The sequence below is a fragment of the Pogona vitticeps genome, chromosome 2, assembly GCF_051106095.1.
Source record: "Pogona vitticeps strain Pit_001003342236 chromosome 2, PviZW2.1, whole genome shotgun sequence".
Lineage (NCBI taxonomy): Eukaryota > Metazoa > Chordata > Lepidosauria > Squamata > Agamidae > Pogona > Pogona vitticeps.
Genome location: NC_135784.1, coordinates 256,669,966 through 256,958,323, shown reverse-complemented (window position 1 = coordinate 256,958,323; position 288,358 = coordinate 256,669,966). Strand labels below are relative to the sequence as shown.

The following is a 288,358-nucleotide window of genomic DNA, read 5'->3' as shown; positions in this document are numbered from 1 at the left end:
TACTATCCACCTCAAAGCTTACTGTCCGACATGTACAAAAGAGTGGGGTGAGGCGAGGTTCAATGACATAAAGGATATTTGTACATTTTCCTCATCTTCAGTAAGAAAGGGTGTCTTGATACGTACATTGAAACATCTTGTCAATTTTTTGCACATATATGGGAAGAAGAAGAAATCTGCTAATTTCATTCACTAACTACTTCCATCAAAAAGTCTCAAAAACTATGGGTTTTGTTTGAAAAAATTGTGCTTTGCATTAACCCTCCCCCCCTTTTTACAAAACACTAGGTTTTCTGTGCAAAAGTAAATTTTTGATGCAAAAATACAGGATTTCTTGCTTAAATACACTTGCACAATTTATTTTCACAAGGAAGTGCTGGACTGCAAAAAATATATATGTAAGAGTAGATGATACTTTATTGGACCATTAAAAAATAAAACAAATAGCAAGCTTTCGTGGATGAAATCCTCAGGCTCTAAGCACACCCTCTTCCTTAATAGTGCAGAGAAATTGTCCAAAATAAGGAAAGATTTACATCACTACTGTGTGATGGCTCATGCAATCATTTTTAATGGTCTGAAAACACTGAAATGATTTACCACAGAGACCATAACAAATCTGTGGAGATGATATCCAATGGGAAGCATGCAGAAGAGCAGGCAGACTGCAAACTCAGTTTATAGTGCACCAAAATATATGTGCCATAAGGTGAAGACGGGCAATTTCAAAGTAAAACACAACTAGATTTATGGATGCTCTTCTAAAGCCCTGCCCTGCCCTACCCTCCTGAAGATAAAGAGGAATATACAGTAATTGTGGCTCTCTGCCTAAGACAGACTTCTAGCACTGCCCTTAATTGTTAGTTTAATGTTAAGTGTGCCCCCTCATTGATTTTCTAAGGCTGATCTCTTTATAAACAGCAACATCACAGCTGGATTGTATAAAGAGTTAATTACAAATGCTGACTCTTTGTGCTGATATGCAAAAGAATTGCACCTGTCTTTACTGGATGACAGAGAAAAATCCATCAGGTTTATCTTTGCTGCATTAATTGTGTTTACAATGTTTATGTCTCTGTACACATGGTGATAGTCTTTAGCATGGTGATAACAATGCTTGTATGTGTATGAGTATCTTTCTCATGAAGAAAATGCAAAATTTTAAAACATACGAAGACATCATACCATTACTTAATCAGCTTTGTTTAAACCTGTGGCATATTTAAAGTGTATTTGTATTACACACTTATATCAGTTTGATGCCATTTTAATTCCCATGGTTCTGGCCTAGATTATTCTGAGATTTACATTTTCATAGTGAGCTCTGGTGTACTCTCCTGAACTAATCCAAAGAATTCAAAATAGCTCATTTCAAATCCAGTGGAATCATGAACGTTACAGTGGTATCAAACTGGCATAAACTGCTGATATTAGCTGATAAACTGATATTAGCCATGGATTCCCCTTTGTTCCCACACAGTCATGTTTGGTTGAAGAATTCACATGGTGAGGTAAGCATTTGATGACACTGCAGCCTGTAAACAGTGGTTCCATTTTACACTTGCTTGCAATATACATGGGGTGGGAGGGGGGGTGGGGGGGAATCTGGGACCAAAAATCTCTCAACAAATTATCAGTTTTTGTCATTTGGTGTACTTTTTTGTCCTAATCAATGCAGTGTATTGGTTTGTTGTTCTTTTTAGAACCCCATGCTATCTTTTGTGTGTGTCTGTGAACCAAGAAATAAAAAATACGTATTCTGGTTGTTCATAATTTAGGAGTGGACATTGGAATTCTCAGAGGATTTGGGAAATATAAGCTCCATACCTTGCGGTAACTTGTGGACTCAACTGAGGAGTAGCTCACCCTAAAATGTTCTGTAATACTGCCTCAGCTGTGATCCTATGATGCACAAGTGTACCTTAAACCCATATGTGATTGAGTTCAGTTTCATATTTTGACAACTCCTCATTTTGTGTGGGACAGGAGACATCTTCCTAACTCTAACATCTTTATCTTTATTATTTACATGATGATCAGCACTATTCATAATTGGGTCAAAAATACCTTAACTCAGGTAACATGCCATAACTGTCCATCACAAATTCCCGCCCAAAGTCTGTTGAACTCACAGGGCTGCTGGGCAAAACTTCTCCACGGCGGTGGGTTTCCGGAGGGGTGCACTCCTCACTGCACAAATGATGCTGCAGCATGGGTGCCGGGCCCAGTCTCCCTCAGGAGGGGGGTGTTGTATCGGGAATCTGGGCAGATCACCTCTCTCTTTATTCTTGGAGAACACTATTGCGGACCATTCTAGAGTCTTGTGTCTCACCTCGCCCAGTTCCTTAAGGGTGGGGTCTGGAAGCAATTCCCCCCAACTTCAGGTTAGGAAAATCTCTTTATAATTCTTGAGTCTTTATCCTTTCATATTCCCACAGCCTTTCTAGTTCTCTCTTACGTTTCCACAGTTCTAATTCCACCTTGAACCGCCGCTCTCCCTGGCTACTTAAACCCTCCTCCCAAACTGACAACTCTTGCTCCGCCCCCTTCTGACTCCCGCATTTCTCTACCAAGCATATTTCAAATTTCCCGCTTCTCTCTGCTCTTGCCCCCTCCTCGGTCAAGTTCTCCTTTGGGTCCGTCTCTAAACTGGCACTTTCTGGCTTCCTCCCTCCCTCTCCGCCCTCTGTCTCGTGGGATGGCACACTCTCCTCTGGAGAGTTCATACCATAACTCTAAACACAAAACGAACCATGCAACTAACTCAAGCTACGCTAGACTTCCAGTGAAAGTATGACAGAACTCACTGAACATATATATTTTTTAAAATCCTGCTGCATCAAGGTTGAAAACCTATTTCTGAAATTAGTATGACTTTATGCATTGCAGCAGCTATTGAATATATATATACTGCATTTAAATGTGAAGCTTATTTCCATGACTATTTTTCAGATCAATTCAAATTTCCAGCCTTTTCTCCCTGTCTTTTTGGTTTCAGAGCTCTCAAAGGGCTTCCTCTGATGTCGGGGAGAAAGCCCTTTGAGAGCTCTGAAGGTGCCAATCGTGGCGGTGGGGACCCCCAGGGAGGTCTCCCAGGGCTTGCCTGCCACCATGGGAGACCTTCCTGGGGGTCCCTGCTGCAGTGATCGGTGCCTTCGGAGCTTTCAAAGGGCTTTCCCCTCGACATCATAGGAAGCCTTTGAGAGCTCTGAAGCCAAAAAGACAGGGAGAAAGGGCTGGAAATTCGAATTTCCTGCCCTTTCTCTCTGCTTTTTTGGCTTCGGAGGTCTCAAGGGGCTTCCCCCCCCCCGACATCAGAGGAAGCCCTTTGAGACTTCTGAAGCGAAAAAGGCAGGGCGGGAAATTTGAATTTCCAGTCCTTTCTCCCTGCCTTTTTTCAGGGAGCCATTTACGAATGGCTCCGTTTGCAAAAAAATAGCATTGACTTGCTAACGGAGTCTCGACCTCGTTCGTAGGTCGAGCTCCGTTCACAAGTTGATGCCAATTTTTGCCAAGGGAGCCATTCATAAATGGAAAAGTTTGTATCTAGGGACGTTCGTAAGTCGAGGGTTGACTGTACTAATAAGAAGAATATTTTTGAATCCCTCCATTATTTTGGAATAATTTATATGAGCTACACTGGAATACAAGACCTCTTCCCCACTCACTTTGCCTTTGATACTATGCTGTGTAGTATCTCAGCATAAATTCTTCCCGGTGCTGTGGGACCAATATTCTCCATATTCTGTGCCATAGAGAGATACAGTATGTCATTTTATTTAAACAAACAATATTTATTTAACAAGAGAACTCATCAGCAGAGGTAACATGAAACTGTTCCAAATTAGTCTCAAATACTGCCTGGTTAACATCTGTATCTTCTCAGATGTTAACCATTCATTAGCACAGCATCTGGCACATTTGAAGGGGGCCACAGACTGGAAACAATTATTCATATACCAACTTATAAAGTTCGTTATGTGATTTATACAATTCTTATTCAGCTTATATTTCTTTCACATTGGGTTTGGCCAAAGGAAATGCTAGAGAAGGGTTGATTTAGAATTACTGTACTTCCCTCTTTCTTTATGCCTAGTGAGAAGGCAGTCTGATCTTGATTTGTTCAGTGGACCTGTTTTATAGGTGACAGGCAAGGAGTGTCAGGACAAGGATGATTTATATGACCACAGTGAGAACAAGTTGGTGGTCCCTCCTTCCTCTCCTCCAATATAGATACCAAGGTGTATGGCAAGCCCTCTCTTGTGTATTTTGCCAAAGCTGGTTAGAGAGAGGTGAGTGTCCCTGTGAAGCTTGTTCCTGGGCATGGCAGCCCCTTCCCTTCCTTTGCAAAAGGTTTTTGAAGAGGCTGGGGGTTGCAGTGACGCTAGGCACTCTCAAGGACACAATCTCCCCAGTTCAGGAATCTTCTTTTAACATGTAGCTCCAGTTTCCCTGAGGTTCTGCTCTCCTGACGGCCCCTACCTCTCACAGGTAAGATTTTGCTCTGAGCTCCTCTGATTCATCACCCCGGTTCTCCTCCTCTTCCTCTTGTTCTTCCTTTTCTAATGTTTCTGGATTTACCTCCTTGACTTCTCTTTCTCTCCTTCTGTTATCCCCCTTTCTACCCCTTCTAACCCCTCTTTTCCAGTTTTCATACCCCAGGTGCCCTTTTCCTCCTCTGGGGCCGCTTTTCCTCTTTTCCAGGGCTTTCTCCCTTTCCTGCCTTTTCAGCTTTCCCCTGGTGATCCGATGGATGGGAATCCGGCACTGTCATACCCTGGGTGTGTGTGCGTGCGTGTGCGCGTGTGGATCTGGCACGTGAAGGTCTGAAACTCGGCAGGTGGGGGTGGGAGGCGAGCTGGCCTGTTGACAGGGGCCTTGGTGTCACTCTCTATACGCTCAGCATTGTATAAAGCAGAGACTTCATGGCAGAAGGAAGCCGAGGTGGTAAAAAGACGAATTGCATTATTCTTCAGGTGCCCCCTTGCTGCAAAGGTGATTAGATAAGTGATTGCTGAAAGACAGTCAGCCCTTGACAGAAAATGAATTTCAAATCCCCATTTCTCCCCCTGTGCACCTGCTTATATCCGCCTGCTTGCTAGTTTCCGTGGGAATACTAATGAAGGAGGCAGCAGCTTCTTGATAGGGCTGTAAACAGATGGCATTTGAAACACCTCCCGACGTGAAAAGCCAGGAAGCTCCCTTTTTATGTTCTGCGAAGTGACTCACGTCGGTTGCCCGCCCCCGCGTTTCCTTCCCCCCCCCCCCACGAAACGCCGCCTTTTGAATGGCTTCAGCGACATGGAATGAAAAATGGCATGTGAGGCAGAGCTTTATGGGCGCCCCGGTGCCCCATCCTTCTCCACCCCCGCCTTGTCATTCACACGATTTCTGGAAGGGCTTGAACGCCTCGGGAGAGCAGCGGAGCACGAAAAGTGCTGAACAACAGCAAATGGCGCGTTCCCCGCCTCCTGCAGCAGCAGCAGCAGCAGCAGCCACGGCGGCGGCGGCGGCGGCGGCGGCAGCGCCAAAGCGGGGCTATAAATAGAACGGCTGAGGAATAACCCTTCCGCGCAGGAACAGCCCTTCAGCTAAAAGCGAGGGAGGGAACCTCCGCTTGGCTTTGCATGCTAATAAGCGAGGGAGGAGGAGGGGAAGGCGGGCGGGCATGACTGCGGGCTTTTTCCCTCCGCCTGAACCACCGAGGCAGCGGAGGCGAGGGGTGCTTTCTATTATTCAATGGCGCGAATATGCCTCCCCCACATCCCCCTCAGAAGCGAGGAAGGAGACATTTTTCAGAGTATAATTAATTCAAAGCCCCCAATGTGCCAGTAAGAACGTTGCCCTAGAAGGATGGGGTGGATTGGGGGGGGGAGAGAGTACAGTTTTCCTCTTGAGGTAAAAAGCATCTCTCTTTGTAATAGATTTCCTACTGTTTAATAAGGGTAGATTTAATAGGAATTTGATTCCAGGGGTTTCTCCTCAGTTTCGCTTGTTCGTTGTTACAAGAATGCGTTGGCCCTCTTTGGGATTGCAGAAATCAGTAGCGCTTTGTGGTAGTGCTTTGCTACCCACAGGAAGGCACAAAGAAATAAACTGCCTTTTGCATCTCGCGGTGAGCACAGTGGAAAGGCTGCAGACGGCGAGAGGAAGGATCCGAGGAGACGGAGGCGCCACTGGGCGTTGTTTCCCCGATGCAGCCCTGAACGCGGCTGCCATGTGCAGACTGGGGACAGTTCCTTGTCTCTTTGTAATCACAAATAACCATCGCTTCGGGCCTAGCGTGCCTATTTCATCTGCTTAATTCAATACGTCGTGAACCAAGGATTTAATTTCTTTGGATTTTGTAATATAGTGCCCAAACGGAAAAATGTATGGGAACATGCACGGTACCTTGTATATTTTGTATTTTATGGTCTTGTACGCTGTATATTTTTGTACTGCATCACTTACTTAGGAATATCCAGTCTGCTGTAAATAGTGTGACTGATTAGGTTGGGAAGACATGGTTTCAAATTCCCACTCAGCCATGGGAATTCAGAGGGGTGTGTGTGTAGAACTGGTAAAAACACGGAATATCTCACTTACCATGAAAATCCTATTAGAGTTGCAACAATCAGTTGTGACATTATGGCATATAACATGAGTTACTTATTTTGTACTGGTCTTCAACCGTAATTATTATTAATTACTTAAGTTGGATGTTCTTGACAAGGAAGTAAAAATAATTTTCCAAGCCCAGTTCCAAAAGCTGGTTTTCATCTTTGCGATTTGGGCCCATGATATTTGAAAGTTGTCATATCCCCTCAAGAATCTGTGTTAACTTGACTGTCAACCTACTTTCTGGCTATTATAAGGATCTGTAAGGTTGGCTGACACTATAGGCAGGGTCTTACCAGTGGTGATCCTTACTGGGTCTCCTTCCCAAACAATATACAGTACCTACAGAGAGCCATTTCCAATTAGTGCAGGCAGGATTGAGCTGGATAAACCAGTGGTTTGACTGGGAATAAGGTAATGGTCTATATTATTTTGAGAAATCTGGTTATATTGATCTCACAATAGACTACAACATTTGTGTAAATTTACTGTGTATCTTCTAGGATGCAACAATGGCATGTTAGCTGCTGGAAAATTGTATAATGAATAAATATAACCACTCCCCAAGAGGACCTTCACAAAGAGCCTGATGGAAGAGGATGTACTAGTAGGAAGAACAGACATGTTAATTTTTAAGACAATGACATAAACAAATTATCCCCCCCCCTTAAACACATTCCTTTGGATTTTTAATCTATATTATTTTGCATTTGAACATAACGTACTGAGACACCTTGGGGTCTTTTCCAAATATACTTCATTTTCTGTTCTGCATCAAACAGTGCTAGCCTGCAGCAAGAGCCAGTAGTAGTGCCACATGCAGTCTCTGTGCAGCATTTAGGCAGGGGTGACTTCTACTAGACTATAATAGCTCTGCTTTCATAAAACATACAATGTGCTTTGAGATTTTCTTGGTGAGGAAAGTAAATGTTATTCAGCAACCAGCTATTCTGAGAAAATATTACCTCTGTTTAAATGAGTGGAGGTTTGCCACGAGACCATGCTGTTCGCACAACTCAGCAGTACAATCCCTTAAAACAGGTATGGCAAACTTGTGGCTCCTCAGATGTTCATGAGCACACCACATTTAACATCACAGTACACACCGTGACCAGTGTTGGTTAAGGGTGGAGCTTCAGCCCAATAATATCAGGAGGGCCACACATTCCAGATATGTGTTCTAAATATCTTCCTGTACAAACTTCAATGGGTTGGGAAGACAGACTGAAATCAGAGTAGCACAACAGCACTGATTCTCAATGGTGCTGATGTCAAAGGAAATTTGGCTCAATCAGCATTTTTAAACATCTGACATACCTACCTACCTTGTTGGCTAAAGATGACTAATCAGTAAAAAAGGTAGAAAATTAAACTGTAATTCAATCCACTCACTGTTACTAAGGATCACAGATAACTTGAATTGCCCTATATTAGATGATGCGTTCTATTATCTGCAGTTTTGGGTTTATTGCGATAGCATTTACATCCCTCTGCACTCATTACTGTCTTGCAAATAGTCCTTTTCTTCAGCCAGAAAGAAAAAAAAGAATGAGACTTTCATCTGCCTAATAGATTTTTATGTGTGTGTGAGACAGGCACAAGAACGAAGACAATCTCAAAAATCTTGATGAAGTATTATTTTATGCAATGTACAGTTTTCACACTTTAAAAAGGAACCATGAAGTAGTATTGCTATTAACAGCAGATATGTGAAATGATTAGAACTGGATATGGAACAACTGACTGGTTCAAAATTGGGAAAGGAGTACGACAAGGCTGTATATTGTCCCCCAGCTTATTTAACTTATATGCAGAATACATCATGCAGAAAGCTGGACTGGAGGAATCCCAAGCCAGAATTAAGATTGCCGGAAGAAATATCAACAACCTCCGATATGCAGATGATACCACTCTGATGGCAGAAAGGAGGAATTAAAGAACCTTGTAATGAGGGTGAAAGGAGAGTGCAAAAAACGGTCTGAAACTCAACATCAAAAAAAAACTAAGATCATGGCCTCTGATCCCATCACCTCCTGGGAAATAGAAGGGGAAGATATGGAGGCAGTGTCAGATTTTATCTTCCTGGGCTCCATGATCACTGCAGATGGAGACAGCAGCCACAAAATTAAAAGACGCCTGCTTCTTGGGAGGAAAGCGATGACAAATCTTGACAGCATCTTAAAAAGCAGAGACATCACCTTGCCAACGAAAGTCAAAGCTATGGTTTTTCCTGTTGTGATGTATGGAAGTGAGAGCTGGACCATAAAGAAAGCAGACCGCCGAAGAATTGATGCCTTTGAATTGTGGTGCTGGAGGAGGCTCCTGAGAATCCCCTGGACTGCAAGGAGAACAAACCTATCAATTCTAAAGGAAATCAACCCTGAGTGCTCACTGGAAGGACAGATCCTGAAGCTGAGGCTCCAGTACTTTGGCCATCTCATGAGAAGAGAAGACTCCTTGGAAAAAACCTTGATGTTAGGAAAGTGCGACGGCAAGAGGAGAAGGGGACGACCGAGGATTAGATGGCTGGACAGTGTCTGCAAAGCAACCAACATGAATTTGACACAACTCCGGGAGGCAGTGGAAGATAGGAGGGCCTGGCGTGCTCTGGTCCATGGGGTCACGAAGAGTCGGACACGACTAAACGACTAAACGAATGCGAAATGATGCTGGGTGGAGCTCCAATTGGGTTTGTTTGGCAAAAGTTCTGGGCATACGTGTGGTTATGTGAGTGAGTGAGCATGAGAGAGCTCATACAATAACAAAGCAAGCCAGACTTCCTCAACTTGATGTTCTCCTGGTTTGTTGGACTATAACCAGTAATCCCACAGCCAGTATCCAGAGAGGAATAACTGAGTTAAACAGTGCCTATAATTGCAAGGTGATCTGTGTTCATTCTTTTACAGGATTAATGATTCCTTTCAGAGTTTTACAGAGTTTCAGATCAGATTCTTATTGAGAGCTGTGACATGTTGTAAAGGGGATTGCATCTGCCACTTGCAAAGTGCTGTGCACAGCAAATACTGTTTCTAAATTCAGCCATTCTTTTGATTTTTTCCTGAGATTTTGCATAGCAGCCCAATATTCAGAAGCAAACAAATGCTGGCGGGTCACATTTGTTCTGTGTGATGGTTATGCAAATTCCCCTGCTTGTTAAAGACCGAGTTTTCATCTTCATCTGTGGTGAATAGAAATACGCTGCCAAGGGAAGCATGTATTGTAAGACAGAAAATGAAAACAGTGGGATCCCATTAAAAAGGGGGAAAATAGTTCTGATTTCCATCTCCTAGAGAAATCAGAGTCAGCCTAGGATACATAACTGCTAAAACAGATGGGAAAGCTCTTGATTTTAAAGGAGCTGTAATATGATTTATTACATTTAGCTGCAATTTTTTCTAAGAATATTGTGCAGCCCTTTAGTACTGAAGGAAGCTGGTGTTCAATTTAATGTCATTCTAAAGGAAGGAGACGAAGCCAGTCCATGCCATACTAGTCCTAATGGTTTAAAATTTCATACCTGGTCATGAATTTCTTTCTCTCGCAGCTTCAGCCTTTTCCTATATCTCAGCTTTGGGTTTGGTTTGGGCCTAAACTATTTTAAAGGCTGCATTTCCCTTTATGAGCCTGCCCAGGTGTTAAGATCCTTAGAGGAGGCTTTTATCTCAATCCCACTACCCTTACAAGTGTGTTTGGTGGGGACACAGGAGAGGACCTTCTCTGTCACTGCTCTCAGACTTTGGAACGCCCTCCCACAGGAGGCCAGGCTGGCCTGATCTTTGCTGTCCTCCTGCAAGCAGAAGAAGAGCTTTCTCTTCAAGCAGGCTTTTCCTCAGTGACTGACTGTCTAGAAGCTGTGTTCCCCAACCTTGGGCCTCCAGATGTTCTTGGACTACAACTCCCAGAAGCCTTCACCACCACCTCTGCTGGCCAGGATTTCTGGGAGTTGAAGTCCAAGAACATCTGGAGGCCCAAGGTTGGGGGACCACTGGTCTAGAGGACAATAAGTGGGATGGTTTATGTTTTTTGCTTCATAGTGCTTTTACCTAACATTTTAAATATAGTTATTAATTATTATTTAATATTTGAACAATTTATTGTTTTTAGCTTTTAATATTGTGTTTTAAATTATGTAAACCACTTTGGCTCCTTTTTAGGAGAAAGACAGAATGAAAATATTTTCAACCAACCAACTAGCCAACCAACCAACAAACCAACCAACCAACCAACCAAAGGTCCTGTCTCTGGGATATGCTTAATTCTTTTCCCCTGTAGCCCATCTTTATAGCAATGATACAGGTTAATGGTAATATGGATCTATAGGTACATTTTTAAAAAATCTATGGCATTTGAGTAATCTTCACAGAATAATATTTTTAAGTGACTAGAATGCAATACAGAAACTATCAAGATGCCAAGGTAAAACAACCAAGGTCAGTTCAAGAATTTTAGTTTTGTTTGGCTCTTCCATCCCCACCCTGCCTCCAGTGAGGCACTTTACATAATAGAACCAGAAGGATACTTGGTATGTCATTTTGGTATCTTAAAAATGAATGATTTGTCATGCTTTGCACATGAAAAATTAACATAAGCTTTGATCGCTTTCTATAGAAATGCAGGGGAAAAAAGACAAGGGCAGCAACAATCATTGTGAAAGCAAAACAAACACTAAAAAGCTAGTAAAATGTACATTAAGTTTGAGGAATAAGGAAATGAAGCAATTTCTGGTCATGATAATTCACTGTAAAATACTGGATATGGAAAATATTGTATTATTGTCTATGTATTGTATTGTTTATGGCACATATACCTTAAGGCAGTGGTGTCGAACTGTGGCCCTCCAGATGTTCTTGGCCTTCAACTCCCAGAAATCCTGGCCAGCAGAGGTGGTGGTGAAGGCTTCTGGGAGTTGAAGTCCAAGAACAGCTGGAGGGCCACAGTTCGACACCACTGCCTTAAGGCTAGCAATTCCCCATGCAAGCAAGAGAATGATTGCAGATATCTCTTTAAAAATAGCTGCACTGGGAATCTACTTGAATTTAGCTTCCAATATACTTAAGTATGCTGCTCCTCAGTAACTGCAACCATCAGCATTCTCACTAAACCTCTGTAATCTGTAAACCACATCTCTCGCTATTTGATTTTCCAACTGTTGGCAATACCTTACTTTTGATTGCAACTCCATGGCTCTCATTGCTGTATGCTGAGAATATTAATAAAGGAAGCCTAATGAGCGGAAACAAGGAATGGCTTAGCTGTCCTGCTTCATTCCCTCACTTTGATGCAGTGATGGGCATATATTAGTTTATTTTATTTTGTATTTTTGTTTAATGCCATAGAATCATTTTAATCCTAAGGGAATGAAGAAAATAATTGCATTGTGGCTAATTCAAAGGAGAGAATACATGAGGTGCCTATTTAATTTCCTGGCTTCGTGGCAAGTATTTTGTGTGCCTGCCAGTTCGTGTCCACAGAAATCTGTGTCTGTGCTGGTGCCCTAAGAGTCCATTTCTGCATACAGTAACTGTAGTTGCTTCACATGACTGGGACTGTTTTTTATTGCTTAGGGCCAGTCTAGACCCACGTTCAGTGGCTAAGGCGATAGGTGGAACCCACATACGTTGAAAGTAGCCCTGCCCATCATCACACTGAAAATGGAAATGCAGCTGTCTGAAGAGGAGAATGGAAGAACACACTTGGGGAAATCAGAGTTCTGGCTCATGTGGAAAGGCTACATGGATAAAATAGCCCCCCCCCCTTTCTTCTGTAGGTCACGTTTCCATGTTCAACACAGTGGCAAAAGGGGTAGGGCTGACATGCTCCTGTCAATGCAAATAGGCTCCCCTCCCCTCTTACAGCTTTGATGAGAAAGAGGATGCATATTTCCTGAAATTAACACATTTTCTCTCCAGTGACAGAATTTCCTGAGAGATGTGATCCTCAGCAAAACTGCCGGTAAAATAAGCTTGTCTGTGACCAGTTACATTTAAGATATGGCAATAGGGCAAGGCATGCACTTTGAGAAACCGATGTTTTTAAGCACTTAAATATGTACATGCTTAAATGTTTCCAGCTAACGTGATCCTCAGTTGGGAATGCAACGGATGATGTTACAATTCTAATAGATTCTAAATGTTTTTCTAGGCAAGCTAAAAATAATCCTCTACAACTGAATACATTTTCACAGGAGATGATGCTACATCAGCAACAATGATTTATGTATCAGCTGATGTACAATTTGATGTGTTTTAAAACCTTTTTTAAAAGAGGAAATGTTTTTACTCATAATTTATTTATTTGATTTATATCCCGCCCATCTGGTATATTCTACCACTCTGGGCGGCTACCAACAGACATATACACATTAAAAAATACAAAGTCATTAACATAATCAATAATAAAAAACAGTGCAAAATATAATAAATGATAGATAACAAAGGAAAAAGAGTTAAGTGCTGGCAGGAGGGAAGGCCTGGATGTACATCCATGTTTTTAGTTGGGTATTAAATGTACCCAGCGTAAGGGCCTCGCGAATCTCCGGAGGGAGGTTGTTCCAGAGTCAAAGAGCCACCACCGAGAAGGCCCGGTTTCGTGTCTTTTCCTTCCGGGGCTCCCTCGGCGTCAGGCTCCTCAGCCTCACCTCCTGGCTCGCGCGGGTGATCCGGGTAGATCTTGGTGGGAGCAGGCGTTCCGCCAAGTATCGAGGTCCCAAACATAAGGCATCTTTCACACAGTAGAAGAGGAATAAATATTTTCTAGCCAGTTGGATTACTTCCATAGTGAAAGATCTGTCAATATTTTTAGGACTTTAATACTTTAGACAAATTCTGGTTCCTTTTACCCCCTAGGTCCTGCATGGGGACAGGAATGTCAAAGGTCCCAGGGGCATTAGCATATAAAACACTCTCTGGTTTAAACTTAACAAACATTTGTTTATTCAGCCATAAAAATACAGAATCCCCTCCCCCCCCCCCCGCAATGATGAAATTGAACAAGTCCAAACCTGCACTATGTGTCCTTGGATGAGAAGTCTGAGACCAGTTTCATTCACCCTTCCAAGTTAGAGCTAATCTCTCTTGCTGGCAGGTGGCAGTGAGTGTAGCCCTCACATTCCTCAATCAGCTCATAGCTTGGTGGAGGTGCCACACCAGTAGCTTTCTTCTCTCTCACCCCTTCTATATTGGGGTGGGCCATGGCTGTCACTGGGCAAGGTGTCTGAGGTTATACACAGGGTTTTCTCTCAAGGACTGGTACCATAGGAAATCTACGTAAGTGCGGTTGACATCTGTGGTCTGTTGGCTCAAGATACTTATGGGTGGCTCCTTCTCAAGTGTCAACCTGCTTGTCCTCCTCTTCCTCTGGGTCTCCCTTGAGCTTTTGCACCTGCACCACCCCCTAATCTCTGGCTCTCCTTTCATCTGATCCCCTCTGGGTTATGCCACCCTGGTTTGCCCCCTCCCCTGACCTCCCAAGCATTTTAAATTGGTGGTAGGTTACTCCTCTACAGAAACACTTGCTCCTAATGGGTTACTTCCTCCAGGAGAAGGGCTCTCTTGAGAGGTTGCTGCAGCTTCACTCATTTCCTCCTCCAATAGAAACTCAGAATCCCAATATTGGGGCTGCACCATGAGAAGGATGGTGCCAGCTTGACTCCACTGACTTCATCATACAGTCATATTTAACTTCAGTTACTCTTGCATTATTTACATCTAAACTATACTACTACAGTACCTTCTGGCAAGCTTTGAAGTTAATTGTTTTTGTTATGTGCCATCAAGACACGCCAAACTTATGGTGATCCTATAAATCATATGACCTCCAGAAGCTTCTGTCGTCAACAGCTCTCCTCAGGTCCTGCAAACAGATTGAATCAATCCTTTTCCTGTAAGATTTCTTTCTTTTTCTACTGCCTTCAATGGTAAAAAAAACACCTTCAATCATGACAAAATTTGGTGTAATAATTAAAATGCTTGTATTGGTGGCCATGAATGAATATCTCTCCCTCAATGCAACCTACCTTACTATGTTGTTGTGAGGATGAAGGAGGGAGGGAATGAGTATGCCACCATGGGCAGAGGCAGAGTGGTATGGAGGAAAGGAAGGACAGGCGAATGGAGGATCTTACATCTAGTTGAACAGCTGATGCCCATTTGCTGTACTTGCACCAGTTGTTGACATATGGAGGCCACACAATATGAAGCTGCTGTTTGGTAGATTCTGCAAGAACAATAGTTTTTTTAAAAAAAAATTAAAAATTCCATTAACTCCAGTCAGTCTTAGGAGTTAAATCTTATGATGAATGTTGTGGACCTTTATGAGTGATCTTTGTGAGTGTGAGTGGATGAGTGTGTGCCCCTGTGGATAAAGGGGAGACTGCATGCTGCCAGTGGCCACTCTTGGCATATGCCCCGTTATCCCAACCTGTGGCCAACTTGGCTGTCCTATGGAAACTGGTCCACCACTCTGGCTTATGCTAGTTGCCTTAGCTCATACACAACAAAAATGGGATGCCAGTTTTGCCAATATAGAAGCACTTTAATTAATATAGAGGTTAAACAAGGAGAAAAGGGAGGAAGGAAAGTATGCAGTGCCAGAGGCTGCTCTATATTTAATGGTTGTTTGGCTGTGTGCTGTTTGTCTTCAGTTGTGGCCCAAGCTGTGGCTTCCAAATAGATGGAACCAACAAATCACGATGATTGCTCTTCACCACTTGGGACCTGGGCGGATTTACATCAATGTTATTTTCCAAATGGTGTGACTTTGATGGGCTTCGGATCAAATCCTAAGTGAGTTGGCATGGGTGAATTCCAACCTCATCTTTGCATACTCTTCAATAGCTTTTAACTCCTCAAATAGTCTATTAATAATTTAGCAGCAGAAATCATTAATGAAATGGCAGCACATGAAAGCTGGCAGTGACAAATATATCTGAGTTAAAAGCGACAGTTGAGGAAATTGCTGCATCTATAGCAGTAAAATGCATTTTATCAAGGCTGCCTCAAAGTGTATGAACAAACCGGTTGAAATACAGCTTCCTCTGCAGTAAAAGGTGAGATGGTATCCTATTCTTGGCCTTACATATAGGTTACTTCTGTTTTCCACCGTTATGTCTGATATAGCAAAGGACACTATACAAAGGCTTACTCCTGCCCCTGCCTAAAACATTACTAAACAGATGTTATAGCAGTTATTATATAGGGCTTGAAATACAAGATCACCAATAAGTGCAGTATAAGACTCTCCGTTCGTAGGGTTAAGGAATAACACAACAAAATTTTCAATGGCTATCTGCTAGAGGGGAAGGGGAACCAAAATAGGACACGTTTTCTATTAGCTAACTCTGCCTTCACCCCCATTTTAATATGAAATGAAGCTTAATAGAACTTAACTTACTCATCTGTGCCAAAATACTACTTGTATTATACTTCCCCCTATAACCTATGTGCCATTTAATTTTTTTCTAACGTAGCATTGGTCCTTCCAAGCCCTTTGCCTAAGTGGGTGCCTCTACTTCCACCAAGGCTTCCTGTAATCCATCAAACTAAAAATATCTACGTGGTCCGACATAACTACTGCCAGGCAGCATCACTGTCACATCTTTGGTGTAGCTGGTCATTCATGACATCTGCTCACTGAGGACTGAGTGAGATGTCCTTCACCATCCATCATCATCAGAATTCCATAACGGTTGGAACTAATGGTCATAGCAGGAGCTTTTCTTACCACCTGTAGTTTGCTAGATAGTTTCCAAATTTGCTTTGTTTTCTGTTTGGTCTTTGGCAGCTCAGCATGGGCTTTTTTGGCAAGTCACTTTGTGTATCCTGATACGCAGAAAGGCAATTAACAAATAAATTTTAAAATAATCTCAGACATAGAGATCTGCTTTAATGAGGGATGGATGACTTTCTGAAACCTGGAGGCCACACATGGATCATCCATTGAACTTAGACGGCTCCATCCACTCCTGTGACTCCTAGCCCAAACATTTTGTCTTAAAAACATTTTTGTTTTAACTGAAAAAGCTCCCTAATATATTTGGGACACTTTCAGGTGTCCCAAATTTCAGGTATAATGACAGGATATTTGTAACATATAGTTTGGCCTTGAAAAAGGAAGATGAAGTAGTGAAGCTAGGCGGATGAAAAGTCATATTTTACTTGGTCAAGTGTCCCGTTGTTCTCCCGGAAGGCTCTCCAGCATCTGTAGCATACTGGTGTTGAATACTGCAGAAAGCTAGAAGAACTGTAGCAGTCTCTGAATTCAATCTCTATCCCGGTTCCTAATTAACTTCAGAATGATGAATGCCATATGGAATTCCTTATACTATTTCTGTTAGTATGAAACTTAATTTATCATTTGCTTCGTATACATTTGTTTTGACCTGCATAATATTTTATGGGTAGCATGTAATCATTTGCAGTGGTCTTGCAAGGCTCAGAGAGAACACGGCAATTATGGGGATTCAAGAAGCTGTTTCCTATAATCCAACCGCCCTCTACAATGCACCAGCCACACTCTCCTTGTGGTCCCCTGCAGCTTCTCATGCTGCTTGTCAGGGATCTTGTAAATGCCAGTTCTGTGGGATTTGCCAGGTTCTTTTAATAAAACCTAGGGAAGCGGATCTGAACAGTTTTTGGAGTTGTTGACAAGCTGCTAAGGAGACTCCACTTTTATTTGCTTGCTTATTTTTCCTGGTTTCTGTCAATGAGCTCTAGGCAGCATACATGGCTCTTTTCCTCCTCCCTCTTTATCCTCACAACAACTTTGTGGATAGGACAGGATAAGAGAGTATGACCGTCCCAAGATCCACCAGGGAGCTTCAAGGACAAGTGAGGGTTTGAGCCCAAATCTCCTTAATCCTTAAACACTCTAATCCAGTGGTGTCCAGCCTTGGCCCTCCAGATGTTCTTAGACTACAGCTCCCAGAAGCCTTCACCACCACCTCTGCTGGCCAGGATTTCTGGAAGTTGAAGTCCAAGAACATCTGGAGGCCCAAGGTTGGACACCACTGCATCTAATCACTGCACTATGCTTCCCATGGTGACTGGTGGAAGCTTCAGAGTTCCAGTACAATCTCTGGGCATACATCCACTGCAGTTAACTGCCAGAATTATTTAGAACCAGAAGAGAAAGCCTATTACAAATCTCAGCATACTACCCGACTGACTTTCTGTTATCAGGAGCTTGGGCTAGCTAATATGGATGATGTGATGATTTGTGTTTTTATGTGTATTAGAATGGGATATGTAGTCCTAAGATTGTCCCAATAGCATCCATTTTGATTTAAAGTCTGTTCTGTAGTAGGAAAGTTTTACATGCTGTTTCAGAGAAGCTTCACTCTCTGGTTATCTCGTTGCTAAGCTGAGTAGAGAGCAGAGACTTTCGTAGTCAAAATAATTCTGCCACAAAGTATGATAACAACTGAAGCTCCATGAGAAAGTTAGGCGGAACAACAAGACCCAGGAGGGGGTGTTCCTTATGAAGCCTTCTGGGAAGAAGAAGGAAGTTAGTGAGGAGTTGGAAAAAGATGGAGTTTGTCTGAGAAAGGGCAGACACGTGTTTTTCCCATAATGGACTATTTTTCCTACCTTGGACTGATGGAAGTCAACAGGTTTTCATCTAGCATCAGCCTTTGAAGACCCAAGACACATGAGATGGACTATGTTACCCTTTATATTAGTTAGCATAGTTTCATTTCTTTATTTTTCCAGCTGGAGTGGGGGGAGTGGAGTGTTCCATTGGTCTTGAATGAAAATGTACCTACTATACTATTTTACTATCAACTGAAATCTTTTCTAAAGCAATTCTTTTCAATAAAGCAGTAATGTCTAAATCTGCATGTATTAGTTCTTGAACAGACTAGCTGTATGTCTAATTGGCCATGTGTATTTGCTACCAAAGATTTAGAGCCAGATTATTCTGAGTATAACTCAAGGATGTGTCTGTGTGTGTTGCTTTCTTAATAAGGAGATTGGCTTTCTGAGGAAGAAATTTAGACAGGACCTGGCTGAGATCTAAGTGGCTCTGCTCAGCAGTTAGAGGTTTGTCTGGATTTCGTACTCATCCCAATTTCCGGCACCCCCATAAATCTTCTTGGAGATAAGGGGCTGCTTACAGATGATAGGTGTGGAGTGGCTGGGGTCTGAGTGCTGCTCCTTGAAACTGATAGTTTCTTCAACTAGCTTGCCACTGAAAGAATTTAAGGAGCTGCACCCTCATGGCGTATCTGAGATGACAGTTAGTGCAGTCAGGAAGTTGTTAGATGTGGAGCTCCTCTCTCTCTCTCTCTCTCTCTCTCTCTCTCTCTCTCTCTGTGTGTGTGTGTGTGTGTGTGTGTGTGTGTGTGTGTGTGTGATGTTTATCTTAGCTTTAGCTTCCCTCACTCCATAGGCTGCAAATCAACTTGCATTTGCTTTGTCATTGGTCACTGGAAAGTAAACACAGGCTTCATTTTCATGTTTGATTGCTCAAACACAGATCTTCAAAGGAATTTCATGCCTGGAAGGAAAACACTGTAATGGGACACTTGTGTTTCCCTTGACATGGAATTAGACCCTCACACTCACTGGAGGTTCAGATTAATGCAAAGAAAAGCAATTGCACCATTCTTCTTCTTCTTCTTCTTCTTCTTCTTCTTCTTCTTCTTCTTCTTCTTCTTCTTCTTCTTCTTCTTCTTCTTCTTCTTCTTCTTCTTCTTCTTCTTCTTCTTCTTCTTCTTCTTCTTCTTCTTCTTCTTCTTATTATTATTATTATTATTATTATTATTATTATTATTATTTTGCAGAGGGGAATGATTTCAGGAGTTGGGGCACTCTTAAGAATTTACTCTGCTATATACTCGTATAGTCCTAAATGGCTGCCAGCCCCAAATCTAACCATTTCATAGCTGTATTGCAGAAACATATAATCCTGGAGACAGAAAGGCATTGCAGTAATCTTCCCTTTCCCCCATTCTTAGCTGCAGACTTAGTTCATAGATTGATACAGTCTGCTTGTTTTCTGTTTTTCTTAAAAGCTCTTTCCCCACATACTTTCTGAGCTAAATTTCCATCAACATTCTGATTCTGGTGAGGCAGTTTTTGAAATGTCATTCCGCTCTAACTCATTCATCAATGTGTTACTTCTCTTTGTCACATTTGCTTCTGTGCACCAAGGATATTCTGTGCTTAGAAGCCATTGCCTCATTTTTCGGTGGCCTTGTTTTGCTTTCAAAAAACATTCAGATATCATCCTTTTCTCTTGGAGGGAATTTTACTTGGTTATAGATAACTACACAACTTGAGGACATTAAGTTAAATATGACCACTTTGGCATTAATGGAATGCATATCTTCCTATGCACATCTGAAAAGTCCTTCACACTGGCCTCACTTGTGACCAAGAAGTCCATTTCCCAGCTATTGAGCTCTTCCTTTACCCATTCAACTGTCCATTAATGGACCAGGCACTTACTGAGGAGACATGGATCCATTCCACAGATGTTTGAGTGACTTGCATTCCTGTAATATGGTAGTATGGCAACCATGAACATCTAAAGATGTTGGCTTCTACTGAGCACCTTTTCGAACAATGGGTGTCGTTTCTTCCTCATATTTGTACACAAAAAGCCTTGATCCTTAGATGTATGAAAGCTGACATCCAGCTTTAAAAGATGCTGTGATGGCAAAATTGCTAGTTTTGACTGCTTGCCTGTGTAGGCCTATCTGAGTTGTGATTAGCCACAAAAAGCATTCTGCAGACTCTTTCATAACTGTCATTCATCTTAAAAGCATGTGCAGTACATCTCAGGCACATCTGGCCATTACTGCAATACACTCATAATGGAAGAAATCTGTAACTGGCAAACCAGAAATGTTAGAGTTTCTTTGGTATTTTACTGGCTGTCTAGCTATTTCTTTCTTTTCACTGGAAGTCTCTGACAAAAGCATTGTGCTTCAGAAACAGCAAAGACAACCACCACCACCAATAACAAGAAACAACAAGAACCAGGATGCGGGTGATCTCCAAATCAGCCAAAACTGAGATGGAGGTCTGGGAGGCTTCTAGAAGTTGGTTTCAAGAAGCAAAGAGGGCTGAAGTACAGATAAAAGAGTAACAAAATTCGTTGCAACTGGAAATGGAGTGTTGGATTTATATCCAACACTCATGAGCCATGAGCTGCCAGAATTCAGGGAAGGTATCTGATAAAACTGGCCACAGGAAATGTGTTGTATCTTTATTGTTCTGAATTTTGGGTAACTTTGTACCTAGAATGCTGTGCAAAGAAATTGGACTATGGTAAGATTCTATTCCATGCTTTCTGCATTTAAGGGGAATGGGGTTCACTATAAACAAGTAAGAATTGTGTGTGGGTTTTTTTTTTTTTTGAATCACCACTTTTTAAGTGCCGCTCATTTTATTATGGCTTCTTTTGAAACCATGTTTCTGCAGTGACTCATATGGTTGTAGAGCGATTAATAGGAGCTATGTAGGATGATAAATAATAGGGAGAAGCATTTGCTACTGAATTAAATGTTCATTTGTCACATTAGTCAGTCAAACTGCCTAGACAAAATAACTATTGGTTCCTTGGGTCTGTCTCATGTAATCAGAAAACCTTGCCTTAGGTGCCTTAATGGTTGTTGTGGTCTAAAAATGAAAAAGACCTCATGTGAATTATTAAATGTATTGAGAATGAAATACCAGTGTTGGGCTGTGAAGAAATAGCACTTAGAGTATGCAACCACATACACAATTCTGCATCACCACCCTCTGTATGTAGAACAGCAGCCAAATCTCATTTGTCATTTCATTAACTGTTCACCACACATGGCCAACAAAAGGGCAAGTGACAGTCAGTAAAAAATGATCTCTCTGCATCTGCTGAAGGAATGAAAACAGCCTCCTTGGTACGTGCAGAGTCATGTGAAGAGCCTTTGGGTACACACATTTACATGCCCCTTTCCAATTTCAGCTTGGAGCAGGGCCAGTAAACATTGTCCTTCCATTGAACACGCAGAGAGAAACAGTGACAACGATTGTCAAGTTAAAGTTGCGATCAAAATGCTCTCATGCATTTGGTGAGTCAGTAAAAAAAGTGAACATGGCTACCAATGTGATTTCAATTGCAAACCTCTGACCTATGAAGGTTTCTAAAATTGCTTTTGCATCCAGTTGAAGTCAACATAGAGATGAGAGTTCTAGTTCAGGGGCCCTGAAACCTTCAAGGCTGCTCTTATCAGAAACCTTGTGCTAGCTCATGATTAAATGATAGTCCTAGTTGAACTAAAACTATTAGTGAAGTGTATCTGCACCGGAGCAGTTACTTTGGGGACAGGTCCTCTCAGAATCCCTTAGCCAGCCTGGCTACTAGCCAGTCTAGTTAGGGGTGTCTGGAATTTGAAGTTCCCAAAGTAATTTTTTCTATATGTATTTCAGATTAAGACACAGAGGTTTCAGAACTACTGTAAATCATAGGTTTTCTGACCTGGTAGCATGTGCCACTAGTATTTAGACCAGGACACTTGTGCTTCAGTGTACTTTGGGATGGATCACATTTAATAGTTTACTGTCAACACTTGGCCTGTATTTAATGGAGACCAATATGCTGAGAATCATCTGCTCTTATTACTGTAATTTCAATCTTTCAGGTAATCCAGGAATCATGCATTCACAAGAAAAGAAGTAAAGGGGGGAAAATATAGAGTAATGAATCTTAGCCTATAACCTTTTATTAAATGTAGTGAAGATATAAGAGTAAAAGAACATGAGGATGTTTTATTTAAGAATGACACAAAGGTACAACTACAGATGCTTATCCACCAAGCTGTAGTTGACCTGTATGTATGTACAGCTGCTGGGCAGCTTTGGATCCCTGCTTATTTTGAAGGCACATCATTTCTGCAAGACGCAGGAGCGTGCCTTTGTTAGAAAGAGCAGTGTTTTATGCTTGATGGGATGTCCTCACTATTTCCATTTGCAAATCATCAGAAGCTCTGTGAGCAGTGGCCTGCAAAAAGTGCAATGGCATTTTTAAAAATGGCAGTAGAAATAGAACTCATAGGAGCACTCTTCAATGTCTGCTGACCAAGGGAAAATTATAAACACATACAAAGCCAAACATGAATCTATTTATTGGTACCTGCCAACTGCCTCTTGGTTTTCAGTCAACAATTTTACCCACCTCCCTGGTTTCTGAATCCAGTGTTATCGTGGGAGTGCTTCCATGGTATATATTTGAAACCACTCTGACTTAATTGAAGAAATCAGAAAACATGAGGTATTTGGGTTAGGGGCTACAGAGGCATAGATCTATAATAGTGCAGAGCAGTCTCTGGCACCTTTGTTAATCAGCAAAATGACAGATTTATGAATAAGTTCAGCTGGCAGGATAGTTCAGTGAGAAAGCACCTGGTTTTGGAGTCAAGGATCTGGAGTTCAATTCTCCACTGTCCTTTCTAGGAGAAGCACCATCTGGTGTGATCTCGGACAAACTAGAAAATGCTCCCAGATTGAGGAAATGGCAAAGCACGTCTGTGTAATCGATAATCAGGGAAAAGGTCACTGTAAGTCAGAATCAACTTGACAGGTTGTAATTATTATTATTAATAAGTTCAGGGAGTAACAGAAACAAAAGTACATGCCCTCTGATTCTCTTATGGTCTACTGAGATGCCTACTGAAAGCTAAATATGTCATGTAGTGCAGTTTGGAATGCATGAGTGGAAGTAAAGCATTACATAGATCCATGTTACTGTGCTATTTTGCTTTAGTCCAGCCTCCCTGCGGATATTTTGCCCGGTTCTGGATACCACAGTTTAAGAAGGAAACCAGCATTTTGAGGAGGATATGGGTATTAAAGCCAAAGCTTACCAGGAATGGTTAAAGGATTTAAATATATTTATCCTGGAGAAGAGGAGAGCAACAGGTGATTTAATAGCTGTCTTCAAATATATGAAGGGCTCTCAGACTGAAGCAAACAAACTTGTTTTCTGCAGCACCAGAGGGGAGGAGATGAACCACGGTTGGCTCATAAATTGGAATGGGGGAGATTCTTACCTCAGAATTTCAGAGAATGCCCCCTTCCCCCAGTCATGAAGCATCTCTAAAATGAACTAATAGATTCAAATCACTAATAGATTCTTGACGGAGACTGCAGTGTGGTTAGCTGTCACTGATAAAATAGAGCACATTATTCTTTGTGATAGCAAAGGCAAAATAATAGAAAACTTTTCCAAAAACTTTCTATAACAGTGGTTTTGGAAGTGTTTCCCAAAAACTCATTGATCAGAGTGTTTTCACTTAGTTAACTCCTACTTCAATGTCACCTGTAGCAATACATTCTGTGATGTTTAGTTGGGTAGAATTTGGAAGGACACCAACGTCTAAACGTTTATGTTCATGCCAGTTGAGCCTCCTGCTTGGACAATTCTGTACAGTTTTCTTGGAGAAGAGTTATAGGCTACACCTCTGTGTACCTGAAATTTGTATGCATGGTCCACCATGCATGAGTATGCTTCCATTAGCTTTCATTCTGTACCTTTTGACCACTGAGTGGCAGCAAAAACACAGCCCCACACTTTCAGACTTTCAGTCAATTGACATAGTGCAAAGTAGACACAGCAGGGGTTTACAAGTTGCTATTTTTCTTCCTGCACCAATAGTAGGGAAGAAATGGCCAGTAATGTTATTGTAAATACTACCCTAATAAGATGCTGTCGTCCTGGTAAACCAAAATCTTCACAGAGATTTTACTGTCTCTGATATCCCTTGTCATTATATTGTATAGTAACATTATAGTAATATAAAAATAGAGATGTGTTGAAGTAAATAAATAATTTACCAGACCAATCTTTAAAATAATATCTTTGTAAAACAAGGAATATTAGATAATCGGAGGCTTGCCATATTTAACAGTAAAATGCATTCCTTTAAAATCAGGACTGTGCCTCCATATATGACCCACGTGTGACAGCACACACCTTAGTCTCCCTCCCAGTTTACTTGCACATACCGTTCCTCCTCCCTGTTTCCTTCATGTTCGAAAGATCCGAAGGGAGGTTCCGGACGTCTTCCATCGAACATGCTTAGAATATTCCCCACAGTCTTGATTCTCTAAGATTTCCAGTTGTGGGAGGATCCCAGACCTATTCAACTGGAAAATTGTTAAACTCTATTCCAGACCTTCCTGCTTGATACAAAAATGTTCTGGAGTGGAGTGCAGCCCTGCTTCCTCCTCTGTGGGTTCATGTAGTAGGAACAGAATTGGATTCACCTGTGGTTTGCTTATAATGTTTGGATGTGGGAAAAGCTGTGGGGAGACACAGCCTTGCTGGGAAGGAACACAGCCACAGTGCACACTTCATTGCACAAATGCCCTGAGATTTTCTGGTCTCTTCCTTCCCATTGCAGTCAGTTCCGCCTGCTGAAAACCTGCTGCTGCCGGCTCAGCAACGCTTGGAGTAGCATTGGGTTTGGAATGGGGACCTGCAGCTTGGAGAGTCAACAGGTCTGCAGAGAGGGTAGAGGGGCAATGCCTTCTGCTTGTACAGTGAGCTCTACAGATTGCATGCTATTCATTTGATTGTGAAGGAGTCATCTTACAGTTCAGAAAAATAACACATCACTCTTTTTTTGTAATTATCTCTGTTTTACACATTCATTTAAACATCCAGATGAGGCACCTTTTCTTAAGTTGAAGAATTGGCTTATTTTTTAAATGAAGCATTGTTTATATTTGGGACAAGTTATTTTCACTTACTCTGCAAGATGTCTCTTCAGCATTTAGTATAGTGACTTAGTGTTTCATTCCAAGTGATAATTTTGAACTCATGTACCAGAGAGAAACGATGGAGAAAATATACTACAGCTATTATCACAATGGCATATTCTTTGAGACACCTCTGGGGGAAAAAGCCGTTTGCCAACATTCCTGATTTCAGAGTCAAATCAGATGACTAGTATGTTTTTAGAAAAGGTTTACCTCAATTTATAGAAAGAAGACTATTAAAACATGAGATTTTCCTCACCTGTGTATCTTGCATTTAACATGTTTTGTTTTGTGATTGGTCATTGGAAAGACTTAATTTGAAAGTTTAATTGTTGGAGCATGAGGAAACATTACTGCTGGAGGGAAAACAGATTAATCATAGGGAACATGATTCCCTTGAAGTCTAATTTGACCTCAGTGTAAGACAATCAAACAATGATGCTGGATCAAGGAAGGAAGGAAGGAAGGAAGGAAGGAAGGAAGGAAGGAAGGAAGGAAGGAAGGAAGGAAGGAAGGAAGGAGGGTATGTGGGTGGGTGTTTGGAAAGAAAACAGTTGCTACTATTGCTCTGTTTGTGTAAAAGTCTGTGTTGTGTAATAAAAGCAAGTTTCTCATTTTTCTACTTGGATAAGAGGTTGCACAACTCTTAGGAACTTAAGAATAGAGACGGGGGTATTTGTATTCTGGACTTAAGGAGGGTCCTCTGGGACTGGGACTGGCCATAGCAGCCTTCCTCTTGCTTCCAGTTACTCCTGGAGCTCCGCTTGGCTGGCCATTCCTGGCAATGGGAGGGAGGACGAGTCTCTCTGCAAGGCTGCTGAGTTCTAGCTGAGCAGGAAGAGAGTGGCACTCCAGGAATGATTGGAAAGAAGAGTGAGGCCGCCACCAGATGCGTGAGTGGACTGTTTGGCCCCAGGGGCCAGACCCTCCTTAAGTCCAGCTGTGGCAAACCTTTTTGGGCTCGCATGCCCAAACTGGGAAAAACAACAACAGCGGGCAGTGTGCTGCAGTGGCGGCAGAACTGGAAGTGGTGGCGGAAGGGGCAATCCTGGCACGGAGGTGCCTCAAGACCCTACTCCGGATCTGCTGCTAGCACCAACTGCTCCAGATCCGCCTGCCAAAGCACCAGCACCACGGCTGCAGCTGCCTTCTCAGGTTTGGCTGTGTGTGTGTGTGTGGAAAGTAGTGATCTGGCAACTTATGGCTCTCGTGCTGGCAGAAAGGGCTCCGCGTGCCATCTGTGGCATGCATGCCATAGGTTCACCATTGCTGCTGTAAAACCTTATTGTTTATTTTTTACTCTTGGAAGTGTCTGTATCATGATAGAAATGCTTCTGTATTTCAATACTCCTATGGTTTGTATTCAAGTACAACTTCAGTTCACCTTTTAAGCATTTAAGTATTTGTGCTTCAGCTTTGTTTATAGCTTTAAGGATGATTTTTGCCTGTGATCTTAAAAGCTACATGTTTGTAAAAGCTTTGGATTTTATGTTTTTCATACATAACATAGATGTAAATAAATAGAGAACTTGTACAGAATTAACAAGTTTGGAGTTGCCTGGAATTATTGCAACAATGAAGATACTTAAAATCAGATTCCCAGATGTTTGGAGATGTTTATGATTACTGATTTCATTCTGGCCTTAACCCTTTACTGGAATAATGTCAGCTATGATGAATCATAAAATTTGCCTTCGCGAATACAGTGGTGCCTCGCATAGCGAGGTTAATCCGTTCCGGATTAACCTTCGCTATAGCGAAACATCTCTGTGAGGAAATAAAAAAGCCATAGAAACGCATTGAACTTTGTTCAATGCGTTCCTATGGCTTGAAAACTCACCGCTGTGCGAGGTTCTTCCATAGCGCCGCCATTTTCGCGCCCTTGGTAAGCAAGGGCAGGGCGTGAAAATGCGGTGCGGACCTTCCGGCGGCCATTTTGGAACCGCCGATCAGCTGTTCTCCCCCGCCATAGGGGCCATCGCTGAGCGAATGCTCCAGCAATGGCCCAGAGCACCTCGTTAAGTGATTTCATCGCTCAGCGAGGCGCTCGTTAAGCGAGGCACCACTGTACATTGAATACAAAAATCTGTTCTCTTTGCCTGGGAGGTCTGTAAATCTTTGTGGGACTCCTGGGGGAGTCAGTTGTCCTAACCAGGTTCTGATAATATGGTATGGTATAATGCATGATACATCTTTTATTTGTGCATCTGAGATGGAAATGGGGACTCTTCATCATTCCTAATAGTAACAGTAGGAATAATAGTAATAGTAACAGTAACATGTGTTTACACATGTGATGGGAAAGATATGTTGGATAGTTGTGAGGAGGTGGCTTCTGAAAAAGACAAGGCCCAAGCCTTGGATGTGATGCTCCCTCACAAAATCTTTCTACTCAAAACCAAAGAGTACGAACAGAACAATTACTGTGTGAACAGATACAAATATATTCTATTGCCTTGTGTATGGGACAGAGAAGAATTTAGCCCTCTTTTTCTATTTGAATACTAAGCAGCTCTCTTCACCAGCCTGTCACATTTCAGTAAGTGGTAGTCAGGTTTTAATGCATAGCTTTTAAGTTTTCCAAGTGATTTGAAGATAAAGGTCTGGAAACATAATAGCAGGAACGAAATTGCATTCAGTAAAACTGAAGTAAATTCCAAGACATTATGCAGTAATGTATTAGATCAGAAACAAGGATGACTCTGTAGTATACTCTGAAAGAAGGATGACTCTGCCAATGACATGTTTCATGTAATTGGATTCTCTGGGCATTGAATAATGGTTGAGAACAATACAAGGAACATTATTTGCCATAGTAGACCTAGACCTGGTACAATATTGTATCTGTATGCCCCAGATTTAAAGTATACTTTTCACAATTATTGATAGTGCTGATATCTGACGTATATATTGCCTTTAAAAGGCACTTTGCATTATAGTATTACTGTTGTTGTAATCCCTAACAACATTGATCCATGCATTGATAATCTCTAGGATTGACTAGTGCAATGCTCCCTACCTGGGGCTGCCTCTGAAGGTAATATGTAAGCTGCAGCAGATGCAAAATGCAGCAGCCAGATTTATATTGGGAATTCAACAATATGATCACATCTCCCCAATTCTTGCATGTGTGCATTGGCTCCCTGTATGCCAAATTCAAGGTGCTAGTATTAACCTATAAAGCCCTTAATGGTTTGAGACCTTGTTACTTGATGGAGTATCTCTCCCTATGATTGTCCATCTGTGCCACCCAGTCCAGTTTTGCATTTGTGTGGCCACCCCTGGAGAGGCCCGGAAAACTACCACCAGGAACTGGGCCTTCTTGGTGGTGACTGCAAAGCTATGGAGTGCACTTCCTATGGATGCATGCCAGGCTCCCTCCCTTCTGGCCTTCAGAAAATGGGTCAAAACTGTACTGTTTGAAGAGGCCTTTGGAAACAACATACCCCTGTGACATTCTCATGGTTCCATGAAGTGGTGATTGTTTTGATTTGCTATCTACGTTTCTTTTTCTTTAGATATTTGGGTTTAATGTTCTTCTGGATCTCACTATTTATGCCTTGTGAATGGGAATGTGTAGCTGTGGTTTGTTTTTAAATGTTATTAGCCACCCAGAGTAGTACCACAGCACTAGATTCGTTTCGTTTGTTTAGTCGTTTAGTCGTGTCCGACTCTTCGTGACCCCATGGACCAGAGCACGCCAGGACCTCCTATCTTCCACTGCCTCCCGGAGTTCTGTCAACTTCATGTTGGTTGCTTCGCAGACACCGTCCAGCCATCTCGTCCTCGGTCGTCCCCTTCTCTTGCCGTCACACTTTCCTAACATCAAGGTCTTTTCCAAGGAGTCTTCTCTTCTCATCAGATGGACAAAGTACTGGAGCCTCAGCTTCAGGATCTGTCCTTCCAGTGAGGACTCAGGGTTGATTTCCTTTAGAATGGATAGGTTTGTTCTCCTTGCAGTCCAGGGGACTCTCAAGAGCCTCCTCCAGCACCACAATTCAAAGGCATCAATTCTTCGGCGGTCTGCTTTCTTTATGGTCCAGCTCTCACATCCATACATCACAACAGGAAAAACCATAGCTTTGACTATTCGGACTTTTGTTGGCAAGGTGATGTCTCTGCTTTTTAAGATGCTGTCAAGGTTTGTCATTGCTTTCCTCCCCAGAAGCAGGCATCTTTTAATTTTGTGGCTGCTTTCTCTATCTGCAGTGATTATGGAGCCCAAGAAAGTAAAATCTGTCACTGCCTCCATATCTTCCCCTTCTATTTGCCAGGAGGTGATGGGACCAGTGGCCATTATCTTAGTTTTTTTGATGTTGAGTTTCAGGCCGTTTTTTGCACTCTCCTCTTTCACCCTCATTACAAGGTTCTTTAATTCCTCCTCACTTTCTGCCATCAGAGTGGTATCATCTGCATATCTGAGATTGTTGATATTTCTTCCGGCAATCTTAATTCCGGCTTGGGATTCCTCCAGTCCAGCCTTCCGCACGATGTATTCTGCATATAAGTTGAATAAGCAGGGGGACAATATACAGCCTTGTCGTACTCCTTTCCCAATTTTGAACCAATCAGTTGTTCCATATCCAGTTCTAACTGTGGCTTCCTGTCCCACATATAGGTTTCTCAGGAGATGGATAAGGTGGTCAGGCACTCCCATTTCTTTAAGGACTTGCCATAGTTTGCTGTGGTCCACACAGTCAAAAGCTTTTGCATAGTCAATGAAGCAGAAGTAGATATTTTTCTGGAACTCTCTGGCTTTCTCCATAATCCAGCGCATATTAGCAATTTGGTCTCGAGTTCCTCTGCCCCTTCGGAATCCAGCTTGTACTTCTGGGAGTTCTCGGTCCACATACTGCTGAAGCCTACCTTGTAGGATTTTGAGCATAACCTTGCCAGCGTGTGAAATGAGTGCAATTGTGCGGTAGTTGGAGCATTCTTTGGCACTGCCTTTCTTTGGGATTGGGATGAAGACTGATCTTTTCCAATCCTCTGGCCACTGTTGAGTTTTCCAAACTTGCTGGCATATTGAATGTAGCACCTTAACAGCATCATCTTTTAAGATTTTAAATAGTTCAACTGGAATGTCATCACCTCCACTGGCCTTATTATTAGCCAGGCTTTCTAAGGCCCACTTGACTTCACTCTCCAGGATGTCTGGCTCAAGGTCAGCAACTACATTGTCTGGGTTGTCCGGGATATCCAAATCTTTCTGATATAATTCCTCTGTGTATTCTTGCCACTTCTTCTTGATGTCTTCTGCTTCTGTTAGGTCTGTCCCATTTTTGTCCTTTATCATGTTCATCTTTGTGCAAAATGTTCCTCTAATATCTCCAATTTTCCTGAACAGATCTCTGGTTTTTCCTTTTCTGTTATTTTCCTCTATTTCTTTGCATTGTTCATTTAAGAAGGCCCTCTTGTCTCTCCTTGCTATTCTTTGGAAGTCTGCATTCAATTTTCTGTAACTTTCCCTACAGCACTAGATGGGCAGGATATAAATGCAATGCAATGAATGAATGAATGAATGAATGAATGAATGGATGGATGGATGAATGAATGAATGAATGAATGAATGAATGAATGAATGAATGAATGAATGAATGAATGAATGAATGAATGAATACTGAAATAGTCCAGCTCTTGTATTATAAATCAAGGGCACTTAGGGCAGAATCTTAGGCCTATCCCAGTTGAGTTATTAAACTTCCAGTCAAGGACAGACCTTACTGAAATTTCTCATCCCATCCAGATGATATTTCCTTATACCAGTATGTACAAGGATGAATCAGTTAATTATTTAATTTACATGAGTTCTTGCACTTCTTTTATCTCCCCACAACTCCATTGTTTATTTTGTGCTGCTCTGTCACATTTCACTTTTGAGCCTCAAATTTCTCCATCCTCTTTTCTTTTTAAAATGATCCTCGCACATGTATCCAAAATGGGGTTGATGGGGTGGCAGCAGCTTTGTGCTATGATGCTTCCCCAATCTTGAAAAAGAAAAGAAAAGATTACAAAAGAACAAGGGCAATGTAAGAAGCTAGAGGAGGCAGAGGCATAACAGTGCTATTACCTGGGAACAGGGGAAAAGCTGGCAAAAGAGGAGACTCTTTTATGCCAAAAAGCACGAGACAGAAAGTGACAGGAACTTGGACAGATAACTTTGGGATAACAAGAGCTGCCCCTCCAAGAATGCTGAAGCAGAGAAGCAGATCCACACTAGACCACGTAAAGAGAGGTTACTTACCTGTAACTCTGTTTCTTCAAGTGGTCCTCTGTGAATTCACACTAATGGGTTAAGTTTGCGCATGCACAGAGTCCTCGGAATATTCTAGAGCTAAAAAGACTGCTAGGACCACCCCCCGCAGCCCATGAGGTCTGCCCGTCCTAGCAGTTACCTCAGTTCCCCAAATCTGCTGCTGCTCAAATAGAGAGACAGACATGACGGAAGAGGGGAGGACAGGCGGGAAGAGTGAATTCACAGAGGACCACTTGAATAACTAGAGTTACAGGTAAGTAACCTCTCTTCTTCATGGCGTCTGTGAATGCACACTAATGGGTGACTGACAGGCTTACCTTCAAGAGGCGGAGGGACGTCATGGCAGCACAGAAAACAGGACTGCACATCCAAATCCTGCATCCTCCCTTGCATGCACATCAAGACAGTAGTGGGATGCAAAAGTAGATGGAGTAGACCAGGTGGCAGCTTTGCAAATGTCCTGGACTGGAACAACTCTCAGGAAGGCTGTAGATGTAGCCATTGCTCTGGTGGAGTGTGCTTTGACAGGACCCAGAAGAGGCTTTTGGGCCAACTCATAAGCCAACTGAATGGTCTGAACGAGCCATCTGGAAATAGACTGAGGGGAAACTTGCAATCCTCTGTGAAGTAAGTGAGGAGAAACAAACGCTTGGAGTTCTGAAAGGAAGCAGTCCTGTCAACGTAGAAAGACAGTGCACGCCGTGCATCCAACAGGTGAAGTGATTTCTCAACACCAGTGGAGGGCTTAGGAAAGAAGGTAAGCAGAATGATTGGCTGATTAATGTGAAAATCGAAGGAAACTTTAGGAAAAAAGAGACATATGAGTAAAGTGTAACCTTGCTTGGGTGGACCTACAAAAAAAGAAGGATCAACCCAGAGAGCTGCTAGTTCTGATGCTGTTCTGGCAGAGGTAGTTGCTACTAGAAATAACAGTTTGAAAGATAATAAACGTTCTGATGTCATAGCCAGTGGTTCGAATGGAGGAAGAGACAGCTGTCTCAGGACTGTATGGAGAGACCATTGGAGTGCAGGAAACAGTCTAGGAGGATTGAGGTGTGCCACCCCCCAAATAAATCTTTTTTGTTTAGGATGATGAAAGGAATTAGAAGGTTTAGAGTTAGAAAGGGTTCAGAGGGACCTGATATATGCCAGGAGGAATTTTTTTGAATATAGTAATAAAAATTCAAAACTTTTGGCTAGAATGGTTCAAACTAAAAGAGCACAAAATATAATTGGAGTGATTAAAGATAAAACAGGAAAAATTGTAGTTTAATGAAAGAAAAACTAAAGATTATACAAGATTTTTTATCAAAATTTATACAAAGGTAATAGTGCATCAAAAGAAGATATAGAAACTTATAATAAAGAAAATGTTAAGAGTAAAATATCGGAGAATGATAAAAAAGATTTAGATAAAGAGATAAAAGAGGAAGAGATTACAGAGATTATTAATAAACTAAAAAATGGTAAAACTCTAGGTTCGGAATACTATAAAACTTTTAAACTAATATTGATCCCTAAACTAAAAGTGCTCTATAATGAAATATTGGAAGGAGAGAGAATACCAGATTCATGGAAACATTCATTGATAACTCTTATCCCAAAGCCTAATAAAGACCTAACAGACCCAAGTTCATATAGACCTATTTCATTATTAAATCAAGATGTAAAGATATTTACAGCAATACTTGCAAACAGAATTAATAAATTTATTACAAAATATATTAAAGAGGATCAGAATGGTTTTTTGAAGGGTAGGCAAATGGAAAATTTAACTAGGACGGTCTTGAATATTATATATATAATATAGAAAAAAATAAATTGAAGGCAGGCATTTTATCATTAGATATATTCAAGGCTTGATTGTGTGGAATGGCCAACATTAAAGATTTTTTAAAGGGTTGGGGTTTTGGAAAGAAGTTTAGGGGGATAATAGATCAATTATATTTAGAGAATACCTCTGTAGTAATAGTTAATGATGGGATGACGGAACAAATAGCTCTAGGCCGAGGCACTAGACAAGATTGCCCTCTTTCTCCAGTTCTGTTTTGCTTGGTTATTGAAATGTTGGTAAATGTAATAAGGAATGATGACTTAATTGAAGGTATGGGAGAAAAGAAGAAAATAAAGATTAATTTATTCGCTGATGATTCCTTATTGATAGTGAAAAATCCATTAGAATGTATAGATAAAATTAAAACTAATTTAGAAAAATTTGGAAAAATAACTGGATTAGGTATAAATTGGCAAAAATCCGAATTAATGTTGTTTAATCATAGTAGAGTGGAACAAGAAAGGTTTGTTGAAAAATATGATTTTAAAATATGTAAAACAAATATTTAGGAATAGATTTAGCAAAAAATATCCAAAAAATAAAGGAATATAACTATAATAAACTAAAGGAAGTGATTAAAAAGAAATTACAGGAATATGGTAATTTTAAGTTATCTTGGTTCAGAAAGATTGCAATGATAAAAATGAAAATTCTACCAAAAATTAATTTTTTATTTAGAACTTTACCAATGCAGTTAACAGAGGATGATTCGAAATATTGGCAAGGAATAGTTAACAAGTATTGTAATGAAGGGAAGAAATCTAGAATAAATAAAAACATTGGTTTAAAATAACAAAAAAAGGTGGTATAGGTTTACCAAATATAAGAAACTATTATTTAGCTAACCAATTGAGGTTTATTGGGGAAATTATATATAATCCGGAAAGGCTAATTTGGTGGGAAATGGAATCATCAGAATTACAAGGAGATATAGAAAAATATCTATTTGGTATAGTTAAGAAAGATAAAATAAGTGAAATTAATAATCCATTCTTAAAGACATTGTTAAACATATGGTATAAGTATAAAAAGAATTTATGTTCATTATACTCTCCACTTGGATTAGTGACGGAAACAGAAAATTTTGCTACCAATATGAAAGTGTATGCAGATTTATTTAAAGAAAAAAAGTGATTAGATTGAAAGATTGGTTGGGTAAAATGAGATCGATAGATCAAATGAAACAAATATTTCAAAATAAGAGTATTTCATGGTTGAATTATGTACAACTAGAAAGATGGACTAAGGAATGGGTAAATAAATATAATAAAGGTAGAGAATATACAAAATATGAACAATTTCTATTGTCATATGAGGACATTCAGATGACTGACTCAGTAAAAGGTACAGTGAGTAAAATCTACTTACTTCTTAATTTAGAGGAAGAAGAAAGTGAGAAAGAGGGATTGAAAATAGTGTGGGAACAAGACATTGGAAAAAGAATAAATGAAGAAGAATGGAGGAAGATATGGAAAATGAGGGTTTTAAGATTTATGTCGGTAAGAATAAGGGAAAACTTCTTTAAACTCAGTTTAAGATGGCATTTAACACCGTTAAAATTAAACAAGATTAATGCCAATCATCCGAATGTCTGTTGGAAATGTGAGAAAGAAGTTGGTACATACTTTCATATGTGGTGGGAATGTGAAAAAGTGTAAAGATTTTGGAAACAAATTTTCAAAGAACTAAGCTATATGTGTGGAAAAGATATAGAATGTAATGCTGAGATTGCTTTGTTATCAATATACAGTATGAGAATGTGGAATACGACAAAATGACTAAAGAACTGATAATTAATTTATTAACAGCAGCTAGACTGATTATTGCTAGGCAATGGAAATTAAAAACTGAATTGCAAATTGAAGAATGGTACAAAGAAATATGAAAAATAGCAATAAATGATAAATTAACTTGCAATTTAAAGATTAAGAAAGGAGAGTTGAAAAAGAATAATGGAATGGAAGGGGACCGCAAGCTGGATGAAGACCGAGAGTCAGCCTTAGAGGAGAAGCTTGAAGCGGCCGAATCATATACCATTTGTGCCTCCACCGACGTATCTGCCCAGGGGACCGAACCTGCGAGCAGTGGGGATGGCGATTGATTGGGTACTGAGGGTACCAACTTTTCAACAGAGACCAAGTCAATAAGTTGAGGATCAGATTGTTGTTTTTCAGGAAGTTTGGGTACTGAAGAAGGTATTTTGGACTTATTAGGCTTTGAAGATGAGGATTTAGATTTAGTTTTTGAGGAAGTAGAAGAGTGAGTCGTGGAAGATTTAGATTTGGATTTAGAATCCTTTAATTTAGGCGACTGAACCAGGGATGTTACAGGAGACAAAATTGGCAACTGAGGGACTTTTGGAATGTCCATTTTTGGTGGTTTAAGTGATTTTTCCCAGAGAAAGGCACAGAGTCTCTGTTCTTTTAACTTGATAACTTGTTTAGTAAAACTTCTACAATGCAGACAGGTCGAGGGCTGGTGGGTTTTGCTGGGACAAAACAAGCACTCTTTGTGACCGTCTGTAGTGGGAATCTTCTTAGCGCAAGAAATTCACCTTTTGAAAGAGACTTTAGGGGCCATAAACGGCGGGAAAACAACAGGGAAGGGGAACATGGGAGAGGAGAAACAATTTCTTCTCTCTCTCTCTCTCTTTTGTGGATAATAAAGGAATACGAACAATTAGAAGGATTGATGAAGCGGTCTGTTCTATTTTCTTTCTATTTAGGTGAACCAATTAAACTGAACGGGAGAGCTCTAGATTAGAGTCCTCTTCATGCAGCGGAAAAAAGGAACTGAGGTAACTGCTAGGATGGGCAGACCTCGTGGGCTGCGGGGGTGTGTGATTCTAGCAGTGTTTTTAGCTCTAGAATATTCTGAGGCCTCTGTGCATGCGCAAACTTAACCCATTAGTGTGCATTCACAGAGGCTACAAAGAAGAATGTCAGGATACAACTCCTGAAAATAACCAGTAAATCCCAGAAACCTCTGACATAACAGGCAATGGTGAGTAGAGGTGCAAATGCCTAATCAGGAAGAGCCCTACTCAGCCATCCTAAAGGGCAGAGAAACAACTTATGTCATGTAAGACAGGGCCGAGACACCTCTGGCGCTCCAGATGCTGCTTAACCTCATTCACCCCAGGCAGCCTGAATGATGACAAATCGCAGCCCGAGTAGCAGTTCATCAGCAACTAGAAGGCTGAAGAACACCCATCCCTGTCACTTCTTGGGGGACAGGATAGCTTCTGATACATCATCTTACCGGCGTTCATGACAACTATGCAGCAATAAGCCCTTTCTGGTGTCGAACTTTATGGTTTCTGCACATATTCTAATGTATGGGGGCATTCTGGTGTACCTGTACACATTCTGGTGTACCTGTGAAGATACATAAGTGTATTCTGCACAAGAGGTGATCTTGGGTCAATTAGCATCTCCCATTGTATGAAGGAATTCTATTCACACAGAGGGAAGGCTTCTCTTGCACTCTTGCCAGTAGTACTTGTGCTTTTCAAGTGTGTAGGTGATGAAGAATGAGGATAGTCTGTGTGACTTTATGACTTCTACACATATTCTAATGTATGAGGGCTTTCATCTGAACTGCAGGGTACTTGAGGATAAAAATTACCATTTTTTTCCCTCATTTAGTAAATGTTAAACAAATGAGAATAGTTAGCTTTTGGTTCAGGGATGGGCAAGAAGGGATACTGGAGGAATCTGCCAAGGACTTTCAGTATCCCGATGAAACAAATCCCCTGGAATATTAAGTGTAGTATTATGTTACGTGTCGTCAAGGTTCAACTGCCTTACACTGACCCTAACAGGGCTTTCAAAGTAGGTGAGGTATTTAAAGGAGCAATTTTACCATTTCCACCACCCCCGTGAGTTTCCGTGGCCAAGCAGGGAATTGAACCCAGTTCCCCAGAGTCCTAGTATGTCACTCTATCCACTACATGAGTGGTCCCCAACCTTTTTGGAACCAGGAAGTGGTTGGGGTGGGCGGGCTCTGTGCATGGGGAGGGCGGGGGCACCTCTGCACTCGTGGGTGGGTAAGTTGCACTCACAGGTGGGAGCATCACGCTCACGAGTGGCACGTTGTGCTCATAGCTGGGTGTGTTGCGCTCATGCACATACATGTAAGTGCAACACGCCTCTGTGAGTGCAACACACACGCATACGAGTGCGACATGCCCACTGTTCATGCGTGCAGGGGGGCGGAGATCCATCTCTGTGGCTCAATCCTGGGAAGCCCACGGACCAGCAGACTGGGGGTTGGGGACCCCTTCACTACACCGCACTGAGTTCCTAAGTCTAGTATTACATCTTCCCATAGGGATATCATCATCTTCCTTATGCTTATGAACAGTTTTTCACTTGTTTTGTTTCTCACGATCACTTTAGACAGGTATACTTTTAGGTGAAGCCAGTTGACATGAAAGATTGGCAAGAAATACAAATTTGTTACATTTACTTTCATAAATTGATACATTCCTACTACTACATCAGATTATTTTATACTATATAAGCTAAAATGAGTTTTTGATCCACTGCTTTCTTTCCAGGGATAAATGTTATGTCCACATTTATAATATCAGAATCATAACTACTTTACAGAAACATAGAAACACTTGGAAATATATTCTCCTTTCAGTCGTTTTGCAGACTCAGATGTGGATATTTTCTTTGACCTCCCTCCCTCCCTCTTGTCCTTGTCTCTTATTTTCCCCTTTACTATTCTCCATAGACTTAACCCGGTATTTGAATTATTATTGGAAGGGGGGAAAAAGGTTGCAAAAGTAGCCTGCAATAAATCTGCACCTGTCCACGTGTTGTTTAGCTGCAACTATCAGCTGTTCTAGGTAGGACAGCTAATGGTGATTGGTGCTGGGGGGTTGCATTTAAACAACACATCTCCTATAAAACAAGTCATAAATTATTATTATTGTTAGTTTTACTTATGTGCCGCATTTCTCCCAACAAAGGACCCAAAGCGGTTCAAAGCTGGTACTGGATATTCATTCTGATCCTGTTTCTGAAAAAAAAAAAAATCCACACAAATCTTAAAAATGGAGGTTAACATGAACAGATTGGCAGGGTGGTATATGTACTGTTACATTTACCACACTTCTCTGAAGAGTTCAGAGTAGCCTAGCTGGGTGGCACCTGCCCTGCCTTCACCAAAAGCAGCCAGCAAGACTGTACAGAAGCCACCGGCAATCCTAGCACAGTCAGTGTCTATTTGTTCCATGGGAGCTGAAGAACAGAAGCTCTTTAAAGCCTAAGGTAGTAAGCAACATCAGAATACCACCCATGATCTGTTGGAGGGTGGGGGTCTTTTGTTTTTCTTTTGTTCTTTGCAACCTCACATGCTGCCTTTAGTAGATCTGGTTAGGAGGGACCTTTCTAGGCTAGGGTGACTATCAATATATCCAGCACTTACCAATTGTTCCTTCCCTGCCTCTGAGTTCAATGAGAGCCTTGCTTGTCTGTCCTGTGTCTCTTTCGTCATCTGCTGTCTTGTTGGAAGCAGTACGTTTGATGAAGTCTGTTGCTGAGAGCAATCATGTTTGTCAGTTTGCTGTTTGATCTCTCCTACTGTAAGTAATGAAACTGTTTGCTCCTTCTCCTACTGATGTCTCAGAATGAGCTGTTGAGATGTTAAGTGCCAGTTAATGAGAAAAGGGGTGAACTACTCTGAGGAACTTATTCCGCTCTGTGAATCCCTGCACTTCTGCTGTGCACCTAGAGGAATTTAACCAAAATTAACCCAAACTCTGCAACATGCTCAGCCATTACAGTAGAGACAGGGCTGGAAGTGATAAGATGCTCCTGACCTGTTAACATTGTGCTCACCCAGACTTTGATAGAGACTTACTTCTTAATATTGATATTCTTTTACCAAAGCCTGGACATCAACACGGCCAATTTGATTTTGGGTGTGGCGTCCAAATCAGTCTCCTAGGTTTTTCAAACAATGCATTCTTTTCTTTTATTTCCCATTTAGACCTTTACTGGTCAGCTAAAATGGATCTCTTTTCTCAGTAAATGACCTAAGTATTCTAGCTTTCTGAATGTTGTGTGTTTTATAATATCTGGGTTTTAATTTGTTTAAGTATTTCTCAGAATTGCCTTACTAGTGTTTTGTAAAAACTGTTTTTATGTACAAGTATACGAGTGAGAATAGATGAAAGTACAGCATATAAACACTCCAGCTGCAAATTTTTCTGCTGCAAGAAACAACTCCTTGTCCTCTGGCAGTTTCTAAAGCCCTCTGCGTCTTTCTTGCCTTCTGCATCTTCCACTCAGAATCTGCACTCTGCCCCTTTTCTTCCCAGACTTAGATTAAATCTTCTTGAGCTAAGAAGGAGAAATGTATGCATTTGCCCCAGTCTTAAGGAGTGTCAGCTATTGGGACCAATCAGCTAACAACCTCCCAAAGGAAATAAGGAATCTTGTGACACCTTAAAGACTATAATATGGGTAAGCTTTCTGGGAATGGTTGCCCTTAACAGAAGGAAGGTATGCTTGCCTGACTCATTGTCCAGTTAGAGCAGGTGACTCCTCATAGCCTCCTCTTTGAACCACAGTCTATCCCTACAGATCTGGCTAGCAAGTCTGACTAATATAACCTGTCTTTCTCTCTGTATTAAGTCTCAGTTGCCCACCTCCAGTCTTACAACTATGGCATGCAAATGTTTTTGGCACTATAGTCATGTCTACTAGGAGTTCCTCTTAAGGCTCAGAGGTGCTATTTCAAAACATAACATTTCATTCATTCATTCATTCATTCATTCATTCATTCATTCATTCATTCATTCATTCATTCATTCATTCATTCATTCAACATCTATATTACCCAATTGTGCGATACACAATTTCTGGGTGGTCCTACAAAACAGAACAACACCAATTATAAACATCAACAACAATAAATAATAAAGGGACCACATGACTTGCTAAAACCCAACTCAAGTAAACAAATTTAAAGGACAGTTGGACACGAAGTAATATGCATTTATAAGAGGCAGCTTTGAACAATTCTGTTTTTCATAGCTTCTCAAAAACTGAGAGGAATGTATCTGGCACACTTCTACTGGGAGTTTATTCCATAAGTATGGGGCCACAACCGAAAATGTCAGATGTTATGTTTGTTAAATAAGGAGGACTTTTCTGTTCTCCTTATTTAACAAACAAAAATGTGACATTCGTAAGTGAAACAAGTTGTAATGATCTCCTTGTTCTTTGAATTCAGTCAGCATGAACAGATAAAGGAAATATGGATCCACAATACTGACAGTGAAAGCACAAGCACACATTTTGAAAGGATATCATTATTTTCTTTATTCCAAGTTGAGAACTAAAGTTCAAACAAAAGAGGCTGGAGATGGACTATGCTGCACTCAGATCAAATTTCTTTAAATGTGTGTCTTTTCCTGCCTTACCCATTACTCTTAGTATAAGCTGCAGGGCACAGCACCATTTGTTCTGTCACAGAGCTCATTATCTACACCAGCCTTTCCTAAATAGGCGCCTTGAATATAGCTTGGACTACAGTTCCCATCATTCCCTGCCAGAATGTTTCCTCTGCTTGCTGCAGGTTGGTCTACACTTACGACAAAAAAATTCTCACCTATACTATACTGTAAGCTTCATTGCAAATGGTATTCCTACTGATCTAAATTTCGGATTATCCAAATGGTTGAGAGGTCCCCCACACAGTTTGGAATGGGATTTTAAAAGACGCTTTAGCCTGATTCTCTTCTTTCGGATTCTCTTCTATAGGATAAAGCAATAGGTGTTCCTGTGGCTTTGATGTTTGCCCACCATTATCCTTCACAGCTGTGAGTTCTTTGTATAACAGTGTTTATTCTCCAGCCAGATGATCTGCTCTGATACCGCTGAATGACAGCAACACCTCCTCCTTCCAATCTGTCACCTCCTTGCTCTGACTAGCACATTAGGAAAGCAGATAACCCTTCATTTTCACAGGCAGCACTGCATCTCCTCTTTCCTCAGTGTGAGTTAGCTGATACATAAAGGCTAGGTACGTTGCAACAGAGTGTTTACTTCTCTATTTGGGAAGACTTCTGAAGGATTTCTTAGGCTGGACACTTGAAGTTTCTAATTAAATAATAATAAACAATACAGGGCCTAAAAGTAGATTTTTTTTTCCTATGGAGCTGTTTGTGGCACAAAAATTGGTGTGGAGCCTTACATCAACACTTTGTCCTTCACATCAAATTCTGCAGCAATGCATCATATTAAAGTTTCCATTATGTGCTTAATTCATATGCTTTGTACAATGTATGCAATGTTCACATTCTCTAATTTATTTGTGTATATATGTACACTTTTAAAAACCACTCTGATACCACTTTCTACCACTCTGATGGCAGAAAGTGGTATCATCATCTCATATATCATATATATCTGATATATGAGATGATACCACTCTGATGGCAGAAAGTGAGGAGGAATTAAAGAACCTTGTAATGAGGGTGAAAGAAGAGAGCGCAAAAAATGGTCTGAAGCTCAACATCAAAAAACCTAAGATCATGGCCACTGGTCCCATCACCTCCTGGCAAATAGAAGGGGAGGATATGGAGGCAGTGATAGATTTTACTTTCTTGGGCTCCATGATATATATAAACAGCAGGAGTAGGGAAAGAAGGGGAAAGCAAGCAATAGTACAGCAGCTTGTTCTTGAATTGGTGAGCAGAGTTACGTGTCTACCAGTCCCCTTGCTAGGATGTCCTGTCGGAGAGATGGATAGTGACCCAGTCTCTCAATGGCTTTTGGTGTGTTGGTTGAGGATGAGAACAGGGTGTTCTTCCTATCAGTTATCAAACTAGTGATCTCTACCTTTAATACTTTAATATAGTCAGTCCTGTTTCCATTGAGACTTCCCACTGATCTGTAATTTTCTGTTGTGTCACTGGCTCTTAGATTCCTGCATGAGATTACTGGTAGGATGGCTGGGGTAACAAGACCTTCCAGTCCAGCAATCAAATTTCTCTCTGTTGTTGGATTTCTGTCCGTCAGCCATGACAGAATAATTGGATACAATTTGGTACCTACAATGGAATATCCTAATCTTTTTCACAGTAAAACACATTCAATTACAGTACTGCCACTTTGCTCACTTTCCTAGTTTTAATGGTGTCCCAAACCATCAGCTGAGGCAGCTGTTTCACCATATTTTATTGCTGAGTTGCATAGATGGCATATTTAGCTAGCATTAGTGGCTTAAAACCAGGCATTCTGTAGCTAGAATGGGAGAATTCAGCTTGAATGGGAAGCCTTCTAGGCAGCTTAAGCTATTTGCCTAGTCTGATCCTTACATCTTTGTTTCCACTGCACCGGAAACAAATGCTTTTAGAGAATTCCCATGCTATGAAGCGAATAATATGCTCCAATCCATTACAAATACAAACAACAGAAGCAAATTGTTTTCGTATATGAATGGATACAAAACCACTGCCTTAATAGTCGCTCAACATTCTTACCCAAGATGAATGGTTCAGCCATGTAATGTATTAGCATTAGCCATCAAGTTTTTAAAAAGCAACACATTATGCACAGTTTAAAGAGTAATAAATAATTTGATCATCTTAATATATATATTAAAAATGCAGAAGGGCCCCTAAATGATCAAAATTGCCTCTGATTAGCCCCAGAAGTGTTTTAGAAGTAACAGGGAAAGACTACTGGTTGCAAAGAGAAAAAATGCTATGATATTTACAGCTATCAAGTTGCTTCAGAAATAATGCTATTATGCCTTCATTGTTATTATTTCTAATCAATTTGCCTCTGACTTATGGTGACCCTATGAAAGAGTCCAAAATGTCCTGTCATTAACAGCTGTGCTTAGCTCTTCTGAAATCAAGGCCACTGCTTTTTTTTAATTGAGTCAATCCATCTCTTATTTGGTCTGTGATGAGACCAAACCCTATGATGAGACTCTATAGTGAGACAATCCCAAGTGAAACATGTAGATTATTCCCATCCTAATACATTATGGGAATTTCCGTTACTTGTAACTTGCTACTTCCAAGTTCTAATAAGGCAATTCCCTGAATACAAAGGAAAAAAAGAGAGGGAGAGAACAGGGAAGGCTCAGTATATTTTTCTGCCTCACACAAATGGCAAGATGGTTCCTGCTTCATTCCATTTACAGAAGCAAATTGGACTGGCCAGTAACCTAAACCCATCCTTTCAAATGAGAAAGATTTCTCCATCACCCTTGAAAATGGAGTAGATTAGTTGTGCAGGTATAGGGCAGACTTAGACCATCCAGTTTTGTTCTTCAAGAAAGGAAAGTGGATGGGGGCTCAGGTGGAACAGCTGATTAGGAGGTTACTGCTGCTGCCCCTCAGTGACTGCTGCCTAAGGCAGTTGTCACATCCTACTTAATGGCAAGGCTGGGCTTGAAGGAGAAAGGAGGTGCAGAGGAGAGAGAATCTAGTTCAAAAGAGTATTCATTTTTTAAAAACAAAACCCTCTGGTGTATGAATGTGGGATATTGTGCTTCTGTATCCAAAATGCAAGGAAGTGGCCCAATACTGTGCCTGTGTTGCCAGCAGGAAAAAGGATTCCAAGCTTTACATAGCAAAGGGTAGCCTGAATGTTGACAACACCAATGGCAGCAGTCAAGATGGTCTACGTGATACTCACTTCTGCTCACTACTATCCACAAAGTGACACCACACAATGGAAAATCTCAGAAGCTGACTCCTTTTTTCAATAGTTAACCACTTCTCACCCAAACACAAAGCAATTAAAAGGTTGTCTGTCAATTATAGGGAACACAAAAGGCTATCCTGCAGACCATACTGACTGCTGTCATTGGTTTTGTCAATATTCAGGCTGCTTGTTCCTATGCAAACGGTTTTTCTGCTGACAATGATATTCTATAGCAATATTGGGCCATTTCAAGCATCACGCCTGAACTCTCTCACTAAAGGCAAAAATGAGTCAACTGAGGCTATCCTACTATGCAAATATAATAACACAGAACTGACCAGAAAAAGACAATATTTCTGGGGAAAGTGAGGGGGGGCACCTAATATGAGGCAGATTGTCTCAATAAAACAAACCACTGCTGTTACTTTGCAAGACCTCAGCAGAACTTACTAGAAAATACAATAAAAGAAAGGGGGCAGTAGGAACAGAGAATAAACTAATGTGAGAAATGGATTTGCAAGATCTCAGCAGAACTCTTAATGGTATGACATAGTCAAGGTCATTAACTCATATAGTTATCACACATCAGAAGTGACTTGATAACATCTTTGGGGGTTTCTCCCCCACTTATCAGAAATTGTATAGTGACAAGATGGGTGGAATGGTTGATTAATCTCTGGAAATGCTTAATCTCTGGAAATAAATAACATGTCCCTTTCTGAAGGATTATTGTTCCATTACTTTCTTTAAAGGAAGCCTGGATTATTAATTTTTTGTTAGTCTTCAAAGAAAACCTGTCTTTTTACTATTTCTGTGACCTTCCATTGCCTTCCAAACATCTCCCTTCCAGGGCCATGAAGCTGCAACAATGTATCTACTTTGGAACACTCTTGTTGGTAAGCCTGTTCTGTGCATGCTCAGTCTTATAACAAAGTGATAGTTTTTCACTTTTGAAAGGCCTTTTTTTGGGTGAGCATTTTAGCTCCTGCAGCCTGGATTCTTTCCAAACAAAAAAGCAGGTGGGATCAACCATTCTCTTTCAACATTAGCAAGACTGGTCTTTTCAATTTTTATGAGCTATTTTAAATCTGGGCATGTTTAGGGTCACATTTTCTGCATGGGAGTAAAACAGTTTTACATTTAAAAAATTATAACTTGAAAACCATCTGCCCAAACGTCCCCAAATTTGGCACAGAACAAGAACAGCCCATTTGCAACATTTGTGCAAAACTGGTGCTGATCTGCAGTCCAAATTCAAAGGGTTTTTTGTGTGGTTTGGGCTGCTCTTGCAGAATGTTAGTTTGCTCTGCTGCACAATAACATAAATGCATTACTGTGCAACTATAATGTCAGGCAAAAGGTTTGTGATACAGGAAATATGAGTTCTATTCTCCTTCCCTGTGCTAATAAGGGCACTCCTCTGCAGGCAAATTTTGTCGAACTGCCATGTCATTTTGTGTAGAGCAGATTATAAAAAGGGAAAATGCTGAAAGTAAAATAAAATGAGAGGCCTTTCCATACAGGGATACATTTTATATCTTTACTATGGTAAATAATTCTTTTCAGGATGAGGCACTGAAAAATATGCTTTCATTCTTATTCTGAGTCAGTTTTGTGCTGGCCTCTTTGGTGTCATAGTGTGTCCTAGGGAAATAATAAACAATTCCTTGCTAAATACAGCTTGCAGACTGTAAAATGTGACAATGACTGACTCTCAAGGACACACATTGCATTCTGCTCAGGTACACACTTAGGAAATTTGGCATGCAGAGTCTGAAAGACACACACACACATCCTCTTTGCTGTTAGAGGCAATATACACTTTTTCCTGACATTAGGAAAAACCCATTACTTTATTAAGACCTATAAATACTAAGAAGCACTTATTATAATTGCTATGAAAACCTTAACAAAGACAGCATTAATAAAGAATTATGTTATATTGGATTGGCCAGATTTTTTGTGGGATGGCTCAGAGGTTGCCTGAGGTGATTTCAATAAAGCAGGTATCTTGGTGAGTATGAGTGGTATGAACTACTAAGAACTGGTTCTGCAAATGCTCACTTTACATGGTTGGAAGGAAGGAAAGCTATGGCCAGCCCCTACCAAACAGGTAGGGGCTGGCCATAGCTCAGGGTTAGAACATCGGCTTTGCAAATAGAACATCCTTCGTCCTTGGTGTCTCCAAGCACAAATAAGAAAGACTCCTGGTCTGAACCTTGCAAAGGCACTCTCAGACAGTGTTGACAATATTGGGCTGGATGGACCAGTGGTTTAAATAGCTATATGACAATCTGTCGCATTCTTATCTCTAGAGTTGTCTGTCTTTCTGTCTGATTGTTTACAGCAAAACTGCCATAACATCTAACAGAACACAATGTTTTGTTTGACAGAGTTGCTTAACGTAAGTGTCATGATGAACTGTACTCTTGTTCATGTTGTCAGGGCCAAATATTTTCACATGACAACCATTGCAAAACTGCTCTACAACCGATAAATTAAAGCTGTTTGAATAATAACTTGAAAATGTAATGCTATCATCAATAAATTGTGTCATTGTAGAGGTCTATCTGCAACTTTTTATCTACTGTCACTGCATGAAACTGCTCTTACCTTGAGCCATTCTAATTTTTGGGAATCCCATTCTTAGCATCTTGAGACTTTGGAAAAAAATATCACCATGATGGGGATGTTGCTGTGATTGTGAAAAGCCGTTCAAGAGTAGCAGCCAGGAGCAGCCAGAGTTGGCTCTTGCCATATCCCAACACCCCTTCTCAAGATCTAACATAAATACATTTAGGCTATATAATCAATGGCATCAGTCATGATCAGTTCTGTTGGGTGCCTTGTTTCTTGCCTGTGAAATTCTCCAGAAGGTAATCTCAACTCTTTGTGACACACTGAGGTATATTCTGTCAACAGGAGAGTCACTAATAGTGGAGAACGTGGCAGCCTTTTTGAACCAGATAGTGAGGAGCCACAGACTGAGACATAACACATTTGTACATTCACTTTATTAATAGTTTGTTGTTATTCTGTATATGTGATTTTTTTGTATATGCCAATAAAAGTCTGACAACTCTTTTGAACAACTGTTGTATGTGAAATTCCATATGGTGTAAGAAAAAAAAGCTGAAATTAACACAGATAAGATTGTGTTAAGTCCTTACTCTTAGTTTGCTAACCTATAGCATGTCACTAGAATTTATGGAACCTGATGCCCTTCTACTTGAAATCATCCATGTTTCATTCTCTTTACTTCATTCATTTTTATCCTCTCTGCCCTTCATTGCTTCCAGAATGTTTTCCATTTGTTAGAGATCCACAAGTCTGATTTTGGCCTGGTTTGCTGGACCAGATGGTTTGATGAAGTATGTAGGAGGATGTAATAGTATATGCAAGATGGCTCATTCTGTGAATCCAGAGGATGGGAGTTTGGATGGATTCCAGTCAATAACAATTAGAGATGAATCCTACAAAGGGCTACATTTCTGTGCTATGTTGGGGTGAATAAGCATTCTAATGCTCCTCCCAACATCTGTCAGTTGTGGTGGCAGGGGAAGCCACCCACCCTTAGCTGGTCTAGTTTATGCACTTTTATTCCTCTGTCTCTCTGTCCTCTCCCCTGCCACTCAGTTTAAAAAAAAAATAAAGTTAAGAAAAACCCCAACAGAAGAGCGGTTGTCTCTGCTGCTTTCCACAGTTTGTGTTTATGGTAGATAAACAGCCTCCAGAAAAATGGCTGCAGAGTTATCGAAAATGGTCAAAAGTAAGCCTGAAAGTGTTGTTTGGTGCAGATGCCCTCTCTCTTTCTTACCTCTACAACTGATATCCAACTGCCTCCATCTTACAAAAGCCCATGGCTGTCACAAATCTGCAGCTGCTTCTCTGCATATGTTTTTTTTAGAACGTAGGTGGTAAAAAAAGAAAAACACAAGAGGAGAAGTAGCATGTAGTCTTTGTATCTTGCAGTGAAAGCAGGCATATGGCAGAAAGCTAACCTAAGGGCTGCACTGAATATCTTCCCACATGAAGGTTGCTCTTTGATTGAGTTTGGAATAGTGTTAGGCCAAACCTTTTTATGTTTTCTTCCTTAACCATTTGAAGGGAGGCATTCACATTACTGCTCAAAAGAAAAAAAGTGCTGGAGAAATCTTTGTGTGTGTGTGTGTGTGTGTGTGTGTGTGTGTGTGTGTGTGTGTGTGTGTGTGTGTGTGTGTGTGTGTGTGTGTGTGTGTGTGTGTGTGTGTGTGTGTGTGTGTGTGTGTGTGTGTTGTGTGTTGAGGAGAGGGGGCTTGTCTTATTAATTCTACAGGGTAGCTGGAGGTCTGGGAGTCTCTTTTCATCCTTACCTTTTCAGTTAAAACATTTTAGTCCCCCAGAGCTACACTATGGGGCAGAATGCACACAGAACAACAATGCATGCATTTTATAACACTGTCTCCTGAAGAATTGTAAACAACATCTGCAAGCGTCAACCTGTTTTCTTTTCAGACAAAAAGGAGCTGTATTGGGGGAAGTTTCCCAATTTCCTATTACATGATGCAACCGTAATTTTTTATGGGATGGGATATTTTTATGCCAATATGTTACACTGGCTGAGCTTTTTTTCTGGCTCAGCCCATGTAACATATTGGCACAAAAATATCCCATGATGTTTTTGTTTTATGAACCATGATCCCAAGAACCAGAAGTTTTGTCTTTTAGTTGTCAAGAGCTTGACCCCATTCACGTAGGTAGAATTCTCTTTGGATCCAGAAAATACAAAAAATTTGTATATTTAACCCTAATGCTAGCCCACAGTGAAATTAATGAATTCCACCTAGATTTGCACTTCTCACCACAGGGACAAATGCAAGTTTTCATGTCACATCTAAAGTTTAGCACAGGAGAGCTAAGCAAAAGATGCATTTGCACCATCTCATATTTCCATGCAAGAACATTTTAAAAAAACGCAACCCAAATGATTTTCAGCTGTGTTCATCAGAGGCCAATCAGAAATGGCAGAGGTTAGAATTGAAACTTAACTGCATCAGAAACTAGTATTTACATTTAATTCACAAACATTGCAACATAGAAGCTAGCGCATATATTTCATGTTTAAGATCTGCCCACACTTGCTGGGTACTAGTTGTACAGTAAACATGCAAGGTATGAAAGCAATATGAAAACCCTGCTGAGATAAGTAGCTACATCCTCTTGGAGATGTGAGATAGCTTTTCAGTTCCATGTTCAAGCCATCAAGCTTGGTAGCTTCTGTTTAAGATAAGAAAATAGAAGTGCAGAATATTTTCTTATTTTGCTTTCCTCTATGGACTAACGTTCAAATTTGGGGAGTGACATGGGATGAATACTTAAATGTTTTATAAATTCAGGCTCTTTTGAGAAGGGAAGGAGGTATGATATTGCCATCATCACTTATAGGAATTACTCCAAATTATTCCAGTTCAGCTCAGTAGAAAGCATGAACATTACAATGTTAATTTTAAGGAGAACTTGCATCAATACAACCAATTGTTAGATAATCACCCTCCAACCTCCTCAGTGTTACATCTCTAACATTCAAAGCAGGAGCAACTGTGGTCTGCCAGGGGTTTCCTTGCTCCTTTTTGCCTTTGTGGCACCTGTTTTCCTGCTGTTTTCAGTGTTTTTGCTTCATCTCTCCTTTCAGTTTTGCATTTGTGCTTCAGTAGCTGCATCAAATATCACTGCTGTTAACATCTGCACAATCATAGTTTTCACTAGGTCAGAAACCAAATCACTAGTTTGCCATGACATGATAAACTCTGGACTCTTCCAGACAGAACAATTGTTCCTTTAAAGTTTCCCTGCAGGCACACCAGGACTTCCCCACAGTCCAGACAATGTTTTCCCAATTTTGTTTGTATTACTTCTTTCCTCCTGTTTGCTGGACCCTTCTGCAGGCTGGCGTTTGCTTCCCTCTGCCCGTTTTTTTCATAAGGGTTGGCAGGACAAGCTGTGAGAAAGGGAAAGTTGGTAGAAATGTAACAGTCTATTTAATTGTTATTGATTTCAACAGTGTAGTTTATTTACATTTAAGTTGGAGGCTTAAAGTTGTTTCCTGGAGATTTGGGTGACAGGAGCTAGAAGGAACAGAGGGTTAGCGGAAAAGGCTTAACAGTTTCGGTTAGTAAGTTCAAAAATCTTATTCATTTACATTTAAATTGGATGGTTAAAACTGGAGGGTTGGACTTTGGTTGATGAGAGACTGCTAATTAGTTTACAGTGGACAACGGTAAGGGATAACCAGAGAGAGCTCAGCTGCAGCCCTTCCCCCAGCTTTGAAAATGTATTGTGAACTTTAACTTCATGGGCCACCTGGTTTCATGAATCTAAGAACTGGAGTCCATGTTGCAGAGGCACTTCAGAACCTCATAATCTCCTAGCAGAACATACATGTGTAAGAACAGTAGAGCCACAGAACTAGGGTTGCCAGATACATGGGTACCAAAAGGAGGACATAGAAAGACAAAATAGAGGACAGAGGAGGATGTCTTGAATGTTTTATTTGAATTGTTCTGGATTCAACTTGCAATCAGTACAATTTTATTACAATAGCTGCCAATAAATGTCTCTTAGCGAACTGAACAAGAAACAGTCATGTTAAGAAATAAAAATAAATTCAATGGAGCCTTCCCCCCCCCCAAATACCAAAACCCACTATTTAAACAGCCAGTTGTACAATTATTACCTTATAATAAAGGACGGGCTCCATGCATGGGGGGTGGGGAACATACAACACATAGGTTGGAAGTTATGAAAAAGCAGCAAAATGTTTTAACTGAATGATTTACAATCCTGTTGCACATTTCTTATCTAGTTCTGAACAGAATGCAAATAAACAAATACACATTTGTTTGCCTGGAAGTGGACTTGTCCAGAAAAGCTAACATTAAAATATTGCAATTAGTTTTTAAGATACCACAACATTTTTGTTTGGTTGTTTGTTTCATTTTTGCCTGACTTGCTAGCATAGACTCACGTGGCCACCTCTTCTAATATTATAAGTAAATATATAACATATAATAATGTTAATAACTAATTGCATTTTTTAAAATTGTGATTCTCCCAGTGTCAATTAAGAGAAAAGTGGCACGGAACTGAAAATAAATAAATAAATAAAATGATATTGCAATAAACCATCTACTGAATGTTCCATGGTGTTTTAAAAAATATTTTAATGTATATACGAGTTGAGCTTCCATCACCATTTTGGAAGTCACTTTGGGTTCCAGAATGGGGAGAGAGCCTAGCTACAAATGCACTTAAATAAATAATTAGAAGCAGAGTAAAGGTTGCCACTTTTGACAGCAAAATGTAATGTTACAATTTCCCCCAGGGCATTTCACAGTTTGCTAGACATGGGTCCCCCCCCCCGCAATGAAGCTTACCTCCTCTTTGCACTGGTAACCTGAGAGATGACAATATATAGTGAAATACAACATAAGTCTATCTAGGTATATCTCTGATTAGTCACCACCACCCCCCCCCAATTATCATCGCCAAAGCCCCGACCACAACCTGTAGAAAAATGTGCACAAAGGACACCGCTTTGAAGCACCTGTTTGTTTGGGCAGGAAATTGGAGGCAGGGAGAGAATCCTTTCCCTTCAGTCCACAGTACAAGCATCAGGGAAATGCATGTGTGCAACACACCCAAAAGCTGGACATTTTAAAGGTTTTTAGCTTTGCCTGCTGGACAAAAGACATTAGGCTAAAAAGGAGGACATGTCCTCCTTTTGCCGGATGTCTGGCAACCCTACACAGAACTCATTCTAGAGGATATGACATAAACGGGAATAAGAGGCCAAATATGCTTTTGGAAAAATAGCCTGGTCTGTGATATTGACTGTCATTTATTTCTCCGTTCTCTGTCATTGAATATACTTGAAGTCACCCATCCTATAAAATTATGGAACACCTTACATCCAACTGGATGAACATAAATAAATACAAATTACAAACCCAATGTTATAAAACAATATAAAGAGCTGTCAAAGAATAATAAAATGGCAGCAAGCAGTGAAACTGTACTTCCAGTAAATGCAATCTTTGCAGAAGATCCTTGAGGCAGGTCACTGTTATTCTGATTTTACATTTACCTCTCAGGGCTTGTTGTGCTAATGTGGTTTTGTAGGTTCTTCAGGATTTTAGAAATTACCATTTCTCTGCCCCACACAGGCCTGGCTTGTAGTGAGAGTATACCTGAACAGCCCTTGCAAGCCATGACTGGTAAGGGTAGGTGATATGAAAGAAATAAAGCCTCTTTGTTATTAGGATAAGTGTCAAATTTATCCTAATATTTGTAGTCAAACTGTGGCCATGCTCCTATGAAGCAGGCTTGGCAAATGTTGAGGACAGCCATTCTGAGGGCAAACTTTTCACATTCTTAGTGTTTATGAGACCCATTATCTTTAGGTAGGGAGACATCTTCTTGACATTACTTTCCTCATCATATTCTCCACTGTCTAATGACAGTGCTAATCAAATCTCTTGGTAAAGATTAACCAAAACAACATTTAGATTAGTCTGTACATATGTTCACAAGCAGCTCTTCTAAACAGCTGAAAGGTTAAGCCAGGAGCAATATTTACAGATTGGGTCTCTTTGCAATTGTCTTCCTCCCCTGCAAAAGCTTTAATACACATATATCTGAAGTGCTGGCTCTGGGTTCTGAAAATCTTTGGACAAGATACCTCCATCTCCATGACGATCTCCTTGCTACATGCTTTCATCACTACCTGGTCCATCTGCACTGATTCCCCACAGTTGCCTAACAGGAGAGCTTCAGGCAATTGAAGGATGGTTTTCCACCTCCTCACTCTTTCCCTGCCTTGTAGTTTTGGAAGGGGCAGGTCAACAAGGAGGAGAAGAAGGAAGTATCTGAGCCTCCAGAAAAATAACTCAGGTCTCGGTGGTGCCCAGGAACACCTTTGCACAGTTAAAACTAGTGCACCAGCTTGTGCCTGTTTCTTGAGAGCTCTGATTTGGCCATGGTGACACATCCCTTAGTTATATCTCGACTGGATTACTGTAACACACTCTACATGGGGCTGCCTCTGGAAAGTGTTCAGAAGCATCAGTGGGTCCAAAATGCCTCAGCCAGATTGTTAACTGGGGCTGGTTACAGGGAACAATTCAAAGTGCTGGTCTTAACCTATAAAGTCCTAAACAACTTGAGTCCAAGCTATCCACTGATTCCTTGGATGTTGGTGATATAAGTGTTTCCATAGCTGGGCGAAGAGATGTTGCCCACAAATATGTTCTTAAACATTGTAGTCTTTGTTTTATCGCCGGTTTCATAGGTTTCTTACATTCAGGGCAAGACTGGGTTGTTGAATGGAAAAAAAAATTAAAGGCTAATCACAAGGGGATGTAAAATTATAATAATTATACTATAATCTAAGAGAATCAATTGAGGAATCAGATAATTTCCATATCTAATACTCGCTGTTTCTCGCTCTAGGTGTTCCTATACGTCCTACCAATTCAGCAGAAAAAAGGAACTGAGGAGATGTTGGGAAGGCGGAGCATGCGCTCCACGGGAGGATATCTCATTGTCAAATGTTTTTTAAGCTCTAAAAACTTCCGAAACGTCCTGTGCAGATGCAGAACAGCCCACTTGTGTCCATTCACAGAGGCCACGAGGAAGGAGAAGCCTCCAAAAACCTGTAGGAATATCAGGTATAGAAGGTGTCCGAAAATGAGGAAATCAAGAATTTATGCAATTTCCGGACCCAAACGGATAGACACCTTGAACATAGCATATCTGACATAGTAGTAATAGAATGAAGAAATGTCTGGATCATTGACATTTGCAGTTCCAAGGTTGAAAGTAAAGAATTGGAAAACTAACAAAATACAGAGATCAGCCAACTGAAAAATCTTGCTTGTGGATGAAACACACTTCAGTGGTCCTCATAGTCATTGGGGCTTTGGGAACAAAGTACAGAGACCTGGCCATTGAAACATCTTGCCTCTGCAAGAAACACACTTCAGTGGCCCCCATAGTCATTGGGTCTTTGGGAACAATATCTACTAGAAGCAGTAGCAGATTTCAGAAATCACACCATCAGAGCTACAAAAAATGGCAATATTAGGAACAGCATACATACTGTGTCGATATTTAACAGATACTTAGGTTTTTTGTTAAAACTTGTGTCTGTTATATAATACCAGTCAATGTTTTTATAATGTTGACTGTGCCTGGTATTTCTGAAAATGAATGCAGTAATGACGACGACGACGACGACGACGACGACGACGACGACGACGACGACGACGACGACGACGACGACGACAATAATAATAATAATAATAATAATAATAATAATAATAATAATAATAATAATAATAATAATAATAATAATAATAATAATAATAATATGGGAAACACTTGAGAAATATTGATGGAAAGCATGATCATAATTCAACATGGTCATGGCTAAAACTGGGGACCCTTAAGAAAGAAACCACAATTTTTATTTTTGCTGAATAAGAACAAGTGCTCCAAACCAACATGATGAAAGCTAAGATCCAAGGAATTAGTGCTAACAGCAAATGTTGACTCTACCAAGAAAAAGATGAAACTGTGTCACACCTCATCTCTGAATGTCCAAAGACTGCACAAACAGATTACAAAGTTAGACATGATTTTGTTGTTTAGTCATTAAGTTGTGTCGAACTCTTCGTGACCCCATGGACCAGAGCATGCAGGGCCCTCCTGTCTTCCACTGCCTCCTGGAGTTCGGTCAAATTCATGTTGGTATCTTCAATGTCACTGTCCAACCATCTCGTCCTCTGTCGTCCCCTTCTCCTCTTGCCTTCACACTTCCCCAACATCAGGGGCTTTTCCAGGGAGTTGTCTCTCCTCATGAGATGGCCAAAGTATTGGGGCCTCAGCTTCAGGATCTGTCCTTCCAGTGAGCACTCAGGGTTGATTTCCTTCAGAATGGAAACGTTTGTTCTCCTTGCAGTCCAGGGGACTCTCAGGAGTCTCCTCCAGCACCACAATTCAAAAGCATCAATTATTCGGCAGTCAGCTTTCTTTATGGTCCAGCTCTCACTTCTATACATTGCAACTGGAAAAACTATAGCTTTGACTATGCGGACTTTTGTCAACAAGGTGATGTCTCTGCTTTTTAAGATGCTGTCTAGGTTTGTCATCGCTTTCCTTCCAAGAAGCAGGCATCTTTTAATTTAGTGGCAATTATCTTCTGCTCCATGATCATCTGCAATGATCATGAAGCCCAAGAAAGTAAAATCTGTCACTGCCGCCATATCTTCCCCTTATATCTGCCAGGAGGTGATGGGACCAGTGGCAATGATCTTAGTTTGACATGATAGAGTGGCAAAATTAATGCACTGGTCATTATAAGTGGCAAAAATATAACTTGTCAGCCTCCAAAAACCCATGGGAACATCAGGTAGAGAAGGTGTCAAAAATGAGGTAGTCGAGATCTTCTGGATCCAAACTAATAAGACATCTTGAACACAACACACCAGAAGTAATACAACAAAGAAATGTCTGGATTGTTGATATTGCAATTCAAGGAGATGCCAGAGTTGAAAATAAAGAAGTGGAAAAACTAACAAAGTACAGAGACCTGGTCATTGAAACATCTTGCCTCTGTAAGAAACACACTTCAGTGGCCCCCGTGGTCATTGGGTCTTTGGGAACAATATCAAGAAATTTCACACAGTACTATAAGCTGTTGCAGATTTCAGAAATCTCACCATCAGAGCTACAAAAATGGCAATACTGTATTAGGAACAGCATACATACTGTGTCGATATTTAACAGATACTTAGGGTTTTGATTAAACTTGTATCTGTTAATACCAGTCAATGTTTTTATAATGTTGACTGTGCCTGGTATTTCTGAATAATAATAATAATAATAATAATAATAATAATAATAATAATAATAATAATAATAATAATAATAATAATAATAATAATAATAATAATAATAATAATAATAATAATAATAATAATAATAATAATAATAATAATAATAATAATAATAATAATAATAATATGCCATCTTCTGGAGCACCCTGGAACTGCACAGCTTCCCTGAAGGCCACATACTCACAGGAGGCCCAATGGGGAGGGAACCAAACTCCCAACCTCTGGCTCCACAGCTTGATACCTAAGCCACTGAGCATTCCAGCCATCCTTAAAAACATAAGAACATAAACAGAACTAACAATTATCGAGTTCAGTATTCTGTATATGATGCAGTCAACCAGTTGCCCATGGGAATCTGGTAAACAGGAGATGAATGCAAGCTCAGCCTTCCACTCAAGTTCCTCAGCAAACTGATATCAAGGCCCCCTATTGCCTCTGATACTGGAGGGTGATTAGTATGCATTCATAGCTCCATTCTTCATGAATTTATCCAGTCTCCTTCTAAGGCTGTCCAAAGTGATGGCCATCATTACATCTTTGGCCCTGCTTTCCTTCATTTGTTTGACTATGTTCTGAGTACAGCAGTACCTTATTTTAATCGTCTAATCCTTGCTCTTTTCAGTTCCAGTAGATGACCTTGTCCTCTAGTACCATGACAGAGAGAGGAAGAAAAGCTTTTCTTGCTCCACTTTCTCCATACCGTGCATCATTTGTAGTCTTTAAAATTGTAAGCCTGAGACCAGTGTCTGATTTGTTACTGTTCTTATGTAAGCCACTCTGGGAACTTTTTCTGCTGCAGAGAGTGATAAAAACTCCGAATAAAAATAAACGGACTCAGCAGGTGTATAACACACCTGATGTTGCTTCATTCTACTGTGCTATATACAGAGGTCAAGAGTCCAGCTAGTCAGGAGTCTTCTCTAGAGAATTTAGGATTTTCATTTATACAGTCTGCAAATTCAGAAAATGTGTACAGTATGCTGTTCTTGTTTCAGGATATGACACTAATTTTCATTATCGTCATTGCTTAGCATTCATCTTGTACTTTCCCTGAATGCTCAAAGTATTTGACATACATAATCCTTATAACAACTTTGGTAAAGGCAGCCTGAATTATAATGACTGTATTATAGGCACGTGCAAAGTACAGTCCTTCAGGACCATTTTTACAGCCTCTGGATGAAATAAAATGAAAATCTGCCAAAACTCTCCAGAGTGTTTGATTCCTGAAAGCCTTGAGGAGCTGTGTCTTTGCAATAAAATGGGATGCGGTCACCTCAGTCCCTCAAAAACCTCAAACCTGCAAAAATCCAGAAGTATGCTTGATTTTGATTGTTCACACATTAATGATGGGGGGCTGGTGTAGCTCCTGGTGAACTATGTGGTGGGGGGCAAACAATCAGTCTCTGGATCCACTGAAGTTGCCCAGTCTTGGTACAGATGGAAAGTGAAGTCACAGAGATCCTATCCTGGCTATTTTTGCCTAACAGTTGTAGTCTGTGTAGACCACAGCTGCGATACAAGGATATCTGCAAGCGAGATCTGAAGGCCTTAGGAATGGACCTCAACAGATGGGAAGCCCTGACATCTGAGTGTTCAGCCTGGAGGCAGGCATTGCATCGTGGCCTCTCCCAATTTGAAGAGACCCTTGTCGAGCAGTCCAAGGCAAAGAGGAAGTCACAAAAGCAGCAAAACCAGGGAGCTGGACAGGGGGACAGATTGGATTTGTCTTCAGTGTGGAAGAGACTGTCACTCTCGAATCGGCCTCCTCAGCCACACTAGACGCTGCTCCAAGTCCTCCATACAGAGCACGGTACCATAGTCTTTCGAGACTGAAGGATGCCTAACTAAAAGTTGTAGTCTTAAGGCTCATGGCCTTACACGTTTATCTGCATCAGCACAGGAAGGCTCCAGCATTTCTGCATCTCTCAAGGAAATGAACATCCACAGGTCATCTGTTACAATTTTTTATTTGTGCCCCAAATATGAACAAAATATATAACTCATTATTCCTAAAGGGACAATTTGCCCAAATATGGAGAATTTGGTTTTGCTGCATCCGGACAGGGACACAGACAGAAAGATACTGTCTCGTTTGGCAATGGTTGCATTCCAGTCCATGGAGATGCACAAAAGTAAACTTGCTGATCCATACAAACTATTCAATCATCTCTGCAACTGTCTAAAACTGACCACACGTGTGAACCAGTGAGGTATGGTGGTGAGACAGAGAAGGACCTAGCCTAGGAAAACCAAGTTCAAGTCTTGACACATCAATAAAACCCATTCCTTGGCCCAGCCATAGCCTCCAAAAGCAACCTCGGACAGAGTGTGTTTGTGAATACATTTGCAAGATCAGCAGCATTCCATAGTCGGAGATTTCAGGCCCCAAACCTAAAACTAGGGGGTGGGCTCGTGATGTTGCAGAAGTGGGCTTTTCTAATGTAACAGAAGTGGGGCCGGCACAAGTTCACAAGGTGGCTAGAATTGCTTCTGGATCAGCTGAAGTTGGATATGAAAAGAATCCAGGAAAATGGACCATGAATTCAGGCAAAACCCAGCTAATCAAATTAATATGAGAAAGCAAAACAAAACAAAATACTATTTTTTGGTAGCTGGCCAGGCAGCAAATTGTAGCCAGCAGCTGCGGTGGCTGCATTTCCCACTAGCGCATGAGTGCCACTTTGTCTTAACATTAGGATAGAAATACATGGGGAGCATTTTAGGCTCTACATTGCTGCAAGGGCTTTTGGAAAATGGACAGCTAGCTCAGGGAGTGTTTTATCCTGCACCCTGTGCTGATGCTGGTGGACTGCCAGGGCATATGCATCAAAAAGGCTCATGAATAGCAGAAGTGGTTCTCACCTTCCTGCCTTATCTCCACAATTAGTCCAAGTGCATGCACCTCCCCCAGCTCTCCCCCATGTCTCTACCGTTGTTTCTGGCTTTTTCATGTTTCAATGTTGTACAAGCACAACACACAAAACATCACTTTTAAGCTGAGCCCATCAGAAGGGATGGAGATGGGTGATCGGGTTTAATGGCACATTCCCCACAAAGAATATTTTCTCCCTTCCCTGACATTTCACTTGAGTTTTTGTCTCTGTGCCAGGAGAATAGGAGAAGCGATTCACTGGAGGCTTGTCCAGACTGGTTGTTCTGAGTGTGTGGTGGACCAGGGCTACAAAGGTTCTGTTGAGGTCAGGAGGGAGGAGTGATGTGCCATTGGATGTGCTCCTCATGTCTGAGCAGCAAACGATTCCTTGTAGCCCAATCAGCAGTCCTTTTCTTCACCAATCATCTGAGGGTCAAAAGAAGCTGATTTTTTTTCATTGCTCCTCTCTCCCACTTTCTGTGCTGTTCTGGTTTTTTCCCCATTTCCCCTTTCCCCTTCTTCTCCCCCTATTTTCTCTCTCCTCCCTCAGAATCTGCAGTCAGGACAACACAGGCAGCTGGAGGCTGCTACCTCCAGGCTGAACAATGAGCATGCCAAAAGGAATGCATGCCCTGACGCTGGGCCAGAAAGGTGTGCAACAGCTTTTAAAGTGGAATGTGGACTATTCTAAGTAGAAGCACTTGTGGACAAGGTCTTTTTAAAAAATAATCCAAATAATGCCCTGAGCAATCCATATACCCAGTATGGACAGAGACTGAGACTCTGACTGGTGCCCTGAGATTTGGCAATCATAGGTTTGTGGAGTATGTGGGAAAGGCATGGAGGGGAACCTTGGAGCCATCCTGAGATTCTTGAAGAAGCAGGAGGAGACCATTTAAATGAAATATTTCAACTACTAATTAAGAATTAAGAAAACTACCCTACAGCCTATTCCCCCATTCCTCCTGGTTTCTTCTAGAAGGTTGGTGGTATATGTTTTTATTCATTTTTAGATGCACATTTGTATGTTGTCTGTCCTCAGAAAGTCAGCAAAGTGCAGCTCTGGGGCTGCATGTCACCCTCAAGACTATTTTTTTCTGCCCCCAGCTTTCTCCTGGCCCCTTGCTTTTTCCAGCCAGTAAATTGTCATTACTGGGAGCCAACTCAAAACTCTGGCTTCGCGGCCAGATACTATCCTAAACCATTGAGCTACCCAGCCAACTCTCTTTACAGTGGGCAAAAATAACATTTAGAGCAAACTCTTCACAGAAGATTAAAGTTGCAATCCTACGCACACTTATCCAAGAACTCCTTTTAACCTGATCAGATTTACTTTTGAGTAGACATGCAGAGTATTGATCTTTAAGGTTGACTGCTTTTATTTCAGACTGGTTTATAATTTGCATTTAACATTCATGTTCTGCCCTTTGTTGCAGTTTCCATACTTCAAATAAATGAGTATAGCTGCAGAAGGTTTAATGTGGTAACCTGGCTATGGCTATATTAATTTTCTACAGTTTTTCCCCTTAAGCTGCATTATGAAATTAACAGCTGTTGTGTATGTTGATAGATTTTAGCATATTTTTTAAAACTCATTTCGGCAAACATTCAAGCTCAGGTTTCAGTTATTGTAATTTTTTTTTACATTGAAACTCTTATTTGTGCTGGAAGGCAAGATCAAAGGGTTATCAAGAAGGTTGGAATGAGATTTGATTCCGAATTAAAATTTGTATTAGCAAAAATATGTCTTAGTGTTAGCTCAGATTGAGTCAGAGGGTAACAATTGAACATACCAGGTATGGAAAAACAGAGCTTTAGCTATTATGTTTTGTAACACTGAGTACTCATAAAATACTATTTCTTTTGCTTTTAATATGCATAGTTACATTATATTTACTGAGGCAAAAACTGAATGACCTTTTAAATAATATTTCCAACAAATGTTTAGCTTACTTATTTGTTCTATGAGGCTAGTGATACAACTTCAGTACAATGTTTAATAAAAGTAGATGAGTATCAATTCAAAGACACTTAATAGTTATCAAGGCGATGTTCCCTCCTTTTATTGAACTTCATTAAAGAAGGAGCCAATTAACAACAACAACAACAACAAAACACCTGATGATGGACTTAGTTTAGTTTCCTGATCTACACAGATAATCAATTTTGAAATTATTAGAAAATCATTATACAAACGCTCAATTCTGTGCATGTTCACTTAAAATAAATTGTACCATGTTCACTTGGATTGGGTTGGATCTAGACTAAGCCATAGTTGTGTATGTTATGGGCTATAAAATTGGAACTGACTTATAGCAAACCTAATTGAGTTTTCAAGGTAAGTGATATATAAGGAGAGGATTTAATGGTTCCACCCCACAGTGAGTTACCATGGTTGAGCATGAATTAAAACTCAAGTCCATCATTATGCATTACACAACACTGGATAGCTCTAGTTATACTTAGTCCCTTTGAAAGAAATGGAATACAAGTCAATAATACTCAAAACCCTATTTAACTCTGTGGTTTTATATCTAAGGCCTATAGGAAAAGGACTAGGTGCCTATTTGTGGGGTGGGGGGGAATGCCAGGACTGGACATTAGGTGTATGGTGATAAACTACACTCTGCTCCACAATTACTTATTCAACAATATACCTCTTAGCTTTTGATGTATACCAGACTCTTCCTTTTCATAGCACTATACAAACCAATATGGTGATGGCTATGGAAGCTGTTCTATAAAGTGAAGGGAATCTTATTCTCCTTCTTATATTACGTGGATGCAGTCCAATGATTTTATGCGGCTATGGCGGTTCCAGGAAGATGCAGAGCTCATTTGTCAACCTAGGCCTTTATCGTTTTGTTAATGTATGCATTTCTTTTTGTGTACCAAGGAATATATGCACAGAACTGTCCCTTGAGGGCAGGGATGCCCACATGCAGTCTCCAGGCAACAGTATACACCCTATCAAATTTTGCTTCCCCACAAATTGCAGCTAGTTTTTCTGCTATAAAAGGACCATTCTCCTAAATCTGTGAACAAGTGCCATTGTTCTTTAAAACAAGTTGAGTGCTCTATATCTTGCTTTGACCAGAAATAAGGGATTTAGGACATTCAATTTGAAGTATCAACCATTTCTAAATTAGGGGTGAAAATTAGTTTCCAGTCCCACCCAGAATAGCCCTTCCCTGGTCTATGAAGTGGATGGGGAAAGCATATGGAATTCTGAACCCAGTGCTTAACGTGTGAAACCTTCCCATTTACAATATTTCTTCATGGATTTGGGAACAAATATGTGAAGGCACAGTGAGTCACAAGCTTCATGTTTCTATCAAGAGTCCCCTGCATTCTCCTCATACGGTTGGCAGATTACCCAGTTGGCCAAGTTTTGCCTGGATTTTAGGCAGGCCACTCAGTCGCCACTTAGACCACCAGCTGGCCCTGATTCCAAGAGTTCATTACAAAGAAAAAGTGTGTTTCTAGCTCTACCCCATTTCCCCAAAAATAAGACCTAACTTGAAAATAAACCCTAGTATGATTTTTCAGGATGCTCGTAATATAAGCCCTATCCCCAAAATAAGCCCCAGTTAAGCGAAACCCCACCCTCCTCCATTGTGAAGCAACCAGAAGATGACATGAAACTGTATTGAATAAATGTAGATGGTTGTACCTGAAAAGAAAATCCCCTGAAAATAAGCCTAATGCGGTTTTTGGAGCAAAAAATAATATAAGACCCTGTCTTATTTTCGGGGAAACACAGTAGTAAAATAGGAAATACATTGAAAATATGTAGTCACTGTTTTGACTAACTGTTTTGCAAGAAATAAGTCTGTTTAATTACACTATGGGTGAAGTCATAGTTTGATAGAATGGATAAACCCATATTTCTTGTGGATGAATGCTACAGCTATGAGAAAGTTTCATCCTTTTCCACAATCCATCCTAGCTTCATCCTAGTTCGTTTGTAAACAGCTGAAATCCATTAACATAGCTGACTGCAAAACATACAATAGAAACCAAGGAAGCTACAGGGGTGAATGTTGACTGGGGATCTATGGGAGCTACATTTCAACAAAGAAACATTTTCAGGCTCTGCTATTATGCAACTTAATACATTTCTAGAAAAATCAGGCCCTATTTCATATTCCACAGGATTCTGGGAGCATAGCTCGGAGCTGAGCTTAGCCAGGTGCTAACCCAAGGAAATAAAGAGTTGGGAAACAGAAGCCATGTGGGCAGTGTGTGTGTGTGTGTGAAATATAAACTATTAGCTTCTTCATCTTCTTCTTCCATAAGCTTTCATAAATGTTCTACCAAGTCACTTGAATCTTATACCTCATAAAAATATGTGTAGAAATGTTGAACTAAGTTCTAAAGAGGACAATTGTCCATTTTTGGTTTTAATTTTTTTTAAAAAAGGTCAGAGATCAGATGCTCAAAAGTTCTGGGCATGACAGACACAGTCTCTTGACCTTTAGAAGTTGCCCACTCTGCCACACCCATGCTGATACGCACACATATCTGTCAGACTTGGTCTCCAAGCAATGTATGCTGTGTGAAGGGGTCCCTCCACAGAGGCTGGACTCTAAAGTGAGCATAGAGTCAGACATACACCTGAGTAACTGTCCTAAAGATTAGCACCAACCACATGTCAACTGGGACAAATGCTTTGTATGCACATTAGTTTATTAGAAGGCAGGGCCAGACAATATATTCTTGAGAAATCCTTTTACGTGAGTAGTACCCAAGGGCACATGGCTAGGACTGCAGTCTATGTTCTAAGCATATAAGTAGTACTTGATTTGGACATGTTAATGTTATATACTAGATTTCAGTGATTTGCTTTTCATGGTTTCATTTTGGTGAATGTCCTTCAGTCTTACGATGCCTATCAACATGTCATTTCCTGCTGTCTGGAGATACTAGGGTGTCAACAAAAAGATGGATATAATTTCAAAAGTGACGCCAGTTCTCTTCCTCTCTTTTTACTGAAACTGTCCCCAAGAGGTGCACATGAGCAGACTTAATGTGCCTTGAAAGTCATATAGAGACACTTGAAGTCTCTCTCCATTCTACTTTTCCAAGGACAAGAAGGCTCTCCTGAGCTGAACCATAAAAGAGATAGATTTTGCAAAAACAATAAAATGCCTGCATAAGGTTTAGATACTATTGACTTCAAACTGTCTATAAAGTGATGGCTTGGAACACCATGCTTTTCTCTCTCTTGTGTACAACCTTTGCTGGATTCAGGGTAGACAATCCCAGCTTTCTTAGAGCCTGCTCCCAAACTCTGGAACCCCCTACCAACCAAGGAAAGTGACACACTCCCCTATGGGAGAGCAAGACCTTTTTATTTAGCTATGGCACCTTAGCAGGATTACAGATAAGGGAACCTGAATTGATTTTGTTGTTTTGTTTTTATAGATTCATGTATTACTGTGTTTTCAATTTGTCTTTATGGATGTTTAATGTTTTCAGTGCATTTGTTTGATTTGTTTTTAACACTGTTTAGTTGCCTTGAGTGTCATGTGCTGGCAGAAAATCATGAATATAAACAAGCAAAGAAACCACTGGGGATACAGAATAGGAAGGCAGGGTATTTGTCTTAGACTCCTATCTCTAACTATTCTACTTAGCAGCAGAAACAAATATGAGTTTTTGTAAAATGTTCTGAATAAATACAGATTTACACATCCTAGCATCCCATGTAGTTATACAACAGAAATAAACCAGCTGTGCAAATTGTGTATCAGAGTGGTGAACTAGGGTATTTAAGCAACAACACTATTCAGAAGTGAAATAATTAAGTCAGAAGAGCACCAAAGTGACTTCTCTTGTGTAAAGTGACAACCATATGGGCTTGGGCTGTCCCTATTGCAACCTTAAGAGCTGCATCTACAGCTGGCCTTTAACCATCTGTCCCCATAATCTCAGGTTATGTACACAGAGCCTTGAAACTTTCCTTTTTTCTTTATTACAGCCCTTAGAATCTCCCAGCCCAGCCAGTTTTCTTCTCTTCTGCCTTTCTCTCTTTCCACTGCCATGTTGTCTTCTCCTTCTAGAAGGAAGTGCCATAATTGCTGCTACCTCATCAGCTATAGCAAGAGTTTGCTTCTCTGTCTCTGATAGTACAGGGTAATGTAGGGTAACTGGCAGTGTTGCTGCATCTGTGACATGTGAAGGGGCCCTGCACAACACAGGGGCTGCACTAACCTTTCCACCTAAAACAGGGAGAGAACCTGGGCTGTTGCAGGCAGTAAGGATGTGAAATGTCTCACTGTTACCTCACTTTTGGTTAAGACAGGCTGTGTCTCAACATGGTGTACAGCATTTTGAGGATTTTCCATCTTCCACAGCAGTTCCTACCTCTAGTGCAAAAGTGAGACCATCATAGCTTTTCCTTTTGTTGGGTTTTCTGCATTTTAACAAAAAGTCCCACTGCAAAGCTAATGCTTTTTCTTTTTGTGAAAAAGACACAGTACTTCTATGTTTGCTGGCTCAACCAAGAAGCAACACTTGTAGCATTTTCCAATAATGTGTTTTAAAAAGAAATATGCAAATATAGCCTGAGCCATATGCAAAATATCTCCAAGACCAACAACAAGAAAATTATCTCACCATCTCATTTTGAGGACAATTTTTGAGAAAACATTCAGGAAAAAAGACATACTGAAAGAGTATACATGACCTTTGAAAAATGCACAGATGTCTCGCTACAATTTGCAAAACAGGTCTCCACAGAGACTTCATATTCACTGACACACAGCAAGTAGAATATAAAATGACCTCCTAACATCAAGATTTTATCTCCATAAAACAACGAGGAAGTTTCTAGCAGGGATATTATTGCTCATGGTGGCAGAAGCAATTAGCTTAACAAATACACAATTTAGATACACAATAATTCTTTTCAAACTTTTCTTTCTTGCATTAGGCTACAAATGTGAATTTTGAGTTTTATGACAGAAACAATGCACAATCCTATTAGTTTTATTACAGTAAGGTTTTAATAGTCAATTCTAAGGCAAGGCAAAGCAAAGTGTGTTGCTTATATAGTTCACCATAGCGCTTAAAGCACTCTCTAATTCAGTCAATGAGGAGGAGGAGGAATCAGATAAACCAGAGGTGAGCATAAATTCCGTTGAAGAACAAAGATGGCATGTGAACTTGATTACTGAAATAAAATTAGATTTCTAAACTTTGATTCAAACTTCAGCGGTGCTAAGTAACAGACTGAAGAAAATATATATAGCTGTGCAGCTTCTGGGGTGGAGTGGTAGTTCTTGAATCTGGAAGATCTGGTGGTGGCAACAGCAAAAACCAGCTGTGGTATTCCTGGGAGAAGACAGACTTGGCTACTGTCATATTCTGCTTTGTCAATGAATTACTAGAATGTAACCTGTGGGACTCTGGACTTGCAGTTCATGCAGAACATTTCAGACGGACTGCTTTGGAGAACTTACTATGCACAGACACAGCACTCTGCCTTGTAGCAAATCATACCATTGGTCTATCTAATCCACTACTCTTGATTCCAGGCGATTAGGCAGGATACTTCACCAGCCCTGTCGGAAGATCCTTGGTAATTCGTAGTGATTTCTCTTCCAGATACGAACTGGAATGGACCTTGCTTATCTTCCAAGATCAGACAAGATTGGGCACGCTTAGGTTGGTATATATTTGTTATGTATTTGGATCATGTCATCCATACTTATTTAATCTGCTTTTTTCTTTCTGTTGTGATTATAATTCAAAGTGTCAGTAAGTATCTTAAAAGTCTTATATGGTTTGAGTCTAGAATACTGATACATGCCAGGGCCTACATTTAATGGTAGCCACAACATTTTCCTTCTGTCTGGAGATCCCTACAGTGATACGCATCTTTCCCCTAGGGTATGAGACTTCACATAATTTCTGTCCCATTATTATTATAATCCTTATTACTGTATTTTGCATGATCAGGTTTTTTGTTTGTTTTGGATTTAATTTTTGTTTGTACTAATCAGCTCTCCAAGTCAAAACCCCTTATAATGTTCCACAAAGTATGTAACATATTCTCTTATTATTTATTTTATTTTATTTTATTTTATTTTATTTATTGAGCTTATATGCCACCCATTTAGACATAGTCTACTGTGGGCGGCTCACAAAACGCAGAATAAAAACAATAAATATGAAATTACAATTTACAACATTTATACAAAACAAAGTAGATAAAGACAGAGAAAAAGAGAAAGTTATGTAGTGCTTGGAGGGAAGGCCTGTCTATATCCAGGTCTTGAGTTGGTTTTTGCAAGTGCCCAGCAAGGGGGCCAGATGAATCTTGGGGGGGGGGGGGGAGCATGTTCCAGAGCCTGGCAGCCACTGCCGAGAAGGTCTGGTGTCTTGTTTTTTCTTCCCAGGCCTCCCTCGGCATTAGGCTCCTCAGTCGCCCCTCCTGGCTAGATCAGGTTATACGAGTAGATCTAGGTGGGAGGAGGCGTTCCGCCAAGTATTGAGGTCCTAAACCGTTTAGGGCTTTATATGTGATCATTAGAACTTTGAAACCAACACAGAATCGAATGGGCAGACAATGCAATGCGGCCAGAGTGGGAGTAATATGTTGATGTTTCCTCACCCCACTAAGAAGTCTGGCTGCTGCATTCTGCACCATTTGTGTTTCCGCATTAATCTCAAAGGTAGCCCCATGTAGAGCGCATTGCAGTGGTCTAATCTCAAGATTACGAGCGCATGGACCAAGGTGGGGAGCGCACCAACGTCAAGAAAGGGACGCAGCCGGGCAATCCGCCAAAGATGGAAATAGGCGGTGCGGACCACTGACACCACCTGAGTTTCCATGGTGATGTTTATTGATGGAAAACAACAACCAGTGCAAATGTACAAAAGAACTAAGAATAGCTCTGAACCTAACCTAGTTGGCTCCTCTTTTTAGTGTCAAATTGGATGACAGACTTAGCATCCATTTCCAAGAGGAGCTCACTTGGGTTAAGAAAGATCTTGGCTTGTCATAGTATATGCTTTTCCTTAACCCTGTATCTTGCATTTGACGTGCTTTATGTTGTAGCTGGTCAGCTGAAAGTAAATGTGGGCTTACTATGCAAGTTAGATTGCTGAGGCATGTAGCTGTGTGGAAATCCGGTCATGGGAGAAACAAGAGGCTAATTATGAGGAATATGCATTCCCCTTAATGCCTAGTTTGACCTATAATCATCACGCTATTACTTAATATTTTCTAGATTTATTCAGGCATGATAAAAGCATTTAGACTAACCACACAAGGAGGGGAAGTGCAATAACCTGCCACTCCATCTCTAGTTTCTCTGTCCAATTACTTGTAGAAAGGGAAAATCTGAAGCAGAGAACTTTTGCTGTCCACAAAGGCTTTCTGCTTGTGCTGCAACCACCAATTTTTCAGGTTCCTGTTCGTGTGGATAATTGCCATGGACAGCGGAGACTCCTCTTCAGACCCTTCAAAGTCCACATGTAGAGAGCAACAATATTATGGAGGGGGTAAGGCTAGCACATTTGCTCTCCTTACACAATGAGTAAGCACAATTTAACTCAAGCTTGGACAGGGCTCTTGTCTTCCTCTCATCCCACACTATTCTCTCCTTATGTCTTCTCTCATGCCTTTTAAAAAAAGACTGTCCACCTGTCATTCACCCTGACTCCATGCACCATTTTTCAGTTTCACTCCCCTGCTACTTTTTCTTCCACTCTTCATTCTTCATTTGGAAGCAACCTATGCATTTAAAGCAGAGAGACAGACAGACAAGGTTTCCCCATAGTAAGAAAGACATTTCTTCCATCCTTTTCTCCAGTTGTTAGTTTATAAATTTCACACCCTGCTTTTCTCAAACAATCTAGGTTAGTATTACAATTGTTAAAAGCAATGAAAACAACACAACAATCAGTAACAAGAGTGAAACAAAGCAGAATAATAGATAGCAGCAGCAGCAGCAACAAAGGCAGGTTATAAACAATCTTTTTTTTTTACAGATGTGAAAATGAAAAGGACCTCAACTGACACATAAAAGTAGACTCAAGATTAGACTCTCTGGGAAAACATTCCACACCTAGGGTGCCACAGTGGGAAAGACTTCCACACGTGGTTGCCACATCTCATTACAGATGGCAAGGGACTCATAACAGGGAAGGACTTCTCATATGGAGGACTACTTTGGGGAAATGATGTTTCTTCACATAAGAAGCCTGAACAGGTAAACAGCAATCACAGTTATGTCAAAAATTTTCCTGCTGGTAAGTAACATACACAATAGGTCCTAATACAGCCTGATCGCATTGCTGGAGTGCTTAATTAGCTTTCCCAGTTACCAGTACCAGTATGTTCCTGGTAAAATCTCCAATAAAGTCCACTACCTTCTAAGGCAATCCATTCCCCTGTCTATCAGTGCTTAAAATCAAGAACTTTTTCCTAACATTTAGCTGGCATCTCCTTTCTTATCATTTACATCCATTGCTTCTAGTCATAGCCTCTGGAGGATCTGGATGCAAGCTAGTTCCATTTTCTATCAGTACAACTAAAAACATACTAACGGGGGTATTTGGGTGGCATGTGGTGTTGGGTGGTCCTGTTCTTCAGAAGCTCCATGCTGCTTAAAAGGTGTAAACACTTTGATTTTAATTTTCTTAAGGGGGGAGGGGGGATGCTTGATGACACTGCATTTACTAGCAATTTCTCCAACTATGGATATTATTTTTTCCTGACCCTCTCTGGCGATCACCAGAAATGCCCTCCTGTTCTTATAAAACACGGTTGAGGCTGGGAAAGTGGTAGAGCATCTCCATGCAGTTTCACTAAAAGCTAACCAGGGCAGCTCTTTAAGCACTCACAGAGTATGATCTACTGACTCTCACCAGTTAGGTGGTGGTGATCTGTGCCAGGTGCAGTTTCTGAGCCTTCTTCAAGAGCAACCAGATGTGAAGTGCATTAAAAGTGTTTATTCCCTTGTTATTTCTGGAGCCAGGTGTGTCTTTAATAAACAGTGGAAATTCTCCTCAGTAGCTGAGCAGATGACCTCTTTGGGCAACTTAGAATCCTTCCCCCTCCTTCCCTGTACAAAATGTTCATCTGCATAGCTATTATATTTAAAGCCATTCTTCACGCTCATGCTGCTGAAGACATTGCACATCCTATATGGGTGTGCATCACTAAATTTCTCCCTACCCAGTAATTTCTGCCACATTAATAACCAGCATTTCAGTCAGCTGCAAGTCTATTAAACTGTCCCTTACCCCTCATTCTCTAAGCCTTATTGAGTTTTTCAATTAATTCCACTCTCTCCTAAGATGGTTCTGATAGACCAGGGAGCGGGCTGGTATCCATAAACGTGTAGCAATGCATACTCACTAAGCAGCTTTCAAAATACAGCATGCATAATTTTTCCTCATCTGCTCATGACGTTTTGCATTGCTTTATAAAATGTACAAGATGTTCGTTCAACATTCCTGCAGCACTTTGTCTGTCTCTCCATGCAATCTTATGTTGGGAGGAAGCAAAAAGGGAAGCACAATCAGTAAAACCTTGATGAAACAGTAGGTATTAATGAGGCTATGGACATTTTGAAGATGCACTTGGAATAGGAATAGCAAGAATAAAATGCAATGAACCTAGTTGGGGTGAGGATTAAACCCATATCTGCCCTTGCTACCAGTAATATTGCCTGAATGATATTCAGTCCACATGATCACCACTACAGACAGTGATGCAATGAAGCCTGGGCTCACTGGGTTGAAGCACCAGGACTTTTTAATTAGCCGGAACAAATGTGAGCTCTCTCTCCCAAGATTTCCACACTCCCCCTGAGCTTAGCTCATGAAACAAGACACCCAAGGAGAGGGGGGGATGGAGCATATATAAGAGTAGGTCAGTATTTCAGAAGGCAGATAGGGAGTGAGAGACACATGATATTGTGATGTGTAACACGATAGTAAAAAAAGGGGTAGAGAAGTTAACCCATTACCTTTGTGATTCAATCTTTCATAAAAAATAAAAACACTTAAAAACACATATAAACATTCAACATCTCTTTATTTTTAGTGGTCGTTATCATGTAAGCATTCACTGTGATTACCTGGTCACAGATCAAACAGTTGGGAAGAGGAAGGAAAGAAGGAAATATCTCTTAAAATGTTTCCAGTTTAGGAGCACACAATGTAAAAATAAAAATAAAATAAATAAATCCCAAGGGTGTGGGGAAACACTATACAGTATATCTGTTGAGTTATGACTGTATTTTAGTGTATGTTTTTGTTGTTAAGTATTGTTCATTTTGTTTCAATAATAAAATTGAAAATGAAAAAAAGGAGCATGTCCTGGCAACCTTACCTGAAGGTTTGAATTCTAACAAAAAGCTTAGACAAAGATCTTCTACAGAGGGAAAGGGTACCTGAAGAAAGGGCTCAGAGTGTGTCCCAAGTATGTTGAGACAACAGTGTGAAGAAGCACACTGTATGTCTAACTGGGTAGAAGGTTCGTAAAAAGTGTAGGCTTGCAAAAAGTGGCAGTCTAGTTCAGGGAGAATTGTGGGTGTCACAGGTGGCAAATATTGCAACTGCTACACCCATGAGACTTGACTGCTCAGCTTCCAGAACTTGCTCATTGACACCTCCACGTTACCTGGTTAGCCTTGTTCCGCCCAGATTCTGGGACCATTTACCCAAAATCTCCTCCTGATCATCTGGATCAGTTGATTCCCAAAATCAACTGGTCCCAAAGGAGCTCTGCCTCCCCAACCCTTTCCTGCCATACCTGTGTAACATCATAAAGACTGCCCCTTGGCCTCACGTTTTAGCCCTGAAGTGTCAGGGAATGTGATGCTGCTGACTTGGCAACACTAACCTTATTCCTCATAGTGCAAGCTCACTGCAAGGGGCTACGTGACTGCTCTTTTTCTTTACAGTATTTGTTTGGTGTATTTATATCCTTTCTTTCTTGACAAGAGTTCTAGGCAGCATGCATGGTTCTTCCCATCCTTATTTTATCCTCACCCTATCAAATACCACTACACCACCACATTTTCCTTGCTGATTAGCCGATGAAGCGGAAAAAGTGCTGACTCGTGGAGAAATTCAGTGGGCAGCAGCATTCTCCGAGGACAAGTAATTCTTCTGGCTCTTTGCCTCAGAATAGCTTATACAGTGATTCATCACAGCCAACGTATAGAGATCCAGCAGAATTAATTGACCAGCAGAGGAAGCCTGCTGCATCTCTGTGTGATTGATTGCTTGGGATCTTGACTTGAGCCAAAACCAAAGCAATGAATCATGCAGAGATGCAGCAGGCAAATCCTTCATTGTTTGTTGGCTTGAGCTCAAAGGAGCCTTCATTTAATTAATTAATTTGTTCCTCCCGTCACACATACTTTCTCTCACTGTTCCTGGTACACCTTTTAGGAATTGCTGACCTGGCAAACAGGACTGTGTCTTTCGTCTCTGAGTTTATTTCACATTGGCTACAAGTTCTCCATTTTGGAAACTCTGCAACCAAAAAATGTAATGACAACTCCCAAGGGGGATTAGACAGATTTTGTGAGTGGAGGTCTGTGCATGCTGATATGATTTACCGTGTTTTTCAGTTTATAAGACATCCTCATGTATAAGATCCCCTCCCACTTTTCTAACCCAAAATTTCTTTCTTCGCAAGAAAGTGGAGGGGGAAGGCAGGGATCAAAGCACTTTGATTCCTGTTTTCCCCCTCCACTTTATTGTGAGGAAAGTGCTTTCCCCCTCCATTTTCCTCGCAAGAAAGTGTAGGGGCAAATCAGGGATCAAAACGCTTTGATCCCCCCCCCTTCCTTACTTCCGTGTATAAGATAAGCCTCAATTTTTAGTCTAAATATTTTAGATAAATGTATCATCTTATACACAGATAAATATGGTACTTACTCATACATTTATTACTGTATAGGATTCAAAATATTTATAAGCTACCTTTGATAGTAAATCTCCAGCTGCACACACACAGCAACATTACAAGAAACAGTAAAGAAATGGTAAAAATAATAGAAATAAAAAAAAAACCAAAATTAGCAATTAAACATGGTGCTGTATGCACAATGACATCCCATAACGTCCTCACTCAGTCAGAGAACAAGATAAATCTTTATGGCCCACTTGAAAGCCTGTAATATCTTCCTGGCAGGCACAAATATGGAGTGGGTCCCACAAGTGAAGCAGCACTACCAAGTAGGGCTTTCTCCTTAATCCTGTCAGCCTAGCTGCTTTTACAGGCTAGCATAAAAGGAGAGACCTGCTGATCACAGCAGTTGAGCACCTTGGCTGGGAAATGATATCTCTTCAGATAACTTAGATCCAAATCATTTAAGGGCTTTAAAGGCTGGTTAAACCTGGAAACATTTTGGTGGTCATTTTTTGCAGATCTCATATTTCCACAATCATTAATCTCATCTATTTCCATTCTGTGATCTCTTTTTGGGCATTCCCCTCTTAGGAGTCCTTTGCCAGGAGCAACTGGAATGCATTTTTGGTTAATAAAACTATACTGAGGTGTAAGCAACCCAGTCAGTTTATAGCTCCACACAGGAAGAGAGTGCCTATTTAACTATAATGGGCATAGTGACAATAAAAGCTGCCATTTGAAAGGGCAACTGGTAAGTATGGAGAAGAGAGAAAGAGAAATCAATTGAGGGGAAAAACAAATTAGGACAAGCGTTCAGCTACATGAGCTACTATTTCTAGACATAAATTTTGTAGGCCAGGTAGATTTCCATTGGAAGTGAGTTTCCCGTTTTCCATATAGGGTGGCTCGTAGCACCTGCTGAAATTCCCACTTCTATGCAAGTCTTAAAGCTGCAGAAGACCTGTTCTCTTCTACATCTGCTCATTCTATTTCCAGGTGCAGGGACTACCCAAGACATTTTGCTTTATAAGGCAGAAGAGAAAGCAGCATCCTGACCCATCCATATTAGAGTACTGGAGGCTAGCCAATTGATTTTGGGGCATGAGATTGGCAATCCAACAAGTGCTTCTCCCACTTGGTGGCATTAAAAATGCAACAGTAACAAACAATTTCCAAATTGCTGCCCTTTCAGAGCACTTAGAACCTGTTTCCAAGATGGCTGCTTTATTCAGGGCTGTCCCTATCCAGGGGTCATTCATTACAATTAGCCCCTTATTTGAAACAGAACTCTTTTAAGAGTTCATTTCCTTATTCTAGATTCTAGTTTCTCACCGATGAAAGTTGCACATTAGCTTGCTTTTACTTGGTGACTGGCCGTTAGGACGTAACCACAGTTTCTGCTTGCAAGTAAATTACAGTAGCTTTGAAAGAGACCATTTTGGAGAGGAAAATTGTTTTAGCACCTTCTAACTGCAAAGCTAGTATTTTGCCTAATGTGTCCATTAAGAATAAAGTATTGCTGTTTGAGTGCTGTTCATTTTCATAACAGAGCTACAGCCTGGAAGAAGATAGGTATTTGTATCTGATGTATGAAAAAATATCACTTGGACAATGACTCTTCAGTAGGTCCTTGAGAAGCCTTGAATAACAGAGACAGGAACATGTGTATTTTCTTCTCTCTCTCTCTCTCTCTTTCACACACACACACACACACACACACACACACACACACACACACACACACACACACACACACACACACACACACACACACACACACACACACGGGGGGGCAGAATTCCAGAAAAATGACAACTGTTGTGATTTTTTGACCTTTACACTATATGGGAATGCAAAGAATATGGGACTATTCTTGTCTGAATAAATCTGTTACTGTGAATTGCTAGAAAGGCCAGTAAAAGACAGCATAGAAAACAGCCACATTTAAATGGGTAAGGAAGAGAGAAGAGACTAAGTTCAGCAAAGCCTATCTGCACCCTGGTCACCACCTCATCACTTTCAAGAGTTTACTGTTGACAACATGAAATTGCTAACATAAAAACACTTCAGCAGACTGAAACACATTCTAATAATTAGCTGCCTGGAGCATCACTTTTGCCACATTGTAGTGTCAAAGCGAGAAAGGGAAAATGTTCAAATGGCAGGAATCCCATTCTGATAAATGTTTGGTTTTGTGATCTTCACTTCATATAGATGTTTTTATTTGATCCCCTGAGAAAGCTGCAAAATTCAGTTAATAGACCCTGTAAATAAATACTAAAATGCTGGACAATTACTGTATGGGGTTTCTCCTTTGAATGATTTCCCATAGAGACATAAGTGGGAGGCCAGAGAAATTCCCAGCAGAAAGTTCCATGGGGGAGTATCACCAAGACTGCAATTTGTTGAGTTGTTCTCTTACATTGCCAGGCAATTTTTGAAATACTTGTCAAAAGTCTAATTATATTCTATGAATAACTGCCCCGAGATATAATTCACCTGTATTATAGACATTTCTAGTATTCACAGGAAATCAATGTCTACATCATCAATATTTTCTCTTGGTTTCACTCTTTCGGAGAGCCTTTGTTTATTTCTTATTGATGTTGAATTCCTCAAATTTTAACTGAATGGGAATACATACTTCTGAGTACTTTGTGGTTTTTATATTTTCAGAGGGACAGAACATCCATTGCTCCTTCTGCTTCAAGTTTTGAGGGACCTTTGGCAAGACACTTTACTTATGGCTATCCCCCCCCACCCTGTCTCTTGATAACATTTTGCTCCTGTTGCCACTGCCTGTTCACTTGCCCACAAAGATATGAAGTGTACTAGACAGGTTTCCATGCCTTTCAATGCAGGGAGGGTAACAGCCTGCCAAGATCATCTGTTTTCTACAGGGGCTCTTCATGTAGTTTGAGATCCTGATTTTCTCCAGCTGAGAGTTTCCACTACCTGTTGAGACCCTGTGTTATAGTTAGAAGAAAGTCCCAACAGGTAGTGGAAGCTCTCCAGATTCCCCTCCCCCATGTAGAAGGACAACAGAAGTAATGATGAATGGGTGGGTGGGTATAAGCACATCTCCCCTCCTTGCAGTGTTGAACCCACATGGTAAGGGATAATGAAATGGGGCTCAGGTGTACGAAGACCTTACTGCACACTTTTGCACTCCTTTCACAGTGGGGACATGAACAAAGTAATAGCAATGAATATCAGTAACATGGTCATGCCTTTTACTTTACAAAGTCACTTTTGTGTTTAAAGGACTGTCACAGAATATTCCTTGGTTGGAAGGAATCCTATTTTAGGACCCAGAGGTTGGGAGTTCAATTCCCCACTGTGCCTCTTGTGAGTAGAGCCAGCCTGTGTAGCCTTGGGCAAGCTGCACAATCCCAGGATGACCTGGGTGGAGAGAATACTTCTGAGTATTCTCTACTTAGAAACCCTAAAAAAGGCTGCCATCAGTCAGAAATGATTATTATTATTCATTTTGAAGAGCTGTCTAATCTGAATCCAGTTTAACCATAAGAAGGAAGGACAAAGAGAACAAAGGATGAGGCTTGAAGGTGCACATCAGCAATGAAACATCTGGACAGCAGACTAAGTAGGCTTGCAGTCAGTCACCTTGTCACAGTTTTTCCCATTATTGTGAAATGGGTTGTATTTCCGTTGAGACGGTTGAAAAATATTTCTGAATATATAGACATACATGTTCATATGCACATCCAATATATCTGTCCTTCTTTATCATCTTTTGTTTTGTTTTGTTTTGTTTGGTGATGCAGAAATGGCCTCCACAGAAGAACAGCTAGGTCAGTATACTTTAGGGATGGAGCTCTCTCCCCCTCTCTTTGCTTCACCTTTGTTCGCTCCTATCTTGATTTCAGACACAAGAAATCTAGCCAATAGCTTGTGTTTGTAGTTAGCCTATTTCATCTTGGTAAAACCATCAGCTGAGGGTCCTGCATTCACCGTAAAAGTTCTGAAGGGCAGGATGAGAACAAAACACCAAGAATCCCCCATCTTGCAGTTTTTGAAAAATGTCTCTAGCATTTCCCCCCTTTCTGAAGCCAAGTGTGTGAATGAACATGAACACACACACACACTTTTAAATACAAAAGGGCTCAGAATCATGCAAATGATGCAATCAACTTATCTAATGCTTCTGCTGTTCAGAAGACCAGACACTAACAAGCCAGTGGTTATTGTTGCTTTACACAAAGAACTATGTATTTAGGGGAAAAAAACTGTTCTTGCAAATAAACAAATTCTCTGTGAGACTCTACCTTAAATTTGTGTTATCAATCTGTGCAAAACTAGTATCCTTTCCCTTTGAAAAGCAAAGTACAGATGCTTGATTGCTAAAAGAGAAACAAGTAACCCTCCAGTGCTTCTGAAACTTCAACATCCATGTAACATAACAGAAACTGTCATCATTTTTCACAAATTCATGATTTGCTTTGAAGAATTATTTTTCACAATTTTGAACATATTTTATTTTTTCTGCTTAAATCTTGAATCACAAATGAACAAAAGTTCCACTGGGAACTGCCTGAACTACAAAGAACCACTAAGGCTATAGGTTACATTCATGGATGAATCCTTAAATCCCATCAGTGGCCTCTTTTCAATGACAAAAAAATTGGGAATGGGGTAGTACACATTGTGGCAAGGTAATGTAGAAAGCTAGCTCCTGAATCTGCTACCCACCACTTTCCCACTGAAATTCGCTTCCTCCAATTTCTGAAGCATGGGGAAGGCCATATGTCCATAGCAAAGCACATGTTTTCTCAGCAAAATCTTTAGATAGGATCTTGTTGCCAGTCACAATTCATGGTATTGGGCTAGACAGTCTAGGGCTAGGCTCTAACACAGTGTAAGGCAGCTTCCTTCATTTATGGGAGTAAAGTTGCACACAGAATTCCGAGGGCGACCATGAGCTTAGCACTGGATAATTGATCAACACAGTGACAAATGGCCTCCAAGGCAAAGTGGTAGGCAAGCATTAGGACCCCATCTCAAAACAGTTACTTTTTTGTACTACAGCTCACAAAATCCTCCATTCAGCCTAGCCAGAAGTTCCTCCTATGTTACTTTATTCACATTTCTAATGCCAGTTTGGTGTTTAAGTTACGAGGAAAAATAGTATGCATTGGGACAAAAAGTATGAACTTAATGTGTCCCATAATGAAGATCTACAATGGTCTAGAACTATGTATATATAAAAAAATAAAAATAAAGCTCTTGGGGTCATAAAACTCACTAAAAATATAAATTCAATACATTATAGCAATGAAAAAGGCACATTGAGTGTTGAATGAAATGGAACAAGCTGAAAAATAAACTGCTGCAAGAACGATAATGCAATTTTCTAAAGTTCCAGAGGAGTCATTTTTAGAATACTGCTGATAGTTACGGTGACCTCATCTCTAAAAGAACATCACAGAGCTGGAAAATGCCTTTTAAAAAAAAAAACCTTTGGTTGGTAGACCTTCCTGTATTTTGAGCTTTTTAATTTAGTTTAGAAAAAATGATTAAAGGGGAATTAAAGAGGTTTCAGGGGAAATATATATTTCAGTGTTATTTAGGTAGAACACAGTTTTATTAGATAATCTTGCTAGACATATGGCTTCACTGTTTTTGTAGCCAACCATGCCCTTTATTATGAACACCAAATGTAAAAGAAGGACAGGCATAAGGAGACAAATGAATTAACTTGGCATCCAATATGAAATTTAAAGCAAGTGTGCTGAAACTGAAGGCAACGACTGGCACTCAGAATTCCCTGTATTGTTTCACCTTTTTTATACACATCATGAAGTGGACAGAGTGAATGTACCTCACCTTGCTATATGTGGCACATATTGATTTTCTTGTTTTATAATCCCACCCTAAAGAAATCATCTTAAAAGGAGAATTGCTGGTCTCATATGTGTCTCAAATGGTGGTATCTCCCCTTAGTAGAAAAATATAATAACTATTGTTATTAGTTATTAGTTGCACTGTCCCACTTTTGATAAGGACACCAACCAAAGGCTGAAGCCCAAAATAGGTACTGAAGTAATTTTCTGTGCAATGCAATGCTTTATATGTGATGTCCCAAAGGAGTCCCACATTTCACCAACTTGACAGCAGACATCTAACACTATTCATTTTCCTCAGAAAAGGACATCTTTGAGTTTTGTATGAAATACATACCCTGTTTTCCCCAAAATAAGACCTAACCTGAAAATACTGTAAGCCCTACCATGAGTTTTCAGAATGCTTGCAATATAAGCCCTACCCCCTACAAAAAGCTCCAGTTAAGTGGAACCCCGCCCTCCACCATTGTGCAGCAACCAAAAGAAGATGACATGACCGTATTTGACTCAATGTAGATTGTTGTACATGAAAAAAATAAATCATGCCCTGAAAATAAGCGCTAATATGTTTTTTGGAGCAAAAATTAATGTAAGACCCTGTCTTATTTTCAGGGAAACACAGGTAATTCCAAAATCCATTCTACTTAAAACATTTACCTAATGCAATGTTCAAAAATTATCAACCTAATACTAATTGTCTATTCTTTGGATTTTAAATCTGGGTGACAGGAGGCAATGCATGTGGGCATTCACAGCCTAGGGAAATTGGGTGCTAAATATTTTGGAGCATTGACAAATGTATGCAACTTCTAAGTGGTGTTTTATTTCACATGGAAACAAAACATGGGACAAGATTTTAAGCCCAGTAATGAACTGCTGGGGAGACAGTGTTTAGTTAATGGAGTTTGGACTAGGATTTAGGACATTTGGGTTCAAATCCCTGGAAATGCACTGTGAGATGACAACGGTAAACCACGCCTTCAACTTTTCACATACTTAAAAACCCAATGAGGGTTGCATCAGAAACAACTTGAAAGCACATAACAACAATGCCTATTAAATCACTATTATTTATCTCCATAGGATGATGGTCCATGTTCAGCATTTAAAATGTTGAGAGAGATGGAAGAATGATGCTATAATTCATGCAGTTCCTCTTTAATAGGGGTTCCCAACTTTGGATCCAAGATGTTTTTGGACTAAAACTCCCAGTTTTCACCACTAGCTGTGCTGGCCAGGATTCAGGGACTTGTAGTCCAATAACTTCTGGGGACCTAAGGCTTGGAACCATTGGTTTGTAAGGATAACTGAATCAGCCTACTTTGCGTCTTTCAGAGCAATCCTAACACAAAATGAGAAAAAGCCTATAGAGCCAGTGTAAGCCCCACAGAACCAGAGAGTGTTACACCAGCGGAATTGCCCTTGTGTTGGTGGAAGTGTCCTGTGCTGGCTGATCTTAGACACCTGCTGACAGAAGGATCTGCTAGTGCAGCTGCTAAGCTGCCTTAGAGCAGTGGTTCTTAACCTTTGTTACTCGGATGCTTTTGAACTGCAATTCCCAGAAACCCCAGTCAGGACAGCTGGTGGTGAAGGCTTCTGGGAGTTGCAGTCCAAAACTCCTGAGTAACCCAAGGTTAAGAACCAGTGCCTTAGAGCAGCCAACAGAAGAGCAGGGTTTTGCCACACCGAGACTTATTCCACACTAATACAAAGCTAGGCCAAGGAGAGGCTAGTCTTAAAAAATTCCCTAGGCTAGGAGGGATTTGTGGCCATTTATTAATTCTGTTCCAACTTGCTTCACATCAGTGGGCCCGTTTTTAAAATCTGCACAAAAATCTGCACACAGTTATTAAAATACATGTCTCAGAAGATTTTTTTTTCCAGTAACCCCTCAGGTCAATTTTCACCTGAAATCCTTACTTTCCTAATCAGCCATTGACTGACTAGCACAAGCTAAATGAAAATTGCACTGAAACTAACGTGTGCATTACAGTTTGTATTCATCTAATGCAATCCATGAACAGTATTAGCAAACAAAGCTACCCACAGGACAAGGTCATCTAACCAAGTGTTAGTAACAATCTGAAGTGAAAAGCTGCTCTGAGAGACTGACATTTAAAGCATAGCAACAACAGGTACATATTACTGTTTTTCCACTAGTCATTTCTCAGCTCCCAAATCCCAGTCATGACCAACCAGATGAGAATAGCAGTTTCCTGAAAGAAACAAGTCTAAAACTACTGTATGTAACTTCCCTCTCATTTTTATATCCCTCAATCTACTTTCTAGACTTTTGGAGATAATACACCAATCCAGTGTTGAACATGTGTTGACGATATCCAGGCCTTGAAACTTCTTGTAGAAAATAACTTCTCCCAAGTAACTCTCCCCCTCCCCTCTCTTCAGCTAAAACCAAGGAGTGCGCTGTAGCTTTGAAGATTCCTTTCTCACAGTGATAAGGCAAGATGGCATATCCTTCCAATGAATGGGCATTTTCTCCTCTCTTTCCCGGTTTGCTCATCCCAGGAATGAACAATCAGGCCCATATTTCCAAAGGGCAACCAAAACTACGAATCCTCTATTCTCGTATTTCTTGACAAGATTGATTGAAAAGTCTTTTGGCTTGGGGTTGATTGTTTATTTTAGCACTTTGGAGGTTTTCTTGTGTGTTTGTGGCTCCTTGTGCTCTGTTCCAAGTACTGTACTGTACTTTGTGTTAGCCATAGCTCCTCCCTGTAGTTGCTGAACTTGGTATTGGCTCCAGGTATAGTCACATTATTATTTTCAGTCCCGTTAATTTCAGTTTATCTAGTAATGGATCTGCATTTGACTTTAAATCTCAGTTCAGCGTAAATACTGCATTGATACAGGATCCCAATATACACACGTGCTGAAAGAGAGGGAGGCAGAGGTGAAGGGAGAAATACCATATGAACACATGTTCCATACTTGCTATACTGTATAATGTAGATATTCATAGATAGCATGTTATACATGTGTTCTGTGGAAACAGGCATTCTAGAAAACCCAGAAAGGTTTATTCATGGAATATAAACACTGTAAAACGCCTTCCTTCATTTGAAATTAATCTTTGACATTTGCCTTTGAAAGAGGATGTGCCTGGATATTGTCAACACATGTTGGCAGAAGGCTGCAATAATTAGCATATACAAGTGTCAACACTAACAAAACAAAAAAGGAAACAGACTGCAAATGCAAAATTTGACATTGCCTTTGATATGATAGAGTGCAGTGGAGCTACATCTGCTAATAACCTGCAGAAGAAATGGAAATATATTAATATCAGGCAGGAAAGGTGGTCACTCTATGCTGCCTACAGACATTCATAACACTTTTGAGTGGAAATCCAAGTAACTAATTACAAGCATGGAATTATAAGTATGACAGGTTATTTTAGGAGTTAATGAGAAGACAGTAATGTCCCCCCCAAGTACAGTGAGAATTGGTAATGTTACTTTTTGTAAAGCACCATTAACTTGTTATTTGTATTTTTATTCCATACTTTTGGAGCAGTTTGGAAGAGGACTTTTGATCATCTTTATATTTGTAATTTTTTAAAATTTAAAATTCTATCTTGATAGTATATAATTTATTATATTTTAATGCATGTTTTTAAAATTATATTGTAAGCCATTTTGGCTCTGTGTCTTTAGAGAAAGGCAGCATAATAAAGAAAGAAAGAAAGAAAGAAAGAAAGGAAGGAAGGAAGGAAGGAAGGAAGGAAGGAAGGAAGGAAGGAAGGAAGGAAGGAAGGAAGGAAGGAAGGAAGAAAGAAAGAAAGAAAGAAAGAAAGAAAGAAAGAAAGAAAGAAAGAAAGAAAGAAAGAAAGAAAGAAAGAAAGAAAGAAAAAGAGTGATGTGGTTTTAATGGGCTATATGTACTTGCAAAGTATTGTTTAATTAATATTATCTTCTAATAATGTAAGCTGCCTTGGATCCTTTTAAGGAAAAAGGCAAGGTAAAAATATTTTAAATAAATAATAACAGAAGCAATACAATGAGAAAACAATAAATACCAACCTAATTTCCAGTCAGAACTGGAAATCATTATGGTCATTCTGACTTTAGATGCATCAGCTAATCTTACATCCAAACTAGCAATGGGGGTATTCATATTCGTATACGAATATCCACACACAGATGGTGTTAACGAGGGTCCAGCCCTATGCAGCCGGATGGTCCACTCAACGATCCGGCATCACCACGGATGGCACAATTCTATGAATGGCTCTGCAGCGCACGATCCGCTTGCCACTCGTGGCAGCAGGCGGGAGAACAAGCCTCGCTGCAAGGTTTGAAGAGTGGCAAGCAGATTGCGCGCTTCAGAGCCATTTGCAGAATTGTGCCGTCTGCGTCTGTGGTGGATTGGGAGTGGACTGCCCAGCCCCATGGGGCTGGGTCCTCGTTAACGCCACCTGTGCGGGGATAGTCGTATTTATATACGAATATGAATACCGCCATCTCTAATTTAACCAATCTCTCATGTTCTTCAACCAATAAATTGTTTTTATTTCTGCATTTTAATTAATTATTTAATTAATCCTGCCTTTGTTTTAGGACCCAAAAGAGCTAACAAATTTAAATTCAGATCCATCTGAAAAACACAGTTAATTACAGGATTAAACAGTTTATTTGATTAAAGGTTTATTTTATTGTGAATTATAAACTGTGACAGAAATCAAGGAGTTAGTCACAATGAGAGTAGGCCTATTGCACCAGTGGAACTCATGGAAGACTCAACTCACAAAATTACCACTGATTCAATGGGCTTAATTCTAGTTGGGATGGACTAGTGGATTTCAGCGGATCTGTATTGTTTCTCTTAACGTGGCTGGGTGGCTGAGGATGCAACTAGATGAGGGAGTTTGGAGCAATCTGGGCTGAGCTTAAAAGGCTCTTATTTCTGGTGCAATCTATTTTGTCTTGCACTTGAGAGAGCCTTCGACACACATGGGAAATGCTTCCTCTCCCATGGAAGGATCCAGATAACACTTCAAATCACTCTGGTTACTGATGCCTTCTTCCTTGCCCCTTTCCTTGCCTTTTGTCATGGTTGTCAATCTACAGGCCATAGCAACTTCCCTTTTGTTTCATTAAGTAAGTGGCATAGTGCTACAGCAATACATCAACCTAGGATGGCTACTCCCTTCTATCTGAAATAGCTCTCTGTCACTTAGAAGAGTACAATAGGACCCTCCTATCCATGGGATCACTATCCGCTGAATCATTTATTGGCTGCTTGAAAATACTAAATACCCACCCTGGAAATACGCATGTATACGTGTTTCCTAAATGTATTTACCAGAATTGGCATTAGAGAGATACAGAGACCATGCAAAGTAGAGTGTTCAATACTTCTGAGTTTTTCAGCATCTGCAGAGGGTGGCTTGGAACCAATCCTCCTTGGATACCACAGTCCTACTGTATTTAAAAAGTGTGAGAAGAGGAAAAGAGAGGAGAAGGCCTCTCCACCATTTTTTCTTCTGTTACAACCCAATGCATATGTCACAGGGTTGTCCCTGAAGAGAATGCCACCCACAGCTCTCTTTAGGAGAGAACCAAGCAAGACTGAATTAGAACTACAGAGTGAGATAATCAGGAGCACTCCCAATTGCTCCAAATAAATGGCAGCCCCAGTGCTGTGCCAAAAAGGAGTGGAACATATATATATTGCATATGGTTGCCAGAAAATAAGGCAAAGCAAACCACACCAAAAGGTAACCAAATGAGCAAACCACTATGCTCATCTGATCACCCCGTGAAATATTCTAGATCTCTGCATTTTATGTGTTTTCCAGTTTCTTGGTGTTTGAGCATTCACTTTAGTAATTCTTTAATCACTGTCTCATATGCTACAGAAAACAGCTTCCATATGCTAGACTTTTGTCCTTTTGCCACATATCCCATCCACAAGGGAAAAAAAAACCCCGAAACCATCTATTCAGTTAAATGAGGCCAGGAGGAAGTGCACTGTGATACAAATGTAAATGTGCACACTTGTCCTTACTGGCAGTGTGCGCAAAAGCTTGATGTTATAAATATGCCTCTCTTGCTACCTAGATGGAAGAATCTTTGTCTTGGTGCTCCCCCAATAAGGACACAGCACTTTTTCGAAAAGCAGTATGTAGGGCTGCAGAGGAAAGGCTCTCTTATCTTAGCCAGATGTCTGCAGAGCTATGATCTTTGATTGCAAGTTAGATCTGAGGACTTGCCTTTGCAGAAATTCTAAGCTCAATGTCTTCGCTTTCCTGACTTGCTCTTTAGTTTGGGACATGATGATACATAAAAATGAAACTTCAATATCATCATCATCATCAAACAATTCTAGGGTTTTGTGAATAGCACTTCTGCCCTGCCACACTTTTCTCTAATGCTGCCACAGCTTCTCACTGCACACACAGAGCTGTGTGATGTTTTACACATTTTTTGCAGCCTGAATGGCCCCCGTATCCCTCCTCCAGATGCCTTTCGAATCATACAGATATAAACATATGGGGAAAACTGTTTCCGCCAATGTATTTTAACATGGATCATATAAAATGCATTTCACCACATTACGAAAGCTACATGAATATCAGCATTTGTTTTTTGAGACAAAAAAACGCCCACCTCTTAGCACTGTTCACAAAGTCTGAACACAGCCTGAAAATGAGATTGTTCTCTGACCTTCAAATGAGCAATCCCATTCTAATATTACTATTTATAATCCTTAATAAGCTAATGGTCTTATTATCCAAGATAATTTGGAATTCACTTCTAAGCTCATAAGTGTTTTCCATTTTTATTATGTAATTATTCAGCATGCTTCATATTGATCTATCATGTTTCTTCCTTGCCCCTCTCCCAATTATTTTTGGAAACACTTCTATATCTAGGGAATTTCTTTAATAGTTGTTTCTCCAAGGAACGTTTTGTAGAAAATGAGTTATCTGTTTCCAAATGCCTGGCTATATAATTGCATGTTATGACAAATAAATATAGATATACTAATAAATGCCTGTGAGCTCATTCATCTAGAATCACTCTAAACCTTTGAAAGACACTTTGCTAAGTTAAACATGAAGCAATAATGAAACAGTAGCACAACCAACTTCTAAGAATTTAGCATGTTTTTGAGAATATCCTCTCGGCCCATACCTTCTGGATAACGTCCCTGCTTCTGCAAACTTCCTAACCAGAAGCCAAGATCTGATGGTGTACAATCAATCACTCATACAGCTTTTGCTCCTGGCCTAACCAGCCTGTATGTATCTGAAGGATCATGAGTTTGAGACCACTATTACAAAATAACAATCTAGATGATATTGATAAATGTAGGTTTCTGCTTGGTTTGATCTTCCTATCAAACCTATCCAGAGTAGTAGAATAATAGCACATAGTAATCTGTTCCATCACAAGCCTACTTATATGCAATTACATACAGCAATCAATAGCACATATTTTTTATTAAGTGCTCATGGATTTATCTCTCATTCCATATCTCTTTTCTAAAGATGCTTCCTTTTAAATGTCCTTAATGTTTGGTAAATTACACACCCCAACACAACTCAGTCATCAATTAAAAGTACTGCATCTCTGACTCTACAATTTATTTTAACGTAGAAAATGGCAGGAGTTTAGAAATAAAATAAGCACCACTATGTTGAAGTGTTTGCACTAGATGTACAGAATGACTAACAGTACGACCCTGTGCATATTTATTTGAAAGCAAAACCAAGTAAATAATTATTTGCTTGGAAGCAAACTCAACTGTGTTCAGTTGGGTTTGCTCCCTAGCAACTATGTTTAGGATTGTAGTTGTACAGCACAATACTAATTCTATTGTCCCTCAGCTATAGAGAGTTTGGAACAGAAAGAAGTCTCTTGGCCTGGGTGAACTACCCTTGCATTGTATAAGTGCCCTCGTGATGGCAGAAACCCACCCACCCCCCAGTGGTGGCTGATCTCAAGAAATCTAAGGCAGAAGTGTCAAGATTTGTTCCTTTAAGTGAGCAAGGGGTTAAATTTAATATTGTAGTGAGAATACAAAGTCATGCTTGTAAACGTCAAGTCAATGGATGACTGATGGCATGCAGCTGGAACAAGCTTAGGTAGTGCTTGTTAAACCACGTTCAGTTGCTATGTCTGCAGTGATAAGCTGCTCTCACTATTTAAGCAAGAGAGTGAGAATAGCACTTTGCCACTCAGTTGTGAGTCTGGTGGTCATTACTTTACTTCTGTGAATGTTATGTTGCTCTGAGAGATCTATGCCTATGTATATATATCTGACCAATGCTAATATATCAAGTCTAATATATTATGCTATAAGTCTTATCAGAACTCTCTCCGTGTTTTTCCTTATACGTCCACGTCTTTGCTCTGCTTATAAAGGGGAGGATTTGAAGCTACCAGATAAGAGACTCTCTGTAACTTGTTATCTTGGGTTCCAAGGTTTGTTTTCCCTCACAGAGTGCTCTTGGAAGTTTCATTATCCAAATTTGACTCCAAGCTTCTGGAGGGGCAAATGCCACATCTGCCTTTGGAGTTAGACCCACACCAACAAGAAGCAGCTGGCCAGCACAACTGCTGTATTGGCCAAAACCAGTTGGCAGAAGAGCCAAAAAAGGGAATGGAGAAGGGGTGGGTGAGAGAGGAGATGATTTATACCAGATCTGTACTTCCTCCACCTCAGGGACAAGGCCACTATGCCAGCAGGAAGATTAGGTCAGGGCAAAGTAGTCATAAGTATTTCCAACATTCTTAAGCTGGAAGTGGTTGGGACTGATATAGCTTAGCTGGTTCTCAGGAATTTTGGCTAGTTAGAATTAAAACTTTAACCTCATTGTGGGCAGCTTGCCAGTTGAGAAGGTTAGTATGTGGAAAGAGGAGACTATGACATAAAAACTAGGTTTTACAGTGTGTTAAGTTAGGATTTGTTTTCTCTTTGGGGAAACGGTTAGGCAGCTATAAAATTGTTTAAAGCACCCCCCTATGACATACAAGCAGGCTTCAGTTACTTATGGGGTTCTTCTTCCTCTCCCTCCAGTTATTCAGGAACATAGGTTCCAATGTACTTTCTCCTTCAGTCTGTGGAGAGAAAAAAAAAGAAAAAGGGTTTTACCAAGAGAAAAAGGAAAGGAAGGGACAACATGCAAATAACAATAAGACTCAGAAAAGCGAGTAATAGAAACTAAGGGGAATGCAGTTTCTGTATAATAAACACATTTTTAATGTATTCTCAAAAGCTTTCACGGCTGGGATCTGATGGTTGTTGTGGTTTTTTTGGGCTCTTCGGCCGTGCTCTGAAGGTTGTTCTTCCTAACGTTTCGCCAGTCTCTGTGGCCGGCATCTTCAGAGGACAGGAGTCAGAACTCTGTGCTCTGGTGCAGTTTGTCCAGAAAAGGACAAAAGCTGATTCCACAGCTATAAATACTCAACTATCCAAACAAACTGCACCAGAGCACAGACAGAGCTCTGACTCCTGTCCTCCGAAGATGCCGGCCACAGAGACTGGCGAAACGTTAGGAAGAACAAACTTCAGAACAAGGCCAAAGAGCCCGAAAAACCCACAACAACCAAACACATTTTCCCTGATTTTCCTTTTTCGGTTTCCTAAGAAACATGTGCTTCAGTAATAAGATGTTCAAATTAAATCTATATTTTTAGTGGCCAGTCACAAAACAAAGCACTGTAAATGCAGATATGGAAGTGAAGAAAACTATGTCTTATGACTACCAGATGCCTTTCACCACTTGAGGGAGCACTTGTTCTAAATAAGTGTTAGATGCATCCTCTAGTTTGAGGAATCTTAAGGTGTTTGTTAAAATACAAATTGGTTACATGTTTTAACGTTTATTTTTAGCCTAGTCATCTCCTCCTACCTTACGATTGTAGATGTTTTAGACTGCAAGTTCCATCATCTCCAGTTAGTGCTGCTTGTGAAATACAAGGGAAGAAGTCTCTACCTTTGAGGAGTTTAAGATCTAAACTTTGATACAAGGAAAGCAATGGAATGTAAAGCTGTGGGGGTGGGAAGGAAACAACCTGAAGAAAGGCCTCCTAGCATAATATAAGGAGGTAATTCTGTGGTCTGGCAAAACACATGCACTATTCATGGTGTGTGGCTTGTGTGACAAAAAAAGAGACATGCATAAGGGACATAAGCACCCAACCTATGACAGCTTCTCCCTAAAATCATTAAAATGCCCTTGTGCCTGTTTTGGTTTCTGTATTATTAATGCTGGTGTTAAGAAGTTCAGTTGCCAATAAAAGTTATAATCTTTTTCAGATCGAGAGGCTTTCTAATGTCTGTATCTCATGCTAGGTAGAATTAGAAAATGGAAACTCTGCTAGCTTGTTTTCATTGCCAAGCTTCTGCTTGACTGGTCAGTAAACTTTGTTTTCCCACGTCTCCTCAGTAGAATGAGATCTGTGTGTCCAAATGACTTCCTCTTGCCCTTGTGTCACCGTCTGTCCCTAGTTTTTCCATGAGTGACACCTGGGCAACAGATGGTGCAAATGGCGCAGAATACATTTGGTAAATTAGGATAAAACTTCTGCCAGGTTGTTAAATCCTTTGGCCATGAACCTTGTGGCATCAAGAACAGGTTAGAAAAAAGGATGGTTTCTGCAAGTAACTGAAACATATTGAGCTTACTTTCTGTGTGGCTAAAGCTTCACATTTTGGGGTAACTAGGAAAGACAAACTTCATATTAACTTTCATATGCTATTTTGATGTCTTACTGCTGTGCCTCAATATGCATTTTGTTGTTGTTCTTAATCGTTAAGTCATCTCCAACTCTTTGTGACCGCATGGACCAAAGCACGCCAGGCCCTCCTGTCTTCCACTGCCTCCCGGAGTTGGGTCAAATTCATGTCATCATTCGATGACACTGTCCAACCATCTTGTCCTCTGTCGTTCCCTTCTCCTCTTGCCTTCACACTTTCCCAACATCAAGGGCTTTTCCAGGGAGTCTTCTCTTCTCATCAGATGGCCAAAGTATTGGAGCCTCAGCTTCAGGATCTGTCCTTCCAGTGAGCACTCAGGGTTGATTTCCTTCAGAATTGATACGTTTGTTCTCCTTGCAGTCCAGTGGATTCTCAAGAGCCTCCTCCAGCATCAATTCTTTGGTGGTCAGCCTTTTTTATGGTCCAGCTTTCACTACCATACATCGCTACTGGAAAAACCATAGCTTTGACTATGTGGAGCTTTCTCGTCGGCAAGGTGACGTTTCTGCTTTTTAAGATGCTGTCTAGGTTTGTCATCGCTTTCCTCCCAAGAAGCAGGTGTCTTTTAATTTTGTGGCTGCTGTCACCATCTGCAGCGATCATGGAGCCCAAGAAAGTGAAATCTGTCACTGCCTCCATATCTTCCTCTTCTATTTGCCAGGAGGTGTTGGGACCAGTGGCCATGATCTTCGTTTTTTTGATGTTGAGTTTCAGACCATTTTTTGTGCTCTCCTCTTTCACCCTCATTACGAGGTTCTTTAATTCCTCCTCACTTTCTGCCACCAGAGTGGTATTTTTTAGATGGTTCCAAATTAGGTTTAACAACTCAATCCAATACACGTGTAGAGGAGCATAGTAGATTGAGAGTTTGGACGGCTGAAGCACTGGGCTAATTACTTAGCAGTGGTGGAATTATCTTCCCAATCCCTCAAGCTTCCCAGTTCCCTATACCAATGGTTCCCAGTCTTTGGGTCCCAATGTGATTGGATTGCAATTGCCTGAAGCCTCAGCCTGTAGTGCTAATGGTCAAGGAGTCAAAGTCATGTGGCCTAATAATACCTGGGGACCTGAGACTGGGAATCACTGCTCTAAGTTTAAATGCAGTTCTCATAGGAAGTGAGGGTTAGGTGAGTTGTTCTGAGTAACTGAGCTATTCTGCCAGCTAATTTCAACGTAGAGGAAAATATTAAGTATGGAGTGGGCAACATCAATGAATCTGGATGCCAACTTTTTGCCCTTTAAATCCCCATGAACTACACCATACCTGAAATGGGGAAGGGGAGGGAGAAGAAAATGCAAAATGTTCAGAACAGGATAAGTTCTGATACAATAGATTGCATTTCATGTGATTGCCTTCTGAAGAACAACAGAAGACATGGATTTCAATTCACAGACATTCACACTGAAATAAATTCATTAGTCTCAAAAGCACCATATTACTTTTGTTTTTGTCTTCATTTTGTTTTTGTTGTCGGCCAACATAACTGCCTCTCTTACAAATAAGTGATTAAATTAAAGTGATCGGACTGACAGTAATACTAAAAACTTAAATATGTCAAGCTCTTCTCATTAACATTTATGATCCGGCATGCCTGGTAAGAAGGGCTATATGAGTTCCACGGGGCATATAAACAGCAGACCTGCTCCTTTATCTAAGAACACTTCATGTTCTGAAGTTAGCTAAAACTTTGCAAAGGGCAATTTGACCCCAGTGGGATCTGTGGGCATAAATGTGTTATTTTGATAGCAGAATAAACAGAATCATTTTGAGCAAACAGTTTTGAACTCTTCTCTTAATGAAATGCAAGCTACTGTTGGAGCATAGCCCATACCTTGATTAAATCTAATAAATTACAAAATCTTTTTTTACTGCCAGGCTGACAATCACAAGTGTCTATCCTCACATGATACCTGGTTATATGTAAAGAAAGTAATGACATGAAATATTCTAAAATCTAGTTATATGCATATAAGAGTCCTGTGTCTGTTTTCTAACTGGTCACAGTCATAGCGAACTACTCCATTTGTTATTATCAAATGTTGCAAGTACTATATATAAAAAAGGAGCACCTAGTGTTGGAGAATATGGTCTTCAGATGTTAGTGGACTTCAATTCCCATTGTTCTTTACCATTAGCTGTGCTAGTCAGGTCTGATGGCACATGGGAGTTTCAGTCTAACAACTTCTGGATATTTGCAAGTTGCCTATCCATAGTGGGAGATACAGCCATAACACTTTTTTTTAAAGAACCACATTAAAGTTGACATATTTGCACTGAAAACACTATTGAAGGGCTTCATGTAATCCACAACATCAGCAAACATGACACATGACATATTTTACCTACTATGCCTCACATCATTTTAGATAAAAGAAATGAGTCGGTGAAGAACAAATGGACACTAGTCTGATATTAGAAATGATATACTGAAAACGCAGCAAGAGAAGACGTCAACTCTCCCTTCGTACTCTGTTTCTGATCCTATGGTGACCACTGTTGGGAAAAAAAAAACTTAAAGACATATTCTGAAAGGAAATATCTGAACAAGAATATGACAGGAGGTTCAAATCCTGTGGGTTGAACAGGGACATGGGATTTTTACCTCACTGTACATGTTTACCAACTCATCTGTGTAAGTTTGTCTGTATTTCTAAATTACTGCAATATGTTTTATGACAACTCTTTGGACAATTTTCTGTGTTTGTAATTTTTTTGCAATGTTATTTCCTCCAATCTTCTGACTTCAACTCCATATCCGCTGTGATCCATGCTCGGCCATTATTCTGTGCTTAAACAAAAGTTTTTCCCCACCTTACTGTGTTAATCTGCTGTGCCTAGATATCCTTGTCACCCACCAATGATCTTTAAAGAACTCTTAATATTGTCACTAAGGTCTCTGCCACTTCCAAGGACTGTTGACGACCCTTAACAGTCATTGATTGATCATCACCATGCTGTAACATATGCATTTCTATTATATTTCATATTCTTATACTCCTATGTTTGTATAAATGTTTATTGACATTGCTGTTTGCACATCTGAGGTAGGCTAAAGTCCATGAAAGCTAATGCTGAAAAATCCTTTTAGTCGTTAAGGTGCAATAAGCCCCTTTCTTGTTTTTATGAAAGTTAACAACCAGCTGGAGGGGGGCTTGATCAGCAAGAGAGATTTCTGGGTGACTTATACTGGGTGGTTACATTGGATATTGATTTTTTATAAACTATCTTAGAAAATGTTTTAAATTACAAGGTCTACGTGGAAGAGTTTCTTAATGATCCTTCCTCACCGCCATATTTCACAGAGGCAACACATCATTTAAATATATTGTTATAATGCTTATATTTGGACCTTTGCTCAATATCTGAAATGTATTTTTGTCCTTTGTCTCTCTCTGGCAGAGAGAAGCAAGAATTCAACTCTTTCTTCTCTAACGTGATAAAGTCCTTTGGTAAGGAATACCAAGCAGACAATGAGAGCTAAAGCTGGGTCCATTTGTAATCTAGTATTCCGTTAGGCTCTAAAGAGCAGATGGTGCCAGTTAAAAAAAACCCACACACCTTTGATTTAATCCATTTGGTCTGTGAGAACACTGAGCGGCAAGAAATACTGAAACACCTGTGGCTTTGACATTGCTTCATATTTGGAACAGTTTTGCTGTTAGCCGACAACTACTATAATGCATCAAGGTTTGCTGTTTCATAGTACCCTGGGGTATAAAAAGAACTACAAGAGAGACAATAAATAAGATGAAAATGGATAAGACAGCCTTGGGTACCCGATCATTGAAAATAGCATGATATAGGCAAGGAGGCCAATAACCAAGATTGGGTTCAGGATGTTTCAGACTGGCTAGGACCATAAGAATTGTTCTGACAGAACAATCAGTTCTCAAGACCCCTAAACCATGGCTGGCTTTAGGATAAAGTGAAAATAGTTCATTAAGGATCAGACTTGAATGTTTCTTTGCTGCAACGCAAAGTTTGCATAATGTCCAAAACTGTGATCTAATGAATATTTGGCACCCCCCCCCCCAAATCCTGGCCGTTTTTGACATTTCACACTCATGGAAAATCCCTGTGGGACCCCCTTAGAGACAGGGAGGTTGCCCAGAGCAGCAATTGGGAGAAATGCTTAGCACCGTTTTGAATTGTTTTGCTTCTGCTCTTCTTGCCAATTTCCTGCACAAGTTTAAGTTTGACTGGGCAGCGTGGTTTTGTGTCTGAAGCATTATCCTCAACAGGATTATTGAACCTTTCCGTCATTTTTTCCCATTTCAAGCTCTTACATGCATCAGAAACTGACCAGTATAAGATTCTGAAATTGACAAGGACAACAAGAGTTTTTTAAAAACATCAAAAAAACAACCTCCTGCAGAGAACAATACAGAACTGAACTGTCAAATTTAACCCTATTAGCAAATCAGCAAGAAGGGCAAACATGCTTCTGTTTAGAAAACTGGGGGTGACGGGGGGACAGGTAACATAAATTCAAAATGCCATGTAATGTTACAACACAAGACTCAGAATTGTTGCCTGGGTAGGGTTGCCTATGCAAAATGAGCCCTCATTATTTGCTGTTCTGTTCTTAATGGCCAAATAATGGCCAACAATAACTGGTGCTCAGAGACAATCTAATTAGCATTCACTATTTGCTTGCATAGCAATAGGTAAAATTTATCTAGATGCAGAGAAATGGATCAATTCCTGTGCAGTAGCTAAAGAATTATGTGCAGGATTTTGGAAAAAGAAACTAAGGACATTTTGCTAGCTGGAGAAATCCCAGTGGAATAAAAAAGAAGGCAGGAAATCCTATAAAAATTTGTAGGACCAAGAAGCATCTTGATTCACAACCCTAGTTCAAAATCATTTAACACTGGTAAGGATCTTCTCAATTCCTTTTTTTTAAAAAAAAGAAAGAATATTTTTCCTCAACCTATTTTTCTTTTGCTGAAGAATTTTTAAAAAGATAGATTTATAATGTTTCAAGTCATAGTATTTTCTGAATATTCTTTTGCATTTCTTATTATGGATATCACTGGATACTGCTTTTTCCTGACACATATTCTAGAGTACTGCATGCTGTCATGGTGAAAATGTTAGATCTTGGGATTCAAGAGATCAGGGAGAAGGTTCCCTTTGTATCATTAAGGTTAGTTACAACTATATATGTACTAAACTTCACTTTTCTATCTGCTGTTGAAGTAGCTTAGCCACTCACTAGAAAATGTTTTCTTCACGATACTTGAAAATATTCTTTGCACAAACTTAAAACTCCTACTGAAATCAACTGACAGCTGCCACTCTATGTCCTTTGCCATGGAAGTAAGCCTGTGTTTAATGGGGCTTACGTATGCCTTAATAAGATTTGTTGTTCTGAAAACTAGTATCTGCTAAAAATTCATCCCAAAGTTTTTCACTAGTCTTGAAAATATTTTGAATACTGTACATAATTCCTGGAATTCCTTAGATAGCTGCCTAAGGGGGTCTTGAAACTATAACCCCAAAAACTAACTCTTTCAACCTGTGCTACAAACCCCACGTTTTGCCTTGTCACACACAAGCATGTAACGAGAAGACAGTTGCAGCTGCGGCTTGATGCCAAGACTTGATTTAAAGGGATTAAAGTTGAAATCCTAATCAAGATGTCTAGGAGATACCGTATTGAATTGATGGGACCTAATTTCTGCAATCGGATTAGAGCCTAGTGGTGACTCATTTTGTGGATTGTGCCCTCTGACTGCCAGTTATATTGCATTATGTAAAAAGCCCTAAGTGTCAAAAAGTTAGGATGTCATCTAAGAGTATTATTAGTGATACAGTAATTTATTTTCCAATATTTTCCAAAGGGGGATCTATTTACTGATTATGCCTCAATTACATTTTTATGTTACTATTTGTTTTTCATACCCATAAATGACAGTTTTGTGCCCCACCTTTTAAGTGGCTTTCACTTTGCTATATTTTGTTTAAAATTATGAGTCTGTTTCTTCAATAATCAAGAAAGCCGCAAATACCACCCTTGTTTTTAAAATAGGTAGGAACATGACAGCTGCTATTGGCTCCAAGATGAAAAGAAAAGGAATTAAGGAAGTCCTATGAAATTATATTAACGATGTCATAGCCCAAATAGTTAATCTCATACGGCTGCAGCTTTTTCATATCAGCATCTACACAAATTTTGTTTTATGATGGGAAGTTTACGGGATACTGGTACACAGGTTGGAAATAAAACAATAGGAATCTGAGGACAGAGTGCGCATGATAGCGAAAGGAGGGCTTCATTCTGAAAACAGGCAAAATCTTTGCAGAAGCACCAGCTGAATACTGAACATCACGAAAATGACTAAGAACGCTCAAGAGTTCTTAAAGGTGTTTGTGTAGTAACCATGTTTTAAATCTAATGGTTAGTTCCAGCTAGAATAGATCTACCGAATCATTAGAACTTGACTGAATTCTCATTGATTCAGTCAATGTAATCTGATTAGTACTTAATACAGTGGTGCCTCGCTAGACGATGATAATCCGTTCCACTGAAATTGCTGTTTAGAGAAATCATTGTCTAGCGAAAAGCATTTCCCCATTGGAATGCATTGAAACCTGTTTAATGCGTTCCAATGGGGAAGAATCGTCATTGTCTAGCGATCAGCCATAGGAAAGCCGCTTTGCGAACTGCCGATCAGCTGTTTAAATAGCTGTCTTGTGAAGCTTAGATCCCAAAAACACCCGTTTTGCGAGTGCGGAGGGAGCTGTCAAAATCGCTGTCTAGTGAAAATCAGTCTGCGAAGCAGGGACCAAACATTGTCCAGCGAAATTCCCCCATAGGAATCACTGTTTTGTGAATTGCTATAGCGATCACAAAAAGTCAATGTCTAGCGAAAAAACTGTCATGCGGGGTAACTGTTTAGCGAGGCGCCACTGCAATTGTACTTAAGCCCCTAAATTCAATGCCACAGGGGTATTTGAGATACCTAATTATTTACAACCACATAAGGCCTTACCTGGTGGTATGAAAATACAAACCAACAAAAAAGTAATATGGTACTTATTTTCATTTCTGGTGGGAGTGATTCCCCACCTGTGCCTCCATGACAGGGGCTGGACTTGATGATCCATAGGGTTCTTTCCTGCTTTGAAGTTAAGATGATGAGGATGAGTGTCAAGTAATATCAAAATTCTATAAGTAAGTACTTAAAGAAATGGACAAAAATGTGCAAATTTATATTATTGTTTATTTCTGAAGAACAACAGTGTAATTAGGCAGAAAAAAGAGTCAATTATGAATATGGTAACAGCAGCCAGATGATGGCAAGAAAATGGAAACTGAAGCATTCGTTTTTATTAACTGAATGGTATAATGAATGGCATTATTTATAATGATGGTATAAATAAAGTTAATGATAAACTGACATGGGACATACAATTTTAAAAGAGATTGCTAAAAGATAATAAATTTATGGAAAGATGGCAAAATTTTTTTTTTTAACTTTGGATAATTGAAAGGTGAATGTTGTCTATTAAGGCAAGAGATAATGTTATTTTGGATGTGTTATGGGGCATCATGAAATCTATATGTGGGACAGGAAGCAACAGTTAAAACTGGATATGGAACAACTGATTGGTTAAAAATTGGGAAAGGAGTATGACAAGGCTGTATATTGTCTCTTTGCTTATTTAATTTATATAGAAAGGCTGGACTGGAGGAATCCCAAGCCGGAATCAAGATTGCCGGAAGAAATATCAACCACCTATGATATGCAGACGATTCCGCTCTGATGACAGAAAATGAGGAGGAATTAAAGAACCTTGTAATGAGGGTGAAAGAGGAGAGTGCAAAAAATGGTCTGAAACTCAACATCAAAAAAAATCTAAGATCATGGCCACTGGTCCCATCATCTCCTGGGAAACAGAAGGGGGAGATATGGAGGCAGTGACAGATTTTACTTTCTTGGGCTCTGTGATAAATGCAGATGGTGATAGCAGCCACGAAATTAAAAGACGCCTGCTTCTTGTGAGGAAAGTGATGACAAACCTAGACAGCATCTTAAAAAGCAGAAACATCACCTTGCCGACAAAGGTCCGCATTGTCAAAGCAATGTATGGTAGTGGGAGCTGGACCATAGAGAAGGCTGACCACCGAGGAATTGATGCTTTTGAATTGTGGTGCTGGAGGAGACTCCTGAGAGTTCCCTGGACTGCAAGGAGAACAAACATATCCATTCTGAAGGAAATCAGCCCTGAGTGCTCACTGGAAGGACAGATCCTGAAGCTGAGGCTCCAATACTTTGGCCATCTGATGAGAAGAGAAGACTTCCTGGAAAAGCCCCTGATGTTGGGAAAGTGTGTAGGCAAGAGGAGAAGGGGACGACAGAGGACGAGATGGTTGGACAGTGTCATTGAAGCTACCAACATGAAGACAGGAGGGCTGGGCATGCTCTGGTCCATGGGATCATGAAGAGTCAGACACGACTTAATGACTAAACAGCAACAAATGGAGGGTCATAATCAGAACAACAAATGGGTAATCATAATCAAAACTTTGAAAGGAATATATCTCTACTGCTCCTAGTGATGGATGGACTAAATTTTTAAAATATGTATATGTCCATTTCTTATTTCTTCTTTGTTAGTTTTTTTTCCCTATCTTGTGTTTGTAGTAAAGTAAATTAAAAAGAAATAAATAAAAACAAAATGAAGTACCATGGTCCAAAATGGTCAAAAATCCACCAAAATTATCCTTAAAATTAACAGTTTTGAACTAGGGAATATACATTGCTCGTTCTATTCTCCCAGATAATGCATCCACATTAACCATGGAAAGGATACCATTGCATCCTCATTATCACACGCAAGAAAAACACGTATTACACTAATGTTGGTTCTAAGACTACCAGGACTGGGACTGCATTGCTTCTAAGCTCTGCATTTTTGTAGCGACAGCTGTGCATGTTTTCTCAGTGCCAGGGCCATGGGCCTGTCATTAGAAAGGAGGAGAGATTTCACAGAAAATGAGGATATGGAGGACAAGGAATACCAGAAAGGAGGGCATTCTTCACAAAAAAAGAGGTCATTTTTGCCTTAAATTTGCACATGCTGACTTAAACAAATACATGCAAATATCAAAGCAAGGCAAAGTGTGCTACTTATATATCACCTCACAGTGCTTAAAGCACTTTCTGGGCAGTCTGCCATTTTTAATTATGCAGACATTGCCCCAGTCCCAGCAAGCTAGGTACCCAATTTACCAACCTTGGAAGCATGGAACCCTGAGTCAACTTTGAGCTGGCTACCTGAGGGACTGAACTCAGGTCACGAGCAGAGTCTTAGCTGCAGTACTGCAGCTTAACCATTGCACTACTGCATCACAATTTGACTTTATTACTATATTTTAAGTGGAAATACACTGCTACTCACCATACTGCACAAGACTGTGACAAAGTGACCATCTTGGGACACAGCACTGAGATAAAGATAGCTATAAGTCACATAAATAAATAAAGCTAGGTAACTTTATAACTCTCTGAAATGTCTGAAGAATCTGTGAAGATTCTCAGTCATCCAGGTGTGGTTGTCTGGTAGATGAGTCATAGCAACTGGACTTCTTTCTTAGGTTGAAATGTTTTGCTACTTGGAGGAGTAGCGAAACATTTCAGCCTAACAAGAAAGAAGTCAAGTTGCCATGACTCAACTTCCAGATCTCTGAAAAGTCCTGTGCCTTGTATTTTTTGCAGCTTAATATATCTAAAGCTGCTTTGAAGAAGTGGGATTTACCCACAAAAGCTTGCATATTGTATGATTTTTAAATTTTCTTCTCTCGCCTATTCTTGCATTTGCATTTTGTACTGGCCACATGGCTCCCCGCTTTTCCTTCATCAGACTGAGACTCAGGAGCCCTTTGTTCAAACCCTTGCTCAGGCATGGAAACTCCCTGGGCTGACCGTGGTAAAACATTCCTAGGGCATCTCACAAACCTTGAAAACTCTATGAGGGCTGCTGTAAATGAGAAGGAACTTGACAGGATGTAACAAAAACACGGTGTATGCAGCTGCCATGTATCTGAGAAGCACCTTATTTGGCATAAGAATAATGATTTTAAAATCCATGCTACTATGGATTAATTTGCATTGTTTTCCCCTCTGAAAAAGACTAAACTAGGAAGTCTGGCATAATGTTGTAATGCACTCCTACAGATACTGGGAGATTCAGTCTTCAAAATGACACGGTCTCTATCTGCTTTGAGAGGATATAGAACGAAAACAACAGACCAAAGGTTTTTAAAGGACACTTAAGGCTGTCAGTCAGCAACGCACCGCGGTAACCTTTCTCCCCCTTCACTGTGGCTGGCACCCTTGTTTCGTGTCAGACGCTTCTGTCTCTGAATGCTGGAACTTTTTCTTCCCCAGGGAACTGAAGCTGACTTGCCTCCAAAGGAAGCAACTTGACACCCCAGGAAGCTTTTCTGGATGCCCGTTGGAACTTTTTGAGTGGAGTGAGCAAATGAAGGGACTTTTCGAGGGGAGTGAGCACTCTCAGTCATAATGGCGTCCCTTTGCTAAAATGGCATTCACAGTGAATGTGGAATTAAGTCTGAAGTGATCATATGCAGCCTCTCAAGAGGAAAATATGAAGAAAGATATACAAATCTGCATTCATGGGAGAGGAGCAATAAAGGAGCACCATTGCACTGGACTGGACTGGACAACATAAAACCTCCCAGTTCGGGATATAAAGAAGACAATGAATCAGAAGACAGCGGGACGACAGGTAAGCCCTGCAAATCTTTTAACTCACTAACAAAAAATTGGTTTATGCTAAAGTACATTTCTTGACTTGCTGAAAATCTTTTATAAAGGGATTAGCAAGCAAGAAAATCACACATTTAATTCAATTTATTTCTTGTTAGTGTTCATAGTGGGCTGCAGGGATCCTAACTTTTCCAAATATTTATCTTGTATTTGTTCTAATTAAATGCCCCCTTTGATGTTAATATATAGGGCCAGTCATCTTGTAATTCTGTATACACTATTCTTCTGCTTATATTGACTTAAACTGGAATTATTCATTGCTCACCTGATTAAACAAGGCAAGAGAGGCAGCACTCAGTAAGATGAACCAGAATGGAAAATTCAAATCGCACATCAATATCTCATTCCTTAAACTTCCAAACACACTAAGACTATATTCTACATTATCACTGCTTGTAACTAAGGACAGCATATTTTTTTAAAGTTCTCATACGTAAGCTCCATGGAAATCAAAGAAGACTAGGCAAAAACATGTTTTGTATGCTGCATGGTTTTATGGATCCAGTTACTTGGAAATGCTACTTTTTAAACACAGGATAGTCTGGAGATGTTTGGAGTCGTAGTCCAAAAAAAAAAAAAATCTTTTCCAAACTTTTAGTCCAGGGTCTATAAAATCCTGCCTTATTACTGAGAAGCAAACATGAAAAGCCATCTGAGTTGAAAGATATATGCTTGAAAAACTAAAAGCCCCACACAAAACAGTGAAACTCATAGTTATATTGCTATTCCTTTAAAGTAAAAAAAAAAAGCTAAGGCAGTTGAGCATTTCATTCTTCTCATTTTTAAACATTTAGCTGTAGGTGGCATATCTAGAAAAGTCTGTTGTGGTTGATCACACATCTTTCCTATCTGTTACTGTACAGATCTATTGGTATTTATTTCAACTTTGATTCATAAATGTCTATTTTACCTCAGAAATTCTGCATAGGTTCTGTTAAAAAAAAGCAGCTTTTCATTTTCACGTACACATCTAACTGTTGAAATCCTGATGCTTAGTGTACTAAGTCTCAACTAGAACAGGCCCACTGAATCAGTGACAAATTGGTGAGTCAACTCCTCCATAAATTCCATTGATTCAATGGGTATACTCAAGTTGTGACATACTATGCTAAGCAACAGGATTTTAGTACAGTGGTGCGACGCTTGACAACGTTAATTCATTCCAGCGAAATTGCTGTAGAGCGAAAACGTCAGACGAAATTAAAAAAAAAACCATTGAAACGCATTGAAAACCGTTCAATGCATTCCAATGGGCTGAATACCTGCTCGTCCAGTGAAGATCCTCTATATGGCGGCCATTTCTGGTGCCTGTAAAGCGAGGAATCTGTCCTAGAAAACAGCGGGGGAGCATTTTCTTCAGCCGGTGGCCATTTTGAAACCCAACGATCAGCTGTAAGCAGGGAACCGATCATCGCACAGCAAAAAAAACCCCATTTAAAACATCATTTTGCAAAAGCAATCACAAAAATGTCAACATAAAGCAGATTTGTCATAGAGCGGGGTAATCGTCCAGTAGGGCACGACTGTATTTTATAATGAACAATTTCTTCATTCTTCTTTTGTTTCTCTAAATATGTTAATCAGATGCAATCTCTTGCTTACATTCATTAACATGAAATAAAACTCAGGCAACAAGCACACCTCCGGGACACAAGTCTATAATAATAATCAGATCTAAAAGAAAATGTGCCAGTTTCTTAGGTAAGGTGATCAAGTAATGAAATGGTAAACCGATACAAGTTTTGGTTTACATATCAATCCATATCAATATTCTTTTCGTCGCTCTTGATAAGAAATGTTACAGTGCCTATTCTAGATATTGTAGGTTTGTAAATCATTCTAGATGACAATGATACTCCTATGAAAATTGTATAATCATTTCTCATCTCATGAAAAGGAATGTTACCATGCCTATTCTAGATATTTTGACCAAACTCCAGGAGGCAGTGGAAGACAGGAGGGCCTGGTGTGCTCTGGTCCATGGGGTCATGAAGAGTCAGATCTGACTTAACAACTAAACAACAACAAAAATTCTAGATATGGTTAGATACAGAAATAAACAATAAAGGTGTGAGAGGATGAATCTGCCTATGGCATGTTCTGTAAATTCTTATCCAGAGTCTAGAAGATACCATTTGAAATAGTGCAACATAACCTCTTGAGACAGTGTACAAGATTTTGTAAAAGAAATGGTGCTATCTGTGCAAATGGAACCACACTTCTGGATTTCAATTTTCCTATTCTGTGCAAGAATCTTGCAGTAAAAGCTATATGTTCAAATCTGGAAGTGCTTACAAAACAGCAATTCAAGACTCCAGTTGTGTCCTTTACCTTCTTTGTGCCCTGTATGGCAGGGTGGGAAATGTCCCGTGGAGTTCCAAAGGTCCAAAATCATCAATAAGAAGTTTGAAGTAATCACGAAGTACAGTATATGGATGACACACAGTTCTAAGCTGCTATCCCTTTTTTGACCCAGTTTATGGAATCTGTGATTAAATATATGAAATCTAATAGGCTGAATCCAGATAAGAAAGAAATTACAGTGGTAGAGTATCATGCTGTATTCCAGGAGGACAATTTATCTCTTTTCAATGGGATATGTATTATTCTGCTGCAGCAGGTTTAGGTTTCCTTGATTTTACTTTGCTATGAGAACCAATTGACATTTGTGGTCAGGAGTATCTTTTGCCCATTAAATTCTCATATGCTGCTCAACCACCTTCATTGTCCTTGTAGCCTTCACAACTAAGGTGTTTGTTTATTTACTTATTTATTGTATTCATATGCTGCCTTTCTCTCAGAACTGGGATTCAAGGCAGCTTAAAACAAACTATTAAAATAATAGAAAATAAAAATTCTATAGAATTACAAACGGTAAAATAGGACTGAATTCCTTATAAACGTAAAATTAAAAACACATTAAAATATTTGTCTAAAGCCACAAACAATTGTTCACTTGCAACTACAGTTTATGGTGTTACAAATTGTTAAAGGTGTGTGTGCGTGTGTGCAGAAAAGCTTGCCCTGAAAATGAAAGTACCTGTACATATATAAATACAGTTTGAAACAACAGATTAGATTAGTTGTTTCAAAACAACAAGCCCATTTCCAGCAAGCCTGGGAACAAAGTGATGATATGATAACACTGTCATGAAGAATTTCATTCATGACTGCTAGTTTAGAATAGAAGTAAACTAAGGGTTAAATTGAAAATATGTTGTAATGAGTAGACATATTTTCATATTGTCCTGCAATATGAAAATATGAAAAAGCATTGGTAAGTCTTATAGCACAACCTACTGGTGATCATAATAGTCTAATCTTGCAATGGTCTAATATCATAGACCAGTGGTTCCCAATGTTGGATCTCCAGTTGTTCTTGGACTTTAACTTCCAGGTGGCACAGGTTGGGAAGGTTAACTTATATTGTGTAAGATCATGTACTTTATGTTAATTTTGCTACTGGTTTTTTCTTTAATTTTAAATGAAAAATAAAAAAGGACTTTTAACTCCCAGAAGCCTTCATCACTAGATGTGCTGGCCAGGCTTTTTAGGGGTTGTAGTCCAAGAACATCTGGGGACCCAAGGTTGGGAACCACTGTCATAGACACTTGATGCAGTAAGGCCTTGTTGGTATAGATGTTTCTAATTACGGATTGGTATTGTTCCAGATTCTTCAAAAATTGATAGTCATAAAAGTGACTGTAACGGGCAGATATAACATCACATGTCCGTCACAGCTGGGCAGTGAGTCATCAGCCTATGGTGTGACGGAGGGTGGAACTTAAGGGGAGGAGCTAGTATAAAAAGGGGGGTGAAGAGTGTGTGAGGAGAGATTGGAGATGAGAGTGTGAGCTGAGAGTTTAAAGTGATTAGTAGTTGGAGTGAGTGAGTGAGCCTGTCAGTGGAGAAATAGTTTGTGTGAGCCAGCGTTTATTAACAGTGATTGATTAACTGATTCTTTACCAGTGATTTACCATTTTTATTTTTGTAATCAATAAACCAGTTTTTGTTTTAAAAGATATACTTGTCCTTTTATGATTTTTTTAAGGATAAGTTGGTGGCAGCAGAGGTTTTAAAGTGAAGTAGCAACCACTCTGTGAAGTGTGAGTGTGGCTGTTACAGTGACTAATGCAAATATAATAATGGCAGCAAGCCAGATATTAAGCTAAAGGCCCCTGGAGTTGCAAAGACTGTAGGAACAAAAGAATTTTATCTTGAAAAAAATGTTGGCCCTCCAGATCCCTCGAATTTGCAGACCCTGGAGAGAAGGTTGTTTACAGATTGAGGGGAAGGGGGAACATCTTACTTATTTGAACTCAGAGCCTCTGCAGGGGTAGGGGACAAATTAAGATGGTCACCCCAGGAGGCAGATGGATCCGAATGGTTTTCTGATGGGTCTTGGAAGGTTTCCTGTCACCTTAGCAGGTGCTTCTGTCAAAACCCAGGTTGATCTTTGGAATGGGGATCTGGCCAGGGCTGTTGACATGATCACTCCTAAGTGTCCTTTCCCATGAAGTAGAGTCAAACTGAGCCCCTGGTTTACTGGGAAGTTGGCAGTGATGAAATGAGTGGGGCACACACTAGAGCAATGATGGCAGAAAACATGGAGTGAATCCAACCAAATGTGGGCTATGGCTAACTGGGAGATCTGTGGCAATGGCAAAGAAGTCATTCTTTTCTGCCAGCATTGTGTCTGCACAGAGTTGTCTGACTGAATAAAAATGTTGAAGAGCATCAGACCCAAGACTGAGCCTTGTGGTACCCCACTTGTAACCTCCATTCAGTTTGAGAAGGAGCCATTGATAAACACTCTCGGAGTAAAATTCAATAACCAATTGATAGTTGTTCTATCCAGCTCATGACTACTTAGCTTGCTAATCAGAATATCATGAGGCACTTTATCAAAAGCTTTCCTGAAGTTACATATTCAGTTTGTGAAATATATTGAATATATTGAATATTGGCATGTATGAGAATTGAATAATAATTACTTTTACTAAGTCATTTGAAACACAGTTATGTTCTTTTATCCATGCTGGTGTTTAACATATTTTAAAAAAATTATTATTGGCAGAAATCTTGTTCCTTTTCTGCTTGTTTCTAACTGGCAAATAAAATGTTCCTGCCACAGTTTCCAGGGATATGCATACTCACACACCAAGCCAGCATGCAAGCACTGCCCCCCCTTCGAGAATCACAGTGGGGACTCTCTTTATTTGCTGGCTAAGAATGGACAGAAAGTAACTAAGTTTCTTAGACTAAGCAACAGGATTTCAGCCGCAGAAGGACATTGTTTTCCAAAAAATTGTAAGCTACTGGCAAGACTCTTTTTCTGAACAGCAAAGTATAGTAATTACATGTGGGTCTCAGAAGTGGTGGGAAACCACCTTTACACTTACATCCAAGTCTTCTGATCTTTTTCCCCCAAAAAAGTTCTTTATCTATGATTTACTGTGATGTATTTTCTATAAGGACTCTGTCTTACAGCATGCAAAGAAGTAATAAGAACATAAGCCTTTTTCAAGTTTGTGACCACTTTATCCACTGTACCTTTAATTATTAAAGGTGCAGGATAATATTTTGCCAAAGGAAGGGAAATTAAAGGAGTATGACATTTCACAACGCAAAGTCATATTACACGGATTACCTAATTTCTCAGAATCACTATGAATCAAACACGGTTTCTTGCATTATCATTTATATCTTCATTAAAAATGGTTTGTTATAGAAAATGTTCACTAAAGTGGGTGTATACACCAGGACAAGGCTTGATGACATACATATGCTGCCTTCAGCCCCTCTGAGCCCCTCCTACAGTCCTTACCCTTCAGTGCTCTCTGCTGGACTGAAATAGCCAACTGTGCCTTCAAGAGTCTTTTCCAGTGTGAAAGAAATCAAGCTGAGAGGATGATGGTCTAACATTAACCTGGCTGTGGCAGTTTGAAAGGGCTAATTGTGTTCCCAAGAAGGTACAGTTACCAATTTTGGGCAAATAATTTTAAAATCTGACAATCCTTTGAAGCTGAACAGCAGAGATGAAACTGGGACCTTTGTAAGTTGCCCACTTCTGGAACAGTAAAAAGCCAATACATAATCAGCTTGTTTAAACAGGAACCATACCTGCCATAATCTCTAATGTAGATGTTATACATGGGGGCAAGATATACAGCATACAAAATACATACCATACGTACATCTTGTAGAAGGGTATGTTTGTAAGTTTTTGCTGTCTTGGGCTAATGTCCTTTCATGGAAAGGGCCGAGTACTCAGCCTGAAGTTTAAATCTAGAAGATGGATGCTTATCACATTACATGTGTTAAGCCATTATCTTTTGTGCCATCAGTGACTTGATTTTGCAAGTCATAGCTGATAATTACATAATTGTCACTGTCAGTTCTTGCTACATTTAATTGTGCCCTGATCTTACTGTCCCCACAACTATATGTACTGCCTAACATTCTCAACAACACATGCAAGCTGAAGCCATAATAAATGTGTTAGCCTTTCAAGTCCCATAAGAGTGTTTCTTGTTTTGGTGCAAGAGCTAACATAGCTGCTCCGCTGTAAGTTAGCAATGACAATACTGACTTGGAACATGAATGTTTGTGGATAATTCACTATTTCTTTTAAAACCTCTTTATTCTCCATGTATATCTGCAGCATGAGGGACAGACTTGGACAAAGGGGAATTTATACAGCAGCAAAAACCCTGTGCCTCTCACTATCCTGAAATCTGCAACCAGTTGTTAACAGCCATCCGAAATTACCTAGTTAATCAAAGTTTCTTAGAATATTTTAAAATTATGCTGTTTGCTGCTTCTAAAATATCAGTCAGCTGATCTAAGATGGCTTGTTTGCCACATAATTAGTGCACACTCCAGCTTAGTAAACACATAAAGTTGTTTGTTTATAAAGTGCCTCATATCGCTCCAGGTGCTGTGAAACTTAAAACAAAAACAAGTCCCTGCCAATCACTTACAAGCTAACAAACACAAAACAAAAGGGAGAGGGAATTAGAATATATACCCATGGGGCAGGACCTGCCTGAGTTTATCTGTTTTGTACAGTGCTCCTAATTTGCTTGTTATCCATTTTTGTTATAATAAATGTTGATTATGGGAAGAAAAAGGAACAGGCAAATTAAAGCAGTTTGAATTAAAACATAAATGGCTACAAATGGAAATTGTTACTCTTGACAATTGTCAGGTGTAACTGTTGCCCAGAGGCCAGAGAAAAAGTAGTTTATCTAGAGAAGAGCAGATTAGGGTGGGGAGTGAGGGAATAGAAAAGAGGTAATGTGGCTTTGTGACTGACAGTTCAGTCTTCTGTTTACAGTAAATGAGTTTACTGTTTTTTTCCAACCAAAATATGCTCAAGGAGGAATACTGAAGTAATGTGTAATAAGGCTGGCCCATTTGGTGGTTCTCCTAGGAACATGTTAAAATTGATGGAATCTGAAACAGTGTGGCATTGGGGGTTTACCTGCAAAACATCAGATGTTCAAATCCTTCTTTCTTGACCACCGTATGTTCCACATTCAACATTCGTTCCTCTTACAGTTCACTTTCTCTGACTTTGGGGCCAACTCAATGCCTCGCCACTAGTTGGGCAGGATATCAAACAGACAGACAGACCGACCGACCGATTGATCGATAGATAGATTCTAAATTGAATTTTGTTGATTATTACTCCCCAGCATATGTGCCTGTTCGGTCCTTGTTCTTCAGCCCCTGCAACTAAAATTTCACTGGTGTCTAATCTGTGAGCACCTCCGTGAAAATGGCATATCTCAAATAAATTGGGGAAAACATTCAAAACATATGTGGGAGGGAGGGAATCAATCTGAACACTCACTTTCGAGAAGAGTAGAGTACAGTAGAGTAGAGTAGAAAGGCAAGCAGTTATCCTTCTAATATTTTTGACATTTCTTAGCTAGGACCAGCTCTGTTCTCTATTCATTTTTGTAAGAAGTGCTTAATAACTTAGGATCATAAGCAGCTTCTTTCGCCAGGATTTTGGAAACTACCATATTGTAATTGTAAAACTTTGTGAACCTATTTTCTGAATGTTGGCAGGCTTGCTCTGATCAGAGGGGAGTACTACTCCAGAAAATTTCATCCTTTTCATGCCAGAATTTCTTAAAAAAAAAAAAACCCACAAAGCTTTGCTATTTAAAAGTTTTACATTTGAAGGCATGTGCTTAATTGTCAGAAAACTAGGGATGGCAACCCACTCCTAAAAGTTTACTATGCATGCAAATCCAGTTCTGAAAAATAAAATGAAAAACTGCCACCTTGCAGTGATTTCTAGAGATTTAATAGGGTACATGCATACAGTATTTGGATGTATATCTGGCCCACATTCCAGTTGGGTGAAATATCTGGCACCATTCTAATTGATTGCAGCTGCTGTCTTGGCTCTGATGATCTCTTCATTATCCAAAGTTATCCATCCTGGAATCAATCAACTGCTATTTCAGTAATTTCAGGACACAATCACTCTCATCTATCCAGCCCTGCATTCAGCATAACTGTTTCTTCAGGCAAAACTAGACTTGTGACTGATGGCACATGGGTTAGTTTCCAGATTTAGGAGCTAGAGGATGTGGAAGCCAAACGCAGCAAGCAGAATATGTTGCCCAGTTTAGAATGTAAAGGTAGAAAGTCTAGATTCTAAAATTTACCTTGGATGTTTGCTTAATGCAGATGTTCTGCAATGCATAGAAATACACTGCACACCTCTATAACATTCTGCAACTGAAGACAACTTGGAGGCCACACGGGCATACTAAGGGCATGTCCAGATGGGGGAAATGGGAGTAGTCTGGTTCCTGCTTTAAAGGTTCTTATGTTTATTGCATTATATTTTATCTCTAACTTGAGTGATCTTTCTGTTCACATTGTTCAACATTTTTTCTCCCATGAGAAGGAGCAAGAAAGGTCATTGTATCGCTCCAAATTTGCCCCTCTTTCAATTAATGACACTCCCCTTGCTGCCCCCTTCCCTGTCTTTTCCTATGGCTATCATTCAGTGGGCCATGCCAACTTCCCCCTTTTTTTTACAAAGTCAGTAAGTGACATAGCGAAAAAGCAATGAATCTATCTAGCATGGTACACACAATATTACCAATTCATTTTATGTATCTAGAATGGTGCGTCCGTCCGTCCGTCCGTCCGTCCGTCCGTCCGTCCGTCCGTCCATCCATCCATCCATCCATCTATCTATCTATCTATCTATCTATCTATCTATCTATCTATCTATCTATCTATCTATCTATCTATCTATCTATCTATCTATCTATCTATCTATCTATCTATCTATCTATCTATCTATCTATCTAATCTGTCTAAGTTAAAATGATACAGTAAATGAAAATAGAAAAGGCGGGTTTTCCAACAACCCACCAAATACATTACAGGGTTGCCATCTCATATAATATTGGCCACAGCTCCATTCTGGTGCAACTAATCATCCAGATGGGTTACAGAGCAGGAGAATTAGGAGTACTACTCCATATCACCCCAAAAATCTATAGCCCTAGCACTGTGCCAAAAAGGAGCAGGAGAGTTCTAAATCAAAACACATAAAGTCGTAATTTGATTTGAACCGAACAGCACCAAAAGTGATCCAAATAGTGAGCTCTATGTCTCTCCTAAGTGACTAGGTGCCATCCCCAGACCAAGAGGTTCCCTGTTCAAACTGTGGAGTCTTTGACACTCTTACAATGCTAGTACGTTCAGGGCAGATAAGTTAGGTAGAGGAATTAGGCCTTTGAATAAACATTTTCTCCCATGCCTAGATCTATTTAAACCACAAATCCTACAGTACATAAATCTATCTTACTGTCCTATAAATAAGACTATAACAATTCAAATTGTATATTTCTAGATTGGATTGGCATTAACTTCTACAGGCTAAAATTAAGATTGAGGCATAGTTTCACATTGATTATTAACATCCCTGTAGTATTATTATATAGTCATCTTTTAAGATAATTTTATGCAAGGAATTGTAAATATATGGCTAGAACTGTAAATATCTGGTCAGCCACTGCCATATGTCATACAGATATATTCTGTCACCTTTAGTGGTTTTTGGATGCAGATAAATTTTTACCTCATAGCAGGGAACATAAAATATTCATGATGGAACAGGGTCATCTTCCATCATGATTTTAAGGCTGCAACATCCTGTCCCACTCACCCCCAGTTAATTTCTTTTTCCAGCTGTTCAGAAGAATTTAGTTATTTTTCTTAATCATTAGAAACCAGCTGCTCTTTCTTCTAGCTACAGTCTCTGGTGTCACATTTGCATAGCCCATCTTTCATCATAGCTGTTATGGAACAGAGTGGTCATCATCACAATGTCATCTCCCTACACTAGGTAAATGCGGGTTTAAATTCAGAAACCGATGCATCTGCCAATGTTGGTTTCTCATTTTTGCAGCCTTAAGCCCTAGCCAGCCTAGATAATAGTGAAGATAGATAGGAAGTCTAATTTAAGAAAGTTTGGCAAGGCAGCTTACCTAATCTTAAGAAAAACACTGGAAACAAGAGCCTAGCCCTTGAATCCCTTCAGACAAAAATAGCATGTGGTACCTCTGCCACATTATCATACCTACTTGCATTTCGGCAGTGAGCTTTTCATTCATTGTATGTTACCAGCCAGTTTGCCAGGACTGACTTGCCACATCGATGCATATGCCAAAGCACTCCTACATTTTCAGTAAATGGAGACTACCGAGATATATAGACCAGGGGTGTCCAACCTTTCACCTTCCCTGGGCCACATTAGAAGATGAAAATTTGGTTTGGGCCGCACATACATTTGGTTTGGGCCACATGGGGGGCAGCCCTAGCCGTCCTCTGCAGCCCCGCTCCAAGCGCGCTTACCAGCAGTTGTGATCTTAGACAGCAGAGGCTGCCAGCTTCGACTCCGGTGGCTTTATGGGGCCGGGAGGGGGTCTGCCTATTGCCGGGGATGGTGCAATGCAGTCATGCATCCCCCCTGTCCCCTCCCCTCCCACTCCTTCCTTCCTTCCCTCTTTCCCCCTCTACTGTTGTGACATGCCCCGGCCACATTCCGGCAGCAAGAACCAGCAGTGTAACTTGAAACTTTGGAATTTCTTTGAAAATAAAAAAATTGCACTGGGCCGCATTATGAGCTGACCTGGGCCGCATGCAGCCCTTGGGCCGCGGGTTGGACAAGCCTGATATAGACTATTTAAGTCTTTTGAAATGTTACATGGTTTAAAACTTTCAAAAATAATTTGTAACACCTTCAATTCTGAATGCTAGGACCAAGTATTCTGGCATGTTTGAAGATGTCTTCTCAGAGGTTAATCCCAATTAATTCAATGGTGGATAGAGATAAATATGCATAAGAGTGTGTAGCTCTTCTTATGAGACACACACTATGAATGTTTATAGTTAGAGTCATTTCAGACAGAAAACTAGGAGATATAGTAATAGTTCTTCATGTAAGGTCAGTTGTAGGTTGGATTGACATGAGAAGAATTCTATGAATGTAATATAAGCCTGATGAATTAACATGCACCTTCCATTTTTACTGAGGTATCTTCTTGTTAAAGCCTTCACATTTAAGAGGTCTTTAAGCAAAGGTACTTATTTACTGTATCTATTAACAAGACTCGAGACAGCTGTAAGTAATATTAAATAAAAAAGGAAATACTAAAATATAAAACAATATTAATTATAAATTATAATACATTACTAAGAAAATAAATGTCCAAATGAAATGAAGTAAACTGAATATTGATTTGGCTTTCTGACTATTTCTATTTCTGTTGCAGTTTACAATTTGAATAGCATCTGCATTTAACCACTTTGTAAGGGGAAACAGTAGCAACTGTATAAAGTAATCGTTCTAAGTGCATTTGTAAGCTACCGAAAATGAAGCACAGTAAATAGCTGTTTTGTACACAATAATATCACAGGTTATTACAACAGGTCATTTCACGGCATAGCAAATCAGTATAAAAGCTATGGAAACCAAGACTGATTTTTTGTATAAAATTCAATTAATAAATGCATTAGACTTTTAATATTTGCCTTGATCAGCGTATCATGTGCACATATAATTCATATATTCAGGTGACTGAAGTGATAATTTGGAGAAATTTTTAAATGCAAGCATAAACACTCCATTCCAAAGAACAGCACGCCTCCTTCATGTCAGTGAAAGCAACTGCTGCTTCCTCAAAATCGGAACAGGCATTCGCAAAGGGTAAAAGAAAGGAGAGGGGTGGGGGGGGGAAAGCTAGAAAAGAAAGGCAAAGGAAGTGTTTTTAAATTTGTACATACGCAGCACCATTTCCTTCTTCCTGTCATGACTTTCACAAACAAAAGTTGTAACGTCCATCTGGATGAAGAAAAACCACTTCTAGCAGAGTTTACCGTATATGAACCCCCGCTGCCACCATTTCTCCATTCCAAGTGACTAAACTTTTCATTCAGTTTAGTATTGCATGAGTATTTACAGAGAAAGTTAACACACATTGTAGGGGAGGTTTGTTACAAGTGTTTTTCTTTAAAAATAGCCATGTAGTGCAACCTTGCACCAGATTTACCTTGGAGGCAGCGTTATTTCATTAGCATGATGTGAAAACAAACAAACAAACAAAGTGGTGTGTGTTGGGTTTTTGTTTGTTTGTTTGTTTGTTTGTTTTGTGTTTTTTTGGCCTGGAACCTGGAAATCAAGTAACTATATATGTCAGAAAGGATGGGCTTTTTTGGAATTATGTGGGTACTTAGAGAAACCTGCTGGTTGCATAAGTTCACCGACTTGGGTACCTGGCTGGATAGCCGGAGGTAGGGAGTTTCTTTCCCCACTGAGCCTCCCAGGAGAAAAGTCAGCCAGTGTAGGCTTGGGCAAGCTACACAGTCCCAGGGTGCCCCTAGGAAAAGAGAATGGCAAACCATTTCTGAGTACCCTCTACCTAGAAAACCTTATGGCATATAATTATTATCTAGAAGAACAGGTTTAGAAAAACAGGATAATCAGAACATCTATTAGCATTATGACCAAGAGTGTCATGTTTATTAATAAGAGGATTTCTTTCCATTTCAGCCACTTCTACAGGATTCCTTCTCCCACACTATGCCTTCATGGCCTGATACTACCAGCACAAACTTAGATTTGTATCAGAAAGAAACAGACCTCTGCGCACTCATCTCTCCTCTGAACCAGGAACCATGCACATGCACCAGTTCTATAAGTGTGGGCTTCATGGTTGGATGTCTACATACAGCAAATAGCGTGCTGTGTGTGGTGTATGGTGACAGATGAACGCACTGGGAGTGCCGCACTCAGATTCCTGGCGCTGTCAACAAGAGCTTGAAATACATATGTTGCCATCTGCTTATATTTACTAGTAAAATTATACTTTTGCTTATAAAGACCTGCCACTGAACAAAAAAAATCTAATGGCAAAATTCCTTGCCCTTTCTCACAAGGACATGAATCGGCACAGGCTACGCCTTGAAAAACTTGCACATAGGAAATACAACATTTCCTGGTTCTTCTCTTTCTATACTAATTAAAATACTCAGGTTACAAAATGAAAATATAGGTCAATTCACTGTACAAAAAGATGCTCCATTCTAACATATAGTGAGGAACTAGACAAAAAACAGAATGTCTTATGGATTTTAGAACACCATAAATAATGAGTCAAAAAAGAGTTACTGAAAGGGAGCAATGTGATTCTACATGTGGTAGAACTTGAGCGAGTAAGCTTAACATCCCTGTGCCTAGGAAAGCGCAGGCCCCAATGAAACAGTTCACCTCTTAAGTGCCACAATATGTTTTGTCAGTAAGAGAGCAATGGGACAATAAGGCTCCTACTGAAAAAGACAAGGCAGTTTATGAAGTTTGCTGCAGAGAATGGTGCCTGCAGTCTGGTGAAAAGCCAGCAAGCGCACCGTGCCTGGAATATGTTCTGAAGCATTGAGCAGCTGCTTGAGAGGACACACAATGGGTTTGATTTGCCACTGGTATAAATCCTCACAAGCATATTGATTTCAATCCTCTTTAATCAACTTAGGTTAACAGAGAATCTGAACCACGATGGAAGTTTTATGAGAATTTCTGAGTACAGTTTTAGATCTGCTTCTACTCCCTTTGAAGTATACTTAACTCAGATGATTCTCAGTAGGAGGCAGAGCAAAATGATGATTCAGGAAACAGACACTGAGGATTGCAGTTCAATTCACTAGATTTGTTTAGGTAGCTAAGCCATGCTGCTTTTCCCTATTGTGTACCTTCCTTATCTTCCTTGTGTATGTAGAGTTTGGGGCCTTTTGTCAGCATAGCTGCAAATCTTTGCCCCAAATGTTTAAAACCTCCACATCTCATGGAACTATTTAGTTCTGTCTATTCAAGGCAATATATGCTCTGCTGTTATTTTGGTTGCCTTTTCTAAAGCCAGCCTGTAGGATCACAACAAGGAAAGGATTATTCTCTTATAAGCAATATACTTAAAACTGTTCACCAATCTCTGTTCCCATATACTGACTTAATGCTTAAAACAGAATGTTTCAGAAAAGTTTGTGTATAAAAAGAGAAAAATACCCCTACACCTATTCAGACTTGCCTCGTGTGCATGAATGTTTCCTGAATAATGCTATATATGTTGTATCACAGCTCCTGCCAGCCCCTGCTACCCTAGTTAATAGACAAGGATAATGGTAACTACAGTGCAGCGACATCTTGGAGGGTCACAGGTTTCCCACCACTATTGGTTGGGGACTGTGATATGCACATAGGACAGCCATGACAAACCTTTTTGAGCCAGAGTGCCCAAACTGGGGGGGGGGGCACCTGGTGGATGCTGGAAGCGGCAGCGGCAGAAGTGGAAGTGACAGCGGAATGGAGAATCCCGGGCAAGGAGGAGCCTCCAGACCCCACTCTGGATCCGCCTCCAATCATCCCCAACCCCTGTCAGCTCCAGCTGCTCTGGATCCTGGCCCACCGCCTGTAGGGGTGCTAGCACCATGGCTGCAGGCGCCTCCTCAGGTTTGGCTGCCAGGGGTAGCAATGTGGCAACTTATGGCTCGTGTCCCCACAGAGAGGGCTCTGCATGCTAGCTGTGGCACGCGTGCCATAGGTTCGTCATCACTGACATGGGTTCCATTGAAAGCAATGCTCTTCATTGTCAATATTGTTGGCTGCATTACAATTCAATTTAATTCAGAAAACTGTTATTCTTTGCATCCATGTCTCTACTTCTACAATAACTACGATCTCAGGACCACCTTTGAAACAAAGACTTGCATTCTTTGTCTGAGGAATTTTCAAACACCTCAAATCTGCCTGTTTTGATACTCAGATTTTTGTCTCCTTCATTTGAATGTTTTGGGGTATGAACACAGATTCTAACTGTAACTCTCATTTAGCAAAATTCTGTTCTGCTATAATATGAATTATTTATTTATTTATTTATTTATTTATTTATTTATTTATTTATTTATTTATTTATTTATTTATTTATTTATTTATTTATTTATACCCCACCTTTCTACTTTTAAGCACAGGTGGCTTCCATAATTAAAAAGACAATATTTAAAACTTAAAACCAGTAAGTATACAAATATTTTTAAAGAATTAAATAAATATTTTATTAATTTTAATATATTAATATTATATTTAAAATGATAAATAAAATAATGCTAAGAACATATTTAGAAGCATTGTTGCTTCTAAATGTGTTTTTAATATTGTTTTTAGTTTTTAGTATATATATAGAAAACCATCTCAGACAGTCACTACGGGAAAGCCCACCTGAAGAGAAAGGTCTCCTTCTGCTTGTGGAAGGACTAAATTACCGCTAGGCAGATTAAAAGCCTATTCTTGTCCAAATTCCTTCCGTCAATTTAGCCTTCGGGAATTGCTAGTAGAGGAGACAAGAGGAGATGATCTATGACTGTTAAATCTTTAAAAATAAAACTGTCATAATTTATGGATAACATAATTCTTCAGAAACACATCAAGTGCTGTGTCCTAAACTATTAGAAAGCCAATGAAAAAGCAATGCCTAGACCTCCTGTTAAAAGATTCTGCTCTGCTGAAAGACTTACAGCAGTGCAGTAGGAACCCCTTATCCACGGGATCAGTGTCCAATGATTCATTTGTCCACGGTCTGAAAATATTAAAAATATTGAAAGAAAAAAAAATCAAGAAAAAATATTTTTAAATGTATTACCAGAACCAGCCATTAGAATGAGCCAGAGACTTCCCTATGAAGGTTTGTTAGTGAAGAATACACAAAATAGTCTCTAGCATCCTCCACTGGCCAATTCTGGTAATGCATATACAGTGGTGCCTCGCATAGCGAGGTTAATCCGTTCCGGATTAACCCTCGCTATGTGAAAACATCGCTGTACGGAACGGGGAAAGCCATTGGAATGCATTAAACTTAGTTTAATGCGTTCCAATAGGCTCCAAAACTCACCGTTCAGCGAAATTTGTCCATAGCCAGCAGCCATTTTCGCGCCCTCGGTAAGCGAGGGGAGGGCGAGAAAACACTGTGCGTGGCCATTTTGGGGCTTCCGGCGGCCATTTTGGAGCCGCCGAACAGCTGATCCGTGGCATCGCTTTGCGAAGATCGGTAAGCGAAACACTTACAGATCATCGCAAAGCCATTTTCAGCCATAGGGGCCATCGGTATGCGATCGCATTTGCGATCACTGAAACCTCCTCGCTATGCGGATTCGTCGTTCTACGGTGCGCTCGTTAAGCGAGGCACCACTGTATATATAGTGTTTTCAATATTCACGGATCCTTGTGCCCCTTGCTTTTACACTGCTGCCACCAGGTGATCACTAAATCACCATTACTTAAGGAAGATGAAGATTCAGGTCCACACTTCAAAGTCTTTTAAATATAACTTTTGTTTATCGATTACAGAAATTGATAGTGATTCATGAATATTTTCCTTAGGTAAATTTATTATTAACAACAACGTTCTATTTGATAACACACTCCTAACTTTAATCACTCCTCAGATTTCCCCAAACACCACACTCTAACTACTCTCTCCCTCTACTCATCTCTCTGACTCTGACTCTCGCTGACTTTTACTCTCTCAGGCTCCACCTCTTATAACCTCTCTCGGCTCTGTCTCTCAGCAACATGAATATCCATGAACAATTAACATAACAGAACATGAACCATTGACATAATAAAGGGGAACACTACACTCCCATTATTCTATGGGATGGAATTTTTGATATTTTAATTTAATTTGTACTCATTCTGTTTTCAGCTACAGTTTGTTATAATAAAATCATATTTTGTCCAAGGAAAAATTCTACATATGCTTTAGTTTTAAAGAGTAATGTAAAGTCAGTGCCATCTAGTGGTCTCCAGTAGTCATTACGGGACATTAATAAATGAAGACATATCAATGTTAAGATAATATGAAGAGAGAGGAAGGGTGTGGAATAAAATCTACCTGATGCTGTAATGAGTAAAATTCTCTGAGAATGAATTGCATTTTTTCATAGGTTCATACATCTCTAGCAGAAATAACAGGCACAGTCTACTCCAAGGCCTTTCAAAAATACAGTAGAATCCTTGTATGCCTGAATTATTTGAACACTGCTGTGAGTGAGAGGCAACCAATTTGAAAGTTAAAGAAGTGTTTGGTAAATGATAGACTACATTCTATTTAAAGCAAAGCTATTTGTACAGCAAAGACTCAGAACTGAAAACAAATAAGAAAAAAAGCTTATTATTCCTAAGTAGATATGTTCATAATGAGTTGTATTTGAATAATTATACTTAGAAAAAAGTGTATAGTTAGAGAACTAATTGATCCACAGCCAGGCTGTGTCATCTCTTCTATCCTGACTGTCTAGGTGCCCTTTTGCACCTAGTTTGGGGAGAGACAAGAGAGTGGCTTGTCTGCAGAGGCAATAGAAAGTGTGCAGCTACACTATACACAATGTAGTATGTAGAGGTATATTGTAGAATTTTGTGGATAAATGTTACATTTTGACTTTGAGGAATTCCCTGAGGCATCTTTTTTGGATGAATGCAGTTTTCCTTTTCCCTACTTCTCTGGGAGCATATTACTGCTAAAGATGGTGGCAGGATCTTCACATGGGGTGCACCTGGACCACTGATGTGAAGCCATGAGGCTTGCAATAAGGTAATGCAGGTGGACCTGTCTCCATGCTGCTAAGCAGTGTGAAGTCATAAGGGCAGGTTGTCACACCTAGGCCAGAGTAGTTCACCTGGCATGCAGTTGAGGAGGGAGGATCATTGTACTTCCTCCTTCAGCCCAGGAGCAGGCAATAAAGAAAGATGGCAGTTATTGGCCCAGAGAGCAAATGTTTTGCTATGCAGGGCACCCTTTTTTGTGAATTAACAGAAGCTGTTGACCATTTAAACCTAACTGCAACCTTCAATCTCTAAACAAGTAAAAATATTTCTGTGATCACTGATTAATAAGACTGGCACTCAAAGAGCATGCTCACAAACTTTCTTCCCAGAAGAAAGTTTGTCTTTGGCAGCACTTTGTACCAGGGTGGATTTGATTTAAATAAAATAGATTTAAATCATGATTTAATTTTTTTAAAAAAAAAGACTTTTGGATTATTTAAATTAAAAATTGATTTTTAAGTTTAAATTGATTTTTAAAAAAATTATTGCTTTTTATTCACCCTGCTCTGTACTTCTTTTTTATATCAAATAAATAGCTTGTACACATGAATGAAAATTATCAGTAAAATGAACTATTATCAATATAATTTAAAACCAAGTTTTTCTGACTTTAATTAGTATAGTAGTAACTGGATGTATACTGAAATTACATAAATTCCAATATATACTCAAAATATGAACATTTAACAAACCATATGTTCTAAAATTGGGTAATGGTTTCCTTCATAGCCATATGTTCAACAAATAATTTTTCCCTAATAATGGAGAAATAATCAGAGTTGGATAAAACCACATCAGCAAATAGGTTCCTGTCTCCTGATTCCAAATGTAAAGGAAATAACAAATTTCAAATCTTGTTATGTGCTGTTGTAGTAGCTGTCTAATCCGTAATCCAGTTAAGTCAAAGTATGCAATGCTTTTCTCCTGGAATAAATTCTGATACCTCCTCTGAAATTCTTTGTTTATTGTATTATCAAATTTTTTTGGTAAACTGAATGGCCCAAGATACAGTGGTGCTTCAACTTACGAACATCCTGATATACGACCATTTCAAGTTATGACCAGCTCTGGCCGCAAAAATTTGCTTCAACTTGTTCATGGAGCTTTGAGTTACAACCAAAAAAAAGGGCAGGGAAAGAAGGCAGGGAATTCAAATTGCTAACTGTTGGTGATGAAGAGGCTGCTTCTTTGTAGCTCTTTCGCCCCAGCGGTTAGAGAGTGTGCGATCAGAGGAGGCTTTGGACTGCCTAATAAGGTAAAGCGTGCTGCTTTCTACTTTTTTAAAAAATGTTCTGGGTGGGTTTTGCAGCATGATTTTGGGCTGGGTGATGGGATTATGTTTTTATACTGTGATGGGTCTTGCAGGGTTTGTTTGTTTTTTGTCCCCCCCCCCCCATTTTTGATGGGTCTTGCGAGATTTGTTTCCTTTTTGCTTTGCTTTTTTTGCCTTTCCGAAGGGTCTTGCATGGTTTGTTTGCTTTCTGCTTTGCTTTTTTTGCATTTCTGAAGGGTCTTGCATAGTTTGTTTGCTTTCTGCTTTGCTTTTCCCCCACTTCCAATGGGTCTTGCATGGTTTGTTTGCTTTCTGCTTTGCTTTTTTTGCATTTCCGAAGGGTCTTGCACGGTTTGTTTGCTTTTCTTTCTATTTTCCCCCCTTTGGCCGGAACGAATTAATTGCGTTTCTGATGGGTCTTGCAGTGGTTTTTTGTGGTGTTCTGGTGATCTTTTTCTCTGGTCGGAACGGATTAATTGCATTTCAGTGCATTCCTATGGGAAATGGTGCTTCGACTTACAAACTTTTCGAGTTACTGTACAACCGGAGTTCTAGAACCAATTAAGTTTTTAAGTTGAGGCACCACAGTAACTTGTATATACCCCTGCATTTCTTTGTAATTTGACTTATTTGATGGAAAGGCTCCTGAATTCTAATATGTTTTCAGGTGGAACCAGTTCTTCTATTATATTTTTCAAGAGTAAGCATGGACGGCCCTTCTGTTGAAGTGGAAGCATAATATTCAGCATAATCACAAGAGCGTAACATATACAAACTACAAAAGCCGGCCCTGTGATATACCCTCCTTGTTCTCAGTTCAGCACAAGACAATGGAACATGAATAAACTATTTGTAACATTTAGATGATATTTTTTAAAAAGTCACAATTTTAGTTACTTTTGAGAATCAGGAATGATGTAACAGCAGTAGCAACTGACAAGGTCTGGAAGCCTTGGAACTATAAATGCAAGTATTTTTTTAAATTGTAATAATTTTTTAAAAGAAACTTCTCACATTCCAGTTTTCAACAGTAAACTGCCAGAATGAGTCAGATTTTTCTGCTAAACTTTACCAATCTATGCTCACATTTCTGGTACAGCATAGTTCGACTAAAGGTCACAGTAAGTCAGTATAATCAAAACAGTTATCTCCAGTTCATGCTTTACAGACCATCAACTGTGCAGTAAAGAAAGGGTCTTCTGCAAATCAAATGACAAATAAGATCCAGACATAGCCACCAATCCATCAACCTAGACCTTCACAAAATTTAATCGCCCACCTCTGACTAACAAGAAGATTCGAACCTTCCAAATCAACTTCTAAATGAATTTATACATCAATACACAATTCCTGCTCTGGAAAGGAAATGCTTTGGTAATTTAGACTTTGTGTTAGGTGAAAATCTTTTCTCACTTCCATTGTGTAGGAATTGAATTACAGTAATTTACAAGGAGATAAAAAAAAGCTGGTGAAAAATTCATTATTCTTCAGCTCACTATAGCATGAATGTCACGAATGCTCAAGGACTATGTCTTCAAAACTCAGGTAGGTTAGAAAAAAGGTTCCAACAACAGGTGGTGACATAACAAAACCCCTAGCAATAGCATCACTAAGCATCAGTTATTTAAGAGAGCTGAGATTAGAAAAAATACCTTTTGGGGGACTAGAACCTTCTTCTTTATCACCATCATAATTAGAGATGGGCACAAACCAGGTGGGTGTCCCAGACATCAGTGGTCTGGGAAACTCCCTTTCCTTTGGACCCAGGCAAGAGCAAGGCCACCGATTCCCAACTCGGAGAGCCTCCCCAGGAGAATACCGTGGTCGATGGTATCAGAGGTGGCTGAGATATCGAGGAGGACCAGCAGAGACATTTTGCCCCTGTCGCCCTCTCTCAATAGGTTGTCAAACATGGTGACCAATGCTGTTTCCGTGCCGTGGCGCAGCCTGAAGCCTGACTGGAATGGATCCAGGGCATTGGTTTCATCCAGAAGAGCCTGCAGCTGATTGGCCACCACCCTCTCGACTACCTTGCTGAGGAAAGAGACACTGGTGACAGGCCTATAATTACCAACATCGTCCACCACCAAACTTGGTTTCTTCTTAATGAGCCTAATGAGTCACTCCTGGAGAGACCCCTTAATTATTGCCACAGCCCATTCAGATGTTCTAGGCCTGACTGTTTTGATTAGCCAGGCCGGGCAAGGGTCAAGGGAGGAGGTGGTGGCACGACAGCGGTCAAGCACTCTGTCCACCATGTCTGATGTCACAGGCTGAAAGTTATTAAGTCTCATCGGGCAAGATGGAGCACTGGATGTCTCAGCTCGATCCACTGTTTTCAAATAGGGGATAAGATCCCGGCGGATGGCCTCCACTTTTGATTTTTAAAAGGCTGCAAATTGGTCAAGTGAGATGCTAGTGGGAGGGCAGTCACTATGACCAACTCAAGACAGATCGCAAACTTTATGGAAAAGTTCCACCTGCTGGTTGGAGGCTTCGCTTATCTGGACAGCGAAATAAGATCAACTAGCAGCCTTCACCTTAGATTGGTAGAGGTTAGTCGCAATCCTGACAGCTATTTGATTTTTTTCCGTCAGTTTCCGCCTCCATATGTGCTCTAGCCTTCTCCGTTCTTTAGACAAATGAGTGTTTGGTTCCCAGCCCTGCCTCCTCTGGCAGGCGCCCACTCCAAGCAGTTTGTGGCATAGATACTGCGCCGATATTTAACAGATATTTAGGTTTTTTGTTAAAACTTGTATCAGTTATATAATAACAGTCAATGTTTTTATAATTTTCACTGTGCCTAGTGTTTTTGAATAATAGTAATAGTAATAGCAATAATAGGAAGAAGAAGAAGAACCTTTGAAGTGCAGACCTGGAACAGACCTGATGGATCATCAAATATAGCCCCTGTCAAGGAGAATCAAAGTCCCAACTTCTGGCCCTGCAGTCATAAATCTAAACCACTGAGCTATCCAGCAATTATCTTTAATAGGATCTTGGGAGGTACCGTAAATATTTACCTTTTCCAAATATTGTGACAGAGGCTCCACTGGACCCATCTTTATTAGCACAATGTATTCTAATAAACCCATGGACATATTTCTCAGCTTTTCTACACACACACACACACACACACACACACACACACACACACACACACACACACACACACACACACAGAGACACACACAACTTGATCATTATATCATGATGGCCACAGACTTATGAATAAATTCATATATATTACTAACCTACAGATGGTTTACTATACTGCCATGTGGGAATATAAAAATCACTGTTATGGTGGAATATTATCTGAGCTTGGAAAACATGGATTATATTCTCCTGATTTCAGGTTTTACAAAATCTGAAAACAAGGACAAAAAATTAACAACGAACACTGGAAGTATCTGAGACTGAACCAAAGTCTAGATAATTCGGACTGAGGTATTCCTAATTACTATGTAAAGATAAAAAAGATGGGTGGCAAATAAAGTTGATGAAGGAAAACAAGCAACTTGAAATGTGCTGTTGGAGCACTGTTCTACTGATACCACAGATTACTAAAAATAAAATAAAATAAAATAGACACACTCTATGCACATCAGGACAAGAAGAAATAAAGAAAAGATGAAGACGTGATGAAGAAATGAGATCTGAAAGGAGCACTAGGATTTCCTTCTTCATTTCTATGTAATACGACTCAGAAATATATGTTTAATATCTAAAGGATAATATAATGGGAAAATGTATAGTATTAAATATAAGGAAAGTAGCATATCATGGGAATATGAAACCCTTCTTATCTTTGGGTCCGAGGACTCATGTAAGGAACATTTGTATAGTTACGGTAATTAATTTGCAATTTCCCTCCCCCCCCCCCACTAAATGCTGGTAGTGTGATGGGATTAAGATTTAACTAGTGCTTTGCACAAGGTAAGAATGCAAAACAAGACACCATAATAGGGTAGTCTTAACGTGATGATCTGAAGAGTTAAAGCTGGTGAAAAAATCTACATCATTTAGAATGGGAAGGCTTTGTTTAGTGATATTCTGTTGCCTAGCCAGGAAGAATTCAAAGGAGAGGGGAGAGGCTTAAGAGGATTTACAGTAGGTGGCAAAGTAGATTCAAGATATAGGACATAGGGAAATAATTTAAATTTTTTTTTTAGAACAAAGTATGCAATTAAATACACTATAAATGTTCAGAGAGTCAAAGATCCAATTATATAGAGCATAAGCCATCAATACTATTCCTTCAAGAAACACATGGCAATTAACAAAGATGGTATTCTTCCTGGCAATGAAGCAAAGGAAATATGCTGCAAAGGGAATAGCAAAGAGGGACAGGAGTGCCCATAGTTCTTCATTCTGATTTAGAATTGAAATTGTGCAAACCACTTCAAGACTCTTCAGGATGATATCTCTTTTTAGAGGGCACCCTTAATGGAACTAAGGGCGTGATCACACATGGGAAACGTTTCCCTTTTCTAATGATACTTTCCATGCCTTTGTTGTAATGAATCACGGTCACATGGTACATATACCTGGATGAACATTCCCATTTGTTTTAATGTTACTGATCCATTTCTTCCTGTTTGAAATGTTCTGGCCAGCTACAGCATGGAACCTATTTATTTTCTGTCTTGTCTCCTGGGGCAGTACAGACCCTTACTTTTTATTTTCTTAAACTAAAAAAATATAAAGCCCTGAACCCATGCCTCCTTTCTCCCTCTGCCAGCAAAGGCTGGGCACACCCACTGCCACACCTGTGCCAAACCCTGTAGGGCAGGTATGCTCCTTCAAGGCAGTACCTTGGTCCTGGCTACTCTCCCTTTTCTGATTTCCCCATGGGATTGACATTCACACATGCAACACCAGTTAGGAATGTTCTGATACATCATCAGAACAAAATAGCAGAAGCCTCCTGGCGAGGGGGAAAATTAATGCACTTATACTGCTGGCCAGGGAAATGATGTGATAATGGCTGTGTGTCTTGTGACTGGGAATTTATGCAGCGATCTAACTAGGATATAAGTATGGAACATTTCCCTTGTGTGATCAGGCCCTAGGTCACTTGCTCTAGCTACAATTCATGCTCCCAACACAGGTCAACTCCTCTTTCTTCATACATTATTCAGGAAACGAACGAACGAACGAACGAACGAACGAACGAACGAACGAACGAACGAACGAACGAACGAACGAACGAACGAACGAACGAACGAACGAACGAACGAACGAACGAACGAACGAACGAACGAACGAACGAACGAACGAACGAACGAACGAACGAACGAACGAACTAACTAACTAACTAACTAACTAACTAACTAACTAACTAACTAACTAACTAACTAACTAACTAACTAACTAACTAACTAACTAACTAACTAACTAACTAACTAACTAACTAACTAACTAACTAACTAACTAACTAACTAACTAACTAACTAACTAACTAACTAACTAACTAACTGAAAATTCACTGATAAGGAAGTAATCATAGGAGAAGACCTTAAATGGAATATGCTGAGTTTAGATCTTCAAAATAATTACAATCTAAAGCCTTTACACTACAGGGATTACTTTCACAAAGGTATAATAGATACATAAAATCTAATTTTAAAATATTGCAATTATTTACTTTCTATTATTTATATGAGTAAACATAAACAAAATTACAAATCAGTTGATTACTAAATTCCTGGAAATAGCACTTCTTACCCTTTTTAAAGGGAAGAATGTGTTCATTTTGCATATTGTTAATTGATAAAATTTCCATTAGCTCAACGCAGCTTGATAGCACATAACACAAACCGTCATGGGCAGTTTTGAACAGCCCTCAAACAAATACACAAAAACAGTTTCCTTGTAATGCTTCTATGAATGCAGCCACCTAATTAAAATTCACTTGCCAGATCTTCCTATGTTTCAGACTCAGGGCAAGAAAAAGGCAAATAAAATGAAACCATACTCAAAGGGCACAGATAATCTGCTAAAGATGTTGCCTACATTCACTAGGTCTTGATTAGGCTCAAAAACATACAGTGCTCTTTGTGAAAGGCAAACCTACTGATGTTAAAAATACATGCAATTTTTAATTAAATTTAATGTAATGATTTAAATCTTTAAATTGATGTTAAATAGCATATAAAAACTATCAGATTCATAGAAAAGATTAACATATTTATGTCTAGACCTGGGAAATTTGCAAAATCTCAGATTAAAATTTCAGTATGTTACTTACTGCATATGCCCTGCTACCTAAGACTCTTTTTCAGAGTTTTCCAGGTAATTACTCAGATGTGGAGAGCCATTCCCTTCCTCTGGGGGTACCTTGAGTCTACTCACAGGAAGCACAGTGCAGAATCAAACTCCCAATCTCTGTCTCTACAGCAGATATATAAACTATGGTGCTATCCAGCCCAATTATGGCTGAATTAGATTTTGTTTATTTAATAACAACTATTTACTTACAAAATGTATGCCCTGCCTTTCTGAAAAATAAAATGCTTAAAACAGCTCAATGGGAAACCAAAACCAAAACAGTTCAATATAAAATGAGAATTATATAGCTAAAACATCAAGAAAAATATCAAAAGTACTCCATAACAATCCAGAGTACATTCTAGGGTTTGTCTGAATAAGGAGGTCTTTGCCTGCTGGTTTGAGAGCCTACAGAGACTGGGCTGTCCTTGGCAGGGAGTTCCAAAAGAAAGCCTTCTCTTGCATCACTAACAAAGAAGTCTTGTACAGTGGTAGGACCGAGGGAGGCTGCCTCCCAAAGATTTCAAAACGTGGACAGATTTGTAAGGGGAAATCAAGAAATGATTTTTAAGGTGTTAATCAGCACTTTCAGGTGCAGTCAGAAACAGACCAGAAGATAGTGAAGGTGTTATAACAAGGGAGTTACAAAATTCCAGTCAACAATCTGAACAGTTTTCACAGGCAATCCCACACAATGCACGTTACAGTAGTCCAGATGGGATGTAGCTGAGACATGTTTCTTCCTGGCCAATATGCAGTGTTTCTCAAAGGACAGACTAAAGTTTAATAAAAGCAACATCACAAAATGTAGTTTAGAGTCAAGCAAAGAATTTAATATTTAGAAATACATTCTGGCATGAGGTTGATGTCTTGACTGAAGTGGAATAAAATGAACTACAGTCTTTTATGGCAACTTCAAGTCTCCTTTGCAATACAAAAGCCGAAAGTAAGGCTCAATAAATCATCAGAAGTCCATACAGTTATGTTTTACATGTAGTAATCCCAGCAAAAAAAGAGCCTTCCCTTCTTTTTTCCTCCCTCATACGATATTACACCATTATTAATGCCAAATACTTGTTTTGTCTCTGGCCAATCTGTACAATAAAACAAGTGCAATAAAGCAGGAAAAACAATGAACTCTATCCTGTGTCTTAGCAAAGTAATCAGGAAATGTTTGTGAAGTTCTGTTTTTCCCTCCAATGTGCACCAAAAATGTCTTGTATATTTCTTCTCAACATTTCTCATTCAGTGATTAGAAAGAGAAGGAGAGGAGAAGAAATTGCTTTTTTAAGAATGACACTTGAAAAAATTCTCGTGTTTTGGAGCTCACACTTCTTCTTGCACTCACCTTACCTATGAGTTGGCTAAGGATTGTGTCTTATTGTACAGTCACCTTTACAACATTCTGCAGCCTTTCCCCCTTTTCACTCTTCACTTAAAGCTCAGGGAAAGACATATGCAGTAAATCATTCCAGTAAATCATTCCATGGCATCTTCTCAGATCAGAGAGTGAGAACAGTGTGTGAGGCAGCAAAGTGACAGGGATATGTGTAATGGGGAGGGGGAAGCACCTTCGTCACCTCACAATGACAAAGTAAGCTGAAATACAGCACCAAAATAAATTCAAAAGAGTATCCTGAGACACAAATAGGAAGGACATATGTTGGCACAGTAGTAAATCTGTGTCATCTTAAGAACTGAGTATGACTTTGTACTTCCTCACATAGGTATTGTGGAAAAGTATAAGCATCTGAATTAGAGATAAGATATATCAACAAAACACCCTTCTGAAATTTGACATTTTGGAAGAAGAAATTGAATCCTGAAGAATGACAATCATAAAGCCATGTTTTTGGGAAAAAAAGTTCTTACTTCCACAGAAAGAAAAAGTTAATTTCCAGATTTTTTTCCCCAAATACTCTTCATCTTTTTTGTAGTGGCTGCCTTCCCACCATAAAATGTCTTTAAGTATGAAACATTTTAGAGAATGCAGAATAGAGATTTGGTTGTCAGAACAGTTGCTGCTGTTGCCATTTTCAAGGGTAGCACAATACCCTGAAATACTTTAGTTTTAAAAAAGAAGTTTCTTTTCTGCTGGAGTTTTTACAGCTTTGCATGCTGCCATTGGTTTGAGTGACTAAAAGGGACTTATATGGGCTGGAGTCAATCTGTGTAGCACTAACCAATAATTTCCTATCACCCTGCCAATCTGATGAGTGTTCCTTTCCCTCTCCTTCATCTGTTGGAAGCAGTGTTTGTAAGTTTGCAGTTGATTTATTCTCAACTATAAGTAATGAAACATTTTTATTCTTTCTTCTACAAAAATTTCAGTATGAGTTATTGAAACCTTGTCAGTTTATTACAAAGAGTGGACTATCTGCGGAACTTGCAGCTATTCCCCTCTATGGATTTCTGTATTTCTCCTGTGCAGCAAAAGGGATTTTACTAAAAAATCAAAACTGCAACATATTCTACAGTCACTGATAATAGTAAACCCCACTTCAAAGAAACTGCTGCAGCATTTTTCTTCCTCTATAGAAATTCTATCAAATTGTCCGCACATCAGAGATTGAGGAATTTAACAGCCTGTTTGAGCTGTTTGAGCACATCACATTTTATTTTCCAATTCATGTCTTGTTCTTGTTGTTTTTATTTTTTACTCTTATAAAATTTCCCTGACCATGCCATTTTCTTTCATACTACAGTAGCAGGTTACGAGTGTGGAGAAAGTTCTAGAGGTAGAAAAGCATGAAATAGTCCACAAATATTTTTTAAATCCTATTAGAAATAACAGTAGAAAGCAGGTTGAAGTAGAGGTGCATAAAAAGCAATAGTCCTCAGAGGCGGAAAGGAAGTAATGGGAAGGACTCAGGATTATAACATCGATCCTCCCTTCCTGTTCAATACACGTTACTGAAGATATTCCAAGCACTGTAAAGAGGCATTTTAACCAGAAACAAGTCCTACCAAGTGCTATGGACCATAATTTGCTAAGAATAAAATATGTCAAGGATTGTGTTATTCTCCTCAAGGAACACAAAACACAGCTACTGGTCAACAGTAACCTTTGGGGAGTTACCTAATAGCCAGGTTCAGGGGGAATAGAAAACCATAGTTTGCTTAGGCTGGACACTATATAGTTTCAAGACAGTGCTCTTTCTAGACCAAATTAGGATGCAATCAGACAGTGGGAAAGGTGTGCATCTGATCACACTGGAAAGGGACATTTTGCAGGGAGGTATGTCTCTTACAGTGATCCTTCTGTGTGCCAGGGAATCAATCCAACTCTGCCCCCAAAAAACAGTAACCCTATAGCTGGAACAAAAAGGTCCAGCTTAGGCATAGATTGGGGTCAGACTGGAACACAATTTCCTGTATATTGTGTGATTGCTAGGAAACTGATCACACCGGACAGCTGGTGTAGCAGTCTAAAAGGCGATCTGTTTCCCTGTGTGATCACACCCTTAGCCTTTCTAACGGCTGATATTTCAAGCATCAGTCATGCATTTCATCAGCCTGCCACCCCTGCCTAATAAAGCCATTGCCTTAGCAAAGAAAAACCTGTTATTCCTGCCTTCGTAGACTCACCACAATGCTAAGGAACCTTCCTCCACTCTCTTTGGTGTGTTTTTGCAGAAAATATAATGAAGGAACAGATCTATTCTCTTATGTTTTAATCACAGTAGTTTTCCAGCTCCTACTACTTCCCCTCCTACTTCTCCTACAAATTCATATCTAAATCTTGCCATTCTGTGGGGCAGTGTTCAAATGAATATCCTTAAATTTCCATTTTGTATGACTTTCTCAGTAACAGTTTCTTTTCTTTGATGAAAAGTTCTTTTTCTTAGAGTAAAGCTCTTTCTTGCTCTTATGGAGGCAACTTGGACTTCCTGATGCTATACGGGCTGTGATTCTCTGTACAATCATTCTAGATTGGAAATGAGCTATGTCATAGTCTTGATCAGACAGGGAAACAGATTGCATTTTGGACCACTTGTGGAGCAACTGAATGCAATTTCCTAGTGATCACACAAAGTACAAAGAATTGTGCTCCAGCCCATCACCAATCCATGTTTAAGCTGGATTTTTTGGTCCTGCTGTAGGTTTGCTATTTTTGGATACAATGGACACTTGAAGGAAGATCACTTTCTGCAAAGTGACCCTTTCCAGTGTGATCAGACGCATGTCTTTCCTGCCCTCTGTTTGTACCTTCAGAGTGAGATCACACCAGCCTGCCCAGGCAGAACACAGCCAGGACCATACAGGTTTTTTTTCTCTTTGCCCTTGAGTCAAACTTTCCCAGTCATTCATGTTCTGAACAGATCCAGTAAGAAAGTAAAGGAGCTTCCAGAGGTATATAGGGACTCATGTCAGAAGTGAGTCGGTAGCACTCTACGCATGCATCTTTGTCCATTTTACCTGATAATGCCTAGTTGAAGATGAAGGCCTGACTGGGTTGCAGAGGTAGTGAAAGCCTGGTTCCGCAAGGGTATAATCCTACCTTTCTTAAAAGAGAAAGCGCTCAGCCTCTCCTAAAATACAATACACATTTTCTTCGATCCTGTTGATTTTTCCTACTGTAAGATAGATGTCTAATCTTCCTTTGTGGGCAGGTTGCCAAAATGACAGTAGTCTAACTTCAAATATTTCTGTATAATAACACTTTTCATCAAGTAACAATATAGCTATGGATGCCATAAACAGGTTTTTGAATAGGGGCTAAAATATGGAAGTTTAAATCAGAGAAGATGAATGTTTTGGTGCTGGGTTGCTGATTACATCACAAAGGAGCTATTTATTCTAGTTTTCACTCTGTTTACGGTTCCCTTAATGATCAGGTTCATGATTTTAGAGTGATTCTAGAACCAGCTTGGCTAAAAGATGCATGTGACACCCACAACACAAACACCTGTCATCAATGTTGGTTGGTTTACCATTCATATTAGGTCAATACCCTTACTAGGCCAATTTAAGGTCACAATATAGTGGGCCATACTATTGATTAACTTGCCTCTTCATTTGGCATTCTTTTCAACTAGAATTTAAAGTAGCATTGATTAAATTGAGAGATACATTAAATATATTATGAGATGCACTTGAGTAAGTGCATTGATATGCTGGCTTGTGGTAAGGAACCATTCACATATTTCAAACCACAGTAAATAAATGTCAGTCTTAATGACATTCAGAAAACAAAATTAATAGGGAGAGTACAGTTAAATCACTATCTTTAACATAGCAAATAACTGGGAATAAGGGATGACAGAACTGTTTCCTTTCTTTGCATGAATCCCCTTTCTTTGTATGAACTGCTAGTGATCCGGTGTATTTTCTTAGTAGCTGTAAAAGCCATTTTCAGTTAGACTAGAGAGGTATCATATAGGCATCTTTTTCTGAATATATATAGCTAAACCTTCCATATGCAGAATTTTAAAAGTGCCCCACTGAGCCAATACAGAACCTTTATATTTCAAACACTAAAATCCAACTTTTTAAACATAAAAAATAGTATGATGGCAGAAATTATTCAAGATGCATTTCCTCCTTGGACCACACAAGAGAGAACTTGCCAGAGCTAAAGTAACTCCATTGAATTAGTAATAAGAATGAACAAATGCTGGAAAATATTTCTAAACTGGCAATCATTTAATAGTTGCATCTCTTGAAGCTGACAGTCCTGACACTTATACAGAACACAGTGAAGGCTTTGTTCTTTAAAATAATTTTATATAGAACTGACAGCCAAGAGATGGGATGAGACTGAATATATCAATTCATTATTTAATGGCATACCACCTTAAGCTGAAGTTGCCTTTAGTATGTCTAGAGTGTTGCAACTTGATTGTTGTATTCTCCATGAAATTTTACACTTTTGAAGCAATTGGATAACATAACATTGGTATTTTCAAACATGGCTTCTAAAGAACTCAAACAAAGAAAGAGACAGAAAACCAGTAGCTGTGATAGAGCTGGCATACCAGAACTTTAATCATAAAATCTGTTCCTAAAAATGGTCAACACATAAATGTTTTTTGTGCTGGTGCATGCCAGCTGTTTTATTTGTAGGGCATAAACTGACATTAGACAAACAGAAAACAGACACAAGTTGGAACAAGCTTCTATTTTGCCCAGTAACCCACTTCTTATCTTCCACGTATGGACCAAACAAAATAGCTTCTTGTATTTAGATGTTTATTCTTTGGTTATAAACAACTGAAGGGAAACAATACCAATGTGGTTTGAACTCATTCATAAAATGAGAACCAAGTATGTACAGAAATGGTTTCCCCAAATTTTTCAACCTTCTTCCCCCTGCTCCAAGAACAGTAGGGAAGTCATTAATAAGAGAGAACAGGAGATCATTTGCATCAAAAAGTGGGGGGAAAGAGAGACAAATAGGATGGAGAACATAGCCATGTAACTGGCTTTTATGAAAACACACAAATCTCTATTTTATTGCTGAAAATCTTATTTGCAGCAGGTTTTGTGGAAATCTGTAGCTACTAAAACAGATCCGTATTTGCCTAAAATGCAAGCATACATTCTGTTCCCCTTTCAGCTGAAAGCCAAAATGTAAAGTAGCCATGCGTATGCTGATCAGTCCAGATCTCAGACCAAGGTAATAAAGGAGGAGGGGGATATGTGGTTCTCCAGTTGCTATTTGACTGCAGCATCCATGACCCCCCACCACTGGCAATGCTGGAAAAGGGTATGTTGTTGCTGAGCTTTGGTTTGAATCTGGAAGCCCTTTTGTTCCCCTTCCCTGTTCAATAGAAGCACTTTTTACTGGCCAACGCTTAAGTATTAATTCACTGAGTCTTAAGTAGAAATAGTTATTGAATTGGAACTACAGTAGTATCCCCTTATAAACTTGAAATTAATTATTTTATGCAGAACATACCTTTAAAGACATCGTAGCTTTTCAGCAGAAAAAAATGGCCAATATTCTTTCTCGAAAATAACAGCAATAGTGTAAGCATTTCCTCACCCTGGCAGACCCCCTCACCAATGCTTGTGAGATTGCTCACCCAATCTCACAAGCATTGGAAGGCTACACCTGCAAAGGGGACCCTGTTGGAATGGGAAGGGGATGTTTATGCAATCGCTATTCAGCAATCATGGGATGCAACAGGATACTTGCCATTTATTTAAAATGTCAAGTCACTTTCAGATAGTATTACATGATTTTCTTATGCACAGAGTTACACCAAACTCTTACATGAGATCTCCACATGTTTAAGAAATTAGTCTCACTATACACAACACCAAGTTCTCTAAGCAGGAAGAAATGTTTTTCAGTTTTACTTGAACTGATGCTCAACCTAGTGTGCTTTCCAAATTAATATTTAGGAAGTAAATCTAATTTTTAGTCCCAACCAGAGTGGACCTACTGAATGAAGAGGATTTATTAATACTTGTTAAGCCCCAATTATTTAATAGTCTGGACAGGACTAAAAACTGGGTTTAATTCTTGCTATGCAATGGCCAATATATATTGTCTCCCCCCCTTTTTTCCATGAAATTCAAATGCCTATGAAAGTGCAGATGCGCTTAACTTTAAACTGGCATAGTTTCAGAGGCAATTTATATTCCCTATTTACTGCATTACCCTTGGAGAACCTTTTGTAATTTTAATCCTTTCAGCCTAGCCAAGGCTGGAAATGTGCCACCAACCTTATTGTTGAGGATTCTAAAATATTATGCTGGCACCAAATAAAATAAAATAAAATAAAAATAAATTCCTCTGTTCTATATAAGGCTTGTCCTAAAGAACTTCAGATATTTTCCTGTTATAAGCTTAGATACAATTGTATTAATTGTGACATCAGCCTCTTGGCTTCTTCAATTCCAAAAGCAGTAGATGCTCCGTTAATATTACTTTTACAGGGTAACAATGATTTTGCAGGGAATCTACATGCAGTCTCAGTTTGTGTGGAGTTGCCCAGGTCTTACTTTGTATAGGGCAGGATAAAAGCCCTTAGCTTGGCCTGCATCTATGGAACATTTAATGCATTAGCTAGGCATACACACAGAGTCTTTCATTCCCAGGAACACTGTTAAAAGGAAACACAGTTTCCTTTTTGTACAGGTGTTCTTTTATGATAAGGACTGAAAGATTAGAAAACAGCTGATCACACTGGAAGATACCTTCAGTCACAGTTCATAAGTTGATCTCACCCATGTCATTTAAGATCTCAGGGACTGTTTTGTTTTATGCATAGGGCTGCCATTGGATACGCTCTGTACTAGATATGCCACATGCTGTGATTAGAAAGTAAACCCTACCATGGCTATTAACAGTCTTTACCGATACGCTGGCTTGCAAAACTTTCAGCTGGGCACAGCATATGTCCTCAGAAGGCTTTTAATTCAGCTGTTTAGCATCTGCTGACAGCTTTTAGTTTAGAAAAATTATAGATTACTAGAAAGACAGATATTTGCATAGGGAAGTAAAATGAATCTCTCTACCCTGTTATCTCGGTGTGATGCAGACCCAGCAGTTGCAAGTAAGGACAGAATGTCAATGAGACAAGAGTAAGATGCTTAATTATTTTCAGACTATTTTTCTGTGTAGAATCAACACTCTCTTGCTGTCAACTTCACTGGAAAAAGTATCATCACTTGTATAGGGGATGGGGCAAGTCGATGAGGAGATGTATGATTGTTAGTGGAAGAATATCTAATGGGGAAATAGTAATGCTCCTCAGTCAATTTTGGTCTTGAGTGCAGCTTCCCAAAGCATTTTTTAAAAATTTTTGTGAAAGAAACAATGTTGGAAACTGCCTGAAACTAAGTAAGACAACAGGTCCATTTTAACCAAGTATTCTTTGCTCTGAATGATACCAGCTGTCCAGGGTTTCACACAGATGATCTGTCAAATTGCCTGGTTTCTGTTCTGCTTAACTGGAGATGCCAGGAATTGAACTTACAAACTTCTTAAAGTGTATGTATGTATGTATGTATGTATGTATGTATGTATGTATGTATGTATGTATGTATGTATGTATGTATGTATTTATTTATTTATTTATTTATTTATTTATTTATTTATTTATTTATTTATTTATTTATTTATTAGCTGTGCCATTACCAATGGTATTCTGCCACTTCAGGAAAACATTACACCCACCTGCATGTAACACCTGGTTTCATTCCTGGTGTAGTATGAAAAATAAACAATGATTAGGGCTTGAGGTTGGACAAGAGTTTTTCCTGTGTTTAATGAAGTCTGCGTCTTGCCAGTTTCATCTGTCAACAGAACCAAAACACATAATTTTCCATATTTTCTATTCTGTATGTTTCAGGATCAACACGGCAACTGCTATCAATAAAAGGATCAGCCATTTCATCTTTTATTGTTGTTGCTGAAAAAGTAAGCCTGATATTTTACATCTTCTGTGATAAAACTGCAGATATTAGCTAAGCTTTTAAACAACTTCCATATGTAATATAATAAAAATTATTGTTCTCAAAAACATTTTTAAAAATTCCAGATGATAAAGCAAGATGGATGAATTCTATCCCCTACCTATCTCCTTTGAATAGAAGACTACTATTATATGTGCACCCTGAGGATGTGGATAAACTGTCTGGAGAACGGAGGCCAAACACTTGTTCTCTAGACCCTCACCCATTGTAGGTACTAAAACGTGCCTGGGCAGATCTGACCTCTGAAGTTATGAAAGTTTTCCTTGGCAGTGGGAGCAGCTTCTCCTGCCCTTGTGGAAAAAGTTGTGAGACCCTTTCTAAAAATCTTGAGATATCTGAGGACCTAGAAATTATTTTCAAGACTTTCAGGAGTGGTAGTTTTTCTTTATTTGCCAGTACAGTACATATACACAAATGTAGATGCATGAAATAAAAAACTCTGTTGAATGCTCATTGGTAGACAAAGAGGCAGAAGGCTAGATGTGTCATATAAAGTACTTGAAAACTAGTTATTTAGTTATTTATCTAAAATATTTTACCCCACCTTTCTCCTTAAAAAGGACCCAAGGCGACTTGCATCCTTGAAAGACAATATTTAAAGCTAAGAACAATAAGTATGCAAATACTAAAGAGGAACAAACAAATACCACTCTGAGAGATGGTAAACACAACTAGTACTAGATCCAATCAGAGCAGAAATACATAGCAATACATCTAAAAGGTTTTTTGTGGAAGAAACCCAAGCCGGAATTAAGATTGCCGGAAGAAATATCAACAACCTCCGATATGCAGATGATACCACTCTGATGGCAGAAAGTGAGGAGGAATTAAAGAACCTTGTAATGAGAGTGAAAGAGGAGAGTGCAAAAAACGGTCTGAAACTCAACATCAAAAAAACTAAGATCATGGCCACTGGTCCCATCACCTCCTGGGAAATAGAAGGGGAAGATATGGAGGCAGTGTCAAATTTTATCTTCCTGGGCTCCATGATCACTGCAGATGGAGACAGCAGCCCTGAAATTAAAAGGCGCCTTCTTCTTGGGAGGAAAGCGATGACAAATCTTGACAGCATCTTGAAAAGCAGAGACATCACCTTGCCAACAAAAGTCCGAATAGTCAAAGCTATGGTTTTTCCTGTCGTGATGTATGGAAGTGAGAGCTGGACCATAAAGAAAGCAGACCGCCGAAGAATTGATGCCTTTGAATTGTGGTGCTGGAGGAGGCTCTTGAGAATCCCCTGGACTGCAAGGAGAACAAACCTATCAGTTCTAAAGGAAATCAACCCTGAATGCTCACTTGAAGGACAGATCCTGAAGCTGAGGCTCCAGTACTTTGGCCATCTCATGAGAAGAAAAGAGTCCTTGGAAAAAACCTTGATGTTAGGAAGGTGTGATGGCAAGAGGAGAAGGGGACGACCGAGGATGAGATGGCTGGACAGTGTCTGCGAAGCAACCAACATGAACCTGACACAACTCCGGGAGGTAGTAGAAGACAGGAGGGCCTGGCGTGCTCTGGTCCATGGGGTCACGAAGAGTCGGACACGACTAAACGACTAAACACACACACAGCCATGTGGCCACTCACTCATGTAGGCAGTCATTGAGGGGAAGCTTGCCTGAAGGGAAAGGTCTTTGCCTGCTTTTGGAAGGCAAAGATGGGGCCAGTCTGGCCTCCTGTGGGAGGGAGTTCCAAAATCTGGGAGCAACAACAGAGAAGGCTCTCTTCTGTGTCCTCATGAGACACACTGATGAAGTTGGTACAACAGAGAAAAGGCCTTACCTGATGGTCTTAACATCTGAGCTGGCTCAAAGTGAGAGACACGGTCTTTGAAATAGCTTGGACCCAGGCCATTTCGGGCTTTATAGGTTAGAACCAACACTTTAAAATTGTGCCTGGAAACTGATTGGCAACCAGTGGAGCTGCTGTAACAGAGGGGTTATGTGATCTCTGTAACCAGCCCCAGTCAGCAACCTGGCCGCTGCAGTTTGTGCCTGCTGAGGTTTCCTGACATTTTCCATCAGCAGCCTCACACAGAGCGAGTTACAGTAATCCAGCCGGGAAGTATCTAGGGCACGTATGACAGTGGTCAGATCAGATATCCCCAGAAACGGACATAGCTGCTTATTAGTTTTAATTGTGCAAATGTGCTTCTGGCTACCACCAAAACCTGGGCATCCAGGCTCAGATATTAATCCAGGAGCACCCCAAACTGTGCACCTGTGTTTCCAGGGGGAATGTAACCCATCTAGTACAGGCTGCATCCCTATTTCTACCAGTCCAGATGCTCAGGCTATGCTGTCTTATATGTATCTTTAAGAAGCCTCTGTATGGATGACATGAGGCTTTATTGCCTTCTTCTGTGCCCATTCCTTGAGATGCCCAATCTGGCCATGACAAGCCTTGTCTGAATTACTGCAACATTCTCTACATGGGTCTACCTTTGAACAATGTTCAGAAATTTCAGCTGGTTCAAAATGCTGCAGCTAGACTGCTGATTTGTGCTGGTTAATGGGAGCATGTAACTTCCTTATTACAATGTCTTCATTGGCTGTCATTCTGTTTCCGGGCCCTGATCAAAGTGCTGGTTATTACTTATATAAAGCCCTGTACAACTTGAGACCAGGCATTTTTAAAGATCATATCATTCTATATTAGTCTACAAACAATTCTGAATGTTTTTCATCTTGTTTTTATCTTGATTAATGTTTGTGTTTTTCTAGTTTTGTATAGTAGCTTAAAGCAATTACTGCTGCACAGTCTTAACTATTGTGGTCCACCTTAGGTACCCTATAAGGAGAAAGGCAGCAGAAAGAGAGAGAGAGGGGTGGGGTGGGGGTGGGGTGGATGGATGGATGGATGGATGGATGGATTATTCTACCTATATCATGTAAGGAGGCAACAGAACTTTCACATGAGTTGTTCACAGAGAGGATGATAAATATATCCCACCAAGGACCTAGCTGCATGGCTCTTTGGCTTAATTAATTTAATTGAGCTTTCTGTTGATGTTTTTGGGATTAGATTGATCTCTTATATTAAATATTGGCATATTCCAGTGTTCGCAGGCTTAATGAGTTTAATCCAATTCACAAAATATTCCAGAAACTATAAAAAAATCACATCAGTTTGAAGGCATAGAATGCTAAATTTTGAAAAAGAGACTTCCTATAGAAAAGTTGTCCTTTTATATGTCCAACATAAACTATAAACTATCTTCAGTGTAGCTCTCATACATGTCAATTCAGACACTGGATCCAGTGAGTTTGCTAAAACTCTCTCTCTCTCTCTCTCTCTCTCTCTCTCTCTCTCTCTCTCTCTCTCTCTCTCTCTGTGTGTGTGTGTGTGTGTGTGTGTAAAACTGCAGGTGGGTTTGTGCACATGTACAAACATTTGTGTTTACCACTTTCCTTTTTCATGAAAAGAATTAACAACAAACAAACAAACAAACCTAACTACGGAAACATGCTTATTTGCTAAATAGTTAATTTATTTAGATGTGTGCTATTAAAATAGAATAAAACAAATCCCTGATACACTCCTTGATTCTTGCATGTACAGTATAAGGAAAGTTGCCTTATCGCATTGTATTTAACATGCAATAATAAAACATGGAGTGCAACTCTCAGCATATTGATTGGGAGTAAAATTAATCAAATTCAGTTGAATTTATTCCCATGAAAGAGTGTCTTGCAGTCTCCAAGACTGCAATCCAATATACTATTTAAAAAAACTTTTTTTAAAAATTCAAACATACATTAAGGGTATTTCAAGCCAGTTAATTAACATAGCAGACTATGACATATTTTATAAATCACAATATCTTGGATTATAACAATGCATTTAAATGGTCTAAAAATAATTGGAATAACCCTGATTTTCAAGCTATTATAATAATCTTGTAATGTGCTCTCTATAATCTGTAACGAGATTGCCCAGAACATTACCAGATCTGTGTAAGGAATATAATCTGGCTCATTCTCAATGAAGCGAGACTACTGATGGCACAGAGCCAGCTGACCATTTCATGAGATGGTAGGAAATAATTTAAGACATGCCACATACATAAATTTATCAGAGGCATTTTGTACATCAAAAATTATGCAGGATTAATTTGCACTTTATGTCTTAATTTTTAGCATTCAAGTCAGGGCATAATGGAAACATGACCAGCAGTTTAACACTAGGTATTAGAAATACCATAGTTTTTGGTTTTGAGGCTTTCTCATTCTTTAAGCAAATAACCAAAACAAACAAAATTTTGTTTAGCATTCCATTGTATTCTCTTTGGGATCTCTTAAAATGAATTATTCATTTGAAGACACTGCGGGGAGTGGGGGGGGAGACAAAAAAGTAACAGATGATCAACTTTAGGGTTGCTGCAGAATAGAATTTCAGGAAACTGGATCCCAGAAATTCAATTACTTAATGGCAGTGATCCTGTTTCACTGTCTCATTTCTGTTGACCTACTGGGAGCATCCCTATCATATGAATCTTTTGATCACTGGTGCACTCCTGGAGTAGATTTTTAATGAAGCTGCAAATCTGCCACTGAGTAGCACATTTTCTTTCTCTGAGGTTTTCATTCCCAATAAAATATTCATAGGTTTTTAAAAGGCATTATTGCCAGAATATTTAATACTTCTAAAGATGGAAGACTTACTTCTTCTAAACTGGGGAACTGACAGAAAAATGGGAGAAAACACATACAAATGTATCTGTTTTAAACTGTAAACCATTTCCAGTTTTACTACTTTAAAGAATAAAAAATAATAATGTAATGCATATTGTAGCCTCTAAAGTAGATTCTCCATTTCACTTTAATCAGCAAAACTTGTGAAAAACAACAGTTACTACCAATATCAACAACAATGTTACAATAAGATCCAAAATAGCTAAAGTGCTACATCTTTGCAAGCTGGATTAGTTTGACTGTATGGATGGGCCTGGATTCAGCTTGGCTGCATACGTGGTCTCAAACACACAAAATAAGGATTTATGCACTGAATTTAACTCTCTTTCTTGTAACAGTCTTAACCCATATATCTGTATTATTACCCTGCTGCGCTGTTTTTATAACACAAATAGTACAGTACTGCAATCTCATTTTATCCAGTGTGACAATACCAGCAATTCTATGCAATGCAAGTGTTCAGTGGTGTACTAAAAACGATTACACAAATACGGTATGTACAGGACATACTGAGGCAGGCTTTAATTGATGCAGCACAAGGTTACGTTGTCACCTTACAGAATTACTTCCAATCAATAAAATTCAGTAATTTTTAAAAAGTCTCCGTAATTTGATAGAACAAGTTGTTTGTGAACAAAAGCCAAATGACTTCTATACCCAAACTGGGTCCAGATTATTTAATTTGCTTATGTTTTCTAATCCAATTCAATGCTGAAGGCTGATGCACGCCAATAAATAAAAATATATACACAGATATGAAGAGAAGGTCATTTAGAGAGTGCTCCACACCGCCCCTGAATCTTGCTCACAATGTGCCTAGGTACACAAGAAGATGTGTTACCCTGTTACGATTACATAGCTGTTCTCCAGGCCACTGCTAGAAAAAGACTGAGAGAAACGAGAAAAGAAGGCTGGGCGGGGAAAGGCTTTCCGTCACTGGATTGTGCTTCTTCACGATCACTCGCCGTGGGTTTCCCCGGTGCAATCTCCCTCATACACCAAGGCGGGAAAACCCAGCCGGCTAGAGCTATGGAGGTTGACTGTGGAGGGCCAGCAGGAAAAAGGGCGGGCTACAACCCGCGGAGCCGAAGCACTGACCACGAAACCCGGCGGCTAATTCAGTCTCTCTCTCTCTCTCTCTCTCTCTCTCTCTCTCTCTCTCTCTGTGTGTGTTTGTGCGCGCGCGCGTGTATGTGTGTGCGTGCTCGTCTGCCTTGCAGAACCCCACCGGAGGAAGCTCCAGGGAAACCCGCACCGAAGGCGCCTGGGGCCAGCCTCTGTTACTGCCTGACAGGGTTGGTCGCGGCTGGACAGCTCCTAGCAGCCCGGCGTTACACCACGCTCGCCCCCCAGGGTGGATTCCCCGCGACCCCCACCGCCACCGAAGACAAGGCGGGAGGAAGCGGCGCGCAGCTCGGGATGTTTCGGAAAAGGCGTAAATGTGCGCGCGAACGGCGGTGGCGGCGGCGCCCTCCCCGGCCCTCGTGGCGGCGCGCTCCCGCGGCCGGGGAAACCCCCGCCCCCAGCCTAGCAGGCCGGCGGCGCGCTCCCCTCCCCGGCTCCCTGCGCCTGCCAGGGCTTCCCCGCGCCAATGCACAGCCCCGGTGGAAGCCACTGCAGCTCTCGCCCCGCGCCCGCCACTCCCTCAAGGGACAGCTGGCGCCGGGGCGCAGCGCTTTCTAGCAAAAGGCCGCCTTCCAACGCCCGCCCGCTCGCTCGCCCGCTGCCGCCTTGCCCTTCGCTTTCACTGGCGCCCGAGACGAGGCCGTGCCCTCAAAGGGTTAACGAAACCTCCCCGTCTCCCCCCCCCCCCTCCCGGCTCCTCTTCAGTGCAAAAGCCCTTTCCCGACTCCTCTCTTGAACAGACGGAGGAGCGCGAGCACCGCCTTTCACGCCAGCATTCCGGGATTTCCCTTTGTTCAGAACCGGGAATCCTCTCCCTCGGCAGGCTTTCCCTGCCGCCCTCCCCAACGCGCTTATCCCAGTCTGCTCCATCGCTTTCAATGGGATTAGTCCGGAGCAAGTGCTTCGAGAACTGGATTTGGAAACTGATTTTTTTTTGGCTTGTTGTTCACCCCCGAACTGTACCATCTAATTACAGCATATGCATAATAGATGAATTTGTCTTTCCGCACAAAGCCCCCAATGCATTAGAAGGAAACCCCGTTTGCTCCCCACGGACAAAGTAGTCCAGGCACGTTTATTCCCCCCAATTTACCTCGATGTTCCCATTTCACCGGGGGATTCCATTACCCCCAACGCGTGTCTAAGCAGAGGAGGGGGCTGGGGCAAGAATTTTAGGCATCGCCTGGAATTCATAGCATTAAGACCGAAAACCCCGTTCACGTCCACCCTTCCAGGCACCCTCCCCGGCGCGAACCCGTGTCCTCCCCACAGCATACAGAAATGATTGAGATATAGACTCGAAGCGGGGGTGGGGAGGTGAAGTGGGGCATCGACACTTTCTTGCTGTCGAAGTGGGAATAGATGGGGGTGGGAGTACACCATTAATAGGATTTCAGGTTGCAGAATAATTATTTGAGATGAATGCCCTTGTCCAAACGCAGTGGGGAATCTAGAAGGAGCGGGGGTCTGATTTAAAAAAAAAAAAGGCAACCCTTACCTGTCCGTGCAGCTCTTGCAACAGCAGCGGGTGGTGTCGGTGACAGCCCCCCTCCTCCCGCCCGGCTGCCACTGCAGTGAGAGTGTGGCGGTGGCAGGAGGAATTCCCTCCCTGGCAGACCGCGAGGGTGCGGGAGAGAGGGAGGAAGCCGCGCGCGCGCCCACTTGGCCGGCTGTCACTGCCACCACCGACAGCACGCGCCGCTCCTGGGATTCTCTCCCCGTCTCTCTTCCTCCTCCTCCTCCTCCTCCCCCTCCTCCTCCTCCCCTCGCGCGCTCTTCTTTTCACGCTGCAGTTTACCACCCACCCCCCCATTTCAGGTGACGTGATGCCCGTTGTTTTGGTCCGCCCAACCAATCGGACTCGGCGTCTGGATTCTACGGGAGCCGGGATGGGCCCGTCGTGGCGGCAACAGGACTCCCCTCTGCCGACCATAACGCATTGCGCAGGGTGCACCACCGCCTGGTCCTCCTGCAGCTTTAACAGCTCTGACATGGAAACACCATTGCAGTTCCAGCCGGGCTTCTGCTCAGAGCAGCAGCAGCAGCAGCAGCAGCAGCGCCCACACCCGCATTGCCAGCAACAGCCCAGTCAAGAGAAACAGCAGCAGCAGCAGCTCCAGCAGCAGCAGCAGCAACAGCAACCCAGCCCATGCCTCCAGTGCAACAACTGCGCTTACTACGGGGCTTCGGCTGCAGCGGGAGATAACCTACCGCTGCTGCTCCGCACTTCGTCTCCCCTGTCGGGCGCTTTCCGGACACGTTCCTCGCCCATCGCGTGCTCCGCAGCCTCCTCACGCCCGGGCAGCCAGCTCAACGTGAGCGAGCTGACCCCTTCCAGCCATGCCAGTTCGTCCAGGCAGCCCCCCCACTACTCCCAGTCCCACCAGCACCACCACTCCCACTACCACCAGTGCCATAGCGTGCAGCCGCCGCCGCCGCCGCCGCCGCCTCAGCCGGCCGGCAGCCCCCACAGCAGTGTCAGTAGCGGCAGTCACCACCACTATCACCACCACTACCAGTCCCAGCAACAGCAGCAGCAACAGCAGCCGCCGCCGCCGCCGCGCCGAGAGAGCAACCCCTTCACGGAAATAGCCATGAGCAGCTGCAGGTACAACGGCGGCGTGATGCGCCCTCTCAGCAACCTCAGCTCGTCCCGCCGGAACCTCCACGAGCTGGACTCGGAGTCTCAGCCGCTGCAGCCCCAGCCGCCGCCGCCGCCGCTGCCGCTGCCGCCGCACTCCAGCCCCAGCGCCTCTGCCGCCGCCGCCGCCGCCGCCGCCGCTGCCGGCGGGCCGGAGATCGTGGTCTCCAAGCCCGAGCACAACAACTCCAACAACTTGGCGCTCTACGGCTCCGGCTCCGGCGGCGGCGGCGGCGGAGGAGGAGGAGGAGGGGGCGGCGGCGGCAGCCAGACCAACAGCGGCAGCAAGTCCAGCAAGAAGAAGAACCAGAACATCGGCTACAAGTTGGGGCACCGCCGGGCGCTCTTCGAGAAGCGGAAGCGCCTCAGCGACTACGCGCTCATCTTCGGCATGTTCGGCATCGTGGTCATGGTCATCGAAACGGAGCTGTCGTGGGGCGCCTACACGAAGGTATTGCTCCTCGCCTCCTTCCTCGCCCTGGATCTTCCTTCCCTTTCCCCCTTCTCTTCTTTTAAAACCCCGCTTTCTTTCTCACTGGCCTTCCCTCGTCTTCCTCCACCCTCCTGGTTTTCTTTGTTATCTATGTCGCTCATTGCAACATCTTCCGCTGTGCCCTTAGTTCCTTCTTTGTCCTGCTTTTCGATTCCCTTCTCCTTTGTCGTTGAGTCTTGCCCTCCTCTGAACAGGCTTCCCTGCCTCCCGTTCTTTCCTCTCGCTACGTCACCCGTTTCAAACCCCGATCCCCCGGGCATTCATTGAGAAAGTCCCGGTGACTTCAGGGGCCTCTGCTTCCCCGGAGGTGCGTTCAAGAACGTGGCTAACGTTTCAGCTGCACACGCTCGCGTGCCCCAAAGTCCGTGTGCATCGCGATTCCCGTGGCGATTGCCACCGAAGCAGGCTCTGCCCGAGTTCTAGCTAGAAAGGATGTTCCAGCCTAAGCCGTGACCGCCTCTTCCATATTAAACTGCTATCTTTTGAGTACACGGGCTTACTTTATCCGCAGGTATTTAGAATCCATGTTTTTGTAGGACGAAAATGCAGTGGCTCTGCCACACAGGGAGCAACAGAGAACTTGCTGATTTGTACAGCCAAGTCTGCTTTGGATCATCCTTGTTCATCCACAATACTTTGAATCGATATTAGTACCTACTACTGATATTGTCCTATGGATGCCTTCTGCAGCTACATCCAGTAGATAGGTATTTTAGGTTGTAGGTCCTACACAATGCAGAGACAGCCCTGTATTCGAAAGTGACTCTTATCCATGCTGCAAAGCTAGGAGAGACGTGAGCACAGGATAATACTGTGATGAGCTAATAATTGGAAAAAGCAACTGTTTAAATGCATTATATTGCAGGCTTTGGCAAACTGTACAAGATCGCCACAGTTTAGATAATGTTTAATTCCCAAAAGACTTATCTAATTTTACTTGTGCTGAGAACTACATCAATGTTGCAGGAGGGTTCTGTTGCTCCTTATCGCTTTAGAAGGTCCCTGAGAACTGGTTGATTCCCAGCACTGTGTTTCTTTGCTATGACAATGAGTTCACCCTTCAAAAATGCTTTTCAAAAACCAATTGGTACCTTTAAAAAAAAGGGGGGGGGGGGTGCTAAGCCTTTCTTGCCATAGATAACCTCTATTCCCCTCTGTGATCTTCAAGATGAAGGGCAAAATATCAATGTAAAAAGTATCTGTTTTTCTTTTGCAGGAGTCGCTGTATTCATTAGCCCTAAAATGCCTTATTAGCCTCTCTACAATCATTCTGCTTGGTCTGATTATTGTATACCACGCAAGGGAAATTCAGGTATGTTCCAGTTATAATCTGAGGCTTGCTTGCTACCTGTGTTTCAAGGACATTTTTGTGAAACAAAGCAGACTGCATTGATGCGTCCTTATGAAACAGTTAACAATGCAATCCCTTTGGTTCTGTGTTGTTACTTCAAGTGTTTGAGAACAGTACTCTGCATGTACTAGTTGTGCTTTTCTTGTTCTCAGGAGCAATTTGTTAATGTAAAAGTGAGACATATAATACCTGCCTCTTTATAATTGCTACATGTTGTGGTAATCCATACAGGATCACATGATTAACTGTGGAGTTTCCAGTCACCTCTAAATATTAAACCTTGTCTATGCTGTGTTGAATATCCCTTATATAAAGACAGACTACTTTAAAATCTTGGCAGTCCAAATATATAGGTTTATATTCCATCTGTCCAAGTCAGAAGGATTGCTTATAATGATTTTTAAAAAATCTTTGTGTTTACATACACAAAGTTTTTGTATCAGTTCATCTTGAGATTAACGTGTTTGTCTTAACACTTCTGTTTTCATTTCTAAGAAGAGTGCCTTCAAATTCACTTTGCCAAAGTATACTCTCTCACATATGAAATGTGGCTTATTCACTCACTTGCTTGGAAAAACATTTCAACCATTAGCAACAAGAAATGTGCTTCCCCCTACGTGCAGCCTTGTGCTGTGCATGTTGACTTAGGAAATACAGTAAGTCCCATTAGTTTTAGTGGTATTTGTTTTCATATAATTGTGTATAGGACGCAAGCCATGGAAGTTATATCCACGAAGAAAATCTGTTGGCAGAACATACCTGATATTTTTATACAACACTGTTCAATTTTTCATTCCAGAGAACTTATAGACAAGGCTATGGTTACTTCCCTCCCTCCCGCCGCCTGAACAATTTAAAAAAATATTTGTAAAGGGAAATACCAGCAGGTAATGGACTATCACTATCATATACTAAAAAGTGTGCTACTTATATACCACCCCATAGTGCTTAAAGCACTCTCTGGGTGGTTTGCAATTTATTTATGCAGGCTACACACACACACACACCCATGCACACACACCAGGAAGCTGTTGTGTTAGGGCATCACCTATTAGGGCATTTCTAAACCAACCACAAATTTTGAAGGTCTTTAGGTAGAGTACATGCTTTTTTCAAGGTCATAGGATCTGACTGATTTAATTTGTGCGCCACTCGAGTAGCAAGTCCACTCATTGTTTCTTCTAACCATTGCTTGTGGAATCTTATGCATTTCTATCCAGAACTAAGTCCCACGGAATTTGATTGGAGTCACTTAGATACATGTATGTAAGATAGCAGCTGCAAACACCTTCCTTCTCACTAAAGCTGATGTTGATTCATCAGCTTGAGCAAAAACAATATTTTGTGATGTATTTGGTAAACTGTAATGCATATGTGTTCTTTATATTGCATATGTTTCTCTTGGAAGCCCTAAACTAGTTACAAATCAATTTCTATATATCTATGTCTTTATTTGCAATAAATCTGAGTTAATATCTCCCAAGTTCCAATAATATTGCATTAGTTTCAGTACTGCAAATAAGGTAAGCCTCTTGCAGTCAGCCGAAGGTTGTAGAAGCTTACTGCTTGTCATAAAAGATGAATAAAATTTTACTAGCAAATTAGAACAGATAACAGAGCAGATCCAAAGAACATACTCTTGATTTTTTAAAAAAATGCACATTTGATTAGAACTGATCTGTAAAAAGAAACAGTCCTCATTTATAAATAAATGAGTGTATGCAATTAGAAATAACTAAAGGGGCACAATTATTTGCATACTTACACAGTGGACACTGGAATTTACTTCTGAGCAATATAAAACCCAGTGTTGGAAGAATGAGCAATTCACGTTATAAAATGTGCATCACCAGTCATTCAGTGACTTCTCCTTGCGAATTCTCAGAAACAGACCCAACATCCATATGAAGATTATTGAATCTAGACTATTTGAATTCAATAAGAGCTTAAGGAATCACAAAGACTTTACACTAGTGGTAGGAAGAGGAATCTTCAATAAATAATGACAGCTTGCTTAAAGTGTCATTACTATCCTTTCATATTAAAAGCCTCACTACATAATAGCAATGAAGTTTCCTCAGTTTCCAGAGAAGTAGCTCGAAGTTTCCTTAAAATATGGAAACAGCTGTAGACATCAAGCTATTGTTAAATCTCTTGACACATTTCAAACGTCAGGATGTGGTAAACAAAGTACTATTTTTCCATCTGTCTAACCACAATTGGCTCACTCTGTCTCTCAGACTTCCATTAGAAATATATTATTTTAACAACAATCAATATCAGTGCACATAAATAAGCCTGCTGTTTTGGGTGGGGGTGGTTGCAGCCCTTAATATGTCCAAATCTAGCATATATAGCAAAAATGTTTATGTGAGTTCACAACATGGTAGTTTTTGTGGGCTATACAGTCGTATTTCATATGAAGGAAACCTAATCAACATAATGCATGTTAACAGGGATAGAAAAACATGTATTTAATTATCCTGCAATATATTGTTTAGTTTGGAAGGCTGTCACTCTGCATTGTGTGCTGAAATGTTAGGTTACCAAATGGAGACTCTATCCAGAAGGAAATCTGAGTGGGTTCTTTTCATTTCAGAGAGTCTCATAGGAGCTTAAGCAGTACAGGTTGTTTCTTTGGCCTTCCCAGTAGCATGCTCCCCAGAAATCTTAGTGATGGAAGTTTCAGATAGTTATGCAATGTTATTATGCTAAGTATCACAATCAATTATTTTGGTTGTGGAATAAAAGCTTTAGGCAACATGGAAGCCAACATGGGTAGGCTAGAGTTTTTTCTACAGTTCTTTGTTTATTTCCTTTTAGAACACACTAAGAATTTTCACTGTATATCTCACTGTATGGAAAGAAGGTTATCTTGTTTGACTTTAGATAAAAAAATCTGAGCTTTTAAAAACTTTTACTTTCAAACTCCATTTTTAAGCTTTAAAAAAAAGAAAATAATCTCCTTTTACATTGTCGCTTTCCTGTTCAGCACTGTGGACAGCTCTATGTATCAGAAGTTTTGTCTATACTTGTTTATGCAATGTAGGCTGTGATCCTGTACACACTTGCTAGAGCGAAGTCCCATTGAACTCGGAGAGGATTGCTTATGAGTAGACATGCAAAAGATTGCATTGTAAACATCTTTTCTCCTCAAAGAGGCATATATATAAACATGCAGGGGTAAAACAAAAGGATATTCGTACCTTTATTCCACGTTATTTCTGGAAATCCATTGTTAAACTGATGTGTTTTTAAAAATAGAGAATGAGAGATTTCTTTTCTTTGTGATACATGTATATGGTACACAGATGGTAAATTTACTCCTTGCATAATGTGACAAAACATGAAAGAAAATGTAAGATGTTGGTATGTTGTAAGGTTTGCCTTTTTGTGGGGAGTATTTGTATTTATTTCTAAAGCCACTGCAAAGTGGTGTCTCTGCAATTTAATCTTCTTATTCAGAGCCTATTAGCAAAACGAATGAAAGTTTCTGCCCCAGTAAGCATACACAGAATGCTGGCATTTGGCTGAGGAAATCTCCTAAATAGCAGCTTTATCAAAAAGTGATATTTATCATGTTGTAAAAACCTTTCATCTTGCCTTTGTTAACAAAGGAGCACAGATATTGATACTAATAATACTTTATAAATTAATTTTTAGAAAGTTGTGCTGTGTGTTTGATAAAGGGAGCAGGTACAATCATTAATGAAAAACCTTGAGATACGAATATGAAGATCATACTTTAAGCCAATAGAGGGAGATATACATGCCAACCAAAAATAAAACACTATTATAAAAATGATACCTTTTTGATTGAAAAGGAAGAATTATACTTATTTTTACAGGAGAGTTATTGTCTGCTAGATCATGCCTCTACATGGAGTAATATGTTTCTTTTCTAAAGAATGTGGCAAGTTAACAGCCCGTCACTTTGACAACTTCTTTACATCTCTTCCCAATAAAGCATAGTCAGAATACAGTCTTGAACTTACCTATTCAGAAATCCCCGTTCAGTTCATTGGCTTCATTACAAATATGTGTTGCATTCAAAAAAATACGTGTTGAATGCTTGAAAGTAATTTGCAGATGAAGATGGGTGATTTTCAGTGTTACTGTGGTGTTCCCCTAGAGTCAGTGAATTCCTGTTTCACTTTTTAAAACCTGGGTGGATATATATGGATGTGAATGAAGACAATGTGCTTTGAAAAATAACAGCTAGGGGTAGATGTACTTACTTTTCTGTATGGGACTAAGAACTTGGTTTTCATTGTTGTCAGTAACATATGTTCAGCTGGAAATGAAGGGGAAGCCATCTGAGCTTGCAACACATGATGTTTTGCTGAGCACCAATTTGTGATTGTTCCATCACAGAGGGCCAAAATATTGGTTTGTTTGGATACACAAAAAAAGACATTGTTGTTCAGAAAATGCAATGCAGTTTACTGAGATATTGGTAGTGTATTTGATGACTTGTTAACCATATCATATAGTATTTAGAGCATTAGCGTGGTAGAAAGACCATAAAAGAAAGTGACTGCCTTATACCATATAAATCCAGTAGTGCTGGCTTGACACCATTTTTTCCTTCATGGTAGCATCTTTTCAAGTTGTGTCAGACAGAATTGTTTGCCATCGCTGCTGATGTCTTTCAGCGTAATATGACAATGATTAGTGCCATGCTGAAAATTTCTCCTGTGAGAAATTCAACACTAGGCAGAAGGCACTGTGGTGGAAGGAAGTAATGGTCACGCTGCCCACACAGTTGCTATTGTCACCACTTGCTATAAGCCCCACTTCTGAGAAATTGTTAAAAAAAAACACACGTATCCTTCATCTGGATACATCTGGAAACATCTGGAAATTCATCTGGAAATTCATTGTCATTCAGTCACTTTAACAGAAAAGAAATTCCTCCAAAGAACTTTCAAATGGGGAGAAATTTTAGTGAAATGTTCATGGGTGAAATTCAGGATACTTCTGATTTTATTTTACCTGGCTAAGGATTGGATGTGCATGGCTTGCCTTTCATTTACAATCACTCTTCTGTCAGCTGGCCCTCCCTATTACTTCCCACATTTCAGTTAAAGCCCAGATGAAAATGTAATAACAGGGCTTTTTTACAGATTAGGAAGTGCAGGCAGTGAAGGAAGATGCATTGAAATGATGGGATATGTAGCAGAAAGAAAAGAAACCAACAATATTGCAGTAAGCTCAAAATTGCCCTGAGGATGAGGGAATAAAATAGAAGCCTCTTTCATATAGAAATAAAACTTTGGGGGAATCAAAGGCTAAAAATCATGACACAGCAGTAGCTTCACCTTTTTCATGGAACTAGATACAATTCAGTCTTCCCTCATATTCAATACAGGGATTTCAGGAAAAGAGCTGTATTATAAGCATTTGCATTACAGGGGGCATTTGGAAAGACTGGACATAGTCCTGAATGCCAAAGGACAATAATTAGTGCTGAGCCATAAATTTTCAGAAGACTTCTGCTTGGAAATGAAAACTTCCTTTTCTTTCTCTTCTAGAAGTCAATGTTTGCTTTGCATAATTATTTCCAGAATTTCTTCTCTCACCTTCAGAATTGCAACAGCAGTTTCTTAGCAGGCACTAGGCAGAAGGCACTGTGGTGGAAGGAAGTAATGGTCACGCTGCCCACACAGTTGCTATTGTCACCACTTGCTATAAGCTCCACTTCTGAGAAATTGTTAAAAAATGTATCCTTCATCTGGAGAAAGGCAGTGAAATTATTTTCCCAATTTCTGTTCTTACAAGGGGGGAGCATGAGGAGGAGAATTTCAAAGGCTGTTCATGCACAGCTATAATCAGGATGAGGGCATTATATAAGTAACACATACATGCTGCCATTGGGCTGTGCCCTAGTAGGCAAGAGTTGGAAGTGAAAAGCATATTTTTCCGAGCAAAATATTCTTTGACAGAATCATAGAATAAACGAGTTGGAAGGGGCCTATAAGGCCATCACATCCAACCTCCTTCTCATCGCAAGAATATAAATCAATGTACTTCTGACACATGATTGTCCAATTTTCTTTTGAATGCTTCCAGCATTGAGGCACTCACCACACACCAAGGTAATTGGTTCCGTTGTCATACTGCTCTAACAGCTAGGAATTTTTCCTGATATTCAGCTGAAATCTGGCTTCCTGTAGCTTGAGCTCATTACCACATTTCCTGTACTCTGGGATGATCGAGAACAGATCCTGTCTCTCCTCTGTATGACTGTCTTTCAAGTATTTGAAAAACACTGTCATATATCCTTCAGTATTCTTTTCTGAAGGCTAAACATACCCAGTTTGTTCAGTTTTCTCTCACGTCTTGGTTTCCAGTCCCCTTATCACCCTTGTTGTCCTCCTCTGAACTTGTTCAAGTTTGTAAGCTTCTTTCATTAAGTGCAGTGTCCAGAACCAAACATAGTATTCAAGATGAGGCCTAACTAGTGCCGAATAGAAGGGAATGAGTATTTCATGGGATTTGGAAACTATACTTCTCTTGATGCATCCTAAAATACTATTAGCCTTTTTTTGCAGCCACATTGCACCGTTGTTTCATATTCAGCTTGTGATCTATAACAATTCCAAGACCTTTCTTTGAGCTAACTATCCCCCATCTTGTAACTACACATTTGTTTCTCCCCCCCCCCTCCTTAGGTGTGGAATTTTGCACTTATTGTTTTCAGCCCAGTGCTCAAGCCTATTAACGTATTTTTAAATTTTGTTCCTGTCTTCCAAGATATTAGCTATTCCATCCAATTTTCTCATTAACAAACTTGTTAAATATTTCTGACCTCCCTCATCCAAGTCACTAATAAACATGTTGAGGAGCACCGGGTTCGGGATGGACCTTCATGACTACTGTGATGCTGCAAGTGTGGTTTTAAATTTTAGAACAGCTTTATTGAGGTTGTAGTGGTATGCAAGTAGCCTTTGCTTGTTCTTGATCTGTCTGAGAGCTGTGAAGGGAACAAGTTGTTGGTTTTTCAATTGTTAAATAAATCCCATGCTTCAGATGGAAAGTTGGATGATACACAAAAATACATGTGAATATTGAGAAACCAGAAAGTTAAGCTGGGGTTGAATATTCATTTGGTTATTGACCTCAGATAAAGGATCAGAAGTAAAGAATGGACTATGAACACAGTCCTAACCAGTGAAGATGACTAACACTAGATCAGTAGATGCTAAGCTGAACCCAATCCCCTCCCAATCTAAAGGTGTTGGAAGTTTCTTAGGGCTACCCTCACTATGTCCTTATTTTGTTTTGCCGTAGGGTCCATGTTCTTCAATTGGAGGGTGTTTGGATCTGGTGTAACTCAGCTCCTTCTTCACTCTTTCCCTTCTCCTACTCTATTAGGTCTTCTGCTGGGTGAAGTCAGTCAGAACAGCAGTTGTATCTGATACTTTGAAATTGGTAGTGTAGAATGGGAAGTCTACTGTGGTTGAAAAGGGAGAGTGAGCAGTGGAAAAGGTTGGCCTAACATCATGGTGTAGAGAAAGACCAGCAAGGAAGGCAAACGCTTGAGTGGATGAGAAGAAGAAAAAAGAGGGCCAGAGAAAGCACTTATGTGGGGTTGGAAAACTATGTAGCCTCTAGGTTTTGCAACATTGGGTAGTCATAATAGTTTATAATAAGTAAATGTATAAGGTTCTCCAAAGCATATTATTTTGCATGAAATAAATAATGTGTTTATGATGATATGGTTGCTTGCCGTTAGCTTCAGACATCTGAATCCTTTCTTGCAAGATATTTTGTACCAGCTAACATTTATATCAATAAACAAGGGATAAAAAACGCTATTGCTATTAATGCTTCTGGAAGGTCTTGCTAAAGAGTAGTGGTACTTCGTTGTTTTTACTGGATTTTCAAGATTTATCCAAATTAGTGTGTTAAGTAAGTCAATGTATGTTTATTGCATACCTATTTTTCCAGTAGACCTTTACAAATCATTTCATTCTGTATAATAAATACATTGGCTGAGGAGTCTTGTCTCTGTATTCGTGAAGGCTTTCATGGCCGGGCTCTAATGATTGTTGTTGGTTTTTTGGGCTCTTTGGTCATGTTCTGAAGGTTGTTCTTCCTAATGTTTTGCCAGTCTCTGTGGCTGGGATCTTCAGAGATGCCGGCCACAGAGACTGCGAAACGTTAGGAAGAACAACCTTCAGAACATGACCAAAGAGCCCGAAAAACCCACAACAACCAGTCTTGTCTCTATTACAATGAAAAATGAACATGGGTCTTCTAATAACAAAGCATCATGTTACAGACTTCTTTGGCAGTTGTGTTAGTACTTTAATAAGTAGCCTGTTTATCCATAGTTTGGTAAATAACGAAACATGACAGAAATTTAAAGTTAGCTGAAAGAAGACTGAAGAGAACTGCTTCACCAGGGGTAAAATATCCAATGTTGTATTTAGAGTTGTTGAAATATGAGGTCTAAGTGAAAGGAACAGCTTATAAAGGAGGATCTATGAGTTACCCTTGCATCAAAGTATTAAGCAACTCAACTTAGAAAAAAAGAGTGTTTGAACATGAGGAAGAAATTACAAATGAAGACGGAGCGATCAGCATTGTTTTGAATTAGATGTAAATCTTAGGTTGCACCTCTGTTACAAGCATGAGGGATTCTGCAATGAACCAGAGAAACACATATTTATGTCTTATATTTCTTACTATACAGTGAAGTCTTGCTAAACAACTTTTAACAATTAAAACCCAGATTCACTAAACTTTAGGGAGTTCTGCTACATACTGGATGAAAAATTGATTTCATCTCTAGAAGTATCATATCCTTAAGAGAAACAGAGAGTTTGTTTATTTTAAATTGAGTTGCCTCAATCTGGATTTGGCAAATAAGCTTGGTTTAGTTTTATAATTGGTCAGTTGGGAAATGGTATGGTTTTGTTTGCGTGTGATATTTCAGACAGGTATAATTGCCTGGAAGAATAACATCATAAGAATTAGAAATAGTTTTTGTCTTAATTTTGATCTGACCTTGATAATCAACATTTAGTTTTCTTCCTTAGAACCTTGTTTCTGTGAATGAACATGTTATTTTTTTGTTTGCAAGAAATAAATGTTGGATCAGACCCCCCTCCCCCAGTTATCTTCCCTCACCTTTGTTCTGCACTGCAACTAACATAAAATGATGAATTTATCCAGCTAATTCTACCTCTTATGATACTTCCAGTTTTCCTGTATCCAGCCACTTTAAACTCGATGCTGGGAGTTAATTTTAACCATGTACTGTATTTTAGTTTGATTTTTGATAGAACGCTCCAGGATTAATTAATTTATTTATAAATTCAGTGGGGAAAAGCACAGTTAAGGAAACCATGAAATGTGAGAGAAAGTGAAACTGAGAGTTTTGCCTATCCAGACAGAGGGTGTTGATAGGTATGTCAATGTCTAACAGATTTGTGAGTCCTTGTTTTGTCAATTCCTAATCTCTCACATTGAGTATGAGGCAAAGTCCATGCTTATTTATTTATTTATTTATTTAATTTGTATACCACCCCTTATTGTAATGTGCTATTTTGGGTGGTGTACAACATGATAAAATAAATAGACATGGAGCAATAACATTATAAATAAGCATTCAAAGAAATAAAATAAACGGCTAGGCACACCTGGAAGTTGTGGTTGAAAGAATTAATTCTGACAAACTCCAAGTAAACAATTGAAAACCATGTGCATTCATGATTAAATTACAAAGAATAATGAATCACCTAAAAGAAAGTAAGGTTTTGCCTGCACATTTAACATATTCAGTAAATTCTTGGACTCCAAGATGACTTTTTTCTTTTGTTTTTTTCTTTTGTTTTTCAAAGTAGGGCAAAGAAGAGGCAGCTGGGAGTAGAAAAGTGATGGGGGGGAGAGAGAGGTGTTGATTCTTTCTCTTATCTACAGCTATCTCCTAGAAAACCATCCCCCGACACAATTTCTCAACACCAGAGAATGGGAAAGTTTATCTGCTTTTAAAAAATCGCCACTCTCAGAATCCCTAATATTCATGCTGGCTGAGAAGTTCCAGGAGTTGTAATCTGAGAAAGCAACTTTTGCAAGGTCTACACTGTACCTTATGTCAGGCACATGTTGTAAACATTGCGTCTTGCCTCTTGGGAGTTAGACCATTGGATCATCTAGATCAGTATTGTCAATATTAATTGACTGTGGATTTCTAGAGTTTTAGACAAGAGCCTTTGCGGCTCTTTTTGGCAGTTCCCAGGGCTGAATCTGCACCCTTCTGCATGCAAAACACATGCCTTACAATGGAGCTAAGACGCTTTCCTTCACAAGGTAAACTACCCATTTGTGGAAAGCATTTCCGTCTGAAGGGCTAAACATCCCTCAGATTGCTTCTTCTCTTTACGTTGTCACCTCCAGTGCTATGTTGAAGCAAAGAAGTGTGTAATTGAAGTGTATAATTGAGTCTGATAGTCCTAGTTTCAGGCTCTGCTGTGAATGATGAAGCAGATGGGAAGATAGTGTATTTTGTATCATAGGGCAGGAGTTAGTAGCAGTTGTTTAAAAGATAATGGAAGATAATTCTTCTACTTATTTTTAAAAACTGTCCTAATATTTTTCATTTACAAAATGGAAGACAACAAAATATGAAAGCAAAGTGTTTCTTTAAAATCATAACTATACCAGCAACTACTGTAGGAGAGAGAATCCTTGGAACAATGGGCTATGTCAAATTGTTAGTCATAGCTAGAGTAGAACTATGGAATGAATGGGACTTCTTAAGCCAACACTTAAACAAATCCCATTGGTTCAATGGACAGTTCGGTTCGGGAGTAATAACTTGATTTAGCCCTATAATTGCTTTTCAAAAGTAACTTTTCAGGTTCTGCTGTTTTCGCTTGTAGCTAAGCATGATTAATTGAAGTAAACATGTTTCCTGAACTTTCTGTCATGACACTGAGAGGAGGGCCCACAAAGATCCTGGACTCAAAAGTGAGCTCTTAGAAGCACCATTTTTATCCACTGCTTCGATTTATGGAGGGGAAAAAATCCAAATATATTCTTCTTTTGTACACCCAAAGCTCCCTACTCTCACCCATTCCTGTGTTGTATTTTATTTTTTTAAAGCATCATGTAAATTCATCATTTGCAATGATAATAGTAAAAGTTTTTAGGCTGATGGAATAATATTAATTAGATTATGTCTAGATTTGACTATGTCTTCTAAGTTAAATCAACATGACTGAATTGCTAACATTTTGTTTGGTTTATTATCTTGCAGTTTGTCTACTGGGCGAAATATACTCATTATTTCATCACATACTTTTCTCCTCTCCATCCTCGCCAACAACTTGTTTTGTAAACTTAGAAGGAGGATTTCTAGAATAAGCAGTTTTTCATTTCATGATTAGTTGCTTTTGCAATAGCTTTCGTGCAATAGAAGTTCAGAAAATAGAGGGTCTATGCTTTTAATTGATCACATTTGTAAAATCTACCAACAGAATGATCAAACTACATCACAGAATTTTTTACTGCAAATGATACAATTACAGGGATTCCTTTTATTACAGTACTCAGTATTGAAACAGATATGGCAACCAGAAGTTTCCTTTTCTGTTTTATAACAGTGTTAATTTTCAATGTTAAATTTCACAACTTCCAATTTGTATGACATGGAGATTTGCTTCAGCTACCATTTTAAGTAAAAACTCAGGATTTGCCATCTTGGGTAGAATGTGCTTGTTGTTTACTTTAAACAGAGTATTCAGGTGAACTATTTTTGCATATCATCGGATCTAATTTCATTTTTTTATTTTGGGAAGATAAGTAGTTTTGTATTCTTGAAGGCTTTCACGGCCGGGATCTGATGGTTGTTGTGGGTTTTTCAGGCTCTTTGGCTATGTTCTGAAGGTTGTTCTTCCTGATGTTTCGCCAGTCTCTGTGGCCGGCATCTTCAGAGGAGAGGAGTAGGAATTCTACTCCTGTCCTCTGAAGAGCACGGACAGAGTTCCTACTCCTGTCCTCTGAAGATGCCGGCCACAGAGACTGGTGAAATGTCAGGAAGAACAACCTTCGGAACACGGCCAATGAGTCAGAAAAACCCACAACAACCATTAGTAGTTTTGTCACTCCCCATCTTCTTAATTCAAATTTTGCATTGTGAAACCACATTTTTGGAATTTGTAGCTCATTCCATTCCTAGTAAACTTATTTTTAGACTCCCAGAATCCCCCAGCAATCTCCCACAATCCCCCAGCAAGTAGCTATGCTGATTGGAGAGTTTGAGCATTATAGTCCTCCTAAATTTTATTTATTTTACTAATATAAAATATCTATATGCCTCCTTTCTCCCAAAAATGGTCCAAGGCGGCTTATAGAATTAAGAGAATCAATATTAAAGGTAAAAGAATACATTATTACAACATTATGTTTGATTTGGATTCTTGCATTGAGCATGGGTTGGACTCAATGACCTTATAAGCTCCTTCCAGCTCAATTATTCCGTGATTCTTTGATAATATTAAAATCTTGTAGGTAAAGGCAGTATTAAAAACACATTAAAACAAGAGAAAATTCCCTCTCCTCAGCTTTCATTCCAATTATGTTCTCTGCTTTTCCCCCAAGCTTTCATTCAAAATATATGTCTGCTTGTTCGGAACTGAATCTGGTAACTTCTATAAATATTATACATGTTCAAAGAAAATTTCTGCATTTCTCGAGCTATGCCTACCTTACAGGAAATAATGTCATCAGCCTGCAAATATTTTGAAAAACATGAGCAGTTATTCCTCATATCAGTTGAGAACAGAGGAAGAAATAGTAGATTTAAATTAGAAGAAGTCAGATTTAGGGCATTTTTTTTTAAAAAAAGTATAAAACCAATTAAGCAGTGGAATAAAATTTTTATACAGCCTTGTTTTGGAGATTTTCCAGAAATATCAGGCAGACAGTATTTGGGATTTCTGGTGTAATAAATATTGCCCAATGGGATTTCATATTTTGTTAAGAGGGCCCATGAAGATCTTGGACTAAAATATATTAAACAGAACTTTGCTTTAAGATTGCAGTACAGAGTGCTTACTAAGATACACTAATTGCATCTCTCAGTAGCCCTTGAAAATTATATTGTTTTTAGCAGAGTGATATATGAGCACATGTGCTAATGATAGAAAATAAAATAAGGATATAAATTTAAAGCAATCATGTTACTACTTTAGTCAAAGACTAAAGAACCAGTTTAAATATATGAATATTTTACATTGTCAGTGTCAAAATTGCAGTGATGAGGTTTTGCACTTATTTGGCCTTCTTGTTATTTCCAACCTTTGGCTTACAGGAAGCTCTCTTATAACTAGCCATATAGTTCAGTGGTTCTTAACGTGGGCAATAATGCCCCCCAGGGGGCGATTTCATTTTTCAGGGGGGCGGTAGAATGAAAAGGGGCGGTGTGGGGGCGAAAGAACAGAAGGGGGGCGGTAGGGGGGCACTGGAGCAAGCCAAACCTGTGAAGGCAACTGCAGCCGCAGTGCTGGCAATAGATCCGGTGCTGCTGCCGCCGCCAGATGATCCAGCTCTTTCTACCTGCCACGTCTCGCCTTTCTCCTTTAGGGGAGCATTGAGTGTGGATCGGGTGGAAGGAAAGTGTCTCTTGGGTCCTCATCCTCGCCCTGTGAAGAGCTGCCTCGCACCCGGGTGGGGAGGGAGACTAGGTAGGTAGGTAGGTAGGTAGGTAGGTAGGTAGGTAGGTAGGTAGGTAGGTAGGTAGGTAGGTAGGTAGGTAGGTAGGTAGGTAGGTAGGTAGGTAGGTAGGTAAGATATCATCACCTCAGGGAGGGGGGCGATGATAACTTCCTCAATGGCTCAAGGAGGCGTTTCTTTCAAAAAGGTTAAGAACCACTGATATAGTTGATGCATCTAGTTTTTCAGACTGAAGGCCTTCCTTGCTCACTTATATATGGTGGAACTTGAACCTGGAACCTTCTGAATGCGAAACATATATGACACTGCTAATCTATATTAGCAGTAAGCGACAGAGGACAAAATGATTGGACAGTGTCATTGAAGCTACCAACATGAATTTGACCCAGCTCCGGTAGGCAGTGGAAAACGGGAGGGCTTGGCGTGCTCTGGTCCATGGGGTCAGGAAGAGTCGGACACAACTAAACAATTAAACAACAACAAACTATATTTCTTCCTTTCCAGTGCAATGATGACCCAAATATTCACTGCTCTATTCTATTCTATTCTATTCTATTCTATTCTATTCTATTCTATTCTATTCTATTCTATTCTATTCTCTAGCTCCAGTGACTAAGCATCTGGTGGCATATTAAAAATTGGGCAAAACCTGGATAATGTGTCACCTCCATCCAAGCACCTGTCACTATTGCCTATGTTGGCTAGTACTGGGAGGCAAGGTTGCCCACAAAAATAATGTGTTGGAAGGCTGCAAAGTCTATTAACGATACCTAGGAATTGTTGACTTGACTGTAGTTTTTATTTGTGTGTACTGGAAAAGATACTAAGTCTAGAATTCCTGGGGTCAACAAGAAGGCACCCCACCTTGCCCACTTTGTGGACATGTCTGAAGGGCCACAGCTTGCCTTCTGCTGGTCTAGGTAGTTAGAAGAAGAAATTTTGTATATCTACAGTGGACCCACTACTTAAGGAATTAATCCGTATTGGAATGGTGGCTGCAAGTCGAAAAGTCTGTAAGTCGAATCTCCATTGACCTACAATGCACCGAAAACCGATTAATCCCATAACCAGTGGTTTTTATTCTATTTTTATTCCATTTTGGTTTTTTTCTGGTCTGTAAGTCGATTCTCTGGCTGCAAGTCAAATCTAAATTTTGCAGCCAGAGAAGTCTGTAACTCGAAAAGTCTGTAAGTCGAGCCATCTGTAAGTCGAGGGTCCACTGTATATTTTTTTTTTGCAAATGCATATGAGTGCATTGTGCATGCATACACACATGTGTGTGTGCGCGCACACACATTGCATTTATCATAGATTAAACTATACTCTCAAGCTGATTATCCCTTTTAGGAGAAGACCATATGTGAACCAGTGATAAAAACAATACTCTATTACGTCCAAAGAAGATACAAAAAAACTGAGTATTGCATAGAATTCCTCCGCTAATAAGAGACCAAGTGATCTTTAACAGATGATATTTACAGTATCAATCAAAGCAGAAAAAGAAATTAGGAATTAGAAACAACAATCTTTGCTTATTTGAAGTTAGTGTTGGGTGATGACATAGTATTATTCTCAAATGTTTGTTGAATGTATTATATCAAAATGTTAGAAGACATTCCATTCCTGCTACAGAATTATAGAGCACAACACAAGGCAAAATATATCAAACAAAGAATTCAATAAATGTTAGATATTCCTAAAATAAATTCTGTGTTAAATTTCCATCAATACTGAATATCATTATAAATCAGATATGACATGTTACATAAACCATGTATGATTATCAGTCAGCTTATATCTGGGGCACTTCTAACAATATTCTAAATAAGAACAATTGCTGACATTCCACATGTTTCTGTGAAACAGACTTTATTAAGAAACACTAAACAAGATACTAGCTGACAGCAACCCGTTGTATTTTATGCGTTTAAAGACATCACTCTGAACACAAAAATTCTACTACTAGTAGGCTCACTCCCTTATCCATTTCCAGGTACATAAACATTCTAGTTTCATTATCAGCTTTAGCAAAAAATTTGATCTTGAAAGCGAGTGATCAATAAATTTCATAAATTACAATGCACATGGATTTTTTTTTAGCTGTCATAACATATAGCATAGGCATCCTTCAGTCTTGAGAGACTGTGGTAACACGCTCTGAATCGAGGAGTGTCCTCTCCAGAGCATGAAGCCTGGGTAAAGTAATATGGAGGATAGGCTGTTACCCAAGCAGCAAATCCCTCCTCTCCACACTGCTGAAATGGTCCAATGGAAAGGCATGAGCCAATACAACTGGTTCCAGCAACGTCGCAGGAGTTGGCAGAACGACACGAACTGCCTTCGGGACTCCAGCCCCAGACTTTGCCTCTGGCTGTCATAAATGTGTCAGAAAAAAAGCATATCATTTAGAACAGGATTTCAAAAACCTGGATGAAAAGTTCAGAAGAAGTTTCCCCTGATTAAGCCCCCCCCCCCCACTATTCCATATTGGCAACAAATGCAGGAGAGAAAAGTGAGCAAGTGCAGCATTTCTGAGTGCCAAGCATTATGTCATTTCAACGCCACAATCTTTCATTCTTGTATCTTAGAATTTTAAATATTTTGCTTGTTTGTTTAGGAAGAAAATCCTTGGTTTTAAACAGCAGGAGGGTGGGGTGATAGGTCTACTGCACTGTCCCCTCAAAGTATGCAATACAGATTGAAAGAGTTTGCACAATGTAGAATTGTGATCTTATGTAAACTCCTATACCTGGTTGGAGTGCCACCAGAATGTACACAATTTGTGGGTCTAAGAGCAATTCAGTGGAAAAAAGTGGAATCTCTTTTGTCTTTTGCCCTTAAAGCATACTGATACGTATCTTGTCTGCTTACTTTCACCTTACAAAAGACCTTCAATACTGAAATTTGAGAAGTTTCATTGGACATTACCATTTATTTCTGCTTCATGAAGAATGAAGCCCCAGACCAACACTGACTTATCATTGGATTACCTGTAATATTTACTATGTTATTAAATATTAAAATGATGAAATTGTTGATATTATAAAGCATGAATTTCATCTGACCACTTATGTATAGAGCCAACATGTATAAAAACCTGCCTGGTATATTTGGCACAACCATATCTCTAACTTTCTGAAAGATTCATTTAACAAAACAAAACAAAACAAAAACCCTATTTGAGCTGCTAGAGTTCCACACATATAATTCTTGAGAATATTGATCATTTCTATTAAGATCAGAAACAAATTGTTCCTGCCCACCCCTCTACACAGCGTTTTAAATTTAGGAAACATAAATGGCCAATGGTGCCAAATACATTTTTTTATTCTTGTGCTTCTGACTGCAAAATAATTTCCCACCATACCTGGAATATGGAATCTCACTTTTTTGTTGGGTGAAATTTTCACTACAGTTAGGTTGCTTGGGGACTATATTTTAAATCTGAAGCATCGCTAGAGGGATAAATGGACTGCAAGGAAAGCCATTGGTGGTTGTTTTCTACTTTAGTATTTGCACCACTACTGCTGTAAAAGGCAAACATGCAATGGGAAGAAGCCAGGCTTGGGGTTGCTCAGTCTTCTGTTACATGTTTACTCCATTAGAATTGTCTGCTGGATATATCTGTAACAATTGGTCTCTGGCTGTGTAGCAAGAGGTTGGGAGTTCAATTCTCTACTGTGCCTCCTTGACAGAGGTTACACTGGATGATTCATAGAGTCCCTTTCTGTTCTGCAGTTCTAAGATGATAATCAATTGGCTTGTTCACATACCCTGTTCTCAGATACATGTTCAAATGGAATTCACTGGCAATGGACAACAAGTGGCAACCCCTGTAGCTCAAATGGCAGGAAAATCACAGAAACCGTGGGGTAAGGTCTCCATGACTGACTTATATTTCTGTAGCCAAAAATAAAAAGACAAGACTTGTAGCCTCTTAAAAGCTAACCAGTTTTACTTCACTGTAAAAGGGCCACAACTCTTAGTGACTTGAGTGACTTGTCCCAAAGAATTATTCAACTGGTAGAGCCACGGAGAGACTTGTAAGTGTTGAGTTCACAGTGCAATACTGAAAGATAGAATGACTGTAATACTTCAATAGCAATTAACAGGAACTGTTCTTGCTTCATATGGTGAAGGAAAATTGCCATCTAAGAATATTTGTATCCCCCACTGGAGGGGAAGAATCTGAAACTGACTGACAGTGTTGAAGGTTACACATTAATATTATACCACAGTTCAGGACAGGAAATGGAGAGTGCTGATAGTGTCCAGTTACAAGCAGGAAAGAAATTTGACCAGGCTTTGAGACGTCAGAGAGTTCACAGCAAAGGTACTCACTTTTAATTCAGAATCACGGGTTGAGTACCTTCAAACAAACAATGTATTGCGATCTCCTGATATATAAAAAAATCAAAACGAGATCTGTTCATGAGATGTTATATAGGAGCAACAACTTGATATGATTAGGGAAAGACATTTAATATACTCTTACAAGTCATTACAGAGTTTTGAATTTTTGCTAAAATTCCTTTTGCTATGCAGTAGAAGTACAGAAACCCAAAGAGGAGAATAGTTGTAAGTTCCACAGAGCCCATCCCATTCTCATTAACTGGCACTTAAAGTCTCAGTAACCAACTCTGAGACATTTGGAGTAGAAAGAATTGAAAAACATATTTTTACTTGCAGATACTTGAAATTGGAGACTTGTACAGTGGTGCCTCACATAGTGATGTTAATCGGTGCAGCAAAAATCACCACTAACCGAAAAATCGCTATGCAATTTTAAAAACCCCCTTCAATGCGTTCCAGTGGGGTAAAAACTTACCTTTAAGCGAAAATCCTCCATAAGGCAGCGATTTTCGCTGCCCGGTAAGCGAGGAATCTGTCCCCAAAAAGAGCAGGCGGCCATTTTTTCCGGCGGCCATTTTGGAACCGCCGATCAGCTGTTGGAAAAAAATTGCTATGCGAAAATCGGTAAGCGAAACAGCTTACCGATCATTGTAAAGTGATTTTTTCCCATTCAAAACAACATTATGCGATCGCAAAAACCTAATCGCTATGCGATTTTGTCGTTAAACGGGGTGCTCGTTAAGCGAGGCACCACTGTATATGCTGCTTTCTTTATACATACTTAGCAAACAACTAAACAGATCAACAGCAAACAACCAAGGAAAGAGAGGGGGAAAAGAACACTCAGCAGAGAGTGGAGTTTTCTTTGAAATCAAAGGCTTGAAGGAATAATTGGTTAGTCCTTGGTAAATAGACAGTCACCAGAGCTCATAAAAGTCCCTCCCAGTCAAACAAACAGGCAGTGTGTGAGGTTTCAAAGAAAACTCCAATAAAAACTTCATCTTCTAAAATGGATGCTATCAAAGTAAATAAATGGTCATTATTATTTATCATTTCAGCAAATTTAATACACAAAGCATTACCTGTTTCTTCATTCTTTATTTGCATAGAACTCTAGAGCCTGTGTACAATGTTCTTGTACACAGAGGAAAGAATTTACTTCATTAAATGACTATTTTGTTTTTCAAAAATAATTTTTAAAATATATATTCCTAAATTTGAAAAATATCCATGTAATTCCATAAGAAATGAGGGCTAGATCACATTTGAATGTGTTAGAATTTGCTAGACATGATCTAAATTCAGATGATCTAAATTCATTGAGCAAACAAACTATGTCCAGAGCCTGTACGTCTGCTTTTCTTATTATCATCTCAGTACCCCCAAAAGACTGTAAGGCAGAAACATGACACATAGCATGAACCACCTTATATTACTTAATTGAGTTCACACCACCATAACTGTAAAAGTAACTCTAGAAGTTATAATTATATGGAAAAGAGTGAAGTTCTTTGCTATCATATATAGCTATATATTTTAGTTCTACTTTAGTTATTGGGAAAATGAAGTAGTAATTTGTTACTTTTTCATCAGAAGCTGCGAAATATAGAGAAAAGTGATGCCACTGCTATGTTTCAAGAACTTGTATAATATCAGTCTTCTCTTTGACTTCTATATCATTTTTTCTTGAACTGTGTCAGTTTAGTAATGACTTCTGGACATTCTAGGTTTATAGTCATTACTGCATTAAACGGGAGTACTTTGCAATCATTAAGATTCTCTTTGCTGAGCTGATGGTCATAGAGCTGCACTATGTTGCCTTATTCAGGCAGACAGTTATTGCCTAATCCTTCTTTATTGCCATATCCATTTAAAACTTCATATATAATACAAAGCCTCATTTAAAAATTGAATAGAAAATATTCAGATTTTTGCAGTGTAAATACATTATCACAGTTTATAAGCACAACATTAAATGTGGTATAAAAACAGACCCTGTTTCTACATATCTACCATACTGATTCTAAACACTGCTATTGATAGCATGACGTAGTTATTGATGGATCGGTAATCTTGCATATGATTTGTTCATTCACCTTAAGTTTCTACAAGACATAAGGCATTACAGTAACATTAGCAAAGGGGTTTTGAGCACTATATCTGACCTACTTAGAAAATGATGGAGTTTCTTTCCTTATGAAATATAAATGGTTGTGTCCTCATTATTTATATTACATACTGAGCTTGAAGATAAAATTTTCATTTTCTTTACTGAACAGTTACATTTTTTTCCTTTGGTAATTTGTAAAATTTAATTTTAATGAATTTAGTTCATCCATTTCAATACCACTTTAAAGATTAAGTCCTAGTTTTCACTGAGATGGCAAATGAGTGTCAGGGTTGTACCACTTCCAAGTAGGTGTTCACATAACTGAATTCATCTTCATATAATTTTTCTTCATGCATTTAAGAATTAAAATATCAGAGAGAAGAGTTCTGAATGTTGGATCTTTCTGTTCTTACATAGCCTTACTAGTCCTATGCATGCACCATTGAACATAGTTTAATTTTGAATAAACCATATAAACAGCCATATGGTTGTGCCATGACATGGTCATGGATGAACTAAAAGGAAAATGGGTCACATGGATTCCAAATTATAGAACCATTAGATACTCTATGATTAGCTATTATACTGGTCAACTTTTTACTTGCTGCTCCAGTCACACTGGTAACAGGCCAGGTCTTCTGAGTCCTGTTGATTCTAGACATGCTTTTAACTGTGACCTCTCTTTCACTGAGTGGAAAGAAAGCTATGCTGCATACAGTAGCTCTGATTATAGAAAATAAAACAAAAATTAAAGATTGCATAACATGATACAGACATACTGTTCTATTGCCCGTTTTAATTGTTGTCAATTTTTAAAATAAGGCACAGTGACTGCTCAATATAAAAATGAGACATAGATAACTCTTCACAGGTTTTTAAGGTATTGCATAGATGACCTAAACTGTGTTTGTTGAATACAGTAGTTGTGTTTTTTTTAATTTCCAATTGACAGACTGTGACTGATTTCATATCCAGTCTTTATACTCTCCCTAAATCCTTCATTCACAAGACGCCTTGGGTTTGATTCAGATTAGGCATCCTTCAGTCTTGAAAGACTATGTTAATGTGCTCAGAATAGAGGACTTGGAACAACGTGTAGTGTGGTTGAGGAGGCTAATTCGAGAGTGACAATTCCTTCCACACTGAAGACAAATACAATCTGTCCAGCTCCCTGATTTTGCTGCTTTCAGGACTGCCTCTTTGCCTTGGCCTGCTGGACAAGTGTCTCTTCAAAATGGGAGAGGCCATGCTGCACTGCTTGCCTCCAGGCTGAACGCTCAGATGTCAAAGTTTCCCATCTGTTGTTCCTAAGGCCTTCAGATCTGGCTTGCAGATATCCTTGTATTGCAGCTGTGGTCTCTCTCTGGGGCAATTTCCCTGCAATAATTCTCCATCAGGAGATCTTTTGGAATCTGACCATCAGACATTCTCACGACATGCCCGAGCCATTGTAGATGTCACTGTTTCAGTAATGTATACCTGCTAAAAATTCCAGCTTTTTCTAGGACCTATTTGGAACTTTGTCCTGCCAGGTGATACAAAATATGTGTCAGAGACAACGTCTATGAAACATGTTCAGCTTCCTCTCCTGGTGTGCACAAAGGGTCCAGGACCATTTGGGTTTAACTAACAAACTTTTATTCAATGATAAAGGTGATTGTTCCAGCAGGGCCTCACAGAACCTTCTTCACAGGAAAATGGTTTAACTTTAAAACTGTTGTCAACATTATCTAACATTGTGTCCATAGATACTCCAGGGTGCCGCCCCATAGTCTTTTTGGTGGTTTTAGTAGAAAATATATAGGCGGCTGCCTCCAGTACAGTTTCTCACCCAGTTCTGGTTCCTTCCTTCTCCTGCTGTTTTCTGTTTCTCCCATCTCCTTAGTAATCATCACCCTTCTTGGATCTATTCTCTGCTATGGTCCCTTCTCAGTCTCTTCCTTCTGTTATTCTCTTCCCTCTGTTATTCTCTCTCCAACCTTCTGTTTTCTTGTACCCCAGTTTCTCTCCAAAAAGAGGGGTTCTTTGGAACCTGTCTGTTCCTTCTTTTTTTAGCTTCTTCCTTTGTTATCTGGAAGGTTATCTGTTCCTTTGTTCAGAGGTTTTCCAGCTTCCAACCTTCTGAAGGTTTTTGTTTATTCCTCCTTTCCCTTTTATATCTTCCCTTTTAACTTTCTTCCTCCTTCTCCCCTCTCACTCCCTTTCTTCCATTTTCTTCCCACCTGCTTTCTTCTTCCTTCATCCCACCTTCAATTTTCCGATCTTTAATTTTGTGGCTGCCTATTGGTGTGTACTCTTCTGCTCTTTCTAACTCCTCTGGGTTTTCAGGACAAGGGTGGGCGGGATTCAATCCCACCATTAGTTCAGCTTCCATAGGCAAGCTGGAGGTTTCATATCTCTCTACTAAGGAGGCAGAAGATGGTGACACATTCTCAGGAAGGGTGTTAGACTTCCTGTCCTTCTCACACAGACTTAAGTTATACTAATTATAACTGGTTTTCCCTCCTCAAAAACCAAAAATAAGGAAAACTCAAACCAAACCAACACCTCCTTTACAGCTCTGTTGCCTGCTGTCAACAGCTATATGAATCTGTTTCTCATCACATACGCCTTTTCAGTTTGTTTGTCTGCGTAATTATGTTGTAAATCATCCAGAGAGTGCTCTAGCACTACGGGACAGTATATAAAGCAAAACAACAGCATCAGTAGTTTAGGTGGTCATGATGAAAGGGCCCCAGGAAAGGGGGAGCGTAAACATTGTACAACCACCTTTCATGATGATACTTACGTACCAGAGTTCCCCTGGAATTTTGAGCAAAAAGTGCCATCAGTGCACACATTTGGAGAGAGACTAAATTCATTGAATTTTTGTTGGAGGGAATGTGCATCTGCCAGATCTAAAACCAGATCTATTTTAATGTCATTTTCTTTGTAGCATGTATGCTTTTAAAGGTTTAAATTGTTCCAGTTGTCTTATCATGTTGTAAATTTTAAAATATTTTTGCATTTAACTATTGCAATTGTTTTATATTGCTCTTGTTCTACTGTGTCTGAGCTGTCACATACAGAAGAGAATATAAGTATTCTAAATAAAATAAAATACAATACCATTATACTCAGTGGATGGGAAGAACATCAAAATCCTACTACATAGCTATGCCTGCACAACAGGAATGGTGTTATTGTTAAGAGCAGTTCTTCTGATTAAAGGTTTCATTTTTCACTTTGGGTGTTTTCACAGCTTGCATGAAATGAGATGAAGTAATAGGTATATGAAACAAAAAATGACATTTGCTAATTAGCAGCAGTCTGCCAATGGGGAGGACATGATTCCCATTGCACAGGTGGAACATTACCACAGGATTTTGGCCTTAATGACAATGCAAGTTAACATTACTTGTTGAATAGTTAGAATTAGTTAGAATTAAATTTTGATCAATTGTTTACTTGATTTACAAACCCAATTATAGTGCTGATTTTCTGGTTTATTCATTGTACACATTCATTGTTTGTAATACGAATTGGATTCATGAAAAACAACACAATTCCCACAAAAACAAAACTGGCTACTGACATCACCAGGTATTATGGTTAGTATTTTTTGGCAACACGAAAAGAGGGATAGGGGACATGGCAGTGGGGTGAGAGAAGGAAGCTTGAGCATGTTATGTTATTCACAGAAAATTATTTGTTTCAGGTTGAAAAGAGTGGATTTTATTTTCATCTAGTGAAAGAAGTCCAATTAATGGTGTAAATCTTAGAAATAAAAATAATAATTAGCACCTTTATCTCTTCAGTGGTAAACAACTTTTTAATGAATTAACTCTCAGATCAATAATTTATTTCATGTTTTCAGATACATTTCAAATCAGAGAATGTAACTGTAATTTACTGTAACCCTCATTTACTGTGGCTTATTGAGGCTGATGGTTCAATTGATTTTAGAACGTTAGTGCCAAGTCTTATGCTTTATGGATCTGTTGGGGGGGGGGGTCAGTCATATGACACACCCAACTGTTTTAAAGACATTTAGGACTATCATTTGTCACAAAAGAAAATTAAGCTTTCAGTCTAAGCAAAGGAACATTAATGTAGCATATGTGATATTTTTATCAATCAGAAGAGGTTATACATGTATTACTACAATAATAATGTTTCCCATGTAAACCCATTCATAAAATGGAACTGTCTTAAACGTAACATTTTAGGCTGAAATTGTGTACATACTTACTAGAGAGTAAGTCCATCTGAATTAATTAGATGTTACTTCTGACTAGCTGTACTTAGGTATACTGTACTCCTTTAGGTTAGACCCTACCTGATAGGTATGTAGCTATGCTGTTCCCTATAGAACTCTGCACATTTGCTACTAACTTGTGCAGAATGGACAAGAGGAATGCACCTTCTTTACTTGGTCTTACTCCTACCTTCATTTCACAAAACATCTGCAGGAACCTGTGGCTTGTATCTACTAATATTGTACCCACTGATTTAGCTGTTGCACATATTCAGAGTTAGCACAATGGTTGCATCCAATTTTTTTGCTGTGCAAGAGGTTTTGCAAACCGTTGTGCAACAGATTGTGCAGGCACTCATGTGATAGCTTACAGTTATGTGCAACTGCTTGTATATCCTTTGCACAGCTGTGTGATTCAGCTCAACTATGCCAGCAGGAATTTTCCCTCTGTTAGCATCATGTTAGATTAAGGTCTCTCTCTATGTGTAGAAACTACATGTTTACCAAAGCTGTATGATCAAAAACAAGGTCCCTCATTGCATGTACAGAGCTTATTTGTGCATAAAATTCATACATGCGTAGTTTCTTTCAGAAGCTATGCTATGATAAGGGAGGAACAATTTTGTCCATGTTATTTATAATGTGTGAATAGTCGTAAGCATTAGCTCTTCACTAAGAAAGAAATTCTGCTGTGAGGACAGTTCCAAACAAATTGTCTGATTTTTAATATTTTAATCTTGGAACAGTTTCCTAAGAAGCCTGAAAAATAGAAGCAGCTTATGTGTTGCAGCAGTGTCTGAAGCAAAAAGGTTACCTGTGATTCCAGAACCACAGAGAGGCTGCTGACTTAAGTCATGCTTCAGCTCGATTGTTCAGTCCATTGTGCTCACCAGAATATTGGAGACGTTTGTGTACAAAATGCTTCAAGTATATGTCGTTCTAAAACATTGCATGTGTGTTTAATCTATTTTTAACTACACAGCTAACTCTTGCTGGACTGTGAACAAAGACTATGCTGCCACCACTAAGGACTGTGTGAATAATTACAGATCGGTGAAGTTAAAATGTCTTGCCTTTTAGAACTAGGCATTAAAATGTGAGATTTGGTTAAGATTTGATCCACTGTTAAAAATAATTTTACTAATAAAAACCCAAGGAAGCTTCTCTTTAAATACCATGCTAATATTTCACTAATATTGACCTATTGCATTTCTTTTGCAGTTGTTTATGGTGGACAATGGAGCAGATGACTGGAGAATAGCCATGACTTATGAGCGAATTTTCTTCATCTGCTTGGAAATCTTGGTGTGTGCTATACATCCTATCCCTGGAAATTATACATTCACATGGACAGCCCGGCTGGCCTTCTCCTATACTCCATCTACAGCAACAGCTGATGTGGATATAATTTTATCCATACCAATGTTCTTAAGACTATATCTTATTGCCAGAGTCATGCTGTTGCATAGCAAACTTTTCACTGATGCCTCATCTAGAAGCATTGGAGCACTAAACAAGATAAACTTCAATACTCGTTTTGTGATGAAGACTCTAATGACAATATGCCCAGGAACTGTACTCTTGGTTTTTAGTATCTCCTTGTGGATAATTGCTGCATGGACTGTCAGAGCTTGTGAAAGGTATGTCCCCTTTTATTAAAATATGCCTTAATTTAATATATGTTAGTTATTAATAAATGTCTTGGTTTAATATACTGCTATTAGCACTTCCTTCCCATAAATGTTGATTGTTTTGCATTTTATGTTGCTTCTGCTTTCTGTAATTGCTATTGTTTTGGGAGGATTTCAGACTGAATCATCTCTTTGTTATATCATCAAATGATACTGAACATTATTTATTCCATTTTCACCTGACTAAGTATTCAAGTCAATCTGAATCTGTCTACATTTCATTATGAGTTGCCTAAAACATTACAGAGATTTGCTGACAATTAAGTAAGTCTATTGTCATTACCGTTGAGCTTTATATTATGAATATTTTAATTATATAATAATATGGTTATTAACATGATTATGCATGTTTAATAACTGAGAAATATATGCGAGACCTGATGCCTCAGAAAGGTTGATGAAATTTAACCCTACATTGTCAGTCAATTCAGTGATCACTCTATGGAATTCTCAGTATGTTGTATTGCCAGGTCTTTCTAACTATGGCGAAATGTTGCTTAAAGAGATTAATAGACTGATGAATTGAATGGTTCACAACATGCTAGTGGTGTCAGGTTCTGTTTCTCTTTCACCCACTAATGTGTAATGTGCAGTGACAGAGAAAAGAAAATTCAGGTACTTACAGTGCAAGTCATATAAATGTCTACTCAGAAGTAAGCCAAATTAATTTTAACAGAGCTTGCTCCCAGGCAGTGCATGGGGTACAGATTCTATCCGTTATTTGCATGGAGGAAAAAAATTAATATGAATGGTTATAAAGACATATCTATGGTCTAAGACGTGAGGAAGTTTAAAAGATGTTCAAGTTGTGTTTCGATATTCTAAATAACAAAAGAAACTTTGCAAAAATGTGGTTTGGAATGATTGTTGGCACAACCCAACCAGAGTGAAGTGCATGTGAGTTCAGCGAGCAGGACGGTGATAGTAAGCATACTCTAAATATATCTGTCCTTGGCTATTTTATGCCCTTCTGATTTGTACAAATGTATTCTCACAGTTAGAATATTTTGCTCTGATAAAATTAGACGAAGTTCAGCTTTTGTACTTGAAAGTTCTGCATTGTAGTTGTTGCCTTTAAAGATCATTGCAATATGGAGATATGTGATGTAATCTAACCAACCTTTGGGAAAAAAATGCCTTTATAAGTGGGAGGAAGAAAGCTCCTGTAGATACTATTGGCCTTCTTATTCCTGTGTTTCTGATTTGAACCAACCAGATTTATCACCACCCTCTGGCTAGGCGTTTTCTCTTTATAGCAGACTTTATAACTCAAATATAACATAACAATATAATATACAGTAATTGCATACTATCTTCCTCATCACCATCACAAATATGTAAGCATAACATGTTATTTTTTTTTTAAAAAAATATGCAGTAGCTGTATTGGTTTGCTTTAGCAAAAACAACAGAGTCCTATAGCACCTCTAAGACCAAGAAGTTTTTATTTGGCATCAGCTTTTGTGGATTGTGGTAGGCAGGATGGAAGATGACATATAATGGAAATGCAAGAGGTTGGGCATGTTGAAAGCAAAACAAAGTGTGCTGCTTACATAACACTCTATTAGTAGTTTACAATTTAATTATGCAGGCAAGACATTGCCCGCCACCCCCATTTACTGACTTCGGAAGGATGAAAGGCTGAGTCCACCTTGAGGCAGCTACCTGAGCTTGTTGGAATCAAACTTAGGCTGTGAACAGAGTCTTGACTACAGTATCACATTTTAACTACTGTGCCACGAGGCTCATCCTCAAGGACTTTAAAAGCCCTTGACAGTCTTGGGATATGACAGAGAGACATTTCAGTGGTGGTTTCAAAGAATCATTCATAGACCATTGATGAGTGACCGTACATTCAAGCACTGATAAGCAGATTAACACTGGGGATGGGACTTTTTAACTTTTTGGACTACAGCAAAAAGAATTCTACTGACAGCATTTGTCCCCCCCCCCCCAAAAAAACCCTCTCGGGTGTTTCAAAAATCTTACAAGTGCTAAATAAATGAGAAAAGATTACATCACTTCTGATCTTTGAGTCTGCATGCTGATGAAGGAATTGGCTGGCTGGGCCTAAACTTTGTGGGTACTGCAAACTATTAGGGATATTGTAGTTTCCCGAGAGGCACCCTGTATGGAGTGTAATGGGAAGGGAGACTACAGTACCTCTAATGCTTTACAATAACCACATAATTTAGCACTTCCCAGACAGTTCGTCCATCATCATACAGCAGACCTGGGCAAAGTGCGGCCCGAGGGCCACATACGGCCCGCGAGCCGCTCATGTCCGGCCTGCCGGACATCAAAACCATTTATAGCTTTTTGTCTAAAGTTGATCACCTACTTATCTTTAACACACTGCAAAAAACATCTTTAGTATTTGTCAAAATTAACAACTTTAAAATAAAAACAATCATAACGTCACTGTTTCATTTTATTTTTAAGTAAAGTTGGTTCAGCCCCCGAATAGTTCAGATTTTTCATGTGCCCCCTCGATAGAAATTAATTGCCCACCCCTGTCATACAGTCTGGCAGCACAGAAACTGAGAGATATTTTTAAATTTATTTAGCACCTGCAAGTTATTTCAGATACCCAAGAGAGCTTTTAGAAAGGCACTAAAGCTCCCAGAATTCTGGCTGAAGGAATTCCAGCAAATTCCTGTGTGCTTTAGTCCAAAAACTACAGCAGTCCCTTCCCTAATTAACATACCCAGAGTGGGAAAAGGTTTTGGTTTCGGTCCAGTATGATGAAAGAACCACATGCTGGTTTTGGTATGTGGGTAGAAATGAAAGAAATGAGATACAGCAGTAGGTTAATACATTTACCTGCAGGGGTGAGCTGATTAGTATATATATAATGAGATAAGAGGCTCCCGGCTTTATTTAAGCCAAGACAAATAGAGTTGATCCTCTTCAGGTATTTTTGTTCAGCTGTTTCTCTTTGGAATCTGTTTTTGAAGTTCTTCTGTTCAAGGACAATAACACTGAGGTCAGAGGCAGAGTGGCCAGGAAAAATCAAGTGTCCTCCCACCTGTTTCTGAGTGTTGCTCCTTCTGATACCAGTTTGTGTCCATTTATTCTTTTGTGTAGAGACCAGCTTGTTTGTCCAATGTAAAATCCTATGGCCCGGGCACTGCTGGAAAAAAGATGGCACTGAATGATGAGCAAGTGTACGAACCCCGGATGTTCTGGATTTCATTGTGGTTGTTTAGTTGTTAAGTCATGTCCAACTCTTCGTATCCCCAAGGACCAGAGCATGTCAGGCCCTCCTGTCTTGCACTACTTCCTGGAGTTTAGTCAAATTCATGTTGGTAGCTTCGATGACACTGTTCAACCATCTCGTCCTCGGTCGTCCCCTTCCCCTCTTGTCTTTACACTTTACCAACATCAGGGGCTTTTCCAGGGAGTCTTCTCTTCTCATGAGATGGCCAAAGTACTGGAGCCTCAGCTTAAGGATCTGTCCTTCCAGAGGACACTCATGGTTGATTTCCTTCAAAATGGATAGGTTTGTTCTCTTTGCAGTCCAGGGGACTCTCAAGAGTCTACTCCAGCACCACAATTCAAAAGCATCAATTCTTTGGCGGTCAGCCTTCTTTATGGTCCAGCTCTCACTTCCATACGTCGCTACTGGAAAAGCCATAGCTTTGACAAGCGGACCTTTGTCGGCAAAGTGATGTCTGCTTTTTAAGATGCTGTCTAGGTTTGTCTTTGCTTTCCTGCCAAGAAGCAGGCGTCTTTTAATTCCGTGGCTGCTCTCACCATCTGCAGTCATAATGGAACCCAAGAAAGTAAAATCTGTCACTGCCTCCATATCTTCCCCTTCTATTTGCCAGGAGGTAATGGGACCAGGGGCCATGATCTAATTTATTTTGATGTTGAGCTTCAGACCATTTTTTGCGCTCTCCTCTTTCACCCTCATTACAAGGTTCTTTAATTCCTCCTCACTTTCTGCCATCAGAGTGGTATCATCTACATATTGGAGGTTGTTGATATTTCTTCCGGCAATCTTAATTCCAGTTAGGGATTCATCCAGTCCTCTCTTTCACATGGTGTAATCTGCATGTAAGTTAAATAAGCAGGGACACAATATACAGCCTTGTCATACTCCTTTCCCAATTTTGAACCAATCAGTTGTTCCTGTCCCACATATAGATTTCTCAGGAGACAGATAAGGTGGTCAGGCACTCCCATTTCTTTAAGAACTTGCCATAGTTTGTTGTGGTTGACACAGTCAAAAGCTTTTGTGTAGTCAATGAAGCAGACGTAGATGCTTTTCTGGAACTCTCTGGCTTTCTCCATAATCCAGGGCATGTTAGCAATTTGGTCTGCAGCATGGCATGGTTGCTATGTCAGTCTTTTTGTTCTGAAATCTGTTATTACTGTTAACAATTTTTTTTCAAGTTGAGTGTAGTATGGGTGCTACTACAAATGGCAGCTGTGATATATGTGTCCATTTATATCATAGTATTGGAAAGGGCCAGAGTCGTGATTCTTATGTTTTAGGCCATAGAAACAGATATGATCTGCGATTTAATAGTTCTTGTGAAAAATTATTGGAAATTCAAGACAATCAACTTTTATTTTTCTTGATCTGAAAAGGGGAGGGAGAGATCCCAATGGGCTGAAATTGGTGCGTTGAGTCTTCCATCCCCATGAACCATGGAAAAAGGGGAAAGAGAAGAAAACTACAAAGACAGAAGAGGAGGGTGGAAACGTCTTTTATGATATAGCTAGGGATGTGCACTGCAAAAAAAATCATATTTAATTCATTGTTTTGTTTTTTCGTAATGGAGTGCCACCTTCATTTTCATGTTTTTTCTTGCCTGAGCTCATAGTACCAGTCTTTTCATTTTACATGAAAGAGACTGCCTCTCTGGGGTAATTACATTTTGGGCTGGAGCACATTTCCCCATGTGCTGTGTGATCATCAGAAGACCACCAGAATGCTCCACAGTCAGTCCATATGGCAATCTATTTCCCTCTGTTATCACACCCTAAGAGTACTCATCAGGGGAGCTAGTGCATCAAATAAGTTTGGAAGCATGTCATTTTGCACCTTTTTCCTGAAAACTGACATGCATTGTTCTGAGCAGTGATTAAACATCCTTTATTTTCCACCTTGATCAGGCTTTAATGGAAAGTCTTAAAATTATAACATCTATCCTGCAAAGCTTATGCCAGACATTATTCTTAGCCAATTTTGCCACAAGCTAGTGAAGTTGTTTTTGGTGTCAATGGTGATGTAGATCCTCATGATGATCACACTGCTGCCACCACCACCAATTATTTTTGGTAGTACATTATATGTGCTAGCTTTTGGAATATATGAACATACAAGCTTTGCTCTGAGGGTCGAAATCTCAAAGCATAGTTCAAAAAGAGAGTGGAGTTAGAAAGAAAGAGTAAAGATTAAGAATTTAATCCAGTATTAAAACCAAACAAAGAGAAGGCTACCCAAATATTAAAAGAGATAAGAGTTCCACAGAGTCAGGGGGGAGAACGTGTGGGGACAAGAGATAAGAGAATACTGTAAAAATGATTCATTTCCATTCAATAAACAAGCTGAACAGAAAGAAAACATTAACATTATGTAACAGAAGCAAGATCATGAAGAGGCCAAGCACTTAAGAGAATGTTGAAATTAATATTCAAGCATAAAATGAAGGAAGGTAGATGAGAAGCACCTATGGCAAGCAAGAGGTGTTTAAAAACCAACAATATGAGTATTTGGTTTGGTTTTTGGGCTGCTCCCTTCCCCCTATTCAGAAATCAGACGGATGTGTTTTTTGGCCAGTGCTTGAGAAAACACTGCTTAAACCTCTTTTACGCTGGATACTGCCCCCCCCCTAATTTTCCATTATCTACAATTAAGAGTTTCAAACATTATACATGGAAATCAACTTGCAATCGATATAAATCCAGTCCATATCCATTTTTAAAAATAGCATTACTCCATTTAAACATCTCAAAAGAGGAGGAAAATCTCCTCTTCGAAGTGCTGTGCAATAAAGGCTGTACCTGTAAAATGCTAGTGGCATGACTGAAATTGAAACATTATTTGTGATCAGATTTTTTTCATGGCTGTAAAAGTAACCATAAAAATTAATTACCACAGTGAATAAACATTGCCCATGATCACTTTGATTTATAATGATACCAGTGCCATGAGTAGTGAAATAATATTTTGTAATTCTAGTTGCAGAAAAGTGTTAACTAGCTGAAAGCATAAGTTATATTGCTGGGGCTGGGATGGCTGAGATTTAGACCCAAGGTGGGGCTCAGAGGGTGTCTACAGCAGCCTTTACTTCTCCCCAGACAGAACAAAACATAAAACAGACAGGCTTAGTATGGGGCCAGTGCGGGCATTACCTGCTCAGGCCCAGGCATTTGTGCCCATCCCTCCATCCTTCTCCCATATATGGTATACCCATGTGACCTAAGCTTAACCAATAGAACATAGAAGCTCAGGCTCCAAAACTGCCCATTACCACTTTGAAAAATACAGTTACCACTGGAAATGTTGGCATACAAAACAAAAACAAGATGGAAAGTGAAATTCATGGCTCGTCTCAAAAAAATGGAGCACATAATATCTCATCAAATAAAGTATTATGTGTTCTTAAATTAACTGAAATCAGTGGGCTGAGCCCTAATGTTTTAGGGAGGGGGAACTTGCTTTGAATGAGTTGTGAGGTATTTTCAGGCAAAGCTAAATTGCTGATAACCAGAATATGCCACTACTTCTTTTTTGCATTATGATTCATTGAAACGTTTAATTGGGCTTTTTGTGCTCCAAAGCAGTGTGTTGGATATGAAAAACACAGCCCAGAAAGTGATAGATTTGTTAGTATACTTTTGTGTTTCAACTATTTCCTGCTTATAGCACAAAGAAAGCAAAATTATACATGGCAAGTGGCTAAAACTTGGCAACATCTTTTTCAGATCTTCATATAACAATGTCACAGAATGTCTGCCCTGTAGCTCTAGTTATTGGATAATTCTGGAACAAAATGTGATTTTGGAAAACTAAAATCTTCCATTCTGCTATCTGAGGTTTAACCATACAGTACTTAGCCAGCACTGATTTGTGACCTAATCTCATGAATTGCATTGTACTTCACAAATTGTTCTTTGGAGTTGGGTTTAACTATGATTTTAAGAAGAAAACAGTTCATGTTTTTATGAGGTGCACCTAATTTTACACAGGATTGTGCTGTGTAGTGTAGTGCTTACACTAAAGGTAGGCAGTGAATGGCACCCCAGGGCTCCAATTGCAGCCTCCAGGAAATCACAGCCCACAAATCTTTCCCAACCTCCCCCACCCCTTTTTTGGGCCTGAGAAAGACTCCCTTGTGTCCTATAGGAAATGTGTGGGTAATTTTGTCATATTTTGGGTTCCCCCCTCCCCTCATAATTTGTGATTTTTAAAAAAACGTTGGCCACTAGATGGTGCATATTTCTCCAACGTTGGAGGATCATCTGCATTTGACATAAAAAGGGGAACATGATACAGTGTGACGAAACCTTTTCTTATTTCATTTTGCTGACTTAGGTTACACTCAGACAAGCATTAGTCCCACTACTTGATCTGCTGCAGAGATGGGCTGGTTCACTCATTTTTCCAATTATCATATGACATAATTACGGGAGCAAACCAGCCCCTCCGTAGAGCGTTCCTACTTCTACATTTCTGGGTCACTGTCAGGGGCTTCTACTTTTTTTGTGTGTGTGAGTAGGATCACTCAGTTTTGATGCATTACCAGCACACACAATTATTGGAAATGAACCAAAGTGAGCATGCATCTTGTCAAATTGCCTTCCACTGTCAATTTCCTATATCATGAAATGGTTTAAGAAGAGAGCGACTACATGATACTGGCAAATTAAACACTTCCTCTGCTTCATGAAGCGAGGGATGAGGAACTAAAAAGGGGACGGGGAATGAGGGGGATTTTTTTCTTTGTGCCTTTTCTTAAAGGTTGGGTTGAGCTCTTCCCTACAGCTCAATCCACTGCTGCGTACTGGCCAGTGGTAGATTTGACTGCATGAGGGTCCTTGACATGATCTTTAAAAGTCACAAAGAAAAAATTAAAGAAATCCCCTTCATTGCCCCCTCCTGTCTCCTCCCACTTCAGGGAGGAAGTTTTCACTTCTTAATATTTTTTTATAAGTGATGCAGCACATATGCACTGACCTAACGCAGTGTTAAACAATTACTTCCTCTGCCCCTCCACAGAGCAGAAGAAATGTCGCTTGAGATGTGTATGCCAGTTGAACACTGGACCTCTACCTAACCTTAAGGTACCCCTATTTAGCCCACACCAGCCCACTGCAAATGAACCCATGTAGACAAGCCCTTTATCAGCATCATCTGCATAAAGACTGGAACTGTTTCTCTTTCAGATTAAAACTCTCGCATTTCTTCCAGCTACTGTAGCCATATGGCTTTGCACCTGTGAGTCTGATTTGGATGTAAAAAGTTGAATTGGAATAAGTGTGGCTTCCCTGTCCATATCTAGCTTGCCTCTTAGTGCAGGATATCCTGGTGAAAGAAAAACATGCCCTGTTCTATAATGTTAGGAAGCAGTACATGTAAACTGGCTTTGAAAATTGATTCACATGTAAATAAATAAGATAGAGGACACTCCAAGCTTCTATGGCAAAGCCAGCCATAAAATCAGGTGAGATTGCTTGGGATCATAAGAATATAAACAATGGAGGGCTTTGGTGACATTATTCTAGAGGAGGGGTGGGCAAAGTGTGGCCTCCCAGTTGTGGCATCTCAATTGTTCTTGCACAACATCTGTATTAGCTAGCATAGCCAGTAGAAAAGAAGGCTGGGACCTTCGGTCCAGCAATATCTGTAGGATCAAAATTATGCACTTCTATCCTGGATTGATATTCAAAACAAGCTATGGTAAATAGATTATTTTCTAGAGTGACTTACCAGATCTAGAAAAGTTTTATTTGTGAATTAACAATGTGTACGTTACATAGGTAAACACTCTATTCAGGGCGATAGACGATAAGGTCTTGGAGTTCGTTTCTAGTCCAGTGAAGCAGTAATCCATTTTGGCATCAGGAAACTCTAGGATACATTTCATTATATTGGTTCCATTCAGTATTTCAAGAAACAGCAAAGAATGCCACTATCTTGTACCACTTTCTTCCCTCTAGGCTATGCAGCAAACCCCAGCACTCACTGACCTCCATTCTCTCAGGCTCTCCAATGATCACTGGGTCGTCTTAGAAAAAGCACTGGCATTATTTTCTTTCAAAATGTTAGCAAAAGCTTCCAATCAAAATGTTACCGTTTTTCTATCACCAACACTGCTTTGTGAGCAAATTTGGAGCTCATGTCCTTGTAGATTCAGGTTGTTTTTTTTTTAAAAAATGAGTGTGCAACCTGCTTTTAAGTGAATGTAATTAAGAACAGAATGAAAGAAAAACCATGGCCCAAGGATATTCTTTCTGTCCAATTTACAGCTATTGCAAAAAGTATTTTTAGCTTCTAGAGAACGATGTCTCAAATTCAGATTGTCTAAAAAAAAATTCCCCTTTTTATTGCACTCATAGGAGACACGTTGTGTGCCTCACGATAAGACGTAGGAAAGAATACTCATAAGAGACAAATTCCAAAACATTGTGAAAGACTAGCTGTACATCTGAACATAAGGTTAATGGGAGTCATGTGGTTAGAAGACAACTAACTGCTTTGCAAATGTACTTTTGTTCATATATTCAGGCTTTGGCTGATAAGAGACCTTCGAAAGACCGTAGCAACCCATCATCGCTTATAACTTTAAAAACCTGATATAGTTAAAGAAACTCTGTATACTAGCAGCGGAGGGGAGGAGCTACTATTCCTTTCCATTTCTGGTTCCAAATAAGTTTTGATTTCCTTGACTGTTTCATAGAGCTTCCAAATATTTCTGAAATTCAGTGAAAATGCTACTGAACAGCCATATAGCATGCATTTGATATCTGCCAAAATATACATTTATCAGTGCAGTACGTATAACTATCTATGATACAGCTTCTGATACATCCAATCTTGGTTGTTGATTGAGGAAGAAAATTCATTAAAATGCTTGTCTAAATAAAATATTTCAGCTTGTCCATGTGACCGAAATATTAGAAACGTAGGTTGTCCAAACCTTACTGAAGGCATTAGCAATAAAGAGTCTCATAAGAACATAAGAAGATCCCTGCTGGATCAGGCCAAGGGCCCATTTAGTCCCTCTCCCTGCATCTCACAATGGCCCCATTAGATGCCCCTGGAAGCACACGAGATAACTAGATACCTGTCTCCTGGTACCCCTCCCCTGCATCTGGCATTTGGAGGTACCTTCCTTTTAAGCCTGGAGATTATACATCCCCATCATGGGTTGTAACCTGCAATGGACTTTTCCTCCAGAAATCTGTCTGATCCCCTTTTAAAGGCATCTAGGCCAGATGCCATCACCACATCCTGCGGCAAGGAGTTCCACAGACTAACAACATGCTGGGTCAAGAAATATTTTCTTTTGTCTGTTCTCACTCTCCCAACTCATCCCAATTTGAGTGTATGTTCCCTGGTTCTAGTATTGCGTGAGAGGGAAAAGTGCTTCCCTCTATCCACTTTATTCATCCTGCATATTTTTATACGTCTCAACCATGTCCCCTCTCAAGCGCCTTTTCTCTCGACTAAAGAGTCCCATATGTTGTAGCCTTTCCTCATGGAGGTTCCCCAGACCAGTCATCCTTTTAGTCACTCTCTTCTGCACCTTTTCCACTTCCACTATGTCTTCTTTTGAGGTGCGGCATCCAGTACTGTACATAATACAGCGTTTTGAACAATTGCATTATCATGTTGGTTGTTTTATTTTCAGTCCCCTTTTTAATGATCCCTAGCATGGAATTGGCCTTCTTCACTGCAGCTGCACACTGGGTTGACACATTAATTGAGCTGTCCACCAGCTCACCAAGATTTCTTTTCTGATCCGAAACGTATTTGCCATTTTGCCTCCCATTCTCCCAGTTTGGAGAAATCTTTCTGGAGCTCCTCACAATCCCTTCTGGTCTTCACCATCCAGAAAAGTTTAGTGTCATCTGCAAACTTGGACACCTCACTGCTTGTCCCTGTCTCCAGGTCATTGATGAACAAGTTGAAAAGCACCGGTCCCACGACAGTTCCCCAGGGCACACAGCTTTTCATCGCTCTCTATTGTGAAAATTGCCCATTGACACCTACTCTCTGTTTCCTCATTCTCAACCAATTCTCAATCCATTAGCGGACCTGCCCTCTTATCCCCTGACTGTGGAGTTTGAGGAGGGACCATGTCAAATACCCTCTGAAAATCCAGATGGACAATATCCACTGATTCTCCCGCATCCACATGCCTGTTGACCTTTTCAGAGTATTCTCAAAGGTTTGTTAGGCAAGACTTACCCTTACAGAAGCCATGCTGATTTTCCCTCAGCAAGGCTTGTTCTTCTATGTTTTTTAAGATTTTACCTTGGATGAGGCTTTCCATCATCTTCCCTGAAACAGACATTAGGCTAACCAGCTTGTAGTTTCCTGGGCCATATCTCGTGCACCTTAAAAACCTAGAAGATTTTATTTATTAAGCATAATCTTATTAAGCATAATCTACTGTGGGGAGTGAAAGAATCCTGTCTCTGAAGCTCCACTCATCAGCAGGACCGGTCACTCTCATTAGTGCATGTGCACCAACACTGTCATCCACTATAGAAGTGAAAGACAAATTCTATGACGATCTGGCAGCTACTATCAAAAAAGTCCCTGAGAGAGAGGCACTGTTCATTCTTGGAGACTTTAATGCTAGAGTTGGTGCTGATCACAATTCTTGGCCCACTTGTCTAGGCCGTTTTGGCATTGGAAAGATGAACAAAAATGGCCAACGCTTGCTGGAGTTTTGCTGTTATCATGGTCTTTGTGTCAGCAACACATTCTTTAATACGAAGCTGCAACACAGAGTTTCCTGGAGATATCCAAGATCCAAGCATTGGCATCAGCTCGATCTGATCCTCCTTAGACGTTCTAACCTTTCTAGTATTACAATCACACGCAGTTACCACAGTGCTGATTGCGATACTGATCACTCCCTGGTGTATAGTAGAGTAAAACTGCGAACAAAGAGAGTGTATCACACGAAAAAGGAAGGAAGACCACGTATTGACATCATCAAGACTCGTGATCAAAGAAGAGTGAAGGAATTTGCCCAAGTACTTGAGGAAACCCTTCCAGGTCCGGCTAATGTAAATGCACCTGAACGATGGGAACATTTCAAGAATGCTGTGTATAACACCGCCTTGTCCACATTTGGCAAGAAGACCAAAAAGATGGCTGACTGGTTTGAAACCCATTCGGAGGGGTTAATGCCAGTCATCGAGGATAAGAGAAGAGCTCTAGCAGCATACAAAACCTGTGAGTACAACTTGCAAGCTCTTCGAGCTGCTCGTAGCCAAGTCCAACAGGCTGCTAGGAGATGCTCCAATGATTATTTGCTTCAGCTCTGCTCTCGGATACAGATAGCAGCGGACACAGGTAACATCAAAGGAATGTATGATGGTATCAAGCAGGCCTTAGGTCCAATACAGAAGAAATCTGCTCCCTTGAAGTCTGCTACAGGTGAGATCATCCAGGACCGAGCACGGCAGATGGAACGCTGGGTGCAGCACTACTCTGAGCTATATTCCAGAGAGAATGTAGTAACAGAAGAAGCATTAAATAACATTGAGTGCCTGCCTGTCTTGGAAGAGCTGGACAGCGAACCAACCTTAGCAGAAATAAATGTGGCCTTGGATTCCCTCGCCTCCGGCAAGGCACCTAGAAGGGACAACATCCCTGTTGAAGTGCTGAAATGCTGTAAGGAGATCAATACCACCGAACTGTATGAAGTCTTTTGTCTCTGCTGGAGGGAAGGTGGAGTATCACAGGACATGAAGGATGCAAACATCGTCACATTGTACAAGAACAAAGGAGACAGGGGCGACTGCAATAACTGCCATGGCATCTCTCTTCTTAGCGTTGTAGGGAAGCTGCTTGCCCGTGTTGTGCTGAAGAGGCTCCAGGTGCTTGCAGACAGAGTCTATCCAGAATTACAGTGTGGATTTCGAGCTAATAGATCCACCACTGACATGGTACTCTCCCTCCGACAGTTGCACGAGAAATGCAGGGAACAACAACAGCCACTCCTAGTGGTCTTCATAGACCTTACAAAAGCATTTGACTTGGTTAGCAGGGATGGCCTTTTTAAAATACTTCCCAAGATCGGATGTCCACCTCGTCTCCATCATCAGATCCTTCCATGAGGGAATGAAAGGCACTGTAGTTTTTGACGGCTCAACATCAGATCCCTTTGACATCCGAAGCGGAGTGAAACAGGGCTGTGTCCTCATGCCAACCCTTTTTGGGATCTTTTTTGCTGTCATGCTGAAGCATGCCTTTGGAACTGCAGCCGAAGGTGTCTATCTCCGGACTAGATCAGACGGAAAGCTCTTTAATCTCTCTAGATTGAGAGCGAAGACCAAAGTCCAACTGAAATGCATGCGGGACTTCCTCTTTGCAGATGATGCAGCCATTGTTGCCCACTCTGCTGAAGACCTCCAACAACTCATGAATCGTTTCAGCAAGGCCTGCCAAGACTTTGGACTAACGATCAGCCTAAAGAAAACACAAGTCATGGGCCAGGGCGTGGACTCACCTCCCTCTATCACTATCTCCACACAAGAATTGGAGGTTGTTCATGACTTTGTGTACCTTGGCTCAACCATCTTTGACACCCTATTTCTGGATGTCGAGCTGAGTAAACGCTTTGGCAAAGCAGCTACCATGTTCTCTAGACTCACAAAGAGAGTATGGCTCAATAAGAAGCTGACAACACATACCAAGATCCAGGTCTATAGAGCCTGTGTCCTGAGTACACTCCTGTACTGCAGTGAGTCCTGGACCCTTTGTGCACGGCAGGAGAGGAAGCTGAACACCTTCCATATGCGTTGCCTCTGACGGCACCTGGCAGGACAAAGTTCCAAACAGAGTAGTCCTAGAATGAGAAGGAATTTTCAGCATGTACACATTACTGAAACAGCGATGTCTACGTTGGCTTGAGCACATCGTGAGAATGGCTGATGGTCGGATTCCAAAGGATCTCCTGTGTGGAGAATTAGTGCAGGGAAATCACCCCAGAGGGAGACCACGGCTGCGATACAAGGATATCTGCAAGCGAGATCTGAAGGCCTTAGGAATAGACCTCAACAGATGGGAAACCCTGACATCTGAGCATTCAGCCTGGAGGCAGGCATTGTATCACAGCCTCTCCCAATATGAAGAGACCCTTATCCAGCAGGCTGAGGTGAAGAGGAAGTCACAAAAGCAGCAAAAGCAGGGAGCTGGACAGTGGTCAGATTGGATTTGTCTTCAGTGTGGAAGAGATTGTCACTCTTGAATCAGCCTTCTCAGGCACACTAGACGCTGTTCCAAGTCCTCCATACAGAGCACGTTACCATAGTCTTTCGAGACTGAAGGATGCCTAACTAAAATCTTTGGTAGACCACAGCCCAGTTTGTTAGATGCAAGTGGACTGAAGTCTGGGAAAGCTTACATCAAATAAAACTTGTTAGTTTTTAAGATGCTCCAATACTGTTATTTTTACCAATACACCACTTCCCTCTCTGGAAATTGAAGAAATCAGAGCAGGAAGAAGGATGAAATTGAAGCACAAGAAGAGAGTAGACCCCCCCTCAACATACATGTGACACATCGTTGTTCCCGTCCCATTATAGCTAGATAATCTTAAGACTTGCTTACTCAGTCTTCATCAAAGCAAGCATATAGGGTTTGTGGGGAGATGTGCCTTTCATAAACAGGTGCAACACCCACAAATAGATAAATTAGGATACGATTTATCCAGAAATTTTATTTTCTACATTTCCTGGTTTTCCTGGTTAAGCTAACCTAAATATTAAAAACTTGAATCTGGCACAAGTAAAAGTTTAAAGACATAAACTCCAAGGTAGTAAGTATTTCTGATAACTGATAAGTAGGAGAAGGTCCACCTGGATCAGATGACAAGCCTTTAAGTACTTAAGATGAACCAGTCTGGATCAGACCGATTGAAAGCAGGATATAAGGGCAATAGCTCCCTGCTGCTCATATGACCCATCCATTTGTATTTAAAGACTTATTGGTCGTAATAGTGAAGGTACAATATAGTTTTTATAGCTACTAACCATAGACAGCATTGTTCTCCATGAATTTGTCCAATCTTGTTTTAAACTCACCCAAGTTGAGATATTTTCTACATCTTATAGAAACAAATTCCATAGTTTAACTGTGTGTGAAGAAGTACTGTTATTAGGCAGAATCCCCAACTTTTATCTTCAGTGTGTTGCCCTGGCTTCCAGTGTTATGACACACAGAGAAGAATCCTTCCCTATCTATTTGCTTCACACTATGCATGATTCTTTAACCCTTATTTAATGTCTCCCCTTACCTGCCTTCTCCTCTCCCCAAACTAAGCAACTGCAACTGTTGTAATCTATGTAATGAGTTTTTCTTGTTGATGATTTTGCTTGCCTTTTTAAAATCTTTTCCAACTCTACCATATTCTTTTTGAACTGCACATAGTATTACAAATACTGTCCTGTATAAAAACAGTATGACATTGGCACCTATGCCTGCTCTTTTCTTTCCTAATGATTTCCAAAATGGATTTTTTCTTTTTCACAACAGCAATGCACTGTGTCAACATTTTCATCAAACTGTTCACCTCAACTATAAGGCATATTTCTTGCTCAGCCAGAACCACTGAAGGCCAAACTATTTGTTACAGAGTCCATCATTAGAAGCTCCCTCCCCCGAGACATGATTCAGGGAGCTCTTCATGACTGATTGATCAGACTTGCAAGATGAAATCTATGTTTATTTCTAGACAAAAAAATTACAAAAACTGTATTCTCGAAGGCTTTCATGGCCAGGATTTGATGGCTGTTGTGGGTTTTTCGGGCTGTGCCACAGACAGAGTTCTGACTCCTGTCCTCTGAAGAATGCCGGCCACAGAGACTGGTGAAACGTTAGGAAAAACAACCTTCAGAACACGGCCAAAGAGCCCGAAAAACCCACAACAGCTAATTTGAAAACTGTTAATATAATGATAATCATATGCCATCAACTCAATTCTGACTTATGGCAACCCTTTCCAGAATTTTCTAGGTAGATAATACTCAGATGTAATTTACCATTCCTTTTTTCTGGGGGTGCCCTGGGGCTATGAAACTCACCCAAGGCCACACAGTCTGACTTTTGTACTTGTAGGACATAACGGTCCCAAACTCTGGCTCTCAGCCAGATACCTAATCTATTCTGTTATTCAGTCACCTTTGCCAACTATGGAAGTGAAAAATTCAGGTATTTTCTGGACTTGACAGACTTCTCCTTCTAATTATGTACCGTCTACAATGTATAAATTGATCCTGACACCCCATACAGTATATCTATCTATCTGGTTAGAATTTTTTGTGTAACATTACATCTCCTACCATGTTACTGAGCTGCAGGTTCTGTTTTAAGACCTATTCAGAAAGATGCTCTTGATGCTCTTTTCTGATTCTTTCTGTTTTAAATAGCCTAACAATTTGGTGTCACACGCAGAAGAGACACTAGCACTCCGGCAGATGGCACACCACTAGATAGACAAATAGCCAGATTCTGTATGTGGCAGGTTTATAGTTTTATAGGCAGTTTTATAAGTGTGATGCTGCCATATGTAATAAGAACTGTAAGTTGATTGTGACTGCTGTCCACCTCTTCAGAAATGCTGCTTGATTTAGACTTTGAGCCTCTAGTTTCAGAGAAAGAGTGACTCTGTTGATCATAGACATGATAATGCATCATTTGATCACCCAAGCTATGGCTCTTGTTCCCCAGGCCCAGGTAGCTCTGGGAAAACATTATCGGTGACTCTAACCAAAGGATTTTTCAAATGATAAATAGATAACAGTTGAGCTGTAATGCACCGTCTGCTGATTTTTTTAAAAAAAGAAAATAGCAGTACCCCAAATTCATTTTTCTTTTTCCATTGCATCCCAACATGTTGCATTTTCCTTTTCCATTGCAATTCAAAGACATTACATACATATGTACACACAAATGTATGTATATTTATATCTCTGTGACCATTCATTCATTCATTCATTCATTCATTCATTCATTCATTCATTCATTCATTCATTCATTCATTCATTCGATTTTTGCCCCACCCGTCTAGACAATGTCTACTTGGGGTGGTTTACATAGATAAAAGCACATCAAAATAACATATATAAATAACCATCCATTAGTAAGATATGTATGCAAACATGCACACATGTGTGTGCGTGTGTGTGTTGTATCTGCCAATGGGGGGGGTGCGGGGGAACCCACTGCAGTAATGCTAATTTGTTTGGCACTATACACTATGGCCTAAATCCAGTTGCAGGACCCAGCTAATGTAGAGCCATTGGCTGGAATCCTGTTGTGCAACTTTATGACATGCAACTTGAATGATATCATTAACTACAGCCATTGGGGGAACTGAACATTTTTATTTCCACTTCTCAGGTTCTAGGAATCCCTATGGAATCCCTTTGATCCTGGGGAAGCCTTTGGGAAGCCACAGAATGACAGGGGAGGGAGGGAGGGACCCACCAATGCCTGAAAATCACCATCATATTGTTAAGCGTTAAAGGGTCCCCAACCACCCATTCCATGGCTCCAAAAGGCTTGGCAGGATAAAAGGGATCTCTAGGGATCCCTGGAATGTTTGGGGAAGCAAGGACTGTTTACTTCCCTCAAAACAACTGTGGTTGATGACATCATCTGAGTTGCATGTGCAAAGTTGTGCAAAAAGACACCAGTCAGTGGATGTCACTGACTTACTCAGCAAATGACTGAATGGGTCTGCTTTAGCAGGGACGAGTACTTGGATTTTGTCCACTAAAGTTAATTCTGTTGCTTCTTGTTCAAACAAACAACTGGACATACCTTATGTGCAGCAATTCAAGAAACCTAGACTGAAATATATTTGCTAACAATGACATCTGCTATGAATACTATTTCTCTGTTCTCTCAGCTCATTGCATATCTAAGAACTAATAGCTGCAGACCTGCCGTTATAATTAGTCTGGCACATCTGCTTATTATAAAGAGATTCATAACATGACTGCTTTTATTCCCTCTTCCCACTTATGCAATAGGCTACGTAAACGGAGAGAAAAATACCTTATCATAAAATAACTCCTCTTACCACACAAATACCCAGCCCAGATGATACAGTGAGGAATTCACAGAACATACTTTAACAGTGTTGATAGCAAGAAAGGTTTTGCAATAGGAATAATCTGTAATTCTATCCTATCCATAAAATTTGGGTGAAAACAATGTGAGAACTGTGAACCCAGCCATATGTTGGCTAAACCAAAAGTCATTTGGAAATTCCACTGGCTTTAAGATCATAGAATCATAGAATAATTGAGTTGGGAGGGGCCTATAAGGCCATCGAGTCCAACCCCTGGCTCAATGTGGGAATCCAAATCAAAGCAGGTCTGACAGATGGTTGTCCGATTTTTGCTTGAATGCCTCCAGCATTGGAGGGCTCACCATCTCTCACGGTAATTGCTTCCATTGTCATACTTCTCTAACCGTTAAGAAGAATTTCCTGATATTCAGCCAAAATCTGGCTTCCTGTAGGTTGAGCCCATTATTATATGTCCTGCACTCAAGAACAGATCCTGCCCCTCCTCTGTATTTGAAAAGTGCTATCATATCTCCCCTCAGTATTTTATCAAGGCTAAACGTGTCCAGTTCCCTCACTCTTTCCTCATAGAGCTTGGTTTCCAGTCCCTTGATCATCCTTGTTGCCTTCCTCTGAACTTGCTCCAGTCTGTTGCCATCCTCCTTAAAGTGTGGTGTCCAGAACTGGACACAGTACTCTACATTAGGCCTAACCACTGCTGAATAGAGGGGGACTAGTACCTCATGGGATTTGGAGATTATACTTCTGTTAATGCTTCCTAAAATAATATCTGCGTTTAGCAGCCACACCACATTGTTGGCTCACATTCAGCGTTTAATCTACAATAACTCCAAGATCCTTCTCACTTATAATATTGCTGAGACTATGGATAATACTGTAATCCAACATTCTATGTGTGTGTTATATGCTGCCTAACCACTTTCATTTTATGAATTAATGATTTCTAAAAGGTCCTATCACTAACAGCTCTGTTGAGGTCTTGTAGACCAGTGGTTGTCAACCTTGGGCCTCCAGAGGTTATTGAACTACAACTTCCAGAAGCCTTCACCACCACTTCTGCTGGCCAGGATTTCTGGGAATTGAAGTCCAAGAACATCTGGAGGCCCAAGGTTGGGGACCACTGTTGTAGACTAAGGGCTGGGGCTTCCACTATTGAATAAAAAATTCTATAGAGGACTAGAATTAGCCACCTAGAGTGGTCTTTTAGTTCAGATGGGCGGGGTATAAATAAAATAAAATAAAATAAAATAAAATAAATAGAATAGCTCTCTATACTGGCTCATGTGCCTTCACTTCCAATAATTTTTCATTTTGTGTATGTGTGTGGGGGGGTGTTTTATGCTGTCAAATTGGACTTAGAGTGACTGTAATCGCTTTCAAGGTAACTGAAATATTTATGGAGTGGTTTTACCAGTTCTAGCCCCCCCCCCGCCCCTGTAAGATTCCATGGCCAAATTGGGACTTGAACCCTGTTCTCCAGAGTCCTAGTCTGTCAGTCTATCCACTACACCACCCTGGATAAAAATGCTTGGATCCTTAGATTGGTTTTATGGACCACTGTAATGGAACTAAATGTGCTCATTATGACTGCATAACGTAATGGTTACAAATCAAGATGATGATAAACCGATTACAGCAGCCATTGCTAGTAGCTGCAGAGTGATTATTAGTCTGATCATAAATGTGGCAAAGTTAGAAGGGGTTAAATGAATTGCTGTAGTCAAATCAAAATGAAGTGTAGTATGTATAATTCTGAAAGTGCCACGGTAATGGTTTGGCTGTGTTGCTAAATTGCTTTTTGCCAGCAATCTCATCTGTTGTCTCTGGAGACATACCATCCTGGCATCTTTAATAATCCCACATAGTTCCTCACAATAGATATAAATGTTGATTCCTTTCCAAAGATGAGAGCAGAGGCCTTTTAGGGTTGCAACTAGAGATGGGGGTATTCGGTGGAGATAATCAGAGTTCGGCCCCACAGGGCCAGACGGTCCACTCACCAATGCACATGCTGCAGGGACCATGCTCTGGTCCTATCGCTCCAGAGATCAGGATTGCCGAGCCACTCTTGGCAGGAGGCAGGACGACAAGCCTCTCTGCCAGGTCGAAGAGTGGCTTGGTGATCGCGATCTCCGACGTGATAGAATGGGCACACGGATTCTGTGGCATTAGTGCATCAGTGAGTGGACCATCTGGCCCCATGGGGCCAGACCCTTGTTATTGCCACCTGTGTGGAGGTATTTGTATACGAACACCACCATCTCTAGTTACAACTCTCAGAATGGACTGGCTACACTATCTGGGATAATCTGGGAGCTGTGGTCCAGAAAGCAAACTTTCCCTGTCTCTGTTTCTACCACAGCATGGTAAAAAGACTGCTTGTGGCAAGCCTTTTCATGGTTCATGCAAGCAAAATCTGGTAACATGAACCTCAGTGTTGAGATTGTTTAGGAATTACTGGTAATCTCTGTGTAAGCATAGTTACCCTACATCTCAGTAGTTCCTCTCCCTCTCCCTACTGAGCTTTACTTCATTGTAATGTTGCAGTCAATGGCAGATTCCAGAGCTGGCTAGAATACCAATTTCCTGAGAATGTTTTAGCATGGGAATTGTAAGACTTAAAATTTCAAATCACAGGTAAGAAATGATATTTTGCATTTTTCTTCCTTCCTTCCATTTTAACATTCCTCCAAGAAATTTGGTGTGACAACAGAGATCTCCTTTCCTCCTTTGATTTAGAATAATTGGGACATCTTCAGAACAGCCCTGTGAGGTTAGTTACGGTGAGAGAAAATTACTTGCCCGAAATCACCCACTGAATTTCCGAGCGTGACAGAATTTGAACATCTCTGAATCTCTCTGATTATAATCCAGTGTTTTAGCCACCAGATCACAATGGCATTACCAGCAGGTTGCTTCAGAAGTACAGTTATGCTGTGTGTAAGTGATAGGAGTGCTGAAATGCAGTTTCCTGCTGAGAGGTTTAATTGACCTTCAAGACTTGCGATTTTAAAGCATTCTCATTCTATTAGCAACAGTTTATGATCACAACATACAATTTGTTCTGTATCTTGAAGAGTACATTAGAAAGCAGAATATGTCGTCATTCCAACAAAGAAAATCGTCTTGCCTCTATGAAGAAAAGAGGATTATGTTCTGAGTAAGTGAAAAGATAAAACAAGCAGTAGTTTAGGCTGGATGAAAAATGGTGGAGACAGGGGGGACCCCTGGATCTCTTGTCATAAAGGCAGGAGGTCAGTCGGCTTGAAGTCTTTCCTGTCCAGGACAGGGAAGGCAATTTTATCTGATAATGCCCGAGGGAAAAGGGAGGCAAATCCTTCTCTTTCAGCAGGAAGCCATATTTTTTTTCTAGGCTCTTCAGAAGCCAATGATTTCCAAATCACACTCATGCCCCCCCACCAGACAAGAGCCAGCTAACACCATAAGGCAAAGTGAAGAATCCTTTCAGGTGGTGGCAGATACAGGAAGATATCGGGGCACATCTGTTTCTTCTGAGCTGCCTGGCCATTCACCTTTTTGGAGGGCAGAACTTTATATATCACATAGTGTGTTGCCACCATTTAGTCAGACAGCTGCCATCTAGCATGCTTGGCATGCTACACAGGGTTGAAGGAAAATTAAGTCCACTTGGGGTTCTATGGAATGGGTTAAAGTGCCATTTTGTTCTTTGCTGTAAGCAGCAGATCTCTTGGGCTTTCCCCCATAATGACAAATATTTAACTAGAATTTGGACAGTTACTTTTAAAATTAGTTACTGTAGTAGTTCCTATGCATCAAAAGTAGTCAGTTATAATATTGCTATACTTTTAAAAAGAAACTTTTATTAGAATTTTCTGAAGAAGAAAAAATTGAAATCGTTACCTTTTAGTTCCTTTTACTACCAGTCACTGGCCTGTTATCCAAGAAGTATTGTCCTGTTATCCACTCCATTGTCACTTTAGTATCCATAAGAAAATATGAGACATCAGTGCAAGGCACAGCATGAACCAACACTGAACAACATATTTATCTTCTACACATATGTAATGATAAAAGGAACTTCCAAAATGTACAGCTACATCAGAATAGGAGTGATCTTATCCATTATTAAGTTACAAACCTAATGTAACTTTGCTGTACCTTTGTTATTGGAAAAAGGTACTCATTACAAGTAACACAATATTATTAACTAGTTGTTTCCAGTCTCTGCCCTGAACAGTATTTGCCTAAAGGAAATGCAGTTTTCCTCACTAAGTCCCTCTTTGGAGCACTCTAGCGTGCTTCCTGCCTCTCGAACCCACAACAACCTGAGACTATGAAAGGCAGCTAAAAAGTGTTGGAGAACGCTGGGGCAAGAGAAGCTGCTGAAAAATTGATCAGACGCTGGAGAACACTGAGGGAACAGTAGAGTGAGAGACACTATTGAAAAATTGATCTGTTCCCTGGAGATTATGACAAATTTGGCCTTGGATTAACCGTGGCCAGACTTAAGGAAACTAGCCAAACCACAGACACTGTAGAATTCAATACTGTACAGACAAGGAGGACAGGACTGAGGAAAATCTGGAAATCTTTGTTCCCTTTACTATAGAAGGAGAATTTTTACATCCACCCTGCCCACCCAGCTGGGTTAAGATGAATAGTTACTCCCACCTGGATGAAGTGATTCTTGAAGGAGAGGTGGTCTTATGGTTTTAGCCACACCAATGTTCACTGTGTAAGCATCTCCATTAACCCCTATAATAACCTCTGTCATTTTTGCCTACCTTTGAACAAGAGTAGGAAACACGCACCTCTGAAAATACTGAACAGTTGACATATTCTCTTATGTGGAATTTTTTCACTTCAAGGATCAGTAATCAGAGCAACAGCAAAGCAACACGTGCTGCCTATGTACCACCCCATAGTACCTAAAGCATTCTCTTGGCAGTTAACAATTTAATTATGCAGGCTACACATTGCCCCCCCTCCCAAGTAAGCTGGGTACTCAGTTTACTGACCTCAGAAGGATGAAAGCCTGAGTGATCCTCGAGCCAGTTATCTGGAATTGAACCCAGGTCACGAGTAGAGTTTTGGCTGCAGTTTAACATGCTCCTACACAGTAGATCTCATAGCCACTTTTGTCCTGCTGTCATTTTCACGGGAAACTCGGGTTTTATTATTGTTATCATTCAGACACATATATTATTCTGCTTTTCAATTCTTTCATATTATATTTCTCTGAGCAGGTGTCACCTCTACTACATAGTGAAAAAACCAAGTAAGTGACCATCCATTCCATTTGTGAAATGCTCCATTTGGCCCCAAATTTCAAGATCCACATTCTCCTTTAGCTTCATGTCATTATGGAAATCAAGAAATAATAACATATTTTCTTTCAACATAGGACTTTTTCCATCAAGATACTGCATGCATTTTCCCCGTATCAGTTTGTTCCACTTACTTTAAAGGGGTGGAGTTTCCAGAACTGGATATGAGTTCTTACAATCTAATTCAGTAGATGAACATAAATCTACTGTATTTTTAGGCTATCTCTTTTCTTTTTCCCTTTCACTCCCAAGTACACAAGGATGGGCAAGTTGCCTGATCATAAAGTTACCTGTCTGTGGTGGTGATTTCCACTTTCCAACTGCCTGCAACGCCTATGCAACAGTGGTTTTTCATTTCCCCCCATTGTACTAGTACCGTAGCGCTTATTCTTCATTCTGGTTGAGCAGAGGGGCGCTAATTGTACTAATCTGATACTATTGGTTAGCAGTAAGGCCTGTATACCTTTGAACTAATAAGAATGAAGGGGAAGCTCTACCTAATGTTTGCTCTGGTTCCATTTTGTTCATGGCCGAGAAAACCCATCTTCACTTAAAATGTGCACTGTCACTTTGCTTAGTGTCTGCCCCTGCAAGTAGACCAAAAACTGATATGCCTTCTGGCTTGATCATTTGGTATAAGAAATAGCATCGCACTCTGCAAGCAGACTGCTGGCAAGGTGTCCTGTTGTCTTGGTTAATGTTCCTGGCAAAACTGTGGACAAAGTTTTTTCCAGAGTATTAACGTAGTTGAGATTTCACATTTCAAGCCTTATGGGTCAGTCACAGAGGTTTTTTTTCCCCTTTACTTAAGAGAAAAAGGCATCAGCTTCCCCCATATTCAGTAGGCACCAACCAGTGTGTCATTTTGCCTCTGAGAGAAAGTTTCTTTGAGTGGCTGCAGCCAGCTGTCTGGTCCTTTTCTGTCTAATTAACATCTGGGAGCCTGACTTTGCTTCAGATAATTTATTCTGCAAGTGTTTTAAAAAGGTACAATAATGTATCCCTAGAAGTTCTTACACTTAATCTAATTTTCCTGGTATCAGTCATGGGCAGTTTGATGGGTTCACTTTCAGTGAGGAAAAGAAGCTCTTCATCCTTCTAGATGTTTTGCCACATAAAGGCAAAAGAATCTCTGTTTCAGCTTTCAGCAGACAGTACTGTAGAAGGAAGAGCAATATCGCTTATATTACAAGTAAACCTACCCTGCTTTGTTGTCCTATAGCCATGTCCCAGTGGGCTAGTGGTTGCCTTTCTAGAGTGTTGTGTTTTACTACTGAACTGACTTAGGGCATATATTCTTCTTGGGAAAAGGGACAAACCCCTCCCTGCTCTTAAAACTGTGAGAAGACTCCCAATGCCAATGCAAAGGGCCTTCTAGGTTATTGATCCTCTATTAATTAAGTTTATTGATTTCCTTCACTTCAAAGAAAAGAAGAATGCAGTATAAGCTCAAAATGTGAGTCTGTCCTTGGTAAAGGCCTTGGCCTTCATTGGTCCCCAGTCATTTGTAATTAGGCCAACCGCCTTCCACCGCAAATATATGGACTTGAAGCGATCCACTAATGGTTGGTAGCTTCAAGATATCATTTTAACATATCTCTTAATACCACATTTAGCTTAACTCCAGGGGCACTGTGAGAAATATAAACCCATGGTTTATATCTACTGTCTCCTGGGAAGGGGGCTGAGGCATTAGTGTCAACCGGCCCTGCTTGGGTTGTTGGGTATGTGACAATTGCCCCACATCACTCCTGTCACTCATAGTCAGGATCTCATTTGCATGAGCTTATGAGAGGATTGGCGGGGCAGAGTCAGTGGATAAAAAGGTTTAGAAGAGAAAGATAGGAAGGATATAGAATTGGCAGATAGATAGTGAGAGAGATAGTGAGAGAGAAAAGGAAGAGATACTAATAGAGATAAGCTGGTCAAGATAAATAGAGCAGGGGGTGATTGGTTATGTGGCAAGATACAGTATATGTATTTTAATGATTTGATTGTGTACAATGAATATCTGAAGAACATCTGTGATTATGATTACATTTGATATACTTCAATAAAGAAGTTCTGTTGGCAGTTACCAGACAAGTGTTTGACTGAAGTCTTTTATATTGTGGATAAAGGAAATCCACTGGTGGCAGTGAGGGAAAGAGAAGACTGAACCCTTCGTCAGAACACAACACATAGGTGCATCAAAGGAGTGAACGTCACAATGGGTGTCAGCTGGTGGGATGACATAGCGTGAGCTCTTTGTTTGGTGAAACAAGCAGGGACCATGTGGTAAACGTCACAGGGCACAGGTGCTGCTGAGACCAGGTTTTGCTCTCCTTTCTTGACCTTTTCACAGAGACTGATTAAGACAGAAGCTTCCCATGCAGTGAAAGGATTGGGAAAGACTCTCTCAGGCTCTCGCCAGAGTATTTTGAATTGGCACCCTAACACAACATAGACAAAGAGGGGTATATAAACCTTCCATATACAATGCCTCTAATTCTCTTTAAATTGTAGTTCTGAACATTGTGAGCCGGGGTTCTTATTAACAGTGAAAACAAGTGCATTAAGTGCTGCCTTCACATGAGCAGCATATTGTTTGAGCAGCATACTCTTTGATTCAGTCTGGCACATCTTCAGAATATTTGCTCGTAATTAGCGTTCATTTTCAGGATTGTCTAGCAAATACTGTAGTCAGCCACAGGGATGAAACTGGTTTTAACAGTTTCAACTCTTAAGAAAGTAAACAAAATTATTTTCTGTTTTGAAAAGAACAGCACACAGAAGTTGGTAAGACTAAATTATGGCTGATGGAAAGCCTTCCTGAGTAGAAGCGAATGCTTCTGTTTTTTTCCAAAGTGATTTTAAAGTCTTTGTTCAGTCAATGACTGTCTGGCAAAAAGTGTGGAGAGAAGTGAAGAATTTTATAGAAGCTAGAGACATCTTCCTGCAAGACCTGGCAGTACTTATAAAAGTTACTTTTTTGAACTAAACCAACATGCTAGTTGAGGATTCTGGGAAGAGTCCTCAAACAGTGGCAGAAATCCTATTCTGTAATTTATGTTGTGTAAGGCTGCTGATATCATCAGATGCACAGATTTGTAGGAAATAAAATATTTCCACTCCACTCCCCCCCCTTTAAGGTCTCAAGGATCTCATGAGAGCCCTTTGGTCACGGGGAAGTCTTTAATTTCCGAAAATCACAGCTGCTGGTAAAATTGTCCTGGTGGAAATTAAAGACTTCCCCTATCCCTCAGCCCCCAATGGCTTCCCCCAAACAAAAGGCACACCATGGAACCCCCAGCAGCTTTGGAAGGAAACTGGAACTGTTTTATTTCTAAAAAAATCAGCACAGCTGATTATGTCATCAGCTTTACACAGCATAACTTATGGCAACAGGATTTCAGCCAGTAATTTCTCCAGGCTCTGAGAAATAGGTGCTGTACAGGGTGTTTTTGGTGGAGTATATAAAGAGAAATTTTTGAAATAATGCAGCTCTTATGAAAATCCATGATCCATCAAAATCCATTGGGATCTGTGCTGCAACTAATTTTTTTTCTGCATTTGTTCTGATCAGTTAGGACCATATTTGATACTTTGAAAATGAACTCTGTTTTGTATTCTTCATGTTATTAATTTCAAAATAAGCCTATTTTAATTTAGCATATATTTCATAGACTACTACCCACTTCATCAGAGACATCAGATTTTATGTGCTGTGATCCATGGATGCTTATAACCCTTGTTACCCTTTATAATATTTAAAGATTCTTCATTATAGCTTTTTTGGTAACAAAAGAATATGCAGCCCCACTAGGAGGGGGCTGCATATTATTATCACCCCATAGATGAGAAACTGAACTCCCGCTGTGTCAGAGCACAGGTCAGTCTGTCTCTGTGTATGTATGCATACACATGTGTGCGTGCATGTGTACACGTCTTTACTCCAAAATTTTTATACATCCTTATGTTAAAAGAAACGTTTTTAAATGGGCTGCCTAATTTTTTTTAATTGATCATAATTTATATTAATTTGCATAATGGATTAATCAGATGAACCTTGCAACCTTATCCAAAACCCTGTTTGGAAAATGAGCTTTTTGATTATTTTCTGCTAAACACTGAATGTCTGCTTCCTTGGATGTCTATTGACTCATCATTGTGAGAAGTCTAAGTTCAGTTTCTTCAAATAAAACATATGATTATAGGGTTCTGAAGATATGGAAGGCAGAGGAGATAAACTGTTTTAAAAATCCACATGCCCCCCCCCAAAAAAAACTATTAAGTAGCAACCCAACAGAGTTCAGTACTTAAACCCATTGATTTCAGTAGGCTTAAGTGTACTTAATGTTGTGCTGGATTGTTGCCATACCATAGAGCACAAATAAGACTGCAACTGGATTTGAAGCAAACTTTGCAAAATACAAAGGCTTCCAACATCACTGCAACAAACAAGCAAGCAAACAGTATCCTTTGTTAACTCTGACAGATGTTATATCAATCTGTTTCTTAGCCACCAGTTTCTGCAGTAGAAACATTCACATTGGCAAGGTTTCAAATCCAAACCTAGTGTGGCATACTGGGGACCAAATAGGCTTGCCTGAACTGATTTCTGCTTGCTGCCCCCTTATCCTCACCACAGTGCTCACAGCTAGTCTGATACCTTGCCAGATAATCTTGCAAAGAATCTTGGGCTGCTTCACCTCTGCCTCTGCATGCTTACTCAGCAACTTTCCTAGCAGCAGTGGCAGCAGTACTGTGATGCTTCCAGCCCATATCAGTGCCATTGCTGCCACTCTGGAGAGGGAGAGAAGACACTTCCAGGGGCCAACAGTGGCAGTGGGGTATGTGTGGGTGGATGAGACAAAGGCAACAGTAAGGCTTGAAAATCCAGAGCTCTAGATTTATTACTAGGTTAGCTGTATGTGATTACTAGGTTTGCCAGGTCTTAGGGCAACAGTTAAAGCCTCTCAGAGAACTACTGTGCTTCTCTGGACCTCTTGGTAAGGAGATGTGTCTCAAGACAAATCATGCTAGAGGAGGATTTTTGTGTGGCTTTATTGCCTAGACAGCCCTCTCAATCCATTCTCAACTGACATTAAGGTCCACTGACTGTGAATGAAGGTATTTGTATATGTGATTGTGACAGCCTCCTCTCACGTCACAAAGGAGCTGCCACGTCACTCTCACACCCTCACTTTATTCACGCTGCCACCAACCATTCCCTCATAAAACTCTTCAGACAAAAGTATGATTTTTAAAATAAAAACTTATGTTTATTGTTAATAACAAAAGGAATGGTAAATCACTATAATAATTAAAATAAAAGGCAATCAGTATAATAAAGTAACCACACACATACCCTCTCTCAGACCTTCACTCTATATATATAGCACAGTACTACACATGTACAAGCCCTAACTCCCTAAGTTCCTAACCAGACCCTATCAAGTCCCTATCTGACTCACACCTCATTCACTCCCCCTTAAATACCCTAGCTCCACCCTCTTATGTCCCACCTCCCGTCACGCTATTGGTAGATGACAAACAACCATAGCAATGACAGGCAGATGACATCACCGTTACTGTAACAGTGATGTGTTCTAAAACATCAGCACATGAGGAGGGAGGGGAGAGACAGTGGGTGGTTGTATCCATGTAGGCTTATCATGCCTTTTTGATTTGACATTGCAACTTGTGGCCATTTATATGATCAACTAGGACAGGGGTGTCCAAACTTTCACCTTCTCTGGGCCACATTAGAAGATGAAAATTTGGTTTGGGCCACACATAAATTTGGTTTGGGCCACATGGGGGGGCAGCCCTAGCCGTCCTCCGCAGCACCGCTCCAAGCACACTTACCAGCAGCTGCAATCTCAGACCGTAGAGGCTGCCAGCTTCGACTCCGGCGGCTTTATGGGGCTGGGAGGTGGTCCACCTATTGACGGGGATGGTGCAATGCAGTCACACAGCCCCCCTCTCTCCTCCCCTCCCGCTCTGTCCTTCCCTCCCTCCCTCCCCCCTAACCGTTGTGACATGCCTCGGCCGCAAGCGCTGGCAGTGTATCTTGAAACTTTGGAATTTCTTTAAAAATAAAAAATTGCACTGGGCCGCATTACGAGCCGACCTGGGCCGCATGTGGCTCACGGGCCGCAGGTTGGACAAGCCTGAACTAGGAGTTCCAGCCACTTGATCCTATCTTGCCTCTGTGACATCACAAGGCACTATCCTATGACATCACCATGACTTTATCTAATTGGAGCTTTTCTTCCTGAATCTCAGGAAATCAGATGCTGCTCATCTGATGACCCTAGTGATTATTCCTCAGAACCTCCTCTGTCTTTGTCCATTTCAGTGGTTCTGTGATCCAAAATGTCCAAATAGGAACATCTTAGCACAGAAACAGCAGCGTCACAGTGAGAAGGTTATAAAACAGTATGATACCAGTGACACATTTTTTGTAGCTGTTCTGTCTGTATAAGCAATTTGCAAATGAAAGTCACTGTTGACTTTCTTATCACTAAGCAAAAGCTAGCTAATTTATAATTCATAAACACTGTAGAAGCTTATTGAAGGATAGACACCCTTTACTTCTTGAGACAGCTGTATTTCTAATCGCAAAGCTGTCATGTCTATTTCTATGCTTAATTGAAGAGGAGGGGCACACTTTTTTGAGTTTTGGGTTCTTTTCACTGAGTCAGTGTTTCTCCTGATTAGAGATGGGGGTATTCATATTCATATACAAATATCCCCCCCAGGTGGAGATAACGAGGGTTATCTCATGATTCTGCCGCTGATGCGAGCTCGCAATGGATTAGCCACTCTGCGACCTGCCAGAGAGGCTCGTCATCCCGCCTTCTGCCAGGACTGGCTAATCTATCATGAGCGACAGAGCGATGGGAAGGCTCCATTGAGCTCGTGTCAGCGGTAGAATCATGAGTGGACCATCCGGCCCCATGGGTCTGGACCCTCGTTATCTCCACCTGTGGGAGGTTATTCATATTCGTATACAAATACCCCCATCTCTACTCCTGATGTCAAAGAATGCAGAGCCTCTTTAATAGGCTGTTTTTACTATGGCCATAATACTGTGTAAAAAGATCTTTAGCCTCTTTGGAATATGTGCATGTACAAAGGGAAGGAGAAAGAGCAGAGAGAGAGATGGGCTCTGTATATATGTCTCTTCATAGCATACAATTATTGGACAGAATGAGTCTGATCTTCATAAAGAAATTGCATATGATGGTTTAGGCTGTATAGAGTAAAGATTAAATTTTGGCTACTGAGAGTAAAAATTGCAGTATGATAATTAAATGGACTATTTACAGTACCAATTCTACTTGTCCTCCAGATTTTGTGAGTCTTCCAAGTCATTTTCTGGGGGTTCCCTACAAGTAAGGATGGGTGTCATTCCTTTCACTTTTTTAAAAAATAAGAATTCACACAAACTTGCACATTTCTTCTTAAATTCCTCAGAAAGAATTTGAGATTTTTTTAAAAAATATCAAGTAGGAGGCTTTGAGTGTTTACCTTTTCAGTGCTTGGCCTTCATTGAATTCAGTGTGAATTCAATTATGTATATGGTTCCAAATAGGTTTGCTATTACTGCTTTCATAACTGATCTTCTTTAAAAGCTGCATAGCAAGTAGTTACAACATGGTCTTCTCCTTCCCTTTGCTAGAAATAGGCAATATCTATTGAGTTGGTTGCATCAGTGCAGATGTATGAAAACTCAGATGACAAAGCAGTATGGGCAGCCTATCTGCTGCCTCCCATCACCTCTGAGCAGGGCACCTGCTGCTGTGGAGAGCTACTTTTGCTGTGCATAGTAGCACTTTGGAGGCAGTTGTTTCCTGAATGAATGGAAAGGATAAAAGAAAATGGTGGCTGCATCAGTGGCAGAGCATTCTGCTACCAGAAAGAGAAAAGAAAGAGGTGTTCACCCATGCCAGGGAAAGTTAGTGTTTGCCTTGGCATCCCAAACTTGAATAGAAGTACTGTAGTTGTTGTTATCCGTGGTTGATGACATCACATACACCTTCCTTAGAAGTTAAGGATGGCTCAGTTCTACTATCTAGAGTGAACGAGTCTTCCTCGTGGCTTGGGAAGAATGATTAGTAGTAGCAGTTTTAGCACAGGTGATTCTGATACTCACTCCTTCCATAGGCTCCTGCCAAACTTCTGCCACCCTCTTCCACGGCGATTTGCAGGTACAGAGAGATGAGCAGTGTTTCCTCTCCACCTCCTCAAGCATATAGAGGGTGCCTCTGCTGCTGTGGCAGAATGCTGGGGGTGACCATTTGCTCCCTGTCTGGAGTAATGGAAGAACCTGGGCATGACAAAGTAGGCTTCACTTACAATATGATTATAGGACTGGCAAAGAAAAGGAGTGACAGGATGTTCCAGTTCTTTGCTATTTTGGCTATTTTGAAAAATATTCATCCCAAAGATCCTATTGTTTATAGGAGATTAAAGGATTCTACTGTTTTCTTCCTGAATCACTCTCTGTCTTTTGCAAAACTGAACTTGTACATAGCATCTCATTCATGTTTATTTTTAACTTGTACTTACAAAGGGGCAGAGCTCTTTTTGAGAATGTTTTTCTTCAGTTTACTGGCATAGCACAAACTTGTTTTCATTTCATGGAAATTTGTCTTAGTCTTCCTCAGCATTTCTTCAGTTCTGAATTAAAGGTTTCGGATCATCTTGTCTCTTCCTCTCTTCGTTGTCCAAGCCTAATGGCTCCAGTTGGTCAAGGGGGAAGAAACAAATGGAAAGAGGGGAGGTGGAGAGGAGAAGCTCTAATGATGAAAGGGGCCAGCTAGCTGAGACCGACCCTTTTTATACCCTCCAGATTGAGCTCTGCCTTCCAGCTGACCTGATTGGTCAGCTTTCAGAAGCATGAAAAGCTCCTCATTCCATGCAGAGCATGCTGGGCCAACAGTCCCCAGTGGCAGCCACCACACCAGTCCAGCCCTCTATGGCACCAACAGTGATGAAAATGGTCCCCATTAAGTTGAGGACCACCACTAACTAGTGGATTGTGTTAAATTTAGCACACCCTGCTTATGGAATGAATGGGGATTTCCTCTCAGGAACAGGCTTTGGGAAATCTCTTCCTTAAAATTTGTTCTGTGACTATCGTTGAAAAATGAGCCAAATGCCAAGATCTGGGATGTAAATAAGTTTTCTGTAGAATGCGACAAACAACATACCGAGCATCTCTGAAAGAGATGACAGATATGTACCACTGTTGACATAATGGATTTGGAATCATCTCATCAATTTATTTATTTATTTTATTTATATCCCACCTATCTGGTCGGTTAAGACCACTCTAGGCAGCTAACAGCATAAAATACAGTAGAACAGTAAATAAATCTAAAACAATTTTACAAAGAAATAGACATAATAGAATAAATAGAAGGGAGAAAGAGGGTATCAGGGATTGACTGGAGGAAAGGCCTGCCGAAACATCCATGTTTTAAGTTGATTTTTAAAGATACCCAGCGAGGGAGCCACACGGATCTCAGGAGGTAGGTTGTTCCACAGGCGAGGAGCCACCGCCGAGAAGGCCCGATTTCTTGTCTTTTCCTTCCGGGCCTCCCTCGGCGTTAGGCTCCTCAGCCTCACCTCCTGGCTCGCACGAGTGACATGGGTAGATCTTGGTGGGAGTAGGCGTTCTGCCAGGTATCGAGGCTCTAAACTGTTAAAGTTAAATTAAAATGGATCAGACATGATTTCTCATTGTATTTCTGAATATTAAAGAAGAAAACACCATGACAAATATGTATCATTTTAGCAATCCAAAATGAACGACTGGTTTTTGGGTTCTTTTTCATTCCACAGAGGGTATCTGGCATTATTTTTCAGCTTTCTGACGAAGAGAAGCCAGTGAGATTGAGCATCACTTTCTTATAGCCATCACAGCATAGCTGATCTTAGCAGTATCTCAAGGCTTTTTTAAATTATTTTTTGCTAAACTTCAAGACTTTTCTTTTTAGGCAGGCTTTTAACAACTGAACTGAACAACTGCAACATGCTGTACATTTTTACCGCTTCTTATATGTGGCTTTTCTAAATTAGTTGCTTTTAATATTTTTACTTTAATTTTTTAATGTTATAATTTTTTATATTACCTAATAAGTGGTTTTTAATCTTCTAACTTATTGTTTTAATTATGTGTTTAGTTTTACTTCTTTTTAATCATTCGTAAGCCACCTTGGTTCCCTGTACTGGGAGAAAGATAAGAAATAATAAAATGCTTTCTATGTAGGGCTGCCCTTGGAAAACCATACGGAAACATCAGTAGATCCAAAATGTGACAGATTACTAGGACTAGTAAATTTTGTCATATATCCCCAATCTTACTGTGTGTTCATTGGCTCCCTGTTAGTTTCCATGCTCAATTCAAAGTGCTGGTTATAACCTATGCAGCTCTTAATGGTTTCAGACCTCAATACTATTCAGAACATCTTTCTCAGAAATCATACATCCCACTTGCTTTTGTCAATCCATGTTGTTATAAATAGCTACACTAAGGAGTATAAAGAATTATGCATTTTTTATTGTGGCCCCTAACTGGAGGAACAAAATGCTGCAAGAGATACACTAGGCTCCTTCCCTCCTTACTTTCAGAAAGATGGTAAGGACTGAATTATTTAAGGTTGCCTTTAATAACTGAATCTCCAGGATGATGTCAATAACAACTTTTAAAATTAATTCTAGATTTTTAGAGATTTGTTTATTTTTATGATTTTATTATGGGTATGGAGGGTTGAAAGTTTTGTATAAACTACTCTGTGTAGTGCTTGTGCTAATGGGGCAGTATATCAATTGAATGAATGAATTAATGAAATAATTAGTGAATCCACTAAAATGATGTATCCTTTCCTAGATATGATATGAATGCTGTTACTCCATGACATTTTTTTGTTTCAGTATTTCTGATGTTAGTCTTTTAAGGTGCCAAAACATTTTTTGTTTTGCTTTTTTGTTTTTGCTTGTGTTTTGTTTTGTTTTTTGCCTGATATGCTTGCGCAGACCATCATAGCTAACTCTTCTAAAATTCTTGGGATCCATTCCCAACTCAGAATGGTTCCAAGCAATACTCTTATCTTTTGTTTAGTAGTGGTGGCTCAGAAGGCCTGACTTTACTCCCAGTAGCAAGCTCCCTCACGCAAGCACCTGGATGTTAAGACAAATTGATACATATGTTTCTGTCCCTGCAATAGAATATTTATTTATGTTACTGTTAATGAGATGCCTCATGATTCATTGAATTAAACTAATCATAACCTGTGAAGATATCATCATCACTGTTAAACTGAAATTGAAATGATATAGATAAGTTGAAATAAAGACATGTAGTAAATTGGAAATTAGTTGCAGTTTCTTCATACAAATATGAACAAAATTGATAACATTTTAAAATAATAGTGCTTATTGTCATGATTCAATTTAATTAAACATGCAATATAATTACAGTAGATGTGCTTTGTGAATTAAATACATATTCTTCCTGGGAAAATTCAGATTAATTCACAATTGTGTGCATGTACATATGCAATAAAAATAGATGTTTTTTTAAAAAAAAATGAATCACACAGGTTATCAAACACGTAACAGCAGCTGCAGTATATGAGTTAGGCAAGAGAATAGAATGTTTCAGCACCCAGACAAAATAATATAGATTTTACCACTCAAATGAACAGCCAGAATACTATATATTCTTCATGTTAGTGTAAGTGCAATGGTATAAATCTCAGCAGTGAATTGCTGCTAAGTTAACTTGCTGTTTCTGTCCCTTCACGTATACCAACTCAAATGACTGGTACATGGTAAGAAATACAAGGAGCAACTTCAACCCTAATTTGGGTTGAATGGACTGTCAGGGGAAAACGCATTGCAGCTGCAGATCTTCCTAATGTGAACTGAACAGTAGCGTGCAAAACTATTTTTTTTGTGTTTGTGACTAATGATTTCATACATTTCCCATGTGTATCATCCAATGTGGCATGAAGAAAGCAACCAGCTGTGCCCCAAATTAGCTCTAAATGCTCTTCAAATGACATCCTACATAATTTGTATATTTAGCTTTACCAGCTTATGAAAAATTGTTGCCTGTATAATTTCTATATTGTATACATCTCTTTTAATACCTTTATAATGTTTTCAGTTGTTTTGCACATCATGCTGTTCATTCTCAAATAATTGAGGCTCACTGCATATGGCCTTTGAGGTGACAAATCTTTGCTGGTGCATCCTCATCACCTGGCATTCAGGGCCATATGAGATGGAGATGTTCTACATGGATCCAGATAACTAATCAGTAAAATTGCACAATCTCTTTGCTTCTCTCAACACACATTTGAAAGGGAGGTGAACTCATGGATATCAATCATTATATATAGTTTTTCCTCTTCCAGTAAGCAGATTAACAGATTGATAACTGGACATGAGTTCCTTCTTAGTTCTAGAAGCCAGTCTTTTTAACAATTCAAACTATGGTAAAAACATTCAGAAAGAGCAAAGAAAAACAAGACGTACAGGAAGATGCACTATACGTACTGGTAATTGAAATCTGTACATGCAGAATTGTTGTCTGTATACCACAAATATATGTTGATAAAGTTGTAAGGTTCTTAATCCAGAGAACAATAAGAAGTGCCCAGTTATCTTTCCAGTGTTATAAAGGATTTGAAGAATCCATTTTTGCTCACTGGTGGTTAGCCAACGGTTAAACTCCGGGAAACAAATGAGTACAGTGGGGTCTTGACTTGAGAACTTAATCCGTATTGGAAGGCGGTTCTCAAGTCAAAAAGTTCTCAGGTCAAATCTGCATTTCCCATAGGAATGCATTGAAAACCATTTGATCCGTATCTGCTCTTTTCCGTCCATAGAAACTAATGGGAAGCTGCTATTCCGCCTTCGACCACTAGAGGGGGATATTTTGTTTCTTTTTTTTTCTTAGGTCAAGAAAGGTTCAGGGAAGGCAGGGAAAATACAGTCCAGGCAGTCTGAAGACTGTCTCCCAATCCACTCTCTAAACGCTGGGAGGAGTGAGGAAGCAGACAGGCACCCTTTTCACTGGCCAACAGTTAACTGAAAGTTCACATTTTGCACTTTCCCTGCCTCCCACGTGGTTTTTTTTCAGTTCTCAACTCAAATCTAAGTACTTAAGTCAAGTCAATATTTTCCTATGAGAGTGGTTCTTAAGTAAAAATGTTCTTAACTCAAGCCGTTCTTAAGTCAAGACCCCACTGTAATTTAATAGCACATAAACATCAGTATAAATAAGAGAATGATCCAGCATGAAATAAATATGAATCTCAGACCTATCAATAGCAACATATATTGTGACCAGAGCTTATGTTTAAAAGGTGCATCAGGGCAAGCAGTCAGATGACTGACTCAGAGATTGTGATGTCCAGCATACACAAATGATAGTCTTGAGGTGAAAATATCATGGCTTGAGCTACAAGGATAGAGTAAACATGGAAGTTATGGCCACCTTCCAGTGGTTAGGCAAAACAGCACAATTCAGTTCCTTGTTCCATTCATTCTAGAGACTCTGCATATTGTGTTTATTAAATGACAATGATGTTTGTAAAAAAAATATAGCAGGAGTTTCTTTTCCTGTATTGATTCAATAAGCATTTCTAAGAGTGAGGGAGACACTGAGGCATTGAAAAGCCTTATTTAGATACCAGCAAATGCTGCAATTGTAGATACTGTATTGCCATTTAGATAAGGCTGGAATAACATACTGTATCTGGTCACAAGCCTAGGAAATAAGAGATGCTTGTCATCACAACCAGTCATTCAGTCCAAGGTAAGAATCATTGTATCAGAAAGCTTCTTCCCAATTTTCAGAATTGAATTGTCCTATACTGTAATCACAATTCAGCATGTGAAAACAGGTCAAATTAAAATTGTCATGACATTATGCACCAGAACTCTCTGTAACTGCAGACATTGCTTGGGGGGATAGAATGCATTTTAACATATATCGACCTTAATGTCAGCCATTGAGACCTAGGTAATCTGACAAGAAGTATCCCAAAGGGCCCAAAATAGATAGTTCAGCTGAGAAAAACCAGTCCCTATTATTGGTGCAAGTTAGCAAGTAAGCCTGATGGGACGGAGAAAGCCAAATCCTCTTTCACTAAATGCATTCTCTTCAAAGGAATTGGGGGTGGTAGGAAGCTCCACATGAAATACTGAAACAGAGTCTTATGTTTGTGGAAGTGTTTCCTATAAAAGTGGATTACATAAAGAATATCTTTAATCCAAATTATCATATTAATTTTGATTATGTTAAACTTGCTGTAAGGGACAAATTTAAAGGTGCCCATCTCTTGAAAAATCAAAGATATCTCAGGAATAATTTCCTTAACACTATTAATAATATTTAAGCACAGGAACCCACCCATCCCCCTTTATGGTCTCTTCAAGAGCAGTTTTATCCATGGTTTTCGGTATCATTTAGATTAAACAAGGAGTCAAATTAGTTGTGCTTTTAACAATGTGCTTGGCTCCCGCCCGCCGAAGAAAACCTTCAGTGTATATGGATTGGGGTGAGAGAGAAAGAAAAAAACCACAACCCACCATCTTCTACCTATTATCTAAACTGGTGATAAGAAGACAGAAGCATTATTTTGCTGGATTACTAATAGCTAGCTACTCCACTCAGTGTCAAATTAACACATTTCAGATTTAGTGGGTTGTACAGTTTTGTCTATTATTAGCCTAACTGTATAACGTTTAACAGGAGTATGCTTTGCTCAGATCAGTATTATTTTGCAGGATTTTTTAAAAAATCTGAATATATTTCTTCACCACTCTTTCTGCCTGTTAATCTATGCAGATTAATTTTGGTTGCACTTTTTAGGAAAATGAAGTAGTTGATGGTGAGCTTTAAGCATGCAATTATGATATTAATTTTTTTACAGAACAGGATAAATGTAGACTAACTACAGTACTTCACAAAAAGCAGCAGAGATGTAAGATGAAAAGTTTAATTCCTTTTAACTTTGCTTGTTGGCATTAAAATGAAAGTGAAGGAGCTGTCAGGACATAACTGATAAGTAGCAATTGTGTTGAGATAACAGACAGGTATTGTAACCACGGCAGAGGGATGTATCACTCGCCACAGGCACTGTTGTGAGCAAAAATAATGTTGGGAGTTACGGTATGCATTTGAGCCATATTAGGGGAAGGAGCACTTCAACTACAGTTTTCTTCTATGACCCTAGTATTAAAAAGTCACCTGGACTATTGCCATGGAAGATATAAATTTCTAGAACTTTTATAAGCAACTCAGTCCTTGCAGAATTCAGTGGGACAATCTCAACTTTGAGATGAGAAGGAGCAGAGTCTTTTTGCATTTGAGTTCCAAGTTAAGAGTTTAAAACTTACTAAACTACATGGTTGGCACAAAAAGTTGCTCACTAATCTAATTATGTGTTTGGACATTGCTGATGCCTCCGCTGCCTTTTCCCTGCAGCTTGCACTGAACGTAAGGCCTTTCTGCAAAAGGAAGGCATTGGGAAAGAGGGAAGGGCAACCTTGCTTTCATTTTAGTGTCACTATATAAACCAAAACAATATACAATTCACAAGAAAATACAAGAATCTGCATACAATTATCGGATGCTTTCCACACGTCTCCAACATTTGTGATATACTGTAGTTCTCTTATGAGAAAATATGTACAAAAGTGTATATATTTGTGAATTTTGCATCAGCAGTGCATAGGGTAGGCAAGTCATGTGTGAAAAGACAAATATATCAAGGCAAATGCTCATAAAACAAGTTTACAAATCTTTCTTTGGAAACGTGTCATGTGCACTTCTTGGACTTTAAAAAAACATTCAAAGTGATGGAAATACAGACAACCTTGTATTTGAAATAAAAATGCAAACCTTATAGAAAGTGAAATAGATTGATTTATCCATTCCTAAGAAGGAGTCCTTTCATTTTTAGAAAAGCAAGTTATTTCAAGATACTGTATGTAAGTTTCCCTGGATGTCTGTGCAGTTTTGGATGTGCAGCCCTGACATGATTCTCAGTGTAGTGTAGTGGATAGAGTGGACCAGAACTTTGGAGAACAGAGTTCGAATTCCCACTTGACCATGGCAACTCACTGGGGAAGTGGAACTGGTAAAACCACTCCTTAAATATCTCACCTAACCTTGAAAGCCCTATTAGGATCACTGTAAGTCAGTTGTGATTTGACAGCTCAGAACATGGACACAGCGTATAGAGATATTTTAATTGTGAACACTGAGCAGGTTTTAAAAGTACACCTTCAAAGTTAAAAATTAAGGAGGGCTAGAGATAAAAAAAACACACAGCTATTTAACCAAATAATAATAATTAATATATTGAGAAAAATTAAATCATAGATTTAAAGAATTAAATTAAAGCTTATGTTCAACAGTATGAACTAACAACCAGCTTTTCTAAGGTTAACATTCTTTCACTTATGTAGTTCTTATTCCTAAGGAAAATACATTCAAAGTGAGGTGTGCTGTAATAGTCTTAGATGCACTGGAAGTCAGGCAGTTCTGGAAGCAGGAGGAAAACAGAGAGAAACAAGGAAGTGCATGGTGGAAAAGGAAATGATTGTGCAAATATGTGAAAGAATAATGTTAGGGAATCCGATCGCTGAGAATCACAGTGGGAATGGAGGAATTGTTTGAGGGAAGGGAAGCAGATTCCTCAGATACAGAAAATGACAAGGGAAGGAGAGTCTGGTCATTTTAGTAAATGTTTGCTTGAAAGATAGCTACTGAATCTAAAAATCTTCTAGAACTATACGATGGGTCAGCCTTCACGACCAAGTAAAGGCAGGCAAGGTAATTCTCATGAACATTGGAATATTTTGTCGCATCTGTGTAAAAATGAAGTCCATCTTCCAACAAAGACTTTTAGTATATTTTTGGTAAATATTAGGAAAAAAATAAAGTTAGTAGGACAAGAGAAAAATCTCACATGAGATAGATTGACTCAATAAAGGAATTATGGCCCTTGGTTTGCAAGTCTTGAGCAGGACTATTAAGGACATGGCCCTTTGGAAATCATTACTTCATAGGGTTGCCATAAATCAGGCACAATTTAACAGCACATTACACCCAAGCAGTATTTGTCAGATACATTGTTAGCTGTAAATCCTGTATCATGGAGAGAGAGAGAGAGAGAGAGAGAGAGAGAGAGGCATAGTTCTGTCTTTGATTGTAGCTCTTTATTGCCAGATATTCATTTGCACAGCAGATTTCATAGGAAGACAAACCTTGCCTCTCTTGTTCATTGTACAACCGTTGCTACCTTGGTGTGTACATTGGTATACTGCTGAAGCTGTGAAGCTTATATAATCTTTGTATCTTGCATTTTGTCCTTGAAGTATTTTCTTTTTAAATTACATTAGCAGAAACAGTAGTGTGGTTTCAGAATTATGTATTGTATACCTAATGACTCTACCAGAGGAGAATGGGATCACTAATCTACTGCATTAAACTGTTAAATCAGAGCTGTCTGAAATAATTCATAGTGAATCATCTCTGACATTGCCCTGATTTGTGGCTGAAAACTAAGAAAACATTTGATCAAGGGCACGAAGTAGATTGTTACTCAATAGGGATACACACAGCTTCAGTGGAAAAGTCATCTGAAGGACATATACTGTATTTAAGATACTTCTTGTATCTTGCAGGCAAAGCCTAAAAACTGTTTGAAACCTTTATGCTATTAAAATACAGCTCATTATCTCCTTAAGTTTTTTTTAACTCACTGTTTTCAATATTGCTGCTACCTATGCTTTGTATAGTAATACCGATAACAGGTGTATGCAAATACTCTTTGTTAAATCTCATAATCTAGCTGTATTTTGTATTGTACAGGGTTTTAATAACAGTATGAATTATATTTAATACTTGATTTAAACTAGATTGCTATGTTTCTTAACTGTGTGTGAGAGAGATGATTTATTCTGCATTTATTTTGTTGCAATGTCTGTAGTGAGCTTTTCTGAATGTTCAGAAGCAGGGCATTAGCAGCTGAATAATAGCAACAGAAAAAACACACAGGTATAGTTGAAATTAATTGACGTGGAAGAGATTCTCATTCAAACTGTTAAATTTTCATATGTATATAAACAAAAATCCAGTTCCCTCCTGGGCTATTAACATGGTTGAAGTGGGCAGTAATCTGTATACTGACAACCAGATATATGTAGATCCTCATGACAATACAGTGGGCTAAATCCAGTGTTAAGCCAGAACTAATTTAACTCCCATTGATTTAAATGGGTCCATCCTAGGTAGGACTAATATTGAATTTTGCCTATAGTATATACAATCCAGTGCACTATTTTTTATTATTGGTGGAAGACCATAGAACCAACCATTTAAGAATTTGTTTCAAGTAATAAAAATGTTCACAACAAAGAAGCAGGCTAAGATTCTTCTGAAAGATAAAAGCATTACTGGAGAATTTGTGATACATATGTTACGATATATCTTTTCTTTATTCAGGTATCATGATCAACAGGATGTTACTAGCAACTTCCTTGGTGCAATGTGGTTGATTTCAATAACATTTCTTTCCATCGGATATGGTGATATGGTACCTAATACATACTGTGGGAAAGGGGTCTGCTTGCTTACTGGAATAATGGTGAGTAGACAAAGTTTTAGTTTTCACTTTTCTTGTGAATTTAGTTAAATCAGATCCAGAATATCTATAGTTGCTTTAAAAAAGATTGTATTAGCCATATAAAGCATTCATATTATTTGTGTAAAACTGAGAACCAATTATGCAAGATACTGGATAAACTATATAAAGTATAAGGAAAGCTTGGCAGTACTAGTTTGAGAATTCTCAGAGCAACAGGCAAAAAAGCAAGTCTTCCAAGCCCTGAGTGAGGTTGAAATTTAATAGCTGTTTAAAAGGGTACAGTATTTAGTTGGACTAGCTCCTAGATACATATCTGTATCTTTACACTGTGAAATTACCAGAAGATAATGGTAGGGCTTTGCTTTCTGTTTTCTAGCAAATGTAGAAAAAATATAGACTGAGTTGAAGAGAGGTTGTCATTCTTATGGTCGGACATCTCAGCTGTCACTCATATGCAACCAACACACTTATGTCTCTGTTTTTTGTGTGGCTGGAGGTATGCATGACTAATCCACTAAAATGTTAGACCTATAGTTATTACATTAGTTCTGTTCTAGACTTAACTGAATTCATGTTTGTGAAATTACTACACTGAACACATTTGTATTTAGGTATATATTATCACAATATATGACAATGAAAAAGAAAAAAAGATTGAAAATTTAACAAGTAAGATTAAGATAAAATTATATTAGTCTCGGTCCGCCTTCCATAGTGTTGTGCCTTCTGGCTATTTTCAACCACAAATACCACAAGATGCCTAGCCAGCACAGTCAATAGTCTGGGATTACTGAGTCCACAGTCCCAAGCCTCTAGAGAGTGCTGAGTCAGAGAAGATAGATCTCTTTAGTAGTCTGCTTATGTGAACATGTAATGAATTCATTTTCAGTGGGCTTTTTTCAGTCCACGCTTCCCAAACAGCCACGGTTTGGATTTCTTACTCCTCACATTGGTGGACAGACCACTGGGAAAAAATGTGCACATTCAAAATGTGGCCTTTAAAAATGCACACAAATTATAGTTTAAATGTAGTTTACACATTGAAGGAATGTGTTCAAACATTATGTATAATTTAAAACATGAACACAAATGCCCATTCAATTTGGAGAGGGGTAGGGGAAGAAGCAAAGAAAGAGAAAGTATCTTGTCCCATAAAGCGAACAGGCACGGATCAGACACAGAGTTGGGATAAGGAGGATTTCCACAGATGTGGATATTACAGGTCTGTCTAAAAAGTACCTCTACACTACCTAGATTTTTTCAGCTTTTTCTCTCCCATCCAGCCCTTCACAGACAACATCCAACATCTTAGGTCTTCCACTTCCCTCCTAGGATCTTATAATTCCTTAGCCTACATCTCAAGACACATTTTCAGCCAGCCATCATTCTTATGAGGATCATTATTAAATTCTCAGATTATTAGGTTCTTTCATCTTTTCCAAGTGCGAAGTAAATTTTGCTGTTGTTACTTTTGTTAAAGAAATAAGTAACTATTTGGCTGATAAATCTGTTTATGTATACCTAAAATGGTAACCAGAAATCAAATCCCTGGAATGACAGCAGTTTATCCCTGCCTATTTCACAGTCACACTCCTTTTCCTCTGCTTGTGAGTTTCCCTCAGGAATCTGTTTTCTTTCTGGTGGAAAAATAGTGCTTGGCATGGTACATTAATCCCATGATATACATTTTAAATATCAACTAAACAATGTTTTTAATGAAGAGTCTAGTAGCATCTTAAAGATTAACACATTTTATTTGTGGACTGCAAACTAGTTATTCAGATGTATTTGAAGAAGAGAGCTGCAGTCCATGAAAGTCTGTGTGAAATAAAAAATGATAGCATCTAAGATGACAGTAGCTTCTTTGTTGTTTTTGCTGCAACAGACTAATGGAATTTACCCTTGGGAAATTTCTCCTAGGTTGAGAATGAGACTTAGATCATCAGAGCTTGAATCCAAATTAATATATATGTACATTAACTACAGTGATTTTGAAATCCAGATAATATGAAATATGTGCAATTTTTTCTGGTAAGAGCTAAATTCCCTTTCAATGTCTGTCAAGTGGACCTACTTTCTTTCTTGTGTTTATCCCAAGAGAAATGGGCATGAAAGAGAGCAGTTGCCTTCTCTTAGCAACAGGCAAGCAGAGCAGGACATTTTGGGGGGAAAGACAGCAGTTCGCCTCTCATTCCACTCCACTCAAAATTACAGATGTCTAAGAGGACGAGGAAATATATAGTTACTTTTCCCAAGAGAGGCTTGAAGAAATGAAGATTATGTCATTGAGCTAATTATTTTTAAACCTGACTGATTTCTCCTTTTTGTACCCCAGTGGGATTCCCCCCCCCATAATCAGCGATGGCAGACATCGACAATGATATCTGCCTAGTTTCTCCTCCTTTTACTGAGTTATTGTCAGTTTTCAAATGATATTTTGCAGGAAATAAGAACAGAAGGTGAATGCAGCTGGGTTGGTGGAAGCATAACTCTCCACACAGAAATCTCCATAGCAGCCCCTCCATCTATCTGAAAATGGTACAGAGGGGGGTGAGGAATACCGAGGAATGGGACAGGCCATGACATGAGGAGAAGGGGATGTTGCTTACAAATGAGTAGAGGTGCCTTCTGTGAGTGGAGCTCCACTCTGGAAAGGCAGTTTCTCTTGACTTTTGTAGCTCCTTAATTTTCTCTCAGAAACAATCAATTCCAATTAGCAAGGCCCTCCAGCCCACTGTGCAGTATTTCATGGAGCTGTAGAGCAGCTGTGTGGAGGAGGAGATAGAGACATCTGATTTCCATGATTAAATCTGGGCCCAACTAACCTTAAAAAAAGAAGAAATAACCGGGGGGGGGGGGAGGGGAAAGACATATTATCCTTTGGGGGAGAGGGGTAACAAAACTGAGATGATGTTGATATCATTTCCTTCTTGGGCCTCTGTAAAGTTCTTGAAAACCCAGCCTTCTAATTTCAATCAGAACAATCAGATTAAAGGAAAGAGCAATAGAATATAAAATAAAACAGAAGAAGGAAGCGATCTAGGATGTTACGTGGCCAGACAAGGGGTCAGAGAGAGCATTTCTCAACTCTGGTTCTCTGAATGTGTGGAGCTATAACACCATGGATTCCTGATCGTTGATCATGGGGGTTAGGGCTTCTCGGAGTTGAGATCAAAAACATCTGGAAGACCAAAGGGGAAGAAGCACTGAAGTAGAGTATTACATGACAACAGTTTGTACACCCATGCCGCCCACTCCAGCCCACACCTACTGCTATGATCTGGTTCTTTCTTCTTCTCTCTTCTCTCTTTCTTCTTCTGTCTTATGCAAATGAAGCAGTCAGGTCCTTTCAAAAAGATATGTGTGAACTTGAGAATATTATTGCAATTAAAGTACTCCATAAAGGTATCCCTTACGCTATTTGTGTCTCTGTGTTTTGTGTGTGTGTGTGTGTGTGTGTGTGTGCGCGCGTGCGCATGTGTGCGCATACAGAATTATTTTGTTTCTCACCTAACCTAGAGTTGAGCCACAATTCTTAATCCAAGTCCTTAGTTTCATCCAGTGGCACCCTTTCACATACTTAAGGCACACAAGGACCATTTTACATTGTGTACAATGGGACTGTACAAAAAAGTGAAATTAATGCATATATATTCTATTTTACAATCTCTTGTACAAACAGCAGCAAGAGGAGTGTCATTGAGCCTCAATATTACAGCACTAAGTAAGTCTTATAAGCATTGGGCAAGTGCTTCATGCTTCTTTGGGTACAACGCTCATGAACAATGTGGTGTATGGAAAAACTGATATCCTAAGTCAAACCTCCCTCTTTAAACAAAGTTTGTACTCTGTTTTAAAAGTATATTTCTTGAAAGACTCCAAATTTTGGTCTTTGCCAAGACTTCTCAGGATGCTTCCACTGTTCCCTGTGAGCTTAATGACATTTTAACAAAGGCTTTCTTTTTCCAAAGGTTAATTAGTCATTGAAGTGCCAGCAATAGCATATAATCATTTGTTGAAAGTGGCTGAACTTCTGGGGAGTTTATCATATAGATTTTGTACAGCAGGGAAGAGCAGTGAAGTTCAAAAGGAATGTGGGTATTTTGAAGCTCGGCGATATGTTTATAAAGGCTTGTCATTTTTTCTTTCTTTCAAAGTAAGGCTACATTTATCATGCATCACAATTGAGGGGAAAGGGATATGCACCAGTCATGGCTCTGATGCAGTGCCAGCATATATATTTATCATGAGAAAGTAACCTTGAAAAGGAAAACAGGATATGTGGTGGGCAGGCTAGGGCTAATACAGTTAGAGGGGTTACAGACTGAGATAACAAGGGGAAAAGACAGAAAGAAGTGAAATTGCATTTACTTGTGACATATTTCTGAAAACAGCCACAGACCTTTTCCTTCTATCTCCTTTTCCCAGACTAGTTTGCAATATTTCTTCTGGCAATCTTAATTCTGACTAGGGATCCATCCAGTCATGACTTTCCCATAATGTATTCTGCATATAAGTTAAATAAGCAGGGAGACAATATACAGCCTTGTTGTACTCCTTTCCCAATTTTGAACCAATCAGTTGTTCCATATCCAGTTCTAACTGATTGATTGATTGATTGATTGATCGATCGATCGATCGATCGATCGATTGATTGATTGATTGATTGATTGATTGATTGATTGATTGATTGATTGATTGATATCCCACCCATCTGGTCTGGTCGACCACTCTGGGCGGCTTCCAATAAGATGTATATGAAAACATAAGAATTTTACGAACAGTCCATAACATATACAATAATATGACGCATCCTGTCCCATATATTGATTTCTCAGGAGGTAGATAAGGTAGTCAGGCACTCCCATTTCCTTAAGAACTTGTCATACTTCGCTGTGGTCCACACAGTCAAAGGCTTTTGCGTAGTCAATGAAGCAGAAGTAGATGTGAAATGAGTGCAATTGTATGGTAGTTGGAGCATTCTTTGGCACTGCTCTTCTTTGGGATTGGGATGTAGATTGATCTTTTCCAATCCTCTGGCCACTGCTGAGTTTTTCAAATTTGCTGGCATATTCAATATAGCACCTTAACAGCATCATATTTTAAGATTTTAAATAGTTCAACTGGAATACCATCACCTCCACTGGCCTTGTTGTTAGCCATACTTTCCAAGGCCCACTTGACTTCACTCTCCAGGATGTCTGGCTGAAGGGCAGCAATCACACTACCTGGGTTGTCTGGGACATCCAGATCTTTCTGGTATAATTCTTCTGTGTATTCTTGCCACCTTTTCTTGATGTCTTCTGCTTCTGTTAGGTCCCTACCATTTTTGTCCTTTATCATGTCCATCTTTGCACAAAATGTTTCTTTAACATCTCCAATTTTTTGAACAGATCTCCGGTTTTTCCCTTTCTATTATTTTCCTCTGTATCTTTGCACTGTTCATTTAAGAAGGCCCTCTTGCCTCTCTTTGCTATTCTTTGGAAGTCTGCATTCAATTTTCTGTAAATTTCCCTATCTCCCTTGCATTTTGTTTCCCTTCTCTGCTATTTGTAGGGCCTTGTTGTACACCCACTTTGCTTTCCTGCATTTCCTTTTCTTTGGGATAGTTTTTGTCGCTGCCTCCTGTACAATGTTATGAGACTCCATTCAAAGTTCTTCAGGCACTCTGTCCACCAAATCTAATTCCTTAAATCTGTTCTTCACTTCCACAGTGTGTTCATAAGGGATTTGGTTTAGATTATAGATAGATTATACCTGACTAGCCCAGTGGTTTTTTCTACTTTCTTCAGATTAAGCTTGAGTTTTGCTATAGGAAGCTGATGATCAGAGCCACAATCAGCTCCAGGTCTTGTTTTTGCTAACTGTATAGAGCTGCTTCATCTTTGGCTGCAGAGAACATAATCAGTCTGATTTCGGTATTGTCTATCTGGTGATGTCCATGTGTAGAGTTGCCTCTTGTGTTACTGGAAAAGAGTGTTTGTGATTACCAGCTTGTTGTCTTGACAAAACTCTATTAGCCTTTGCCCTGCTTTGTTTTGAACTCCAAGGCCAAATGTATTCGCAAAGGCTTTCACGGCCGGGATCTAATGGTTGTTGTGGGTTTTTCGGGCTTCTTGGCCGTGTTCTGAAGGTGGTTTTTCCTAAGGTTTCGCCAGTCTCTGTGGCCGGCATCTTCAGAGGACAGCAAACTGTGCTCTTGTGTAGTTTGGCTAGGGCGTGGAGTATTTATGTCTGTGAGATGGGATGATTAGTGTGTATTGTTGTGGGTGTATTGTTTTCTGTGGATGAGTGATTAGTGATTAGTGTGTTTTGTTGAGTGTGTATTGTTGTGATAAGGAGATTGTCTGTCACTGTGGTTGATGGTGGTGATCCCCTTGACCTTGTGGTTGGGTAGAGTTTGTGACCTTTTGCATGCTGTATTTTTGAGAGCTGGGAGCCAAGTTTTGTTGAGTTTCAAACTTTCCTCTTTTTTATTGAAGTTTTTCTGGTGCTTGTTGATTTCATTGGCTTCCCTGTGCAGTCTGACGTAATGATTGCTGTTGTTGTCCAGTATTTCCATATTTTGAAATAGAATTTCATGTCCAGTTTGTTTTAGGGCATGTTCAGCTACTGCAGATTTTTCTGGTTGTTTTAGTCTGCCGTGTCTCTCATGTTCTTTGATTCTGGTTTAAACTATCTGTTGCTGTTACTACATTTGCTCTTTATATACTTGTACTTTGTCTCTTAACAGACACATAGTAATTAAATATTATGAACTGGCTCAATTTGATTCATTGGTATTGAGCTATAATTGTTAAAGCCAGTTTTAAATATTGATTATCACTGCACAAAACAGTTTTTCTTTGGAGAGCTAAAAAAAACAGGTTTGGTTTAAAGAAAGTGACAGTCCTCCAGAAAGGGACAATTTGCCATGTATCGCCAGGGAATTGACATATAATTCTCAAGGCATTTTCAAAGTATTTCTGCATTGCAAAAGCACGGAGCAGTTGTGTTTGTCCAATCGCCGCCTAGAGTGGTCGAATAAGACCAGATAGGCGGGATAGAAATAAAATAAATAAATAAATAAAATAAATAAATCTTTATACAGTCACCATGCCTCAAAAATGATTTGATGACACATAACATTTTTGGATTTCTTCCTCTTAACTATCAGATAATATGGGTCCCTTTCATAGTACCAATGCCTGTTTGGTCAGGAAGGAGTTAAAAAAATCTTCTCCTGTGAGTCAACAAATTGTACGCTGAGTGACAGGGTCAAAAAGTTTTGCCCCTCTCTGTCTATGCAGTATGGATATTTTTGACCTTGGTTTCCGGTGACATTCTTTGCTAACTCCCAGCTCTCTATTATTATTATTATTATTATTATTATTATTATTATTATTATTATTATTATTATTATTATTATTATTATTATTATTATTATTATTATTATTATTATTATTATTATTATTATTATTATTATTATTATTATTATTATTATTTCATAAGGGAAGGGAAGGGATATTTTTGGAAGACATTCAGAAAACATGTTCATAGAGCTTTTGGTCCAGTAAAGCTTTTCTTCCTCAGGTTGCCTTCTGCAAGGAAAAGGTTTGGAAACTGGAACATACTGTGTCTTTCTAGTCTGCATTATGCAGAATGGGCATGGCAACACTACAGTAGTTTATCTGAGAGGTTAAAGGATGTGTATGTCTCTCTATTGTTTGTGTCGCACTTATGCACACCTTTGCTTCACCATTGCATTAAGTCCAAAAACAGCCTTCAAAGCATTTTGGCATAAAAGGACTAAAGCTACATCCCAGTTATTCCTGTTTCTGTCCTCTCCCAGAAACTGTAGTACAGATTATGTGCTAGTTTTCTGGAATCCTCTAGCACAGGGTAATTTTGTATGAGATATGTTTTAGTTGGAATTTGTCTGTAGTGTATACGTACTTCAATTTCCATTGTAAAAACCCAGGGAATTCAATTCTTCAAGAAACTTCCAGTTTATGATTTTTGGCTATTGTGCTTCCATATCCATGAATAGAAATGGTCATGAAATGAACCACAAAGCAAACCAACCAACCAACAAACAAAACCATGCATTGGACAGTTTCATGGTTCCTTTCGGGGCACTTTGGGGAAACACACCTGCCCAGAATAAAATGAAACACTGAACTATTATTGGCATTGGTGATTCACACAAGTATAATTCGTATGTCCCAAATCCAATATCTGCCAAACTTGGACTGACTTTGGGGCTGACTCTCCCCCCAGCTCTTATAATTTTGGTAAATATTATATTTGGGATGTCTTCATTTATAGCCCCTAAAGCAGGTCCCCCCCCCCCCCGGAAAATGCTCTTTGGCCAGCTGCTAAAAAGCACTTTCTTTGGGGGACCTGCTTTAGTCCCAATCTTTACCAAATTTGGAGGGGGTGGGGAGGGGGGTCAGCTGAAGATGTTCTGTGAGTTTGGCATCTCTAACTTTTGTAGGGGATGTTCTGCTGCTCCTGGAAGTCCCAAACTGCAGGAACCACAAAATGCTTTGCTTCATTGGAAAGTTTGTGGTTCTTGAATAGTGATGAATTATAACCCATAATGAGCTGCCATTTTCCCTAGTTCATGTCCATCTCTATCCATGATTCAAAATGCCGGGAAATAGCCTGATATTTCTACCCATTATTGTGCGAATGGTAGTGAGCACAAGAGGGTATCGTGTAGACCATCTTGACTGCTTCCACTGATGTCTACAGGATACCTTCTTGCGGTCACTACCATTCACATTCATGGAAAAATAGCTCTCAAAATTGCTTTGTATGATATTGATGAAAAAAGGAGTCAGCTTCTGTGATTTTCCTTTGCTTAGTGTCACTTTGTAAATAGTGAACACAGGAGGGTATAGATCATCTTGATTGCTGTCATTGGCGTTGTCAACATTCAGGCTGCCCTTGACTATGTAAAGGCTGGCATCCTTTTTCCTGCTGGCAGTGCGGGTACAATATTGTGCAGCAATTTCGAGCCATTTCCTGGCATTTTGAATCATGGCTATAGAACATAATAGCCTACATACATAAAATGGAGGGTTTTTAAAAGAACTGAATATTAATAATGTAGCTTCTGCTAATGTCCATGTTCTGTTTTCATGCATCACAGAAAAAAACCTCAAAATTGCTGATATCCAACAAGGGATTTATTGTTATTTATTAGTTTCTTTAAATTAATAATTAAAAATAATATACATATGCCTTCAAGTCAGTTCTAATTAATGGCAACCCTTTTGCTAAACCTTTCTGCAGTTTTCAAGTGGTTGAATACTTAGAAGTCATTTACCCTTTTCTCCTGAGGGGTGCTCTGTGGCTGTTCAGCTTGCCCATTACTACATAGGCTAGCTATTTCTCCCAGCCTCTCACTCTACATACAGTTACCCTGTTCACTGTGCTATCCTGCCAGCTAATGTCTTCATAGATAAAGTCCTGATATGAATTCTTCAGTCTGACTTGTAAGAGTCTCACCTTTCTTTGCCCTCCAGTCTTCACGTTTGCCAACTGAAGAGAAATTGTGCATATGGAGAACTAGTTAGCAACACCTTAAGCTTCCTTGTGTCATTTTCTTCTTCTGGTAGAAAAGGGGAAGGGAAAGAGGGATGAATACCTTTTAGAAGCACTGAAGCATGAATATTATCTTCTCCAGTGTCACTAAAACTCTGTAAAAGAAACACAGGAGGAAGAAGAGGTACTGATGGGTAGAGACTGATTGAAATTGTCATTACAAAAACTGAATAAGAGATTAAATGTATTAATATCAAACACAGACCCACAGAAAATATCTAATTATGTAACTGAGCTAAACAAATTCTTAACTGCTTGACAACATAATTCAAGTGAATAACAAAATGGATTTCTCTTCCTGTTTTTTTTTCACCAGTGCAGCCTTTCTTGGACAAGATATAGTAACTTTTTGTGTGTTTTTCCCCCATTGGTATCTCCAGGGTGCTGGTTGTACTGCACTGGTGGTAGCTGTGGTAGCAAGAAAATTAGAACTTACCAAAGCTGAAAAACATGTACATAATTTCATGATGGATACCCAGCTAACTAAAAGAGTAAGTTACAAATGAATAAATCATCTTTTCTGTAAGAAGGTTGTCTTCAGTTTTCCCATTGTTTACTAATTATTCTTGGGATTAATTGATTTCTGGTGTTCGCTATTCAGTTTTGAATAGTGCATGTCACTATTCAAATATTTTGCCCAATAGAGGCATATTTGAAGATTTTGTTATGGAACAGCGTGTTGGAAATAAATGTGAAGTGCCCAGGGCATGATCTGAACATATGACTGAGCAATCATAGTGAAGCTAAACAGATTGGGAGGTAATTAATGGCCGGATGGGAGACTACACATTGCCCTGATTCCAGGACGGAACAAAGTGAGATCTAAATGTAACAAACAAATGAATTGGTCAAGAAGCCATTTAGACCAAAATGTCTGTATTAGACATGCCAGTTTAGTCTGACTGTTTTGTCATTCAGCACAGCTACTTTCTTACCAAACAGTGTCATGACACTAATCTAGTATGGCAGCAATATACTGTAATTCCTATGTGGTCATGAAATTAAATAATATTTCTGATAGGAGGGTTTGTTGAAAACAGTAAATGCTAAACTGTTTGGTAAGCCAGTTAAATTTCTAACCACATGGCTACTTTTCTCTATAAATATATTCAGGCCATGAACCAAAGTTGTTTTGCAGAAAAATGAGCCATGACAACACAAGAAAGAGATAAATAATGTGCACACTGGGTGACGGACAGGTTGTCTTCATATTCACCAGAGTCACACACACAAATACTGTATATGAAAATGTAGCATTCCCAGCATGTTGTGTATTGATGACTGCTAAAGGAAAGCTCAAGAAAAACAGAAGGGAATGCACATAAAAATCAATACTAGCTTTATTTAAAAACATAATGTAATGCAGAAATGAAATCAAAGGTGACAAAGATAGGGAAACCTCAGTAAAATCAAGTTTGATAAATTCATCTATCAGTTATGAAGCCTCGAAAAGGAGGTAACACTATTTTATTTCACCCAATGTTCTCTTTTGTTAAACAGGTGAAAAATGCAGCTGCCAATGTACTCAGGGAAACATGGTTAATTTATAAAAATACAAAACTGGTAAAAAAGATAGACCATGCAAAAGTAAGGAAACATCAACGCAAATTCTTGCAAGCTATTCACCAGTAAGTATATTTTTGGCTTGCATTTTGTCCTTATTAGGAATGGTGTTATCTGGTAGTTTCAGTTTCCAATGTGGATACTGGTCTGCTGTTGCAAATGACCTTGCATTTACTTTTGTTTGCTTTCGGGGGGGGGGGGATATACCTATATCTGTGTATCTGAATGTGCATCTGAATATACAGTACATCCCTGAAGGCAAAGGATGGTATATGTAAGTGAATGTGCCTTCATATGTGCAATCCTGTACCCATACAAGTTGCTCCTTCTTGTTCTAAAATTTATAATGTCTGAAGTTTCCATGGATATTTCAGGCCAGTTGAGGGTGGAAGTGGTGTTGTGAGAAACCTACGTGGAAATAAGCGCACAAGTTTTACATATGAATATTCAGTATCTGTTCAGATAGTATCTATCCTCTTTACTCAAACCTTGATTCTTCAATATGGACTATCTTTACTAAAGTTAAAGAAAATGCACTTCATAAATGTAATTATGTGGGACAAGAATTGTGGTGGCATATTGTGTGAAACAGACATGAATATCAGCAGTATCCTTTTGCGATTTTTGTAGCTTTTGACTATGCTTTGACTAATTAAGGAATATTTAATGATGCTTACCATCAGATAGTAGCCCCTTAGTTATGAGTCAAATACATTTAGCAGAATTTTTAAAATATTTTAATTATTAAAACCAAAGATTCTACCAATCTGCTGCTTGAGTCATGGGTGAAGGACTGCAGTCATTTCATATCAAATGGTTTATATCATTTATTGCTATAATAAGGATTTTATTTGATGAAAAGATAATGGTTTGCAATCTCAAAACTTTCAAGAATAGGCCAGATCTTCCAAATAGAAATTAGTTCTTGATAGTCGAGTTATAAATTGTTGTGCATATGACTCACAGATGAAATCGATTTATTTGGGCTGCAGAGCATTTTTTTCTTAACTAGCTGGCAGTGGCTTTTTAAAAGATCTTGCTTCTAAATCTATTTACATCAGTTTGGTTTGGTGGCTGTGGATAGTACTGTTGATTTACTTTGTTGAATGTCAGTTGCATTGGCACTGCAGTTTCTCCTTTCCTACGTTTAATAAAAAATATAGAAATGTTTAGCAATGCATCACTTAGTGCACTGTGATCATGAATGGGGGGGTTGTGGAGAATTCATTACTGCATCCACTGAATCACTGAATTACTTAATACATTCTATATTATAACCTTCCTCCCCATTTGTTTATTAGATGAATGTAGCCATCAATTTATCACTGTTTCACTTTTTTAAAAAAATAAGTAAAAAAGTTTCTGAAAAGTATGCTCCCAAAACTGAAAGAAAATGAGTCGATTTCCTCAGTGTAGTTGCCAAAACTGGTTTTAAATACCAGAAATAAGTTGATTTAATTTCAGTCAGAGTGAATGTGGCTTCCAGTGTACATACCATATGACTTGAACCCAATATATATAAAAAAGCTGGGATAGGAATCAATTCAAATGGCCAATGGGACTGCACCCTTGTTTTATGAATACTGTGTAGTGTGTGGAAATTAAATACAATATTGACAGTGAATTTTAGTTCAGTTAAACAAAGATATAACATTGCTAATTGGGAAAGCATGAGATGGAGGGAAAAACTATGATAAAATGTGTTTCCACAAGAAAGTTTATATACAAGTTTATGCAATGCTGCCAACATTGGAGGCAATCCTGGGCCAGAGATCTGCACATTCCTTGGCTACAGGACCTGGGACAGCAGAACCTTTCATTTCTCCTTTGTTGTTCACTATCACTCCTGCATTGTATTCAAAATACAAGAACACACCATCCTTTCCTCTGTATGATTTCCGTTGCCGAATTACTGCCACTGGATGCATCTTCTTCCTGAGCTCTGGCTTGCCTTTCTTGACAGTGGCCATTACCATGTCTCCCACCCCAGCAGCTGGCAGCCTATTCAGGCTGTTCAGAAAGGTTTTCTCTAATTTTTTTTAAAAAAATTTATTGTCCAGGATATACACTTTAAATCCATTTGTCACAATAGGTTGAACAGTTTGTAGGGTGGGTTCTTGGAGATTTGAACTTCACAGTGTAATTCAATCCATATGTTACAATATCATCCACATGGCTGTACTTCTTTGCTAGGAAGTCAATCCAGCTGAGTTTAGTGGGACTTCCTTTTGGGTGCACATGTTGAGGGCTGAGCTGGAACATTTACTCCAGTGACTAGCACACCATCAGCATTCAAGGATCACTTCTTTTCATGTCATAGTGGAATCTACCAAGCAGTAGGCAGCAAGGGTAATGTGTAAAAAGCTGGTTGTTAACTTCTATGTCACTGATGTATTTTAATAGAAAATGTGACATTAGATTTGTTTTCTAACTTTACCAACTAGGTTTTCACTTTTTGTAATACTTTGAACTTTTAAAAATGTGTTTGAAACTCTCTATTTAGGTGGGTGGAGTTTTACTTTCAAAGCAAGTGACGGAACTTTGCACGATTAATCTAACATTGCTGTATAAAAGTGTTTTTTGTAGAAGAAACTCAGCAAAGCCATTGTCGTTGTGGCCATTTTCCTTTGCATGCAGTCTAGCTTCTGTTTTAGTGCTGAGTTTTCATTTGTCCTGCATCACTTGGCCTCCAAAGGGCTAAAGGGCCTTTTCGGCAGCTGCCCCCAGACTGTGGAATGCCCTCCCTACTGAAATTTGTCTGGCGCCGACACTGATGACATTTCGGCGCCAGGTCAAAACCTTCCTGTTCCAGAAGGCTTTTAACTGAAATAATATTAGCTGTGGGTCCGATGGCAATTTTATATATATTTTAATTGTATTTTAATTGCTACATAACTTTATTGTATTTTAAATGCTGTAAGCCGCCCAGAGACCTTTGGGTAGTGTGGGCGGCACATAAATTAATTTTAAAAAAAAATTAAGTATTGTGTTCCAGCCAATAGTGAAATGTCCATGTTGAAATCCAGCTGTATCCAGTCATATCCTGTAGGACATTAGTTTTTCAGATGCACATTTTAATTTTTTCTATATATATGTCTGATCTCAGTCTATTTCTCTTTTTAAATTCATGTCAAAGTACTCATCCATATCTTCTTTTACATCCTTCTTTTTTTATCCTAAAGCCTAATGAAGACTTAAATTAGGAAGAGAGAAATAGATCAGACTTGCAGGGCCTATGCATGTAAACTGCTGGATCTCTTAGCTATAACATGGGGCAGGAGTCATGTTAAGATTTCATTACTATCAATTTGTCTGTGATGTGCAAAATGGGAGGGAAAGGTAAAGTGTGCAGGTTCCACTCTGTGTGATTTCTCCAAGGAAGACGAGAAGATACTGGTTATTATTCAAACCTGGTAAAACCTGCTACAGAAGCATTATCCTGTGATAGAGCTGGGCCTTTGTTAATCACTGGTCCACCGACTGCAATGGGGAAAATGTGTGAACAACGAACAACATTACGGAGCCCACTGTGCTCACGTGAAGACCATCCCTTGTGTTAATTTGTTTTAGTCTATTTTACACTTTCTTTTCTTTTGTTTTGTCTTTTTATTTCAACAATGAAAATAGAGCTCGGAAGTAAGTTGTGTGAGCTGTTCCTTTAAAATTTGCAGAATTTACCACTGTCTGCATGCAACGAATTGATACTTTATTTGTGAATTTTCTATAGTCTGGTTGCTACTGTGGAACTGCAATCCAAAGTCATGAATTTCTTCTGTGATAAGTGAAGTTCGGAAGCATGCAGTTTAGGAGTGTCAATATTTCTCGATTTACAGAGAAAGATCTGGCTAGTCTCATTTTTAATCTGACTGTTGCAGCTAAGAAATGATTCGTTTAGAAAATGTTTGTCCTTCCTAATTTTATCTAAAGTTGATACAAATATACTGAAGAATATTACCATCCTTTTTATCAATAAACATTTACAAGAACATAAATAATCAGAAATTTGGGCTGAAATCCTATTTGTGCAGCTATGCCATGGTGATTTTATGGAACTAAAACATTTCCAATTCCCCCTAAGGTCCTGAGGCTCCCATAGAGGCCCTTTTGTCCTGGGACAAGGAGGACTTTAATTAGGGTATCAAGATGAGAAATTCTGTGTATGTGCAATGTATTTGCTCACAACTTAAGTTTAGTCTTCATATAATTTTCAAGCATTTGTGCTTGCAGTTTTTCCACAGCTGTAAGAACATTTTCAATACATTTTGACTTGTTACTTTATGAAGTATTTCTGTGCTTAGGGAACATAGAAACAATGTAGATAAATAAAGCTTGTGCTATTAGACTAATTGATGTTGCCTGGAATCATTGCAACAATGGAAAGAGTTATACCTAGATACCCAGATGAATTTGACTTGATTGGAAATGATTGTCTGATTCGTTCTGTAATATTTTTGGGGTAATTGAGAGATGTGACGAACACAGGTTCCTGATTTTTCTCCAGAGTTTTATAAAGTTCTGTAAGACTCTTGGAGAGAGGTCCATGCGTCAGATTCCCTGATCAGACAAGGGACTGTGGATGCCATTTCCATAAAAGTACTACCTCCTGATGAAGGAGGAGTGGCCATTGGTGGAAGAAACATTAATATTTTAAAATATGTAGATGACACCATCCTACTTTCAGAAAGCAGCAATAACTTGAAACAACTTTTAGGGAAAGTGAAAGAAGAAAGTGCCAAATAAGGACTCCAGTTGGACATTACGAAGATCAAAGCCGTGACTACAGAAGAATTACACAACCTTAACAATGACAATGAAGAAATTAAAATAGAGATTTTGTATACCTTGGTTCAATCATCAATCAAAATGGAAACTTCAGCCAAAAAATAAATAAATCAGAATGAGACTTGGAAGAGCAGGAATGAAGGAATTAGAAAACATAATCAACTATAAGGATATGTCACTGGAGTCCAAGACCAAGATCAGTCGCCCTCTTGCATTCCCAGTTACTATGTATAGATGTGAAAGATGGGCAGTAAAGAAAGCTGACAGGGGAAAATGGATTTATTTATTTATTTATTTATTTATTTATTTATTTTTTAATTTATTTATTTATTTATTTATTTATTTATGCCACGCCCATCTAGACCAAAGTCTACTCTGGGCATCTAACAATAAAAAGTAAAATAAAAACAATATAATAAAATAAAAAACAACAATAGCAATATAGTTCAAGATGGGGAAAAATATTCAAGTGATGACAGGAGGGACAGAGCCAGGTCTTAAGTTTGCTCTTAAGGACACCCAGCGAGGGAGCCAGACAGATCTCTGGGGGCAGACTGTTCCAAAGGCGAGGGGCCACTGCTGAGAAGGCCTGGTTTCTTGTTCTTTCTCTCCAGGCCTCCCTCAGTGTTAGGCTCCTCAGCCACCCTTCCTGGCTAGAATGAGTGATACGGGTAGATCTAGGTGGGAGGAGGCATTCCACTAGATATCGAGATCCTAAACCATTTAGGCCTTTATATGGTATCATTAACACTTTGAAATCAATGCGGAAATGAACGGGCAGCCAATGCAAGGCAGACAGAGTGGGGGAAATATGCTTATATTTTCTTGTCCCACTGAGAAGTCTGGCCACCGCATTCTGCACCATTTGAAGCTTCCCATCAATCTCAAAGGTAGCCCAACGTAGAGTGCATTACAGTAGTCTAATCTCAATACTACATGTACATGGACCAGAGTGGTGAGGGTTCTACCATCAAGATAGGGACGCATCTGGGCAATCCACCAGAGATGGAGATAAACTGAAAGGACCACTGATGCCACCTGGGTTTCCATGCTAAGCGCCGGGTCCAGATGGACCCCCAAGCTGTGAACCTCACTCTTCACAGTGAGAGTCACTTCCCCAAAAGAGAGGGAGTTTCCCAAACCACCAGTGGAGGGGCCATCCACCCTCAGGACCTCTGTCTTGTCCGGGTTCAGCTTCAGTCCATTCTCCTGCATCCATTGCAGTAGAGCCTCCAGGCAGCACTGAAGGGATGGAACGGCATCCACTGTGGTTGGAGAAAAGGAGATGTAGAGCTATGTGCCATCAGCGTACAGATGGCACGAAGCACCACACCCCCTGATGACCCCACCGAGCGGCCTCATGTAGATGTTAAACAGCATTGGGTAGATAATCAAACCCTGCAGAACCCCATATTTGAGACTCCACTGGGCCAAGACACTCTCCCCAAGCTGAACTCTCCGAGGATGGTCCTCCAAGTAGGATCGGAGCCAGGCAAGCGCCAGGCCACCGATTCCCAGCTCAGAGAGTCTCCCCAGGAGAATACCATGGTCAACGGTATCGAAGGTGGCTGAGATATCGAGGAGGACCAAAAAAGACATTTTGCCCCTGTCAGCCTCCCTCAGCAGGTCATCAAAATGCCATTTCCGTACCATGGTGTGGCCTGAAGCCTGACTGGAATGGATCTAGGGCATTGGTTTCATCCAAAAGAGCCTGGAGCTGGTCAGCCGCCACCCTCTCTACCACTTTGCTAAGGAAAGAAACATTGGTGACAGGCCTATAATTGCCAACGCTGTCCATCGCCAAATGTGGTTTCTTCCTTATGGACCTAATGAGTGTCTCCTTGAGGGCAAAGGGAACCTTGTCCTCCTGGAGAGACCCATGAATTATTGCCATGGCCCATTCAGTTGTTGCAGGCCTGGCTGCTTTGAATAGCCAGGCCGGGCAAGGGTCAAGAGAGGAGGTGGTGGCACGACAGCGGTCAAATGCTTTGTCCACCATATCTGGCATCACAGGCTGAAAGAGTTCAAGTCTCATCAGGCAAGGCAGAGTGCTGGATGTCTCTGCTTGATCTACTGTATTCAAAAAAGGAGAGAGCTCTTGGTGGATGGCCTCCACTTTAGATTTTTTTTTAAAGTGCTGTAAATTGGTCAGGTGAAATACTAGTAGGAGGCCCATCACTTAGACCAATTCCGGATAGAACTATATGGAAAAGTTCCGCCTGCTGATTTGAAGCTTTGCTTATCCGGACAGCAAAGTGAGCTTGACTGGCAGCCCTCATCTTAGTAAGGTAGTGGTTAGTCACGATCCTGACAGCTTTCCAATTATAGTCCATCAGGTTCCATCTGCAAATGCACTCTGGCCTTTTCCTATTTTGCTTCATAGCTTGCAGGTCCTGGTTAAACCAGGGCACTGGCCAAGCTCTGCAATGAAGAGGACATCTAGGAGCGATTGTGTCAACAGCCCTGGTGGTGGCAGGAAGCCAGCCATCAACCAGAGCCTCGACAGAGCGCCAGTCAGATCAGCCAGAATCCCTCTCATGGAGTCCTGGAATCCTATAGGATCCAGTAGCCTTCGAGGGACCATTAAAATAGATCTTTGCTCCCTGAGGGGAGGGAGAGCCACTGATAGGTTACATTTTATTAGGTGGTGATCCGACCATGATAAGGGAACTGACACAATGTCAGTTACCACCAGAGCACATTCACTCTGCTTAGTGGAGAACACCAGGTCTAGCGTGTGACCACCCATATGTGTGAGGCTATTAAAATGTTGGGACATGTCCAAGGAAGCCATGGTTTCCAAGATCTCAAGAGCCGGACCAGAAACCTCTGCCTCCACATGGATGTTGAAATCACCCAAGACCAGAAGCCTTGGGGGTTCCAACAGTGCTGGAGAGACAAAGTCCACCAGCTCCAGTAAGGAAATGGCTGGGTTGCGTGGAGTGCAGTAACCCAGCAAGATCCCAATACCATCCCTGGCCCCAATAGAAACGTGGAGGGCCTCCAGACTTGGCTTCACCACTGTAGAGTGCCTAGCAACCTCCAGAGTGTTTCTGTAAACAATGGCTACTCCCCCACCCCTCCAGTCTACCCTACTATGATGTTGGAAGAACAGTTTGTGGATACCCTGGACTGCCAAAAAGACAAACAAGTGAGTCCTAGATCAAATCAAGCCTGAACTATCTCTGAAGGCAAAAATGATGAAATTAAGGCTGTTCTACTTTGGGCACATCATGAGAAGGCAGGATTCTCTGAAAAGAATTTTGTGAATTTCGTTGTATGTGTATATACTTACAATGACAATAAATTATTATTATTATTAAAAGACAATAATGCTGGAAAAGATGGAAGGCAGCAGGAAAACAGGAAGACCAAGTACGATATGGACTGACTTCGTAAAGAAAGCACAGAACTTGAGTTTGCAAGAGCTGAGCAGGTCTGTTGAGGACAGAACATTTTGGAGATAGAATTGGCGTAAGTTGGAAGTGACTTGACAAGATATAACAACCATGACCACCTCCGTTAAAGCCACCCAAGCAGCAGTAATTTTTAAAAATGAAAGACTTCCTTTTGTTCCCTACCATGAAAAGGATTCCATGGGAACGTAGGAATCTTAAGGGGTGTGTGAAACAGAAACTTTTTATTTCCAAAAAATTACTGCAGCTGATGACATGATCAGCCTTATGTGGTGTAGCTGTGTGAATAGGATTTCAGTCACATGTCCATACGCTCTTAGAAAGAAGAAAAGTTCTGCCCAGATTGTCACTATGTGGCTTTCCCTCTTCGAATACTCAGTGACCTAATTATGTTTTATTTTATTTTACTGCTGCTCTTTACAGTCTTTCAGAATCCTTATGTGTTCCTAGCCCTAGGCTCTTCACCCTTCTCAGCCAGTGTGCTTGTGTCTGTCTCTCTCAGAATAATTCTGAAATTGTGTGAGTCTGTATAGCTCACTGATTTAGATATCTGGTTGCAGAGCCAGAGGTTGGGAACGGTAAACGAGTTCTGTGTATTCTTTACCTAGGAAGCCCTGGAAAAGGTTGCCATTAGTCAGAACTGATTTGATGGCACACAACTGTTATTATTATATAGCCATATGATGATTCACCTCCACACACCCCACAAAAGTGAATGTATGGTGCTAAGAGGAGTGGGCTTTAGGTAGAATGATGAAGAAGCAGACACCAGGAATTAAGGAATAGCCAAGTTTCTGCTAAAAATAAATTGCAAGAAAAAATTCATAGATAACTGGTTGTGTGGGCAAAAAAACCTACTAACTACAAATAAACTCTAACTACAAATAAACTTCAACAATGAATAGAAGGTTGGGATGATGATCCAGAAGGACAGATAATGTGAGACCCCCATCCAATCCTAGAACAGTTTGTATTTCTTTAATCCTTATTTTGGAAAATATGGGAGACAAACAGTGACAAATCAACAAAATGTTGTAAACGGAATAACTGAATCGTGCAGTTACCTATAATAGATTGTGCAGAATGAATAAATAAATGAAGGCCAAATTCCTGTTGCTTAGCTTAATAAATCACGCTGGAGTAGGCCCATTGACTCAATGGGGATTTAGTGAGTCATTGATTCAAATGGGTGTACTCTAACTGCAACTTACTATGTTAAAATCAGTCACAGTTAGAGTTGGCCTATTTGAATCAATGGAAAATATGGAAGAGTTCACTCACCAAATCCTCATTGGACCAATAGAAGGCTGAGTGAACCTTGAGCCGGCTACCTGGGATTGAACCCTGGGTCATGAGCACAGTTTTAGCTGCAGTACAGCATTTCAACCACTGCGCCACGAGGCTCCAGTAATTCCTACCTTTGGGTCCTCTATATTAACATCAGTGGAGAAAAATAAATGAAGTCTGCTTTCACTAGAAATCTCCCTACGGTCATTGGAGTGAACAGGGAATTTGGGATGTTTTATACATAGAAATAGATACATTTTTTTAAAAGAGGGAAACATTTACCTGTTTAAAATTTCTAAGAAAATTTATTTGTGCCAATGATATTAGAAATTTTAAACTTCTCTGTTCTCACATGTTTGGAATCCTGAGAGGAAAAGAACAACTGTGTTAGTCTGTGCAAATATATCAGACAAGAACCAAGGAAAAACAAAATAAAAGACAAAAATGTTGTGACACCTTAAAGACTAACTGCTGCGTTCTAATGTGAGCTTTCATGGATCAAGTCCACTTCCTCAGACATAAGAGTGAGACTATTTTACTGTCATATTTATACATGCCCCCGTGACCTGGTGGGGATACAGATAATGGATGAAATGACAATGGTTTGTTAGTAAGGAAATCCCTCACACACATTCTTGTCAAGAATTGATATAATTATTTATGATGCACGTGAATGGTCTCAGTTGTGGGTTGAAGGTGGTAACTAGTGGTGTTCAGACATTTTCTTTTCTGGTTGAATCAATCAAATGTTCTTTAAGACATTACCAGGTGTGAAATACTACACTGATTCACACAGTTTGCCACTTGTGTCAACTATGTCACTTATCAGTCTACCTTGTAGACATTATTCATAGCCTTATAGCCTGTTCTTTTACTAGTAAACCATTGTCACTTTGTCCACTATGTGTATTCCCCAAATGGCCCTGTATAAATATGACAGTCATATAATCTCACTGTTGTATCTAAGGAAGTGGATTTGATCCATGAAAGCTCATGTTAAAATACAGCAGTCTTTAAGATGCCGAAATGTTTTTGTGTCTTGGTAGTTTTGGTTTTTTTGTCTGATGTAAGAAAAAAGGTACCTAGAGTTTTACTCAACCAGTGCCACTGAGCAGAGATTTTGAAAGAGACATGGTTGTCTTTTTACAATTGGCAACTATTTCTTGTTTTTCCCTCCTCTTTCCCCCTGTATTCAGCTAATTAACATAGATGGAATTACATAGAGGCCAAGTAAAGAACATACCCATGAGTCCTTTTTCAAAATAAATATAGTTATTTTGGGTATAATCACTGCCGGATAAACAAGGCAACTAGGGCACTTTAGAATACTCTAATGTGTGAATACATTTTTAAAAAATCAATGTTATTTCAAGTCAGAATCATTAAGGAAAGTAAAACTAATATATTAACAGCTGTTCTCTTTATTTAGCTGCTGGTCAGATGAAAGTTTTTAAAAATTAAGAAGGAACTCACTTATCACTGTATTTTCATCAGGTTCAAACACCTCCTAACCAAATCCATTTCAGACTGAAAAGGGCTTCTACCTGTATCTAATCATGTAGGCATAAGGAAGAGGCTTATTTACTAAGGTAATCATGAGATTTAATTGTTCACAACTTCCTATGCCTACTTGCCAGGATACTGGAGCTTTAAGGAATGTTTTGGCTTTCTTTCATATACTATGAATAAATCCTTACCCCCCTCCCCACACCTGACAATAATTAGTCTCGGGGACATCACATTTTCTTGCTCTCTCTTTCTTTTTTGCGGTGTTAAGGAAGCATGCTTTTCATTGTACCAGACACATAACCAGTTACGACTGTACACAAAGTATTTGAGACATTGTTCATGCGATTATCTGTTTAGATGCATGCTGTATATGAGTTTTATGACCTGGCCAAAAAAGCAAGTTATTTGACTTGAATTTTCATCTTTTAGATTAAGAAGTGTTAAGATGGAACAGAGGAAACTGAATGATCAGGCAAACACTTTGGTGGACTTGGCAAAGGTTGGTACAGTGTTCATCAGAGGACATTAATGTTCTTTGTGTTTGTAGACTGATGTCCATCTAAATTCTAAAGCCCAGGATAAAAAGTCATTCAATATGCAAGCACTGTAAGAATTAAATATATGTTTTTAGAATCACTAGACTAAGCATACCTTACTCCCTATATTTCTGTAAGCCGTATCGTATCTTACTTGGGTACTGTTGCTAGCTGATGTTTGCAGCTGAGCAATGAGTACACGTGCAGTCATGTGTAGTTGTGCACTTTCCATAAGGAACTGATTGGCCACAGTGCTGTACTAGTTCAGCATTTATGTTCATTTGATGACAAGGAATGTTTGTGAACATTCTAATATTTGAGAAGTTACACTCTCAAGAACTTAACAGTCTAAATTCCAAGATAAGTGAATAGATAAAATATCATGGAAGGGATGTTTCTCATATCCTCTCCCAAATGTAGCCACCCTGACCCTCCCAAACCTTGTTGAAAGGTTAGTGGTCCCTTCTGAATAGGGTGGGATGGGAGGTAGGGGGCAGATGACAAATTGGGGAATTCATCCAAAATCACACATATGATTTAAGAGAGGCTTGTGGCCCTCTGAAGACGCTTGCAGGCAGGCAGATGGCTTCAGAGTGGAGGAAGGGACACATTCATTCAAAGTATGTTAGGAGGCAAGTCAGTATTCACAATGGTTCATTTTCTATCAAAGTAAAAACACAATTTGGCTCTGGGGAACTTCACACACACCTTTGGGATTAGAGAAAATGTATGCGCAGGCAAGGAAACAGAGAAAATAAAAGCTAACTGAGAAGGAGGCCCAGGAGATACTGTTGTCAGGAGCAGAGACCTTGAGAAGCATGTTGGCTGAAGGACAGGAGCAGAATAGGAGAGTTCAGGAAAAAGAAATTGGAGGAAGGATATAGAACTGAAGAAATGACACAAGGAGATCAAAGAATGCAGAACTGGTCAGAAAGATGGCTGGAAGAAGACTAGCATAGGAAAAACTGTTATTGGTGTAATTCTTATATCTATGCATTTTTTTTCAAAGTAAGGGCTTTATACTAAGATGATGGTTTGCCAACAAGGTTCCAAAAGACAAAGAGGGATAGGGTCAGTATTGTTTGGATGCATCTTGGTGTCATAACATGATTAGCTTGTACAGACCCTGATAGGCAGTCCTATACCATGCCAGGTTAGTTTTTTTCCATCTGGCCCAATACGTTGCCTTTGACCAACAGCAGTTCTCCAGGTTCTCAAGCAGAGATCTTTCCTGTGATATGACTTTTTTATTGGGAGATGCTGGCATCTCCTTTCAGCCTCAGCCAGCAATGAAATAAATACTGGGAGTTATCCAAAATGTGTAGAGATGGTTATGGAAGGCTACCATAAGCTACAAGAAGAATGGTCTGCTTAGGCATTGCTCATGCTCACTTACTTGTAGGACATTTCCTTATTGAAGTTGGATGGCAGTGACCATTTGCCAGAGACAAGAGATCCCAGGCCCAGTTTAACTGATTTGTAAAGAGTTTGCATGGATTGTTGCAATTAACCAGACTACATTTTTGCAGAGGCTATGTATGATGCCCTCCCCACCATGTCTGTAGTACATGTCTCAAGGAATGGAGATAGGCAGCATATGAAGAATGGATGTACATACCTTGGAGAACACATTTTTCACTATATAACATGGGCAAAAGCTTTTAGAAAGTTGCAACATTCCATACTCTCCATATTCAAGAACAATAAAGTCTTAGAGGATCTAACAGAATCCATTTCAGAAGGAAAGAAGCTTCTCAGCTTTCACTGGTAAATAGCATTTGTCGAACCAAGTCACATTCCTGCCTCTGACCTACCCACTTCATTATTTGGTCAGTCAATTAACTAAACTACAAGTTGCGGCTCAGTACATAACTAGAGTTCAGGATAAAGCAGTTTGTGAAACTATTTTGATGATGAAGCTGGTTGTAGACTGTTTGGGCTTCCACTTTTCATCTTATTGTGCCTTGTTCTAGAGCTGAATGAAATGAACGGGTTTTGGATACAGCAGGAAACCCCTGTGCTCCTAGTACTATACCTTCACCTTTTCCTCTTTTTTCCAGACGCAAAACATCATGTACGATATGATATCTGACTTAAATGAAAGAAGTGAAGACTTTGAGAAGAGGATTGTTACTCTGGAAACAAAACTGGAAACATTAATTGGTAGCATTCAAGCTCTCCCTGGACTGATTAGCCAGACAATCAGCCAGCAACAGAGGGATTTCCTTGAAGCACAGATACAAAACTATGATAAACATGTTACCTACAGTGCAGAACGATCAAGGTCCTTGTCTAGGCGAAGGCGGTCTTCCTCCACAGCACCACCCACTTCATCAGAGAGTAGCTAGAAGAGAATAAGTTAACCACAAAATAAAGACTTTTTGCCATCATATGGTCAATATTTTAGCTTTTATTGTAAAGCCTTATGGTTCTAATCAGTGTTATCTGGGTTCTGATGTCAGAATTCTGGAAACCTGAACACAAAGTTTTAGGCCAAAATGAGTGAAAACTCTCTCTTTTTCCCCCCTTTCAGATGCACAGTGAATGCACCTATTATTGCTATATAGATTATTCCTCCTGTAATTTCACTAACTTTTTATTCATGCACTTCCAACAAACTTTACTACTATAGTATACAATATAATAAAAGGGTTAATTTCTGCACATAGTTGCTTGGTCAATTTGACTTAACATTCACAGTTCTTAATTATTATTTTTTTAATGGAAATGTTGAATATGCATCAGTTATATGGAGACTGAGCTCATTCTGTATTATCCAGATATGACCTTATTTCGCACACGTTTGCTATGCAGGAAAGGAGGGTTTAATATGTATGATGTATCGATTTAAAAGCCTGTGTTAAATTGTAATTGTCTTTGGCTGCAGTCCTGTTGGTTTACATGCAATTAAGCCAGTTAATGTAAGCAGGATCATGCATGCATTGGTGGTTCAGGATCCCACCAACTTCCTTAGCCACAAATGCCAAAACTGTCTGCCTGTCTTAAGAGGTGACATTTTCATTTTCACCTTCATTAGTTAGGTTGGCTCAAGAAGGTGAAGTGAGAAATCACTTCTTAAGCCAGTTGCTTGAAAGTTAAGTGGTGAGAGCTGTTGTACCAACAGCATACTCATCTGTCACCATTCTCACAACATCCACCCATGACTGCATGCTATATGCTCTTCTAAATTATTTATGCCAAATAGTTGTTTACAAAAAAAATATATTGGGGAAAGGGCTGATATATAGTACTCCGTATCATTTTAAAAGTTTTCAAATGTGTTTATATGAGGGTGGGTAGGATTAGTGTATGCTTATGGTTTTGTTGAGAGAAAGTCTCCATTGACCAAAAATGTCTCAGCATCTCAATGTATTGTGTCTCTCTTCTATGTTAACAGAATCCTCTGTAAATCCTACCATTTTATCCCTACTTCTCAATATCTGTACACAGTGTTCCGTACTGGTAAATGAGGTTGTACATACTTCTGTATAGACACATCTAGAAATGGTTGCTCTTTTGAACCATTTCTTGATGCAATAAGGAAGAAAAAATGCCCCATGAGAGCAAGTATTTCTAGGTTGTCTACACACAGTTTTGGCCATATTTGTAAGAAGCCTGCAACATACGTATGTGCATTACAAGCTAATCCTTAAAACAGACATATCTGAATGCTCAGAGGCAAATTGGAAAGGTCCTTATATATTTATTGTTGAAAGAAATGGAAGTCACATTTTTTTTGAATTTGGAGCAAATTAAAGTCTTTCTCAAGAATGATCTCTGCAAAGACCTGCTGAGACCCTGAAGTCTGTTGCAAGAAGCAATTATGCATTTGACCATTTCGCCCCTAACTTCTTTTGCATTTGATCAAGCATCCACACAGGAACAGCTTGCCAAATGCATAAAGCAAAATGAAGCAAGAGGAAAAAAAAACTTAATAAAAAACAATTTAAAATTATATTTTGGCTGTGGTACATGCGTTTCAGGATAAACAAAAGTGAAGACGCCTTACAGTCATTCTCCTGTGTTTCTTAAACTGGAATTTGTGTGCATACTTTGACGGGAACTAGAGAGCTACTTTATTTTATTATTTATTTATTTAAAATATTTTGGCCTCATTTTTCTCCTTGGAAAGGACCCAAGGTGGCTTACAACAATGAAAGACAATATTTAAAGTTCACAACAATGAGCATACAACAATGTTAATACTGTATCATTAAAGGACAATATTTTAAAAATATGAACAGTGAATAAGGAGGCATCTTACATCGATGAACAGCTAATATTAAGTCAGAGATCAATAAGTATATAAAAAAATTAAAACGTCACTCTGGGAAATGAAAAACACAAAAATGGAAAACACAAGTAGTACTAACAATCCAGTCAAAGCAGTAATGCATAACAATTTATCTAAAAACCACACACGGGTAGCTGGTTACTGAGGGAAGCCTTGCCTGAAGAGGCCTTTGCCTGCTTGCAAAAGGGTAGCAAAGATGGGGCCAGTCTGGCCTCCTGTATCCTCATCAGACGCACCTGTGAAGGTGGCAGGACTGAGAGAAAGGTCTCTCCTCATGATCTTAACACCCAAGCCAGCTCATCATGGGAGATATGGTCTTTGAGATAGCTTGGACCCAGGCTTTATAGGTTAAAACCAGCACTTTAAATTGTACCTGGTAACTGATCAGCAGCCAGAGGAGCTGCTGTAACGGGGGGGGGGGGGGGGTTCTGTGATCCCTGTAATCAGCCCCAATCAGCAATCTGGCTGCTGCATTTTGGACTCGCTGAAGTTTCCTGACACCCCATCAGCAGCCCTACATAGAGCGCATTACAGTAATCCAAGGGATTGGGCACATAAGAGGTAAACACAATTTATCTATAAACTGCTTTTTAAAGTACTCCCAACTGATGGTTTATTGTGGCACCACCTCCCTGACTCCCTCTGTCACAATTATGAAACGGAATGCCTAAACAGGGCTGTAGTGTTATAGAGCTGAATGTCTTAAGTGGATAAAGCTAATAAGGAAAAATTAACACTGTGATTCACAGGATAAACAGAAGAGTAAGTGCTGAATTGAACTGACAGCATGATGTTAGACAAGCACCAAAATGTTGACCCAAAAGCCATTTGCACTCTTCAGGATTTAAAATGTAATGTTTGGAAACTCTTAACAAGTTCTCCAGTGTTCAACTCTTCATGCCTGAAGGGCACGGTGCTGTCCCTTTGCTTGAAGGAACCCTGCCTTTCTTCAACATATAACTGAGAGAATTTCAGGGTGTTGAGAAAATTCAGTGTGTGTAGCTCCATCATCTGGATCAGAAAGGCCTCTAGGGTGAAGTTCCCCTTTTTATCATTCACCAAGCATTAACCACTATCATTCCCCTAAACCTCAGGGTACTGTTCTCAAGTGCTGTGTTAATTACTATACCTCCCTGTAATAAGAACCAAATTTGGGTTATATTTGTTGGCAGCATACATGTCTTAGTGTCTGGTTAACATTCTGTTTTTTTAATCCAGCAAGACTGAGGGATATGTAAGTATGTTTCACTTCTATTTATACAATTCATGAGAGATGGGACTTTCATTTTCATGTTTTTTTTTTCCCCCAAAAGAGAGCCTCTTAACGCCAAATGTTTTGCTTTAATGAGAGGTTCATCAAAGCTTTAGATTTTTTTTTTTCATGTTAACTTGTTCTTTTGCCCTTTCCTCTATCTGTTGTCTGTCACATTGCCTGGGCAATGTTTGATCAAATAGCATCGTGAGAGTTGCTGTTAGTAGTCAATCAGAATGTTTAGGAGGGGAGAAGAGGGAATTTTGAATTGTGGCATCTATTGAAGAATGTGCTTTTAAAGCACCTGTTTGTGGAACCTAGTGAAAATTTTTCTTTTGTTTCATTCCTGTCTTCTGGGTGAGAGACTCTGTGTTGCTGAGCTCCGTGGTGCCATACATTTTAATTGTGCTCTTCATCTCTGCCTGTGGATCATTTTTGCCTTTCCCCTCCAGGTTTATTTTGGGAGAATCTCTCCCTCTTCTGCTCCTTTCCTGGATTATTTTTGCCACCTGCTGCTGTATGTGCTACTGGTGGACACATTACTGTATTTCAGGAACTATTCTCTCTCAGACTGAAATCCTGTTGCTTAACATAGTACGAGCCAATTATAATAGGCCTAATGAATCAGTAGGGATTGGTGAGACAAATCCTCTCCAAGTTCCAATGGATCGACTCTAGTTATATCTTATGGTGTTAAACAATAGGATTTCAGTCCCTTTCTTTCTGTAAATGTGAGACTGGTTCATTTACACATAAATCTCTAAACATAAATCTCCAGTTCTTATTGATATCTGAGGAGAGACCAAAACAGCACATACCTTGCCTCTATAAACAGGCTTCCTTCAGTCATGAGGCTTGGCTTCCTCCAGTCACAAGCCTTATGGAACTGATATCAGCTGATGCTGTACAAATCAATTGGAACACACCTCGTTGGAGGTGGAGCCGGTGGGCTCAGATGCAACAGGGACTCCTAATGTGCGAGCATTCTGAGCCCAGAGGCGGAATCCTCAAAGCTAAGTTTTCTTAATATTTGGCTTAGAAAAGTGGGGGGGGGGTCTTATAAACAGGGGCATGTTATAAACAGAAAAATATGGTAATCCATAACCTATCTTTGTATGAGGGGCATAAGGTATGGAAGTAGAGGACACTTTTTTTCCAAGATGTTTCTGGAAATGCCAGTCAGCTCAAAAATAATGCACACACCCCATGTATCCTGTTTGATAGCAAAAATGTTGGCCACTAAAATTCATCCACGATAGGAGCTTCAAAATCAGATGTAGGGCTGGATGCAATCCATAGGCTGTGTGTTGTCCACCCCTCTGCTGTTTTTGTCTGTATTCTGTATGTCCTGAATGTATCAGATTTGGGCAGTGTGTAACTGGTAGTTTTGTGAGCTACAAGCATGGAGATTTGTGTTTACTATGGAATTTTGTATCCCCAAAGCCATATATTTCTTCTTTTTCCCTTTATTCAGAGCAAATTTATATTCTTAATAGTAAAGAAGTAGGTCTCAAAATCTGGCAAAATGTCACAGGTGGCAGCAGTGATACAATTGCATGTGTGTGCTTAATTAATCTGCTTTTCAGGGCACTAGAATTCTATTTATCATCTTGAAGAATTTTTATTATTTTAAGAGCAAAATTCTTAAAAGAATAAATCCATCAACTGGTGGATTGGTTGAATTACACTGAAAAAAGTATCCTTAAAATTGTTTCCCACATAAACATTTATTGTCAGAAATTATGAGCAATCCTAAAAATGTCATAAATGTGCTTTGGAATAGGATGTCTAAAGGTGAAGCTGGCAATTAAACACCCAGTACTGTACATGATCCTCCTCAGTTTCTTCATCTCACCTTTTGATCATTTAGCTTTTGTACAGTCCTACAAAGGACTAGGGATTTTTATTTTTATTTTTACTACGAATTCCACAGTTCTCCTTCCTAAGAGTCACATCTGCAGGACCTAGGCTTTACAAAAACTAAAATTGTGCTCAATTGGATAGGCATAAATTCCTGTTTGAAATTGATGCTTCCTGGCAACCATATGGCACTTTCCTTCTCAAACAGGAACCTAGGCCTATCCAAAGCATGAAGCCTGACAGCTGGGTATTCTCTTCAGGTGAACACAATTTAGGTATTTGTACAGTTTGTGTCCTACAGGTGGAAATTCTAGAAAGAAGAATTATGGGATTTGTAAATCCAGAAAATCCAAAATGCACATCCCCTACAAAGGACCAGGTGTGAAAGCCAGGTAACATTTTCTGCTGCGTCCATTTGCAGCATATGTGGTATATTTCATGTTTTCTCCCAAATTAATTCAACTATTCTCAGGTAACTTCAACCTGCACCTGCCTTCAATGTAATCTGACATCCATTCCCTGTTTTTATATCTGAAATAGATGTCATTATGTTAACCAGTTGTATTAACCAACCTAAAGCAAGTAAATTGACTCTGTATAATTCATATATGATGCCAACAATCGGGGGAAAATCTATCTAAGGAAAGCAGCAAGTTTTGTGTTCTGCTCTAAAGTTCTCTATTGGAATCTGTGTTTCCAGCTCATATAGAAATGCATATGCTCTTCTTTTTAATGTGACATTTTCTTCAGCTCCATGATCTCCAACCTACCTGTCTAATGTCTCTTTCTGCTAGTGAAATGCTAGTGAAAGCTGAAAGCTGTTTTATTTATTTTAATATTAATTAACATGATTGTCATATAAAAATAATTGTGGTTTCTGTTTATAGTGCTTTTAATGACTTCATTATGTTATATTTTATAAATATAATATAATCATATAAATATATATATTAAACTTTAAGCAGCCCTGGGCATGATTTGGTAGAAAAGCAAGGTGTGCATCTTTCTAAATTCATTAGCTGAATGTTTTTCTTATTCACCTTTTGTTTAGGTATATCAAATATTCATGACATTGTGTAAGCCATGGTGAGTGAATTGCTTCCTCTGTATTTTCTGCCTTCCTGCCTCCCCAGTGTATTTAAATCAGAGTTAGTTCTGATAATAGAAATGGGCCAGGTCGACACACACCTTCTAATCCTTTCTCAATCTGCAGTCACTCCAGTTGCTTCACATGATCTCACCCCAGTGTTTGCGTTTCCTCCCCCCCCCCGATAGCAATATCAAGTTCTGTTTTCACTATATATTGCTCTAGATTAATTCCAGAGCAAAAGGAAAGGTGGGTGTTGTGCACTGTCAATTCAGAAGCTTCTTAATCAGCTTTGACATGGCATTTTTCTGACATGTAGCTCCAGCCAAAGAGCCAATTTTATCTTTTTCTCTCTTCCCCCTGCAACACAGTTAATGCAGTTATGAACGTTAGCAACTTGTAAGTGTTGACAGAACCACAGAAGTGTACTGCCTATGCCGCCATCCTGTATCCTCGGAGGATTCAGAGTAAGAGGCGTGGGATAACTGACCTGTCCTTTGCCATCTTTATAGACAGGCAGAACAGACATGGTGGTGATACAACAAAAAGGAGGCAAGAGGGGCAATTACTGCCATCTTGCAGTTAGACTTTACATTACAAAGGAATGCACATTTCCTCTGACTGACTTGTTCTCCCTACCAGTTTGGAATTTCTTCAGAAATATTGTATTTTTCCGTGTATGAAACATTACTTTTCCTAAAATCACTACACTAAAAATTGAGGGACATCTTTTACACGGAAGTAAGCTGAGAACATGGAGAGAACAAAACGTCCTGTACCTTGCCTCTGTAAACAGGCTTTCTTCAATCAGAGGCTTAGCTTCCTACAGTCAGGATACTTAGCTTCCTTCAATCAAGCGCCTTATGGAACTGATGTCAGCTGATGCTGAACAAACCAACTGGAACACACCTCGTTGGAAGTGGAGCCTGTAGGCAGTTCTCAGATTCAACAAGGACTCCTAATGTCTGAGCATTCTGAGCCCAGAGACTGAATACTCAAAGCTAGGTTTTCTTAATTTTGGGGTTAGAAAAGTGTATGTGTGTGTGTGTGGGGGGGGGGGTTCTTATAAATGGAAAAATACAGTACATAGCAATGAGACTTGCAAAGTCCATGTTTGGCTTCCAGTGACGAATCACAAAATGAAAAGCCAAACCACATGCAGTGAGAAACACACGTTTTACCACTTGAGGGAGTACCTCTTCTACAAACATGCTAGAAGTAGTGACCCTCAATAGTGGAAGCAGCCATGATGGATAGCTCACTAGTTTAGGGCATCTGGCTGCTGAGTCAGGGGTTGGGAGTTCGATTCTCCACTGTGCCTCCCTGACAGGAGCTGGACTTGATGATCCATAATGTCCCTTCCAGCTCTGTAGTTCTAAGATTATAGTAGCTTCCATTAACAATTACTGTGCAGCAATGCTACAGAGAAACAATTTCACAAAACCAAGAACACAAAACAGTTTCAAATTACTTTTGTTTCCTTATATGGAAGTAGGAAAAATGATCAGCAATGAAAATCCAATTATCTCTCTCTCTCTTTTGTTTTATTTTAAGCTTCCTCAATTGTACCCTATTGCTGGATTTCAAGAATACATTGGACATCTCTCTTTTTCCACGTTTAGACCACTCAGTCATATGCCTGAAAACGCTCTTTGGATGTTCTGCTGAGTCCTTCTAAAAGAGAATTGGCAAAGACAGAAGACATCCAGTTTCCTTAGGACACTGTGCCTTTGAAATAGGAGCAGAAAATTGGTTTGTCTTTGGTAAGTGAGCAAATGATATACGGAGGACAATAGAAACTCAGGCGATATCAGATCGGTTAAAGCAAGATGGCTGGTGGAGCATCCCTTCTTGTAATCTTGTTTCCTGGTTTCTTTAAATCAATTAAAATCTAGTTTGAAAGGAACGTGTGTGTGTGTGTGTGTGTGTGTGTGTGTGTGTGTGTGTGTGTGTGTGTGTGTGTGTGTGTGTGTGTGTGTGAGAGAGAGAGAGAGAGAGAGAGAGAGAGAGAGAGAGAGAGAGAGAGAGAGAGAGAGAGAGAAATTCCAGTTCCACATACTGACTCAAAAACTGCTCTCATGAATTTGGGACCATCATTTCCAAATCTCCTGTTGAAAAGAAAACCTTGAAAGTGCAGATGCACAACACTGCACTCAGCAAGGTGGTCTGTTCTGAAATATGCCATTAATAGAAAGCAAGTCAAACACAAGGTCAAGTGGATGAAACAAGAGCCTCATGAAAAGGACACACAGGAGTAGCGAAGTGGAACTTACTCTAAAGAGCAAGAGGAAAATAAAAGACATCTCCAAAGGAAAGGGACCAGATCAGTCTGAGCACCGGTGGTGGCTAGAGGCTTGCCGGTTACAGAGTCTCTACTTTAATTGATTTTCAGGATGCAACAAATAGGAATGGTGTTGTACTCCAGTCAGCTGTATGTCTAGGGTCTTGTCTACTTGAGTGAGAAAGTAAAAATTGGTTTGGAGTAATTACCCTCTAATGTTTGCAGTAGAAACTGGTACACCGTATATACACTAGCCTAACAAGCTGGCAAATATTTTGGAACAAGCACTGGGTCTGATTTGATATCCTAGGATAATCTTGGAGGACTAACATGGAGGTAAACGCGTTTGTATCCACAATGAAAAGAAGAGACAGAATAATTCCACACACCTCTGAGAGTTGAGGGACACAGCTCATGGGCCAGATTTTCACATAGTTAAAAAAATGTTTAAGCAGAGGTGAAGTGGAACAAAATAGATATTATACAGAATGAGAAGGAATAACATAAAACTCATAAAAAGACTGCCTCTTACTTTTGTGGTAGTCTCTCACTGCTTAATCTTTTATTGCCGACTGTTGGTTACAATCTTTCTGTTGTTCAGCTTCTGGAGGAAGGTTTCCTGGATTGATGAGCACTGGTCTTGATCGTTTCACCTTTGAGAATGCAATTTATGGCCAAACTGGATGTGGCAGCAAATCCGTATTTGCATTTAGTGTACATATTTTCAGAAAACACAAATATAATCTGTTGGCACTAGGAGCTAATGGGAGTTATAATCGGAGTGCAAATAGACGTTTCAGCAGTGTGATTTGTATTGTGATTACAATCTACTTCAAGCTTTAGAAAAATGGGTAGGGAGGAGGCAGAGAGTGCAGCAGAGGGAAGGTAACCCTACAATCTATTTAATATGTGGATTTCTGATCTTGGAGGTTTCCAGGAGATGCAATACAATTTTTTTCCCCACAGAGAAAGAAGTAGCCACAAAAGGGATACCAGCCACAAAAGCAGTCTGGGGCATGTTGTCCCAGGGCCATACTTAGCTCCTCACCTGGTCTATACTAATTCTTCTTTTGTGTATAAGAATTTGTGATAAGAATTAGAGGTGGGAGTATTCGTACACGAATACGAATATCCCCGCACAGGTGGCATTAACGAGGGTCCAGCCCCATTGTGCCATCTGCAGCGGATCAGTGAGTGGACCTTCTGGCCCCATGGGGATGGACCCTCGTTAATGCCACCTGCGTGGGGATATTCTAATAGGAATGCACCATACCGATACCACATATCTGGAAGAAAACAACAAAGAACATTCACCTGGAAACACAGAAACATTTCCTTTCAAGCAACTTTCACTTTTGTTGTTTATTCCTTAAATCAAAGTGTGTGTGTGGTGGGGAGAAGTATGATATAACTTGTTTTGTTTTAAAAGAGGGAACAGCTTGTTTCCATGACATTTATATACTAAGCTTTCTCTAAATGACAAGCATATTGGTGAAACACAATATTTTCCTGCCCTTTTTTCTCCTTTGATCTTTGTTTAGTGTCTTTGTGTAATAATCGAGAGACGTGAGGTTATATGCAAAGATCCCTTCTATGAATTGACAGGCTGCCTGGAAGGTCTTATGTGGGTTGCCTGCCTATTTAAACCACCTGGTGAATTTAACCACTTGCTTGCCATACATTGACCATCTGGCATCATGTCTGAACACCATGTCTGAATGCAAAATTAGTCCCAGAAATTCTAAAGATAGGTCATGCTGTCAAAAGAGATGAACATTGTTTTAAAATTGTTATCTCCTTTTCTTAGGAACTTGGGGAAATTTTGTTCTGTAAGGACTGAGTGGAAGGATACTTCGGTAAATTAGGTACCTGGCTGTGGAGCCAAAGGTTGGGAGTTTAATTCCGAATTGTGCACCCCCGGAGAAAGAAGAGCCAGCCAAAGTAACCTCGGCAAACAGAAGAATCCCCAGAAGAAAGGAATGGTAAACCATTTCTGAGTATACCTAGAAAACCCTGAAAAGGGCTGCCATAACTCAGAATTGACTTGACAAAATATAATTACTTTTACTATTAAACAGGTTAGGGGTTTCTTATAAAGAAAATTTTAGCACCCCACCAATCCATAAATCTCATGATTTCTCAGAAGAAGTAATTGCTGCTAAAATTATAAGAAGGTGTCTTTTCTAGATTGTCTATCCAGCTCAGTACTTTTTGCTGCAACTGGAAGTGATCCTCTACAGTCTTGGGCAGATAAAATCTTTCACATCTTATCTAACCTTATAAAATAAAGAGACTATAGGAACTGAATGATTCCCAGAATGATATGATGGACTAGGACTCAGAAGACCTGGATTCAAGTCCCTAATTGGCTACAGAAACTCACCAGAAAGTGGAACTGGTAAAATCATTTCTTAAATATCTCACATACTGTACCTTGAAAATCCTATTAGAGTCAGATATGACATTACGGCACGTAACACACAGGAATTGACCCTGGGAACTTCTGCATCTGAAACATGTGGTCTACTACAAAGCTATAAGCCTTCTGAAATGGCACAAAATGTGTGTAGCGTAGATATGGTCTAGCCAGGATACATGAGGGCAGGGATAGATTTTCCAACTAGCTTTGTTAACCTGAGGAAGATCAGGTGTCCAGAACAATGTTAGACTTGGATGCTCACTATTAGAGCATGGTGAGGAGCCAAGTCATATCTTCACATTTCTGTTTCTGCTCTATTTGCCTTGCCTGGGCTGTTCTTCTTGGTGATCTGCTGGGAGCCTAAGAGGTCTGAGGTCAGAGACATAAAGAAGTCACAGAAGTAGCTGGAGCTGGAACAAATCAAGTGAGACCAGAGGAGCAAGGCTCAAAGAGAAAGTTGCCTCAACTGAAATGAATTGGGTTTTTTTCTCTTTTTTTCCAGAACAACTTTCAAAGTACTAATCTCTTGACATCCACAAATGCCCAGCTGGAACTTAAACTCTGTTCTAGCAACTAGGGCAGCAAGGACAAAACACTCCGTACAGGTAAGTAATGGAGGAGGATGTGGCAGCAAAGAGGATCCCGCATTCTCCATCTCTTCCACACTTAAGCCTGCAAAGCCTTGTGCAGCACATCCTCACCTATATTGGTATCCCTTGGCCTTGAAACATCTTGAGAATGCCCACATAAACCACTTCCCTCTAACTACTTCTGTTACTCAGCAATGAGTAGCAGTGCTTCCTAAGATGATATGGGGTAGGTATGGGCTGTGCTAGGAAAACAAGGTGGAGCTGTAGCCACAAGTCCCTAAATTCAGAGAACCCCCTTCATGAACTGGGAAAGAGGATGAGGAGCACAGTCACTTGTGTTGATGGGCATGATTTTGGGGTTTGAAATTTAAGTGTGTATACAGTGTTAAAATAATTAGGGGGTACAGAAAAAAATCAAGGCTTGAATAATTGGTTGTTGTGCAGTGTCTCTCATGTTCTTTGATTCTGGTGTGCATGCTTTGTTTTGTGGTTCCAATATATGTGATTGTTAGGCAGTGTTGGAAAAGGGCCTTAATGTCTTCTGGAAAGATCTGCTGGATGAGTGTCAGAGTGTCCTTTATTGGTACCTTGGTGAATAGGGATACTACGTCAAAGCTGATCACTCTGTCCATGGGTTGAGTTTTAGGGTGCTGATCTTGCTTATGAAATGTCCTGAACCTTTGATGTAGAATGAGGTTTGTCCAATGTGGGTCTGTAGGAGGGTGGCTAGGTAGTTTGCTAATTCATATGTCAGGGAGCTGATGTCATTTACAATGGGCCTGAGTGGGATTGAGTCTTTGTGGATTTTGGGGAGTCCGTATTGTTCCAAAACAATTAGCTGGCTCTCCAGCTAAGCAACGTCAGTTTACTGTAACAATCCTGATAGTTGAACTTGTTTTGCAAATAATGACTGGACATGGAAAAAGGATAAACATTTTTTTAATTTGCCCTCCTTAAATATAGAATATTCTGATTTGCCAGATTTCGGGGGGGGGGAGATTTTTTATGATACCAGTCCTTGTTCCTTCAAGCCTTGCAAAATGTTTTATTCAGAACAATGATGTGATAGCTGAAGTAGCAGCTTGCCAGATTTTCAGTTATGAACCATTAGAATTATAACAAGTACTTGAATAATTGGATTTCTTATTGAAAATGTTTTCTTGAATCGCCAAGCCTTGCAGGAAAAATTGTTTATATTTAGAAGGGAAATATAAACAACAGAATGAATTATCAATATAAATATACTCATCATCATAAGGCAACTTCATGCTATGTCACACACACCAGATATCAACAACATTTGTCATGGATTTCCCTCCATAAATACAAATTGGCACAGGACTGTCTTGACTAGGCAAGAATATTATTTAGAATTTTTCTATGTGTATTGTTAATATGCTTAGAGGCTAGAAAATTATTTTCTTTAATATATTTTTACTTTTAAGAACTTCAGTATTTTAAGAATGTGTGGCCTTTATAATTAAAATTGTAAACCGCCCGGAGAGTGCTTGTAGCGCTATGGGGCGGTATATAAGTCCAATAAATAAATAAATAAATAAATAAAATAAGAACTGCATTCTGCTTTTTTAATGTGCCTTTTAAGGCTATAAGCTCTTGCATTTTTAAAATGTAACTTAAAACATTCTTTTGACATTTTATTGTACTTTTGCTCCTGTATTTTGAATTGAATTCTGACTTATGCACTTACCTACAATTTACATTTATTTCTCATATATTAAGTATTTGTGCCTACTGTTCTTCCATAGCTGTAGGACATTTGTATTTTTACAACAGCCTTGAAGCATTTTTGTATATGTGGAACATAGGAGCAATGTAGAAATAAAGCTTGTAGAATTAAATAAGCTGATGTTGCCTGGAATTACTGCAACAGCGAGAAGACTTATACCTTGATACTTGGATGGATTTTGATATGCTTGTCAATGATTGTCTGGTTTCATTATGGAATTAATCCTTAATTGGGATGAATGCCAGCTGTGATGAACACAATCTTCAATTTTTCTCAAGAGGTTTATAAAGTTTGATAAGTCTCTTAGAGGTATGTTCAGGCATCAGAATCTCTGACCTGATAGCCAAACATGACAGGAGACTATCAGGAGACTGCACACTTAACTGCAAGTGTGAGAAGTTTGAAAATAACATCCAAGTGATGGCAGCTAATCAGATTCACTAGGCCTCCACAGTCTCAGGTAATGTCTGTACCTCCTGCTATCCATTATATCTCACCATCATTATGACTCTTCTGTCTCACCACAGGCAACCAGGAAGGCCTTCCACTGTCATTGAGGAGAGGCAACATCCCTATACCAACCTCATCATGGGAAAACATTTTGCAAGCTTATACAAAGTTGATGAAGCTGAAAGAGCAGCTAGTGGACAATTTTTGGTGTCAGACATCAAACCCCTTCCATCATGGTTTCCAGTATCTGCTTCTGTAATTAAATTATATATAGTCACCTAAGAATAAGGCACCAGGGCAAAATTTTCTGCCACCTGAATTATGTAAGACTAATGTAGACTGGTGGGCTTCAGTTATGCCTATTTACCCTTAGAGATGATACAGACTGTATCTCAAAAGTCTGAAACCTAAGTATAATAGTACCAATGTACAAGAAAGGTGATAGAAAGAACCCTACAAGTTATAGACCAATCAATCTGATAGACATTTTAGCTAACATCTCTGCTAGGTATCTTCTGCAAAATGCAGAAGACTGGGCAAGGAACTTGATTTGCTGGCTGAAGAACAGGAAGGATTTAGGAAGGGTAGGTCAACCATGGATAACTGTTACACTGTGGAAAGGACCATCTCTGCTCCATGCCATGCTGAATGGCACTTGAAGAACAAAAATAAACAGAACCCTGTTTTTATTTGTTTCTCTCTGGGTTTATTCCTTCACTGTTACCATTCAATAAAAGCTGTGAGAGTTTAAGTGATATGTTTCTTCTGATGGTTACCAGATCAAGAGCCATTCTCCGCCAGTTCCTCATCTGTCTTTGCTAACACAGGACATAAGTGAATCCATAGATTGTTCTTCATAGGATCATAGAACTGTAGAGCTGAATTCAGGGACACCCCCCATGAGTCCAACACCCTAACAAAGGAGGAAATGTACAACTTAAGCATCCCTGACAGATGGCCATTCAACCTCTTTAAAAACACCCAATGAAGAAAGTCCATCATCTTCTGAGATACTCCATTCCATTGTTGAACAGCACTTTAACATCCTGGAAGTTATTTCTAATGCTTAATCAGAATATCTTTTTATAATTGGAATACATTACTTTAGACCTTACTATCTGGAACCACAGAAAAACAAGTTTGCTTCTATATAAGAGCCCTTCCAATATAGACTATGGCATCACCTTTTCCTTCCCTGGGCTAAACATAACCAGCTTCCTCAATCATTTTTCTTAGAGCTTTGTTTCCAAACCTTTTGCCATGTTGGTCACCCTCCTCTGGATATGTTCCATCTTGTAAGTATCCTTCTTAGAGGGCCACTATATTGATAAACAATGCGGGGAATACTCCAGAATTGGGACGGTCAGATTTATGTTATTTTCCATTGACTACACAATGTACCACTCAATGTAAATCAGCCTGGGGTTCCTCTCCACAACCTGCAGTTTTTCCTCTGCCACTGGGGCTTCTATGTTTTTGATAGTGAATGTATTCACATTTCTTCAGGAAATATGATTACTTGAGACAATGTGAAGGGAGTTGTAGCTTCTCTGTTTCAAAACATTCTACCCAATTATGGCAGCAGTGAGAGAGGCAGAACAGTGGGGAAACTGGCTGCTGTTTAAACCCTCTCCTTCCCAAACCTGGTGCCGGTTTTGGGGTTTTTTCCCCTTCTTCCTTTCTTTTCCCTTCCTGTTCCCTCCTTGCTTCACTCTCTTCCTCCCTTTGGCTTGTTGCCCTAATTTTAGGGGAAACTCTCCTCCCCCCAGATGACCAAAGGGGGGGGGGAGATTAATGAGTCAGCAGAGAAAGAGAGAAGGAAATTATCAATCAGCCTTTCCCCATCTTAAGGTAGTTCTGCTGTAACCGTGCCTCTTACAAATCTGAATGGCCCACAAAGAGCTACCTTAACAAGTTGCGAATAAGACTTGAGTGCCAATCACACACACACCGACTCCTATATAGTTGGATGAAATGAATTAAACCAGGGAAAACTGACTTCCTGGGGGTGTGGTCATAGCAGATCCATTCACATTTTTCTCACTGGGTAGTCATACTCTTAAAACTGTGGGCCCAGAACTGGACACAGTATTCCAGATAAAATCTGAGCCAAGCAGGACAGAATGGTACTATTATTTCTCTTGATCTTGAGACTGTGCCTCTGTGGATGCAATGTAGTATTTCATTTGATTTTGTGTGGGTGGGTGGGTGGTTGTATTACATTGTCCAATCATGTTTCTCTTTTGGTTTGATAAGGCCCACAGATTCTTTTAACACATATATGCCAAGGCAATTGCCCCCCCTCCTATATTTGTGCATCTGATTTTTCCTGCCTCAGTGTAAAATTTTACATTTTACATGTAATTCATTTTGTCTGCTTTGGTTGAGTTCTCCAATCTGTTACAGTCATCTTGAATCCTGGTTCTATTATGCAGCCTCCCGGTTTTATCATCTTCACATTTGATGAGCATACTATTTAGTAGGCATCCTTCAGTCTCGAGAGACTATGGTAAAGTGCTCTGTATGGGGGTCTTGGAACAGAGTCTAGTTTCACTGAGAAGGCCAATTCAAGAGTGACAATCCCTTCCACACTGAATACAAATAAAATCTGTCCCCTCTCCAGCTCCCTGGTTTTTCTGGTTTCGGGACTGCCTCTTTGCCTCAGCCTGCTGTACGAGTGGCTCTTCAAATTGGGAGAGTCCATGATGCACCACCTGCCTCCAGGCTGAACGCTCAGATGTCAAGGTTTCCCATCTGTTGAGGTCCATTTCTAAGGCCTTCAGATCCCACTTGCAGATATCGTTGTATCGCAGCTGTGGTCTTCCCTGCACTAATTCTCCATACAGGAGATCTTTTGGAATCCGACCATCAGTCATTCTCACGACATGCCCAAGCCAATGTAGACATTGCTGTTTCAGTAATGTATACATGCTAAAAATTCCAGCCCATTCTAGGACTATTCTATTTGGAACTTTGTCCTGCCAGGTGATACCAAAAATGCGTCGGAGACAACGCATATGGAACATGTTCACTTTCCTCTCCTGCCGTGCACAAACGGTCCAGGAGTCACTGCAGTACAGGAGTGTGCTCAAGACACAGGCTCTATAGACCTGGATCTTGGTGTATGCCATCATCTTCTTATTAAGCCATACTCTCTTTGTGAGTTGAGAACATGGTAGCTGCTTTGTTAATGCATTTATCCAGCTCGACATCTAGAGAGAGAATATCAGAGATAGTTGAGCCAAGGTACACAAAGTCATGAACAAGCTCCAGTTCTTGTGTGGAGATAGTAATAGATGGAGGTGAGTCCACACCCTGGCCCATGACTTGTGTTTTCTTCAGGCTGATTGTTAGTCCAAAGTCTTGGGAGGCCTTGCTAAAATGATTCATGAGTTGTTGGAGGTCTTCAGCAGAGTAGGCAACAATGACTGCATCATTGGCGAAGAGGAAGTCCCGCATGCATTTCAGTTGGACTTTGGTCTTTGCTCTCAATCTAGAAAGATTAAAGAGCTTTCCATCTGATCTAGTCTGGAGATAGACACCTTCTGTTGCATTTCCAAAGGCCTGCTTCAGCATGACAGCAAAAAAATCCCAAACAGGGTTGGCAAGAGGACACAGCCCTGTTTTATTCTGCTTTGGATGCCAAAGGGATCTGATGTTGAGCCATCAAAAACTACAGTGTCCTTCATTTCCTCATGAAAGGACCTGATGATGTTAAGGAGTCGAGGTGGACATCTTGGGAAGCATTTTTAAAAGGCCATCCCTGCTAACCAAATCAAAGGCCTTTCTGAGATCTATGAAGGCCACAAAGAGTGGCTGTTGTTCCCTATGTTTCTCCTGCAACTGTCTGAGGGAAAATACCATGTCAGTGGTGGATCCATTAGCTCGAAATCCACACTGTGATTCTGGATAGACTCTGTCTGCAAGCACCTGGAGTCTCTTCAGCACAACACGGGCCAGCAGCTTCCCTACAATGCCGAGAAGAGAGATACCATGGTAGTTATTGCAGCTGCCCCTGTCTCCTTTGTTCTTATACAATGTGATGGTGTTTGCATCCTTCATGTCCTGTGGTACTCCACCTTCCCTTCAGCAAAGACAAAATACTTCATACAGCTCAGTGGTGATGATCTCTTTACAACACTTCAGCACTTCAACGGGGATGTTATCCTTCCCAGGTACCTTGCCAGAGGCAAGGGAATCCAAGGCCGCTTTTATTTCTGCTAAAGTTGGTTCACTGTCCAGGTCTTCCAAGACAGGCAGGCGCTCAATGTTATTTAATGCCTCTTCAGTTACTACATTCTCTTTGGAATATAGCTGGATGATCGTGCCTGTAGCAGACTTCAAGGGAACAGATTTCTTCTGTATTGGACCTAAAGCCTGCTTGATGCTGTCATACATTCCATTGATGTTACCTGTGTCCACTACTATCTGTATCTGAGAGCAGAGCTGAAGCCAATAATCATTGGAACATCTCCTGGCAGCCTGTTGGACTTTGCTACGAGCAGCTCAAAGAGCCTGCAAGTTGTACCCGCTAGGACAGGCTTTGTATGCTGCTAGAGCTCTCTTCTTATCCTCTATGGCTGGCATCAACTCCTCTGTATGGGCTTCGAACCAGTCAGCCATCTTTTTGGTCTTCTTGCCCAATGTGGACAGGGCAGTGTTATAAACAGCGTTCTTGAAATGTTCCCATCATTCAGGTGCATTTGCATCAGCCGGGCCTGGAAGGGTTTCCTCAAGTGCTTGGGCAAATTCCTCCACTTTTCTTTGATTGTGAGTCTTGTTGATTTCAATATGTGGTCTTCCTTTTTTATGTGATACAATCTCTTTGTTCGCAGTTTTACTGTACTACACACCAGGGAGTGATCAGTATTGCAATCAGCACTCTGGTAACTGTGTGTGATCATAATACTAGGGAGGCTAGAACGTCTAGTGAGGATCAAATGGAGCTGATGCCAGTGCTTTGAAGCATTAGCGTACTATTAATGCAGCCATTTATAAAGATGCTGTAGAACGACAGGCCCAGGAGAGAACCATGCAGCACTCCATTTGTCAATCCTCTCCAGGATGATGGCAAACTATTGGTGAGCACTTCTGTCAACCAGTTACACATCTACCTAATAGTAGCATTATTTTGCTCATATGTTATAAGCTTGGCCACAAGAATAGCAAGAATATATTTGGTGTATCTCAATTACATTTGCATGTTCCTTTAGTACACTTGGACGCAGCTCATCTGGGCCTACAGTCTTGAATTTATTTGAAGTACCTATGTGTCCACATATCACTCATTTAGGGAAACAGCCCTCACTTCCTCTTTACATTAATTGCCCTAGGTTGAGGAAGTCACATTGGTTTGCATTGCGCAGTCTCTCTCTCACACACACATCTGAGGGTGTGAGTGTGTCCCAAATCTCTCCTTGGAAGATTCATATGTGTTTAGCCTATGTTTTTTCAGTGAGCTACAGTTCCACACATGAATAGTGCATATGTGAGCTCCCAATCTAAGATTAATGGGATTCAGAGTAAAGTACAGATGTGCCTGTTAAGATCCTGTGGAAGAAAATAAGTGCCCAGTTGAGAGTCACTCTCCTGCGATTGTAGCTTTGATGCTGGTCTGAAGCGTGAGGCAAGGATTCCAGTTCCATTGCCTGTTCCTTTTTTATCCAGCCTTACTGTATGCTTTGAAGAAATCTTACATCTCAAGGCAGGAATAAAACCAGTCTCTCCCATTATATGTCTGTTTCCTAATGTGCAACTTGTACTGTTCCCTCCTGTAACCTTGCCATTGCTATTGCTATTCTTTCCTGTCTGTACAGCTTCCTGCCCTGTTTTTCAAAGTATTTGCTCCAGTTCCACAGGACAAAGCTGTGGACATTTTTTGTTAAAAGCATTGGCTCCATGGAAGCACAGATCGCTGCAATGGGTCTCTGTTCTTCTCTTGGATTGTGCATGCCAACCTCCTTAATTGTTGGTAAGGTGTTGCCAGCTGTATGTTTCCTGCCTTCGGTGCTGGCGAGAGAAGAGAAAATTGCTCATGGGAAATGTTTCATATATTTGAAATAAGAATATACTGTACATTAGGATCATTTGGTCTTCAAGATGAAATCCAAAATACTGGCTGCAGTTCTTAACAAGATGAGCCAATGTATATATTATCCAGTTGGATTATTAACAAACATCTTGTGTTTTTTCCATGAGCTCTGTGGATTGCTCCCACTTTCCCCTGCATTTCCCCCTATGCAAATCAGGTGCAGATGGTGAGTTGTTAGTGGAAGATTCCTCTGGCATTCTCATGGATCTGTAGGGAGTTTCTGCTTTCAAAAACAAACCATCCAACCAATCAGCCTGATGACAAAAAATGGGACCCATAACATGACAATATTGCAAACATTCAGTGTGGTATAGTGTGGATTGAGTGTTAGACTCAGAACACCTGCACCGAAATCCCCAATTTGCCATGGAATCTCAATTTCTTTCTTTGTTCATATCAGATGGACTGCAGAACAATTAAAGAAATATGTCAAACAATTTTTGCCCTAAAACAGGCAACATCAAGAGCATTTGGAAGGGAAACCCATGGGGGTGGGGAGTGAAACTGGTAAAGCCACTCCTTAAATATTTCCCTTACTAGAAAGCCCCGTTAGACTCACTATAGGTTGGTTCCAACTTGATGCCACATAGTATTGATTGATTGATTGATTGATTGATTGATTGATTGATTTGATTTGATTTGATTTGATTTGATTTGATTTGATTTGATTTGATTTGATTTGATTTGATTTGCATCCCGCCCATCTGGTCTGGTCGACCCCTCTGGGCGGCTTCCAATAAAAGTATTTGTCATAAAACATACGAATATTACACATAATGTGAGAATATTATTAGCAGTGTAATATGAATGACAAATGTCATCATTTATGTGCAGCAGCAATGCACTTGGTTGCTTCATAGGACTCCCCTCTACCCATTTTATTTTGAAAATGATCCTGTAAGGCTTAGCTGAATAATACAGATTGATCCCAGCATACCAAGTAAGGTTTGCATCTCCCTGTTGCACATCCAACCATTACATTGTATTGGCACTCTCAGATGAGTGCTGACTGTATGAATGATTCCAAGGGTAAGATACACTGGTAGAAAAATAATACAACAATTAATGTGCTTAATCTGTGTAATGCAAAAAATCTATATTGATCAGATAGTCCAATTTGCACGTTGTACAACATTCTATTATATGCAGATTAGACAGCCTGGAATTTGAAGAACATGGCAAACCTAGTTCTTCAGCAACTCCACTAGGAAGAATAAAATAAGATGGCCTAAGTTCCATTGTGTTTGTACTTTGGCACAGCAACTACAGAATCAACAAAGAAATTAATGAGTAGGGGGAAAACCAGAGATGTCTTCTATAGCTCAATCCCATGGACGTTCAGTCAGAAGGAAGTCCTATTTATTCAGTGGGACTTACTCCCAGGAAGAAGTATTAAGGATTAGAGAACTGTATTTGCGAATGGTTGTTGTGGGTTTTTCCGGCTCTTTGGCCTTGTTCTGAAGACTGTTCTTCCTAATGTTACAACAATACACCCACAACAAAAATACACTGATCACCATAATCACCCATCTCCTGAAAAGGACAAAAGCTGATCCAACAGCTATAAATACTCAACTCCCAAACAAACTGCACCAGAGCACAGAGTGCTACTCCTGTCCTCTGAATATGCCGGCCACAGAGACTGGTGAAATATTAGGAAAAACAACCTTCAGAACATGGCCAAAGAGCCTGAAAAACCCACAACAACCAACAGTTAGAGAACTGCTTTTTAAAAATGAAACCTAGGAATCCAGACCAGAAAATAGTCCAAATGTAGTAAAATTATACCATAGTTTTCACTTTGAGAGTTGTCATGATGTCAGTACAACCTGGGCTTGTTCTCAGTTCAGGTTCACGAATTTAATGATAATTAAATGCAATTATTTGATTTGAATTGCCATTAAGTGCTGTGGTAATTTGATGACTATTTAGCCCTAAGGCATAGTTGCAAGGAAATAATCACAGAGTGACTTTCCAACTCTTTATTGCCCCATAGTCATAGAAAGTTTTCTTTTATTTTAAAGCGAACTGGAATGATACTTTTTCAAATTAAAATTCTCCCCCTTTAATTATATCATCCAAATATATACACAGATTTTCGTTTGTACAAATACATTCTTTTAATTAACTACAGATCTTTCTAAATGACCTGCACTTCATTGCTCCATTTCAATGGTAAAACTATACTGCAGGCCACAGGATGGAGCTTCTTTCATCTTTCTCCAATGACTTTTTGTCAGATAAGCAGAACCAAAATATCTTAGAATAATGGAGGACAAGAACATCAGAGCTGAACAGATGCAGGAGTCATCTGTTTTGAGCAATTAGTTAAGACCTCTCCATGATGAAAGTTATAGCACACCTATTTGCAGCTTCTGAAAAGATAGAATCTCACCCCCACTGTCTCTCATTCTAATTTCCTCATTTTTTGAGCCTGCTTCCTAGAATAAGTGACCCTATAGCATTCAAAATGTAGAACAGTATGGCTCCATTTATGTCCTGTCTCATTCTCTACACAGATGGGTTGCACTAGACCTAATATCTCCCAGAAGACTGGTGAACAGCATGAATCATTTAGCTTCAGATGCCTTGCCTTCAGTGTACACTTGCACAGAACTATTGTGAGCTTGTGCCCTTGAAAATCTTCAGTACTTGCTAATCACTTTCACTCTGAAAATATGACAGACCTCTGCAAGGGGGCCCTTTATGCCCTAACAAAGTGCTTTGCTTCAGTATTTTGCCTGGGCTCGTGTGGAAGTTTAACTGCAGTTATGTGGCATCATGAATAGGAAGAGAAACATTCAAGATAGTATAAGGTGTATTAAATGTTCAAATTGTTTTGTTTTTAACTTCCACATAAACACTACTGCTGTGCTCAGAAAATATGGCCATCGTTGTTGTAGGCTTGCAGCTACATAAGAAGTCCGCGTGGTTCTTGTGTTGTTGTTGCCGTTACGTGCTGTCAAGGTGCTTCCGACTTACAGTGAGCCTTGTGATCTCCTGTCTGCTTGTGATCTCCTGTCAAAGCCCTGGTCCACCTTGAGCATGCAGGGATGGCCTGTGAAGCTGACTCAGTTGTCCTTGGTTGCCTTTTTCTTCAGCTTTGCAAGCAACATGAATTTGACCAAACTCCGGGAGGCAGTGGAAGACAGGAGGGCCTGGCATGCTCTGGTCCATGGAGTCACGAAGAGTCGGACACGACTAAACGACTAAACAACAGCAACAACTTTTTGGACTCGAGAGTAATCAAGCATGTCAGGGGCACTTAAAAAACAATTTGATGCAACTGCAGAGTAAATACAAGATGCTGTCTTATCCTCCCTGCCATTTGACCTTTACATGAAACTGCTTAGGTGATTCAGGGAGCTGGGGTCCATGTTGTCATCAGTATGCTGATGAGACACAATCTTGTTGCTTCTTTTCTTCAAAACAGTCTGGGCTTGTGGGAGAACTGCTAGACCAGTATCTGGGTGCAGCAGCGAATTGGAAGAGAACTAGCAAACTGAGGCTCGATCCATATAAGGCAAAGGGACTGTTCTGTGGTCCAGATCAGTGTCATTCAATCCGTTTTGGAGGAGGGAGCACAGCCCCTGAAAAACCAAGCGCATCACTTGGAAACATGCTTATATCCATCGTTCTCATCAAAGGCTCAAGAGGCCTTTGTGGTACAGCATGCCTTTTACCTCTAGAGGACAGTGTTTTAAATATGACACCATTTTCTACAGTATCATACTCAAGAATTATATATTAATTACTGGATAACAATAAGACAGAATCAAGGGATCCAATTTTGGTGTTCAATTTTTTAATAAAAGTCTGGTCACTGGTTTCTTAGGTGCAGTAAGAGCTGCATTCTCCCTTGCAGAGATGTTAACCAACTATAGTCCAGACGGTAAGCTCAGTCCTAGCAGCATTTATTGTTCAATAACGGCAGGGATCCAAAGAGCAGGTGGCGAGTATCAAGCGGATGAGTAACTTGTCCACATTGTGAGACTACATGAGCTGAAACCTATCCAGAACAATATGAGTTGATGGAACTCGGGCTGCATTCATCTCTGACTCTGTCAAAATGACGACATCCCGGTTGGAATGCCTACGAGTCATTTTGTCTGGGAAAACGGATGCCAATTAGTCACAGTGAGCCATCCAAGGAGCCATCTGATCTCCACATCTTAAAGGAACAACTTTTTTGCCACTGAAAAAAATCCTCTGCTGGCTGATATGGTAGAGGAGATGGTAAGAATTCACCACCAGAAATTAAGGTGGTCCATCATCAAAATCATTATCATCATCATTAGCAGCAACAGCAATAACATAAACAATACTGGGAATGAGAGTAATCTAATGTGGCTGTTCTTGATCTGGAAGTTCCTGTTCCAGTATGCATTGCTTGGTGAGACTGGACAATATTTTGAGACCAATGCAGCTCCTTGCATGACCAAGATTTGCTTCTTTGACTTAACAATGGTGCATCAAGTGTCTGCAAAAAGCATAGTCTGTTTAAAACACTGAAACTGTGTGACAAAGACAAAAGGTACAAAAGACATTCAGTGTTCCAGGAGTAGTTGTGGTCAAAAAGCAAATCAGGGAAGGACTGGCAACTCAGTCTGACAGTCCAGGCAGAATATCCTGGGGATATTGGGTTTTTCTTTTTTAAAGAAGAAAGGACTTTGAGGGGACACATATCCTTAGGCAGGTGAAAAACCTTGTGTGCATATTTGTTCTCTGTGACCAATTTACTCCCATAGGGAGGTACCGAGGGTACATACCCACAGCCATCATTAAAATGCAAGAAATTGGTTATTATACTATAAGGCGTGTGCAATGACATGGATAAAAGAATGGATAACCCTGGTAAATCAAAGATTATTGAAATTAGAGGGGTATGATTTAAGTATGGGGTGGCACGCATATGTGTGGTATGGGAAAGATAAGGAACAATCTCATTTTACGGAACATATTGTAAGGAAAGCTTTTGGGTCTAGTCTGGTATAAATTTCGAGCACAAACATACAAAAAAATCCCACTATGGGTAGCCCCCATAGAGGCATTTTCGATGAAAGTGATGAATCAGAAAGGGATGTTGTTAAATTACAAAGAATTGCTTAATAGAGAACAAAAGCTAAAAAGCAAACAAGAATTAGAGGAACTAGGGGTGGCAACAGACTGGTGGTCGCTGAACAAACTAGAATCAAGATACAGAAAAGATAGAATTTTGGGCTTTTTTGAAGGTGAAGTACAGGTAGATAAACTCTGGATCCACTCTGATGAGAAAATAATAAAGAAAATGTATACATATCTATTGGAATATGAAATGGAGGATGAGAGGGTGAAGGAGACAATGGTAAGATGGGCAAGGGATTTTGGTTATAATATTGACATTGATCACTGGACAATGATGTGGAAAGACTGTTATAAAATGATTAAGCCAGTTAATTTAAGAGAAAATACCCTCAAAATGTTTTATAGATGGCATCACACTCCCATAAAGCTGGCAAAAATGTCAGAAGGAAGCAGCAATATCTGCTGGAAATGTAAAAAAAAAAAAATGGGATCTTATTACCATATGTGGTGGTCATGTGAAAAAGCCAGGGCCTACTGGTCACAGTTGTGGGATATGATACAGGGAATTATTCAAAGGAAACTAAATTTTAAACCTGAAATAGCTTTGTTAAGCATTATGCCAGAGATTACTGATAAGAAAGTTAAATATTGCTTGATGTATATATTGATAGCAGCTAGAACTCTCTGGGCCCAAAAATGGAAAAGTGAGGAGGTACCTACAATGGAGGAATACCTGAAGAAGCTGTTGGACATTATAGAACTGGACACACTATCAGAAGCACTACGAGATCAACCAAGAGACTATGCAAAACAAAGCTGGAACTTAATATATGTTTGGGCCCAGGGTCAGATATGAAGATAGGATAATGTGGTTGGTGAACTGTGTTGGTTTTTTTTCTTTTTCTTCGTATTTTTTGTTTTTCCCTCAGCTGTGTTTGTTTATGTTTTAATGCTCTCTGAAATTTGGGAAAGTTGATCTATATCGAGGTCTGAACCCTTGTCCTCAAAGGGGGGAGGGTGTGGGGTAGTTTGTAATCCAAATTAATAATAATAATAATAATAATAATAAAATGCAAGAAATGAGATGCCTACCTGTTCTGGAGATGGGGGGCATGGGTGAATTTAGCTTCAATACTGATCCATGCCTACTAAATAGCTGATTGATGCTAATTTCTGCTTTTAAAAGAGGGCTTAATGTATCCAGCTTCGACTGTGACACCACTGAGTGGTTGGGCAGTGCCCATTAAGTAAAATGTGGCCCCAAAGAGATGAATACAGTCCATGGTTTGAAGACTTTGCTCAGCTCAGTGGCTTCTGTGGCTAAAATGGTTCTCTGCCTGAAGCAAACAACTAGATGCCTCTTTGTTCATTCCATGTTAAGAAGTGGAGTGAACTGAAGGTTGAATCTGAGAATGTGACTAGAAAGGGAAGCTATCATGGGTTCTATTGGGGCAGTGGAGCCATTCAAGTAGCATTTAGATGGATGTTTCTGTTCGCATAGAAATGTTCACTTTATCCTGGGTAGTTCTGGAGGAAGAGACCAAAGCACCTCAAATCACTGCAATTCTCACACTCCTCTGTCTTTGCACCACCTTCTTCATTGCCTCCTCCCCACACTTACTTTCATCTCCTTGACATTTCTTTGTAAGCGACATGGCACTGAATTGATATAACAATGTTGTACAAGAAAAGGAAGGGGGAAAGGAAATAGATTAAACAAGAGGCATCTTTCCTTTCACCAACTTCCCCTGCCAGCCTCTTTTCCACTGAAAAAGTGCCACCATTTTCTTGTCTCCTCCCCCCCCCCCCGAAAGCACAGTCTTTCCATTGCAGAGCAGGAAGGGAGAAGGTGTAGCTGGGAGAGAGTTGGGCTGCGTAATCAAAGAAGTGGCAACTGGAGGAACCTGCCACTGATACTTGCCTCTCTACTGCACATGGTCACTGGGATCTCTGAGAGTCAGAAGAGATGTGATTGGGCTACCTTGTCAATGGAATTGAGGGCTCTTCAAGAGGGAGTGGTATGGACTTGAGTAAGCTCTATGAATAATGTATTCCTAACATAGGGAGTACAGCACTTATCTGATATACTACTGAGTTCAACAAGGAAAATGTAAAACACTAAAAATTTGTTGGGAGCAGAGTCATTAGGTGTTCACCACAAAATGCTGTCCATCAGTATTAGCCATGCCAACAGCAGGACAAACGATCAGATAAATGGCAGTCCAGCACACCATTACTTCAGCACTGGCAATGAAATGCCTTCCTCCACTACGTGGCACAAGTAATGGTAGAATGCCAGTTCAAGAGCTGCAGAAAGGGGAATGTGGCGCAGAAGGCTACATCCCAGGGAAATCACAGGAATATTTGAGGGACTGTTTTTACTTCTTCCATCCTCATATCAACAACTGCCTCACTGCATAATGATAGGTAGTTAGGCCCGGTCCTTTAAAAAATGTTTTACATCGTTTAATTGTGTAAGTGCGACCTATCCGGAATTAGTCCGAGTGATGGGCCTCCCCCTAGTTTTACACCAGACTAATTTGCAGCATTTTAAAAATCTAAAATGGAGGCCATCCGCCAGGAGCTCTCTCCTTTTTTGAATACAGAGAGTTGAGCTGAGATGTCCAGCGCTCTGTCTTGCCCGGTGACTCTTGATCTCTTTCAACCTGTGACGCCAGACACTGTGGACAAAATGCTTGATCGCTTTCGGGCCACCACCTCCTCCCTTGACCCTTGTCCGGCTTGGCTAACCAAAGCAGCCAGGCCGATAACAACAGAATGGGCCGCAGCAATTATAAATGGGTCTTTCCTTGAGGGCAGGTTTCCACCTGCCCTCAAGGAGACACTCATTGGGCCCATAAGAAATAAACTTAACATGGCGGCAGATGAAATTGGCAACTATAGGCCTGTCGCCAATGTTTCTTTCATTAGTAAAGTGGTCGAGAGGGTGGTGGCCGACCAGCTTCAGGCTCATTTGGATGAAACAGATGCCCTGGATCCGTTTCAGTCGGGCTTCAGGCCGCGCCACGGTACAGCGAGGGCATTGGTCGCCCTGTACGATGACCTGTTGAGGGAGGCTGACAGGGCTAAACCTCTCTGTTGGTCCTCCTCGACATCTCGGCGGCCTTTGATACCGTCAACCACGGTAACCTCCTGGGAGGGCTCTCTGAGTTGGGAACTGGTGGCTTGGCATTTGCCTGGCTCCATTCCTTCTTGGAGGACCGTCCCCAGAGAGTACAGCTTGGGGAGAGAGTTTCGGCCCCGTGGAGTCTCAATTATGCGGTTCCACAGGGGTCGATTATCTCCCCAATGCTGTTTAACATCTATATGAGACCGCTGGATGGGGTCATTACGGGGTGTGGAGCATCGTGTCATCAATATGCTGATGACACCCAGCTCTACATCTCCTTTTCACCAACTGCAGGTGATGCCGTCCTTTCCCTTTAGCGCTGCCTGGGGACCGTACTGCAATGGATGCAGGAAAATGGGCTGAGGTTGAACCCGGACAAGATGAAGGTTCTGAGGGTGGGTGCCCCTGTGGTCGGCGGCTTGGGTGACTCTCTCTCATTTGGGGGGTGTGACCTTGGCCGCCAAGAATGGGGTTCGCAGCTTGGGGATCCATCTGGCGCTTACCATGGAAACACAGGTGGCATCGGTAGTCGTACCACCTTTTTCCATCTCTGGCGGATTGCCCAGCTGTGGCCCTACCTCGATATGGGGGCGCTCACTACCTTGGTGCATTCGCTCGTAATCTCAAGATTAGACCACTGTAACATGCTCTACATGGGGCTGCCTTTGAGGCTGATGCGGAAACTTCAGGTGGTGCAGAATGTGGCAGCCAAACTCCTTACTGGACTGAGAAAACACCAACATATTTCTCCTACTCTGGCCGCACTGCATTGGCTGCCCTTTCATTTCCGCATTGACTTCAAGTTTTAATGCTTACTTATAAGGCCCTAAACATTTTAGGACCTTGATATTTGGCGTAGCGCCTACTCCCACCAAGCTCTACCTGGATCATCTGTGCAAGTCAGGAGGTGAGGCTGAGGAGCCTGACACCGAAAGAGGCCCAGAAGGAAAAGACATGAAATCGGGCTTTCTTGGTGGTGGCTCCTCGCCTCTGGAACAAACTCCCTCCAGAGATTTGCATGGCCCCCTACGCTGGGTATCTTTAAACGCCAACTAAAAACATGGATTCAGGCCTTCCCTCCAGTCAATACTTGATTCTCCCTTCTCATTTCTCCTTTATGTATAGTCACGTGGTATATATACTGCTGGGCCCGTTCACATAGCTCTCAGTTCAACTGATACATTTCTTGCTATTTGTACCAGTTCTGAAGGCTACATGTGCTATCTTACATACTGTAAACTGATTTATTTTCCATCCTGTTTCTAGGTTTTGGTCCCCACTACCCTAAAATTTTCCTTTAAAAAAATGTCATAAGTACATATCGCTAAAGTGGCATATACATGCCATATTCCTGTCACTTCCAGCTGTTAGTCAATGCACCACCTGGTGGGATATGTCACTAAATAAATTGAGGGCAGCATTAAGAAAGACTAGAATTATTGTTGAAAAGCAAGGGGGGGATTAATGATAAGCTACACAAAAACAGAGGTGAGGGGTACGATAGGGAAAACATCAGGTAAGTGATACATCAGTAAACTATTATGGAGAAAAAATATAAAAGAAAAAGTAAGCAGTTTATCACTAAGCTTTATTATTATTATTAAGAGTACAAGCACAGTAGCCATGCAGCGGCCATGACACCCAACCCAAAAACCCGATCTGTTTGCAAAGTAGATAAATTGACAGGAACATTCACATGTGCTGAAATGATAAGCATTGAAGTGATACAAAGCAAAGCAAAAGCGTGCTGCTTACATACCACCCCATAGTGCTTCAAGCACTCTCTGGGCGGTTTTGCAAGTTACTTATTCAGGCTACACATTGCCCCCCCCCCCCCCCAGCAAGCTGGGTACTCATTTTATCAACCTCGGAAGGATAGAAGGCTGAGTCGACCTTGAGCCGGCTACCTGGGATTGAACCCCGGGCCGTGAGCACAGTTTTGGCTGCAGTACAGCGGTTTAACCACTGCACCACGAGATCATTTTAAAAACATGCTGATGAGGTGAAAACGACTGATCAGCTGGGCGAATGAATCAATGTTACCTGTGCGTCATGTGAACAGAAATATATAACTGCAGAATCTATATAACTGAGGGTTTTCTGGCACGTGTGATTGAACCTTAACTGAGTTGTTCAGGGAACTGTGTACATATATCGGAAATGTTTTGTTTGTTTGCCTCTGGCAGGAAAGCTTTCTCAATAACAGATATTGAATAAAATAGACATGTCAGATATTTCCAAGATTATAGTAATTTTTAAACGGGGGGGGGGAGAGGCCTGTCTGTTCACTGCTGAAAGATCTTTATAGTTGTTTTCATTCTTGTGGAAATGTTTTCCCCTCCTTTTGCTTTAATGAAATTCAAGACTTGGATGAAGAATGGGTGCTACAAACATCATGTGAAACCATAAAGCCAACAAATAGAGGGGCTGGACATCTCAGTGGGTTAGGTATGTAGTTGTAGAACCAGAGGTCAGAGGTTCAGTTCCTTGGTGTGCATCCTAGAAGAGCCGGCCTGTATAGCCTTGGGCAAGCTGCACAGGCCCAGGTCACCCTCAGAAGAAGGGAAATGAGAAACCACTTCTGAGTATTCGCTACCTGGAAAACCCTGAAAAGGGTTCCCATAAATCAGAATTATTATTATAATCAATGTGCTTCCAAAGCACCTGAATGCAAAGGACAATTCATTGTTGAGTGTTCACGCTGTAAGCTAGCAAAATTAAAATATTTATTCACTCTTTGCACTTGATTCCAATTCAGATAAAAAAGGAGGGGGGTTATGCTCCTGATAAAAAAGGGAGGAGATAGCTAATACAACTCAACATGATGATGACACAGAAGAAGAGGAAGAAGGAAACAAAGGTCTTACGAAACATTATGCTATTTAGATGCTTGCAATCAAAGGCATCGCTGGGGAGGCTCACAAGCCTAAAAGTGTGTAACTGAGTACTCCTCTGCTTGGTATATCCAGAGAGTGGTTTTGAACATAAAATATGCTCCTGCCTTATGACATTAAAATGGTGCCAACATTTCCACATTTTCCTTTTTCTTTCCCTCCATTTTTCCTTTTGTTTTCCCCATTTAGACTCTAAAGCCTCTCAGCTATACAATCTGTGATCTACTCAGAGCTTTCTGCAGTCACAGAGCAAGGTATACATGTTTTAAATAAACAATTTAAAGTCCCTCTTTGTTCTAATCCAAATGGGCCTACTCTAGTGTGACTTACTAACCAACAGAATCTCAGCCTATAAGTTCTTGTTACGTGTCATCAGGTACCTATGAATTAAATTTCAAAAGGTTCTTTCATTAACAGGCCTGATTAGGTCTTGCAAATATGAGAACATGGCTTCATATATTGAGTCAATCTATCTTATATTTAGTGATTGTTTTTACCTGCCACCCTCAACTTTTCCCAGCACTAGTGTATTTCCCAAGGAGTCCACTGAACAACAGCCACAGTTCAGTTGCTATTGCTCCTAGGGAGAGTTCTGGATTGATTTTTATCTGCAACCCACTTGTCAGTCCTGCTGGTGGATGGTAACACCACATTTTCAAGGAAACATCCCCCCCCCCCGTCAGCTTTCTTCGGTAGCTTTCATATCCATACATGGGAATACCATGGTGCAGATCTCCTTGGTCTCCATTGACACCTCCTTTCAATTGATGGCCTTTTCTAGCTCCTTCATGCCTCCCCTTCTGAGTCTCAAGTCTTCTTCTGAAGATGGCTGCCATCTCCATTTGGATCAATGACTAAATGAAAGTACAGAAAATCTTTAACCATTCCCCAAACTCCTTCGAAGCCTCCTAACATAGGGGCAGAAAATACCTATCAAGGTACTTTCTGTTTGTTTATTTTTTTAAGTTGCCGTTTCCAGACCTAGTGCAGTCCATGGTGGAGGCAGAACTTTTGACTACCAAGCCCACTGAAATTGTCCAGCCCTCTTCCAAAGTATATTTTAATATCTTTTATTGTCCTTTGCCTTGAGAGCCTTAGTGGGCAAAAAATACTTTTAAATACTTGTAGTAGTAATATGTAGCAGTTTCCGTTATCATAGCTGCAATAGTAACATAGCTGTAATAGTGACATGGGTCACTGGTTCTATTTTGCAGCATGGAAATCAGAGAGAAAGAAACATGTATCATGTACCCTGGGCTCCTCAGAGAAGCATCCAAAATTAGCAACAATAACAATGACAACAGCAGCATTGTCATCATCACCAATGGCAACAATTATTCCAGCTATAGGATTATTATAAACAACATGAACCATTGCCTGGAACAGAACTCTATGCTTCCTATTCTCCCCAAGCACTGCTCCCCCCCCCCACTGAATGGGATCAGTCAGCGGCCCTTTGGCACAACTGGTCCAGTGCCTTCTTTCTAGGACATTCTCACCCTCGGAGGATTTCAATGAAAGGAACAGTTCATACAAGCCAAACATGTTTCAAACTCCTGCCGCACATCCACAAACACTATCTATTCTGACAAGATGATACCATGTGCAAAATAATTAGAAAAAGAAGGAAAGGAGAAGTGAAATCACTGGCTTATAAATAAATCAAAAGATTTCCTGAGGTTTTTAAAATTTATTTGTTGCTATATTTTACAGGGATGTGGTGGCACTGTGGGTTAAACCGCGGAAGCCTCTGTGCTGCAAGGTCGGAAGACCAGCAGCTGTAAGATCGAATCCACACGACGAAGTGAGCTCCTGTTGCTTGTCCCAGCTCCTGCCAACCTAGCAGTTTGAAAGCATGCAAATGCAAGTAGATAAATAGGGACCACCTCGGTGGGAAGGTAACAGCGTTCTTTGTCTAGTTGCACTGGCCACGTGACCACGGAAGCTGTCTATGGACAAATGGTTTGGAGATGGGGATGAGCACCGCACCCTAGAGTCAGACACGACTGGAGTAAATGTCAAGGGGAACCTTTACTTATACTTTACTACCATATACTATTTTTAAAAAATGTTTTTAAAGCTGATCAGCTCTTATGGGGGGGGGTTCTATTACTTTTGGCTACTGGCAAAGATTTGGGTAAACATAGGGTGGAAGCCTCACCAGATGGGCAATACCGAAATCAGATTGATTATTTTCTCTGTAGCCAAAGATGGAGAAGCTGTATACAGTCAGCAAAACAAGACCTGGAACTGATTGTGGCTCTGATCATCAGCTTCTTATAGCAAAACTCAAGCTTAAACTGAAGAAAGTAGGAAAAACCACTGGGCTAGTCAGGTATAATCTAAACCAAACCCCTTATGAATACACAGTGGAAGTGAAGAACAGATGTAGGAAACTAGATTTGGTGGACAGACTGCCTGAACATGTATGGATGGGGGCTCGTAACATTGTACAGGAGGAAGCAACAAAACCATCCCAAAATAAATTAAAAAATGCAAGAAAGCAAAGTGGCTGTACAAGGAGGCCTTACAAATAGCAGAGAAGAGATAGGAAAGGAAGTGCCTAATGACACTGGTATAGCAAAATTGGTGTAATGTTTGGAGGTCAGTGGTTCCAAGTTAAGAAATCAGTGTTTAGACATGATCGTTCTCATACTGAGTTATGTGTCTCAGTGTGCAGCTTACAATGTCTACAGAGAGGATTTTGGCCATTGTTTATATTAAATAGCATAAAAATCATCTAAAGTTTATATTAGATCACAATTTGTGTAAGTCTTCCTACCTTTCAGCAGCTCTATCATTATCCCTCCATTATAATGAAAATTTAAAAATGCCCTTCAGATGATGGACCTAATTAGGTAGGCAGTGATGCGGGAGATCCCTGATTAGATCTCACCCTATGGAGTGGGTAAGGGTAGGGGGCAGTCTTTAAAGCAGCATATTTTGGGTAAGGGATTGGCCTGTAGCTCTAATCATGGTCTAATCATCTCCACTATGCCATTTCTTTGGTTAAAATCTTCCCCATCCCAAGCTGCTGTTGGCAGTTCTAGTGATCAAAGATTAACACCTGTATTTTCACTCTGTTCTTTTACCCAAAGTCAGCTGCCTAAGGCTACTTGAAGCTTTCTTCCAGGACCATGATGAGGGTCAGCAGGGATGGAAATATTAGATATCCTCCTTTCCCCATCTTTTTCATATGTAGAATGGAAACATCCTGAAATTTCTTTTAAAAAGCACTGGGGAAGAAATTAAAATGGGCAGGTTCATGCATCCAAGCGAAGGGTTGAAGGCGTAAAAGTCTTTCTTTGAATCCCTGTGATTTCAGTCATGTCAGGTTGGTACATTTTTTTTTGCTTATTCGAGAGGCTCCTTATCTTTATAAAGGACAGAGGCAAAACTAGTGCTTGGAAACAATGGATTTTTGAACAGCATCTCCTAGAATCCTCCCTCCAGCTATGCTATAGAACAGCAAAAATCATATTCTGAGTTAATGTAGGTATGTGGGAATGGTTGCATTAAGCTCGGCTACTGCAGGTATATAAGAATTCTGTTAAGTTCATTAGTTAACAATAGTTTGCCCCAAATCTCAAATTTTCTTTTTCCTGTAAATGAGAAAATGTTTTTTAAAAATTGAAATGGAGGAGAAAATAAAACTGAAAAATTAAACTGTTGTCTATAACAGAGAATATTGTACCTAAGACCACTAAATTCTTGACAATTCAACCAGTAACTTTTTTTAGACTGCAGCTTGGCAGGGGAATAATGGTCCATAAGCTTTACTGGTCCAACTTCTGCTTTTTGGCTAGAACAAGTCTGAACTGGAGACATCTTTGCTCTGAGTTCATACTTTCCGCTACTATTTCCAGTCATCAGTAGATCAAAATCAGATGATTTTGGAAGCTAATTTGTGTTCAACTCAACTCAACTCTATTTAGAAATCAAATAAATAAATAAATAAATAAATAAATAAATAAATAAATAAATAAATAAATAAATAAATAAATAAATAAATGAATAAATGAATAAATGAATGAATGAATGAATGAATGAATGAAAAATATTTAATCAAATCCTGTGAAAAATATTTAATCAAATCCTCATTTCCATTCAGCACTGGTTAGGCCCCCATCTTGAGTACTGTGTCCAGTATAATTGTGCATGTTTAACCTTGAGAAAAGAAGACTGAGGGGAGAACTAATAACACTTTTGAAATACTTGAAAGGTTGTCATATAGAGAAAGGGCAGGATATGTTCTCAGTCATCCCATAGTGCAGGAGACACAACAATGGGCTAAAGTTAAAGGAAGCCAGATTTTGGTTGAATATCAGAACAAAACTTCCTAACTGTTTGAGCAGTAGGATAGTGGAACCAGTTACCTCAGGAGTTGGTGAGTGCTCCAAAACTAGAGGCATTCAAGAAAAACTTAGATAATCACCTGGCAGATATGCTTTGATTGTATTGAGCAGGGGGTTGGACTTGATGACCTTGTTTTGTTATTCTACATAAGACACAGATTTATTTCTCTACTGCAGAGCAGGTTGCCAAAACGTTTACATCCTAACAATTGTTTTAAAATATTGAAGGATCAGCCTCCCGATTTCAAAATGCTATTTTAATTGCTCTTTCCCCTTGCCTTTTATGGGATACTTAATAATCTGGTTTTTAAGATCTAAATGTGTTTTCAAAGGTCAAAGCTAAAGCTAAAGTCCCTGTAATGCTGAGAGAACCATAATTAGGAGTATCAAAGGCAGAAGAAGCCTGCTGTGTTTTTAGAAGGTGGGTTGAGTACACTGGTAAATGCAGTAAGCCAGGTTGCTAAGTGCTTCAGTAAATAAAGCAGAAAATATCTAAGTTAACTGGCTGTGAGGGCTCATGAAAAGATATGTTTTCTTTATTGGCTGACAAGGTTATGCATAAAAGAATGACTCTACTGTCCTTCAAGTCAGACAATGCTTGCAAGACGAAATGGGAGGATAGAAATACAAGAGATACAAAGTTTGTAGAAGGAAGGAGAGGGAGAGGAATTTTAACAAGTCTGGCATCCCACCACACCACTTTGTAATTCTTCTCAACCATAATATGCTAGAAACCTGGGAACAAATGGGTTCCTTCAAAGAATCTTAAAACTGAAGTGGAACAAATTATGATTCGTGTTGCTGCATGTCTTGGAAAGGAGGTATTTGTCTCTCAGAAAATATCTGCCCCTCACTCTCCCCAGTTTCCAGATGCCAAAAAGATGTTGGGAAAAGCTGCTTGCTTTGTGCTGCTCTTTACTTCCTCAATCCAGCCCCCTGCAAAAACAGAGGAAACACCAGTTTTGTAAAAAGCTATCCCTCCAAAGATGCATTTTCCCCCTCAAGGCTGTCATGCTTACACAACCAATTTGCAAATGAATCCTGAGCTTATTTCCCTATGACCAATCACAAGACTAAAATAAGGTAATATATGGTTTGTTATGTTGTTGTTATGTGCTCGTAATTCACTTCCAATTTATTGCAACCCTAGTACTGTACTGCTTTCAAGGTATGTGAAATGGTTCACTAGTCCCCTGTGAGTTTCCATAGAAGAGTGGGGATTTGAAATTAAGTATTTTGAGTTCTGGCTACTGTAGCCATTATACCACACTGGCTCTCAATACACAGTCTGCAGTCCTGCAAAACCTCTTGGTGGAAAAAACAAAGGTATAACTCTAATAGGAGCTCCACTGCTAATTACAAAACCATCAATCTCATCTATTTCTATCCAAGGTTGGGTTACTTCTGTTTGCTTTCTTATGCATCAGTAGGTCTAATGCATAAACATGGAGGCTGGGAGAAACAAGCACTTTCTGTGATTATAGGAAAATGTACACACATGAGCAGGAGAAATAAGACAGCAGAATTAGATTTGTAGAGGCCAGTTCAGTACTGTGATGGCCGTCAAACTGGGGTTGGGGTGTGGAGTTCAGTGTCAAGGGAGAGAGCACATGTGAATTGTTATATTTAATCCAATCCAGACTATGACAAAAATACAGGAAGGGGGTGGGCAGAAAAGGAAACAGGGAGCCAAACCTTAGACAGGTCAAATCGTATTTACATACCCCAGATTACACATCACAGATAACCCATGATTAGATGAGGGGATTTCTTGAATGCTGAGAATGTCTAATTATCGCAGTAGGAGCTTTTCTTTTCTTTTCTTTTTTTTAAAAACCTGTAGTTTGAAAATTAACTTGCTTTACTTGGTTACGTAGAGAGAAGCACCAACTTTGCTTGCAAATATGATTTCTAAGACATCAGAATAATATTATGCCAAAATAATACTTCTAAAACACTAACAGATTCCAGTTTCTAGTGATAGGCTTTTTGTAACATTCCCACCCTCCCAGCATACACACCACAGGACATAAGCAAATGCCTACTCTGTTACATACATACACAACAGGGACGCTGACTTTAAAGTTTGTTACCTCACGTAAAGTGGTCTCTTTTCTCTAAGAATGTGTTTGCTGCATTCAAGTTTCTGAGATAGTTCAGAATGTATTCATGAAGGCTTTCACGGGCGGGATCTAATGGTTGTTGTGGGATTTTGGGGCTCTTTGGACGTGTTCTGAAGGTTGTTCTTCCTAACGTTTCGCCAGTCTCTGTGGCTGGCATCTTCAGAGGACAGCACTCTGTGCTCTGGTGTAGTTTGCTGGGAGTGGAGTATTTATGGTTGTGAGATAGGCTTTCAGGGGGTAGGTGATTAGTGTGTCTTGTTATGGGTGTATTGTTGTGATAAGGAGGAGAGATTATCTGTCACTGTGATTGATGGGTGTCATTAGCTGGTCTTTTGTTTTTTTTCAGAGCTGGAACTTGGCTTCCAGCTCTGAAAAATACAGCGTGCAAAAGGTCAACAACCTCTACTCAGCCACAAGGACCGGGGATCACTACACACAAAAGACCAGCTAATGACACCCATAACACTTGCTAGCACCCAATACACCCATAACACTTGCTAACCTTATCAGTGAGTAATTTTGTTGCTTCTCTGTTTTTTTAAACACTTCCTTGCTTCTCCCATTCATTTTATAGGAGCCCTTATACAACAAGACAAAATTTGCTTCAGCCGCATGCTCTTGTAAACAAGCTGACTACAGCATGATTGATCTAAATTTTATTTAGGGGTAATTCATTCAAAATGTTTGTTTTCTCTCAGATTGGAAAAAATAATCTTGACAGCCGTACAGCATTTTGTGAGTGATACAGAATGATTAGAGCCCTTTTGAGCTAGAATTGAACAATTAGATTTATCCCACAGATTTGGGGGTGGTTTTAAACTAAATGAGCCCATGCATTAAAAAGGATTGGAGGAAGAATGTTGGGGTTAGTGAACTGATATCCCTCATTACTATAATAGCATCCCATATTTATGAAATGGTATAAAATTATCCATTTAGCATTATTTTACCTAACAAACCATAGCTTCATGGGATATCACCTGCTTTGCAAATCAAAGGTCCCAAACCTTTTTCAGAAAGAAAGAAAGAGAAATTCATCTAATTTAACTTTCACAAAGTTGGACTAGGTCAATCAATACAGCGTCCTGCATCCCTAACCCTGAAGAAATGGAAGCAGACTACCACCATTCCACTTAATATGCTTCTTTGTTTCCCATTTGTACTGATTCCGCTTGGCTTCAAGTACAGTAGAGTGAAACTCATATAGGTCACACATTGAGTGTCCTGTGAAACCACCTCTACTGGTATTGTTCATTCTACAACTGGCTCTGAGGGGGAGAAGCAGGGGATGGGAAGAGAAAGAGAAAATCCCCTTTGCCCCCTTATCCTGGAATAACCATGCGAGACCAGGCAAATGGGTTAAACATGGGCCACACTTTATTGAAAACCATTTCATTATCATGAACATTGCCAATCCTTTGGCAAAGGGGGGGTCCTGCTGTAGTGTGGATTCAGATTTCCCTCTTGGGTTCTGGCTTGACCCTTGACCAGCCAATAGGCTGAGCTCAGGCCTCAGTTATTCCCTTCTTTATTACCATGGGATAACTATTGGCCTCCAATTTCCCCAGACCCCCTTTCCCTCTCTCTGTGCCTTCCGTGGGTCCGGGTGCATCCCCAGCGCATCTTTCCTTCCAAGCACTGTGATCACCTGATCAGCAGTGCTGTCCATTCCAATATGCTACAATTTAGTGCTGTTACCATATAATCAAAGTTTCATTACCTCTGAATCTGCACTACCCGCCACAGCAATGGGAATAGGCGCACTATTTCCCATGCTCCCCATCAAGCCGCTCCAACTCTAAGAGCAGGCCCCCCCTTGATATCCTCCAAAAAGACGTTCAAACCTCGCTTGGACAGGCACAAGCCATCTGCCCTAAAAAACTCTGGCACATTGACCCGAATCCTGTGGTGCCTGACCACTGATCCCAGGCCGCCACAGACTGCTCTGCAGACTTCCCTGTTAACACTCCTCCGGGCAGTGTTTACAGGCCAAAACTGTCTCACCCCTTTCCAAAACTGGCGAGGGATGATTGTTGACCATATAATCTGCATTTCTGGATATGTGCCTTTCAGCCAGGTGAGATAATGTATCACATAGACTACCAGGGATCTTCCTGGGTACCGAGCCAAATCGTTGTCACCCAGGTGTATCAGCAACACGTCTGGTGGGTGCTGGCCAAAGGCAGCCACTCGATAAAGCTGGCTTCGTAGCATGCCATGGACCCTCTCCAATCCACGTGGGCCCACCCATCGAGGCCTAAGTTGCCCCCCCATGGGAATGTGGCAACATGTCTCTCAGCCCAAAACATAAAACTGTGGCCCATTATGAAGATGTGTCTCCTCCTCGGTACTGGTGGGGTCCCTGCAAAACATAACAAAGTAGGCCTTGTGCCTACACGTTAGGTAGCGGCCAAACGTATTGGCGATATGATTTCGATGTCCAGTGGTCAATCCGCTTGATCTTCTGCGGTTGGTAGCCAAGGGCCGCCGCTGCTGAAGCGGACCAAATCCTGAAGGAGTGTGTGCCAAATCATTGACCCTGAGCCCCCTCCTTTTGTAATGCCATCTTGACCAGCTTCCAAAACTGGTAGTTCGTCGGGGGGAGCCGTCCTTGTGAATGAAAAGGTATCCCGGCTCTGTCCCTCTCCTGCTTAAGTATTCCTCCATAGCCCTCACTGGGCATATGCTGTCCACCTGGCACGGCAACAGTGTCACAAAGGCCCCTTTCCCCCATTGGTTAGCCTTTGACCGGCATATGTGCAGCCGCACCACTCCATCCTCCATCTGGACAACAGCCCGCTGCAAAGCTGCCCTGGATCCGTCCCTTTTTCCTCCGGCAACTACTTCGCTAATCCGTAGGGTGGAGAAAAACGTTAGTGATTTTGCCGCCTGAAACAAGCTTATCTCATACTCGTCCCGACAAATGGATCCCCACTGTTGGCCAATACCCTTCAACAGCTTGAGCGATATGGGTGCTCTCGAATCTTTGACCCTGTCCCTTTCTTTGGCCCAGCCCTCAATCATCTTTCACACAGTGGACCCTTGACTTACAGACGGCTTGACTTACAGATTTTTTGAGTTACAGACTTCTCTGGCCGCAAAATTTAGGTTTGACTTGCAGCCTGAGAATTGACTTACAGACCAGAAAAAAACCAAAACGTGACAAAAACGGCCTGTTACGGGATTAATCGGTTTTCAATGCACTGTAGGTCAATGGAGACTTGACCTACAGACTTTTTGACTTGAGAACCGCCTTCTCAAGTCAAGACCCCACTGTATGCGAAAATCAGAGGAAAATTCTGGGAGGCCCTGGATTTGGCCTGAAAAGCCAAAGCTGAAAGCTTGCCTTGGATAGTTCCCGGGACCAAACCTTGCTTGTGCAAGCTGATGATAAACTGTTGCAAATGGTCGAGTGGGACCGGCCAACTCTGCTCCAACCCCACTGAATGTCTGAATTTTTGAAATTCTCTACTCACTGCTGAGTACCCTCTCCTTGTCCTTGGTGCCAGGGCCATGTTTATCACCCTCTTCGCGTCTTCATGCCAATTGACCAAACCTCCTGAGGCAGGCAGACAATAGGGGCGCATCCCTTTAAATGCTCTCTGTCTTTCGACGCCCCTCAGCCGTTCTTGTGAACAGCCTCACAATGTCGCATGGGCATCTGAGACAGGTCGCAAAGACCCGCTTTGATGGGGGGATCACTCTGGTCTCACCCATCAGCGCGCACATTCTCTGCTAATGGTGGCCCAAACACAGTCCAGCCTGACTGAGTAAACACACACACACACACAGAGTAAACAACAGAATACCAGCTACCTCTATTAATCCCTGTTAATTTTGCTTCTTTATTTTGCTGTGACTATGTACAGAAAATGTACTTGCTTTAGAATGTGCCTCTTTGGCATACCTACAGTTTGGTACCTCAGCCTGTGATGGCATTTCACCTTAGATTTTAGATGCAAAGTTATCTTGATTCATTTCCAAAAAGGAACTTTAAAAAAAGATACACATAAAAGCAAAACAGTCAAGTAATGTCCACTGTCATTCTTCAGGAGGAATAAAAGCCATTCTGAACAAGTCACAATGCAAACACCTGGATCAATGTATTTCAAAGTTCAACTTCCTCATACCAAAAATTTGCTTAGAAGAATAACATTTGGATTTGACTTGCTCAGGCCACGGTAACACCGGCAAAATATCTCCCTGTTCTGCCCCACTGATTTTGAAATTTAAATATGTGGTCAGACAATGCACAGCCATTACTGAATCTTCTGCTTAGTCCCTGAGTTAACCCTGCATAAATTCTCACCCGCCTGGATACTTGTACTATTTTTGTGACATCACTTGTGCACGGCTGTACTGAAACTTTTTGGGGGGGGGGAAGCAGCTGTTTGAGGCATCACCAGTAATGCTGTTCTGCTGTCCCTTAAAAAAATTCAACGTGTCACCACTAGACCAAATATGATTGCAGAAATGAAGATAGCCAGCCAAGTGTTGCTTGGAGCTGAAGAGAATGTTTATTCTATACATATGCATATGGTTGCACCATGAGGGGGACCCAGAATGGCGCAGTTACAAATCTTATATACTTTCAACCAGAAACAAGAAGAATGTGATGTCTTTACCAAATAAGGACATTAAGCATGAAGTGCTCCAGTCAGCTTAAGCCTCCTTCTACCTTACTGTTCCAAGTAGCAACAATTAATACATGCACAAAGCAGCATCCACCTTTTGACCTTCATAATCAAGATGGCTTCTCTTTGGTTCACTATCAGACAGGTAGAATGTAGATGCATTGGCAAACTTATGTCATTGGCCTCTGCTTTTTACTTTCTGCTTATGAGTAGGCATCGGGACTTGGGGACATTGGTCTGTGCAGCATCGCACCACCTACTGCCAAGGGGCTGACATTGCACTGGGCTATGGTGCAACTTTGTATGCAATGGTACGCAATGTTGCAGGAGGCACAAACACCACAGAGAAGGATGTACCCATCAGGGAATTGTTGCTGACCATCAATGTCACAGAAAAAATAACCATTTACAAAAAAAGGAGTGGGGGGACACAGAGACTTATAGGGAACCGAGAAGGGAACTATGCCGGTATCGAGGTGTAGCCTCACATAATGCATCAAATGTCGTGTGATATACGTCACATGACTGCAAAGCACTACTGGACTGTGATTAAAAGTTGTGGAACCACAGGGGGACATTTTGCTAGTATGAATATTTTGCCTCCTCTATATTAATGAAGTGCCCCATCTTAAAAACTGGGGATAATAGAAAGCTTCATGGGACCATATCTCAGACTAAAATCTTTTTTCCATAATTGGGAGAAAAGAGAGATGGAATGGCAAAAAAATGAAGGAGCTTCCACAAAAACAAAAGACAGAACAAAAAAAAATCAACAATCAACGTTCTTACTCTTAAATTTGGAAGATGTTGGATCAATAGGGGAGCTTAGAATTGATGAAAAACGGGCTGGAATGCATTCAGTTAACCTTCTTTAAAGAAATGACATGGATTCGTAATGCCATTTTCATAGCGATTGAAGCTGAAACTGTCAAAATAGTCGCTGAGAAAACAATGGTTCCTTGAGAGCAAGAAAACTGAGTTACCTTTGACTATCAAAGTACTTTTTGAAGAGTAGCTTGTTCATTTGAAGGAATGAGACATTCAGGGAGATTGCAATAAACATGGTTGTCTTGGTGTCAATGATGAGGGGAGATTCCATTAATCCGCATTAGTCTCAAAACTATACTCTGAAAAAAAGAGGCTGTTGCAATTCCATAAAGGAAGATTGCTTTTCTTTTTTAAAGTGTTTTGTTAGCAAGCTGGTGGGGGCAGGGGCTTCAGTGGATGTCTGAAAACAATTGTTTGCAACAGCTGTTTGCAGCAGCTTGTTAAAATCACCATGAAACCTGAGTCAATATGCAAGCCAGCCCAGGAAACAAAATCACCCAGAAAGAGCAGCTGTGGATATGGTTTAATGTCAGTGACTGGACTGTTAGGATTTGCCTTCCCAGGCCTAAACAAAACCTCACCTCCATTGATGTCAGAGAAGCACTGTGGACCTAGAAGCCATCTGCCTGAATGTTGATTAACAGTATTAACTGGATTGATATTAACTATTGTGCTAGCTTAACACAGTTGCCAAAAGAAATGCCTTAGGTAACCGGGAAAGAGTTAAGCAGGAACTCCGTGGATGGGTGTGACAGCCCTTGACATTTCATCTTGAGAGCAAAGATTAGTTTACAATGCAAATGAGTCATCATCTGCTATCCACTGCCTCCCTCTCTGCGGGCCACCATGGAATCTTTCAAATATAAATAACAAGGGCATAAATAGAAAGGGATAGCTAATGCCAAGTTCTTAACTATTTTATATGAGCATGGCTTTTATGCTTCTTCCTTTTTCTCCACCCACCAGATATCTCACACCAAAGTTCTTTACACCAGAGGCTTGTACATTAATCAAATTCTTGCTAAGAATTGAAGAATCTATATTATTGTTATTGTTTTCTGTTATTTAAACAAAACAACAAAGGCCTCAAAAATCTATTTTCTTACAAAGCTTTTGGCTTAAGATGTCAAAAAGATCTCATGTCCTACCATAACTTAGCCTGACTAACTAAGCCCCAGCATATGCAAATAAGTGTCTTGTCAATGCCTTCTCTGTTTACCCCATCTCCATTTTCCTTCCTTCTCTTGTTTTCTCTGTCTTGGTTTCTCAATTGTAGGCTCCTCGGAGGAGGTTCTCATCCCCACATACTGTGTAAAGGACTATGGACATGGATGGTGCACCCATACAACACCCAGTGTAGTGTAGTGGAAGAATATTGGACTGGGATTGTGGAGTTCCAGGTTCAAGATCCCACTGAACCCTGAACCTCACAGGTAGACTTTGGGCAATTTGGGGCACAGTGCCACTGCCCATTTGAATCGATTCCTCTTCCAGCATTTTAATATACATGTTAAGTCACATGGTATATAAATCGGTAGCCACATTCACTTTGAAATTAATTCAATAAAAACTGGTTTTAGCAACTACAGAGATGAAATCGACTAATTTTCTTTTAGGAACATTCTGTTTGTACACTTTTGGGCTTTTTTTTTAAAAAAAAAAACAAGTGATACTTCTCTAAATTGATGGCTGCATTCATGAGATAAATTCTTCTAAATGTCAGCAAGGTGCTACTTGGTGTCATATAGTCTGAAGAACAAAAGGGGAGAAACACCATAGAGGAAAGCACAAGTTAAAATAATGCTTCACCAGCAGAAAATAGCAAACTGGGAGGATGGTTGTAATATAGAATGTATTGATAAAAGGATGCAGTGATAAACTCTTAAAAATGCAAAAAAAGAGATCGCAGTCACAGTGTACTAAGTGATGCATTATTATATCTATTTAAAAGAAAAAAGTTTTTAAATGGCATGGCAAAACCACAGTGCCAATGGCAGTCAAAATCAATGAAGGAACAAACTAAATCAACAGTAGCATTCACAACCACCAATATGAATTGAAATAAATCAATTTACAAGTGAGGTATTTTAAAAAGCCTCTAATGGCCAGTTGTTGTTTTTTTTAAAAGTCACTTTGCAGTCCAAATAAGTTGATTCCACTCATGCGTTGTGTGCCCAGGAATTTATAAATCAATTTAAATAATGCTTAAATCAATATAACTGCGGTTCTTATTGCCAGTGGAACTACATCTTTGCACACTTGCTCTCAGCCTGACATACCTCACAAGATTTTCATAAGGGTGAACCTCAAGCATACACTGCAGGAAAGGCCAGACAGATATCAATGTAGCAACAGATAATAAACTAATTACCAGCAGACATGTGTTTATCTCCATGTGAATGGTATTAGCCATGATTAGGGTAGCCAGATGAAGTCCTCCGTCTTCAAAATTCATTTTGACGATGGGGAGACTGAAAAAAAGAGGAATATTTTATCAGTGGGGAGGAACTATGGTCTAGGAACATCAGAATAGCCATATGTTCCCCATAGCTGGTTGAGGTCATGTTACTTAACAAAATACCTGAGGAATTAAATGACCATGTTCTTGATTACCACCACACACTAATTGTGTCTTCTAGTCTAAATACAGATCAGCTTAACTGCCATTGCTCTTCTGAATTTTATCTTCAGAGTGTTTAGATAATCACAATATAGTAGGTGCATGAGGGACTAGATTTGCCACAACTTCTGTTGGAAACCAGCCAAAGACAAAGGGCTCTTTCGTACTCAGGAAATTCAGCACCACAAGTTTTTCATCTCTCCAAATTAAATTACATGAACCAATTTACACAATCAGTTTAAGTAACAGCAAACGTGATAGGCTTAGCAGGTCCCAGCTTGCCTCTCAGGCGAAGTTCAGATGTAACAATATCCGCAAGGTTTTATTTTTAACCAGGTGGATATCATTACATGGGCAACCTTTCCCATGGATACGGAGACTTATAAATCACAGAATGACCCAGGATGTATCTATGGGATTTACAAGATTCCATTGTCAGCAAGTGTTCCTTTTACACACTGAGTGACCACATAAACATATTGAGAAAAGGAAGAAGCACCTTGAGCACCTCCACTTCAAATGTCAGCCTGTAACATTCCCTAGCAAACAGATGTGGGCCCACTTTTCAAAGCTAAATCCTGAGAGCATTTGGGGGAGAGAAGCAAAATGTACTTATTCTTTTAATGTTCATCCTTCTACATAGTCCCATAGTTGTTTTTGTTTAAATTAAATCTCTCTTTCCCCCTCACACAATAAGGGCTTTCCAAGTCACCACCCAATAAAGTGGTTGTGAAATTGTGGGCCATATTGGCACCCAACCATACACACATAGGAAAACAGACTGTGCACAAGACATATGGAGGGTAGTATTCCAAGGCAAAGATGGGCTCCATTCAACCCTGTACCTGTTTTTAAGCCCCTCTTACATCCCACTGCCATATCCGCCATTAAATTTGCAGGCAAGGTGACTGTTTTTTTTTTTTAAGGCACCAAATATGTTGGTAGAGCTCACCTAGTACTAAAGCACAATCACATCCTCAAAAGCCTTCTGCAAAAGGAACTTCATTTCAAAACAAGGCATATTCTCCTGGCATACGTTATTTTAAAAGATACTGGGCTGGTTACCACTATTACTATAGTAAAATTAGTGCTGTGTTAGTAGAGGCAAAGTACTGTACAGTCCCCTTACGGAAGCAGGGGAGGGCAAAAGCATCTTCCATGTCCAGAAATTTCCCACTCCTGCTTTAAAAGTATATTTATCCCCTTCTTTCTGCTGTCAGAATATGACAAACAGAGGAAAGAATACTGAACTGAGGTAAAAATCCATACAATACAGTATTTCAGAGTGTGGAGGTCCCATTTGGAAGTGTTCTCATTATGCCCAGTCCAGAAATAACTTTATTTTCATGGTCAGGCTTTTATTTAAAAAGGAGGAGAGGGCAAATCTTTTCACATTTCAAGCTGAAACCAGATGTGTATCAGATTAATTAGCTTCTCCTTGTGAAGCCACCAGTACTACCACCACAAAACTACCCACATTTTCTATGCCTAATCCAAAATGCTGGTATTAAAACTCTAAACCACTAGAAGATAGCTTATCTGAAGTGTTTCTATCAATTTATAGCTACTCCGGCTGGAAAATCATCTGTGGCTATTACCAGTGGCTTACCAACAAACGGAGAAAGATTTGAAACCTTGTGGTGTTTTAAAAATTAAAGAGAGTGTAGGAAAAATTGCCCTAAAAGGAAAGAACTTTTAAAACTTCTGGCTTGAAAAAATTGTTTACATAAGTCATTGCAAAACAATTAGCCAGCTGGGCAGAGCAAGGTCAATGAATTATAAACAATCTTGGCAACTGAATGAATGTTTTGGTTATAATTTAGAGACTTAGAGATGAGATAGTAGTAAATAACAGGTGAATGAATGAAAAAAGAGTATTGTATAACTATATTGTGCCATCTTTTGGAAAATATGAATCTATGAAAAATAGGTTTTATGGTTCCATGTTATTGCTAGACAAACAGAAACATCAGAAATCTCCAAAAGTAGTAAGAATAGTCAAAAAATCTGTATGTGCCAAAACTTTGTTCCTAGCCAGGAAGTTTAGTCGCTGCAAAGTCTTATGAGATTTTATACTGCACATACAGTAGTTTCCTACCATTGTAAAACCTGGGTAATCAGATAAAATATTGTTGGTTCTAGAGGGAAGGCCTTGATTTTGTTTGTTTGTTTACTGTCCAATTAGTGCAATGCACTATTCTGAGCAGTTAACAAACTAAAGAAGCAAACAATAACAAACACACAATAACTCAAAACAAAAAAGCTGCATGGGAAACATTAAAAAAACAGAGATTAGGTGGCTATGAAATGTTCCCCAGATAGTTCTCCTGACATCTATATTGAAATAAATGGACACTTTAAAAAAAATCTTCCGCATTTCTTAATTGTTCACATTATCAACATATCCTGGTATTTTCAAGCCCTTGGATACTTGGTTTTTAATATACAATAGATTCCCCCCCCCCCCCCGTATCCACAGGGGATTGGTTCCAAGTCCCTTCCCTGTCACAAATACTGAAACATGCAGATTATTTTAATACCAAATGCTACATATAGCATGGTCTCTGGCTTCTGTTCCCTGCCACTGTTTTATCTTTATATATTCTTGTGGTTTTAACCTTTGCTGTGTGAATTATCCAAAGAGATTCTGTTCTTGAGCAGTAGAGAAATACGGCAAATACATAAATAAGAATATATGGTTATGTTTAAATAGTAGAATCAGCTTCACATTTAGTTGCATAGGAACCAGTAATTTGGACCCTAAACCAGTTCAAAAACTGGTTTGGGTCCAACAAGAATTCTTTATTATTCTGCTTCTTTTCAAGTCTAGAGAGAACACCCCAGTATTCCAATTCTTGGCTGCTACAACTGTTTTAAATATTATATCCTTCCCACTCCACACCCTTTGAAACAGAAAGTAATGCTTTCTGAAACTTCCCAGGCAGAGTCCTTCTTTCCTGCTATTTTAAAAAACATGTTGTTTTAGCAGTGGTCAGCATGGGACTATGACCTAAGTTCCTGTTTGTCCATGGACCTTCCTTTTTTTTTTTCAACAAGCATATCAAATGAGACTGATGTCATCCTTGGAGTATGAATGAAAGCAGGATAAGCCTTAATCACTTGGGAAAGGACAGATACATCCGGACGGTCATAGCCAGCGAGGACAGAGAAGCATGAGCAACAACTTTCCAATACAAAATACTGTATGATGTATGAACTGAGGCGGTACTTACTTTGATATGAGCTGCCTCATTTGGCAACATATGCCCTGTGAAAGAGCACAGCCCATAAACTGAATAGGGCAGCCTACCCATGCCCACCTGTTTGGTAGGAAAAGAAATCAGCTGAAGAGACAGGTGGAGAATTATTAGGAAACACCATTCCTAGCAATATCGCCATTAAAACAGTCATAGATTATTAAAGTGGTTGATGAATGGGAAACAGGATCCTTTAAAAACTGGGCTTTTGTACCAAAACAGTCTTTTGCAAGTGGAGAAGAACAGGTAGGTTCACACCTATGTCAGTGTTCTCTACGCCCCTCAAGACTTGATGATAGCTGCCCCAAATACTCCTGGTGTTTGGGCAAAAATGATCTATGTTTTAATTGTACTGTGGTATTTCTTGAAGGAAGGAAGGAAAATATAGCCTTCAGCAATAAATAGAAGAGATTTGAGAAAGAAAGAAAGAAAGAAAGAAAGAAAGAAAGAAAGAAAGAAAGAAAGAAAGAAAGAAAGAAAGAAAGAAAGAAAGAAAGAAAGAAAGAAAGAAATCACAGTGAAGATTGCTGCTGTTGAAGATTCCAGACAGATCATTTCATCTCTCTGTCTGCTCCGATTTTCAATTTGTCCCACTAATGGACTAAGCATAAAACAACATAGAGAGAGCTATGCTTGATCAGGCCAAAGCTCCCTCTAGCCTGGCATTCTTTTCCACACCACAGCCAAC

The 288,358-nt window shown here is 40.0% G+C and overlaps 1 protein-coding gene and 4 long non-coding RNA genes across 6 annotated transcripts; 3 read left to right on the top strand and 2 right to left on the bottom strand.

Annotated features, from left to right (window-relative positions):
- Positions 1-46,141: 46,141 nt before the first annotated feature.
- On the bottom strand, positions 46,142-142,970 carry LOC110072041 (uncharacterized). The gene is made up of 3 exons (XR_002299329.3): positions 142,680-142,970; positions 87,669-87,755; positions 46,142-50,092 (listed from the first exon to the last, which is right to left on the bottom strand). It is a non-coding gene; the product is annotated as an uncharacterized LOC110072041 (long non-coding RNA).
- On the top strand, positions 87,753-140,798 carry LOC144587009 (uncharacterized). 2 transcript variants are annotated; one of them, XR_013542134.1, is made up of 3 exons: positions 87,753-100,159; positions 135,242-135,309; positions 138,730-140,798. It is a non-coding gene; the product is annotated as an uncharacterized LOC144587009 (long non-coding RNA). The 2 variants fall into 2 exon arrangements; XR_013542135.1 differs by lacking the exon at positions 138,730-140,798 and having other exon boundaries at positions 135,242-135,585.
- A 35-nt stretch (positions 142,971-143,005) lies between the features above and the next one.
- On the top strand, positions 143,006-247,230 carry KCNN2 (potassium calcium-activated channel subfamily N member 2). The gene is made up of 8 exons (XM_020780028.3): positions 143,006-144,273; positions 145,532-145,627; positions 171,274-171,692; positions 213,869-214,010; positions 223,982-224,092; positions 225,102-225,229; positions 236,588-236,657; positions 238,755-247,230. Exons 1-8 carry the CDS (start codon positions 143,008-143,010, stop codon positions 239,040-239,042), a joined length of 2,520 nt encoding a protein of 839 aa, XP_020635687.3. The 5' UTR covers positions 143,006-143,007; the 3' UTR covers positions 239,043-247,230.
- Positions 159,150-163,271, top strand: LOC144587010 (uncharacterized). The gene is made up of 2 exons (XR_013542136.1): positions 159,150-159,427; positions 159,464-163,271. It is a non-coding gene; the product is annotated as an uncharacterized LOC144587010 (long non-coding RNA).
- LOC140704912 (uncharacterized) lies at positions 193,035-220,910 on the bottom strand. The gene is made up of 3 exons (XR_013542137.1): positions 203,489-220,910; positions 193,919-193,992; positions 193,035-193,168 (listed from the first exon to the last, which is right to left on the bottom strand). It is a non-coding gene; the product is annotated as an uncharacterized LOC140704912 (long non-coding RNA).
- Positions 247,231-288,358: the final 41,128 nt, after the last annotated feature.

What these genes read in the sequence shown, in the direction of transcription:
- KCNN2 (XM_020780028.3), top strand. Translation starts at nt 143,008, where the DNA reads ATGCCCGTTGTTTTGGTCCGCCCAACCAATCGGACTCGGCGTCTGGAT. An exon ending in ACTGTCAGAGCTTGTGAAAG is followed by an intron (nt 171,693 to 213,868) that starts GTATGTCCCCTT and finishes TTCTTTATTCAG; the next exon opens with GTATCATGATCAACAGGATG. An exon ending in ATACCCAGCTAACTAAAAGA is followed by an intron (nt 224,093 to 225,101) that starts GTAAGTTACAAA and finishes TTTGTTAAACAG; the next exon opens with GTGAAAAATGCAGCTGCCAA.